General features: G+C 41.0%; 9 protein-coding genes and 4 long non-coding RNA genes across 29 annotated transcripts; 6 read left to right on the top strand and 7 right to left on the bottom strand.

The window, feature by feature from the left end:
* Nucleotides 1-33295: 33295 nt before the first annotated feature.
* Nucleotides 33296-39909, bottom strand: LOC114254525. 4 transcript variants are annotated; one of them, XM_036287361.1, is made up of 5 exons: nt 37963-39909; nt 36840-37207; nt 36083-36310; nt 35042-35269; nt 33296-34742 (listed from the first exon to the last, which is right to left on the bottom strand). In XM_036287361.1, exons 2-5 carry the CDS (start codon nt 37141-37143, stop codon nt 34576-34578), a joined length of 927 nt encoding a protein of 308 aa, XP_036143254.1. In that variant the 5' UTR covers nt 37144-37207; nt 37963-39909; the 3' UTR covers nt 33296-34575. The 4 variants fall into 4 exon arrangements, with proteins under 4 accessions (XP_036143254.1, XP_036143255.1, XP_036143256.1 ...); XM_036287362.1 differs by having other exon boundaries at nt 36990-37207; XM_036287363.1 differs by lacking the exon at nt 36083-36310.
* A 2981-nt stretch (nt 39910-42890) lies between these two features.
* LOC105828986 (caveolin-3) lies at nt 42891-50222 on the top strand. 2 transcript variants are annotated; one of them, XM_012667592.3, is made up of 4 exons: nt 42891-44031; nt 44150-45946; nt 46965-47144; nt 48139-50222. In XM_012667592.3, the coding sequence occupies exons 2-4, from the start codon at nt 45791-45793 to the stop codon at nt 48334-48336; spliced, it is 534 nt and encodes a 177-aa protein (XP_012523046.1). In that variant the 5' UTR covers nt 42891-44031; nt 44150-45790; the 3' UTR covers nt 48337-50222. The 2 variants fall into 2 exon arrangements, with proteins under 2 accessions (XP_012523046.1, XP_012523047.1); XM_012667593.3 differs by having other exon boundaries at nt 42904-44031; nt 45858-45946.
* Nucleotides 50223-66096: 15874 nt separating this feature from the next.
* On the top strand, nt 66097-77759 carry LOC118645570 (glutaryl-CoA dehydrogenase, mitochondrial-like). The gene is given in 10 exon segments (XM_036286919.1): nt 66097-66522; nt 66636-66668; nt 67897-68265; nt 68533-68662; nt 68747-68966; nt 69180-69245; nt 69247-69273; nt 69275-69411; nt 70271-70431; nt 70561-77759. Coding segments are annotated over 9 exon segments (1197 nt in total). The 5' UTR covers nt 66097-66522; nt 66636-66649; the 3' UTR covers nt 70629-77759.
* A 625-nt stretch (nt 77760-78384) lies between these two features.
* On the bottom strand, nt 78385-174888 carry LOC105837765 (hepatocyte nuclear factor 6). 4 transcript variants are annotated; one of them, XM_036287151.1, is made up of 6 exons: nt 172809-174888; nt 157964-158071; nt 110975-111047; nt 91606-91629; nt 90477-90592; nt 80738-80870 (listed from the first exon to the last, which is right to left on the bottom strand). In XM_036287151.1, exons 1-5 carry the CDS (start codon nt 174820-174822, stop codon nt 90478-90480), a joined length of 2334 nt encoding a protein of 777 aa, XP_036143044.1. In that variant the 5' UTR covers nt 174823-174888; the 3' UTR covers nt 80738-80870; nt 90477. The 4 variants fall into 4 exon arrangements, with proteins under 4 accessions (XP_036143042.1, XP_036143043.1, XP_036143044.1 ...); XM_036287149.1 differs by lacking the exon at nt 110975-111047 and having other exon boundaries at nt 78385-80870; XM_036287152.1 differs by lacking the exon at nt 157964-158071.
* LOC118645650 lies at nt 141941-157957 on the bottom strand. Its single transcript, XR_004963338.1, has 2 exons — nt 145094-157957; nt 141941-144540 (listed from the first exon to the last, which is right to left on the bottom strand). It is a non-coding gene; the product is annotated as an uncharacterized LOC118645650 (long non-coding RNA).
* Nucleotides 174889-189025: 14137 nt separating the features above from the next.
* On the bottom strand, nt 189026-200181 carry LOC105837941. Of its 5 annotated transcripts, none has more exons than XM_028192684.2 (7): nt 198269-200181; nt 197563-197848; nt 196842-196966; nt 196387-196614; nt 190616-190751; nt 189719-189848; nt 189026-189246 (listed from the first exon to the last, which is right to left on the bottom strand). In XM_028192684.2, the coding sequence occupies exons 2-7, from the start codon at nt 197830-197832 to the stop codon at nt 189161-189163; spliced, it is 975 nt and encodes a 324-aa protein (XP_028048485.1). In that variant the 5' UTR covers nt 197833-197848; nt 198269-200181; the 3' UTR covers nt 189026-189160. The 5 variants fall into 5 exon arrangements, with proteins under 5 accessions (XP_028048485.1, XP_012538594.1, XP_028048484.1 ...); XM_012683140.3 differs by lacking the exon at nt 198269-200181 and adding an exon at nt 198070-198260 and having other exon boundaries at nt 197563-197879; XM_028192683.2 differs by lacking the exon at nt 198269-200181 and adding an exon at nt 198070-198260.
* On the top strand, nt 190697-193387 carry LOC118645649. Its single transcript, XR_004963337.1, has 2 exons — nt 190697-190779; nt 191753-193387. It is a non-coding gene; the product is annotated as an uncharacterized LOC118645649 (long non-coding RNA).
* Nucleotides 200182-212154: 11973 nt separating the features above from the next.
* On the bottom strand, nt 212155-259749 carry LOC105837942 (catenin delta-2). Of its 6 annotated transcripts, none has more exons than XM_036287144.1 (15): nt 259695-259749; nt 231211-231288; nt 230467-230532; nt 227830-227871; nt 227588-227717; nt 226824-227106; nt 225215-225340; nt 223548-224167; nt 222815-223202; nt 221019-221036; nt 220096-220409; nt 218297-218600; nt 217894-218032; nt 217253-217376; nt 212155-214048 (listed from the first exon to the last, which is right to left on the bottom strand). In XM_036287144.1, exons 2-15 carry the CDS (start codon nt 231240-231242, stop codon nt 213749-213751), a joined length of 2886 nt encoding a protein of 961 aa, XP_036143037.1. In that variant the 5' UTR covers nt 231243-231288; nt 259695-259749; the 3' UTR covers nt 212155-213748. The 6 variants fall into 6 exon arrangements, with proteins under 6 accessions (XP_036143037.1, XP_036143039.1, XP_036143040.1 ...); XM_036287146.1 differs by having other exon boundaries at nt 217253-217364; XM_036287147.1 differs by lacking the exon at nt 221019-221036.
* LOC114254960 lies at nt 246376-251625 on the top strand. Its single transcript, XR_003626264.2, has 2 exons — nt 246376-249332; nt 250822-251625. It is a non-coding gene; the product is annotated as an uncharacterized LOC114254960 (long non-coding RNA).
* A 439-nt stretch (nt 259750-260188) lies between the features above and the next one.
* Nucleotides 260189-265267, bottom strand: LOC105837940 (replication factor C subunit 4). Its single transcript, XM_012683138.3, has 6 exons — nt 265052-265267; nt 264636-264911; nt 262974-263367; nt 262774-262887; nt 262567-262650; nt 260189-262065 (listed from the first exon to the last, which is right to left on the bottom strand). The coding sequence occupies exons 1-6, from the start codon at nt 265162-265164 to the stop codon at nt 261976-261978; spliced, it is 1071 nt and encodes a 356-aa protein (XP_012538592.1). The 5' UTR covers nt 265165-265267; the 3' UTR covers nt 260189-261975.
* A 2034-nt stretch (nt 265268-267301) lies between these two features.
* On the top strand, nt 267302-269709 carry LOC105837945 (proteasome subunit beta type-7). The gene is made up of 4 exons (XM_012683151.3): nt 267302-267464; nt 268182-268361; nt 268578-268893; nt 269297-269709. Exons 1-4 carry the CDS (start codon nt 267403-267405, stop codon nt 269570-269572), a joined length of 834 nt encoding a protein of 277 aa, XP_012538605.1. The 5' UTR covers nt 267302-267402; the 3' UTR covers nt 269573-269709.
* Nucleotides 269710-269754: 45 nt separating this feature from the next.
* Nucleotides 269755-286488, bottom strand: LOC105838144 (villin-1). The gene is made up of 9 exons (XM_036287153.1): nt 285272-286488; nt 284691-284807; nt 283579-283919; nt 282344-282825; nt 281497-281780; nt 271141-271327; nt 270754-271002; nt 270356-270652; nt 269755-270126 (listed from the first exon to the last, which is right to left on the bottom strand). Exons 1-9 carry the CDS (start codon nt 285407-285409, stop codon nt 269777-269779), a joined length of 2445 nt encoding a protein of 814 aa, XP_036143046.1. The 5' UTR covers nt 285410-286488; the 3' UTR covers nt 269755-269776.
* Nucleotides 270907-271418, top strand: LOC118645651. The gene is made up of 2 exons (XR_004963339.1): nt 270907-271028; nt 271110-271418. It is a non-coding gene; the product is annotated as an uncharacterized LOC118645651 (long non-coding RNA).
* Nucleotides 286489-288358: the final 1870 nt, after the last annotated feature.

The following is a 288358-nucleotide window of genomic DNA, read 5'->3' as shown; positions in this document are numbered from 1 at the left end:
TTAACCAAGTAGTATTGATTATTGCCAGATTTTGTGTATGTAAAATTACATTTTGTGTTCTGCCAAACGACGAATACCGATAGGATTTGTATTGGATTCTCCACGAACGAGATGCATTGTTGAATGCATCTCTTATATGCTGCTTGGTATCGATAAATGGAGATAGCTTTATGTTATAATGCACTGGGATGACATGTGGGAAGGAAATCGCGCGGCAGTTGCGGGGGATGTTCGCACACGTTCCGCGCGTGCGTGGGGACACTTTAGTCCGGGGACTATTATGACTGGATGTTCCCGGTCTCTTCCGCGCGTTCGCCCCGCGGGATTTAAAGACGCTTTTACGAAACGCAGACGGACAACCCTTTCAAGCGTGTCACCCACGACAAGCGACCCGCGACGCGGCGGGTCGTATCTGGTGCATGCCCGAGTCGCCTGCAAAAAAAGGCCAGGCTCGGCGGCGCTGCGAGGAGAGGAGAAAGGGAAAAGAAAGCGCAAAAAGGCGGCCGCGCGTGGCGTAAAAATAATGTTTCGCGAACACGTCATTAACCGGCGGGACAAAAATAAGGCGCGATCGTTGCGCGAAGGCGAGAAGAAGGAAGGAAGGAAGGAAGGAAGGAAGAGGGGAAGGAGGGAGGGAGACGGATGAACGGAGACGGGCGGATAAATCACGGTGGCTTTGGCCTCGCTAGAGTCTGCACTTCTTCATCCAGACAAAAATCGTAAAAAGAATTCAGGGACCAGCGAGACGCCCACCGCGGCTCGTCTCTGCGTCCTAAAAGCTCGACGACTGCGTGCCGTCGCGCGGTCGTCGTCGTCTTCCATCGGTTTGTCGCCTTTGTCTGGGCGATCGCAGCTGCATCCTTCGCCTGGTCACCGACATCCGAGGGACTTTACCTCGAGACGCTCGCTTGAGGCTCCCCGAACGTGCCAGGAAAAATGCCGCCTCTCGGCCGCGAGATTTTAATGACAATAATGATACGGCTTTTAAAGCCGCGCGCGTCACGTCGCCTCGCGGATTGTGCGAGCCCACGGTGGCTATTAGAATAATAAATGCGGCGCGCGACGACGCGTAATGACGACGGCGATATATAATTTTGCGCCATTAATGGAAAAGAAAAAAAGAGCGAGGATTAAACGCGCGCGCGCGGGAGGTTGGGGGCGAGCGCGATAACGAAGCGCCGGAGGTTTCATGACGTATACATGTGATACATTTTAATCCGGTCATCTGGCGACTCTCTCGCGCGATCGACAGCCGACTTTATTGCTGCTTGCGCCTCTCGGTAAGTCGGGTTTTTCTTCGATAATTAATTCAGCAGATTGGATAAATAATCCTTTGCGTGGAAAAACAAAAGAAAAAGCGGCCGCAAGAACATCGTTCGATTTAGCACGTCGTCGTTTTTATTACGTTTCAACGTTCGTCGGATTGTAAATATTTTGATATATGGAAATCAAGGGAACGCAAATATTAATCCGAGAGTAGTCACCCGGGACGTTTTTTACACTCCAGCGTTGGAAAAGTTAAGTTTACGTCACGACAATTTTTCTTTTTTCTTACTAAACCAGAGTCCACATCATTTAAGATGCATGTTGTTCGACAAAAACAAGTTATGACTTATGTTATTTATAACATCGATCTGTTGAATTAAATGAGGTATAGAAAACGGTTCAAGTGTTATAAAACAATTAAGTATGGAAAAGTTTTTGTACTTATGAATTCGATATAACAAGATATGTCCGAACTATTAATATTTTTTAATTTATACAACATACAAAAAGTTTGCTTTGATAAATGTTTATTCTTATTTTTATTAAAAACTCAAATTACATAATTTCTACATTTATATAATGTAATGAAATATTTTTAATTCTGAAAACAATTATATATAGCTTTATTTGCCATAAAATTTCTATACTATGCATGATATATTTGATTTTTTTTAATTGCTATTTTTTATAAATCTTTAAATGTATAATCTTATTAAAAAACCCGCGATACGAAAACATTTTATTAACGGACTTCTCTGTTTAAAAAAAATACTGTTGTAATAAGAAAGTAAGAAAGTACTGTTTTATATGCTTCAGCGTTTGTTTAATGCTGTTTTATTTTTCCTTTTCTTAGAAAATGTTGATTAAATCTATATACATAATGTAATATTCTCAAGTGTTACTAAATTATAAAACAATTAGTAATACATATATAACAGCGATTTGAAATTCAGTAAAGCTGTAAAAATTACCTCAAGGATTATTCATGCAAAAACGAAAAAAAAAGGATAAAAGAAGATAAAAATAAAGAAAATAAAACTAATGCTGTGACTATTCCCGAATTAAATAATTTGTATTTTATCGTGCTTCGAATGCGTTCTTTAACACACACACACACACACGCGCGCGCGCGCGCGCGCGAGAAAGAAAGAGAGAAAAAAATATTACATACGCGCGGCGCGTTGCATAAACAAACCGGGAAATTGCACGACTTGCGTAAGGATCTCGTGCAAAATGGCGTCTTTATTACAAGGTCTCGCTTGCGATTATGCTTATCCACCTCGCTTACATCATGCTAAACAGGCGTACTTTGTATGCGCGTAGCGGTATACGCGGTATATCTCGAAGAAACGATTAACGAACTTATAACTGCGACGTGATATATTCTGGGAAACAGCGCGACAGAGCTCCTTATTTTCTCGCGACTTTCGAAATTTGTGCGCGATTTTTCGCAAACGACGGCAATTAATAGCCGATTTATTGTCAAATTGATAATAAATGAACGGAGAGCGATTTTCTGGCGGTTGTTTTAAAATTCAACGCTGTCAATTTTTATCTCCAATTTATAAAATTAATAAAATATAAATAAAAAAATGATAAATATACTTTTTTGATCAGAAATAGATATTGTATCTTGAAAAAGGTATAAAATAAAGGGTAAAGTAACGGTAAAGGGAACGTAAAGGTCAAGGTAAAGTTTTGAAAAAGATATTGTAATAAAATTATATTTTTATTTTTATTCGGATTAAACTTGTAATACGAAATTACTGTGTTTATATTTTCATTTGTTTAGGTAAATTTTCACACGAAATTTTATCTGTATAACGTAAAATAATTAAAAAAATATAAATATATAAAAATATAAAAATAACTTCTTTTTGTGTACACTTCTTATGTATATTGATTCAAGGTACGGCATGGATGTTGTCCCTTTGATCAAGATTTAATTTCTTTTCCATGTAAAAATATATATAAAAATAATAATCTATATCTATAAAAAAAGTATCAGAAGTTAACACTTGAAAGAATATCTCAGAGCAATAAAATGAAACTTGCACAATGGAAAATGTCGAGAAACTGCACTACTTTTCGCTAGAATCGTAATTAAGAAAATATTTTAATAATTCAACGACGTCGGGAGGTGGGATAATAAGGAAAGAAGAACGAGTCGGCGAATAAAGAAGAAGGTCTACGCCGCCATTAATCCGCGCGGGCATTTTCCATAATCCCGCGATTTAATAATACCGCCAGGTCGTACATTAGCCCTCATCCGTAATAACGAGGCACGCCGTCGTAATTTCGAGCAACTTATCGGGGGTGTCACCTCGCCTATCTTTTCGTCCTCTCCTTCCCCCCTCTCCCCCTCTTCTCGTTTGATCTCGTCGAGGCAGATCAGTTCTTAAAGGTGAGCATTGCGCACATTGCACGATGAGCCACGGTGTAACGCGAGGCGATCTTGCATCTCGCCTGCTCCGTCGCCGAGTGAAAGCCAACAACCTTGATTTAATAATAAAGGTTGCGGAGTCGTCCCTCCCCCTCCCCCCCCGCCCTTTCCCTCCCGCTCCCTTTGCCTGCATCTCGCGCGCGTGATGTGTTGGACGCTCCAATAAAAATAACCAGGTAGACATTTTTCCCGGCTCTCGCGCGCGTCGCGAAACAAAGACGAGAGGCTCGACCGACAATTTTCCCTCTTTTCTCTCTCTCTTTCTTTCTTTCTCTTGCTTTTTGCGGGACACCCACCCCGCGAGTACAGGAGGCCGGATCAAGATCGCGAGAGAGGACGCGGACGCGCCGCTCTCTCAATAGGATCTCCAGCAGTTATTGATCAATGAGGGAGCCAAAATGACTTTGCAAACAACGTCTATTGTGAGGTGTTTTGAAACGCAATCCCTGCCGTCAATGCTAATTCATTTACTGCAACTGGGTCAGCGCGCGCGCGTGTGTATTGATAGTACGATGAGCGTGTTTGCATTTAAATAACAAACCGATTGCCGTTCGAGGAGCTTAGGCGTGAATCTTCAGCCTTAGATCTTTAGCTTCATCTACGACGTTCTCGCGATATTTTACCTTTTTATCAATTTTTTCCGTTGTACTTCGCATCCTGTTATTTCGTCAAGAATTTCTGAAGCTATCTGTACACGGAAAGAGGTTTCTCTTAAAAATTACTCTGAAAATCGTGGTAATTGTGGGCCAACGTAAACCTTGAAGAATTTTACTATACTTTTCAAAATTTTAATAAATTTTGTGAAAAGTATAGTAAAATTCTTCAAGGTATATCTAAAGATAATAAAAAGAACGGAACAATTATTATCCTTCTATTCTTAATCATCCTTTATTTCAATAATTTTTTATATCACCAAAAAAACTGCTTTTTCTTATCAGATTTGGATGGAAAAGAAAATTCTACAAAACATTCTTTACCATACTCATTTTTCTAAATCTTATATTTAACGATTAAAATTTTGTCTATTATCATAAATGTTTATATCCTTGCATTCTTTTCTTTACATACACTTATCTTATATCTCTATGCGTCCTTTAAAACCTAACGTTCATGTTATTCAATATCAAACTCTTATTAGATACTTCCCTATCATAATTTTTACATAATTTTTATCCTTTACCTTTCTTTACCTTTGTCTTTTCTATCTCTGATCTCCTCTCACTTCTTCAATTTCTTTTATACATGTGTTGTATATTTTCTTTTCACAATTTCCTTAATACACTCGCCTTGACTACGTCTAAATCCTCCTTCCATAGATAATCTGTTATTTCTTTCTTTCCTGTCCTTACTTAATTGTTTCTTCAAACCAGCTTCCTGTCCTCCGACATTTTTCCAAATAGTATTCCATGTAATCCATATACCTTGATGAAAATAAGAACAAATAAGTGGCTTATAAGAACAAATACGTGGTTTACTTTACTACTTGTCTGCAGCTTTGTAGATTGATTCAATCAAATGCTTTCCGCAACGTGAAGCACCCGAGAGCTCCTTGGATAATCTTACAAATTAACACTTAAAAATTCGAAATTTCGAACAAGACCAATTGGCGCTAGCCGAGTCCCTCAAATCGCGAGTAATTGTTATTCGACGATTATTATTCAATGAGATTGCAGACACGCATATCCATATCAATGCGCGCTGACTCATTTGCATTCTTATTGTCGTTCGGCGCGATTGTAATGGTCTCACGTAACGCTTGTAACGTGTGTAAGTAGCACGTAGTAGATAAGCCCTCTCCCCCCCCCCTCCCCCCGTCCGATCCTCCTTCTCTTCCCTTTCTCCCCCTCTCCCCCCTCGGATGGCTTTTCACGCCGATGAAACGTGCTCTCACGTACGTCCTCACGTGTACGGTTTCCTCCTCCGTCTACGCTCGCTTTCGAAAATCGGTTTGTTTGCGACGCGATTGTATTTATTTACGTTACGTCGGCGTGCGATAAGCGGCGGTGACGGGATCTCTCGACATAATCCGGGTAAATCTTCACGCACGTGCGTAATCTACCGAACTGCACGCTCGGCGGGAGGGATATCGGTTTCTTTCTTTTTTTTTTACTTTCGGGGAATCGAAGATCTGATCGAGTGTATCTGTCCCTCTCGCCGCGCGACCTTATTTTCCCCCGTGAAGCTCCGGCCTGACTTTGTTTTTCACGTTTTTACTCCCGTCCGAGAATACGTGCGGCGAAATTAGAACGACGGCCGGCAGGCGCGATAAGAAATAAAAGGTTAGGATTATTTTCGTAGCGGTTTTTTACAACGTAACGTAATTTTAATCCACCGCAAATAGAACGATGCGCATACATAATAAACTCGGTTTACGTCACGCCGCGGCGCGGCTAAGGTCAGTAAAAATCAAGCAACTAAGTTATCACCGCGCGGACAGTTTCCCGCGCGCTTATCTCCGCCGCGCTAATAAATCGCGTTATCGCGTCGCGATCGTCAAATCGATCGAGAGGGCGGTTCCGCACTCGAGAAGGGGGCAGATCTTTCGCGTCGGTCGACGCACGTCCGCGGGCGCGAGAGATTTATATGCGAAAGTATAAAATGAAGTTCGACCAAAGGAACGCCAAGGCGAGCCGGGGACTCTCCTGCCTTTGCTGCCGAGACGTGTCCTTCGTCCGTAATCCAATCCACGGATGGACGTCGTCGCGCGGATTTTTTTTTTTTTTTTTCGTCTGGATTAGCTCGGTCGTAATTTACGTCGGGGTCGTAATTTGCACGATAATTCCCGGCGTGGCTTCTCGCGACTTTTTCTTCCACGCGACGTCGAGAGAAATGTTTTTAGCTAATTGAAAGGTTTCTCATAAATATCTAACGGGTTCATTTTTTACAAAATCAGCGTCACGAATTTTGTTTCAGCAGGATTCAATAAAAGTAATTTTTCTAAATGGATCTTAAAAAAAAGTCTAAATCTTCATTTGCATTATATGTTTATTCATAATTTATATAGTTATTGCTGCTATAATCAAGTCACAATAACTTTTCCTAAATACTTTTCTCTCAGTTTGAGTAGGAATGTCGGGCTTAAAATCTCAGGAATTTCTGAAGATTGACGTCTCTTTACATATTTATGTAATGAGATTTCGATATGTCTGGGATTTTCCTCGACCATTTTTCTTGTACACCCAGAAAAATGTTTTGTCGACGGATTTCCGGGTGTTACTATTAAAATGTATCGCTAATTTTTGTATCTGCTGCACGGAGAGAATTTTGTCTTAAAAAGTACCCTTAAAAAGATTTTCGGGGTAATCTTCAAGAGAAAATTCTCTCCGTGCAGAATTTTGGCTGTCACGTAGGAAAAATTATTTTAATCTTAGATAGTACAAACTGGATTTCTCTCTTCCTTCTACATGTGTAATCGATCATGAAACGGAGGGGCCGAGGTAGAAAGGCAAGAATAGCAAGCGCGGATTTGTCGCCGTCGGATTAAATAATAGTACGGGGGGATCGATCGAGGGGTCGCGTTGCCGGCGACCGTGCCTGTCAAATACGTAACTTTTGCGAAACCGATATTGGAACGTGCGCCATTCATGCGGCCGTTGCATCTTACGCGAGGCGACATTGCGAACGCTCTCGCCGTTGTGTAACGCTCACGTGCGTGGAGTTGCACGCTGTCGCGCTCGTGGAATTTTTACGCTCAGGTTAAGCAGAGCTCGTTGAAACGCGGCTTTTTTTTTTCCCTTCCCCGTGGCTAAGCCTAAGGGAGGGGGGCGGGGCGGGAGGGGGAGGAAGGAGTCGCGATTGAGATGTTTTTACCCGTCGAATAATGCAATGCGCGTCACCGGTTGCGATTGCAATTGTCGGATTTTTCCGCGGAATTACGCGGAATTACGAACACGGATGACGACAGCTCCGCGACGACAGTCAATATTAAGATAGCGAGCGCTATTATTGGAAGGCCTGGAAAAGAAGCCCCCCGGAGATGAAAATTTTCGAGGCTATTTGCACGGACTCGCGACTGCATAACTTCCTCCCACAATATCTCGCCGGTTGTATAACGATCACGTTTTCCGCCTACAGCACCAAGATACACGCGAGGGACGGGAGAGCGGGGGGGGGGGAGGGGAATATCGAAATATATCGAGATAATGTATTCCTCGTTGAAACGCAAAATTTGTACCTGTCACTCGGCTGCTCCTCGTTCGTCGTCGCGCGGAATTTTTCCGCGTCCAAACGCTCGAGTTCATAATTCATTGGGAAACAAATGGATCCCCCCTCCCCCCCTCTCTCCTCGCGCGTTTCCGCGCTTTTTTTAGAAAAATAAATAAACGACAATCGGAGCTAATTGCCGCCTCACTTGCGACGTATCACCCGCTCGATCGGGCGTCTCGAGCGGATGACGCAAGCGGCATCGATTACGGATATCTTTTGAAAGCGCGGCGTCGCCCGGCGTCTCGCATCCCCTTCCCATTGCGCATCTGCCTCGCTGCAACTTGATTTCGCATACATATATATATTGCCGGGCCCTAAGCTAAGCCCTTGGAACATCCATTCACCGCCTACTCGAGCGGAATTTACGCCGTTGAGCACGATGCACGGAAATATTAGCCCGTTTTACTTTACTTAATACGAGAGTTTGCCAACTCTCGTCGGACGTCGAAGTAACAATGCATTATTTTGAAGAAAATCACTTATTGTGTAGTGCTCACCGTTCGCAAGATTACTCACCTAATAATACATACAAAGATTAATATTTATTCTACTGCACGGAAAGATTTTTTTTTAAATTACCCTGAAAATCGTGGTAATTATGGGACAACGTAAACAAAGGATTTTACTATACTTTTGACAAAGTTTACTAAAATTTTAATAAAATTTGGCAAAATTTTGTAAATTTTACTTCTCTTCGTGTGCCAAAAAAAGGCATTGCTCAATTTACTCATTTTCCTTATAATAAGTAACGGTTATCTTCAATAATGAATATTTTCTTGATAATAGCCTTAAATATATTTATTGCAAATTTTTAGAAAAATTCGTTATCATATACTTGAAAAAAAGAACTTGCATCTTTTTGAAGAATATTATAAAATTGAATTGGCGTAAAATATTTTGATATTTATCACTTTTGCGGAGAAATTAATATGTGTATATAATTCTTTATTTATAATAATTGTTATTTTAATAAGTAAACTTATGTTTCGATTGGAGTAAGATATATATCACTTAGATTGAATTAGATAAAAGTTTTATCTTAAATTTGTTTTTTTTTTAATAAGAGTAATTTTAACAATAACATTACAAAATAATTTGTTATTAACTGTAAACAGAAAAAATTACCAAATTAGCACTATTGGCGGTTCTAGGTTTGTTAATTCATGTGCTACGATTTATAGAACATACACTCCATCAATTACATTATATCTAAGTTTATCATCTTTCGCTCTTTGCTTTTTTCTTTTTAATCTCGCTTTTAACATCGCATTTTGTGAGTTAAAAAAGGATCTTTCTGCTTGGTTCTCGTTAATTGCGACAACACAACAACACATTTCGGGACCAGTTGCCTCCTTCATCGGAGACGCCGTGCGTTTACCGCTGCTCTCGATATCCGCTTCTTTGTGCATGCCGTGACTCACGAAGCCCGCCCGCTCGCGTATGGTCTACATACCCGACCTAGTCCCGTTTTTTCCTCCTTCCTCTTCCTTCCTTCAGCGGTTTCGCAACGGCCAATCCATTCCACATTTTCTGGATCAATTCATCCGCGCGAATTACATCTCCAGTTGCTTGAGCTCGTCTCGAATCCGACGATCTTACTCGGAGATCTGTTTCTTCTCTTTTTTTTTGTGGTAAGAATATGGTATATTCATTCGTGTGTAGTCTCGATTTTAGCTCAAGCTTAAAAGTGAACGTTTTAAAGTATTAGATACTAAAGAAATTAATTAATAACAAAATAAAGATCAAAGATTGCTTGAACTATGAATATATAAGTTAAAATTTTTATATTTCTTGATAAAAAGTCCTTACTATACTTAAAATTTTATGAGTAATATTGACATAAATTAATAAATTAATTGTTTATTAAAGATTTTTGACACGTTTTTTCTTTTTTCTTTTATTTTAAAACCAAAATGAAGACCGAGGAATGTTTGAATTATGAAGACCACCCCTTACATTTTTACATTTTTTGTTAATTCCTATTACACTTTAGTTTCTATCTTATAAATAATATCGAAAGGTAAACCAATAAATCAATTATTCGCTCAAGACTTTAATTACCCCCTCGTTGTTTCTTTTTAATTAATGCAGCTCAATCAATTTTTTCGCTCTATTTTCTCCAACTTCCACCGCGCACTACAGCCGTTTGGAACTTTGGAAAAACTTCATGGCAGGGACGGCTGCGTGTCGCACGTGTGTCTATTATGCGTGATCTTACGCGCATGAAAGTCGCGCGCACACGCGTGAGGAGATAAAAAGGAGATGAGAAAGAGAGAGAGAGAGAGAGAGAGGAGGGGGAGGGGGAGTAGGAAAAATTGCATCATTACGTAACAGCGACTCTCGAAGTAGGCGAGCTACGTTACTACGAGACGGGTATGGTGCATAATAGTCACGTGCTTCTCGTAGGATAGCTTTACAGCCGGCGCTAATGAGAGGGATGCTGTGCCTCGCTAACGAGCCTGTCTCCTCGATTACCCTTCTTGGTTAACGTAGCTCGTTGTCTCCTTGGTACGGCGAGATGTAACCGAGACCTTTGAAATAACATTGCCAGAGAATGGCGTTCGCACTTAAAATTAGGCGAATTAAACGCTTGTGAATATTGAGTGCGTTTGAAATTTTGTGCTAAATTTGACGTACGTATGGATTCCAAGTCCTATAGAAATTTGTGTGTTAATTTAATACAAGATAAATATGTTACAGAGTAATATAAATACTGTGATTAAAAATTTAACACAAAAATGTAACATTTTGAAAATTTATCTTGAATTTTACGTTTGAAAAACCACATTATTTTTACGTTGCATATTTTTTGTAAATTGTGTCAATTAAATTTAACTTAATACCAAGAAACATTAAATTCATTTAACATAAAACATTCAAATAACAGCATTAATCACATTATGTTAACACACAGATGTGTAAAGAATTCAGCATAAAAATTTTCATAATGACCGTCTTCAACATAAATACAAAATCTTTTCTATTATGTGCGCTTTGACGCTAGAAATCTTCGATTATTACGCGAAAACAAACGGTTTTGCTGATGTAGCTCAAATTTAGCTAGAGATTACAGATTTTAAAATAATTTTGTTGGACCTCAAATCGAAAGATAATTATGTACAATATTCGAGCGTGATGATAACGCTGCAAAAAAATAAACATTTGTAGCAACCAACTTATTGACATTTTTATTCAACCATAAAAATAATTATGTAGCAGCTTTGAGCGTGCTACATTATTTTAATGGTTGAATAAAATATTTTTATACGTTTTGAACGTTTTGATAATTCAGCAAAAAGTCATTCCTTTCCGCGTATCATTACCAATTTAAATGTGTAATTAATCTCTGCGCCCGTGTGTATGTGCGTGTACGTGGTTTTTCAAATTTGTACACTTTATCCCTGCCGTTATGTGTCGCGTTTAATTATCGATGGCGAAAGAGAGAGAATTATCGTCACCGAATAGCAATGATCTCGATATTAATCGTTATCGAAAAGGTCATCCGGTCTGGTTACGTATATATCGGCTATACTTGACATTATTCTGCATCACGATGCAAATATACGACGATAGCGAGATTAAAGTGCGCTTACGGCAACACGAGTTCTGTATTTTTAGACAAATTACAGCCTGGTCGCGCCACTGGAATTAATCCTCCCGTTCCGCAAGAACGGCTGACGATCATAAACGATTCAGCACTTTCATTCATTTCTATATGATGTTACTCATGTTACCGTATTATCGCGATGAAACGTTCGCATATTAATCGTCACGCGAAAGCGCACGTTGCTTTATGTTGTGTTCGATCGGCATTGAATTACTTTACATGCCTCTGCCGTTCAGCTCGCAAGTGCAGTTTGAACCGTCCGATTTCTGTTATCTGTTAATTGAAATGTATTGCGTCGCAATGAGTTTATTTAATAAAGTATCTGTATTAGAAGTTTCTAGTTTCTCGTTGTTATTGCAAGCTTAAACGGAAAAAAAAAAAATTCCACTAATATATCTGAAAATTTAGATACTTCTAAGAATAATTTTTTGTTAGACTATTAAAATAATTATGTACACAAATATAATAATTAAGCCGTAAAAGATTTTGACATTTCAGCAACTGCGGAAAAAATTCTTGTGAATATCTTAATTCTCATAATGTTAAATATTGAAATGAGATTATATAATGTTAAACTGACTTGCACTCATAAAGAATTTCGTATAGTTTTGTAAAGAAAAATATATTCTTATTATACATTAATAGAGAAACGGTTTTATTTTCAGTTTTTAGTTCTTAAATTGCTTTTGTTTTTTTAATGTTTGAATCTAGTCCTTTCATTTCATAAACTTTATTGTTTAACATCTATTAGAAATATATATATAGATAATTACAAAATTGTCTTAGTTTATTAATTTATATAATCAATACTTTAGTTAATGTTATACCTTTACTATTTAAAAGTTAATCTGAATTCTATCATTACTGCCTCTTATGCCAGACGTTTATCTTTATTTACGTTGCATAAATATTAGTTATTATTTAAAAGGTAAAACGGTTATAAAAACTACACTATCTAATAGAAGATACTTTCAGGTTTATATTTATGTTTTCAAAGTTTTATTTTAGCTTGGGTTTACGAAATATCGAAAATAAAACAGTGTGCCAGTATTGGTAATCTTTCTTTAATTTTTATCGAGTTGAGAAAAGAAATATAGGATAAAAAATAGCAATATCTTCAAATTAGAGATTAGAAGTCGTTAATGTTATTAGTATTAAAACAATTATATATGCTCTTTAGGCAACTGTTATAATATTGAAATAAAAATATAATATTCCGCTGAAATTTATATTATAAGATTATAAAATTCTTTAAAGAAGATTAAATTATATATAAGCGAGAAATTATATTCTTATATGTGAAACAATGATGGTCACAAATGGAATACAGTTTTAATTTGATATTAACGTTTTTTGATACCGTTCTTCCTGGGCAACTTCAGCGTCCTGCATATATAATTCTAATAATTGCTCAATTCAATACCAATAAATTCTATCATTCATTCTAACCATTTTGGCATCATTTTTCAAAGTAAAATTAATTTTAGGTCTGCGTCTAGCTAAAAAACTTTCGGATACCTTTTAATCGAAACCGTTCTTTTCGACGCGTGATTTTAATTAAAAATCCACCCACTTGACGGAAACGCTAGAACGCGAACGTGTTGGCTCACGAACGTTTTCTATCGGCGCGTGGCGATCGCGACGATGTTACCCGCTGCTCGATTACACAGCCAGTTGCGATAGCGTCCGGGATGAAATCGTGGCGTTATGAAATCGCCGGTTGGTACTTATTGAAGTCCATCGATCGATTCTTTTTTTTCCCTTTCTTTCCTCCCCCCCCCCCCATTCGTTTCCTCCGCCGTTGCGCGGACGGACGGCGGGGCGATCGGATTCCGCCTCCGTGAGTCATTCACACACGGTTTTCAGACACGTGACACGCGGCCGGCCGTCATTGATGCCTTGTCGCATGCAAAAACGTATTATGGCTTACGTGCCGCGTTGCGTAAGCGAATCGCGAGCCTTCAGGCTCGTCACGTTCCTGAAGGTGAAAGAGAGAACACGCTAATTGAAGTCTCCGCTCCGTACACGTGACGGGGGCTGACGTCTGTGCGATTTCGCGAAACGCGAGTAGAATTTAGCGACCTATAGTAGTTTTCCTTTGACGAGAGGGCGAGAAATACCGGCCGGGTCATCCCCGAAAGCAGCGCGGCCGCACGCACTTATTTGCTGACTTTTTTACCGATGGATGTATCAATCTCTTCCCCAGCCGGCTCGATTATTCGATTGAACTGGAGCGCGTTTGTATAATTTATGAAAGCGCCAAAAATCTCTCCGACTCTCTAAAGATATGTAAATTTGATAAGGGAAATTAGGTCACTGGTTTTTTTTAATTGTCTGATTAATTTTGATTAAAATTGAAGCCGGCGGGGAATCTCGGTGAGGGGGGGAACGCGACAAACATCTCTTCTTTAATAAGGTGCTCGAGTATATTATCGACGTTATGTCATCGTTACATAACGCGAGGAGCTGTTTCATTAGTCCCGAACACGCCGAAAACACGAGGCTCTATTGTATCGCGCCGGCCGCGGAATCCCATCTTTAGCTCGTTCGTTATCGCGATGGAATTCGATACGAGCGAATCAGAGATCATCATTATCATCATCATCATCATCATCATTAGAAGTCGTTCCCGATTGCGCCAGTGGTTTCCATATACACATTCCGAAATTGCATAATCATCAAATTGTCCCGCAATCGTGGTGCAAACACCAGGGGAAAACGTAAAAACCTCGCGCTCGATATCGCTCGACTTTTAACGTGCTGAAAATGAGCGCCCGAAGACGCGACCTTTAACATTAATTATTGTCATCTGCCCAATTTGTATGGCTTACGTCACGGGAGAATTTTTGTTATCATAAATACATAATGATAAAATATTGTGTAACACGATTAGATAAGACTTTATGGGGTTGAGTATGAATTTTGCACTTTTTCACGTACGCTGCTATCTAGCTTTACTTGCATCGTTCAACATTTTATATTAAATTATATTAGAATAAATTATTCAAATTAGATTTAATTTTAGATTTATTTCTTGCAAGTATATTTTTAAGAAATTTGATAGCTCTGGTAATCATTTGGATATTACGTACAGAAAGATAATGAAAATTACTTGAATTCAGTAAATATTGTTTGCTTTAAATATTTTGTGTTTATCAATCCACAAATCTATCATAAATATTAAATAAGTATCAGATTTATTCAACATGTATTTTGAATCCTAGTAAATTTAAGGATGTATTGCATATATTTTGTAAGTAATAACGAATTATAATTAAAAAATCTACAGATTTTTTTGTACTAGATTTTAAAGTAATAAAAAAAATTTAGAAGTGCAAGCATATATGCTCTGAAAATGTAATTAAGGAGTAAAGATAAAAATTCTGAATTCTTAAATATTTTTTAAATATAAGTACTTTGAATATTCAAAGTAGATAATTTGAAGTTTTAAAAATTGTGACGCAAAGATTACTTGGTTTATAAATAAACAAAATGTATTTGTTTACAGAACAACTAAGCTTAGAATTGAAATTTATATATAAATCATTTGGAATGGTTAAAGTACTTTTACAAGAAATTGCAATATTTCTCATTATTTTTTAAACTTTAATAGTAAATAAAATAATAATGTATTATTAATAAAAATATTATGTTATCGATACAATTTTTATTTACATATAATTTAGTTAAAATATAAATATAATATTAATACATTTCCAATTTTAATTTACTTTGCAAGAACTCCACGTGTAATACATAATTAATACTTCAATCAAGAATATTGTTAAACAGAACAAAAATCCAATTTACTTATTATTCCAACTTTTCTTCGATACAAAATTTTGTAACATTTTTCGAAAGAGTGTGTAAATTCTTCTTTCGAGTCAATTTTTTAGAATTTTTTTTAAATATTAAAAGTAATCGTTAAAAAAAAAGAGAGAAGCAAATCGCTTTCTCAAGCAATAAAACCGATGTTTTTCCGTGCGCGCTGAGAAGTCAGGCACCGATCACGGACGATCACCGTGACCAGTAGACTTGTTATTAAACACTTAGCTCGTCATTCGACGACAATCGACGTCTACTCGTATACCAATATCTTCCCTTTTCGTCGTCGGGCATTGTTGACAAAGCTCGGGGATCGGGAGCGGATCGTTGTTCGCGTGTGTTTTCGAAATCACCGCCGCCGATAAACCCACTCTTGCGCTCGACGGCTATCCGACGCCTAACGCTTTTTGACGTAAGAGGGTCATTGAACGAACGTTGTCAGCGGAGATGAACTTTAGACTCCGGCGTTTGCGTTTGCCCGGGAGAGAGAGAGAGAGAGAGAGGCCCATTGTGATCGTTGCATAACGCGCATCGCCGTCGCCGCTGCCGCCGCGGAGTCATCGCGCGCGCGACGGAAATTGAAGACAATGATGAAACACGTTATCACCCCCCTCCCTTCCTCTCCACCGCTCTCCACCCCGCCGCCCCTCTCGCCAGCCTCCGTAAATAACGTCGAATCGATAGCGCTCCCGTAACAATCTTGCTATTACGCGCTAAGATTACGCCCGTAAGGGGCTGACCGATGCATCCGTCAGGGGATCACCCGATTCAACCAAGGGGGATGCATTTGAACTTCAGATGGAAATAAATCTTTGATGTAACGGATTCTTCGACGATTCTGAGAATTCGACGCGCGACTCTAAATTTACGTACTCGAACAATAGACCTCGCGATGTTTTGTTTTGCTATTTCGAACTAAATGGATCTCGAGTAAACTCTTCTCGGTTCTCCTTGCGATTCCGTAGCGACAAATTTAAAGTGCATTCACGCGAACTCATTATCGAAAGATGTGTTGTATTGACTTAAAGGAGGGGGAGAGAGAGAGAGAGAGAGAGAGAGAGAGAGAGAGAGAGAGAGAGAGAGAGAATGCGATATACCACCCCGCGTCTAAATATAAGCGTACATGTGGGCTTTTACTGTGGCGATGGATTTTATTTCCGTCGTAAAATCAATCTACGAGAAGGGCGAGCGGGCGATATAATTAGCGACGGTGGAAAAAAATGGCCGTCAAATGGGGCGGTTAATGCGCCCTTCGGTCAAAATAAATGCCGCGTTCGTCTTGCGGTTGTGGGATCGATCGCACTTTATTTTCAGGGCGAATCTTCCCCCTTCTCCCTCCCCTCCTCTTTGCGCACGCAAACTAATTGTGCGAATTGAAAAGCGAATTCGGGACGGGATGAGATTTCCGAGAGTCGTTAATTTATTAATTTCGCACCGAGAGAAATGTTTGGTATATTCTTAACTGCACGATAAAATAATTGTGGGTTAGAAGCTTTACTTCTACTATTATTACTGTTGTAATATTCATAAAAATAATAGGGTTACATTGACCAAAATGATTGCAATTATCAACACAATTTGCATAATTTAATTATGGTTTACAGTAGTTTTTAATATTGCTATTTTCAACATAAACTACATTTGTGTTGTTTTAGCCAAGATATAAATTATAACTGTTACAACTGTGACGTATATTTATGCAACTATATTAATATTTCATGTTATTATGATCTACAATTGGATAACGTAATTTTTTCACAGTCGACAGAATTATAAATGTAAGATTATTATTAATAACATTATAATACATTCAATTCATAATTTCAACATGCAGTTATAATTCAGTATTAAACATCTTTTTCTTAGTTTGACACACAGTAAAAACCGTATTTTTCCTTCTTCGATTCTGCAAGTTTTATGCCATAAAGCATAATTATCAAAAAGAATGGAAAAAACAGCAGGCATCGTGGAAGCAAGAAGATTACAAAGTGAAATTGAAAGATCTTTTTTACGAGCCTGACAATTTACGCGTATCGAATTATGTGGCATGTTTTCCCTCTTGTGTTCTGTATAGCGTCTTAAGCTATAATTACATTCTTTGTTTTGGAATGCAAGCTGCGTCAAATGTAAGCTCAGTTGCGTGCCAAAAAAAAGCAGGCCTTTGTTCGCGTATTTTGACAAACGCATGACGAAGACTAGACGAGAATGTTTTCCATCTCTTCCTGCGAATGTTGATTCATTTGTGTTTTGAGATACCAACGAGATTACATCAGTCGCGCATGAATATTCCCCGGTGTTTTCGGCATTGTCATCCGCCACGTGTGCTTGTTTGTGCTTTCACAGTCTAATCGAAGTCTGGCAGGAGTTCAGCTCGAGTCTAAAGTCCCACGTGAGAAATCTTCGTAAAAACGACAATTATACACAGTAGAATAACGGAGAAACACGTAAAAAGACGATTAATAAGCGCTGCTATTAAATAAAACTCGCGTTCTCCGATTCTTTTATTTTCTGCCGTCGTGACCTCGCGGTCTACGACAAGTGCATTCGTTGCGCAACGCCATGCAATCACGGGCGAATTACGTCGCGAAGAAGATTTAAAGTAACCTTATTTCGACCCAAGAATAATAACCTGGTTTTTAAACCCCTAGCGTCAGAAGAATAAAGTTCACGTGACAACAAATCCTTTTTTTACTGATACGAAATCTGTATCTACCTTTTATTTGAAGATTCCGAGACCTAATTTCGTACAATGGAAACAAAATTATGATTCATGTATTACTAATCTGATGAAACTGGCTGTAGTGTAGAAATCACCTCAGGTGAACGTTGACGTAATATAAAAGGTCAAGAGAGTATGGTAAGAGTGCATATTATAAATTCGAATAATTGAATTGAAAGTTTTGAGATTTAAGTTAACGAGTATAATAAATCTATTATATGTTTATGTTTATGCAGTACAAAAAATTTATAACACGCTTCTGTAGATATTTATTTTAATATTTATAATATGATAAAAATAAAACATTTTTAATAATTCTGGCAGAACAAATATAAATAATTTTAAAAGCGATTGAGCTTCGTTTTAAATCGCTATAAAATGGATATTACAATATAACTCTATTTTTTATAGATCAGTCATAATTTTATAAATACGCCATAATCAGTTGTCTAATATGATTCTTTGTTTAATCCTTTCTTGGTTTCTCCTTTTATTATTTACAAATAATATAGAAATCTGTATGAATACATAATGTCCTTAACTATTAATAAATTATGGAGAAATCAATGTATAATATATAATTAATTAATGTAACAATGGTATTTGTAATTGAAGTGTAAAACTCGGCGTGATTGCAAAAAAAAAAAAAATAGGGTGACTAGATTTAAAGAAAGCTCGAGATGGACGTAACGTATTTCGGAATTTGCATGCGTTTCTCGAGAAAGTGGGAGGTTGGACCTTGTTGCGTGAATCCTTTAAGCGAGATACTCTATATTTCCTTTTCGCGGAATCTCGAGCATTGTACTCCGCTCCCCCGATCTGGGAATATTCCTTCACGCTTTCGCCGCTTGACGCCTCTCGCGGACCAGGCGGCGGTATATAATAATCTGCGGGGCAATCGCGAAGGCGTTTCCGAGTAACGACTCGCAATTATCCGCCCGGGACGAGCGTCATCGTCGAGCGATATCGCCGACCTTGCGCGTCGCCCCGCGCGAAATATCGCTCGGCCTGGGGCGAGCGTTGAACTTTCGGTCGGCTGTGAAAAACGGCGGCGAATCGCGTCTTTCGGCCACGAAGACAACGACGACGGCAGAGAGCGGGGAAGGGGTTTCCTCCCCTTGCGTTCTTCTCTTCTCCCCGATTGATTTGCCGCCGCTTGGTGCATCTCTCGCGATAATAGTTGCGTCACGTTGCGCAATCATTGTTTACGCCGCGCCGTTAGCAATAATGTCTTGCTTGAGCTTGAGGCGCGCGCGCGAGAGCTCGTTTTATAAATACAAGGGGTTTTCATGCGCGGCCGCGTTTCTAGACCATCCGAGGCACGTCATCCTCCTCAAGGCGGCGCATCGTAACAACGGAAAGTTAATACTCGCCGCGTTACGGATTTGGATCCGCAAAACGCGGGTCTCTCGCTCCAGTTTCTCGAGAGTGCGAGAGAACGAGCCGATCAAAAGTGGAGCTCGGTCACACGCACGGCGGTAGATTCGACGAAAATGGCGGGGGGAAATGCCGAAAACGATCGATATTTTTCCTCCCCCTTGCTCGTTATCGCCTCGTTTTTACTCGGCCGATTTGAAAATGTTTAATGACGAAGCGGCCGCAGTCCGACGCGCCGAAACTGCAGGTGCCCCGTTCGCGCAGCGCATTCGGATTCGCGGCACGGTGCATATGCACTCCTTGCGAGTTTGCATTCCTCGCGATTCATTGTCTCCGACCGATTGTTTGACACTTTGCGGCTGACACGAGCGGTGCCGGACGCGGTTCGACGACCGCAGCGCATCCTCTTATCAAAACACGGCCGAGTATTTTCGCAGCGCGCGCGGTGCGGCGTCTAGACTTTTATTAAATAAACACACGGCCGTGAGAGAGCGAGCCTGCCGTTACGGGACAAATTGCGCAGAAATTGTTTAACACGATGCGCCCGTCGAATTTGGCGACATTTCATCGGCTACTATTACTTACATTGTTGTATCAATATCCAGTAGTGGAGGAACGTTGTGCTCAATTTTTATACATTCAAACATAATAATAAAGAAATCTTAACAATTTTTTTTAAATAACATACGTTCTTAAATTCAAAATTTTATCATACAGCACAGAAAGATTGCAGCAACATTTTGGCAACATTTCAACGCAAGATTGCAATATTGTATAAAATGTCCGCTTTCAGAAATATTGTTACGTAATATTGTAGCAATATTGCAGTAAAATATGTATGCAATATTATTTAGAAAAAGGTTATTCAAAATAATTCATCCAATTTTAAATAACTATTTTGAATTTAACAAATACAGAGTGATTAGTGAAACTTCAACCAAAAGATAAACTTTGCAAGTTTTGTCTTTTATATAAGTACATTTATAAGATGAGAGGCAAAACTTGTAAAATTTATCTTTTGGTTGACGTAATCACTAATCACTCTGTTGTTAAATTTAAAATATATTAGTTATTAAAAATTTTGGTTGATGTCACTATAATCACTCCGTATTTGTTAAATTTAAAAATAGAGTTATTTGAAATAATTTTGAATAACCTTGTACTTTGTTATACACAAATCTACATAACAATAGTTTTACACACAAAGTAAAACTACTCCAAAATGCATGTATCTCTATAGACGACAATTTTTAAATAATATAGAACGATCACCTTCACACTATTTTTAAAAAGTTACTGTAATATATTTATTCAAACTGTGTATTGAATATTAATTTGATCTATTTTCACTATTTTAATAATATTTTAAAATGTTGCTGCATCATTGCTGAAGTATTGAATATTGTAAAATAATGTCTTTGCAATATCTCTGAAACATTACATCGCAATATGCAATGTTGCAACGTTGCAGGAATGTTGCTGCAAGCTTTTGTGCCGTATGGGTTTACTTTTCGAAATTAAGAAGCCTTTACAATAATATCTTAATTTTTCCAACTATAAAATACGGATTAAACATTTTTTACTGTAACTTTGTTATTAATAAAAAAAAATATATATACGTTTGCTTGTCGCTGTATTCCTCAATATCTGACGTTTTGATTAAAAAGTGATTTGTTACAGAAAGTTTATTTTTATGAAGGTTACAGGCCATCGAAGTTAGTACGTCGGGAGTACGCTGTACTATATCCAGTATGCCGTTTTTAATTAGTATAATTATTTCTTCCAATTCGTTAGGCAGCGCGTGCAATCTTGGAAATGTGTCGGCGTACGATTTTAAATTGATTCTGGCACTCGACAATAACGCCGTTAACGTGATCGATAATCGGCGTTGAGGAGGAAAACGCGCGGGTTCCCCCGTCCGCAACGATGCGCTCATCGCTCGTTTACTCAACCGGTCGTGGATGCCTAATTAGAATCGCTCGCTCGAAATAGTATCTCGCCAATTAACGAGTTAGTAATAAATCACCGCTTTTACCTAGCGCTGTGAAATTACGTAAGCGCGCGATTAACATACTAACTGCACTTTGCGCGCGCGAATGCATATGTTTGCCTAGCTGCTGGCGTTGCATCTCGTGGTATAATCTTTCGTGGTATCTCCGCACGTATTTTTCGACCTCCTGGTTTAATCGCCGCAATTAACGCCGCTCTTCTTCGGAAACGGTATCGATTATTAAATACGAAGTTGATGACCTTATAAATTTTATTTTTACACTCTCTCTCTATCTTTTCACACAGAAAAATATCAGTTCTACTGCCAAGAAAAGCGATCATTCAGCTTACTTGTTTTCTTTCTGGTAAGTCATCTTTAAGACATGGTTATCTTTAACGGAGAATATTTTTCTGATAGTTCCTGAAATATACTCTTCACAAATTTTAAAGAAACACATTTGTCACGCAGTAAAAAAATTGTACTCTTTCGAAGAATGTTATAAAATTGATGTCGAGGATCAAAATAATAATCAAATTTTTATTTTAACTTGATATTCTCGATTGAAGTATTAAATCATTGGAATAGATTTTAGATAAATTTGACGTTTGCGAAATATTAAGTATTATTTGTTTTTTTCTAATATTCCTTTGAAAGAATTTTTGATTATCGCTTAAAAAAAGAAAATTAAAAATCGAGAAATCACTCTTCTTAACACGAGAACAACATTGATTTGCTTGTGTAAGCTAAATCGGAGGGAAATTTTTTATAAGCGATTTACATTTTAAATTGCCCTTATCCATTATTCCTTGCGTTCACAATGAATATGAATTTATCGCGAAACTTATCCAGTCAAACGTCAACTCTGTTCTTTATCGCATTGAATTTCATTTTATTTGTAAAAATTACAAAGTGCGGGAAAAGGACACGTCTGCCGCTCCCTCGTTTTCGCCTACGCATTCGGTGGTAAACACAGTTCGAATTAACGGCGGCGGCGTTATCAAAGCCGCGCGATAAGACAGAATGCAGAAACGACGGACGCTCGCGTTGACAATTTCGGTGCTGCTCGGACCGGCCAGCTCGGGGATTCCCCTCGAGGTGCGAAATTCGCACCGCCGCCGCATTCTCACGGACGCGTTTTCTTTCCATGCATGTTTGTCTTTCTTTTCTTTCCGCGAGCGTTCCGCAAGACGAACGCGCGAAATGTCGCGACATTCCCGGCGGCGGCGGTCGGTTATATTTAAATCCCACGGTATTATGCATATGGTGTTACATCATTCCCTCTTCACAAATTCCTCTTCACTGTATCTTGATTAAAATAGCAAAATTGCGCAAACTCGTCGCGCAGGATGATAACGGGGCGATTTGCTGCAGCGCGCGTGCAGCTGCATCGTAACCGTGATAAGGGCGCCTGTGTTATCAATTCCTGACGGAGACGACTGCAAATATGTTTGCGCGACGCTCGAACTGCAGCATTGTGCTCTCGCTCTCTCTTTCTCTCTCTCCGCGTCGTCTTGTTATTCGGGCACCGTGCACCATCTCGATGCTTCCACCTCGCCGACTTTGGACTTTACGTTTATGTATTGTTGCCGCGATAAGGCGACGACCGGTGTATTCCGTCGGCCGTCGGGATCCCGATTTCCATATCGCGTGTAAAAAGAAAAGGAGATTTGACTTGATTGAAATTTCAATTAAGCCCAACTTGCGTTTAATAAAAATTTAAATAGATCACTCAATTTGAACGTAAACTGAAGCTGAGCGGAATGGAATTGAAATGCAATTTTGTTCTCCGGTTTTATTTTAATCATTCGATTCAATTGAGGATAATGAAGTTGTCATTTTCGTTCGCGTCCTCTTGCGGGGCGCGAGGGGAGGACGAAGGGGGAGCCGCGGGTGGACGAATCCGCATTTAAAGCCGTTCATCTGAAATCTTTCGCGTCGATTGCTCCTCGAGTTGTCGTTCGCGCGACACTAGTTTGGATTTAGGTCACGTGAAGAGGCCGCCGGACTGTGCTATTGTAATGCGCGAGAGAGTCACACTTATCGCGTGTTTATAGAGTTATTGCGGCGTTCGCGGTGAACCGTGCAGTCTCTCCCCCCCCTCCCTTGCCCCTCCCCTCACAGATAAAAAGACGGAGGGAATAATTGAAAAATCTCTACCGATGTGTGCCCGCGACGATTGTTGCGATTGTATGTACGTTGCACTTGCAGTCACACCGCGAGCTGCGATTATGCAACGAGCGAGTGATAAATATCAAGCGAGGCGCGGTAATAAACAGCGCTGTTTTTCCTTTATCTCGCATCGCCTTGAAAGTTTAATTCTGCTTTATGTTCTGCGTATTAAATTAAAATAAGTTTTCTTACAGTAAAGCTTGTTGTGTTCGATGGTTAATCGCTGGAAGAAAGTTGCACGCGCCGGAGTTCGGAAATCCGGCGTCGCAGAGGAAAGGAGCGCACTCTCGTTCGGGGAATATCTTTATTATCTAAACGTAAATATTGAAATGAGATTACTATCGCGCTTATACACAAAGGAATTTTGTATAGTCTTATCGAGAAATACATTCCCGTTATTCGATGATAGATTTTATCGGTCGAGAGGAAAAGAATATCAGATGGAAAATATTTGCAGAGACTGAGAATTGTGATTTTTTTAATACTGTTGTTATCAAACGATATATCGTGCTCTTTTAGATGACTATTATAGTATTAAAAATATAATCATTTTGCTAAAGCTCAAGATTATTAAACTCGTAAAAAAATTGTTGCTTTATATTATTTTAATGTGTGACATAATGGGATTGTTAATGAGAATATATTAGTTTTAATTTGATTTTTTTCTGGACGACAAATCGCGCGTTCGATTTTAGAGAGTCACGAGTGTGTAAGTACAGAACATCGCCAGATTTGCGTGTTATAGCTTCGTCCATCGAACTGTCACGATTGGATGGACAGAAACATTTTCAAACGAAGCTTCGCACGGCATCGATCTTCGTACGAGCAAATGTATACTCGTACACGCGTATGTATGTACATACGTTTTCCCCGGGTCGCGTGTTTCAGTCTTCCTCCGCTCACTTCTTACCATTAATAACGCCCGATGTACTCGATATACGGACAACTTTGCGCTCCCGATACGATTCCTCCGGAGGAGCGTCAGGAACGCGATAACGTGTGGCACGCGCGCACATGCGGCCGGCTATAGACTAAGGTTAGGTAATTGACGTAATCGTCTCACAATAGGTCACAGTTCCGCAAATAGAAGAGCTTTATTCATAGCCGCAAGTCGCGTTTTTCCATTGTAGTAAAATTTATTTATCGTCGCACGAGACCCAGAAATAGAATCTCAAAGGGAAGCCCGGGCTTTATTAATATCCCCCGATTTTCGCAGGTCAATCGGATCGATCCTCCTCTCCGGAAATACGCTCCAGCTCCACTTCCGGTTCAAGCACGCGCCCGACAACGATCTGAGATTCGCACTCGGGATAAAACGGAAGGGGAGAGGGGAGGGAGAGACCGAGCCCGAACGGGGGGTGACGCCGGATTTCTTTGGGTCGCGCGCTCCTTTTTTTTTTGCCTCCCCCTCGCGCGGGTGGTTGACATAACGGCCGGCGACACGCGAGTGTTTGCGAGGGGAATCTGGCGCCCGCTGCCGCTCCGGCGACTCGAAGAAGTGGGTTTCTGGAGCAGAAATGCCCGTGGAGGCCCGCGGGCGGGGGCTGCACGCTCCGCGAGGTCCGCGCGACGGCGGAACGGAGCCGCGGCGCGAGATAAGTGTTACGCGCGCGGCATGTAACGCGAATTGGCGCCCGTCGGGGCTCGCCTTCCATCGCGGGCCACCGGTCTATTTATTTATCCCCTCCCCTCCCCCCTCGAGGCGTTTATCACTCCAACGTCCGACAATAGCGCTGCTACCGCGATGATAATTACGGGGGACGTCGCGTCGCGCAACATGCCATTTTTTGTACAAAAACTTTTTACATTCTCATTCGACAATATGTCGTTCAATCGATTCTAGTCTTAATATATTATAAAATGTTTAATATGTTTGGAAAAATGTAACGGCACACCGAGAGAAAAAAATAGTTGCATTAACCATAATTTATAGTTATTTTTGGCCGTAACAATATTTTTACAGTTAAATTAACAATATAAATTAGAGTTAACTTAACACTATATTATTGTTACAATAGCTATAGCATTCGTTCATACAACCATATGTATGGTTAAACGTACCATAATTGTGATTTATATATGGTAGAATATTTGCATGGTAGAATATTATGTATGGTAGAAATTATTATGATTTATAGTAAACTTTTTAGTTTATAGTAAAATTTTTACCCTGTTTGAAACAACTATACATATATGGTTATTTACATTATAGTAATAATAACTATAAAAATGATATTTTCAACTATAATTATTTTATTATGCAATTATAATTGCAAATACTAGACACTTTTCTATCAGTGCATAATAGATTGAAGGGAAGCAGGGGTGATAATATGGTTCCTTCCAATAAAACCAATTTTAGAAATTGATTTTGTTTAAAAAATGTTGTTTTATTATAAAATCAGGTAAAATAAAACAAAAATATTGTAGAATATAAAATCCACACACACAATATAATGTCAACTATAGATTAGCAATAGAACTAATAGAATCAGCTGACTATAATACTATGACCATCTTCTCTATCACTGTATTATTTACAATAGATTTTCAGAGTATTATCGTTAAAACGCATGACAAACATCCGTTTGACATTTCCAACGGATAAATACGCTCCGAAAATATTTACATTCCGCGATCTCATTAAAATTAAGAGCAAAGATCGTGGAGATTCCGCAAAGTGACGGTTCAACTCCTCGTTAACGAGCCCGAGACGGCGATAATTATGGACGCCCTTCGCTCTCTTTCTTCCTTTCTTTCTCTACGAAATATCTCTGCATAAAGACGCCCACGAGTTTTGTGTATTACGTATCTTCGCGCGCCGGGATGATTATTTTTAAGCTCGTCCCTTTGACACAGTCGAGATACGCAAAAATAAAAGATACGCGCAGAGGTCCGATCGAGCGTGTCTTCAATCTCACTCTCGTCGATTCCCTCATGCAATCCGGGAAAACTACGTACGCACGGTAGTGTGTGTCAGTCTCGAGATCGATCGACCAGCTAATAGAGCGCGAACAAAAAAGGGGGAGGGGATATAATTTAAATTTAAATTAAAGGTAATTAGTTTTAATTAGTTTTTAATTGTTTAGTTTAGTTAAAGGAATTCAGTGCAAGTTTCCATTAATTCGTGGACTATTTGTATCAAAATCGCAATATCGCGACAGCGACAAAAGTATTTAAACAAGTTGGATGTTTTATAATTTAGAGTCTATCGATTAACTAACACATATTTCGGCGAGATGTGAAAACGTTATTGAAATCAGATCAAAATAAGAATACACGAGAAGCAGAAAAATGCCAATTTTTCAGTTAAAACGAGCGTTCAGTCAGTAATATTTCAATATCAATTTTTTAAGTTTTATAAACTGCACGCCACTTTGGAATTGTCGAAATTTGAAATATACAAACTGAAGCTAAAAATAATATTTAAAATTAACTTAAGAATAATTATCTGGGATGTTTTTTTATATCCCGGCATCGGAAAAATGGAGTTCACGTCAAATGTATGTACATATTTATTGATTCAAAATCCATGCTTTTTATTTAAAAATTCCGAGATCCAATTTGTAGAGAAAAAAGTTACAACTTGTTTATAATACCAATTTTTTAAATCATCTAGACCGCAAATACTCCAGATGATCATCTATTGTAATATAAAATCAATTAAACACGATGAAAGTTATTATAAATGTAATGAGATTGAGACTTGAGTTGCAAAGTATTACGACCTTTAATTAATATCTTAATATCTTAGATTCTGTTTGCCTTTTTCAGAAAATATTAATTAAATTTATTTATATTATAAATACACAATGTTCTTAGATATTGATAAATTATAAAACAATAATAATATATACAGTATATAGTTAATAACAATAATTTTTAATTGAAGGTTTAAAAATCACCTTAGATGGCCATTTACGCAAAAATGGGGTGACTATTCCTGGGTTAAATTGATTGTCAATTTTAAAATGACACTAAAAGCACTCGAAAGTATTTTTTACCAAAAATATCACCTTAATCAGGGTTCGAATTTGGAATCCTTTCGTGAAATTTAAAATTATTAAATAATCTTTAATGATTTTATATTGCTTGCTTATATATAAAACAATTATTGTTAAATAGAATATATTAGGATCGATTGTTCCAACTTCTTGGCAAACTTACCTATCAGGTAAATATATGTTTGTCTCTATTTATTTAAGAAAAGAAATGAAGATACACATGCTTACCTGGTAGGTAAGTTTACCACGAAGGTTGGAACAACCAGCCCTTATTTAATATCTACTGATTTTTTTCTACGTCTATATGTTTCTACATTTATGCTAAAAATTATTAATTTTATATTTGTCATGCAAAAAATTAGATGGAAAATTTTTCAAGACGAATAAAAAGTAGAAAATGAATATTAACGTGTGCACTACGATCGTACGAAGCGTAATTTTGATCGTCTCTCGCGGAGAGGAGACGTGACATGGTTGCTACGCACAGTAATGCTTCACGTCCAAGGTATACCTATGTCTGTAACCCGCTCGCGCTTTCTTATGTAAGAATCTGTCGCGTTCACCACGTGTACCGGCGATCACGTTATACCGGGCAGGTCGATAAGAGCCTCGCGCGGACACGTGCGAGCCTCTTGTGATCGCAGCCGTGACTCTTCACCCAAGCGCGCGGTTCCCCGAACACGAGGGAGGCGCGTGACTCGACGTCGTGGAACAATTCACGTAAACAGAGACGGCGGACGGACACACGCGTGTAATCGCGCACGTGAAACACGCTCGGACGGACGCGACGGCGCGCAAGAATTCCTCGCGAACGCTCGAGGAGAAATTCGCGTCTAATCGCATGTCTGTGCACGGATGAATGAATATCTCACCCGAATAGCGGTATTCTCTGTAATTCAGGACGTGCAAGAGGGCAAGAATGCCCCGACCCGAGCCGCTCCCCGCGGCGCCGAATCGCGCAGAGAGCTCTCAGGAGGATCTCAAAATCGTTTCAAGCTTTCGTATTTTGTGTGCGACGATTCTCACGGGTGCCAGGATTCGGCAATATTTCATACGAAATGTGGCGTCGGCAATAGCATTTTCTGAAATCCAGTAGAAGCGTTTAGGAAAAGTTTGAAATCATATTGAACGTTGCAGAAAGCTCCGTCGCGTGAAATAATTAGCGAGTCCTTTTATTACTAATATTTTATTACTGTTATTATTAGAATTAGTATACGTATCGTTTAGAAAGATCTAATAGCAATAATAGTAGTGCTATTATTAATAATTAATGAAAGAATTTTTCGGAGATGAATCGTCAAGATTGAGCTCAAAGGTGAAAATAAATAATATATGTTTTGACAATTTTATTTAGTTCTGTTTAATTTAATTAGATATTTTTAAGAGAAATACAATTTTTCGCAGTAGTTTAATCAATCCAGTAATCTTTTGGCAAAATATCAGAAAAGTTGCAGACTTTGACGATAGTCTTTCAGCAACTTTTCTATAAAATTTCAAGTGTAAGAACCATGAGCACTTCGCTATTTCAAAGCTATTCCTAAAATGTTGCAGGCAATATTTCGCAATTTTGTGAAATACCTCACTTTTCGGTCGAAACATTTATTTCTCCGCGCTATACCACGAAATTCACTGCGCCGTGATTCGCCGTATGTATTTCATACGTCACGTGTATTTCTTCATTTTTCCGATTCGAACTTTCGCTCGAAGGTTTACCACAGTTTAATTCTCGTTTGCGATGTCTCGGAAAAATTCCGTTGCTGCGTACGGGGCGGGCGTTTCACCGCGAAAGCCCAAGCGGGGAATATTGAGGCCTCAATGAATTGCCTTCTTTGGCGATTCGATTGGCGACAACGAAAGCTCGCGAATGAGTCGCCCGTAAATATAACGACACACTTAAAAATAGTTCACCTCGTGCGGTGGCGCATCTCGCGCGGACACGCGTAAATCAGCCCGATGCTCGGCGGAACGAATTTCGATTCGGAGTTTTGCTTTCGATTTTCCCGGTGCCTCGTGGTCAACGCGATTCGTGCCGACCACGCGAATTTGACGCGGACACGCGTCGTTGCCATTCGATTTTTGCGTTCGCGAAAATGCTCTTCGGCAATTCTTTTTTTTTGTTCCATCAACAGATCGGCGAATCTTGGCACCTCAGTGTAGCTTTTTGCTAAATTCGTTTGAAATTCAAGTGGACCCAAAATGTATTTGATTTTTTCTTAATAATATTTTATTTAAATACTTTTTACTCTGGTATATTTTTTTGGTTTTGTACCAGATGCCCTATATTTCTCTGCGTGAGGTTTACGTTGCTGCAATTTGTATATATATTTACGTCGTGCGTATTTCTTAATATCTTACGACTCGAACGCGGCGCGTTCGTATCGCCGCTCGTTTAATTCTCGCATCGATTTTGATTCAGGCTCGGTGGAGGAATGACGCATATACGATAGCGCAACTGAGGCAGTAATTATACGTTATAAACATTGCCATTATCCCGGGCATAAGTGCTCCCACCTGGGGTCTCCGAACAATGTGACTGGACACGGAGACCTTTGCGGGATTTGTCTTGCCCAACTCGCGCCGACCTAAACAAAGTGTCGTAACGCGCGGCCGCAAACGAGCGAAATTATCGTTAACGGTAAAACTAGCGACAGAAATATTCGCCGCGGCGGAGCCTGCGATCTAAAATTAATTCTCATTATCCTACACGCGGCCGCCGCCGCGCTGTAGCCGGCGTGTAATCGCCGAGAAAATTCACCGCCCCATAAAACGCGGAACATTTATATTCCCCGCGAGGAGCCTTCGTCGAGGCGACGCGCGCGCACTTGCGTCATCAAGCGTGAGAGGAAGGAGGAAAAAAAAGCGAAGGAAAGACCGTAATGCTAATATAAACGGTTACTTTCCACGTCCTAGATTTGGCAAGTGCATGCGCGAGCGTAATTCTAATGATTTTTTGCTGTTTTATCTAACGTAATTTCTTATTCCTCGCTTTCCTTTCCTGAATTCGTCTTCGAAGATCGCGCTGCGATTAACACGCAAAACACGCGCGTGACTTCGAAGAATTTTATTCGGACGGGAAAGCAGTTTAAGTTGAATACGAGAAAGAAAAAAGAAAAGTAGAAGATATGTATCTGCATTATATGTATATATTTATATAATTTTTGTATACTATACTTTATAATACTATATTTTATAATATACACAATATATACATATATATATTTTTATTTATTTATTCTTTGTTCAATATATATTTTTTATTTTTTATTTAGATAGGAAAGCATACAGAAAAGTTTTAGCGCCATTTTAATTTTAAGATGTAACGTATAATATATTAATTCTTCCGTAATTGTAAATCTAATTTAAAAAATGAGTGCTCGCATTATTGCAGAGTAACGGCGAATTACCTTAGGCCCAATTATTGCCGAATATATTTCAAGAGATATTTTTGTAATTATTGTACAACAAATTGTTGCGAAGAAAAATATTACATTAAATTGTACAATTTAATTATTATACAAACGTTCTCGAGTAAAGATTTTAGAAAAGAAAATTTGAAGCAGCACGCATGAAGCATGATACTATTGATAAATAATTGAATAACATTAATCAAAATTATTTATCGAAAATTCATACGTTATAATTACAAACTTCTCTTGGTGGTAAAATGGGAATATACTGAATGACATAATCAAAGTACGATACTATTTTGCTAGCTCATGTCCCCTTAAATATTAATCCACCGGATAATGTATTCATATCCCGACGGATATCGGCTTGTTGGGGGAAACGCGTTGGCTCGCCGAGGTTTCGCAGCGAGCGCAAATGCGGCGTAGGCGATCTCGGCGTACCTATTATGTCACAACTCCTAGTTCGCAGTGGCAGGGTATAGAGCCGGGTCCGTGAACCCAAGATCAGCCGGCGGCGCACGTTGCACAGGCGCACGTGACCGGTTCTCTCCTCGCCAGTTTTTTTTTCCCCTGACGTCACTTTTCTTCCTCACGAGGATTTTTTCCTTCGGCCGGGATAACTCCCGCGGGAAACACGCCCGCTTTTCCCGACGCCTTTCATACCTCCTCCTCCTCCTCTCTGTCCCGCTCCTTCGTATTATATTCCCGCCGCGTCCCAGGCCATCTTGCGGTAAATAGCCGCTCGGTGCTTATCTCCCAGTCGTAAAACAGCAATCCGTGTTACACCGTTATGCGCATCACTTATCTGAAGTAACATGATCGGAGTAACGCGGAAAGATGATGTTACTTTTAATGTTCCGCGATTATTCATTTCCAGTTGTTATGTAATCATTAAGTAGAAGGAGAGAATAAAGCAGCGATTGCTTTCGCAATCTTTATTATCAGCATTAAGGGCATTGTATGTATTGTTTCGACACTAAGAAAAAGACTTATATTTTTATGTAAATTTTTTTTAGAAAATATGCGGACAATTTGTTTTTAACTTTGTATGCATAATAATACATATTTTGTCTATAATTATTAATTTTTTTTGCAAATAAAAGTAATAAAAATTATATATTCTAAAAATATATATTTGAATTGTCTGCTTATAAAAATTAATTTAACATTTAATTTTATAACGATGTTTATTAAATATTTATCAAATAGTTTAAAACGTATATATAATTTTCATAATAATTATTTTGCATCAATATAAAAAATAATTGTTTGAAAAGTTATGTATATAAACTATTTAATAATTTTTATTTTTAAATTAATATTTAAAGTGTATTATAAATATGAAGTAAATTGACCGCATAGTTTCAAAAAAAATTTACAAAAAATATCTTTTCCCAGCTCTTCAAACGATAACATGCTTTCAAATTGATTATAAATTTATTGTGATATTACTATTCTGATTCGGAGTTTAAAACTGTTTTGAAGACCGATGTACGTTCGCAGAAAGCGGCGCACAGTTTGAAGAATTAAGAAATATATAAATGTGCACGAAAAATATGAGGCACTGTTCAGCGCTGTGACCAGTCTCTGTTTAGTTCCCGTCTCTACTTTATTGTGTTATTTACGTAACACTATTCTCACTTACTATTGATTATTCGTTGAGAAGCTCGGTAATGTTTCCTCTTTGTTGATATAATTTTAAACGATACACTTTTCACATAATACCGAAGGTGTTATTTCCGCGCGCTAAAATAATCAAGCGCGAATATGTCGTGCCGCCCATGCCTCATTATTCGCGCGGTAATGGCGCTCCCATGTACCATATATACATACGTAGGCACACGCTCGGCGAGGTGAACGGTGCGCGTGTATACGGCACCGTTACACGGCGTAGACAATCTTATCTAAATATTTGCATGTCATTGCGGGATTTCAGCCCTCCCCGTCTCATCCGCGCGACGGTAATCTCTTATTTCGATTTTATCTGCGTTACGTAATCGCATTCCAGCTGCGCGCCGCTTTCTGCGAACGCACGTTGGGGGTTCGCCCCGCGTGGGGGGCGCGAAAGGGCTAATTTAATTTAGATCCACGTTCAGCCACGCCGGATCCCGTTTGTATCTGATTAACTCGCATTGTGACCGTTTTAACCGGACCGGGTTTCGCAATGTGAAGCAATATGAAATTTCCGTGGAAGAGATTTTTCTGGAAGCGAGAGGAGGAAAGCTTCAATTTTATGGGAGGAGAGAAGAATAGAGAACAAAGTTATTATAGATGAAATTATATCTGCAATAATAGGGTTTATATTTAGACTAAATATAAAGACTTTTCTTGCAAAATATCTTTGTTGCCAATATATATTTTTTACACATTGTTCTCTAAAAATAAATATAATAAGACTAATTTGATTAACAAAAATAAGTCACTTTGCTAAAACGTTTTTTTTTCTACCGATGTTTGTGTATGTAAATCGAACTTGCAAACTAGCTATGTATATCTTCCTATTAATCAATATTTATCACACATTAAAAAATTATGGTAAAATATGTTAAAATAATAATATAATAAAATACATAACGCAACATTTATATGTATATAAAATATTATATAAACGTTAATAAACGTAGCGACACTCATCGCACATTAATGTTGATGTATTTTAACATATTTTCCTCACCTGTGATTATATGTCGTTAATTGTTATATATATATTTTATCGCAATATCTTATGGAGCACCCAGAAATCTGTTATTTACGGCAATGTGAATAATTTATGAAATCAATTAATTTGTCATCGATAAAATCCTGCAATTAAATTGTAGTGCGATATTCCTGTGCTTGTTATTACAGCAATTAATCATCCCTAGTGCGATAAGAATCGCTTTTAGAGTAGTTGCACGGAGAAAAAAGATTAGTTTGAGTTAGATGCAGCAGCAAGATACAATATATAGTAACTAAATTTTAATTTTGACAGCAAAAATTTTGCTATTACACATCGATTTTGACAACTCTTTTTTCTTCGTGTGTACCAAGATAAATGTCCTTAAATACGAAAACAAAATCGGAAAGAAATACCATAGGTATTTTGTATATGTTTATGATCATATTATTAATGATTACTTTAATAATTATTAAGCTTGGTGTTCAAAAATATAGTTAATAATAGTTAATTATTAATTTCAAAATAATAGATTGGATTGGTAAACTTTTCATGTCAACTTTCGAAAGTTTAGTCGAGTACTCTTTAGTAGTTTCTGAAAAATTATGTCAGTTGACTTGAAAAATATTGGTTTATACATTTTCGGAATATTAATATTAATATAATAAACATTCAGTCAAAACGAATTATTCAAATTACATCGTATAAATAATAGAATGTACGTACAATAAAAATAAAGGGAATGAAAAGTTGTTATCCGTTGTTACAGAAAAGATTTTATGTACTGCAATTATCGTCCGTAAAAGTTTGGCAAATTTAAGATAATTTTTAATATTCTTTTAATGTACTTTTAGAAGATATTTTCGCTGTTTGCTTCAGAGTTCTTTTTTATGTTATATTCAGTGATTATTCTGACAACAAATTCATTCCAACACTCAAATTCATTGACGCTGTTGCTCTTTCAAAGTTGTTTACCAATTGTTTTCTTTTTGTAGTATTGTACTTTCCACAATCGGTTGAATAATAATCGTCGCTATTAGATGAATCAGGGAACCAATTTTTCATGATGTCTACTATTAAAAACAAGCAAAGTTCGTCTAACAGACACATACACATATACAAGAATGCAATAATAAAATCAAATAGAATAAAATAAAAATGAAATTTAAGCCAAAAAAAGATTAGTATTTAAAATAAATTAATAAAAATAAATTAGTCTTGAACGAATTCAAAAATAAAATATCTCAATTCACATCTGATTTTTAGAGAAAAAAAAAAAAATCTATCAAATGAGAGTTATAATCATAGTTTTAGTGTAATATAATAAAAAAAGATTAGATTTATAAAATCATAACTAAAATTTGTAACGTACTTTTAAAAACTTTTGTTGCTTTGTTTGAAACTTTCTTACTATCGAGTAATTTCCAAGTTCTTACAATTTTCCATGTTTTTAAATTTTTTGAATTTCTTACCGATGTCTTTGCTTTGATTTTTAGCGTTCGCTTCTTAATTGTACGTTGTTCGGAATCATATTTTATATCGCCCGACTTGGAATTGTAACTGCTAGAAGACTCGGCATAGCAACTCTCTGATGGTTTTCCTATTATAAAGTTACATATAAGTAATGTGTGTACACGTGGAAAAGAATTATGTATTAACAAACATTAATCTAATTGAAAATAATTTTATTAATTTAATTTTATATTTCACGCTTTTATCTTAAAACAAGTATTTGTTTGATTAATATTCTTATTGAATTAGTAGAATAATTAACAAAATTTATACAAAATCATAAAAGAATAATTAACATAATTATTTTTATTTTATAATATTATTAATATCGTTAATACATATTTTTTGCAATTAAAATTAATCTTGATCTGTCGTATTGGCCTAATTAAATCTACATTTGGTTTTTGGAGTTAAAACGATTAGTCAAGAGTCTGTTAAATTATATATATTATAATTAAAAAGTATAAATAATTAAATTTTAAATTATACAGCGTTTAAGAAAGTATTCTAGTCTAGAGGTTTATTTTTAGGAATTTTTATTTAAAAAATTACTGCACATATTTTTTATTTATTTGTACATATTTAGTAAATATTAACAAATTTTGACTAAATGTTTATTATATTAATATTAATATTCCGAAAATGTATAAACCAATATTTTTCAGGTTGACTGACATAATTTTTCAGAAACTACTAAAGAGTACTCGACAAACATAAAAATTAAACATTTAACAACATCCAAATTTGTAGATATTTATTAAATATATGCAAATAAATGAAAGAAAGCATGAAGAAAAAAATGGTTTTCTTTAAAGAAAATTCTTACAAATAAGCATACTTTTCCTCTAACCTGGAATATTTCCTTAATTAAGCCTACGATGCGAATGTATAAGATATGTACTTTTAAGAGATTCCGCCTTTTTCTTCTTTTTCAAAACTTTTGAAGCTCTAAATAATTTTGCGCATTTCCAATTTCTCTTAGATCCTACACGCGGTTTCTTGATTTTACTTTTCAACTTGCTCTTGTTCTTAATTGTATACGTATGGAGCGCGTAGTCGCAATCCGTGCAGCCCGAACTGCAGTCGCAATTGTCTGAGGAATATGGACAGTAGTTGTTTGAAACTTCGTCTGTTAGGAATAAATCTGTAGATAGAATCCGTGAAATAATTCGACAAATTAATCTAAATGTCTATAGCAAGTAGTTTTAGTTGTTAATAGAGTAAAACAATTTTATCCAATGTAAAACTTAAAAAACAATTTTTGAAGAATTACTATTTTTATTTTTCTATGAATTAAAATTATGTCGTGACATAAAAAAAATAAAGAGTTATTTTTATGTCTCGACATTCAAAGTATTATTATTATTATTATTATTATTACAATAATAAGGACAAATAACAAAATATAGATTACTAAAACTAGATTAGAATAAATTAATAAAAATAAATTAAATCTTGAACTATCTCAAAGTAAAGTGTCTAAATTCACAGATTAATTTTAATTTGTCTAGTTTCTTGTGCCGGCTAAATTAACGTTAGATTCCCGGAAACGAAACGGATAGTTCAAAAGTCTCTGCGGAGAGAAACTAATTACGGATGCTATGTAACTATTACGACTGAAAGCTGTAAGTTAAGATTTCTAGATTTTACAAACATACTTTTGAATTTCTTCACGATTTTAAGCGATTGCTCATTCTTTTTACATGAAGAAGATGAAAAGATGAATTGCTTCCGATGTCTCTTTTTTCTCACGTGAACTTTCTTGTTTCTCCTTCGCTTAAGTATACTTGTACATATTTTGTAGTTACAATTCGAGCAGGCCTCCTCTTCGCAGTGACAAGATTTGAGATAAAAAGACGAGTCGATTGATGAATCAGACCAGGACAACGAGGAACTCGACGAACTCTCGGTTCTAGCTTTCTGACGATATTGCGATCTTGTCTTGTCGTTTGTTTGTTCCATTTTTTATTTTCAAATAATTTTTAATCCTTCATACAATGTGTGACAAGTGTCTTGAAACAATATTCTGCGGTAAAGTGAGAATTGTATGTTTATGTAGATTTGAACGTAACGCAACGTACAGAATGGCACTGATTCCAAAATATTTCATATTGTTCTTGCTTCGTGCTAAATAATATAATTTTGAGAAACATCTACATCTCAAAGGGAGAAGCCAAAGTCATCGAATTACGGAGAAACTTTTAGCTTTTATATATACAGAAAGAAATAGTTGAAATATTTCTATACTGATAATATGTTTCGGTAAAACAAATACGTGTTTACTTTTGAGAAGCGAATGCCAGTGAATTACCCGATAAAAGAAGTGTATTTTGAATCAAACAAGAATATACAAAAAATATTAAAGAATATTAAATTATACATAAGCAAGAATACAATTTCTTGCTTATGCTATACGAAACATCGGTTATCAAGTAAAATATATTAGTTTTAATTTGACATTAAAGTTTTATACTGTTTTTTCTAAGTATTAAAAAAAATATATATACGCACAGACAAAAAGATTTCTTTAGATTTAATAAACAGTTTTGTTCGATATTTCCAAAGTACATATCTCTTTGGTTTTAATAAAAATTTTATACAGATTTCTTTAATTTAATAAAATTTATTAGAAACAAAGAAATATATGCTTTGGAATAGTCGAATCAAGCACGGCTTATTAAAATTTAAAGAAATTGTTCTTTCTGTGAAACATGATTTTAATTCGAAGTAAGGTGAGATAAAAGAAAAAACAAATTGCGCGCACACAGAATACACTCGTACCTCGTGAGGAAGAATCTCTGATTTATCGATCCCAACGTGCGGCACAATTTATCCGTAATATATCAGATCTTTTGTTTCACGAATAGCAAGGTTCTGTGACATGCAAATGAATGTTATCGTGAACCGAATCGAGCGGAATGATTTAGACGGACGCTGGCGAGGACGAGACGCTGGCGTGGTAACACTCGATCGCACTGTGATTCGAACGTTCGATTCCCGCAGCGTTTCTTACATGTGTTTGGCATCCTCACCTTTCGACGCGTTATATTTACAGAGGATATGTATCGTGTGTCATGACAGAAACTAATGGGCAACTTAGTTTCCTCTACTACGCTAAATTTCGAGTTTGCATCTCGAACTTTAGGCGACTTCGTATACGATTCGTGTCGGAATTCAGGATATTATTCCGCTTGTAATTTATGTGCTATGTGATTCGCGAGGAATTGAGTCAGAATGCCCACGTAAAATGCATGGCGTGAAAAGCTTCTGAAATCTGAGGCGAGTTAAAAATCGTCTAATGCGTTTCCATTAATTTCAAGGACTAGGAAAAAAGCTATTTTTATGTGAATTTTTAGAGGAAAGTATGCAAATGATTCATTTTAAACTTTCTACTTTGTTAATAATAATACGAATCTATAATTAGACATTTTTGCAAATAAAAATTGTAAAATTATAAAAATACGTGTTTGACAAAATTTAAACGCTCAATGGATCTGAAAAAAGTGAATAAAATTATTAATTTACAAATTAATTAAACGTTCGGTTATCATTGCGAAATTAAAATGTAATAACTTTATTCATAAAAAAATGTTCAATTTTTGTGACAATTTTTCAAGTGTAATCTTCATATACTTTAATATTATCCAAAAAATGGCTCGTTTTTATAATCATGGTTCTAACCGGGCAATGCAAATTAATAATTTTTTTTGTTTACCTATTAATTGAGTGTCTAGTTTTTATTGGAATCGTATTTTTCTAATCACTCTAATTTCCATTATTTTTTAGCTCTAAAAACGACAACGCCCCTTTAATTTTAATTTATTTAGTCCCCTCGTTATCTTTACTATTTCTAAGAGTTCTTAGAAAAGGACAAAGAGTTAGTCAAACTGAGATAAAAATTAATCCACTTGGTGGAAACAGACATAAGGGGAGATGGGGGGAGGGAAGCAGTGCTTTGTTTATTGTTCGCGTCCGGAGGAGAATTGCACCGTGAATTGCACGCGTGCAACGTGAATATTTATATCCAACGAAACGCCCGTGTAATGATTCCAGCTTGATAAATCGCTAGATCGTTGGCCAAGAGCCACACATTACGTCGATAATATCGCGATATTGCCGTCGATAGTGCCGCGAAATAGAAATATCGCGACCGCGAGCGCGACGGGCGGGCGTGTGCGCGCGCGATATACGCCGAGTTATGCCATATTACGGATCATTATGCAACGCGCGCGTATTGACGCAATTCAGATCCGATCGCGGGCACGAACCGATCCATGGGAAATCTTGAATTACACGTTTTATATATCGGCCACTGCCGCCGCCGCCGCCGCCGCTGTCGTCGTTGCTATTGAGGGAATTGAAAGGGCCGTCGTGACTGCGATTACGTTAATTTCTTCGCTTATGATAATGGCACAGGGCGGCCTTGTGCTCGTAAATTTTCGTTTCATAACCGGAGGAATTACATATTGACACGGTTGGCGAGTTCGGCCGCGCGCGCGCGCCACGAAACGGCTAGATTTACATTTTGTTATGGCGCCACGTCTAACGGCGGTGAGCCATATAGGTTTTTCGAAGAAAAAAAAAGAAAAAAGAAAAAAAAAACAAGAATTAATCCTGACTTTCAAACTTGATTTCGTGCCTCAACACGGTCGTTTATCTGCGATTCTTCAAAATTAGATTAGATTAGAGCAGATATCGTTATTTCAAACGCTAGACAGGTACAAGTTTATAAATACAAAGATACACATTACAAAAAGAAAACAAAAAGATTGAAAATATAATAACAGTAATAAAGAAAATGATTGAATACGCAATGTACACTGAGATATCGTATGAATATATGTAATGAAATTTCAAGAGAAATTTTTAAATTTTAAGGAAAGGCAGAAAGAGAGAGAGAGAGAGAGAGAAGAGAGAGAGAGAGAGAGAGAGAGAGAGAGAGAGAGAGAGAGAGAGAGAGAGAGAAGTAACATATAGTTAGTTTTAATTTTTTAAATCTAATTTTCTTCTGAGAGATTGATTTTAATGATTATGTCATCGAAGCTCAATTTCTATGGGAACATATCTTCTGCCTTCAATTTCGTATAACAATGCTGCCGAACGACATTTTGTACGCTTGGCATTCCGAACGCTGTTCGAGAAATACAGTTTTACCCGGTGAATCCGAGGGTGGCGAATGTTTATGATGCCCCGTAGGGTGCGATGAAACGGCGTGACTCAGCGGCTATGGGGGATGACGTAAGAAAATGGGGATTTCGTGATCTTTGGAGCAAGGGCGGCGAGAGAAACCTAAGCGTCTCTATCTCCAAGCCTTTCTTTTTTCAAGTTTTCCGTCACGTCTTCCATTTTTAGTTCTGCATTTGCGTTAGAAGTTCGAAGAAAAAAAGCACTAAACATATTTTTTAAATTGATGATCGTGTTGACTCTTCGAAGTCAAACATTGATGATCGTTTTTAATCTGAATGTCTTTGTTTATCTTGCAAATACGGAATGGTTTTTATTTTTTTAAAGAAAATATATAACGGATTTAAAAAACAGAATAAAATAATAAAAACAAACTAATTTGAAATGGAGATACAAGAGGTATGTAAAGATAAATATATATATATATATATATATATATATATATATATAGAGAGAGAGAGAGAGAGAATAGAAAATATTAACATTGAAATAAAACACTATAAAAGGACGCTAAAGTAAAAAACAGAACATATTTAATAGATATATAGATATAACAATAAAAAATATATATGCAAATATAAGTATATAAAATAACAATGATGAACCATACGTACACTAAGAAAAAAAATTGCTAAATACAAATAAATATTTCTTTGAATAGTGCTAATAACATATTTTATAGAAAATCAATAATATTTATTTCAAACAAGTAATATTTTCTAAATTATAGAAAACTAGTACTTGTTTTAAATAAATATTATTGATTTTCTATAAAATAATATTAGCACTATTCCAAGAAACATTTATTTGAATCTAGTATTTTTTTTCTCAGTGGCAAGATGCAAGATTCGAATAGAAAAATGTCACGGGTTTTCACGCGACGCCTCAATCAAATTGTCCTCGAAGAAAAGCACTCGAATAAATTTGAAAAATTGTGAATAAAATGACGACGAAACATCGGCGTGAGATTTCGTTGGAGAGGAACAAAACGTTTCGTCGAACGATTGTACGCGAAATTATTACGGGCGGGAGAGCCGAGGTGCGGCTGTGTCAGCTGCGAATTCTCGTTCTCGCCATTCCCGACGTGAAATCACGAGGGGGGGACGGACGGGACGGGGGCGATTGTATGGCACTTTTCCACCTATGCGATAAACGACAAAAGTGCGCACCCGTTATGGCTTGTGACGGGACGCCTGTCGTGACTGTCGTGCTTACGCAACCTGGGGCTCCAGGCTCGATTTAAGCGTCGGAATGTCCATCGCGATACCCCAGACGTCAGCCTCCATTCATGCGTCTCGCCGCTCCGTCATCCACAGAACGAGCCGTCACCTCGCATTGTCCGCCGCGATTTGATCCTCGAAATCGACGGCGACGCGTGTCTCGTGTCAAAAATCGCTTGTCTAATCATTTTTACCGCTATAACAATTTTAAAAAGACTACGTAAGATTCAAAAGTTTCTGGTCTAAGATAAAAAAAGTGATATAATGCAAAATTATTATTTTTATATTTTTTAATGTTCCTGTTATTCTTTATTTTAATAAATTTTGGGGGGAGATAAATTGATTTTTCTCTATCACTAAAAAATATTCGAGTTTTTTGTCGTTAAAGTGATTTAACATTGTGGAGATAGGTTCTCCGTTGTTGATTTTTTTCTTCCTTATAAATTGGATTTAAATCCAATTCAAATTTTGAATGTTATTTTCTATTTTTATTTAATTTTTTTGCAGAAACTTATAATATATAATTTTGGATATAAAAGAATTAATTAATTGTTCTGAAAAATTATTGAAATAAAGATTGATTATGCTAAAAATAAAAATGTTTTATTATGTCACTTTTTATATTATTAAACCAGAAATTTGTGATCTTTATTATATATGCAATAATTGATTACAAAAGAAATATAAATCACAAATTTATCCTTTCGTAAATTTATTGAACTACTTGTACGACACAATCCGTTGGTAAAGTTGCGAGTTGCGAGTTAGTTTCAACACATACTACTTACTCCATCTGTTAACTGTAGAGGGAAATTTTGTTGTGCTTTGTTATGCTTTGATAATTAAGCGCATGCTATTATTTATAATCCACGATAACAATCGCTATTGCGTTACATTAATTATTACTTCTTATTAATATTGAATCATATCGATGATTAGAAAAAAGCATTTTCTTCTCGTGTAATCTCTAATTTAAACTTGACAATGAACAAAAAAGTGACTCAATCTTCGTTCTTATTACATTATTAACTTTTGTAAGAAATTAACCTTAACATAAAATTATTGTTTAAAGCTATTTAATAGCTATTAACTTTCTTAACTTTTCGATTTTTTAGACATAAGTTTCCAAAAAATGAATAATCTCCAAAAAATTCTTTGTATAATATGACGTTTATAATAATGAAAATTAAGGAAATAAACATCAATGCTTAATTATAACATATCGTTTATTTTTATCTATATCGATATATTATAATCTTTAAAAATTTAAATATAATAAAAAAATTATTACAGTTCTTATATTCTTAATTTATGGGGAAAATGGCTCGTTCTGCTTGGAAATTGAAAGATTAAAAAAAGTTATATCTCATAAGTTAAAAGTTTTATTTTCGTTTTTTTAATCGATTATTTAGATATTTTTCTTTTAACTAGAGAAAAATCACCAATACGTAGATTTCCCGAAACGGCACCCCTACATTTTTCGAAAACTAAACATTGTACTAATAAGAACATAATCTGCTTAATTAAAAAAAATAAAAACTTACAAAAGGAAATGTTTTTAGGAATTCTCATATATAATATTATAAATTTTATGCAGGAAAATGTAGTCTATTATGGTCAATTTTTCAAACGTTCATTTTCGATTATATTACGAAAACATTATAAAATACGAAACAATATTATGAAAACTGCTACATCATCTGATAGAACACACTTTTTATTTTTATTTGTTTTCAATGTTTCGTTTAGCTTTTATTTAAGAAATATCACAAAATAAAGTGGTTTGCCAATAAATTTTATGCAGGAAAATGTAGTCTATTATGGCCAATTTTTCAGACATTAATTTTCGATTATATTACGAAAACATTATAAATTATAAAACAATATTATGAAAACTGCTACATCATTTGATAGAACACACTTTTTTTTTTATTTATGTTTTCAATATTTCGTTTAGCTTTTATTCAAGAAATATCCCAACATAAAGTGGTTTGCCAATACCGACGCCTCTCCTCCGACTGTCTCGCGACATTGTATTTCACTCTTTTTGCGCCGGAATTATTTTAAGACCATCCCTTTTACGGCACGTATGGAAATTGCCGCGCGGCCGGGCCATTCACTTTCGTTTTCCGGGGTGGTTGTACCCGGTCGCATCAACAAACCCCGACCGGCCGGGCGACCGCGAGGGGTTGAAACCCCCGGCAGTGCGCAGCCGCGCTGACCGCTGTCCACTTCTCTCTTCCTCACCGGAGTCCCCGGATTGTTCCCCTGCCTGCTTATACCCACGCAGCGCCTGAGCGTAACCACGAATACTGCTGTTGCTCCCCGTGAAAGCGAGGCGACGCGCGCGTGTGCCGCAATCAGCAAGACAGTAAGAATCATCCTTTCAGTATTTCGCGCTCAACCGGCAAAATAAGGGGCTCCAGGGTGGCGAACGGTGAACCGAGTGAGTATACATCGCGAGCGCGCGCTCTCTCTCCCGGGCGAGTGGACCTCCCCGGGAGGATCCACCCTCGGGAGGATACTGCGCGCCTTCTCAGATCTCTCTGTCTCTCCCCCCGTAGATCCGCGTAGCGTGCCGTCAGGCACGTCCCTCAAGTCTCTGTAAGATCGCCCCTTCGCGGTGGAGAGAAGAAACGGCGTCGCCGGGAACGGGAGGGGAAGAGGAAGGTGGAGAAAAAAAAAAGAAAGAACCGGGGACGCTTCGACTCCGTGGCGCATATGTCTTCTTTTTTTTCCTTCTTTTTTTTCCCGCGTTGAGAGACGACGTAATTGTGATTAAGAAGGAGGAGCAGCGGAGCCGGAATAGAATCGCGGAAATAATTGATGACGCGGGTAATTCGATCGCGACCGAGCTCTACTTTGAGCTGCCTTTGTTGGACACATAGTTGGCGCGTTCTGTGTAATGGGTGGTATTCATTATTAATTGACGCGGATTTTCCCGGCGTAGTTTCGCGTTAGCTGACTACCCGGCAGAAGTTACCCGGCGGGAGGGAGAGGGGGTGGGGGAGAATCGGAAAGAAGAGCCGGGGTTTTTCTCGGTAGATGGGACCTTTCTCGAGTCGATATGTAAAGCGCGCACCGTCGTCCATTACGAGGAGGGGAACGGGGGTAGCGGTAGATACGATCTGCAAGTTTTGTGAAGAAAGTAGGGCAAAGTCGCGGTGTCGCGCGCAATTTCTCGTCCGCGTCCAGTCTTCGTCCGGTTCTCCGCTTCTACACTCTGTTACGCAAATCCTGAGCCGGACGATCGTTTGTTTCCCCGAAGAAAAGTAGAAAGGACGCGAAACGCTTCGCGCTCGCCTCCGTCTCACGGTTATTTGCCCTGCAAAGTGTCAAAGTGATGGCGTATCTGCACTTCGCTCGGATCAGAAGCACGAAATCCGTTTTATTCATTTTGTAGTTTTTTTTTTAAGATAATAGGTTTTTTTATTATTTAAGGAAATTTATGTGTTTTTTTAATTGGACAAGTTTGGATTGGAAATAAGTACACACGCATTCCATGCGATTTTTTTTATACGACCTGCGGGGACTTTACCTTGCCGATCGTTCTCATCGAGGGCGACGTCGCGACGCCACGTGTCGGTGTATATAAAAAAAAATCCGCGACCTCGCAAGTCTAGCAGCTGTAATCCCCGCTATAGAACCTCGAGTGCAACAGTTGAAGTCAAGGCGAGGCAAGTTTGAAAGTGCGGTCCCGCGCCCCGCGTATCACGAATCGATACCCAACGATTACAGGAAAGAAGAGTGCGCGAGGTATATGTAAATACGCGTCCACTCCTCCCCCTTGGCATATTCGGTCGCAAGATCAGCGGAGGCGGGTCGCGCGACGGCGATCGCGCATCCTTGATCGCAACTCTTTTGTTTCCTCCTCCTCCTCCTCTGGCGATTAGGGAGAAGGCGGAGGGTGGACGGGCGATTCCACTTGCCTGTCGCGGTCAGCGTAAGCGACGTGAATTTATTATTTAACGGGAATAATCGATGGCTTATGGATACGTGTACCCGGGGTACATATCCCTCGCGATAGCCGTCATTTTCGCGATGGTGACGCGCCGCGTGGCAAGGAAAACCGCCGCTCCTCCTCGTCCTCGTTCTCTGCCGCCGCGAATCGGCGGCGCGTGAAAGTCCATTCCCGGGCCGGGAACAAGGGAAGCGGAAACGTTGGGTGCACGCACACGCACACGCGCGCGCACGGGGGAAGTACCATGCTGGCGAGATTCAGGAACAGCTTCCGCTGCGGCATGCCCAAATGCCCGACTATCCGTATTCCAGGGATGGAGAAGCCGGAGTCCTCCGCGGGGGGCGAGAGCGCCGGGGAGCTCGAGGATCGGGACCCCAACAGCCTGAATCAACACCTTCAGGTAACTACAAGCGGCCGCCTCCCGATGTTTCGGGAATTCGTACTCGCGAAATTTCGCATGCGCATGTAAAGAATGGAAGAATTGGCAATTAATGCGGTGCGATTTTTTTTTTATCGACAGAGAACGCTACTAGCACAAAACATTCGCGCAATATTAGGAAGTAATGTAAATGCAATATCCCCAATAGTTCAATATTGTAAAGTAGACGCTTCGTTTTATTTAACCAATTTATCTAAATAGTAACATTGTTTCAATATTGATTTATCATTGGGCCAATGTTAAATTATTTAATTTTTTATATTGGATATTAATTACATCCTAATTTAGAACTAATATTTTATGATCGATATTGGCGTTACATTGGGAAAACTTCGGCCAATACACTCCCAATATAACCAATAGGTTTGATTTTTATTCCTGCACTGCTACACTGGTGCAATAAGTTAGAATAAAACAAATATATTTTTTCTCATTTCTTACTTATTGCACTAGTGCAGCAGTGCAGGAATAAAAAACGAACCTAATGTTTAGCCAATATACTGCCAATGTGCTATTATTAAGAAATGTGTGAAGTCACTTCTGTCTCTCAATCCCTTATGAAGCACATATTTCTGTCCGGCAAATTACGAATACAACTTCTATGTATATAACATAAATGTAAACTTATTATGCAACGTAAATTCGAGTCGTATATTCTTTGCTGTACAATCCAATCGTTGGTAATTGTTTTTCATCGTCCTAATTTTTTTTGGACTTCTGAGCGACAGAGCGCGAAACGAAAGCGCTGAAAGCCGCAACCCACATTTCCGCGAAAACGATGGAAGATCGATGGTCAACGACGTAGACTAATGGGACTTTCGGACGTCGCGGTTTTTACCTTTCCGCGACAGCAAAGTAATAACCATCGCTTATCCATCGTGACGATCGCACTCGCGCACACACCAACGTGCCGAATATCAATCGATCGATATCGATTCCTTTACGCGAGCTCGCGAAACTCATCGCGTGATGAACGCAGGTGATGTGGGACGACGTGATCGGCGAGCCGGAAGGGATCCGGAGTCCCGAGTGCGCCTGGCGGCTCAGCGGCCATTGCTTCCGGCTCTCCAGGGGATGCTGCTACGTATTCCTCTCCGTCCTCGTGGCGCCTCTGCTCGCCCTACTGTTCGGCTTCATGTTCGCCTGCCTCGCGTTTCAGGTGAGTCGATAACCCCGTCCGCGACGCTCGCGTTTTCTCTCGCGTGCGTCCGTCCGTTCACTTCCGATTTCCACCGATCGATCTCGCGAGAATGTGTCCCGCGTGTGTAACAATACACCGCCGTCCGATTATCGCGAGCGGAAAATCGTTACGCCCTCGCGCCGCTAGCGAGATTGATCTAAGATCGCGGCATCAGTAATTATATTATAGAATGTATCGTGTTTTATTTTTACTAATAAATTTACATGATATTGTATAATATACTATTTATAATGTAGAAATTTGATATCTATTTAATAATAATTATAATTAAACGAGACAGGTAATTTTTTTATTTTCTTTCAAGATGTATAGGGTTATAATGCCGCGTCTATCGAAAACTTAATTGATCATATATTATTTACTATGTGTTTAAGATGAATAAATTATGCCAATAAAAGCTTGCTGTCTATTATTATTTAAAAAAATGGAAATATTTGTTTTCTTATCTTTCAAGAAAACTTTACAATCCTCGTATCTTTGCCGTATAACAATAGGGGTGGGGTGTATAGTTACTCACGCGAGACAATCAAGGTGAACGGAGAATACGAGAACGCTTGCATTTTATACTTCTACGAACTAAGTTTTACGCACTTCACGGAGAGTCATTTTGCGCAGGGGATGTAATACATCGTTGCCGTAGTTTACTATATTGACAAATTAATTTGACTCGCGACTTGATTTTATTAGTATTAGTAATAAAAAGCTCGAAAAATCACAACACAATGTAATAAAAAAGTATGTAACAAAAAAATTGCGGACAAATTATTATTTCTTTTATTTCTTATTTCTTCAATTTTTTTCTGACTTGTATTGGGGTTGCTCTAATGGAGAGAGGGGAGGATTTAGATTTTTTTTCTCGAGTTTTTTTCTGGAAAAAGATTCGATTGTTCGCGTCTCGTTCCTCTGTGCCCCCGTGTTTTCCGCTCCTTCACTTCTTTGTTATTCCTTGCAGCATATATGGTGTCTCGCGCCGTGTCTGCGCGTGTGGAAGATCACGTGCGCGGCGATGCGAAATTTCCTGGCGGCGGTGACGCAGGCGGTCGTACGGCCGGTCATGGAGGGGCTGGGCTATCTCTGTTACAATATCCGTGTATTCAATCAGAGGTTACCGGACGGGCCTATGCAGAAGGAGGACCTGCTGGTCGTGTGACTCGACGACCCCAGCGGCGGCCCCGACGCGGAGTCACCACCCCCTTCGCCGTCGGGCTCGCGGCTTTCCGCTGTCGCGACCTCCGCACCCCTCTGAGCACGAACGCGGTGCCGCGATCGCGCAAATCGTACGTGTCGGTAGTGTTATAGCGTTTAGAGTTAAGCGGCGAGGAAGAGGGAAGATGTTCAACTAAAGAAAGATGCTTCCCACATAGAACATGGCATCCATTAGACATCCATTAGATTTACTCCGTAGTTCCATAAGACGTTTATCTCCATGAAATCGGCTAGAACTTCAATAGAGTACCATACTTGCTATAGTATATTCTTGATGTTCTCTACAAAATCATCGTGAACGTCTATTGAAACATTTATTATGGATTATAGTAGATTGGATTGACGTAGGACAGTCGTATTCGTAGTCGCTGGAGTTGATTCAATTCGTATTCCAACGACTACGACCGCAATACGTCGCTGCGAACCAATGAGAGGGGAGCGTTGCACATTTAATTAGCGGAAAAAATAGCACGTAGAAGCGAAAGGGAGAGACTTCTAGTTAATGTTAATCTATTAATCGTCCCTCTATTAGTCTATATTAGTCATTCAAGCTCTATGAAATGTCTATAATCCACATAATGTTTAATACACATAATGTCTATAAATATGTCTAATGGAGGCCAAATGGACGTATATAAAGCAGGACTGTGACTTTTTAGTGGACGTTCGTTGGAAGTCTAATTTCAAGTCTTCAGACAGACGTCTAATGTCGTGTCAGAGATTTTTGTTCTACGTGGGTCGCGACGCGAGTCCGAATATATCACGAGCAAAATTCTTAATATAATCGTCGTAGTATCTCAATATAATGTATAATAACTGTCAAGAGTGTCGGCGGTCTAAGATAGGCGAGGAGGCACCACCGCGACATGCGCATCATTAATAATCGGGGCGGTATATATTTTGTAGCTCGTAGTCATAATATATGTAACGTAGTTACAATGTGACATAATCAAAAAAATTTTCCGTTGAACTAGCTACAATACAATGTTGCAACGAGCCGCTGTCAAGTATACCAATAAGTGTAAAGGTCCCCCGCATTGGCCTTGTAGAAGTATAATATGTTTAACTCATGCGCATGTCCCGGGTGGACGCAGCATACCAGGAGTTAAAAAGCTCGAATAGCAGACCAGTCGATATTTTACGCAGACTGGCCTGCCTTTTGCCGTGGCACTCTTGAATCCGAGACAAGATGTCCTGGTGCTTCATCCAGGTGAAAGGATAATTCTCTAAATGAGAAGTGATCTAAACGAGCGAACCGTTGAACGAGATCTAGTCAGTGTATTAATCTAAAATTATAATTTAACTGGGAATGTAAATTATTAAGAAACTCCATAGAGAGGAAAAGAGAAATAGTTATTAACCCCTTGAATGGGATCTCAAAATGCAAAAGTGATCCCAAAATGCGTTTCCGTGTATTAATTCCATGACGTCATTCAAGGGGTTAATAAGAGGTGTACGTAAATCTGCAAGAAAAATTTATTATGTCGTGTTTGAAGCAAAGATCGTTAGTCAAAGACAAACGAAAGTGTTAAAAAGTTCAGCCACTCAATTTCTATATGTACAATCGTATAATTAATTTTAGTGTAATTAATTAATGTTCCTCAATAATGCGATAAGGTAACACAGAACTGTCGCACTTTCAATACTCTATGTGTAAATTTGTCATTGTTACCATTCTACCATTTGTCGTTACCATTTGTCTTTGTGTTTTTGGCCGTTGTAAACGATTTGCGGAATATTTTTCGCAATATCAAAATCTTAGGAGCTGTACATACGAATCTTCTGTAAGAGAATTTTTGCAAATAAAAATGTAGAACACGAGAAAAACAATTTTACGGTAATACAAAGCTAGAAGTTTTTACTTCTAATTCTGATGGGCTGCCATCGAAAACCACTAGTGATAGAAAACATCCTTTCTCTAAATTTGCCCCTAAGCACTCAATAATATTATATTGCACAATATTATTGAATATTTTATACAATATTATTGATTGTTTAGAATTGTATTCAGAAAGAGATTTAATATTATTAGCGTTGCATTTAAATAACTTACAATTATTTAAATGATGATAAGACAAATTACATATAAATGTATCTTACATAAGATAAAGATAATTTAATTTTAAATTTACCTTGGTAAAAGAAAAAGTATTTATATTGTTTTATCTACCTAATTTTAAGATATTATCGTTGTTGAGCAAGACAATTTAGAATATAAAAAATAGAATATAAAAGTATTTAGATAACTTATAGTTATAACGTCAATGGACAAATATTATTGATCGTCTAGAAGTCGCTTAATGTTCTGTCGCTTTATGACAGTTATTCAAACTTGCCTCCGAATTCTCATCAAACCAATGGGTGCATTCAGTATACTCAGAAAGGAATCTGAGAGCGATCATCGCGTCGTTTTAGATGTTTTCATCCATCAGCGCCTCTATGTGCACAAAATGTGCACATTGAACTATATAGTCAAATATCTATGAACCCCGTAGATAATGTGCATAACTTTTTGGGTCTCTTCTATGCTATGCCCACGTTTATTTGGTTCTGTTTCATGCTATACCCTTGGCTATACCCGTAAATTTTACAATTATATGTATTCATATTTTAAATCTGTTTTATGCAAATGTGCATAATCGTGTTCTATAAATGTGCAATACTAACACCAAGGGGTAAACCGCTAAAGGCATTACGGTGTACAGATTCGAGGCATTGCTAGACATTAATGGGCAATGTTTGGGCATTGATGGGCATTATTGAGCATTAGTGGGCATTGCTTGGGCAATAGTGGGCATTGCTTGGGCATTAGTGTGCATTGTTTGGGAATTTCTAGGCATTACTTGGACATTTTTGGGCATTACTGAGCATTATTATGATGTTATTAAAGCACTATTTTTTTCAAATAACAATTGTTTTATATCAAACTTTATATTTACAACACATAATAAAACGTGAGTGTTGAGTAAATTATACAAGTAGCGTTCTCATATTATCAGTGGGATATTCCAGTCGGTAAGCGCTACTTCAGCGCCATTATTGTTCTCTTAGCCTTCTTTGTCGTGTCTTCTAAACTTGGACAATTAAATGCTACTTCATCTAAATTTGGATGATTGAAAAAAAGCTTTTTCGGACAGCTCGCTCTATGACTTCCACTTATTCTACTGTGATTAATTTTAGTATCAAGGATTTAATTTATCGTATTGATAAGATCAGGCAAATAAATTCTATAATAAACAATCTATCAAAAACATTTAAATTTCCTAGAGAAGATAAAAAAAGTTAGAAGCTCTAAATGCTCTTACATATGAAGATATACAAAATTTACATATTACAGAAGTTGTCGAGGAAGCTCTAAAAAATGCTATTGAAAATACTGAAAAATTAGATATGAAAGTTATAAGTGATACAAATTAAAAATTTGTTGATATTTCTTTGCAAACTTTAGACAATGATAGTAAACTCGATAATGTAGAATGCGAAATCGATAATCATTATACTATAAACGCTAGGAACACAAATGTCGACGATATTGATATTTGTGCTTCTAATTCAATTTTATTTGATAATCCTGGTGATTTCAAATTAGAGAGCCTAGAATTAAAAAATTTTTCAAAACAAGTATCACAGAAATCAATAACGAAAAACTCGCCTTTCATAGAAATTAAAATAAAGGATAAAATAAAGATTGTTAAAAAATCTTATTGTTGGTTTCTTGATGAATCTAAAGGTAAAATAAGTACAGATAAATTACAAAGATTTATTACAGTTAATAAAACAAATAAAAGAAAAAAAGTTATACAAAGCAGTTTCAAAAGAAACAAAAATATCTTTAAACTTCTATTTCTTCTAAATAAGATCAAATGTGTAATAAAATAAAAGAAGACTGTTTGTGACCTTGAAAATGATCCTAATGCTTGTAATATCATACCTGAAATATTATTAAAAAAATATTATGCTGTTTTTTATGATGACACCTACTATATTGGTCATGTTGTTGAGCAGTCTAACAACCAAGATAAAATTTTTTAAATATGAACTAAATTCTTTTATTTGGCCACGCGATGAGGATGTCACGTTTGTAACAACAAAATATATTTTCTATGGTCCAATTGAACTAGTTGGAACTGGACCTTTTGCATTAAAAAATTCTGATTTAGAGGCTATACATAAAAAAGTACAAACTAAAAAAACGTGAAGTTTTCAAAGTTTAATAAGTTTAATATATTTTCTTTATTTGTTTCTTTCAATTTATTTGTTTTTCTTTCTTCTTTATTCGTATTGTGCAAACTCTAAATATATATTTTTTTATTTTATTTGTATTGAAAAGATTATTTTTTTAGTTATACATGCATATATTACGTGTTATATTGTAAACTTAATATATATGTTAAAATAATACGTCACGTTGTAAACTAAAATATATAATAATAAATATTTTATTAGAAAATGCATAAATATTTTTTATATTATATTTAATATAATTCTATCTTATCTCAACAGAAAAATAGGCATTATTCGGGCATTGCTAGACATTAGTGGGCATTGCTTGGGAGTTGGTGGGCATTACTAGACATTAGTGGACATTGCTTGGGCATTGGTGGGCAATGCTAGGCATTAATGGGCATTAGGTAAAAATTTTGGTAGTATTGCCCAGGAATTGGGCATTGGTAGGCATTAGTGTACACAATTTTGACCAGCGGTTTACCCCTTGACTAACACTGTACAGATATAGCAAGGAACAGAACCAATATTTTATCTCGCATCACGTTTATCATATATTTTGTTCCACATATACATGATAAAAATTCACTCACCGATTGCTGTCGCTGCTCCTGCTGCTGCTACTGCTGCTGCTACTGCTGCACTGTAAAGCCTGCGGTGTGAATCTTCACAAATTTTCGGACAACTTATTGTATCCCGCTTGAACTTCGCGTGCATTTAATTGCGATCCTTGAAGTCCCGCCGAGACTAATGAGCTCACATCCATTCTACAATCAAAAGAAAATCGAGTAAAAATTTCTTCCTTAATAAAAATTTTGAGCAAGATTACAAAAATTACAATAAATTTATAAACTTTAAGGCAGAAAGAATTTTTAGAGCCTAAAACATTTTTATTGTGTATTTTGGCATAAGCAACAATTGTGAGTCGATATATAATTTTTCTGGATGCATTTTATCTGACGTTACAATATATTTTTTACGTAATTTATATTATTTGTAATTTTTTTATATAATTCATATAATTTATACAATTAAACGTAACACAAGTAGGTGAATTTTTAAGATTTATAAGAACTTTTTTTATTTTTTGGAGCATGGTACAATATGTATAAATGTATAATGTATACATTTGCGAAAATATTTACGCGCTTATCATCCATCTCATAACCATGCACGAAAATAACGATTTTTTTTTTATTAATCACTCTCGTTTATCGATTATCAACCCGAACTACACGCGAAGGGAATTTAACGTACCGACTGATGTGTAAAAAGAAAAAAAGCACCTAACGCGGTAAGGTAAGCGCATAGCGACTGGCAGTCTCGCTACTATAACGTCACTTTATCTGTTATCATAATATGTAGAGGTAATATGCCTGAGAACTGTAGAGATGGAATTAATTAATTGCTAGCCTTTAGTAATAAAAAATTTTTTTTGCCCCAGCTGAAAAAGTTACCATTGGTAATTTTTTTTGGTTAAAACAAAAAAAAATTTGTTCGTCCTCAAAAGATAACAAATAGCAAATAATTCCTATATTAATGATTTTTTTTTGTTTAGTGTATATGCGTTTTTTTGTAGTGGCTAGATAGCTTAATATTATATTATCTAGCCACTACAAAAAATTGTATATGAATTAAATAAATTAAAGAATCATCAATACATGAATTTTTTACTAATTATTTGCTATCTTTTGGTGACAAAACAAATTTTTTGCTCCAGCCAAAAAAAATTGCCAGTGGCTAGATAGCTTAATAATAACAAGATACTACAAAAAACGTACGCAAATTAAATAAATTTTAAAAATCAACGATGTATAAATTATTTGCTGATTATTTGCTAGCCTTTGGTGATAAAAAAATTTTTTTTGTCATCCAAAAATAGCACATAATTAGCAAATAATTCCTATATTAATGATTAATTTTTTATTTGTTCAATATATATGCGTTTTTTTGTAGTGACTAAATAGCTTAATATTATACGTTAAACACGTAATAACTTTCAAAAATTATAATAAGAAACGACAAAAATGACACACATGGAGGGAGGAACAGCCATAGTTATAAAAAATCAAATATAAAGAAGTAAAGATACTTGAACCAGAAAAAGTAAAAATATTAGAACACACAATCGTTAAACTAAACACCGTAAACAACACAACCTTACATATAATAGTAACATTAAAAAAAATTACATTATTTGATCTACAGTAAGAGAATTTGGTGCTAAATAATAATTTTTTGTAAATTTAATATTTGTAGTGTATATAAACCGCACCGACACATTTATCTTTTTAAAATAGTTACTAGATACTATAATGCACTGAACTAACTCGATGCTGTAATGCATCTGTAAGGTTTTCCCTCTTTCCAGAATTACTGCAAATAATTTATTGCAAGAAATAATTCCTCAGCCAGGGTGGTCAGTCCTGGCTAAGGTATGTATTATTTTCCCAATAACTTATATATAGCTTTTGCGGAAGAAATCTTATAAATGCTTCTGAGTACCACTATCTAGCTAGTAACTCTATTTCAAGACTGAAAAAAATGGCGCGTATTTCACAATAAGCTAAAAATATTAAATTCAATGAAAAAATATTATGCAACAGTAACATTTGTTGCAGATCGGATAGACGCAAATCTTATCTTTATCTTTATAACATTTTTGTAGCCCTGATTTTGAAGAGTTTCATATCGTATCTAAAAAAATATACGAATTATTTCCAACTAAGATTAAGATAAAATTTACTTATTTAGTTTTAAAATTTAATAATTAAAATTAATACAAGTAATAAAATAATGTTTATTTTAGAAAATATATTATAGACTACATATGCATACAAGCCGTTTGCAAATGGTCCAAATAAAAAAAATATAAAAGTAAAATTAACTGATAAATTAACTGATAAATTTAGATTCTACGGACAATAATAAAAATGTGCCTATTAATACATCTAAAGGTATTTAAATTTATTGATTTAGATAATGATTAATTATTGAGTCATTTTTAATAAAATATTGGTAAACTAATTTGTCAAATTATATTTAATATATATTTATTAAAAATAATATAATATATTATATTTAATATATTTTATTATATTTAATTGTTACTTAGCCGCTCAATAAGTGGTGTCATTGGAAAAAAGCACGGTAAAGGAAATAAATAATTAAAATATTTAAAACCCCGGACGCACATATAATTCTCCCGGACAAATTTTCAATGCTTTGAAAAATCCCTCTGGACGTTTCTGAATGCCCTAAAAAAGATGACAATGTCCGGGAAAAAGAGGATGAATGGCAACCCTAATTACAACAGATTGTAAAACCTATTAAAAATTTAGTATTTTGTATAGAGTATTTTTTATTTAGTATTTGGTACTTATTATAAGTAGGTAGACAGTTTCATTAATGAAACAATTTTTTCTTAAATGATTAAGTAGATCTATAGCGAAATTGAAACTGGTCTTAATATACATATAACACAGATATATGTATGTGGAAAAATAGTATCTAAAAATAATTATTACGCGCAGTCAAATTTTATTAGTTTTTTAAACAAATATTTAATTAAAAAATGAAATAGTTTATGATGATAGTTAAATAATCTCGACATAGTGGTCATTACACATCTATCGATATTACGTTCGCCTCAGCTGACAGCAGTAAGCGACCTAAATGCTTATGGACCGTCCAGCTTATGTCAGGTCTCAGTCCGAACTTTGCCTGTGTACGAATGCCGAGTAACTATCATGAACAAAAAATTTATTTTATTTATCATTTTTTGGGACAACTAATATCTGTCTTAAAAAAACTTCATAAATCGCAGTTTATCTGATTTGTTAACATGATATGTTAACATTATATACATAGTAAAAGTTAATATACAAAATTTTTTTAAAAAATACGAACTTCATGCAAAATTTATGCAGAATTCATACAAAATTTATTCAAAATTTATAGAAAATTCGTAGTTTATTCCTAAAAAAATTTAAATTCTTTTAAATTTTTTATAAAATTTTTATTCATTTCGTATTCATGAAGCAATGGAAGAAGCACTGGGGCACCAAGAAAAAAAAACAAGGAAAAAATAATAAGTAAAACCTTATTAATTAGATGAAGAAATCAAGGACATTACAGAAAAAAGAAATAAGTACAGAGTATTTTTAACTCAAAAATCAATAAAGGTAAAACAGAATACAAAGCAAGAGTTAGAAAAAAGATTGCCAAGAAAAAAACAAAACATGGGAAACAAAATGTAACAGGATTAATTCTTTCCTGGGAGGATAGAAAAGTACAAAAAGCTAGATAATTATAAAATCACTACAACTGGATAAGAAAAAGGATATAATGCGCCAATTTCGCTTCAGCGGTGAGAGTTACTTTTCAAAACTACTAAAAGAAAATAGGCCAGAATTTTAGAAGTAGCAACAGCAACAGAATGTCCAAGTAATAGCATCCTCAATCAAAATAATTAAGTATAAACAGTCATAAAAATCTGCAAATTGTTAAAAAGCGGAAAAACACCAGGTCCTGGCAATATCCCTGCAGAAATAATAAAACATGAAACAAGAAAGCTTTGGCAACACCTGACAAGTTTATTTCAAAAATGCATAAATGGAATGGCGGTGCCGCAAGAGTGGAAAATGTCATTAATATCAACTACCTAGAAGAGGAATAGAGTTTTGTTTAATCAATTCTAAACACAAAATTATAAAATCTAATACTTAAGATATTATTTATGAAATGTGACGACAATACGTAGTCGGATCGGAGAGAAACAGGGGTGATAATGTGACCTCTCCATTAAAATAGCTTGAAATTATTATGTTAAATTTTTTAAACACAAAAAGTAAAAATTTCTTCGCATTTATAAATAAAAGATTAAACTTTTTATTTGCATCTTGAGCATTTTTAAATCTTTTCATCTTTTTTATTTTTTACCGAATTTAAGATCCACAATAATATAGATTGTTTTTATTAATATTAAAGTACATTGAAAAATAAATTTTTAAGAAATAAATTTGCGCGCACACGCGATAATTATTTCTTAAATATTTCATATTCACTGTAATTTAGATCGTACACTCATATATTGCAGATTTCAACGTAGCCAAGATGCAGTTACAACTCTCGCTGTTGCGCGTCGAAACGGTGAGTTGCCTTTTATCTTAACCAGAAGTAATTGAATTAATAAAGCAATTACTATCGACAAATTACAATCAATAAATTACAATCAATAAATTATAAAATTACTTGGAAAAATTTCAATATACCGTTTCACAAATTTGCCAACAATATAATAGTGAAAACTGAAAAACCAATTTCTTTGGAGATTTTAAAAACTAATGGTATAGCTACTCAGACATGGCTTAAACGAGAACTTTTGAGGACTATTAAAAAAGTAATCAAAACTGTTTGCACTTCACGCCTCTGGCGAATATGTTGCCGTCGGTCAGAATAAAGAAATATTGAAACATAATTAATTAATGAAATTAATAATAAAACGCATGGAAATGGTCGGGGCTACGTGAAAACTAGTGAAAAACTGTCGTAAAAATACTGATCAAATCTGTTTGCACCTTATACATCTGCTGAATGCGGTGCCGACGGTCAGAATAAAAAAATGTTGAAAAATAATTAATTGACGGAATTGTTATTGCAACGCATGAAATAGGTCGAAACTGTGCGAGAACTATTGAGAACTGTCAGAAAAGTGATCGAAACTGTTTGCACTTTACGCGTCTCGCGAATACTGTGCCGACGGTAGAAGAAAAAAATTCGATCATTATTCTAACGACAGTTTTCGCTAGTTCTCACATAGCCGGACCATTTCCATGCGTTCTAATAAATAATTTTGTTAATTAATTATTTTTCAAAATTTTTTTCTCCTGCCGTCGGCACAGTATTCGCGAGACGCGTAAAGGGCAAACAGTTTCGATCACTTTTCTGACAGTTCTCAATAGTTCTCGCACAGTTCCGACTTATTCCATGCGTTTTAATAACAATTCCGTCAGTTAATTATTTTTTAATAATTTTCCATTCCGGCTCCTGTCACTGCATTCAGCAGAGGTATGAGATGCAAACAGAGTCAATCATTATTCTAACGACAGTTTTCGCTAGTTCTCACATAGCCCCGATCATTTCCATGCGTTCTAATAAATAATTTTGTTAATTAATTATTTTTCAAAATTTTTTCTCCTGCCGTCGGCACCGCATTCGCGAGAGGTGAAGTGCAAACAATTTCGATTATTTTTTGACAGTTCTCAATAGTTCTCGCATAGTTCCGATCTATTCCATGCGTTTTAATAACAATTCCGTCAATTAATTATTTTTTAACAATTTTCCATTCCGACTCCCGTCGGAATCTGTTTGCACCTCATACCTCTGCTGAATGCAGTGACAGGAGTCAAAATAAAAAATTGTTTAAAAATAATTAATTAACGGAATTGTTATTAAAACGCACGAAATAGGTCGAAACTGTGCGAGAACTATTGAGAACTGTCAAAAAAAGTGATCGAAACTGTTTGCACTTTGCGCGTCTCGCGAATACAGTGCCGACGGCAAGAGAAAAAAATTTTGAAAAATAATTAAATAACAAAATTATTTATTAGAACGCATGGAAATGGTCGGGGCTTTGTGAGAACTAGCGAAAACTGTTGTAGGAATAATAATCGACTCTGTTTGCATCTCATACCTCTGCTGAATGCAGTGACAGAAGTCGGAATAAAAAATTATTAAAAAATAATTAATTAACGGAATTGTTATTAAAACGCATAAAATAGGTCGAAACTGTGCGAGAACTATTGAGAACTGTCAGAAAAGTGATTAAAACTGTTTGCACTTTTCGCGTCTCGCGAATACTTTGCCGACGGTAGGAGAAAAAAATTCGATCATTATTCTAACGACAGTTTTCGCTAGTTCTCACATAGCCCCGATCATTTCCATGCGTTCTAATAAATAATTTTGTTAATTAATTATTTTTCAAAATATTTTTCTCCTGCCGTCGGCACCGCATTCGCGAGAGGTGAAGTGCAAACAATTTCGATTATTTTTTGACAGTTCTCAATAGTTCTTGCATAGTTCTGACTTATTCCATGCGTTTCAATAACAATTTCGTCAATTAATTATTTTTTAACAATTTTCCATTCCGACTCCCGTCGGAATCTGTTTGCATCTCATACCTCTGCTGAATGCAGTGACAGGAGTCGGAATGGAAAATTGTTTAAAAATAATTAATTGACGGAATTGTTATTAAAACGCGTGAAATAGGTCAAAACTGTGCGAAAACTATTGAAAACTGTCAAAAAAAAGTGATCGAAACTGTTTGCACTTTGCGCGTCTCGCGAATGTGGTGCCGACGGTCGGAATAAAATATGTTGAAAAATATTTAATTAATAAAATTAATTAATAAAACGAATGGAATAAGTCGGAACTGTGCGAGAACTATTGAGAACTGTAAAAAAAATAACCGAAATTGTTTGGACTTCACGCCTCTCGCGAATGCGGTGTCGACGGTCGGAATAAAATATGTTGAAAAATAATTAAATGAGGAAACTGTTAGTAAAATGTGTACCCCGGGGCCATTATATCCCATCAAATAGTCGAAAGATTTTGTTACTCGCATGACTGCGAGTGTAAAATTTTAAGATCGCGAGTATGCGAGTAAAAAAATTTTTCAACTATCTGTTGGAGTATAATGTACTAGATAACTAGATAATGGCGCGCTGTGGACGGACAGACAAAAGTATTACTAAAATAATGTACTTACTGCTCTCGTTCGCAGCGGTCCACAGCGATCGTCCTGAAGCAGAGAGGGAGGCAACGACGAAGATAATCCTGAAGCAGCGAGGAAGGCAACGACGATGCACTTCACACACCACACCACACCACACCACACTACACCACACACACACACACACACGGCGATCGCGATATTCTTTTTCGATAGACGAGCAGCGTACATGTTCACTCCCGAAGCTTCGCGACACAACTGATCCACCGACCCCCTCTCGTCAGGCAACTGAGCTCAGTCCGCGCGGACTGCCCGGAACCGTCGAAGCGTTTGAAAGAAAGAAGGAGAGAATAATAGGCGGAGCTAGTAGCTGATTGGCTACAGTGAGTCGGGAGACTCGGGATTTCGCGGAAAAGGGAAGATAACCGTTTCTCGGAAATCGTCGAGGGGACTCGAGCCTCGCTTGTTTTCGACGACAAAAAAAACTTCAGACAAGCATCCCGGACTCTCGACGATTTCCGAGAAGCGATTATCCGAAGCATTGAGGCGGAAGCCTCGCTTTTTTTCGACGACGAAAAAAACTTCAGACAAGCATCCCGGACTCTCGACGATTTCCGAGAAGCGATTATCCGAAGCATTGAGGCGGAAGCCTCGCTTTTTTTCGACGACGAAAAAAACTTCAGACAAGCATCCCGGAGCCTCGACGATTTCCGAGAAGCGATTATCCGAAGCATTGAGGCGGAAGCCTTGCTTTTTTTCGACAACGAAAAAAAAACTTTGGACAAGCATCCCGGAGCCTCGACGATTTCCGAGAAGCGATTATCCGAAGCATCGAGGCGGAAGCCTCGCTTTTTTTCGACGACGGAAAAAACTTCGGACAAGCGTTTGCACTTAAAATCAAATAGACCGAACGCGATTTTCGAGGAATCCTATTCAATCACTATTTTGGCTCGCGGATCGTCTGTTAGCGCGACGGCACGCTCAACACAATACCGTAATTCAACAGAACGTCCGACCGGCGCCGAGGTGGCAGGCAGACTGCTGGCAGGCAGACTCGGCGCTAGTCGGCGCCACTCGGCGACCTCGGCGTCGCTAGACGGTTGACTCGCCGCGCCTGCGCGCCGCTGCCGCCATGTTGCCCCGTTGCTCCGCGCTCCAGTACGTACGCCACTCCGCCGCCGGTCGGACGCTCCGTCGATTCCGTGCGTGTCTCGCGTTCAGAATTCATTGTGCGCAGGTATGGTGTTGTGTTTAGTGTGCCGTCGCGCTAACAGACGACCCGCGAGCCATGTGTGAGACCGTACGTCCCATGTGTATTCATGTGTAAAGCGCGGCATCGTGCGTTTGCCTTCGAGTGAAGTGTTTGCTCGAAGGGGATACGTTCGGTAGAACATCGCGAGTGCCAATTAAGTGAAGTGCTACTAGTCGTCGCGCAATCATACAGAGATACAAAACTCTGGGAGCGAATTGATTTACTTCTGTTCGGTGTGTCTTGACGTGCCGTACTTTTAACGTATTTTTCCAAATGTAACGATCGCGCCAGTGAAATTCTCGCGCGCGGTTTACGTTTTACTCGTGTGTGATATATTATTCGTAATATCGGGAGTGCCGGATAAAGTATCGGACGATCGTTAATAGTGTGCGGTTTGAGAATAGCAGGATGATGTCAGCAGAAAGCGGGATCCATGGATTCGAGTGACTCGATATTCCGGAAAAGGAATGTAGCAGCAGCAGCAGGAGCAGGAGCAGCGACAGCAATCGGTGAGTGAATTTTTATCATGTGGAACAAAATGATATGTGATAAACGTGATGCGAGATAAATATTGGATCTGTTCCTTGCTATATCTGTACAGTGTCAGTATTGCACATTTGCCTAAAACAGATTTAAAATATGAATGCATATAATTGTAAATTTTACGAGTATAGCATGAAACAAAACCAAATAAACGTGAACATAGCATAAAAGAGATCCAAAAATTCATACACATTACCTACGGGATTCATAGATATTTGACTACATAGTTCAATGTGCACAACATTTTTTCTAAATAATAATTCGCACTTATAAATAATATTACATATATCCACAGTTGGAAAAAGTAGTATATTTTCTTTGTACTCTCTTGATGTAGTATACAATGTTAAGTTATTATTCGAATCAGTCATCCAATTTGAATCACTTACAAGGCTATTAAAACAATGATGGCAATGTTTTAAATTTTTCTTAATTTAAATAAAATAGCACTTATTAAATAATATAACGCTGAGCTGCATCATTCAAATCAATCTCATTACCAAGTAATGGATTATAGATTTCTATATCATGTAAATTTTGTATATCTTTCAGACATTTATCTTTCGCAGAAATATTTCTTAAATCTAATTGTTTTATCTCATTGCAATATTTAATAACATGATCAGAGTCGATCACAGAATAATTATCACGCTTAATATTTGTTTGAAATTGTGATAAACAGACAAGTCGTAACGTAGTCTTAAATTCACGCGCATCAGGTACTGATTTTCTTCCTCGGATTATTGAAAATAAATTTTCTAAAGCATCTTGCGTAAATCGTCCTATTAATAAATATTTGAAATTGTGTTTGTCTAAATATTCAACTTGCACATCTAACACAGTCTGCGTACAAAACAATAATCCACTTTGAAATGATTTTTATTTTCCATTGTTTACCGTGATTCCTTGAATTATTTCCATAAAATCTTTCAAAAAAGCAATATTATTTTTGTACTCATCTGTGTTATAATGGGATAATGCCAGCTTATGATAACGACTTGTCATAATTTTAAACCATTTATGCATAATGGAAAGAAACCAGGCTGTTGTTTTATGTTTACTATCAATGTTATTGTTAGTTATATGATACATTATAGCCGCAGAAACTGTTATTTAATAAACGCTTAAAGCCACGTTCATTTTGTCAAAATGGGATGGAGTTAAAACGTTTTCTTTGAGATGTGGACATAATTTTAATGTGTCTTTTTATCTAAAGTAAAAACTTCGCGAACAGGTATTATAGAAATTTCTTTATATAGTAAATTGTACTTTTTAACAAAAGTTTCGTTAAATAAAATTTAGCACCTGCTGTTAACGAGCACGCTACATTTTATAAACATGAACGGAATCGGACATAACAAATAATCTATCTTTACTACTACATGGATGTTGAATGAAATTATTGATTTTGTTAAATTTACCAACTGTTATATTCATTATTTTCCACCAACTTTTATTCTGCGTTCCCATATCGGAAATTATTACTGTTATTTTTAACCCAATATCAGTGCTTTTTTAATAATTGCTATATATAATTTTTTCATACATTTCTTGTGGACAAAATGAATTTGCTGTCAATTCGTAACCAACAACAATTTGCTTCCATTTAGTGGAAATGCCACATAACATAAAAACAAGGGAATGTGTAGCTAGTTTACTAGAACTATCAAATCCACCCGATAATTTCATTGTAGGTCTACCAACAATCGACATAACAGAGTTATCATATTGTAATCCAGGCTTAATCGACATTTCATCAATTAAAAGTACAACATGTTTTTCTTCAGATTGAAATGTTTAACTTAAAATAAAATTACAAAACAACCTTAAGCAATAATACTCAAAATAAAAATATTTATATTAAATAAAATTAAAATATTTGCAAAAAATAAAAAACTATCTACATGCATTAAGATAAATACTAACTTTAATTCTTAATAACTCGAAGATGTCTTCAATATTCCTGGCTTAAATTTCAAGCCTTGTATGCGATGTTGTAAAGTACGAATACTTGGATAAGGTAGTTGTTTGCGCACTTCCTCATATCCTTTCTGTCCACAAGCCACATACAGTTTTAATGCTTTAATGATGGTATTTGCAGACCATGATTTTCTTTTCTAATGCTCATGTGTGATTAGGTATATTTGATCTTTGTTTAACACTGCGTTAAATTTTGCATTTGTTTCTCTAAACTTCTTTTTTAAAATACGACTTTGAGCCACAGTTTTTCTTAAAGTTTTTCTTAACTTTGTAACATAATTCTCATCGTACATTTTGTAATTCTTCTTTTTTAAAATACGATTTTGAGCCACAATGTTTCTTAAAGTTTTTCTTAACTTTTTAACGTAATTTTCATCGTACATTTTGTGATTTGATGAAGTGTCTTTTAACATTGCTATATCGGTTATTTCTAATGCTTTATTAATACTGCTACTATCATTAATACTACAGGCACTATTTTTGTTTATGTTTGTTGTATTTGACTCAGTTGCATTGGACTTAGTTGCATTGAACTCATATTCACCTACAAATATTTGTTTCAATTAAGTTACATTACAGTAATACAGTAGTTATAAAACAACAATTCAGATAATTATACCTTATCATACTTTTCTCATATCCAATTGTAAGTATTATTGTATTGTATATAAAACTTACAAGAATCTATAATATATATATATATTCTGGACATTATCTGATGTCTGTTGTGGACTTCGATCTGTTGTTTGTTCAATATTATCTACCTCTTGATTGACTGTAATATGTTGCTTTAACAAATTGGGTTTTCCAAAGTAATCTCTTTCCATCTTGTCGATTTTTTTCAAATTGATCGTCATCAAAATGCACTTGCCAAAATTGATATAATGATTATTGTTGCAATACATAATGTTACACACAATTATAACTCATTAATTATACCTCACAAATTGCAGCCTTCTTCGCCAATGTGTTTTTTCCAATTAATTTTAACCACTCTTTGCGTCTTTCGCTATTTCTGTTGCCTGATGGCAAATTAAATAGCTAGAAACCTTTTTCGCTGCGATTATTGCAACCCTCGATGTAGCAACCTGGCATTTTATCACTTTTACTTTTACATCAGAGATTTTCACACATAATGCCAACAGGATTCACTGACGTAGTTATTATTATTATTATTTTTTTTTTGAAAGCTTAATGTGTCAGTACGATCACCCCTGCGCATATTGACGTAGTTAAAATCGGATTAGATTAGAGAACCCGCCGCCATTTTTCCTCCAACGAAGAATGGGGAGAATAGTTTGCGGTACTTTATAAATCTAGTGACTTTAAAAACACCTAAAACGACGCGATGATCGCTCTCAGATTCCTCTCTGGTATACTATACCGCTCAATGGGCGTTAAGGGGATGCTGGAAGTTGTCTGTTTTACCAACAAAAAATAGTAATTTTTGTTTAACAATATCTTTTTATTTCTTTTATAGATTTGGAAATCCTTCTCCAGAATAAAAGAATACGCATTGCTATCAGTCTGTGGAGTGGAATTTCCTCCAAAAACGAGAAAAAATTGTTAATTTGCTGTCACGTCATAACAATGTTTGGCTTAATATAAAAGACCTACAGTTTGTACCTACAAATTCGTATTCACAGACTAGTAGACGACGAGAACAAACAGTGTCGAGTTTCGAAAATTAGATTTTAGTGCCTAATTGAGACGAAATTGTGAAACAAAAATTTAGGTTATATACGCGTAAAAAGTTGATAAGTAAAGCAATAAAAAAAAAATTTTTTGTCCTCGATATAAAGTCCAATTCACAGATGGATATTAATATGTGTACTTTAATTCTGGAAAAGAATTCCAAATTTATAAAAGAGATATATACGAAACCTCATTAATGATGTGCATGAATGACTCTACATTATCGACCTCGATCAAGTTTGAGAGGCAGTCCAGCATCGCCTTAAGCAGTAATTAAAATGGGATTGGTCGGATCCAAAGGTAAGATCCAATCACATTCTATTGTCGCTTAGTGAACGCTTAGTGAACTATAGTGAATACACTCATTTACACGCACGCACGCACGCACGCACGCACGCACGCGCACACACACACACACACACACACACACACACACACACACAGCCAATAATTATTATGTAAAGTCTCGATAATAAGGACAAGTTCGCCGAAAGTATCAAATGAATATTAATGTCAAAACGCTTTCTAGTAGCTTCGATCGCTCAGTGTGGATGCGTCATCAGACGCATCTGATAAGAGAACTTTTTTTGGCGAGATAAACAAAGTTGTTCTGTCGCTATCATCAGTCGTTGCTCGTCATGGCGTGCAGCATGCAGAGATATTGTTGAGGGCCGGTCGTTTGTGCCATGTTAATTCTACGAGACGTATCCTTTGGAAATTTGTCGAAAAGTTTAATCGGCTTCAGGACTCTTAGGATTCTTCGTTAGATCATGTAATTTGTCAGAGCTCGTCATATTCGTCCTTAAATCCTGACCAGAAATCTCCTCCTCCATGGCGCTCCGAGGGAGACGTAAGTCACTTAATTTTAGATTATGTATCTAAGTATTAGGCAAATGAAAGGTAAATTAGCATCTTAATCGCGTTGTAGTATGTACTTGCAATCTGTACTAATCCATGCTGATGGTCTACAGTCTTAATGGAAAGTATAGATGGTAGCACGATGCAGAGCCGCGCGTTCGACTCAGCCGGTAGCTCGTTCTGCCGACTTCGCTATCTCATCTTTACTGATAAAAGATATTTACCATTTCATCGTTATGTCATGATATTATATAACGCATATCAATTTTAAGAAAAGTTTCATGAAAAGAATTCAATTTAACTAAATTTATTGCGTACACGAATGTGATTTATAAAGATTTGTATGAGATATATAAGAATACGTAAAGCGTCAATATGTTTATTGTTTTTGTGTCCACTATATTAAAAAATAATTTATAAATTGACAATTGATTATAAAATATGGAACATGTATATATATAAATGCTGCTTTGCAGGAAAAAACAAAGGCCGAAAAAATTGTATTATACATTACAATTTTTGTTAATTAAAGAAAAATTAAAATAAATTAAAACTATTTGTTATAAATTAGCCATTACATTTAAATAATAAAAATAATAAAAACTTCTTTATCTTAATGTAAATATAAAAATTATATTGATATAAATACATGAACGTAGTTTTTATTGTTGCCAGACAGCTCCGTTTATTTGTTTGCGTTAACTGCCTCACTTAAATATTCACTTCTTTAAACTATTAAAGGTTAACGACTTTAATTATATTTTTTTAAATAGAAAATTTGAAAGTTCATAAAAATTTCTGGCAAATATCTTATTAATTTCGATCTTTTATTAAATTCGAAAAGTTTAAATCTCGTAAACTGAAAAAAATTTATTAGATTAAAATAAATATTTTTTTAAATAATACCAAGCAGAAGTTTTGTAAAAATAACTAATATTTATTTCAAATAAGATAATATTTTCTATAATTTAGGAAATGTATAATACATTTCTATCAATCTAAAAATGTATAATACCTTTTCTAAATTATAGAAAATATTATCTTATTTGAAATAAATATATTTACTTTTTACAAAACTTCTGCTTGGTACTATTTGAAAAAATATTTATTTCAATCTAATAAATTTTTTTTTCAGTATAGATAGTCCCTTATTTGTTTTAATCAGTCGATCTTTTATTTGTTATTGTTTATTGTTTAAATTATTGAATTTCGTGAATCAGCCGCCTTCAATTGGGAGGATCCGTTTGATCTGGAGTCGCAACTGACGCAGGACGAGATCCTGATGCGGGATCAGTTCCGTTCCTACTGTCAGGAGCGGCTCCTGCCGCAGGTGATCGAGGCAAACCGCAAGGAGCACTTCGACCGGGAAATCATAAGGCAGATGGGTCAGCTCGGGGTGCTGGGCTGCACCATGAAGGGTTACGGCGCCGCCGGGGTGTCCTCGGTGGCTTACGGGCTCCTCGCCCGGGAGATTGAGAGCGTCGACAGCGGATATCGATCGACGTTGTCGGTGCAGTCCTCCCTCTCGACTGGTGCGATCTACATGTTCGGCAGCGATGCCCAGAAGAACCGATTTCTACCTAAAATGGGTGCGTGCGAGCGGCTCTTGGGAATAGAATTATACTCTCTAATTTAACTTTTTAATTAGAAAAATTACTAGAAATTGTGAACAACAAAGTGTTCAGTTATTTTCGAATGGTATGAAAAACAAAAGCGGTAATAAAAGACTTAATTTTTAATTACGTAGCTAATTAGACAACAGATTAATTGATAAAATTAATATGAGCACTTCGATAAAATTGATTAAACGAATTTTCGTTGGTGTCGTAGACGGTAGCTTTCGAAATATATTTCAGTTACCGGGGGAAACGATCGGCTGCTTCGGTTGACGGAACCTAATCACGGTAGCGACATAGGGTCCATGGAGACTAGGGCGACTTACGATTCCAATAAAAAGGTTTACAGATTGAATGGCAGCAAAACATGGTTGGTTCTTTTATAGGAAGTATTTTTAAACAAGTATATTCTCGCAATCGAGATCACCAGTCAGAATGCCAGAATGTCATTTAGGATCTCAAACTCGCCCATTGCCGACGTGCTGGTGATATGGGCGAAATGCGAGGACGGTCAGATTCGCGGGTTCATCGTTGAAAGGGAAGCTGCGGGAGATCGATTATCCACTCCAAAGATCGAAGGGAAGTTCTCTTTAAGGGCGTCCATCACCGGTATGGTTCTCATGGATAATGTAATCGTGCCGGAGGAAAATGTATTGAACGTTCAGGGACTCAAAGTAAGCCTTTTTAATAAACCAGAGGGACTTATCCCGTTACTTTAGGCAATTTTATAATAATTGACTATTTATCGTTGTTAATTGTCTTTATTGGTTGGAAATTCTGCGAGAATATATGAGAAGGAATTTAATGATGATTAGAATTTTATAAAATTTTGCGCAGTTATTCTCCACAGTGTAGTTTAGGATGTCTAATAAAAGAACTTGATGAAGGGACCGTTCAGTTGTTTAAACAACGCACGGTACGGCATCGCTTGGGGTGCACTGGGCGCGGCGGAGGGCCTGCTTGAAAATCGCCCGAACTTACCACCTTGGACAGGAAACAGTTCAAAAGACCGCTGGCGGCGAATCAGCTCGTGCAAAAGAAATTGGCGGATATGATGTCCGACATCGCGATCGGTCTTCAAGCTTGCTTGCGAGTCGGTAGACTGAAGGACGAGAACAGGTAAATTCGCTTGTAAATTTCGCTCGAAAGCGAAAAGACAAAAATCTAATCCAAGGACAAATTAATTTCCGCTCTTCTAGAAAAACTAGTAATATTTTAATGTTCCCAGGTCAATGATCTTTTTTTTCGCAGAGAGTTATTATATAATATCGTACTTTATATATATACATGATATATACAGGGTTGGAAAGTATCATTACATTATAGGTTTTTTCTTGTAATGGGCTAATAACGATATTACTTCTTTTTACTGTAAACGATAACGTGATTATATTTTAAATAACAGTAGCGAATTATATACTTATTTTTATTGTTGCTTTTTACATTTTATCTATTTATGACAAAAAGTTTCGTGTATTAAACTTTAGTCTTCAACAAAAATTCATAACTATAATTAAAAACTGCGTGTTATGAGTATAGTTTTAAAGCATAAAGCCAATAATAGAGCTACATTATTTATAGCATATACATTAAAACAATTTTGAATTGGAAATTATTATATTATTTTTCAACATAAGATTGAAAGTACAAAAAAAAACATAGATTTTACTGTGTTTATAAATTTAATTTAGAAAATTTTATTTCTGCGGCATTAAAAATTGTTTCTTTAATTTTTTTGTGATTTTGCAGTAACAAAACAAATAAAAAATACCCTTTATTTTTAAAATAACGACAACGGTAATAAGTTGTCTTTAAAAAATAACTTTTCAACCTTCATGATATAGACACGTGCATAACAGTGTACGTGTGTGTTTTATATGCATACTGGCAACACATATAATAACGTATCTCTAATACATAACTGTACGTGTGTACGCGCGCGTATAAGAAAGGCAGGAAATGATTTTACGTGTCGTAGAGCCGCGCCGGAAATGATTTCCATCATAAAGAGAAACTCGGCCGCCAAAGCATTGGAGATCGCGCGAGCCGCGCGAGATATGCTGGGCGGAAATGGGATCTCGGACGAGTACCACGTGATTAGGCACGTGATGAATCTGGAAACGGTGAACACTTACGAAGGTACGCGGAAATCATCTCGAGATGATCGTTTAGCGACGATCATTTTGCGCGTTGCTAACGGATGCATGCGAATCTGTTTTCGTCTCTTCTTTTCCTCTCTCTCTAGCCCTCTTCTTTTCTCTTCCGCAGGTACAAGCGACATTCACGCGTTGATTCTCGGGAGGGCGATCACCGGTATTCCCGCGTTCACAGGATAAGCGAGTTGAATGACAAGACTACACGCCACGTGCCGTTTTTCCTATTTACGAGCATTGGACACGATCGTTTACCGCGTCGTCACCGTCGATTCTTTCGTTTCTGCGCTCATTAATTATACTTTTTATAACGAGAGTTATTTTTGTACATTTTGATACCGATGTATTAAAGATGTATACCGATGTGTCGAACGGTTAAAAGTATTTTTGTCTCTTTTACTGTTTTATAGGTTGAGGTCATAATAAAATATATATTGCACACGGTCGATATTTTCTACGAAAAATACGACAGCGATGTGTTTCCCCCCGTCCTCCTCGTCCCCCTCTGGCATCCTCCTCGCAACCGCGCACCTTCGCAGATCGTCGCGTGTCTCGTTCCGCAATAATACTCTAATCACTCGACATACTTCATTGCTCGTTTATTCTCTACGTTTTAACAATTTCACGGAGCGTGCTCTCTTTTTCACTATGCATCATTCTCGCTCTCGCTATCGTCCCCCGTTCTTCCGCCCTTCACTCCGTTCGTTCATTCGCCCACGATGGCAGCTGTGCACGCGTGGCTCTCGATGGAAAACACTCGTCCCCGGCGGAAGGGTTGGCAACTTCCGTTTTTTCTCCTCGCTTTCCCTTTTTTCAAGACCGATTTTGCGAATCCGCGGGATTCCGGAAGCGCGCGGCCGAAATCAACTTTCACGGGATCGCGTCAACGGAAGCGCGCTCGAATCCCGAACAGTATTCTCTGTTACAGCTCGAAAAACGTGACAGCTCTTGAAAATTAAAACGCGCCGTCGTGGAACGTGTTATCGGCACACTATATTTGTCGTGCGTACTGAATACGCGCCCGCAAAGGAACAAAAACCTCTAAAAGACGTCCACAAAAAATTAATAAATTCTGCGTTACATACACGCCAAAAAAAATTTTATTCTTGTGCTAAGAAAAGCAGTTTGTCATTTGTTATAGTTTTCTTCTTTTAAATAACGATTAACCCTTTCACTCTCTCATTCTCTCTTTCTCTTGTTCAATCTAACGACTAAGCCTCCGTATAAATATAGTATGCATCTATATATCTATGTATAAGTGTTCAGTGACTTTAGTGACTGATCTGATTACTAAATGAAAATATAAAAATCTACACGTCAGAGCCTACGGTTGTCTCACTTGGTTATACACGATGTCGGGTGGCCCGGTCGTTTTCGCGCGATTCATGAACGCGATGGATCGCGGATGTCGCGTGTGTGTATCACAAATAAGCGCCGCGCGTACCCAACACACGGTCGGGAAGTTTGAAACTAAAACTGCTCTCCGCTCGGAAAAAGGAAGGTAACAAAACGACGGAGTCCGTCCCACACTCCACGAGATGTCTTCGTTATTTCATTAAGAACTTGTCTAAAAGCAAGCACAAAGCCGAGCATCTCCGTTGCACCGTTGAAGTCTCTCGAAACGTTTGATCACTTATGAGGTAATGAAACCAAATGACTAGAAGTAACTTTCCAACTATAAAGAAAATAGGTGTCCACTTATAAATATTGTCGCAATTTAATAATCATAATTTAATAATTTAAATTATTAATTATTTCGAGATACGTGTACGAAGGTAATAATAATATTGTCAAGCAGAAAGAAACCTGATCTGGCAGCCAAGTGATTAACAACAGCGACGTAAATTTCGAGCTTGACAGCATTTTGGACAACGCCTTTTGGTCAAACGATTATTTTTCATTTCTCACACGTGAACTGAATTCCAATTAGAAATTTACCATCGATTTAATGATCCATAATTCGCTGAACATTTTCTAAGGGAATGCAATCTCTGTGACGAAGCTGTGAACGGTATGAACTGCCCTAAAAGAAATTGCGAGCAAATAATAAAAGAATGCGATTTCTATCGGTATAGCGCTCTACCACGAAGCGTCATCGCAATTGCCTTCGATCGATCGATCGATCGAATTATCTCTCGGACTTGATTGCACACTTGATCCGCAGTAACAACAACAACAACAAGGGCGTCAACACAAGCGACTCGAGTAATCATAAATAAATTAAGTTTAATTGCTAAGTAATAAAACGTTAATTACATATGTCAATGATAATTAATTTAAGTTTACAACACACGTCTCGTGCAAAAGTGTAAAGAACGTTTGTCTTTTTTCTTTTTTTTTTTTTCGTGCTACACTCAATACCATTGTTGTCTTTTGTTTTTTTTCTTGTTACGACTTAATGTTGAATGTATGTCGCGCATGTGTAGGTACATGTATGTATGTGTGTGTTTTGTGTGTATGTAGGTGTGTATTTGCGCGCGCGCGCGTGTGTGTGTTAATGATTTTCGACTACAATAAGCTCTTGGTAAAACGTAGTAACATTGTAGTTTACAGTAGTTTACAATCGCCTCTTCTCTCTCGCGGCCCCCGATCGCGGATGCGTATATGTGTGTGTATGTGTGTCTATTACATAATTACACATCTCGGTACACATGCCGGGATCGAAGCCCCTTGCCCCCGCTCCGCGCGCGCCTCTTTTTCTCAGGTCTCGCCGGGGGGGATGGTACGTCCGCCCCGGGAGGGAGGGGGCGAGGATCTCGCGGGGGAGGAGTCGCGCGTCCTCAAACCCTTGCGCGAGTTGTTCGATCCCGTCATCTTCACAAGTATCGATTCGTCGGCCCGTCGACCGCGCAAGAAAATTCAATGGCACGAACCGCGAGCCGTCGCAACAACAACGTCGCTCGAGCTCGTGTAACCACACTTGGTTGCCTCTACTAACGGATATACGTAATCGTATAAATAAATTAATGACTCGCCCTCTTTCTCTCATTCTCTCTCTCTCACACACACACACACACACATACACACATACTCACACTCTCTCTCTCTCCTCGCAATTTCGCTCGACTTATATACGCACACACACGCGATGGACACTCCCGATCGATTTCCGCTCTCCTGCCGACGTTAACAAACTCACCCCCCCCCTCCCCCTAAACCCGGACCTCTCGCTCGTAACATTGTCATCGCGATTGTCGACGAGGATATTAAATTACACGCTCTCTCTCTCACACATATTTTCCTCGGACATCGGTTTCCATCGGGCTTGAGGTTGTCAGTCGCGTTTCCTCGGTGGACGAGATTATCCTCTCGCGATGCGGAACCTCCTTTCCTCCTGCGCTCTTCTCTCCCCCCGCCTGAGGAATGGATCGGTGACAACGAAGCGATCGGCGATTTAACTCGGCGTTTTACTGATACGTGATACACGCTGTCTTTCGTCTACACGCGGACCTTCCCCCGAATTTCCGACCGGAGCCCCGACGCACCGTCCTCATCTGCGCCAATTGCCGCGGTTGCCGTCCGCTCTCCCCCTTTACATCCGGAGGATGGACCAGCAGCTGCCCACGGCGCGAAAACGCTCGCGCGTTACAGTAAATATAATAATAATAATGTATTACCTGCTTTTGCACTTGTATTTTACATTATTTCGTCTCTGATTAACTAATCGATACCTTATTGTCGTACGAACTGCTCTCTGTGTTTTCTTTCCTTCTCCCTCCCTGTCTCTCTCTCTTTCTTCCTTTCAGCTTTTCTTTTCGTCCCGTTCGAGAAGAAATCGCCATCCCGAGAATTTTTAGCTCTTCGTCCCGTTTTTCGCTTCGTAATTTATTTATGAAAACCCGAACGAGCCGAGATAGCAGTCACAATATAGGTCGTAGCCTGCGTTCGTTTTCTTTCTCTCTCTCTCTCTCTCTTTTTTTTTCTCTCCTTTATTCTACGGGGGTGTGGAAAGTTCTTGAGAGAGTGAAAAATTGTGGAGTAGTGTTATCTTCCCTCTCTAGACTCGAACGGACGAAAGCGGTAGACTTTTATCCCGCCCGAGAAGAATCGTGTCTCCGGGCCTCTTTGCGTTTCTTTGTTTTTTTTCCCTCCCCTCTCCTTTTGCTCGTCCTCCTCATTCACATTCTCCCCGCCGATTCTCTTACCCCCCCCCCCTGTCCGTGAAAAAACGAAATGAAAAGTTCTCTGCGAGCGGGGTGGAAACTAGATCGATATAGACACCTAATATTGTACGTTGTCGTCGTCGATAGTTTCTAATCCACTGGATATGTGTCACGTAACGATGTAACTATCGAGACGAGCCCCATCTCAGCGCAATATATAAATAGATCATCGAATTTTATTCTTCCGCGCTCTCTTTTTTTTTCTCAATTTCTCTCGCAATCTCTCTCTCTTTCTCACTTTCACGCTCAAATTTAAGACGCGCAACAGTCGTTATCGATCGATCGATCGATCCGATTGTCGATTAAAGATCGAAGATCGCTCGATAATCGCCTCCGCGACGATCAACACCGCCCGCCGTGATCGACGGTAATAATATCCGTATTTTATATTTATATATATATAATATTATATATATATATAATTTATTTATACTTATGTCCATATTTATATTCATATTTGCATTTATATTATATTTATATCTGTATTTATATTTATATTTGCATTTATGTTTATTTATATCGTATATCAATTTATATATATTTATATATGTATATTTTCTACGCTCTCTGTTCTCGTATCTCTGGTTTGTTTTCTTTCAATGCGGTGAATACGTTTCCTTTTTCCTTTCAATTATTATACGGCACCTCACGTCGTCTTTATTTCTTCTGTTATATATAACAAAAACACCTCGCGCACACGTCTGCCGTCGCGCAGCAGTTAATAATCAACTGTAATGTGGCAATCGTAGCGACACCCGAATCTTCCCTTTCGCGACTAAAGTTGTATTTACACCCTTGCATCGTACATCGTCGGTCCTGTCCACTATGTGCGTCCCTCTCGTGTTGGTGTGCGTGTGCATGTGTGTGTGGATGTAATATGCGCGTCCTCAAGATTAAATGAGCTTCACGGATCAAGCCATGGTTCTCCTCATTTCGGCATCGAGTCAACAATAGTCACATTTTTCTTCCCGGTAATCAAAAGTTTCGTAGGAATTCTACAAGTCGTAATAAAATAAATACAAAAATTTTACAGGACTTTAGTGTACGTGTTTGTCTTCATACAGCACGAAAGCTTGCAGCAATATTGTTGCAATTTTGCGAAGATTCTCTTGCAATATTATATCACTGTAATTACTTCATCAACGTTGCAGAAACGTAAGGGAGAATAAAAGAGCGCAGCATTATGAAATTTTTCATTTACATTTCAATGAAATGATTCTTTGAAGGGGCGAGTTTCCAAGTTCTAAAACAAAAATTAATGAGATATGACAGTAAAATTTTTTCCACATAAAAAAATTTAGGGGCATATAACATTATTGGAAGTTACATGTAACAAAATGTGTTAGTATAATGGCACTTGAAATATCAATCGCATCAAAAATGTTACAATACATTGCTGCAACCCATTTCGCAATATTTAAATATTGCTGCATCTGTCCGCGCTGTACGAGAAGGTATCAACATCCGCGCGTTGTCGTTCGAATTGCAGGATTAAAATGATAGTCGATCACTTTCGTCAACTAATTCGCGAACTCGAATGAATTGCCGAAAACCGTAGTGAAGGAACACGCGTCTCATCTCTCTCGATGTGTCGACCGCGAGCGTTAAATCCCGTTGGAATTCTTGCGCCTTGTCATGTTGACCCAACTCGTCCTCCGCGAGGGTGGAACTCGTGTAAGAGAGAACACTCGACGCCCTCGTTGACCCCCGCATTTTTCTCTCTTTCCAACTCACCCTGTCTCATTCTCTCGTCTACGATTTTTAACACAGAGTCCTATTTCAACATTTTCTCCCCAGAAAAACAGCGCGACGGGCGCGCGAGCGCGCATTTTTTTCTCTTAAATATATATATTATCTTATATATAATTAAACACTGTTATTATTACAATAATATATATATATTATATATATATATGTTTACTTTGTACTATATATGATCTTAAACCGACGACCGAGGAGGCCGCTCGCGTCTCTCTCTCTTGGTACCGTGTATTTCTATCTTCGCGTCTCGGAAGGAATCTCGCACATCCTCTCGTCCTCTCGACACAACAGCAGGCTCCTTCGTCGATGCAGGAGGCGGGAGCCATTCCTTTCCGTCGTCTCGAGCCGACTGCCGCCGATTCGCCACCGGGTTTAAAATTCAGCACGGAGCGCACAAGTAAACTCCAAATCACACTCAGAACCGTGATGCTCGCTTTGAATGACCGTTTATTTGAGACGTCTCGTATGTGAATAAATTAATAAGAATAAATAATCAGAGCAGCGTCGAAAAGATGCTAATCAATTCATGTGCAACGTTAAGGAGATACGTGTACTCGGTGTGTGTGTGTGTGTGTGTGTTGTATGTGTGTGTGTGTAAAAAAACTCTTATTCTTTAGAGAGGAGATTGTTGCTGTTTGTTGCACGAAAGCGGTAACATACCTCGAGTCGCCATGCACACTAAGGGGATTCTCAATATAACTTTACAAAATATTACACAATAAATTACACGCTTTCTCTCTTTCTCTCTATTTCTCTTTCTCTCGATGACGAGCTTGCTTAGCGTAGCTTTCGAAAGCCGCTTCAAGCGCGTCGCTCGCGCATCCACCTTTTTCTCTTTACCCTAAAATATAATAAATTAAGTAACATGCCGTAGGTAACATCGCCGGAACGAACATCGAACGGGCGTTCGCGTGCAAAAAAAAAGAGACGTTCCATGTTCGCGGGACGAAGGATCGCATATATCAGATAAAACTTGCACTCGGTCGAGCGATTTCTCTTGTGTTTCTCGAGAAAGCTCGATTTTTTGTGTATCGAAAACTCGTCGCTTCTCAAAAATGATTAATTTCGATTAATTTCATCACACAAATGACTTTAAATTTTGTTTATTTTCCTTGAATTTATGTAATAAGAGAAATAAAAATAAATGTATCCCGATCCTTCTTTTTGGATTGTAAGACTTGAAAAAAATAAAAGAATTGTAATTATCACAAAACCGATAAAGTCACCCGTACATGAAATGAATTATTTTCGCAATCAATTCGTCCCTCGATACTCCCGGAGATCGTTCTGTCAATTCCCGATTGAATCTCGACGCTCGCGATTCATTCTGTACGATTAATCCGACTAGCATAATAAATGATCCTCTTGCGATCGCACGGAAAAAAAAAAAGATAGAAGGGTGTGATATAAAATGCCGTTCCAACGAAATCTCGCAGAACCGATCGCACGCCACATCGCGACGTTACGTCGACGTACGTGTATGTGTGCACGTGTGTGTTGTGTGTCGAAGCACAAAAGAATCCTCGCTACGCAGGAGCCACAGACGCGAAGTGCAAGTCGGCTAGAATGCTCTTTTCCGCAATCAAACGTCACACCGATTCGTTTTCGCCCGGCTTAGCGAACGCCGCCCGCCGCTTACGTAATAAAAGTGTGTACATATGTGTTATATGTAGTTATGTCTATCTGTATACGTACGTGTGTGTTCTTTTCCTCCCTTTTTTTTTTAAGTATGTACAATAGCACAGCACAATTGCAGTACGATATCGAGTGCGGTTCGCTAAAGTCTCTCTCTCTCTCTCTCTCTCTCTCTCTCTCTCTCTCTCTCTCTCTCTCTCTCTCTCTCTCTCTCTCTCTCTCTCTCTCTCTCTCTCTCGCTCTCTCTCTCGTTCTCTCCCTCTCTCTCTCTCTCTTTCTCTCGCTCTCGTTCTTTCTCTCACGCTCTGTTTCTCTTTCTCTCTTTCTCACAGGCTCTTTCACTCATTCTCTCTGTCTCTCTCTCTCTCTCTCTTTCTCTCTCTCGTACACAGCGGTGTAGCCACCCATTTTAAAAATTGCTCTCTCTCTCTCTTTCGCTCCTTCCGCTCTTCCCTCTCCCCACAAAACCTCCCTCTCGCCATCGGTTCGCACAAAACAGTGTCCACTCTCTGATATACATGTTTATACATACATATATATATCACTTGGCACGTGTACCCTCACACGAAGCCACTTTGAAAATTGGTTCACGTTTCGTCTGACCAACGAGGACACGACGAGCCCGGTCGCGCATTTAGCGCGCCGCTGATTGCGCGATCATTACACCGGACCCCACCGTATATTGGTGAAATACCCCGACCGGTCCCTCAAAGGGGCTCGAGTCGCTTTAGAGCGCGCGCGGGGTGCGTAAAACAAAAAAATCGCGTTCCTCCTCCTCCTCCTCTCGACTTGAGCCGTGAAGTGTGTTTTCACATTTTCAGACTGAATCATCTGACGTTCGGAGGTTTCAGTACGAACCACCGAGGAAAAGACGACGGAGGAAGCGATTTTAATTTGGCACCCCGTGCAGCCATTAAAAACGACTGCCGGCCGTTTATGAACTGGTGAGCGAAATAAAAATTGTATTTTAATCTCGAACGACAGCGTTAACGCACGCACGCGGTGGTCAGGACTCAGTCGCCGCTTTAACTCGTGACATATCTCCATCTCTCGGGCATCTTGAGGGAGACAGACCCCTCCTCGAACTTTCGCAACCGCCCTGTGCGCGGTATAAGGAGCGAGGGGAGAGCTAAGTCTCGAGGATTAAGAAAAAGTGGAAAACGAGCTCTTCTAAGTATTTACTCGCCCGCGATTGTCAAAGCGCTTGTGTGGAATTGCGTGCGGTTACTCGACATTTGCCCTCGCGGTATTCGCTGTCCCGCTTAAAGTAGCGACTGTCCTTCCTCTTTAAAATATATATATATATATAAAATAACAAAAACCGAGACAAACGGAGACCCCACGTTGTCGACCTGGGTCCGCGACAACCGTCCCTTTGACTACTAGTGGCTACAGCCTAAGGTGGTGTAAATTTTGCTGTGGAAGGGGATGGTTGTCGCGGGTCCCGAGTTGGCAACATAGCGGCTTACAAACTTAACTTTAGCCACGCGTAAAGAAGAGGGAGAAAATAAAGGGAAAAACGAGTCTTTCACGCTTTCAGCGAAGGATTCAGAAGTCGAGCTTCTGAGTTTTGACTAGAGGAGAGGAACCGCCACTGATCGAACATCAGCACCGACGGGTTCCTCTTTGGAACTTATTACAGTGGACTAGAACGCTAAGAGTCGGACGCGCGGAGCGCCGAGCCCCGCGTATAAAACTTATGCGCTAATATGGCCAAACTATGGCACGAAGTTTACGAGGTGCGCGAGATCGAGGAAACGAGGCGACGAGTCGCGGATCTTAAAGTTATGGCTGATCGCGCGAAGGATAGCTCGCTTATCGTGAGAGATAAATTACGTGTGAGAGAATAGTAAATATATATTATATAGATAAAACTCTTGTGTGAAAAATCAAATGGGAAAATCATTGCATGTAATCATGACAGCCTCAGTTATGCACTTGGATATTGACTCGTCCGTTTCTTCGACCTCGAACATAATCGATTCAAGAGCCTCAAGTGTGAAAACGATCTGTCGATCGGAAACGCACTGGTCTAAAGCAAAAAAGAAACGCAAGGTCGTACGATACGGCAGATCCAATTCGGATCGCTTTGCAGGAGTCGTAATGATCGATCGTATTCAGCGGCTGGGACGCCCCCTCACTCGACACCGTTCGATCTTCAAAAACGATAATGAACTCATGTCAATTTCGAACATGATCTCTCGAATGTTGCGAAGGAAAGGTCTAAACTTGTTGTAAGATGCTCCTCGAGTTTAATCTTAAAATTTGCTCCAAAACCAAATTGATTGTTTATCAAAACCAGCGACAAACGATAATCAATTCGATATCAATTCGACGTCGAATCGACATCGAAATGATGATTTCTCTTACTGGGGAAGCGTAATAAGGTTTCGTGAATCAAGCATCAAATAATTAAAAAGATTCTAGAGGATTTTGTTTGATTACTCTTGAGTAGCCAATCATCAGTACCGAAATGGTAAAAAGAAAGGAGACTTTGAAGGGGTTAATTTAGAAATCGCGGGACGCGTCGAGAGATCGCCTGAAGGGCTCAAACGTGCCGGCGGGGGTGCGTCCACGAGGTGATACGCTGCCCTTACGAGAAGGGCAGGTCCTCGTCGGGCGACTCGTCATGGTACTCCTCGTGGTCGGACGTGTGTCACAAAACGTCGCTCGGCTGACGCTGGCCGATCCCTATCGTGGGCGACAGCTGTTCCTCCTCGACCGCGACCGTCTTCGGGTCCTCGTCCTTCCACTTGTCCATGGAGCGGCGTCGGGCGTTCATGAAGAAGTTCCCGACCGTCGTCGGTTCCAGGCCCAATTGCCTCGCGATTGTCACCTGCATTTCCTTCGACGGCCTCTTGGTCTCCTGCGGGAACGAAAACAAACTGTGTATAGCATTCCAATTTTCGTACGTCGGGACGCGCGTTTTGCATCGCACCGTTTGTTTCTGACGCGACTCTATTTATTTTTCAACTTCAATTACCATGCCACGTTATTATCCCGTCTTTTTCTTCTTTTTTTTTGCAGTCCCGCTTGTTTGTAAAAGTTCCGCTTTGACTTTTCACTCGATAAAATGTAACGACCGCGCAATTCGAGTCGTGCAATCCGCGGGATTTAATTACCGGGGTAATCATTGTTTTTGGCATCTTCATATTTTATGTCGAGAATGCCGAGTTCATCGTTGAATCTTATTATGTCCGACGGGATCAAAGCTTTTTATACATTATTTTGTTTAATCATCGACGAGCAAAATATTTTGTGAGTTAACTATAAAAACAATACGTATATCCAGCGGGGAGACAACGCGGTGTCTTTAGGACAACATACGCGCGTCCCTCTTTGACTCGTGCATCTCGGAAGTTCGCGAACGGAGCGAGATTTCTATAGAATTGTGTTAAATGTGTGAAGAACGGGATTTAATTATGGTAATATCGCTTAGCGCTCTTAATGTATTATCATATTTTATACGACGTGTCTGTATATAGCGAAGGTGGGTGGTAAGATATTCTATTGGTTCAATCGCTGCTGAATTAATCCAATCGTCTCTATGAAAAGATCCACATTCAGATGCAGATTCGGGATATAATGTACTCCCACGGAAGGCTCCTGTGTGTTTGTGTTTGTGTGTGTGTGCGCGCGCTAATTTTCGACTGTGCGCCACGTGAAAGTATTGGCCAGCAATAATTGTTACTCCGGCAATCGATACACTCTACCTCGAGTCACGTTATTGATCGCGCCACGTTGGGTAAGAAACATCGCGTGGGAAGAAAACGTGGTAGCCCATTTACCACAGGGGACTGTTTATCGTCCACTAGTACCGCCGAACGAGCGGCGGACTACCGTTAAACATGTCGTAAATAAAATTCGGAATGTTCCGTTTCCGGTCGCGTTTCGCGGGGTGAAAAAAGAACAAAGAAATTCGTCGCACGCGAACGATTACGAATGTAATCGGCTATATATTGTAAACACCAGCTGAATGTTAACAAAATTCAAAAGCTGCAGGTTTCTTAATACGCCCGCTCTCTTTTTTTCCCCCCAATCAATGACGAAAAAATTTTGATCGTGAATTTGGCTTATGCAGTACAGATGGTTTGGCTCGAAATAGACTTTAGCCAAATTTACAAATAAGTCTTGCAAAGCGCGATTTTACATAAGAGTAAACAAAAAATTTGCACAGTTCTCAAACTAGGAAAGCTATGCCCAATTTTAGACAGACGTCTTAACGCAATCTACGAAATTTCTTATGTTTTTGGTAACATTTTATGACGCGATACACTCTTGTATTTAAAATAAGACTTTTTTTTCAAGAATAGATAACAAATTCGGGCTGCAGAAGAAACATTATATTACAATTACCTATTATTAAAGAATCACCTATATATATATATATATATATATATTTAAAAAAAGTACGAATAAAAATCGCGCAACGTTTTTCGCATTTCTCGAAGGAAGAAAAACGCGATTTTCTTTGCGTCGTCACTTTCGAAGGGGCTTTCTCCCTCGGCCAACCAGTCAGCCAGTCAACCAACCAGCTAGGCAAGCAGGTAGGCAGGCAGGCAGGCAGGCAGGCAGACGCGATGACGTGACGTATGTACACGCGTACGTACGTATGTACGTTCACGCGAAGCTTGAAACATACACGGGGCCGCGCGGCGGCGGCACAGTGGCTGTCAAGGAATAATCACGATGCCTCGTTGCGATAGTGTCCCGCATTTCCAACAATTGATGCGCCCGTTCTATGCGCGGCGCGACGGCGGGCACCGCCTTCGTGTTTTGCGGGCGCGCACACGCCGTCCGCACACGCACGCACGCACGCAGCCCCTGTGAAGCGCGCTACGGATACGCGCGTATCAATAGCAAGCGACGGCCGCTGTGTGTGCCTTAAACGAAGAGTCCGGCGTGTTCCGGCGCGAGTTAAGCGCGAAATTAACGTCCACCGAGTTAATTAAAGTACGCCTGTCGCGTTCGGTGGCTGGTGGCTCCCGCCGCCGTCGCCATCGTCGTCGTAGTCGTCGTCGTTTGAAAATCGAAACCCCGCCGCCGCCGTCGATTCGCCGCGCGTCACCGCGAATTAAATTATTAATTAATTTCGGGGATATTTAACGCGGCCCAGAAAGCGGCTGTGGGCCAGCGCGACCCTTGAATTCGGAATTATTTAATCCTCCCGGGACTCCGCGGCTATCTGACCGGAATTCGTGCCGGTTTAGCTGGAATACGCGCGCGCGTGTGTCTGTGAAAATTTTATTATTAAATTTCAGTAACTCCTTCCTCCGTCTATAGTTATATAATCGATAAGAGAGAGAGAGAGAGAGAGAAAGAGTGTGTGTGTACGTAACAAAAATTACGGAGTGAGAGAGGGATAAAAGAGAGGGAAAGAACGGCAGCAATTTCTCGTCAATTAAAAATGAGCTCCAGAAGTTGGTTTTTTTTAACTTATTCCGTACTTGAGCCCATGAATTTCTTTTCATCGGCGGCCAAGATCTCAATCATTGTCTTATTTCTTTATTGAATATGTAACAATTAAAACAGACACGCACGCAGCCTAATTATACTGTAAACACATGGTTTTCTTTTACATTTGTTACTATTTTCGAAAAACTCGTGAAAAAATTCATTACATAATAAATTTGTGTTAAGATATGACGAATCATAAAAAGCTAAGTGACAAAAATGTTGAATTGAAATTTATTAAGCATTTCATTTGAATGAATTGGACGCGTCAAGTTTTTGTACGTCAGTTTGATTTTTTCAGATGGCATTTTTTATGTTTTTATTTTTGAAAAATTAAAAATACTACTAATTGAATTTTATTTTTTTAAGGATAGTTACATAACAGAAATATATGTATTTCTCTTTCAAATTGGCACAGTTTATAAATTTCACATATCTTTTAAATAATACACACTATTTGGATTTAAAAAATAAAAAATATTGTGACTTGGATTTTGATATAATAACTTTTCATTCGATGAACGCGTGCACTTTTTTTCACGTCCTTTTTTTATCTTTTTCAAAAATTCTGTATATTTCGAGATTTCTCTTCACAACTGGAGCCTTAATGTTCGACTTTTCTGGACTTTTACGAATGTCTATTAGTCGGAGCCTTATCGAAAGAAGAGGCTGAGGAATTCGACTGGAACGGATAACAGTGTTGCTTTACGTGTCTTCGAGTGAGTGCTGAAAAGAGCCTCGCATATTTTCTCTCTTTTTCCTTTTACAAATCGGGTTAAAATTTCAATGTGAAAGGCGTTGCGCGTCCCGCCGCTCCGGTACTCTCCGGGCTTCTCCGCGGTGCCGTTTCCGATGAAACGGAATATCAATTATCCTCGCAATTACAGCAATTAATACTCATCCGGATAGAGGCCGAGCCGCGCCGTAAAGGCGGCGCAAGAGTTACTTTGAGAGTAACTCGCGGGGGAAAGAGGGGGAAAGGGGGAGAGGGGAGAAACCGCTTCATACGTCCGTCCGGGGCAAATAAAAGTCTCTCGTCCGGAATCTGTGTGCGCGCGGGGGCCCATTATACGCAAATCGTATACTCTCGGAGTGTTTTTATTATAAAGGGCGCGTATTAATTATCTCTGCAATTAAAGCAATTAATAGCGATCGCCCGCAGGAGCGGCGCGTTGCCGTGCACGCGCGCGCGCGTCTCTACGCGTAAAGACCTGAGAGAAAGAGAGAGAGAGAGAGAGAGACGCGGCGCGTTTAAATGCAGGCTCCCCCTTAAAAAAAGGGGAGGCCGTTCTTTTTTCGTGAGGGGGAGAAATTTCATATTTTTCCCCGACACACATCCCCGGGCACGGCGCGCTAAACTCGTTCCTTTCTATTTGCTTATTAAAGGAAATTGCCTTCGTAAACGCTTTCGTCATTATATCTCGAAACGTTCAATTCATTTAATGCGAGAGAAATCTATCCTTCGGTATCAATTCCCCCGTTCTTCATTTACGCGTGCGTCGTATTAATATTATTTCTGGATGTAAATCATCATCTCGGTTACATCGACGTTAGCATAAGTTCCATCGCAATACGGCGAAGATAAATGACCGGAAAATTATTGTTATTGAATTGCAGTCTCCAATACCTAGGAATATTTATCAATTAAGTTATTTTAAATATTATACAAATTAAATGTTGTGTAAATAAAGACTTGCCACGCATACACTTAAAATTTCGCCAAGAAACATTGCGTATTTATCAAGATTTGTTATATTTATTTTATAAACGATACGAGGATAAGTGTTTCTTTGACAAGTCTTTATTTCCGGAAAACGATTTTTCATATTTTGTATCTTAATAATGATATTTCATATTTCAGTTAATTATATATTATAATAAAATTACTTTATCGTGAATTCTCTTGCAAAAATTTGTTGCCAATTATTAGAACACTCGTTTTAACGCCAGACTTCTCTTGTCGAATACCGTAAGCTCTTCTATCCTCAAAGTGTTTCCGAAACGTCAGCCCGAATGGAATCGCCGGGACGAGTCAAGAATTCCCCGCGTGATAATCCGATAATCGCGCGCGCGCGCGGGGTAGCAATATCGGGGGAATGATCGCGCGCCGGAATGCGCGCGAAGTGGGCTAAGGTCAATTCGCGAACTATTTGGCGTTCATCCAGAGTGAGAGAGGAGAGAGAAAGAGAAAGGGACTCCCCGTGGCGGGGCCTCGTTTTTATTTCTTCGTACCTCTCGCGTGTCCCGCGAACTACACGCGAGGCGCGATCGCGCGATACGGATAAACTGCATGGACGTCATTAGGGCGGCTCTCCCTTTGTCCGGGGGGAGGGAGGGGGGGGGAGATCGTGACGAGCGTGCCATCCCAGTGAGAAATAGTACATCGAATCGACATCGATTCAACGTCGAAATCATTATCGAATTGATGTCGAATTTATTGTCGTTTCTCGCTGGGATCCGTTTCTCTGCTTCGTTATTTTCGGGTCGGAATTTTCGCGGGCGACTTAGCTGTAACCAGATCCCGTCCAATCCCGCGGGTGTTTCAACGAGAGGATCCTTGATCGTCGCATAAACGCGCGAGTCTGTCGCGCCGAGCGTGGCTCCCCTCGACTGTTTGGCATAGTTCCTAACTGTAAGCTCGCACTCGAAACCAATACCGTCAGCTGACGTGCTAACAGTTACGCATTCGTCCCTCATGGATGTTTCCCGCCGTTTTTCGGGGGGAAAACGATCACCCGGTCTCACAACGTCACGAGTTCGTCGCTTTCGTTTATTTATTTATTTATTGCACGCTGCTTACTCAAGTGAGTTTTGCATCTTACCGCAACGGAATTTCCGCAAGTAATATGAACGAAGATGGTATCTTGACGTTTTTCTTTTTATCGACCACCAGGAAAACTAGTGAAATTGGATGCTGAATGGCGATCGACGTATCAAAATCAATATCCCTAGATTTGCGTGAGTTTGGTAAGGTAAATAACTTTCGATTAGCATCCTTACACGCACCTGTGCACACACACACACACACGCGTGCGCGCACACATCGCGGATTACTTGCATATTTGATTTGGCAAATTTACTCGTTTATTTCAGTCCCGGTGTTTTGCCATTTAACGGGCGAGTTCTTAATGAAATCGATCGCCGCCAGCATCGCCGCGCACTTCTGATTAAATTAATCCGATTAAATCATTCTTTCGGTACGGCCTGATTGACTTTTAACCGAAAATGTTCGCGAAATAGAATGTCGGGGCTAATAGGCGACGCGTGATTCCTGCACGATTCTGCAATCGCATTCCAGATTATTCCGTTCTATATGAAATATCGTTCCAATAATCCGGCCGATCGAGCGGGGCTCGTCGGGATTTATCAAATTTGATACGAACGACAAACACACGTGCGTGCGCCCACGCACGCGTGCCGCGGCCGAAAAAAATTGATCATTAAGAGTAATATTCGCATACCACCCCCTCCGCTCCCACCCCCCCCCGCTCCGCCGCCAATAGCGGAAAAAAATTCTATTCGATCTAAAAGCAATCGCTTTTGCGACAAAGCAGAAAAGTTGATTTCGCAGAAAAGGCAATTTCGCGTGCGCGTTTCCCCCCCTCCCCTCCCCCCTCTCCGTGCGCGCCGCTATTTATGCGATAATTTATCGCCATCGGAAACGTGTTATCACGTTTCATTGTACCGTGATGCATCTGCCTGTAATTGTAATCGTAGTTCGCAATAGCCGCGGATGCAGCGGGTTAGCGTATTCGCGATTTTGCGAATTCGATTCGTGCCGGTGCGCGCATTGACTGTATTAACGACATTTTTTTTTTTTATAGGTGTACTCGGTGCCCGTGAGGATGATGAAAAAAAAATCACACGAGGAAACGCACATCCGAGGAAGAGATGCCGTATTGAGACCAAAAGCTGCATGACGTCGGCGATTATTGTAAGTACGCTTATTGGAATTATCGCGAGATTACATTCAGCTTTCGTGCCCCCTAATATTGATTGTTTTTGAAATTTAACAAGTTTGCAATACGAGTTTTTTTTTTTAATTTTTCATCGATCTTCGATAGCGTGTCTCTTAGGCCGCGATCATTGAGTTCCACGCGAGTTTGCTGTTACCGGAGTTTCTCAAGTAAGAGCTTGAACACCGTCCGCTATTTTCAGGTTGATGCGCTTTTCAAAAAATATTCAAGTCAATTTAACTTTCGAACACATTAAATACAGTACTTTCGATCGCTGTTGGTTAAAAAATAATTTTTAACAATCGCTAATAACGTTAAAGGAAGAAGAGCCACGCTTAAATTTGTTAGATGAATTAGTAAATCTTCAAAAAAAATTATTTTTTTATTGTTCGACTTATTACTTTTGAAAGGTATGATTGGCAGATTTTTGTTCTTAGATTCAATATTTCTAGGTTTTCGAAACACAAGAATTATTTTATGTTAATTTTTCCGACAAGTACAAATTTGGAAATTGTTTTGCTCTCACAAGGTCTCAGTTTATTCAACAGAGCCTAACATAAATTAATACATTTGAAATTCTATTTTTCCTTTTTATTAGAACTCTTTTTATTAATAAAAATATATAATTTCTTGTTATTCTTGTATTAATGTCTGACGTTTTTGATCAAGAGCTATTTGTTATATGTTTATTTTTGCAAAAGTCATAAGCAATCTAAGTTGGATTGGGTATACCATATTCACGAAACGAAACTAATTTAATTTTATGATACTTGTAAGTATTATGGCCACTCGTAATATCTCCGTCGTTAGATGGCAATTTCTAGAGATTACTTATCGGTTCATTTGTTTTGTAGCTCGCCATTACATAGTGGCGCTAATATGCCAATAGCAGTAGCAGTTACATTTGTTCTAAGACATGCTTTTACCTATGAACATTACGAAACTTTTCCAAGGTTACATCTTAACATTTAACATTACACACACTTCCTCGCTCTTTTTAAACTTGAGCGATTACACCAATATATGTATACTCGAGTAGTTTCCTTGTTTTTTAACATTTTATTCGGCTGTACACGGTACTTTTGAGTTATGCAAGGTTAAACAATAGCATGGAATTTTGCTAATGCAGTTACTTAAGCGCGCTGATGCCTCAACAAACCTAATACGGTCTCTTTTTCGAAGTTTTCATATCGAAGTAGTTGCGCGATAAGTTGATTGCAGTTCTACTACTAATCTATCTATAGTTTGCTATAGATTTTCAGGATTGCAATCTATCTGCGGAAGAGATTACGTTGCATACATTTGCATTTTTTTTGCAATATTTTCTTTTTATTTCGAACAAATATGTGATGCAATAATAAAACAGTGTTTTTTAAAATAAAAATTAATTTTTTACATTTATTTTTGTAGAAGAAGGGACATATCACTCCTGTTTCTTTTCGACTTATTATGCAGTGTTGTTATTAACTTTTTATAATATTCAAAGTAAAAAATATTTTATTTAGAATCGATTGAACAATACACTGACGAATATTAAGGTTTCAATTTAAGATATTAATAAAATTATATCGCACAGAATATAAATGGGGCTGTAATATCGTCTTCTCCTCTATAAATATTAAAATTACTATAACAAAATAGATTTATAAAAAAAATTAATAATACGTACGTGAAAAGAACGGTTTCGGTAAAACATCTAAACATTTTTTTACCTAGATCTGAAAATAATTTGGTTAAACCGTCAAAATAAATTAAATGTACCTCAAGTCGTTTATTAAAATGTCAGGAATTTTTTTGCAACGTTGCTTGCGAATCATGCCTGAACATCCTTCATAATTATTTTGATGGTCTGATAAAATTATTTTTAGATCTGTAGCTAGATAAATTTTTTAATACATCAGAACCGTTCTTTCAGCTCTTGTGTTAGTCTGCAAAACAAATAAAAAATTGTCCAAACTGTGTTCTAATTTGAGGAATTTCAATAAACGTTGTCCGACAATCGGAGGAGACAAACGCGAACGCGATGGCGACCGAAACGCGTGTTTTTCTTTTTTGACAGCGCTATTTTTTTCCCGCCTGCGACGCTAATGAGGAAATGGATAATATCAATGGCCATTCTTGAAACGTGTAACGGGCGACCGCCGGCAGCGACGCGGCGTTGCAATCAGCGGGACTGAAATACGGAGCGCATAAGTAAAGAACCGGCCGCGAAATTATTCAAGACCGATCGATAGACGGCGAGAGAAAGAGAGAGAAAGAAAGAGAGAGAGAAAGAGAGGACGCGCGGCTGACGCGCGCAACTGAATTTCAGGTATCCTCGCGGCGGACGATGTCTTTCCACCCCGGTCGCCGATTCCTCTCCCTTCCCTCGCGTTCAAATTAAGAATAATAGGCCGAGTGTGTCCGCGCAAGGCGCTCGAAAACTTATCTCCCTGTTTTATGTCCACGGGACCAACGCAGCATCCAACTCTCTCCTTTTCCTCGCGATTTCCACCGAGTAAATAGGCCGTCACTCGCAAAAAGGGGGCTGGTCTACTCTCTGGAAACTGTTATCGGTCTCCGGTATTTCGAAATCCTCGTCGGGGGGCTCTTACGTAACTCCGCGATTGCGTGTACCATCTGTTTCCCGTGTGCGCGAGTTTACCTGGTGGGGATGTATGTAGTGTGTATGTAGAGCCTAACGTTTTAAGAAAACGTCTATCGACCGCACAGGGGGGTCACAGGTGTCCTCGCGCGATGAGTGCAAGTTCGAACTCGTATGCATGCGTGTCTGCTCTGTGTGTTTGTGTGTGTGTGTGTGTGTGTGTGTGTGTGTGTGTGTGTGTGTGTTTCGACCGCGAAAGTTAGTCGCCGCTAACAAGCGGCGGATCAGTCGGCGCGCGGCCGTAGCGCTCTCTCAATATTCAATTGCCTGTGCATATCGCCGAGGGGATGGGTTAGCGTAAGAAGAAGGGGGAGGGAAGCGCGGAGAAGAAGGCAATTACTATCGATCACAAGGGGGTAAGAAGTTACGTGTTGTATGTGTGCACGTGTGCGTGCGTGTGCGCGCGCGCGATACTCACTTTAAAAATAGCCTGTAGAGTACGGCGCTGAAGGTCTGTGAAAACCAGCCGCGGTTTCTTGGGGGCGGGCTGTTGGTGTTCTGCCTGGTTCGCCATCTCGTCTTTCCTCTTGCATGCTGAAATTACAGGGATTCATGAGACAGAGAAACAGAGAAAACAGAGAAAGAAGTGAGATGGAGGAAGAGAAAGAGAGAGAAATAGAACGGTGTAGTTTACGCGTGCTATTCCTATTTACTATGCGTAATATGCGATTGGGTATCGAGACGTACATATATTCGGATGTTCCTGGTTGTCTATTAGAGTAATTGATAATCGTGAGGACGAAATTAGCGATAATAGCATTTAATTTCGGTTCCTTCTACTTGTCTTCGGTAAAAGAAATTAAAAAGAAGGTATTCCTTCGAGGATCCTAAAATCACGATATCCAACATTTCGAGTAATGAAAGTTTCATAAAGAATTTTCAGGTATCTCAGGAGTTTATAAATTATCAATAGATTGTATGACTGAATATTCTAAGTCTTTTCTAAGGCTATGAGAAGGCTCGAATGATGATAAATTCTAAGAGAATAAAAGAGAGGGAATGATAATATCTGATAATCATTTAACATTTATAACCATCTACCAATGACCCAGTTGGTCTGACTAAGCAGTGAAAAACAGGTTAATTCTTAACAGGAGGATTAATTGTATATGTTTCTCGAAAGGGCGTCAGTCGTACTTGCGACTCTGCAAAATCTCCTGACTTTGTAAGGACTTAGAAGATTAACCAAAACCAAGTGCTATTATCGAGATACGGGGTCTACTACCGAGTCCCGAAAAGACGCGAGAGGGAAGGATTCGCGTCGCGCCGACCGCTTAATCAAGTCCTTCAATTCGCGCTTTCGTTTCCATTCACAAGACATAAAGACCCGATACTGACATGCCGTGACATTTTCCGCATAGTATTTTCGCATCTACATCCCTAAACGGTCTAATCGACGATAATCACAATTACGAAGCGAAAAGAGGTGCGAGGGTGGATCGGTCGGGAAGAGAGACACGGGACTGGGTGGAAACGACGGAGGGAAGAGGGGAGAATGGGGAGGGAAAGCAGTTGCGGTTTTTCAAACGTAATTTAATCGTACTTACTTCCGCGTTGTGGAATCTGTGCAGCTGAAAGCAGAAAAAAAGACCGATGTTAGTCAGTAGGAACGTGGCTGAATGTCGTACGACCTTTTTCTTTTTTTTTCTTTTTTTTTGACAGGTCGTTATTATCTTTTCTCCCGCTTCGTTTTCGCGTTCCAAGACAGATATACAATAATAGGGCAAAGAGGTACGTAACGTATGCATGTACACAAGTCATTATAGAAAGGATCTGAGTTGCATACACGAATTCCAAACTTAGAGCTACTGGCTGGCTGGTAATAAATCATACATATCACTAAGGGGGTACGAAAAGGGCAAAGGGGGCGGATGCAAGTGTCATAAAGATGCGCATTCTCTCTTTTGTATTGGAAAAGAGGCAGGGGAAGAGGAGAGCGGGGTGCGATGTCACGCTCCACTGGCGCGAGAATCCGCGGATCCCTCTTAATTCGTGACTCCACCGAGGGAGCCTTAAAGCCCGTGTCACACCATGATCCTTTTCATTTAGTTTGTGAGCCGCGAATCGTCAATCAGCCAATCAGGTTGAAACAGCCAAAATCTTTTGACTCGCCGTTCGCAATTGGAATTCAATCCGCAATGCGTATATAGTGTGACATGGGTTTTACGGGAGTCCCGGATTATGTTGCTAACAACCCTAATAGCAAAATACATTGGCGGTATATTGGCTAATATTGGTTAAACATTGGTTATATTGGGAGTGCAATGGCCAGTGTTTTCCCAATATTGATCATAAAATATTGGTTCCAAATTGGGATGTAATTGACACCCAATATAAAAAATTAAATGATCTAACATTGGCCCAATGTTAAACGAATATTGAACCAATATTACTGCTTAGACATTAAGATGAAGTGTCCACTTTGCAATATTAGAAATATTGGGGATATTTGTCTTTACATTACTTCTCAATGTTTAATGCTACCAGGGAATCATCCCCTCCAACAGAAGTCAGCGCCATTACTAGCAGGTCTAATTTCTGTAGGGTTTTGCTGTGGAGGAGATGAGATTGTTACGGCCCCGATTTGGCAACGTAAGTCCCGAATTCGTTCGCTCTCCCGAAATCTATTCAATTCGAAAACTCGAGAACGCGTTCCTCGGGAATTCGATTTATAGAGTCCGCGAGAGCATCTCCGAGGATCCGCCGCGCTCCGAGGAGCGGTCGCGAGGGAATCTGCGAGGAGAGAGAGCGGAGAGGAAGAGAGTCCGAGGAGCGAGAGTTTCGTGTTTGTCTTTCTGTATGAGAACGGAATAGTAAATGTTGTTTCATTGTTGCTGGGCGCGAGAGAGAGGTATACACACACACACACACACACACACACACACACACACACACACACACACACACACACACACACACACACACACACACACACACACACACACGTGCATAATAATATATTATATATATATGTGTGTGTGTGTGTATCATCGTGGCGTTTTAATGTGATCTGAATGACGTGTTGGTGTGCCGAGCAAGCGAATTGATTAGTCGGTCGCAATATCAAATTTTCATCCGTTAACGACCGAGCGCGCGCGCGGTACACACGTACAGATATACATACATACAAACGCGTGCATGTATTCAAAATGCGCGCGGGACAGATAGATACGCAAAAAATCTCCCGACGGTCCGCGTCATCGCGTACATATCACCGTCGGAATTAAGCCAGATCTGGGTTATTCAACCGGTTGGTCCTTAACGATGCATACAAATATAGTCCGATATCGACGACAACCAATTTTATTCACGCCCCCCTGCGCGCATTCTCGAATCCCCCTCCCCCACACCCGCCCGCATGCCGAGCCGCACGAGCGGCACGCGTTATAATTGAATTAAGAGCTGACGGCTCCTCTATTAATTCGTAAGTACCTAATACACGGATGGGGAGAACCGTTGACTCCGCGCAAGAGGGGAGGGAGAAAAGAAAAGTGCCGCCGAGATCCTAAATTACCGCACGCGCGCACACACCCAGGCACACGTATGTACACTCACACGTATACACGCGCGCATAGAAATGAATACATAATAATTGATCACCAGGCCGCACCAAATTGTTAATAGCCATTCGAACGTAATAGTCCTCCATTCATCTATGAAATAACTATATTTTGTCGTTTCGAGTTTAATGGCCCTTGCCGATCGATAGGTGGTGTTCTCGGTTATAATAATAACAACGACTGCGTCGTTTTCAATTTGACCGTAAAATTAGTTCGAAATTGGAAATGATCGTCTCGCGACTTTTCGCGTTGCGCGTCGCGTCCTCCCCTCCCCTCTCTATTTCTCTCTCTCTCTCTCTCTCTTTCTCTTCCTTTTCAATTATGTAAATTTAAAAAAAGAGAAAGAGAGAGAGAGAGAGAGAGAGAGGAGAGAGCGAGACGAGTTTCGCCCGCTATCTGCACGTCCATTTTCTCCCCCGATAGGATATCGATAGGATATGTCGAATTGGAGGGATGTTATATTTAAGATCCATTTGCTCGTCCGAGCCTTTTATTGAATTTTTTAAATCCTTCGAGATGATTCGGAGAGATTTAACCCCTTCGCGGGAATCAGGAAGGGAGACGACACGTACCACGTACGCGTCTCGCGCTTCTCCTCTTTTTGTCTCTTTTCCAATTCAAATAAATAAATCATCCCTGATGTTTTTATTTAAAAAAGGCGGTATTTTGTCTAAGGGGACGCGAGGGAATCGAGCCCCTAGTTAAAATGCTCCCGAATACGGAAGCCATATGGAAAAACTAATGGAAAATAGAGAGGTCGCGGAGGAAAGTAAGAGAAACAGGGGAAGTGAGAGAGAGAGAGAGAGAGAGAGGGAGGGGCGCAAAAAATTTCTTCCCTTTGCTGCCGCTCGTGAAGGGCTAATTTCGCGACGTGGCGTTGGCCGAACAAACCTTCGCTCGAATAGGGAAAGGGGAGGGGACGAGGACCGAATGTCGATCCGCGTCGCGAGAAATGAAACGTCGGGATGGGCTCGCGCGTGTCGCCGACACGATCGCGGAGGGCAAAGGTCGCGGATATGGGCAGAATCCGCAGGCTCCCCCGCGTCGGACGGACGCGGGTACGCCGTTCTCCGGATAAACGCGAAAGGCAATCGCGTGCCATTAGCAAGCGGCCGATAACGGGTGAAAGGAGCGGGCTGGAAGAAAAAAAATTGCACGAGAGAGAGAAAATAGGGACAGCTTCGGCGCGGCAAGGGGTTGGAGAGATCGAGGCGGTAAGGGTGAGCGGATGGGACGAGATGGAAAATTGACGCGTTCATTATTGCCCAGAGCTTTGGGAGCAGAAAACAAAGAGAAAGAGAAAGAGAGAGAGAGAGAGAGAGAGGAGGGGAGAGAGAAATAGAGAGGAGATCGCGAGTCACATCGGTGATCGACTTGTAAGAGCCATGGAGGCACTTTGTGCGCCTCTTCCGACAATCGGGACGATTTATTTATCCGTCGATGGCAAATCTAGATACGAATCTATCGCGAAAGTTTGGAAGCTGAATCTCTGGAATTCGGCCCCTTTTAAACGGGTCGGGTAACGTCCTCCCTTTCTCTTTTTCTCTTTCAATATTTTAAAATTATATCTAAATTACTTTTAACATCGCGAAAAATACGTTTTCTTCAATCTTTTATAAACTGCCTTCTAATTTGTTTTTTATTTACGTTCAGCAGTTATAATTATCTTTTTTTGTTATATATATAAAAATGGGTATTGAAATTTTAGAAAATTAATTTACAGGAAAAGTTGCTCTTGCATGTAAATATTTGTAAAATATTGTTTAGTTGGATTATCGGTATCTTCTTATTGGTACACAAATTCGCGGCTAAGAATGTAATGGCCAAATTGCTGACAAATTACTGACGTGTCTAATGAAATGCGCGATCGAATTATCTCGTTCTATCAGTCGTACAATATTCATATCTGCCGTTGTATCGCGCGTATAATTTCACTTCGGCGCTTTAATCGAAGATCGCATATTTGGAGGACACTAGTTGTGAATACGATCGGAAATTGCCAACAAATTAGAACAAAAGGGACAGAAAAAGAGAAAGGGGGGAGGGGGAAATGATTCCGCGCTCGTGTTGTCGATTCTGCCAAATTATTGCATATTATTGAGAATCGATATTGTGGCGCGATATGAAAATAAAAATTACCTTCCCGTCGCGGCTCTCTGTCTTCAGAAGGGAAAGATTCTGAAAACGAAATTACGAGTAACGACTTGTCAACGGTACTTTAAACTGGCGTTTGAGCAACGTAATAATTGATTCGATTTACATAATCCTGTTTAATCTCATATTTTGCATTACTACCGATTAACAGTTTCGCGTTCGTCGTCGCCGATTCGATCTTCGAGACTCGTGCCGCGTTCATTTAGCCGGGGAGGAGCGAGGGGGGGGGGAGGGGAGTTACTCGTAAGTTTTGTACAGGACATTCCGCCGTTCCTGAAAAGTTTATTCGCCGGGAAGTACTCGAGGTGCACGATGACTTTCCCGACGCGACGAGCCGTCTCGGCGAGAATTCGGGGTCGGACAAGCGGACGTCAAACCACCCCTCCCCCCGCCGCCCCGAACGGCGTGATGCCGCGCGATAAAGCATTAAACGCGGCTCTCCGCCGGCGCGCGGAGACTTTTCGGAAAATAATTCAGACGGCGGTACATTTGCACTCTCCGCGGGAGACCGACGCGTCTCGCGGACAGCTGGGGATGCAGGGCAGCGTGAAAATTTCAATCGTGCAACACCTAATGAATTTGTCAAATCTTCATCTTAATTCGAAATTTAATTTTTAAGAGATATGGAATAAAACGACAATCCTTCTTTTTTTTCTTTCTCTCTCTTTCTCCTCCCTGGAATTTATTTTGATAAAATCGATGTCGAGTCTGAACGGGGGGGGGAAAAAAAAGGAGAAAAAATTCCGAGTTAAGGACGGGTCGTTGGATTTTAATGCGTTTATTTGGAATCGAACGGCGTGGCGGAAAGACGAGTTTAAAAATACCCGAGCTAGAATTAGGGAAACAATAAAATCGAGGGTGTACCACGTCAACGAGGGGGGGGAAAAGGGGGGAGGGAATGGGTGGTCGGCATATATCGGGGTGAGTTTGTCAACGACGCGGTCGCTTTGACGAACGGCCCTGTGCAACAGCGGCCAATCAGACCGCGTGAAAAATCTGATGGAGTACGCGCGCGCGCGTCGGTGGGGCTTAATCGAACGTGGTTCAAAGTCGGCGACGACGATGACGATGCACCGCGCGCGATCCGCGTCCGTGTGTGTTTGCATCTATGTGTGTGTATGTGCGCGCGCTTGTGTGTAACGCGCGCTGCACACGGACGTAACAGAAGCGGAAGTGACGGCCGGGGATGCTCCCGATTGCTTTGTGCTCCGCCGGAGAGACCGTGCCTACTTGCCTGCCTGCCTGCCTGCCACGAACGGTAACCACGTGGGTCAGAAAGAGTCGCAAAATGCAACCTAGTCTAGCTGGAAAGATGGCAGCGTCCTCGGAGTAAGAGCGTCCCTTAATTTTAAACGCGACCCCAGACGCGAATTTAATATAATCTGTCACATGTTGGTGATCACGATACTTCCGTACAAAAGGAAAATTCTTCGACGACTTCTTACGTACACTTTAACGCCTCTAGAAGGTGCTCGTATAATCGTTTATTTGAAAAGAGAAATTTATATAAATATATTATAACTAGCTCTTGATTAAAAGGAAAGGAATTTGCAGCGATTAAGATTACACAAGTGTTCTGAGCTCTCGCACGTCTAATTTCGCGACGTTTATTTTTGAGGGGATAGTTGCCAGAAAGGCAACCGGTTTGCCGAAGTAATTATTGAAGGTAAATTTCGCTCTATCGAGAGGTTGGTTCGAGCCGAGTGGTTCGACTTGACTCGAGAAGACGTCAGCCCTCGAGGGCTAATATATCGGGGGTGATGTTGGTAGCCCCGGGTACTACTGGTAGCCAGCCCCGCGGATTGCTTCGTTTTCCAATCAAAATCGAGTTTGTCACTTGAGGGTCGGAGGAGGTTAGGGGATGGAAGGGAGGACACGCGAGCGGCGGACACGGCGGGCACGTTCACCCACATACTCGACAGAGTGGAGAACTCGAGCCGCTGTTTGGAATAACTCAAGAATGATTGCGATCTCGTTCCCGAACGAGGTACCCGTTCGTTGGCGTCACGTGGCCCCAATAGCCCCTTGATATATATATAATAAAATAATACACGCACGCGAGGGGACACCACCCTCCCCTTCCGCCCTCGGTTATACGTGCTGTCTTCGGGCTATCTCGCGAAGGATTGGGGATGGCGAGGTCGAGCTAAATTAAGACGAGATTTGAATTGTTCGTAATTCGCGGCGAGTGAAGGCAAATGAGAAAAAAAAAAATGATGTATACTTTAAGTATGGGATGTCGAAATTATAATACGTACTTGCGACAAGTCTTTATCCGTCTCCACAATTTTTTCGAGATTTCTGTTGTTAAGAACTTTAGAATTTTTACAAACGATCTCTTAAATTGCTAACGCGACTTTCAACTTCTTTAGGCTTTGGCATACACACGGAAAAATATCAATTCTGTAAAGAAGAGCGACTACCTGATCTTTTTCTTTCAGTAAATAAAAATTATCGTTGTCAAAAAATATTTTCTTGACAATAACTGTTTCAAAATATATCCATCAAAAGTTTTAGAAAAATATATTAAAAATATATTTTGATATAAATCTGAAACTTATGCTAAACTCATGAAATACTTAAAATAAAAGTAATATATTTAATTCGAATATATATTTTTGTGTATGTGTGCACAGAAGTTTATTTTAAGTGAACATTATTTGTTTTAAATAAACGAGTCTAATTTAAAATAATTATTCAGAAAATATTCTTTGTAAAGGTAGCTGTCAGTCAAAAGGAGAAAACTACTAAAAATTGAGTAGTCGCTTCTATTGGTTTGATAATTAATAATATTTGTTTGCGTGTACTCTTTTACTTCTTTATCTTTTCTTTTACAATTAATTTTGAAACTGTCCCGTTGTGCCCGACAATTTCGGAGCAACACTCATCATCTTCGATGATGTATATTTCAAGCGTTGAATTCGGGTCGAGTGAGAATCACTCGTCAGGAGTCTAACGATCCCGCTCATTGCCAATCGGTGTTTCGTCGCATTCCGCAACGCGGAGTCCGCGGACGGCTTCTTTCGGATTTTCTCGCTTCGCGAGATTTATGGCGGCGATTCGATTTTATTGCTTATTGCCCGACGCGCCCACCGCCGGTCGTCGCGCCGTCGGCCGGCGATATTCGCGGTGTCCCATTTCGTGTTCCTCTCTTGCGCCTCCTCCTCCTCCTCCTCCTCCCCCCCTCTTCTCCTCTCACATCCACTATCGATATCTCTAATTCTTTTTTCTCGAAAGGGCGGAATCGACGATTTCGGAGATGACGTTTTATTCCCGATGGCGCAGATTACTGGCGAAGATTTATTCAGATTAATAATGAAAATATAAATGCGCACGATTTTTCGTAATTTCTTTCGGAACGAACGTGTTGCTATTCCATTTGAGGAATGGAGTTCTACGACTGTTACAAAGCCGATTTGACAAATTCTGATTTTAATGAAACTTTGTATACATATAATTTACATAGATGAATTTAGAAAATATCATATTGCGGTTTCTGAGAGCGATTTTGAATTAAAGAGAGAAACTGTTTACAAGTGATTTTTAGCTTTTTTATTACATCTAACAAATTATTCAAATTATAAAAAAAAACTTATAAAATTTTTTTTCTCGCGATAACATTATCTCCACGTTAAAATAATTGTTTATTCTTAAGAAACGATTGTTTTACAAAAAAGTTTAAAAATCTTTTACTTCTTTAAATATTATTTTTGCAAATAAAGATACAGATAATTTTAAAACTTTTAAAACATCTTTTCACATCTTGAAAAGTTATTGAGAGTTACAAGACCATAATATTTGTAAAAAATAATTATTTCTAAGAATTTTCAAAAACTTTTCTTAGACCTTGTAAATATACCGAGTTTTAATTAAAATTACAAATTTTCGAGGTTCTTTTACAGTAAAGTAAAATAACGTTCACACATTCTCTATCTTGCACACATGCACACTCACGGCGACGGCACACATCGAGAGAAATCGCGACGGGTTTGAACGAGACGCGATCGATTTGATTTTACATCCTTACGTTTTGCGATATTCCGACGATATTTTGATATCGGCAAATTTTTCTCGGCACTCGCATATGTTTGGCGTTTGCTGTTACAGTTCATTCGGTATATAATGCAGCGCGTGAGAGAGAGACTCGACGCGTATGCGGTACAGCAGCGCTGAGGTATCATGAAAAGTTATAAATCAATCAAATCATCCGTTACGCGCGCGCGGGTTTATTCCCGGGTTTAAAGCGATTATAATTTCGCCGAACGCATTTACAATTACGTTAATTACAGGTTAACGCGCAGGAGTCGATCACTAATTCACGCGGCCAAATATCAGAACGCGCGCAAACAGAAGCGTGAACCGTAACTCGAACCCCCCCACCGCCCTCCCCCCCTTTCGTTCCCCCGTATACGTGTAAATCGGCCGAGAATATGTAACTAACGTCGTTAATACTTACGTGTGTTTGCGTGCACACAACACGTCTCGCATTGCACCTAAATGTAATTAAACATCATGGCATGTTTCGTGTGTAACCCGGCTCCGGGTTGACCTTAAAAGAGAGAAGGCCGCACACCGATTTCGGTGGTGGGCTAATTTCCGCAGACCGTCCTGAATTCACATTCGGGAATGGAGATTGCGTCGTATCTTACAAAGCTCACGCTCGCTGGCTCGCCGTGATACGGGGAGATACCTCCGTCTCCATCGGGGGATGTGAATTAAGGGCGGCTCGGAGAGGACGGACTCCGCTTGTACCTTTACACCATACACCGAGAGAAAAGAATAGTTGCATTTACCATAATTTATAGTTATTTTTTGGCCGTAACAATATTGTTATAGTTAAATTAACAGTATAAATTATAGTTAACTTAACGCTATATTATTGTTACAATACACTGCAAAACACATCCGCTCTAAATTCCGCGAAACTATAATGGAAAAAAATGACTTTTTTTCCACTTTAGATAAGTGTGAAATTAAAACGGAATTATATATGCAGGACATTGTCTTTAATGTCCTTCATAAATAGAACGGACTAATGTCCGCCCTAACGGCTGCCCTCCCCTCAGTTGCAATAAACATCTCTATTGCTAACCGTTTGTGCCAACACGGGCACTGATCGACGAGGCAACCACCGCGGCAAATGCACGGCATGCGATCGCGACGAATTTGAGTTGTCTCCCGCGGATGACAACGCAAACGTGTGCTTCTTTTCTCACACGCTCATGTAAAGGCGAATAATGCCCGCAAGAGGAGCACACACCCGCGTCACCATCCTCGGGAAGCAACCCAAATTCGCAATCACATGCCGCATACCCACCGCGACGGCCACCGCGCCGATCGACACCCACAACTAGCACCAACAATTAGCAACAAAAACACTCATCACAACTGCGAAGAGAACGGCCGTCAAAGCAGACAAGCTAACAGACTGTTGTAACAGTGAACGACAAAGCTATCGCTACCGCTCGCGCCATATTGCGTTGCCAGCATAGTTTTGTTTATTTCGTCCGCTTTAATATACATGACGGACCACATCCTTTATAATGTCCGGACCACATCCTTTATAATGTCCGGTTTAACGTCTATTCTATAATAATTATTTTCAGTCCTATTTATATAAAAGACATTGTCATACATAGATAAAATGTCACATTAAGAATTGCGCCAGTCACGCTTAAGTAAAATGGACACGTAAGAAATCCGTTCTAATATTGTATATTCCGTTATAAAATATACATGTCCTTTATATATAAAGAGGATATGCTTTGCAGTGTAGCTATAGCGTTCGTTCGTACAATATGTATGGTTAACGTGCCATAATTGTGATTTATGTATGGTAGAAATTATTATAATTTATAGTAAACTCTTTAGTATTTATAGTAAAATTTTTACCCTGTTTGGCACAACTATACATATACGGTTACTTGCACTAACATTATAGCAATAATAACTATAAAAATGATATTTGCAACTATAATTATTTTACTATGCAATTATAGTTGCATACACTAAACACTTTTCTCTCAGTGTACATTTACACATACTTTACTATTCGCTTGCTGTATGATATACGCGCCGAGTGTATGCACAGTGTATAATCCCCTCCGACTCGACGTGCCCTCCATGCGTAAGAAGTAAGTCCCAATGCGTCGCTGAAAAATACTAATCGGACTAATGGCAACGTTAGTTATCCTCTCGCGTTCCGGCGGTTTACATCGTGCAGGATGGTTTCAATCATTTAACAGATTGATATCTCATTAATTCGACACTATAGAGGATTACCAGCGCCACCCGTCAACCGCGATAGACCGCGACAACTTGGGTATACTTCTTCTTTTTTATCGAGTCGGAGGCGACTGATTCAGCGGATGGGACTGTACTTGTATATCTGTGCTCGACTTCCTCTCGACATTCATGCTTTGTTGAAGGGGCTGAGGGGCGGATCGACTAACAAATTACGAGAAGAGGGGGGGGGGCTGGTTTTTAGGGCTAAGTAAAGAGGGGCGGATGGGGGACAAGTACTACCTAGCGGGTGGACTATATTTTGTCAATCCATTTAACAGCTAAATACAAAGTTGGTAATTCTCAATAACAGAGAGCTCTAGTCGTGGGAATTGTTCTGGCGGGGCGGGGGTATTTTGCACGCAGCAAGATGCTCGCGTCTATCGAGACATCGCATTCCCAAGCCACGCGTCGACAAACGTCCCTTCTTGCCCGCCTGTCGACCACCAATTCGGGCTAATCCTGACCTGTCGCCCGTGTCTGACGGCGAAATTTTCCCGACGACAGGAAACATCGTCCGGTCGTCGCGTGTCACTTTCATAAACGGACGTCGTGAATCGACGAAGATTGAATTAGACGGAGAGACGTTAAGTGTACCGGTTTCGGGGATAATAATTTCAGCGAGTATCCCGACACATATAAGTCACCTTCTGTCCTTGGAGGTCTCGGTATAATTCTCCCTGGTAAAGGTCGTCAGGCGCGCATAGGGCGCAGTGAAACTCGTCGACGCTTGGCGCGGCGGCAGTTCGTCTAAAGATCACTTTTCCCCGTTGTGTACGTCTTCGTGTCGTATTTCTAAGGACAAAGACGCGAGAGACAGAGAAGGGCGCCGGAAACGAGGGCGCAGCCGGGGCTTCCACGTGCATGTGTTGGACGCCCGTCAACGGCGCGCTCGTTTCCCCCGTCCTCGTTTCCATGTCGCTAGCATACGTAGCAAAACAAACTTTCGAATCGCCGTCGTCGGATTCGCCACGAAAGGATCGGTGGTCGCGCGTGACCCCGCGCCAGGTGTCCCCGCGGGTCCACTGCCTTCCGAAAGGGCGCGACGGGGCGTCGTCGTGCGCGAGCAGGGCTCTGACGTGAGGTGCAATTTATGCGGGAGAATCTAGGTCTCGGTCTCATTAACTCCGATTGACTTGAAAAAAATTGGACGATTAAACTTACGAACTGCCAACTGCGAAACTCAAAACTGGTCACTCCACTGATCTAATTTTTCCATTACTTCAATTAAACATATTACTTAATACTTGATAAGTAATATATTAGTTTTTAGCAATTTTTTATGTAAGGAGTCGTTTCAATGTGTCGCCGAAAAATACAACTCAATAGATGAGACTTTGATATTTGCTAATTTAACACAAAAAGATTATTAGCACCCCCCCTGCAAGCTGCGATAATCTTAGGCAACTTGGATTAAGTTTTTTGCAATTGGCAATTTATAAATTCAATCAACCGCTTTTTTAAATTAATCGAAGGATCGCCACTAGCCCCCGTTGTTATTGGTCAAGTCAAAAGTTCTTCAGTCTTCGTTCCTTTGATTTTTAAAGCTAGATTTTTCTCTCGCCGACTGAAATTTGAGCAACAACGAGAGACGTCCACCGACAATCGTATTAGTGCATATACGAGGGGACGCGTCGCGTTTCGGTAAAATAAAAAAGAGGGGGAAAAAAAAATAGAAAAAACGAAGACGCTTGACAGCTGGAGATATCCGCGGGATTGTCATATTTCGCATTCGAGCAATATTTCCCTCGATTCGGAAATAAATAAATTGCCTCACGTCAGAGCACCTTCGGTCGCTCGTGTCGGTCTTACCGCGCGCGCGCGTGTGCAACGTATGCATGTGTGTGTCTGTGTGTGTATGCATATCGTGTATGCGCGCACTTTCTATATTTGCGCGTATCTTTACTTGTGTGTGCGTGTGTTTGTGTGTGCAGAGTTGCACTCTCGCGGCAGCGGCGGTGATGACGGCACACAACGCGCCCTTGTGTCGCGCGCTTGTGGTGCGAGTTATTTTCGTTCAGGGACACCCTTGCGGTGGGCGCGCGCGCGCGCGCGCACGGTCACCTCCCTCCCCTTTTAGGTTGTTTTGAATTATCCTGATTATCTCCTGCCCCCTTCGCAAAACGTGCGCTCTTTTTTCGGATGAATTGACTGGCGCGACGCGGCCCTTCGCCCTTCGTCGCGCATCGCGGCGGAGGTGCCCAGACCCGAAGACGCAGAACGGAGGGGAAAACCTTCGTTAGAGTCACTCTCGTGAATTACGTAATATTATAATGTATATGTTAGGCCATGCAGTATATGTACTACTAATATAATATATATTGTATACATAGAGATATACAATATATATTATACGGATAATATATAATATATATAGATAGATATTGACTGAGATATATATATATACAGCCCGGTGGCGTTTTATTGAGAAATTCCTCTCTCTTCCTCTCTTCCGAAAAAAAAAACCCCCCGACTGACCGGCCGTATCGTCCCTCCCTCCCCCCCTCTTTTTGCTTTCAATCTCTCTTTATTTTTTTTCTTTCACACTGTACGTAATATAAAAAGGCGCTTTCCCTCTCTCTTCCTCGGGCAATGCAACTCTTCAATTGCGTCAACAAACGCGCACCCCTCGTGATTCTCGCAGCTTTCGCCGTTTCGCTCTCGTAAACGTCTGCAGTTTTTGTGACCTGTCACGATTACTCGTGTCTCTCCCCGATCCTCACAATTCAAGCCTCCGCGAAAATCGAAGCCGCGAATGGACTGCCTTGCGATCGCAGGGGGTGTTTCGGGGGATTTTCCCTTTTTTCTTCGTTTGACCCAAGTGAGTGCTCCGCGGGCGAACGGACGGGAACGTCTTTCGCAAATAATTTCAGCCGAATCGGAAGCTCTTTTAACTTTTATCGACTGTACGTTTAAACAACGACAGGTCGACGGAAAGTCACTTTTGAAAAAATTCACAATTTTGCCTGTTCACGTCGAGTTTGTATTGCGTCGTGTGTCTCTGAACGTATATTTGAGCGTGTGTCGTGTGTGCGTGCGTGTATATGTGTGCGTGCATGCGCGTGTGTTGCGTGTGCGTGTGTGCTTCCCAGCGCGTGCGGCTTCGTGCTTACTTTCTGATCGAATGAGCGCATGGATGACGGGATCGATCGTAACCTTCGTCGCGGAGAGCAGTGATTGTGACTATCGAGGGACTGAAGAAAAAAACGTCGATTCGTGCCCGCGACGACAGAGCGAGAGAGGCTCATTCATTGTCATTCGTGACCGAGGGGGATTATCATTCCGCATTTCGTTTCGGCAAGTCGATTTTCTTTGTGAATGGATACAAAGGAATCCTGGAATCCTCTGCGCGACGAAACCCGTGGGTTATATAAAACTAACGTGATAAACGTCCGTCACTCCTCTTTTACACTTTTTTTTTTATTAAACATTCATACTTGTTTCGTTAATAATTTTGGCGGTGAATCGCGGTCTCTCTCGCGGTGCAAAGTATTTTTCGCGCGAGAAAAGGCGAGATAGGAAAAAAGAAAAACGGAGTTTAAAGAGACTTCGCCGTCCCGTTCTGTCATCAGCGTGTTACGTGTTAATTAGAGTCGCGTTTGATCGGCGCGGGAATGCCGGCCGCCGGGCCGAAATAAACGGATCCCCGATTAATCTCATTGTTAATGAAACCGGAAGCCAAAATGCGCTACTTATCGGTAAACCGATGCAATCGTCATGTCGCGTTTTCCCGCAATCTCCGCGCGAGCGGTTTCGCTTGAAATACATCGACAATCGTACACATCATCGTCGTCGATGCCGGGCGGATTGACGCGCGTCTTCCATGCTGCAGAGGGGGGGGGGGAGGAAAAAAAACGTTAATCACGCTTCGCGTTATAGGAAAATTCATTTGGAAAGTCGCCGGTGACGAGAGAAAAGGTCATAGCGAGAGGTACGGCGGATAAAAAAAATTTACGACGTGCTTTTCATTCTTCCGTCAATATTAACAGAGAACGTTCTGTCATTCTTGCTGTCGCGAGATGCGCCATGTATTAGCAATTTCATTTGCGCAAGAAATAAAATTAATGACATGTGAATAGAAGCGGTTATACACACAGACGCACGCGCACACACATACACACATATGTAGATTTATATATAAATAAACGTATAAATCTTTAATCTCTCCCCGACAAATTGAGGGAGAATGGCAAATACGGGGGGTACCGTTCCGTCGGAATTTTCACGGTGCTGGTAGAAATGATAAACTCGGTAAACAGCAATTATGGTTATGAGGCGTTAAAAATTAATGAAAACGCGGAAACCAATTAACCGGCGAGGGCGCGGGCGGCGGCGAGTGCGTTAGGATCAATTCGGTTTTCTCATAGGTCACGGTAATTATTCAATACGCCATTTGCCGCGTTACATCATTCAGCGGGCCGTCATTAACTTAATTATTTGCCGTTGCCGCGATAAACATGCGCCCGTCGTAATTTTCGCGGTCCGTTCTCGCGTCCCCCTCAAGGAATATATCGCTCTTTGCAGAATGGAAGAGCGCTCGTCCGGCGGTCCATGGTAAAATGCACGAAAGAAATTTTCTATTCCTCTCTCTCTCTCTTACGTGGGTGGCATTGTCTCCGAGTCATCTTTTTTTTTAAACTGCGATTACACTGATAGAAAAAAATAGTTGCGACAACCATAATTTCACTATAATTTATGGTCCATTGAGGACCCAATCATATTTTTATAGTTATTCAACAATGTAAATTATAGTTGGTTTAAACTATATTATAGTTCTCATAACCATAATATTAATTTATGCAACTTATGATATGATATAGTAATAATTACTATAAAAACGATATTCCTAACTATAATTATTTTACTATGCAATTATAGTACAAATACAACATATTCTTCTATCAGTGTAATTTGATTTTCATCTCGCTAAGATTTCACCCTATTGACATTCCGTGAGAAATAATTTCGTACTCTAAGTGACGGACGACTCTCACATTTCTAAGTACTTAATGCACCGCGAGACACTTGGATCTTTTCAATGGACAATTGCGCTCAAATTATTTTAAGAAACTGCGCTCGCGAGGTTCCAGCGAGTACCCCCCTCCCCCCCACGAGCTCGCGACGTTAAGTAGAACTTGTACAATTATTATTAATAATTTGGTCTCAAGCGAGTAAATATAGATCGTCCGAGAAGAGAGACGATGCATATTTAATCTCGGTGAGGTATCATCGATAGCCAATACCACCCACTTCCGGTGTCATTCGCAGGGTCGTTCCGATAAGCGCGCGCGTGGGTGCTTACACCCCCCGAGGGGAGAGAAGGAAAAGAAAGAAAGAACGAAAGAGAAGGAAAAGGAAACCTAACCGTGACATAATTGCTCCCGCGGACTTAACGTTATTTCTTTTTTTTTTTTTCTTTCTGGAGGGCGGTGAAATTTCGTTTCGAGAGCGCGCGCGTTAATCGAGGGTTAGCGAGGGTTAGCCGAGTGCAAAGTGACCAAGAAACAACCCTGCCGATGACAGGCGGACATTTCACGCCCCCTCGTCGCGAGCGATCGTGTCCACGTCAAGTCGGATCAATCCGATCGCCCGGTGATTCGCCGCGTGTAATCTCTCCCCCTCTCTCTCCCCTTTCCCTCCCGCTCGCTCGCTCGCTCGCTCGCTTCACATGCACTCCCTCTTTCATACTGCCTCTCTCTCGTTTTTTTCACCGTGGTCTTTCTCTCTCTTTCTCTCTCTCTCTTTCCGATTCGCATATTTGGTTTCGAATTTAGAGTGTGGCTGCTCGCGGTAGCGACGAGGTTACCCGCAAGAATCGTGAAAGCTGTGGATCTCGCGGGCGCGGATTAACCCTTTAACTGAATCCCTTCTCCTCACTCGCGTCGGCGACGCGATCAATTTTAGTCTAGGATTAGGGACGCCGGAAGAAGAGCACCGTCCCTTATCCGCCTCTTTGCGACGGGAAGTTGTGAACTACGACTGGCGAGATTGATCGCCAATTTGTCCTACACTTTTTTCCCCCTCCTTACACACCTTTTTTATCTCTCTCGCATCACGCCTAGCTCTAAACCGTAATTTCATTCAATTATCCGACAAAAATCGAAGTTTAAGACCGGATAAACTTGTCGATAAACGAATTTGTCGGTTAACCCGCGGTCAAACTTAATGATGCCGTTGGATAGAGCATCGGGTCAAGTTCAGCCGTAAGTTAACCCGATAATATGGAAAATCGGGCCTCCGAGGTATATAACACAGTTAAGAAACTAATTCGAGTTGCGTATTTTCGTAGTTGAAAAACTCACTGCCGAACGCGCGTTTTACCACAAAAGTACGACAGGATCGTGAGTCACGCCGAGATCCGTTTCTTTTTTCTTTTTTTTTTTTAACGAAAAGAGAAGGAACTCATTGAAGGGATCTTGAACGACGCTTAGGACGACACGATCTCACCGTGTTTGCGGTACAGCCTGAAAGCCCTGGGGCAAGTGGGAAGCACCCCTCCCCCCCGGCGTTTCTGAATCATGAAAATCGAAAACCGAAACGATTGGTTTCTATAGCTTCGAGCTGGACGTGATGATTAATCGGCGTGAGGGACGTCTCTCTCTCTCTCTCTCTCTCTCGGGCCAGTTAAAGGGCTAAACAACTACTTGATCGCGTTGCCGATTCAATTTGGAATACGGTTCCCCGTTAATCCCTCGAAACAGAGCGTTCGCTTTTTTTCTTCCTCTTCCCCCTTTCCGGCCATTCTCCTTTTCACCCCCTCGCGTTTCTACCCCTTCTTTTCTTTTCTTTTTCTCAACCCTCTCTATCAGCAGCGACTCGAGCGTCTTCTCAATAAAATGCCTCCGTACGTGTGTCACTTGTCTGGTATTATATTGGTACTTTCCTTGTTTTGGCGGAATTGCTTGTAATGGTTAGTTCACATATACATACGACTTGTGGAATCGTTGTTGTTGTGTTGTGGCGTGGCTGTTTGTTGTGTGATATACGTGTCTGTTTCTCTTTAATCTAAAGCTTACGTTTAAAGAAGCAGCAGCAAGATACGGTAAATATATATATAATATGTAGGCGGGTTGGGTATATAGAGGCCATAATCACGTATGTATAATATAAATATATAGATATATATGTATATTACGGTTCATACAAGGTACAGCGAGCGTGCATGGATATCCATTGTATATATGTATATATTTTTCCCCACCCATGTGAGAGATTCGCTTGCCTTTTCGAGAGCTGTCGATGCTCTGGTCGCACAGCTAAATCAACAAACAGAACTCAGTCATAATATATAAATGCAGCCCGCCATTGCTCGCTTCCCCCCTCCCCCTCTCGTCCGCGCCGTACGTTATTCCCGAGTAATCTTTAATCCTCTCGCCCACCCCCCCCTCGAGCGCGAAGATGCATCTGTCCGTTTTGACTTCACGCGCGCTTCCGACGTCCCCCGTTGAAATAAAATTTGACGAAGGTCTGACCCGGCGGATATTTTCGGCCGAAACTCTACGAGGTTACGTTGCGAGGACGATCCTCCGATCTCCGAATTTTCCCTCGGCGGAGACGCTTGCGTCGCGTCCGAGGGAGAAAAGATCGTCCGGTCGGCAGGTGTACTTTCGCGAATATTTCGACGGAGGAAAAAAAAACGATGGAAGAAAAGAGGAGCGCGGGGTCCCGAGCGTGAGGCCGGGGAGACTCGCGTCTCGCGGGGAGACGTGCCGAAGGAGGATGTCCAGCGACCGAGGCCTGCGGTCGCGGGACATCCATCGACTTCCGGGGCACGACTCCGTCGCGAGAACGGACCTCCTCACCCCCGGCCTCGTTCCGCGCGCGCGGAAAAATCGCGCGTACAACGACGGACGACGACCGCGTCGACGACGACGACGCAGCGTACGCCTGCGTCGCGTCGCGTCGCGTCGCGTCGCTCTCGTTCGTGACGTCGCCATTTTTCCCGTCCCGTCCCCCGTTCGTTATGCTCCTTTTGGAGCAACTCCTCCCCCGGGGGAACGCGCGCGCGAAAAGCGTTTTTCGGTTTCGATCTCCCCGCCTTGATTTCCGATTTCCTCGCCACGCTCGAGCGGCGGCTGCATTGGAAGTTGAAGACGAACAAAAATGCGAAGAGAAAGAGAAAACAAACGATATGGGTGAAAGGGCAGAAAGAAGAAGAAGAAGAAGAAGCTGCGCCTATAAAACGTAGACATATAATATCTGTACATATGCATGAGGTCGATCGATTCATCCATCGGTCAGTCAATCGAAAACAATTGACGAATAAGGACTACAGCCGGGGATCAGAATCAATGGGGGGAATTAATTAACTGACTGAACCAAAAAAAAATCGCAAAGGCAAGTCGTGTGTTGAATGTCAATCGGCAAAGTGTTTTCGCGCGAGCAGAGAGAAGTCCACGTCTTCCGAAAAAAAAAAAGAGAAAGAAGAGGGAAAATAGGGAAATACTTTTTTATTAGGTTCAGTATTCGATTGCGTGGAATCGCGTTTTACCGTGAGCCAATTCTGTTCAATGAAAATAGCGGGCAACGTTTACTGACGGGATTTTACGTTTCCCCACTTTTGCAGTCGCCACCTCGCGACAGATTTGACTCGCAATAAAACGCGAAACTGAACGTCGATACAGTGATTTTCCAAGAAACAAGATTAACGGATCGAAAATTCGTGGACCACCGAGAGCTATGAAACAGGACCTCGGAAAGGACTCCTTTCCACCCACGCGCGTGTCCATGTGTGTCCTTGTTCATATATATATATATATGTGCGTGTATGCGTATATTTGTATAATATATATAGAGACAAAGGTCAAAGGTCAATGTAATCTCGAACCATTACAACAATGTCATAGTAATCTGGTTTCAGAAACATGTGTGGTTATCATAGGTGGAATTATTTACGAAACACCGAAACTGAGAGACTCACAAGCAGGAAGAGGAGGGTGTTTTCCTTCGTTTAGAGTTGACCGATCTCACGTTAACATTGCGCATCTGGTAGTCTGCAATGCAAAACACACTTTGGTAGGGTCAGGGACGGACGACGGCCTTCGACGAGACGACGAGAAACGGAGATGGCGACTTGTTTCCCCCTTTTTTTTTCTTAACTCGCGATTCTCTCTCTCTCTCTCTCTCTTTCGTTCTCGTTCTCTCTGATCTCGCCTTTGTAGAGTTCATTCGACTGGATTCACAGTGAAACGCCGTTGGATAACTGTATGCGGCGCGTAAACCGATCTTAGTAAAAGAACCTTCGTTCGCGTGACGCCACTGAATCGAAGATTAACAGTTGGATCAACAATTTCTTTGCGCTCGATCCGGCGCGTATGCGCACCGTAAAAATTTTGTTTGACCGTTTTATCGAGCCATTTTATTAAACCGCCGTGCGTCGAGACATCACGAGGAAGGATTTTTCTACCGAGTTTACGGGCGCGGTTGCTTAATTATCCGACGGCGATTCTCTCTCTTTCTCTCTCTCTCTCTCTCTCTCTCTCTCTCTTTCTTTCCGGTCGCCGTTTCTCTCGTCGCCGCTTTCTTTTTTTCCTGCACTCTCCTTTCCACTTTTCACATTACCCCCGACACTCCGTCTCTATCTCTCACTCCGTCTCTGTCTCTTAGGTCGGGGTGACGCGCACAAACCATCTCGTCGTCGATTTTCTCTCTTCGCGTTCTTCTCTTCCGCCGCCCGGCAGAGAAAGCGACGGCGACACGTATTTAGACCCGCGACAGTCGCGATCGCGTGTCGACAACGACACCGTAATCATCGCGCGAAATGACGCCGCATCGCGGTGTTCTCATCAGCGTTCTTCGTTCTTCAAAGCGAAACAAGAGTAATCTTTACAGATATTCGGGAAAAGTCGGGAATTCCGTCTAATCAATTAATTAATTAATTGAAATCCACGACCTATTTATCAAATCGTAAAACGTCGAACGAGTAAACCGCGAAATTAACCGAATAAGTCGTGTCTTCGAGTCTGATCGAGTGCGACCGTAACTCCTGATTCCACGTCCGACCATACGGCGGCCGTAACTCCTTGCTTCTCGACTGACCCGTAGGCGGCCGTAACTCCTTAAGTAAACCGCGCTGCCCCGTCGTCGCTTTCTCTCCTTGTCTCCTTTTTTTCCCCCCTTATTTTATTCTTTTCGTTGCCCTTCCTCCTTCATCGAAGGGAGGGGGGGGGCGGGGGAGAAAATTCGAATTGGCGACGAAAGTGAAATCGCAGGGACCCGTTGGGGGGGACCCGCCGTTAAAACTGCCCGCCATTTGAAATAAAGAGGAACGCTGCGTCAATCAGAGAACAAGAAACGCAAATCAAGTGGCCCTCGGCGCGAACGGACGGCCCCTGTCGCTCTCTTTGCCTCGGGGGGGTTACCAAACTATACCTCGGGATATAGAAGTCCACTCTAAATTCGAAACGAAATCAACGAGCCGAACCGAGCGGCCGCTTTCGCGAAAGCGGAGAGAATTCGAGGGTCCTCTCTCTCTATGTATATCTCTGATCTACGTCCGGCTCGATCGGTCAAGCTCTCTCTTGATCTCCAGCGACCACTTTCCCCCTGGCGCCGACGTGGGGATCCCAGGGAGGATCCGCACGAAGGTGGTCCAAGGCTGTGTTTTTCCCGAGGCTCGGGGACCTGGCGTCCGAGAAATCCGCGGACTTTCAGAAGATTCGACCCGACGCGACAAGAAGTCAAATAAATTAAAAAAAAAAAAAGGAAAAGAAAACGATACAACACACGCGGAACGTCCATAGAGATCCGAGAATTCGGGGATCCCGCGAGAATCCTCGCGGGACTCGGGGAACCCAAGGATTTTACGAAAACTCCGGTGGACCCGTAGGCGCCCGTGGACTGCGGGATCCGAGGATTCCAAGGTCCAAGCGCCCGGCACCCTCATCGGACGTCCTCGAGGATCCGCGGGGGTTCCTTATTAGCGAAGAAGAAAGGAAAGAAGAGAGAAAAAAAAACGAACTCATGGCGTCTCATCGCCAATCATCGGTCATTATCCCGGTCGCGATTATCGAAATTACTTTCCGCCCCGCGGAGGCTCGAGGACGCCCCCCCCCCCTGATCCTGAAAAGAAAATTGTTATATGCTGTTCAACGATAGGAGGGGAGCACGTGTATGCGTGAGGAAGCGTATGTGTGTGTGTGTGTATGTGCGTGCGTGTGGAAGGAACGACGTGTGTGTGTGGATGTACACGCACACACACATGTACACGTATCTATGTGTATACCGGGCGTTGTTAACGCACGACGTATTTAGTCCACGCGAAAAGCGATCGGGGGGCGGGGGAGGGGGAGAGGGACGTAAACGGACGTAAGCGGGAATAAAAAAAAAAAGAGAGAGAGCTGCTGAATATCTGTCGGGGCTGGCGATTTGCTCTTGTCCTCATCGTCGTCCTCCTCTTGCGCGCGCGTATGTCTGTGTCTGTGTTGTGTTGCGAGCGCGGGATGCTCATCGTGCTCGTGCACTCGCAGTCGATATATTTTTCCGTTCGCCTGCGTTCGCCGTCGTCTTTTTTTTCGGGAGACGGACGATTAAAGAGAAAGGCAAAAAGGAAGGGCGGAGCGGGGGAAGGGAAGCTTGGGTTCGTGCGATCGGGAAGCTTTTTGGAACTTGCTCCACGCCGATTAGTCGCCCGGAGCATTATCGAATCGCCGAGTCGAATCGATATGACGTTTCTTGACGCGTCTTCTTATTTTTAAAAAAATTACGGCGTTACACGTATCTGATTTCGTAGATTTAATGTCCATGAAATTATCGCCGTTGTATCTCGATGTTAATTTTGCCTCGTACGGAGAACAAGTTGAAATCGAACGACGTGTTAGCTGAAAATTAACGATAACACTCAGGCGCACACTTGAGAGCGATTATACCGCATCGTTTTCATCGTTAATTTAATTAGTCTACTTGCAGTACACATAAGTTTAATAGACTTGCAACGGAAAGAACGATTTTGCTAAAGTACTTAAAAATTTACTCGAATACAGATCTGAGAATAATTTTGTTGGATCATCGAAATAATTGCGAAAGACTTTTAAAGCACGATGAGGAACGCTGCGAAAAGTTTTGACACTCTAGCAACAGTTTGAGTGTTCTAATTCTCTTGATGATCTATCAGAATTATTTTTGGATTTTATCAAGTGAAATTTTTAGATAACAAAATCTTCTCGTTTATATTATTGCGAGATATTTCTCCAGAGATATTCGCGGCGAATATTATAACTTTAGAACATTTTGAATGCATTACGATAGGAATACTTGATCACGTATTTTTTTGCACATTGAAAAATACGAGTTCTATACCGAGAAAATGATTTTGCTCGAATATCCATAAATTTAGTTATAGATCTAAAAATAATTCTGTTTGACTGTTAAAATAATTATGAACGAGATTGTGATAGTCTAACAAAAATTATTTTCAGATTCATATCGAGAGAAACTTTTAGATACCTTAGCAAAAACATTCTTTCCGTGTGCTGCCGAGGAAAACAATTATTCAATTTACTTTTCTTTCTAGTAAGTAACTTTATTAAAGTTATCCTTAATAAAGAAGAGTCTTCCTGATAATTGTCTCGAAATGTATTTAAATTTTAGAAAAACTCATCATATATTCAAAAAGGAATTTAAATTCTTTCGAAGATTATTATAAAATTGCATCGGAGAAAAGTCGGAATAATCAGTAAATTAAAATTTTGTTTTAACTTGATAATCTGTATTGAAGTATTCTAAATTCAAAATATATTTTGAATAAATTTAATGCTTGATGATGAACTTGTGACAGATTTACGGCTGCATAAACTTATGAAATACTTTAAACGAGTAATATTTACTTAATTTCAAGTTATTTATTCTTCCGCACGCAGAAATTTGTTTTAAGCAAATATTCGTTGCCTCAGGTAAATGACGAGTGCACTTGATTATTATTGAGAAAATATTCTTCGTCGAGATAATCTAATTACTTAAGGGGAAAGAAATTAAGATTCGTGAAAAGCTCGGGTTTCTTTGCGCACGAGAAATTGAATATTTCGCTGCGTGTTTGAAGGCATGCGTGAGAAGTCTTTGTCGGCAAAGTCGGGCGCGCAAGACGATAGCGGAGCCTTTTCAAGGCGTTTCGATGTTTGCGTGCCCTTGAATGCCGATGGCGTTTTAATTAACTGCAAAATTAACGGCCGTTGATTGAATTGTTAATTAAAGTCCGCGGACTCGGTTGAATCGCGGCCGGATCTTGCTCGTGCACAAATATAACGCGCGCCGCCCGAGTCGGATCCTGCATTCTGCGAGCGCAAACAAACGGAGCGTCCGTCACCTCTCGTCTCACGACGAGTCGAAAATATGATGAGCAGAAGAGGAGGGAAATAGAATAAGAAGTCGAGACTATTTTTCAGAGTTCCTTTCTTCGTTCGTGCGACGCGCGACCCGATTATCTTCTTCGGGGGGAAAGGAATAAAAAATCAAACTCCGCGTTCGTCAGCCGCGCGCGCGCGCGTTTCGACTCCGGATGATTACAGCCGTCATTTTGTCGCTTCAGCATTTCGGCAAAAATATCCACCGGCGAGAAGAAGAAGAAGACGACGACGACAAAGAAGAAGTGTCATTTCTCATTCCCAAGACGGTGAAAGAATAGCCGATGCGTTTTAATGCATCCATCTGTGTTTTTAATTTTATCCGCTAAAACCGTGGTTAGCCGCCTCGCGGTGTGACGCCTCGCTCCCTCTTCGATATTCCGAACGCGAATAGCATAAAAGCCCGCTAACTGCATTTCGATTGTTGAAAAATAGCTTATTTGACAGTTTTTTGCAGCGCGCGCGGTTCCGATCGATCGCGATTAAAGACGGCTTATCAGATGCAAATGGCTAAATTGAGGAAAGTTTAGAGGTAATTTAAGTAAAAAATGAATTACTTTAATTTCCCCCAAGTTTTTTCCTTCTTGGAGGAAATTTAAAGAAATTTCCCCGACGACGGCCCCGAAGTTTCTCGATTTCTTTTCAGGTGGAATTTAGAAGCTTCTTTTTTTTTATATTAATAAAAAAATTGCGCCGTCCTTTTATCTGTCTGAGGGTACGAAGGTTTCCAGGAGTTCAAGTATTTAATTGCCGATCCGAGTGGACCGGGAATCGAATCGCCGCGAATCTGCGGAGGGGGGAGGAGGGGGATCCGAAAATTCCGGTGCGCAAAGCTTGCGATTTTTGGGATCTTTCGGGGATTTAGAGATCCCCGAAAGATAAGGATCGAAGCGCCAATATCTTGAGGCCCTCAACCCTCCCCTCTCTCTCTTCTCTATGTCTCTCGATGTCCGTCTCTCCTGTTTCTTGACTGCTTCTGCTCTCGAAGAGACGAAACGTCATTATTACATTCTCTACCTTCTTTTATCTACCCTGCACCTCACTGGCACCAATTCCCCTTGCGCTATTCTCGAAACCTACCGCAGAGGCAAAAAGAGAGATAGAGATAGAGAGAGAGAGAGAGAGAGAGTCGATTACCTTTGACGGAACCACCTGTTCGGCGTTATCCTCTTTTTTTCTTAAGCGACGCCCGAATTCGTTTCATGGCTCGCGTCCGCCGCCACCGCTGCCGCCATGGCGCATCCGCATACGCTATAAAGCGGCAAAGTGGTCGGTCGGTCGCGGACAGAGAAAAGCGCGGGGGGGAAGGGTGAGGTAGGTGCCCCGGTGCATCCATACCAGCGGTATGGGCGGACGTCGAGAGCGCGGTAGAGGGCGAGAGGCTGAGGGTGGGCGGTGGGGTGGGAATTTAAAAGTAATTTTGACGTCGGAAAGAGTGGCCGGTGCTGAGAGAGGGCACCGACGGATCGTTACGGTCCTTTGATCGCGAATTAAAAGCTCGAAGTCGACAGTTTAGCGATGCCACCTCTATCGTGACGATGGGCGGCGAGCGATGGTGCTGTCTCTCCTTCCTCTCCCTTTCCACCCTTCTCTCTCTCTCTCTCTCTCTCTCTTTCTGGCGCAAACTCCGGATACCTATCCACCATCCCGAGTCTCTCTTCCTCCTCCTCCTCCTCCTCCTCCTCCTCTATCTACTTCTGCCTCTGTCTTTTTCCGCGCAATGCCATCCGCCTGTCTTTCTCTTCCCACCATCCCCTCGTAGGCGCGCTCTCGCGCCATATTTCCCTGTCTTCTGCGGCCGGTTCGTTAACCTGTCTGCAGCATTTATTGGCGCTTGCCGATGTAAAAGGAAGAGCTTACCAATAACATATTACTGTGTTTCAATTCTGCAACGGGCGTAGGGTAGTGAAAGGGGTGGCGTGGGGCGGTAGGGAACGCGGCGTTTCGCGGATAAATCCTTTGCGAGAGCGACCGTTGCGTCAGTCGACGGGAACGGGCCGCGTTCGGGGTTTTTTTCCCTCCCCCCTCCCTTACCCAGCTTCTACCCACCCCCTTCTCGCCTGACCTAACCCCTTTTGGCCCTTCGCCTTTGGTCTCTTTGGAACCGGGGGAGAGTGGTATGGGGGCATCCTTGGATCGTCCCGTCGATCGCCGCCGATTGATACGCGATCGGCCGTCCGGTGTCCGGCCGGCTCGATTGTGCTGATTTCATTACCATCGAAAATTTAATTTAACTTTCATAGAGCGACGTGCACCGGCACCGACGACGCCGTGTGCTATTAATAAGAGCAAATAGCGCGACGGCCGACCGCGCGCGCGTTTCTTTCTGACTCTGCCCCGAGGGAGGAGGGTCAACGATGACGCGGGCGGATAAACAGAGGACGTGCCTTGGAAAAAGGGCCTGTGCGGAAAGTGGTGGCGCGCCGACGGGAGGAATCAAAGGTTACGGAATAACTTTGATGGGCGGAGCCCATCAAGCGTTCGGGCTTGGCGGTTCTCCGAAAATTGAATCCACGGTTTCGCGCGCCGCTGGGGCTCATATTTTTCGCGTGGGGAGGGGGAGGGGGATTAAGATTTCGTGTTTTGCGTGTTAGAGTGAAAAGCTCACCCACGACGGCCAACGAGCCGATCGTTTCCTCCCCATTGGCTTCGGGAATTTATCGTTCAATCTCCCTCGTCCCGACATCAGGCGGCCCGTCGCGTCGCCACCTCGTTCGCGCGACTCCATTATCTAAGCATCTGATTCAAACCCTTCCTTCCTCCGTTCTCTCTCTTTCTTTCTCTCTGAAGCGTTCCGTAAAAATTCATGCGGGGGAAGAACCGCTGCCTGGCACGTTCGATTAAGCGTTTATCCGCAGCCGCGGAAACTTGGGAGCCGGACGCGACTAGTGGCTTATAATAAATATTTCGACCGCGTCGACGGCAGGAGAATCGGAAGGGGGTGAGGAGGGGGAGGGGGGAAACGGCTGTGCACGGCGGAGACGAAGCCGTTTAGGCGGGATACGTTCGATTTTGTCCGAATATGACGGCTCGACGTTGCATACGAGAGTCGCCGCGAGTGAGCGAGCGAACGCGCGAGGAAAGGGGAGAGAGGACACGGCGACTCGTGGTGGATATAGAAGGCCGCGCGGGGAACGGGGAGGGGGAGGGGGGGAGGACGGATTCGAAGGCCGGGGCTTTTCGGTCGAGAGTTTCGGCCGGAATATCGGAAAACGCCGCCGAGTTAGAGTACAAGGGAGAGTCCGGAGGCTTACCCCGATATATATATATGCATATAAACACAATACCTTGCCGGTCGCGAGGAGGGACGTGGGGGAGGGAGCGGGCGCGGAGGGGTGGGAGGTGGTGCGCGCCGCACACAACCGCGCGCGCCCGCGTCACGTACGATTCCTCGCGTACACGCAACCCCATCGCTCCGGGAATATCCGCAACACCCCGCGCGCACGTGTGTGTACTTTATATCTGCTACAGGGCGACGAGGGGGGCCTCAAAAAACGCGGGGCGGAGGGGGGAAAGGGTTCTTCCGCGCGGCGGAACCGTGTTCGCCGCCTTCTCTCCATCCGAAGCGCCGCCCGCTAATCCGAAAACTCGCGCGTGTGTGTGTGTGCGTGTGTGCGTGTGCTCGAAAATAATCGTGCACGACGATTATTACCCCATCGTCTGTTTCGGCTGTGGGGTTGGAGAGCGCGATCGCCGACGGCCGATCGAGCGGATCGACTTGCGAAGGGGTGGATCCGCAGGCGGAAGATTACGCGGGGATCTCGAATTTTGGGGCTCTCGGCTCTTTTTCCGAAAAGAACGGATTAAAAAAGAAAAAATAAATCCGTCCGAGTCCGCGTTCGACGAGCGCTGAGTTTTTCCCTTCGTTCTCGTCGCCGAGTTTTCGATTCGGGGGGGAGGGGCGGGGAGGAGGGGACTTCGCGAAGTCATTAGGAATCGCGAATCGTTTTTGACGGAAACTTTTTTTTTACGGCGCCCCTGCTAATCTGTTCGCTATTGTCAGTATACTAACTTCGAACTGTGATTAATCGATAGTTGATATTACCGTTTTCAACGAATGACAGTCGTACCATTTAATTATTAATACATCTATAATATTTTCGTTTTTGACTGTTGTCTTTCGATATATTTAGTTTAATAATGTAATTATAGTAAACGATATACCGTGTCTCGGGCAAGAAAGAGAAATTGAATTTTCTAAAAATATAACCTCGGTGGAAATGTCACCGGTTGTTAAACAAACGCCCACATTTAAATCGTTATTATTAAATTTTTCTTAAACAAATTTATGAAAAATATAATAATAATACATTGTCATTTTATAATTTGTACAAAATTATCTTCGTAAACTGATTTCATCTGATATGTTTTTCTTTCTCCTAAATTTGTCTCCGATTGTTTAAAGGAAATTGTTTCTTCGCGTCGATAAACATAAAAATTCACTAACTGCGATTACTCGAGTGCGACTTCGATTCTGTCCATTAAAATAATTCTTTTCCAAATCCCTAGCGAATACAATAACACTATATTTACTCCAGAAAATTGTATTTTCAATTCAAGAATTTCTCTTATTTTTATTTTGTAACTTCTTTTAAATAAGCATTTTTTAACTTTGCGGAATTCTTCTGAAGAATAGATTAGTAGCAGATGTTCTTGATTTTTATAGAGACATATAAGTGAGATTTTATATAACTTTGCTATAAAAAATATTTATTTATTTTAGCATTGATTCTTTATAGATACGTAAAACAAATGCAATTTTAAAATAATTAATCTCTCAACATGTAATTTTACGCTGATTGTAGAAAAAATTATAAATACGAATTTTTTCAAATATACACGTTGTCTGAGACGATTAAATTAGCTCTATGAGTCACTTTTTATTACTATTAGCTACGTCTAGATGAGCCACGTCCCATCCATTATTTAAATAGGGTTGGATAAGTTAATATATTTTTTTAACTAAATTAAGTTAGAGTTAATAGCTTATAAAATTAATTTTGTTACGTTAAAAGTTACATGAACAAAAAAACTAATTCGGTTAAAAGTTGCGTAAGATTAAATTAATTAACTTAAATTAAAAGTTAATTTCGAAAAGTATCTATAATATTAAATCAGAAAGTTGTAATTTTTTCAAGTTAGATTACTCAAAACAATTATATTATAGATCATCAAATAAATTTAATATCAAATTAAGTTTACATTAAATAACAAAAAATATTGTTTTTCTATGTGGGAATGAGAAAAGTTATTGAATTAAAATTTATTTGTTTTAAAAATGACTTTGAAGTTAATAATTAAATGATTAAAAATGAACCATTAAGTCAAGAGTTACTAACTTTAATTAGTTACTAACCAACTTTGAGTATCACTATGTCTAAGGTTTTGAGCGCCAAATATTATACTAACTATGTTAAGTTACAACGATATAATTGTTAAACATTAAATATAGTTTGTTCAGAAATGTCAAATTTTTTTAGTTTGAAAAAATATTCTGTATAGAAAAGGAATACATATTTTTATCCATTAAGAATATATATTAAGGATATAATTCTCTTATTTTGAGAATACAATTTTTTTTCGACGTTGTCATTTCGTAATTTTTACGAAGCTACCTTTTTCCAATTCGTTTTTTTTCCACCTGAATTCGTTCTCGAATGCCCCGAGAAATCGTTGTTTTTTTCGCGTCGGTAAGGATAAAAATTGATTAATTGATTGGACCGTTCGAGCGCCATTCGCGACTCGATTTCGGGGAATGTGGAGTTTTGCTCGCATCACAAGATTCGCGCTAGCGCGGGAAACGCTAATTATCAGCGCGGAGCCCGCGAGTGCATCGACCGGAAACGCGAGCGAGCGCCGGGGATTCACGTCGCGCTGGCAGGTTTTTCCGGCGGGTAATGCCGCCAGACCGGGTTTTCAGTTTGCTGCGTAGCAGATTTCGAAATCCCTCAATTTGATGAATGGCCGTGATCGCGCGACGCCGACGACCCGGACGAGGACGGACGGGCGGTTGGGCGGGCAGGTGGGGTCGCATGATTAATATGCATTGAAAACGACGACGACGACGACGACGACGATGACGACGGCGACGGCGACGACGACGGCGCGACGGTGGCGCGCATCGCGCGGAATGTGACGCCGAAATCGCGACCGCAACGACGACGCTCGACTGACGCGATCGCGATCGCCGAATGGCGATAAATCGTCCTCTTCCCCCCTCGAGCGCGTCAGAGGCGCGCGCTTTCCGGCGAGATGCCTCGAACTCATCGATCCTCCTTTTAATCGGACTGACACGTCGCGGGCGATTGGAACGTTTCAATCGCTTGGAGAACGCGTGGGTGACGAGATTTCATGCATTTTTGTAGAAGCCGGACTCATCCTTTAATGAAACACGAGAGATTGTTATAATTAAAGAAATCGAGAAGTCGAGTGCGAAGACGAAGGCGAGGGCAAATCGATAAAATCATCATTTCAATATGAAATGTATTCGATATGTAAAAAAAAAAAAAACATCGCGCGTTTTCAATTAACGGGAAAATGTATTATTATAATTACATTTCATAATATTCAATCAGTCGTCAATTAATTAAGATTTGGTATCATTATTTAAAAACAAAATATATTACTGCGATTTCAGAAACCGCAATTGAGTATTTTTAAAATATGTTCTTCTTGACAAGAAAATTAAGAAAAGTACGCGAATGGAAAAAGAGCCACGGTTGAGTAGTCTTTACTTGAATAATGTTCAACGAACGCACGAACAAGTTGTTGAAAAATTATATTCTTGGCATTAATGTAACGTAACCGCCATTTTCTTGAAATGAATAATTCTAATTGAACAACTCTAATGGTCTTATGAGAATAATAATATTACTAAAAATTATATATTCTTGAACGTAACGAAGATCATTTCCTTGAAGTGACATGAAAAGGAGACTTTACAAAAGCCTCTCGAAAATATAACCATCTGATTGCAGAAGCTCTACGGATTTGTAAACAGAAATTTGAATGCCTGTAATTGTCTTTAATCAAATAACAATCTTATGGGAAATTTATGACAGTCTTACGTTTGATGATATACAACATTTTCTTGCGCGCGCGTGAAATGACGTGAAACAAAATGAAGCCTACGAGAGCATCTCGAAAATATAATCCTGTTACAACAGTTCTACGAGGATTTTGTGCAAATAGAAATTTATGGATGCTTGTATAATCGGAATGGACGCAATCCCCTTTTCTTTCGCGCGTCGCGCTCCCTTCGGCTAATTATTCTCCTCTTTTGTCGGTTCTCTTGCAGAGAGAGAGAACCACTCGTCCTTCCGTCCCTTCCCTCGCGGGCCCGGTATAACGTTACCGGTAACTTAATAACGATCGAAAGGCAGCGGTAACTGAAACCGGAAGCGCACGTGAACGAGGAAACCTCTTCGAAGCGCGACCAAGTCGATTCGTCCGGCTCTTTCAGCTTCGCTCTGTGTCTGTTACGCGAACTCGATATCCCAACCCACCCCATCCTCCTCCTCCTCCTCCTCCTCCTCCTCCTCTCCTCCTACGTCACATTTTGTTTTTATATACGCGAGTCGCGTTGGACAGCGTTGACATCGGGCGATGATATATTGTGAATTTTGATTGAAAAAATTGCAGGCACGCAATGAGAGCGTCCCTCTAATTAATCTCGAGAGAAATTCAGATCAGCGTCTATAAAAACTTACGGGATTGTAAAATGCTCGGAAATGAAAAAGGATTTTCTCCTTCGAGGTTTCTCAAATTGACCGGCAATTGCAGTTCTTACACGGAAAGGACGGTTGTCTGATTCGATTCGATTCGGATTTGAAAATTCCGAATCTGCAGTAAGAGGTTTAAATATGGATCACATATATACGGATAATCTTATAAAATTACATCTAAAAAGACTTTACATCATATAATATTATTTTCCTTGCACGGAAATCTCTCTTTTTTTTTTTATTACCCACATATATTTCAGTTTCATCTAACAACAATTATGTTGTTAATTAAAAGTTATATTTCAACAATTCGATTCAATTCGGGTGAAATTTTGTCGATTCGAATTCGAACAAAGAAATGAAATTCGATTCCAATCGATGTTAAAAAAAAAAAAAAAAGCCTTGATATTCGCATCTCCATTTGATAGTCCAACAAAATTATTTTCAAATTTGTATCTAGCTTTTAAATATCTCAACGAAACTGCATTTCCCATACGATGGCCCTAGAATTTCCCTGCAAGTTCGCCAAAGCGAAACCCCGGTCGCGCATTACGGCATTACATTGTTAACGAGAAAATGTATACGCGAATGCGAAAGGATCGCCATGCTCCGTCTATCGATAATCTTTTCTCTCGCAATCGCGGTAGAATGAAATCTGAGTTTAGATTGGATCGCCGGGGCTTAGTAGACACAGCAAAATAGATTGTTAAATAATATAGCGCGCGTAGAGAGCGCGTGACTGGCAGAAAAAGGAGAGAGAGAGAGAGAGATTGGCAGTCGTAATAAAATTCCTCGCCGCGAATGCCGTGTAATGGAAAATTTGCGAGAATCGTGGCCACCTCGTGTAATCGGCAATCGTGCGATCGGCAAAAATCGCCGGGGAATTAGCGGATATTACACACGGGTCCGTCGCAAGGAGAGATAATGGAAGTCCATCTCGCCCACCTCCTTCTCTACCCTCCCTCTCTCCTCCCGTTCTCTCCTTCGGTTCTCCTTCGCGACCCCGTGCGCAACGTCGAAAGGGGTTGCGTGAGCGAACTCGGGAAAAGAGAGACGCCACCTTACGGAAGGGGGTGAGCCTTCCACGAAAATGGGATAGTGGAGCAAGGTCGCGGGTTAGAGGGAAAATCGTCGAGATGTTAGATTACGTGAGGTTACTGCGGAGCGAGTACCCAACTTTTCTATTAGCGCGAGGCGTTCTCTAAATAAATCGGGGCGGAATTGCGTTCTCGCCTCGTCGCCGACGGAACGCCAAATAAGGGGGCGCGCCAGTCCGAGTATATAAATTGCACTGTTACCCGATAAAATCGAAACATCACAAAACGAAAATATCGTCGCCCACGCAACATTATACGAGCCCTCGGCGCGGAGCGTCCGCGCCGTTAATAAATATTAAAGAATCGAGCTTGAATCAATCTTCTCGAGTTAAATAACATTTTGTTGCCCCCGACCTTCGTTTCGCGTCGAAAAAAATGTGTTATCTTCACGCGAGGCGTGTAATTTAAAGGAACAACCCCGTCTAATCAATTTTGTGGTTGAGTTGCTCAGTTTTCAAAGCAAACGGAGTTCATATCGACCTATAGTGAACAATAAACCGCATTCGGTTTGAAATCTAACGTTTTTCTCGAGGGTGGAATTTAATTTCGTTGTTTTCGTTAAATTAATTAAGAATAACTCAAATCAGATAATCCGTCACGAATTTAACAGCGTAATCCATATACGTAACAATTAATTGCCGAACCAATTTCAGATTCCGTCAATCGTAGGCACGCTTCTTCGAGCTTCTACATTTGCGAGCGGATCTTCATAGGATTTACAATAGCGAACCGCTGTAATAACAATCCGTTTGTTTTTCGCGCTTTGAGGCGCTCCTGCATTCACAAACCGCGGCTTTGTCCCGCAAGATCGGGAGAACAATCTATATTATTGAAACTCAGAAGAGAATATAATTTTCTAACCATTCACGCGCGCGCTGTCGATATTTTCACGCGCGGCGCGCCTGGTCCACCAGGAGGCCTGGCTTTCTCGCTCGCTCTCTCGCTGTCTCTCGTCCCGTTGACGTCTCGTCAAACGAGCCGAGCGAGCGATCGCTCGGCGTGTTCGCTCGGCAAACGGCGTTGAAACCGAGAGAGAGAGAGAGAGAGAGAGAGACGCTTTCAGTCGCGTTTACACGTCGCGCGATCGGTTACGATTTCGATATGCGTTTCGACGGTTCCCAGGGCCTCCTCTCCCGCGCGTCTTCGCGCGCCCGCACGTATGATATGTCCTGCAGGAATCACGAGGAATTAATATAGCTCGACAATGTGGCGGGAGTGATTATTATCCCGCCGAGCCTCTCTCCCTCGCTTTGAGCGCGCGTGATTACGCGCACGCACGCACGCAATATATGCCGTGCGCGTGTGTGTGTGTGTATGTGTGCGTGACATATGTACCCGGCATCGCGGGCGTATGTACCGAGACACGCGTATGCGTCTTATTGGGGCGCGGAAATCCGCGCCGGTGAGCACACACACACACACACACGCACACGCGTGTACGTGCGGGCGTGCACGTGCGTCAACTCCGTCGGTGCAACTCTCCCCCCTCGCTCCGTTTCCCACCCGCGCCGCGCATCTACATATGTAATTAGCGACACGGATTACGGGTATATCATCCGCGCGCGGGCTTGTGTACATACGCGTGTAATACACGCATATGCGATTAACATCTGCCTGCCGACGACGACGACGACGGTGACGATGACGGTGACGGTGACGGCGACGGCGACGACGACGACGACGATGACGACGGGGACGACGACTGTGCCGCGCCGCACGTCGGTACACACACGCTGTTTGCGTGCCGTGTATGCATCCACAGGGAAGTGCGTGTGTGTACACGCGTGTGTACCATTCGTGTGTGTACCAGCCGTGTGTACGTGGGGTATGCGTGTTAATATCGGATCCCGAAATTAATCCGGAACGCGCAATTAGTAAGATGCGTCTGACCGTCAAAGATACAATAACCCGTTTTTTCCCGTGGCGAGAGGGAGAGGAGGAGAGGGAGGGAGGGAGGGAGCGAGAGAGAGATAGTGAGAGAAGGGGAGGGGGAATAGAGAGCTGTCAATTATATTAACGTTAACGTGAAGCTTCGCGTTTCATTGCCATTATCGTGTTTTTGAAATCCATTAAGCTGCCCTTTCAAGACACGTGCCGCATTATTAACGTTATTAATTTATCACATTATCTATTAATCGAATTTCACGTCATCGCTAAATAATTACGCGGCAAACACGGCCGGCGCGCGCTGGACGCGTACATTTTTACTAATCCGCGCGATTCAATTAGCCATGATTAGACTCCACGCAATTGTCAAAGCGATAGGTCGCGAGTCCCATTTTCGCTCGCGCTTCATGTCTCCTCGTAATCTTTCGCATGAATATAATCTCTCTCTCTCTCTCTGTCTTTCTCTCGGTCTCTGTCCCTCTTGCAGCCTTGTTCTCTCTACCTCCGGCAGGCCGAATCTCGCGCGCAATTACTTTGCAACGCGTCATCGGGTCGCGAATGCATCTCGTGACACATGCACCGCTGCCAATATCGAGTAAGATCGCGCGACACGCGCGCGCGAGTATGTGTGTGCACGCGTACATGTGTGTGCTTGTGTTTGTGAGCGCACCTGTGCACAGGGGATGCGCGCATACATTGCGCGCGCGCGCGCTGCCACCCCTATGTGACCATCTCGGTAATACATAAAAGCTTATACATACGCGTATATGCGTGATATATAGAAACATACATACATACACACACAAATATATATATATATATATATATATATATATATATGCATGTATGTACACAGTTAAATATATATGTATATACCTGTGCACATCGCGGGGCAATGGTGCACCGCGTTCCAAACCAAACCAACCAACCGACCGACCCACCGACCGACCGAGCGAGCGAGCGAGCGAGCGAGTAAGCGATTCTCCCTTTCATCCCCCTCGCCACCTCGTATTCCCGGTTCCGCCGCAGTTTCGCCCGTGAAAATTAATAAAGGTACAATTAATAAAAATTACATATTTTTCATCCATCGGTACGGTGGTCGAGTCGGAGGGTGGGGGCAGGGAAGGGGGGAGGGGGGTTGGTCGAGAGGGATGTACGTACGCCGCGTGTGCGCGCCTTCGACTTTTTTCTCTTTCGTTTTTGCGGGGGCTCCCCGTCCTTCGCTCCTCTCCCGCGGTTTTCCCTCCCTTTTTTTTTTTTGCCCTTTTGCGATACCGGGCGAGCGAGGCGGGCTTTCTTGCTATTTAAGGGCGCCCACGGGCGTTATTGTAGCTGCGGCCCCGGGAAATATGAGCGAATTTGGTTATTAGGCACCGCCGCGCGGCCGCCCCGGCAATTTTTACGGGCTACTCTGCCGCGCGGTTCTTTTTTCGTTTCCCTATTCTTTTTTCTTTTTTTTCTCCCTCTTCTTTTCGTGTGTCTCTCGCTGTCCCGCCTCTAGAGTAAGTAAAAGGCATCGATTGCACGGTATACCGCACACGTACCTTTCTTCCCCCCTTCTCTCCTTCGTATGACGATGTGGTACTTTCGATTATATAACCGTGCCATTCTTCTCTTTTAAACTGTCTGACATTTATTTTCTTGCGTCACTTTTGCGTCATCTTTTATTTTACTGTTACACTTATAGGGGGAGACTGGGACTGTTGTTGATCATAGGGGTAAGTTGATCAATTGGATCTGATGTCAAAACACTGAAGGTAACTAAAACTCTATAGTTCGTACACGCAGTGAACCCTGCTGCTCAGTTATTCAAAATATTTCGGTACCGATGCATATTGTTGAAGAAGCATTATTAACAAATCGCATGGATAAATAAATATTTTTAGTTTTGTATTTTTTTGTTCCTAAATTACTAAAAAGTTATTCAAGTATTTAACGTCTGATTAGATAGTAAGTGTAAATTTCAATTAATCTTGCTTCATATATGCAATTTATTTTTGTTTATTTGTCCACTTATTTACGTACTATGATTTTTTTTTATAAATAGTGAAACAAATTGAGTTATCGTGCACTACCTGATATACGTGCTAATCAGTAATGATGAATTTTCTTTAGTATTTTATTTTTTATTCTAAAAATGCATTTTATAAGGTAAATGTCCTAGTGGCATTATTAATTACAAATGCATTATTTATTATAATATTAAAATTTAATTAGAATCTTAAATGTTTAAAGATTACAATGACATTTGTATACCATAATAAAAAAGCATTTGTGAGAGCTTAATCATAATAAATTTTTGTGTAAATGTCTGGATATATCTTCATGTTCAACACAATATTTAAAATTGTTATATTATTTATCATTGAAAATGAAAGATAACTATCTGTGACTTTATGTTAAATTATATATAAGAATAGAAATTACAATTAGCTAACAAACAAATTATCGAACTTAGATTTATAAATTATAACAGATTTTTTATTTAATTAAAGATGTATTCTGTGTTTGATTGAAAATTGTCATAATAAAATAATTTTATTTTGTTACAATAATAGACAATCTATAAATTTTAAATTTGTTTCTTAAAATTTTTGTGGTTGTCGAGAAGTAATAATAGAATAAAGCAAAAAACGTAAAAAAATGTAATTTATAAAATGCATTTTATAAAATGTTTTAAAAATTACCTACACATATAAATAAGTCTTATTTACAATTTTATTTTTTTGTGCAAAATCACATTAAAATGAATTGAATGTATTTAAATTTTAATTTGACATTCGTCAACAATCTTATAATCAATTTACCTCATCTATTCAGGTCCCGAGTTGATACATAACAAAAGTATTAGAAAAACATTAATTTCTTATATCAGTTATTAGTTTTTACTTATTAAAGTATTAGATAGTTTAATGTACAGAGAATAAGTAAACTGATATAGGATTTGTTTTCTAAATAAGTCTCCTAATTTTATTTGCCAAAATTATAAATAAAAAGTCTAGTCAACCAGTCTTCCTTATTATTGTATTATATTATTTATATATTATTTACTACTGTGGTAATGCAGTAATATTTATGAACTGTGTCACGCACAAATGGAATGTGACATTAATGGTATATTTAAAAAAAGTTAATAAAAATATATTAAATCTTGAACCTTTAATCAAGAGTTCTCTTTCAGCAAAAAAATTCGAAACTTTTTAAATCAAATTAATTAAAAAATTTATATCACGAAAGTTAGTATAACGGAACTGTGGTTTTAAAAGACGGCAAAAATTAATGAACGCGTTTGAAATTCTTGAATTAAAATTAAAACATTTTACTGAACGATAACGTACGGTAATTTGTGCGTCGGGCCGATCGCAATTCTATAAAAAGGCTCTAATAATTATTTCTAACAAACATATATGTTTATGTACCCGCAAGTTTATTGTTGTCCAAATTTTCTCCCCGCGATAACTCCGCGTGGGACGGGAGCAGGGAGGAGAGAGGGTGGATTTCGGGAGGAAAGCAACAACCGGTCGGCTAATTCGCGTAAACAAAAACATGAGCACACGAGCCTTTTACGAGGGATCGCGTAACTGTACTGTATAGGGAGGGAGTAGGAATGGGGGGGGGGGAGGGAAAAGGCAAAATAGAATAAAGAGGGCGAATCAGTGATGTCGGCGCTTATACACACCCCCCTGACGAAAAAAGCGCTGCGGGTGCATACTGGGTGCAAACCCCGGCAACTCGGCTCCCCCGCCCTCCCTCCCTCGCCCGTGCGTCCGCCCCTCTCGCTCACCGCGAGGGAGGCGAAAAATTTAATTACAAAAAAGTTTTGGCATTCCGTCAGTTTGGTTTTAGTCGCGATATATCGTCCAGAATTTCGCCTCGTTCTCTCTCTCTCTCTCTCTCTCTCCCATCTCTATCTTCCGCCACGTTTTCATCCTCCGGTTTCTCATCTCGCCGTTACCGTCCCTTCCTCCTCGCCCCTTCGCGCGCTCTCTCTCTCTCTCTCTCTCTCTCTCTCTCTCTCTCTCTCCTTCTCTCTCTTTCCCTCGAGGTCGGCAGCCTCGCTACGGTCGCGCGCGTATCTGTGGTTTATTCGAGCCCGCCTCGAACCACACATACACCCTCCCCCCGCGGTCCTTCCCTACCCGCCGCGTCCCCGTTGGCCGCCCACGCTTTTTATAAAGCGCCGTTATATAATATTTTATTAATAATGCGATAGAGTCCAACGAGAATACCCGCCGCCACCGCCACCGCCGCCGCCACCGGAGTTTCGAAGGCTGCGGTGGCGAACGGTGCATCCCGAGGCCGAGAGAGTATCAGCGTCAATAACCGGGAATATTTCGCGAGAGGCCGGCCGCCTGGCTATCGCCGCGATTTTTCAACCTTGTCCGAAACCATCCCGGTTCCTATTTACCGGGCGGGGGGGAGAGGGGGAGAAAAATTCCAACTTATTCGCTTGTTATCTCCACGCGGGAGATTAAATTGTGCGGCGCGCGTTAATCGGAATTTTTCGGGAAAATTATATTTGCGTTTTCTTCTTTTTTTTTCCCCTTTTTAAAATTTAGTATCCGGTTCGACGTTTCGCTGGGAGTTACAAGTCCCGAGTTGAAGAGCGGCTGTTGACTTGCTCCTTTCATTGGCGTTTGAAAAAAAAATGGAATCGCTCCCGAGGGGATTGGGAGACGTGAAACGTAATGCCTCTCGTCGGCCTCGTGTTTAAGGATCGAGATGTATTTAAGGCGAAAGGGTAACCCAGTTTCTTTTCTGAGAGACTCGAGACGATCTAAATTTTCTTTTCCGAAGTTTAAGGCTTGATTCCTTCAAGCGTCTTAGAGAAAGCGGATTATTACTTCGGGCCATCCGGGGATTAGTGTCCTCGCGCGCGAACGGCGGGGTGAAGAAGGGGGAGGGGAGGGGGAGGATACTCGAGATAATTAATCTAAATTTTATTTTCTAAACTTCGGGAACAAATTCCCCGAGTCCTTGGGGAAAAAGTGGCTTAGTCTCTTGAAAACCCTCCTCCCCGGGGGAAGGATCGAACATTAGGAAGGAATTGTTTTAGGTTGCTTTCTCGCGCAACCTAATTAACATTCCGATCGGCAACACGTGCGACGAAGGCGGGGCGCGGAAGGCCCCGAAAAAGGGCCGGCCTCCCCCGCCGAGAGGCTTTTTCCCCTTCGCGCGCCGCGAAGCGCCTCTCGGCCTGGGGTTATCCCCGGGAATTATTTGCGCCGCTGCGTCGTTCGATAGCTCTCGAAGAAGAGCTAACGAACGAACGTACGGACGGATGGACGGACGGACGGGCGAACGAATGGACGGACGAACGAACGAACGAACGAACGAACGAACGAACGAACGGCACGGACGTTCAGAGCCGAAAAGTCAAATAAGCAAAAAATGAAAGCCGGACTCGATCGATCGATAGCGCGCGGGACTATACATTGATATAACCGCGGGGTATACGAGACGACTCGAAGGGGCGGGAAGGGGGTGGAGGTGGAGAGAAGGGTGGCGCGGGCGGGGGGGCTGCACGAGGCCGACCAGCGTCGTGCTGGATTCTTTTTCCAAGAGAAAAGAGGGGGATGAAATAACCGGCCAATTAGCGATTTTATTGAGAATTTGTCAAGTTTCGCCCGGGGACACGGTGGCCGCTGGGTTTTCGCGGGGCCCCGCAAGATCGCGGGGAGCGGGTGGAAAAGGGGGGGGGGGGAGAGCGAGACGAGCGGAAGAAATTACTTCTCCCGCTTCCGCGTTTCTCTCTTCCTCCCTTCGACCGCAATCATCCCCGCGGGCCTTTTCTTCGACCCAATTATCCGTCGCTTTTTGCGAAAAATCAGCGCGACGAAGTTTGCGCCAGCTGTAAAGGGCTATCGATTCTTCGTACGCGTTCATTCTTCGCGATTGAATTATTGGGTCAGTAAGTAATTAATTCTGATTTGGTAATTAAGCTCGCGAATAGCCCGGAGCGTGCTCGGGAGGTTTTTGAAATTGTCCAGCTCGTAACCGGAGAGGGCGGCGCGGCGGCGAAGTATCCCCGCGTCGGCTGTGAGAGTAGATTCGAACGTCTTGTTATAGTTTCCCATCATCCTCGAGTTTCCCTCTGTCGTGGCTAGGAAGAGAGAGAGATATATTCTCCTGGCAGAAAATCATTAACCAGTTCCGCGAACGATTGACGCGGGCGTAAAATCGGGGCATAAAAATCCTACCGTCGTCGCGCGTAAGCGGGAACGTCGGATTAAAGGAGCGAATTTCACCGCTTACGTAGACGGTGATTCCGGCGGCCTCAAGGTCCCGTTGAATTATACAGCAACAATTGCGCGACTCGTAAGAAACGGTGGTAGGTTCCGTCGTCCATCCTCCCTCCCTCGAACGTAAACCCAATTTTCTGTCCGCGCAATTTCCAGTCCGCGGGCGAGCCCCGGAGAAATAATTGTATTACCCCGTGGCACGACAGAAGTTAGAATTTAAACCGCAAGGTCGCTCACTCGAATTGTGTTTGCGGACGACAGAAGCTACGACGGTCGGTCCGTCCCGGGGCGCGCCGCGCCGCGCCGCGCGCGAGAGCGTGTTGCGAGCGAGTAATCGATTTCGGTGGGCCGCAAGAAAGCTCTCAGACAACCGAAACTTCGTTATCCGGACACCCCTTTGCCTACCCCGTTCCGAGGACGGAACCAACACCTCCCGTCTCCCCCCCCCTCCCTCGCGGTAGCGCAGCGCGACGCGCAGCTGGTGCTCGGCGGTCCCACGGAATAGTTTCGTGATGCGCGTAAATTCTCAATTTCGTTTTCTTCCTTCCTTCCTTCCTTTCTTCCTTCTTCAGATGCGACGCAAAATTTCCGCGACATGTCTGGCCTCTATACTAGGGAAACTAGACCGTCATATAAAAAAAGAATAAAAATAAAAAACTGGAGTGCACCAGAGAGACGTTAAAGAAGCAGTCTGACCGACTTAAGGCCACAGTTGCGCGGAATTAAATTAAGTTGAAATATTCATTATTTTTACGAACAACTCTTCTTCTGAGATTAAGTTTCTGGAGTTCTTACGAAAATCGGGTATCGTTGCGTTCAATTAAAGGACAGAATGGAGAACCAATAAATTGTAAAAGTAAAAGTGTTTTTTTTTTTTTTTTTTTTTTTTTCGGGGGACGGGGAATACATACGAGGGGACAGGGGGCAAAACCCTACTTCTCCGAGCGGTACTTATGTGTGTCACGTCGGTGTTCACTTAAATTATTAATTTATTAAATGAGAAAGGAACGTCAGGTAAATCTCTCAGAGTATAACGGAATAAAGCGGAGGGTCAAGGCGAGTCGCTAACGTAGCCTAGATTTAATACCACAATTATTCTCTATTTTCTTCAGCCGCATCATCATCGTCCTTCTTCCCTCCCTTCGTTGGCCCGATCGACGTATTGCGGGCCGTCAGAATGTATATTTTTTGACGAGTTTTCCGGGGAAGGGGATGGCGGGGAAAGGAATGAAAAGGCCTAGCGCAAGTTCCCAGAGACTGACAGGTAGATAGAAGGGAAAGAAAAAGAGAGTGTTCGAAATAGCGGCGAAGGGGATTGAAGTGGGTAGGAGCGAGAGCGCGGGAAGAGCGATAAAGAAGAGCCGAGAGCGCGAACGGAAAGGGAGAAAAGGAGGGACGGAGAACGGTAGGATAGAGGGAGAGAAAGAGGCACGACGGAAGCGAAAGGGGAGTAAAAAGCTGTGGCAGTGAGGCGGAGTGGAACGAAGAAGAGAACGGTGACGCGTACGTGTATACGTACGTACGTGTGTACGTGTGTGCGGGAAGGGATGAAAGAGGGAAACGAAGAGGCTAGACAGACAGAGGGAGACAACGGACAGGGGGACAGGGGATGGAAGACGAGGAGGGCGAGGGCGAAGCTCGCAGATAGGGAGGGTAGGGCGGCAGGGGGAACGGCGAACGGAAGAAGGAAAGGGGAATGGAGAAAGGAGAGAGGGTGGACGGCTGGCGCTGGCGAGGGAATCGAAGGGTATGTACGACGGAGAAAGAGGGCGGAAGGAAGGAAAGGGGATAGATAGAGGAACAGGGAGAGAGAGAGAGAGAGAGAAATAGAGAGAGAGAAGCATACCAGGGTATAGACGAGCGGAGAGAAGGCGAAGAGGAAAGAGAGCGAGAGGTGGAGGAGAAAGAGGAGGAGGAGGAAGAGGAGGAAAAGGAGGATGAGGAGCTAGAGGAGGAGGAGGAGGAGGAGGAGAAGGAGGTGGGGGACGCAAAGATTGGTGGTCTCCCTCTCGGCGACCACCCTCAACCGACCGTCCGCCCTCCCGCGGCCCTCCGATCCAGCCGCTCGCTTCTACCCACCCCACGGCAACCCGCGAACTGAGGACAAAAATCAATATGAACGTGTAGCCATTTCTCTTTAATCTGCCGCTTACTGGCTAGGAACCGAACCGAACTGCGTCGAACCAGAACCGGACTGGTCGGCGCGGCCTCTTTCCGAGCTGGGCCGGCGCGCGAGCGGAGGGAGGACGGCGGGGGGGTGGTAAGAGGGGGGCAGGGGGAGCGGATCCGCGTCTCCCCTGTCCCCCGCGACTCTCGTCCCCCTCCTCCTCCTCCCTCGCGGCTCCGCCACCCTCTCGCTGCCACCGCCGCCGACGTTTTCGAGGCTATCGAAATTAGTACCTACCCGTCATCGGCTACGAAATGCGAGGAATTTTCGATACGAGTCCCCGGCCTAATCCCCCCTTCGCCTCTTCCCTCCCCCCCCTCATCCCACTCTCGCGACCACCTCGCGCCGACCGACCGTCCGTCCAACTCCCCCGCGTCCGTGCCCCGCCCCCGCCGATCCCTGCAGTCACCTCGACCAACTTTTTCAACTCCGGACCCTCCGAACGCACACGTGGGAAACGGGAAGGATGATAACACGGACGCGTTCGGGGGTGACTGAACCCTCGTGTTTTTCAGACAAGTGAGTTTTCGGGGTGGGGGGGGGGAGAGAACGTCAGAACGTTTTTCGAAGACACGCGCGCGGACGCGCGGCGAGTCCTCGGCCGCGTCTTCTCCGCCGGCGGCTCCCTCTAATTTCCGGAGTTGCCGGAATTTCGAGGCGGGCGAGATTATTCGGTGAACGCGAGATGATCTCTCTCGCTCGTGGGAACGAGGGCGGAAGGAGAGAAAGCGATTGATTGATTGTATCGCGTCTCGTCGTCGTCCGGCGTATCGAGACGCGCGTCGAACAGAATAAAATTGCACCTATACACATTGCCACGCGACGGGGGGAAGGGGGAGGGAGGGAGTGAGGGGTTGCGCGCGTAAATCCGCAAATAAATAAATTTCGTAATTTACGTAACGCGGCGCATTTAGAATGTGCCCGAATGCGTTCTCTCGTGCGTTTTTAAACTCGTTTAATAATCGTCATGGCGCGCCCGCGCGTGTATGTGTGTGTGTGTGTGTGTTGTGTGCCTAGCGAAAATTGTTTTCCCGTTTATTATCTCGAAAACACAATAATCATTTTAATAAATGCGCACGAGCGAGCCGGCGAGGACCGATGACAGTGTGGGCGCATTTGTATTCGAGCGCAGGTACCGCGGATTAAAATCTCCGAGTGCCGCCTTCCCCCCCTCCCCTCCCCAAAGCTTCCGGATGCCCTCGCGATCCGCGCGCGCTTCCGACATTTTCGCCGAAAGAAATTCCGACTCCACCTTGATCGGACAATTTATAATCGGAATATTATTCGAGGACTCTCGAATCCTCCGCTTTTTCTATTATTACACGTTGATATGTTCACGGGATATTTTAATTCCCAAATTATTATTAAATATTATATCTTCAAATCTCTCGCACATTTATTTCACACGTACGTATAAATGTGTATAAATCGGTTGGGTCTTATTGTTGCGGCATTATTAAATTTGTTATGTTGAATCGTATTCAGTTGGAATCATTTTTAATAATTCCCATCTACTCAACATGTTATTAATTTAACTAAAACAATGGGTGTAAAATCATTTAACTTAAAAATTGTACTAAATTTCACTCAAAATTAATTTATTATTTATTAAGTGCGCAAGTTAACATAAACGCTGTTTACTTTGAAATTAAACGATTAAACTGCAAAAACGAGTTAATTAGTTGAGGCTGTTTTTATAACTTATTTACATGTTCTGCAACAATACATTAAGTCTCGATGCATACGTAGAGGTAACAAAATGTAATTTAACTCAAGAAACCGATTTTAATTTGATCTTTTAATATTTTAGCGCGCTTCGAAATAATGCACACAGATAAGTTGAATAGAGATTAATTTTCACGTAATGAGACCGTCATTACGATTGCTCAATCATATTCCAAGCGCTTATTTCTTTGAGAAACTTTCGCGCGCGCGTTTCGCGCCAGTCGATAATTCCCGCGGTCCGGGAAAGAATCGGCGGTCGCGGCTCGATACTCGACAGGCTCGCGAAACCAGTAATTCGCGGAGGAGCGGTTTCGCGATTTGCACGAACGAGCCGGCACAATTCAATTCGTGCCCGCTGTGTTCGATCACCGGCAGCAGCAGTTTTCGGATCTCTCGCTGCGCGGACAGGCGGGCGGACGGACGTACGGACGGACGGACAAACGGGAAGCGGGACTGCCGCATCAATTTTATGTGTCGCATGTGTTAACTCTTTCTAATTCAGTCCATCAGCCTTTAGTGCGCTTGGGGGCGTGTACTATTGAATTAAGATGTTGGAGCCAATCGAATTTAGAGCCGCTCGGTCCGGTGCTTATCTAAAATTGAATCCACGAGTCTAAAGTCAAAAACGTTTTGAAAATTGCACGTATTAATTCCCTTAGAGATAATTAAGGATTGGCGAATTAGTATTTGTTAGTTATTTGTTTACGTTATTGCTCTGTAATAATTATTTTTATTATTACATTTTAAATTTTATCATTGACAAATTTGTGAATTGGTTTTCTCTCTTATTACTGTTAAATTCGTATACGTAATATCGAATTGTTCCCAATTTAAATAATTTTTAATTATTCCTGTAAGAGGTCGCAGTTGCCTCTCACTCAATATGTTAATTTAAGTAAAACAGCGGAGTTAAACAATTCAACTCGAGAAATGTGTATAAAATTTTATTCAAATTTAATTTATTGTTTACTGTAATCGTTAGTTATGAACGTTGTTTCGAAACCAACCGATTTCCAATCACAAAAATGATTAGACGAGGTTTTGCTTTTAAATTATTCCTGTAAAAGATGTTTTGTGCTAAACTAATAGATTTCGACACATACACACACATGGACATTAAAATAACAAAATGTTACTCAAGAAATTGGTTTAAATTTAATCCTTTAAATAATATTCTCGATTTCGTCGCTTGACCTGCACGCTAAATTACATTTATAATGTTGAATTGTACCAAATTTGGGTCATTTTTTAATCATTCCCGTGTTGTGACTGCTCGTGTTCAATATGTCACCAATTTAACTGAAACAATGAAGTTAAACAATTTAACTCGGGTAATGTGTGTATTAAATTTGATTCAAGCTTAGTTTATCATTTACTACGTGCATACGTTAATTATGAACGCCGCTTACTTTGGAACCGCTAAGCGACCCGATCACAGAAATGCGCAGGTTGATTAAATGCGGTTGCTTTTCCAGGCGCGTGCTTTAAAATAATAAAAATTTCGGCACAACAATGATACACAAAAGCAACAATGTGCTTATTTAACCCGAGGCACCTGATTGAAATTTCATCTTTTATTATTCAACAGATGCAACATGTCTAAAATATAGAAACCGGGATCGTGCGGTTTGCGTCTTCGCCTCTCGCATCGCCACCCCTTCGTCCCGCGCGATCGCAAATATCCTCCCTCCCCCCCCCCCCAATTAATTATTTCGCGTACGCGCGCGCGCGATTTTTCTTCGGACCCATCCCGGCCGCTCGTCGAGGATGCGCGCGCCCGTTGCCGTGCGCGCAACTTTTAATTTCTCTCCCACGACTCTAACGCATTTTTCATCGGCGGCCGGGCGCAAGTTATCGCGCGCTGCTTTTTTTTTCTTTTTTTTTTTTTTTTTAACGATCGCCGCGCGCGAGCGGGAGATTTATTCGCCGGGCGCGCGTTCGTCGCCGCTGCAATATTCAGTGCTCGAAGCCCGCTCGCAGCCTCGCCGCGGTAGTCTCGTGATCGCGCGATTACCTGGACACACACCACCACCACCACCACCAACGCCGGCCACCACCGTGAGCGAAGGGGGGCCGGGGGCGGCAGCCCCCGCTGGTACCGCGCGTATAGATTATTGATCAGGTAATGGGGATATTTTTGGAGAGCCGACTATTCCGGGGAGAAGAACGCTTCTCTCTCTCCTTTGTAAAGCTTTGCTTTTCGGAACGCCGCCTCGGTTGTACGTACATACACAGGACGACGACGTAAAATTCGCGCGACCCACTTTGCCGCGGCCGTCGTCTGCGAAATGTATATAAAAATCCCGCTCTGTCCCAGAAAGAGAGATCCGTCCGCGATCCTCCAAACACCGGAGGAAGGAAGGGAGGGGGGAGAAGAACGTCGATCCAATGATTCGCCCTGGTGGCCGCGTGTGTTTCCTTTGACTCTCCGCGACCACCCCCTCCAGATATCACCGCGAGGGCCCGCTACTTTCGAATCATTTCAATGTCAATATTGAAAGGAATAAATATTGCGCGCGGGAAGCGCGCCGATTCAGCTTGAGTGTTGTAAAATTCAGCTGGGTGCGGGTCTGAAAATAATCTTGTCGTTTTCCACGAAAATGATTATGTAGGTCAAGACTTTTCACAATTATTTCGACGGCGCAATAGAGATTACTTCCGGAAAGGATTGGCCGACGAGGCTGAGACGTTCCTCGTGATGCTCGAACGTTTCAAATGGTCAGGATGACGATTCTGGATGACGAAGGCGCGAGGTGTACAGGGCGTGTTCGAGGAGGAGAGAGGGAGAGAGAGAGAGAGAGAGAGAGAGAGAGAGAGAGAGAGAGAGAGAGAGAGAGAGAAAGAGAGAGATTCCTCCCGAATCCTCGCGCACCAACAGTTGTCGTCCGCCATACTCCTCCTTTTTCGCGCCGCAGGCCGACCGGCTGCTGGTGGTCCGGCAGACTCCGGAGATTTATACGTTAGCGATACGCAGCTGCGATGCATAGGACTCGGAGCTTATGGCGAGCCTTCGTGCCTGCGCGCGGGTTACGCGGACAGCAGCAGCTCGCCCTACGGTGCCGTTGGTACTACATATAGATTATTGATCAGGCAATAACTCAAGGACTAGTTGGGGTGCATATTACCGCGCCGGGGCGAAGGAGGGGGCGGGCGAAGGGGGGCGGGCGCGGGCGCAACGCTCCGGCTGGCGTACGGTAGCTGTACGTTGCACGACGGTTATGCTAATTAAAGGCAACCTTTCGGCCGCGAGAGAGAGAGAGAGAGAGAGAGAGAGAGAGAGAGAGAGAGAGAGAGAGAGAGAGAGAGAGAGAGAGAGAGAGAGCTGGCCGGGTGTCATTACGAACACATGCGGCTGTCCGTTTCGCGAGAAATACGTATATATATCGGGGCTGTAAGGTGGAAGAAGTGTGTCACGTTCTCGCGAAAGTGGAACTCACGAACCCCCCCCCCTTTCTCCCCCTCCCTCTCCGGTAAATATACCGCACCGATCTCCTACGAGCTTGTAAATTCTCAGCGCTACGTAAACAAATAGTTTATAATGCGCTTCGTTTGAATTATATTGAACGTGACGATGCGCGGGAAAAATTCGCGAATAATGAATGTTCCCCGGAGATGCTAAATTAAAAAAAAAAGGAAGAGAGAGATATCTCTTTCGTTCCCTTCGTTTCCGGTGACGCGTTCTATTTGCTATTTACAGTTAAGGAGGCGCCCGATCGAGAAATTAGCAACGCTTCCACCTGTGGTTCTCGCCTAAAAATTATGTAGCGTGTTATTTTAAGCATAGCTAATATTGCATTAGAACTTCAGATCGATTGACCGTGTAATTTTTATGAAAATAAAAGCTCAAGTTGAAATTTTATACGCGGCATCTTACGACAGATGCATCGAACGATTGATACCGCGTTACGTTACCTTTTAAAATGCTTCGATATAAATAAAAATTGTATGAATAGCAAACCTTTTTATATATCCTTTCACAAATTCTACTTGCACTCCATTCATCATTTAGTTGTGACGAAACTGAAAGAGTGTAACGAAAATCGTACTGCGGCGCCGTTGGAAAAATAATTTAGGAAATTTCTACGAAGATATTAATTGAAAACTTAATTACTGTTGCAACAAAATATGCATAAAGTCTTATTAATGGTTATCAGAAACATTTTACTAATTTAATTTCGCGCAATTGAAACCAATAGTGATTTCGTGAAGTCAAAGTACACGCTAGAAATACCGTCATGTTTTCAACTGATAACTCTCTTTTTTTTTTATTAAGATTGTTTCGATCGTACATCCTTAAGTTGATTTCGTTTCTAATCGAGCTTCGTGATCGACAAGTGCGAGATGGAGGTGTAACTGCACCACTCGTTGTCACATAACGCGACGCGCGTTTGACGCGATTAGATGATAAATGATTTACGAGGGGGGGGGGGAGAGGAGGGAGGGGAAGGGCGCACGAATTAGACTTGTATGATGTTTCTTCAATTTTGAGAACCGTCTGCCAATATCGGTAGAACAGTGATCCTATCGACAGGACGTTTGCGAATAAATCTCTATCGAGAAGGGAATTAATATCTGTCGGGGCGTTTTACTTTATACCCCGAAAACTGGGCCAACTGGATCTTGCGAGTCATAAAATAGCGATCCCCCGCGCCGTGTGTTTAAAGCAGGCTAGATTATATTTTCACACGAAGCCGGAGAGACTCCGATTTCTCTCGGCAAAAAAAAAAAGAGGAGAGAGAGAAAGACAGAGAGAGAGAGAGAGAGAGAGAGAGAGAGGGGGGGGGGGCAAACGCGTTGTTTTCCTCGATCTGCTAAAACGCTTCGGGGAAACTCTGAGAAATTCATATTTCACGAAGTCGTAATGTTCAGCACGGAAAGATTAACGAAACATTTTATTACTTTAAAGTCGCATGCGGAAAGTTAAATATTAAGGATTATCGCATTTTGTTCCTTTCTCTCTCTCTCTCTCTCTCTCCCTCTCGCCAACAATGAAAAATAACTCGCCCGATGACGAACCGCGCAGCGGATTTCCGATATTAATGAGATTACATAAGTCTCTTATCCAACGTAAAATCATTAAGCGTTTCCCGATTATGTAAGACACCGTAACCACGCCGGGTGGGAGATTATCGCGTTTTAATACTCGGAGGCTTAAGAGAAACGACGCGTTCTCGTAAGGCTCGTCGCTGGCGCGATCTTTCCTGTATTTTTTCCCCCTCCCTCCGCCCTCTTCCTTTTTCGAGAAAGAGTCGCGCGCGCGAGTTCCGCGGATCGGAACGTTAATAATTGACTGGTAATCGAAATTCGATTTCCACGTACAAATCGCACGATTTGTCCATTAAATCCCGCGACGCTCGGCGTCCGACGTCGGCGAGCGGGGGTGGAATAAATGGCGGGGAAGGAGGGGACTGTGTCCCGCGTTTTGTCGCCCGCGAAAGCGCCGATACTTATTGTGCAATCCGCGAGAGCTTCCGAAGACTTAAAGTGCACCGACGATTTCCACTTTGCAAAGCAATGCATCCGCGCGACCAATCGATAAGCCGCCACTCCGCGATAAGACGAAGTACGGTTCTCTCAGTCCCTCCCTCCCACCCCCCTCCCCCTCCCGGCCGACAGGCCGACAGGCTTGCGAGTAGTAGTTTCACAGGGAAACCACATACCGGGTGACCTGAAAAGCCCCCGCGCGGCTGACGGCTTGTTTGTGAGGTTTTTTTTTTTCCTTTAAGAACGGATTCAATTTTGCAAATTAATTTCAGAGTGAATGATCCGACAAATCCATCGACAGATCCTTGATTCTTTAATTACGTAAGTCGAGGTGCAATTTGATTATGACGTTCTATAAGCGGCGGATAAGCGGGAAATTTGGGCAAATTATGGAATTGACTTGACATAGAAGCATTGACGTTAATGATTTAACACCCATTAAAGAATCACGTAAAAAAAGACATCTGCCAATACGGACTTTTCAAAAAATAGAATCTTCTTGAAATTTATGAGTTTACACAATTCCAGAACTTTAAGAACCTGAAAGTCTATATATAGTTTATATACTGTCTGTATTCGAAAATCCTGTAAGTGTTGTAATAATTTTCAGAAATGTGGGAATATCAATGTTGTGACTTTAGTGTAACTTGTATGCCTTGGATAGTTTTCAAATAGTATAATTGAATATTTGATTACGAAATATATCCGATGTGTAAATCTATACTATAAGAGTGATTGGATACCTCATAGTTGAAGTGATTTAACGATGGACGGTTCCAAATTAGTTTTAATTATTAAAAGTATATTTACATAAAGGGATTCTGGTTCTACAATTTTTTAACTTTTTTTCATAACTAAGATGCGAAGGCTGCTAGATTAATGAAAGACAAAACTAATTAATATTCCATCGTTTATAACCCCAATTTTTTTCAGATTTTTGTTAGCTCTGTTCACATTGCTTATTTGAAGAAATTTTAGCTAAAACGAGTAACGAATCTTTGTTAATAAATTTCCATAAGGATAGTTATGTCACAGGAATATCTTCTCAATTATTTCTAAAAAACAAAAGAACGAAACGATATCTAACAACTCCCTTCTTTTTCCTATACAAATATATTTTTGGGGGCACCCTATAGGCGCACCTGTTACCGAAGCTCGCAATATATAGGCGCGATTTTATAAACCTAAAGCATATTCCGAGGAGCGCGAGGACGACGACGAGCCACTAGAAGACTAAGAGGATTCTCTTCCCCGAAAAAAAAAAAGCAGAATAGCGAATGGACGGGGACGAGGGATAAGCAGGTCGACGGAGCAGAGTAGGGATGAGGGATGGGAAGAGGAAGGAATAGAGAAAGGGGTTGCGAGGGGGATGATGTCCGAGTGAGCGACAAGAGCCTTTCTTCCTTTACCGTGGCATTTTCCATAAGTGGATCGTTACGTCGATCCCCCCGAGCTAGAAAGGGAGAGGAAGAGTAGAAGAAGATTCAAAAGAGGAATCGACGCGAGGTACTGGCGAAGGAGGAAAAAAGAGAGGAGGGGGAGAATAACTCCTAATAAAAATACACGATAAAGGTGCGTCGGATACGTAAGGAGAGCCTGAAACAATACGCCACCCTTTTTGCGGATCAGGATAGGTTGCGGGAAGGAGTTCGCGACACGTTCTGAGAAAAACACCTCGTACGATCCGTAAGACGTTTGAGCCAAGGAAAACATGCGAATAATTAAAGACGCTCTGAAAAAAAAAATGAAGTATTTCTGCAATCGGGGAATGCAATCGCATAATTGCAGAGCAAATAACTAAGGACATAATTTAATAAAATCATTATTATCGTTAACTTACTGAGGATCTAATTTAATGAACGGCGTTCTGAAAAAAGATGTTTAAATTATCTATTAAAATAACCTCCAAAAATTCATGTCCATATTAGAATAAGCGTTTTTCGTTTAACTTCACTTTTCTATCGGAGTCAGATCGAACACTTTAAGCCGACAACGACGCATTTTAGATTCCCCTCATTTATATTACCTTGCAGAAACTCTTCTCAAACGAGACGCGTCTCCCCCTCTGTATTTTGCCGCGGCCGAGAGGCAATTAATAGTTAGGAATTAACGGCTCGGTCCGGTTTCACGCGTTTACGCAGTAAATTAATCGCGGATCGCCGGACGGCAATCAGCGCGAATACGGTTTCGGGCGGCCCAAAGGCATACGCGCGCGTGTATCCCACGTACCAGGATCGGCCAGGAGATCACCCGATGATCCAGGACACGCGATACGCATCCCCTTCACCCCTGCCGCCCCCGTGACCGACCCCGCTCGCCGATAGCTCAGATTTCGTCGATATGAAGCGCGCGCCACCGCGTCCGCTCGGATTGCACAACCTCCTCCAACCCCCGTGGGGGAATCACGCGGGGGGAAAGGGGGGGGGAGGGGGGTATACCCGCCGATGATTCATGAGGCCGTCATCGCGTGACCGAGTGACACGCTCGTGCGGGACTTAATGCTTCTAGTGAGGAACTAGAACCGCCGAAATCGGTCTTTCTATTTCCCGGATTAGCATAAGTGATTCATCACGCCGCGGTACGAGCGGTGTTGTACATACGAGGCGGAATCTCACGGAAACTTCGTGCAAGAAATCGAGTAAAAGTGACGGATCGAAAATATACCGCGAGAGATACCGGATTTTCGTCCGAGTTGCGCAAAATTTTCGAGCTCGGGAAACTTCGAGGGGATCCCCCCGTTATCGCGTGTCCCTCTGATGCACGGAGAGAATTTTCTCTTGAAATTTACCCTCCAAATCTGCTAATTGTGGGACAATGTGTGACCTCGAGCAATTTTACTATACTTTTTAGTAAAATTTAGTAAATTTGACTAAAAGTACAATTAATTTTATTATACTTTCAGTAAATTTTATTAAAAAGTACAGTAAAATTCCTCGAGGTCGCACATTCTCCCACAATTACCAAATTTTGAGGGTAAATTTTAAGAGGAAATTCTCTCCGTGTAAGGACATTCGGATGTGACGCGAAAGCCAAAGAATCTGGAACCTTAGGAACTCACGAGTGTCGAAACTGGGACGTTTAACGGCCGAGAGGGGATCGAAGCGTTTTCAGGTTCGAAGATTCGCACCGAGATCCACCACGACCGCCAAGCGAGGATCTTCTTCGAGAGGAGAGAGCCGGACGCTTACTCGCCTACTCAAATATACCGTAGACGACGCCGCCGCCTGACTCGGAGAATTTTAGAGTCCCGGGGATACTCTACGCGGGAAGGAAAATCTAAAATTCCAAGGATTCAAGGGAAGCCGCCCAAACGCGCGCGGGAGGCTACCTCGGGATTTTTCCACATCTCCCCCCCCCCTCCTCCCCCCATTGCGACGTCCGATATCTGCATGTAAATTACGGCGTATAGATGACGATAATAATTCGGAGCGAGAGCATCTCTCTTCCCCCGGAAAGGGAGAAGCCGCACACACACACGCCGAGGGCGGAAACGAGACGTTTAACTTCGAAGGGCTGGGGGAGACGGGACGAGAAATTCGGCGCCCCGCGTGCACCCGAGCGTAAACGGAGACAACCCTCGTCTCATCCCCCTCGCCCATCGCGATATACGATGCAATGTACTGCGTCACGTCAGTCGGCAGCGCATTATAACGTCGGCTTGCGATCTAACGACGACGACGACGACGACGGCGGCGCGCGGGTCTTCCTCTCTCGCTCCTCCTCGGGTACTCGTGTAACACGGCCAGCCACCGGGGGCCAGCGCCTTTGTAACGGCGGCGCTGGTGGCACCGTGCATGTAACGAGTTTCCAATAATGGCTCAGCTGCGTACCGCCATTGGCCACGGGGTTCGACTAAACTATATAGCGAGCGAGCGAGAGAGAGAGAGAGAGAGAGAGCTGTGACAGCGACTGCAAGGATGAGCGGGGTGGTGAACCCTGACTGGTTCCATCTAGTAGTTTTCCTCTTTCCTTCTCCCTATCTTTTGCTCTTTCCCGCTCTCTATCTATCCGCTTAACCCCTGATACCGCGACTTTATTTCGCGAACAAGCCACTTCGAGAGTCCAGTGGTGCTTCCCGTTTCCCGACATGTTTCATTTCTTCGGGGTTAGAGAGAGAAAGAGAGAGAGAGAGAGAAAGAGAGAGAGAGAGAAGGCAATTTTACCGAAAACTCTCAAGACGCTCGGCGATGATCTTTTTTCTGTAGAAAATGTTCGCGCCGTTATGTGGTAGAAAAGGGACATACGTGCAAAGATAATTGGAAGTGTAACGTTCGCTGATTTTTAGCATTTCCTCAGAAGAAGAAAGCGCGCGACGTTTTTCTTCCGCGGGCGGACGGTTGGAACTTTTATATCTCGGGACTTTTATTGTCGACGGGAGTTTACCTTAATTGCCAACGTAATATCGATATTGATTGTCCCGTAATTCCGTTTTATTTAAAATGTAATTTTGAGGTGACATTAAAAAGGTATGCCCTTTTATTTGTACGATTGCATCGATTATTTCAGATTAATTTCGATTATTAACAGACACGTCAAATTAAAAATAAAATTGCCGCACTCCGCGCGCGCCTGTGTTGCGCGCACACGTCATTATGTTTAATTTGTTTAACAAAATGGCGCAGTTTGTAATAACACGCGCGATTTTCGAAGCGTACCACTTTTTCATCCCCTCCCCCCTCCCTCTTCCCCTCTCCTCCCTCTCCGCGTTTTTTTTTTTATTTCCGCAATAATTACATTCTGCGCTTGATTGACTTTGTCGGCAATCATTGAAATTCCATTTTCCGCGAGCGCAGCGCTCGTGAAAAATCGTCGATTCTCGACTAATTACCTTCCGCCATGTAAACAAAGCTAATATGAAGGCGATGTGTCGGCGAGATTTTCCGAGAGCGCGGAATTCACGTAACAGAGAGGTCAAAAATAATTCATTGTTCCCTCTGTATCCCATCCTCCCCATTGCCCTGGACTCCCCTTTCCCCTCGCCCCCCCACCCGTCTCCTCTCATGTCCTTCCGAATTCGAGGACCGTGTTTAAAACAGCGGGCGAGAATTGCGATCGATCGCCCGGCGCGAGGATTCGCTCTCGAATGCGCTTGACGCTCGCCGGCGATCGATTTCGCTTCTCGCTCGGCGAGAATTATTAATCGGCCTCTTATTCTTCCGCGAAAACGGAATCTGAGTAAAACCGCGCGCGACATTCTCGGTATATATATATATCTCTCTATTTAGCTTTTTCTTCGCGGGAAAGAAAATGACGTACGCTCGCACGTCGACGACTCGCTCGTTCGCGTATCCCGCTCGACTTATCGACTCACGCTCGAATCGAAACCCGATTTGGAAAGAGATTCTGCGCGGTATCGTCGCGCGCGCGGGACACTTTGATGGACGCCTGATGTATTCTCATCTAGGAGAAGAACGGACGGACGGACGGACCGTACGGCCATTGGTCCGTTTATTTTAGCATTCGGGTCACTCAGGCGTCGCTGTTTCATTCGCGACAAAGTGACTACCCGCGATTGAAGAGGTAAAACAAAAAAAAAAAAAAAAAAGATCGCCACACTCGCCAGCGCGGCGACGAATTCATCGCGAAAATGCGCGGGGGTGCGTCCTCTTGCATATTAATTTTCTTCGAAGGGGCTCTTTCCACCTCCGCTCTCAAGGGCTTCATAATTTTTTCGTCCTTTCGAGTCCCTGAATCTTTACCCGGCAAATTCGAACATTACGAGGGCGCTCGACAATCGCTTCGTTCTCTCTCTTCTTTCTTCCCCCCCTCCCCCCTCTCTTTTTGGGGGTGCTTCCAGCGCATTTATTTAGTGGGCCACGAAAATGAAAAATCGCTCGTATCTCGCCGGCGCGACGTTTGTTCCTCGCATTAGATACGCGCGCGACGTCGCCGAAGAAAATCGACGAGAATGAATGGGGTGCCAGGAATGCATTCCTGAAGAACGTCACCGATAAACTAATGCCTCCGATTTCCTCCGCTTCCGAAGCGGCTCAGCCTAACGGAGACATCCCGCGATTACGAGGGAATAGAAAGGGGAGGGGGGTGTTTCGCGATGCTGCTGGGTGACTCGACTTTCTTTCAGAAGACGTCGGAAAAAATGTCATTTATCAGCTCGCGAAGGCGATTTGCTAGACTTCGGCTAGAGAGACAAAAATTTCGCGATTAGAAGCATTTAAAAGTTTATGTAAACTTGCGAAATATAAACATCTGCGACGCGGAGCTTTCGTGATAAAAGTCATCGTGTTTTGTTATATGTTTTTGCGCGTTTGTATCTGCGTTTTGTCGATGGCTTTTAAGGGATTTTCAATTTCAGGTTTCTTTTTTCTCTTCAATTTTGTAATAATAAAATTAAATAAATATATATATACAAAACAGAGTTAAAGCCAAAGTATGGGCTGTCACAAAATAAACAAACAATAATTTAATATTAAAATTAAAAAGTAATAAAATAAAATTTAATAATAACAATCTTCATCGTTAATGTACAAAATCATATTATGTACAGGCTCTCTTTAATAAACTGGCGATCAATACGTTGACAGATTCTTTGCGACATTCTAAAACAACATTGAAAATGAGGGTATAATTTTCAAATGAGAAGAGTCGGAAAATAATAAATGACTAGAATTTCGCGCGCTCAGCAACGGTGAAGTGATCAAATATACTTCCATGAATCAAGCACGCTAATAAATTTCACAAATATGCAATAAAAATTTTATCAAGTAAATTATTTCTGTTTATCCGTAACGAAATTATTGTAAAAACAAATTCAAAATGTTCCTTCCCTTTAGAAACACTCTGTACATAATGTAAACGTACTCGGTACGTATATGTCGAAGGAAAGCTGCAAGCGGACGACGAGAAATTGCCAGCCGCGAGAAGAAATTAAAAGCGTCGCCTTCTTCCGATACGCTATCCGATAACACTGTGTCTTAACAGTTTCCGATCGTCCCGCACGAGCCATTGCCCCTCCGTTCGATAGAGGAAATCCCCCCCTCGGAAACGGACAGGGATCCCCCGTCCGGGACATTAGCGACTTTCGGGGGCTGATTTTAAAGCGGCAACAAGCGCCTCGCACCATCGAGCCAAACCGCCGCCTCCATCGATTCCCAACTACCCCATACGTTAGCGAGAACACAAAACACTTCGTTATCGAAAAATTGATCTTATTAGGCGAGACGTGGCTTCGCCGCGGAAACTTTTTGCCGAGCATCCCTCGGCTTTCCCACGAGGGATTCGGGACTGCCCGTGTAGATGTCGACCACGCGCCTTTCAACTTTTAATTGTGAGATAACCCCCAGCCCCTGTGACATTTCTTTGCCTAATTCTTGTTTAAGTAGAACTTTCTAATGCAATTACACGGTAGAAAATATTTTGTGTATATATTAAAATTGTTTATCTTGAGTTTTTAACATACCTGAGTGCTAATTTAACATAATGTATTTATGTTATCAGAATATTTTGCGTTAAATTGATATTCAACATTTTTTAAATTAAAGTCGAAACAACTCATGGGCAAATAACATGAGAGTAATGTAATGTACGAAATTGTAGTTAAATTTTTAAAACAAAATGTATATTTAAAAAAATTATTTTTGGAGCCGGTTTATTAAATTTTAGACTAATATATTGTCAAGCAAAAAGATAAATACGTCAAAGATAAAAATAACAAATATATAGATACATCTCTCGAATTAAATAAAATTAAACAGAGCTAAAAAAAAATCTCGAAATTGTTTACTAATTTTCTTAATTTTGCGTTTAATTTTCTAAAATCTCTCACTAAAAAGCCTCTTAATTTCTAATTGCAAAGAGAGAAACTCTGAAAGGGTAACGAATTTCGCGACTGAGCCGCGCGACTCTGTCACAGGCAACATCATCTCTCGCTGCAGTTTGCTGCGAAGGTGATTCTTCGCGAATTCTTGATCTTGCGTTATTTAGATCGCGCCACGTGCGCGATGCAGCGCGGGACTTAATGCGGAAGGTGCATTACGCGGCTGGGTGTGCGCCCGACAAGGCGGACGAATGGCGAGGAGAGAGTGAGAGAGAGAGAGAGAGAAAGAGAAAGAGAGAGAGAGAGCGCCGGGAGGATTACGGCGAAATCTTTAAACGGGGGCTAGATCAAAGAGCGCGGCGGGTAGGATAGCAATTAGTTTCATTAGTAACGAGGTAATTAGCTACGCGGAGATGCCGGGGCGAGGCGGCGGGTGCGCTCGCAGCGAAATGCCGCCTTGTGCCCACATTCCTATTCCGAAACTGCGCTTTAAAGACTACCATGCCGAATCGCGCCCCCGGGGGAGCCACCGAGGGGATTTTATCCGAAGCCCAAACAAGGCCGAGGCGAGGTCGAGAGCGCGCGAAGGGGAAAACGGCGTCCCGCGTTTCTCTTTTACCCGACAGCCAGAAGAAGTTCTCTACGGCGTGCCAAATTTAGTTTCGTCCTTCTAGCTGTACAAAAGCGCCACCACTTAGTCGGATATAAATATTGTTCTACATTATTCTTTGCGTTTTGTGCTTGTGCACTATTTTCAAATGCAAATTTGAAGGGTTTTGTAGAAAGACGTACGTTTTTCTTACTTAAGAAATTTTACTTATATTCACTGTCCACAATCAGAATAATGCAATTTTATTTTCGTTTTGAAAAAAAATATTTTATTACACATATGAATGTGAATCCTGGGGTTTCCCGGTTTCGAAAATTAATTTTCTTATTTCATATTAATTCTTATACATGTGAAGAAATGATGGAAAAACTTTGCTTTACCAGTACGTGTTCTACTTGGGATGCATGCAAATATTTTGCATTATTCAATTCTGTGATTATTTGTCATCATGTAATTTTAAATTTAAATTACGAGTTTTAGAGAGGAACGTACGTATTTGTATAAAATTCTGATAAATAAGAAATAACATTTATTATGTATACATAACACGTAACTAATAATTAAAGAAAAATACAAAATATTTATACATGTGCACAATTAAATAGAAGTATATTTTTATTCGATACAGATTGGGCGAACGGCACGATTCCCATGCGTTCCTCGAACCGCGACCTCGGATCTCCGTTATCCCGGGGCCGCGTAATTACCACCGGCAACCTTGGATTTTTGAGCCTTGTACGCGGTACAAGGCTACGACGTAATTACGGAGATCGCGGGCCGAGCTAAGTTTCGGATTTTCCCGCGATTAACGGCAGCTTCTAACGCGGCAAACTCGGTTCTCCCGAGATCTCAAAAGGGTCTCAAGTTGTCTCGGGGAGGAAAATTCTCCATCGATGCGCCGCGGCTCTCTCTCTCTCTCTCTCTCTCTCTCTCTCTCTCGCTTTTCCAGCGTGCGTGCGTGCGCGCGCGGCCTCTTTCGATAGATGTATAATTTTATAAGTGTGCAGCGAGGGGCTATTTTAATTACAAAAGAGAACCCGCGTGTTATTGAGAGGAATTCTGCTGATAACAGGAGGCTCTCGGCTAATAACGGATAAGCTCTCGGTCCGGCTGGCTGACGGAGAAATAAGGGGCGGAAAAATCGAGGGGGAAAAGAAAAAGGCCGATTGCCGGCCGACCGGCCGGCGAGAGATGCCGGCCCTTTCATGCATAAATCGGACAACATGGCAGGAGAGCCATGAAGCGAAGCCTTCGTCGAAGGTAGCATCAGCTGAGAAAGGTAATCTCGCCGCTTCCTCGGCGACTCATTGTAATTCCACGCTAAATTTCAATCCGCGGCCGAACAAAAGCCGCCGCCGCCTAGCCGCCCTTCTCCTCCCCCTTTCAGCCGTCACCCCCTTGTTTCATCTCGTCGAAGCCCTTCAACGTCGCCGGACAATAAATACTTGAACCGCGAGAACGGGAGCGTCAAGGAAGCGTACGAAAAATCATGTAAAAAGAATCGAAGCCTTTTTGGGGGGATCTAGAGCCCCTCTCTCGGGGGGAAGAGGGGAGTTAAGGCCGGCAAGAAGAAAAAGAGAGCACTCGGTCTGTTGAAAGAAAGACCCCCTTGTCTCGTGGCGCATCAGCTATTAATATTATGAGCGTCATTATAGTTAAATCTAATGTTATTATCGTTATTACAAAACGTAGTTGTTATTAAGATATATAATATAATACACGTTACTCGTTTTGTTCAAATTAACTCTAGACTAACCTGTTTTTTTATTACTTAATTAGATCAATTAACACTTAGAAGACGGTTGTTTTTCGAAAAAATTTCGAGTTCAAGAAAAAATTATAGTATGCTCTATGAATGTTTGAAAATACGCGATTGTATAATTATATGAGCCACAACGTTTTCGGCTTTTTTTTAGACACGTCCGAATTTGAGGCAAAATCGGCAAGATAGGAAAAGTCACCTGGATCGGTGTGTCCTAGCTTGGACAGTTAATATCGCTGAGACGAGGAACTGAAGAATTTCGCCGTGAGTGCGTGAAAACAGCGGGATTTCTAAGCGTGTGACGTATGTGGAATAAAATACCGGGTCTTTAAGGGTTGCGACTTTAATAAGGAGTCGCGCGGAAAGGGGGGAGGCAAGAAGATTCTATCTCTCTTCTCGTGTGCTGAAAGTCTACGACGTGCCTGGTCGCTTTCCCCAAGTTTAATTAGGTACGCCCTACGTATCCCTCCCGTCCGTGTGTATACAAACCGATACTACGACGTTCGGTATTGGCGAGAGAAACGGACGTTAGGGATGCACCGCGGACGGGAGGTAGCGAGGGGTGGCTTTAAAAGGACTTCAGGGAGCGAGGGAAGAGAGGGGAGAGAGAAGCGAGTATACTGCGTACAGACATACGTACATGGTGTACCAGAACCTACCTCTTTGCCGTAAAAGTTAAGGTAATACTGGAATGACGATCGAATTTGATGAAAAAGTCGATGATGCAGAATTAATGCACATTATTATCAAGATTTTGCATGTATTTCTTTTATAGATTTGGAAAATCCTTTTTCAAAATAAAAAAAAACACGTATTAATATCAGCCTGTGAATTGGACTTTATATCGAAAACGACAAAATATTTTTCATGTTATTCTACTTACGTACGTATGTATGTACGTCTCGCACGTGTCTAAATTTACGTCTAAATTTACGTAGAACGATTTCGTCTCAATTAGGCGTCAAAGTCTAACTTTAGAAACTCCACATTGTTTGTTCCTGTCATCTACGTGTCTGGAACCTCGCGAATTGTCGTGAGTACAAATTGCAGATTTTTTGTCATCAAGCAAATTGTTATGCTGTGACAGCCCCACACGCCATTCTGAACTAAGAAATAATAAGAAATATCGAATGAGTTATAAATTTTTTCCGATTTTCATAAATTCCGTAATTCAGACTGGTAGTAATACTTTCACGGAAAAGGATTTTCAAATCTATAAAAGCGATGAGACATAGTTATTCGACAAAAATTACTGCTTTATCGATAAAATAGACCCGTCTCCAGCTTCCCCTTTAAGATATCCGAGCAATTCGAAATTAAAAAGAAACAATTGTCAAGTGTTCGTCATTGATCGAAAGATCAAAGTGTTTTATTTTGAGAACCTGAAATAATCCTTGATAACATCGGAATTGAAAGGTGCGGGAAGAGTCAATGTGCTGGTTTCGTGTCGGGTGATGTAAAATTTAAGAATTTATTGAGCGTCTCTAATTTTCATTTCCCAACTTATTGAAATGACGAGAGTATCGCGCACGAGAGGAGCGCGCAGTTTCTGAGAACTCACAAAGCCGGAAGGCTCGCAAGCCAGGAAGCTCTTAGTACATACATTTTTAGTAAAATTTCAGTATCGTCCTCCCGCATAAATCATTCGCGCCGGATTCTTCTCTCTCTCCCCCCCCCCCTCCTCCCCCGTTCCTCCTCGCGATCCTCCTCGAATCCTTCCGGGAGAGTCCGTAATTTTATGTCAATCCGTTGCTCAAATATTTACAAGAACCCGATACATAGATTTAGACGTTCTCCCAAGCAGCAGGTACGCTCGGGAGAGAAGAGGCTCCAGGTTTCGGGACACCCCGTATACGGCGTATACATTAGTCCAGACGTCGCGTGTGTTCGTGGAGGAATCGAAGGCGGTAGCAAAAGGAGAGAGAGAGAGAGAGAGAGAGAGAGAGAGGGAAGACGGGGAAGATGAGGATCGCGGAAATGGACCGTTGCCTGGAGCTCGAGTCCCACCGATATAACGGAGTCTCGAAACGGAGTCTGTGAATCGGGATGGGCGGGCGAACGGGGAAGGGTTGGCGACCGGGGGAAGGGGGAGAAGGGGAAAGGGCCCCTGACTTTTGTACACGTCAGATTGAAATTTAGCGTGGGATTTCAATGAGCCGCCGAAGTAGCGAGATTACCTCCGCCGACTGATACTCTCCCGCGACGTTATTCGCGTTCGCGATTCGGAGGATGACGACGACGACGACACATCGATCTTCTCCGCCTTCTTTATTCCCCTCTCCGTTCTCCCCCCTCCTCTCTCTCTCTCTCTCTCTCTCTCTCTCTCTCTCTCTCTGCCCTTGCTTTCTTTCGTTCGTTTTCCTGTTTTTTTTTTATTCCTCCTCTTTCCCCTTTTCATTTTCGAGTTTCCTCGCGGTGTCTCCGTATTCCTTCCGCGCGGCATCGCGCGTCCAATCAGCTCGGAGTCCGATTTGTTGCCTCTGAAAGTTCCTGATCGCGGGTTCGACGCTTAATTCGCCCTTCGGCGTGAGCTTAGCCTCGCTCTTGCGAGAGCACAACTCGCGGCTTCCTTCCCTTTATTCCCCCTCCCCCCCCCCCGACTGAATAATACAGTGTGCGCGTTCCCCTCTCCGGCTGTAAACTGATTCGCGTTGCTCTTCGCGAGATAAAGCTGCGACGGCTTTCGGCCGCGAGCTTTTCGTGCCTCCGAAACTTCGGAATCCTTGAGAAATTCGCAGTCAATTCTTGTCCTTTATGGGATAACCGACACCGTGAGCGTGAGCGCGCGGAACTCACGGTGAGATATGGAGTTTTGGTTATGCGAGCGATTGCATTTTTATTGCGAGGGATATTTCGGTGCGCCGGGGAGAAAAAAACACGTTGTTAATTTCAATAAATTTTCAATTTGATTAAATTCTTTTCAATTCAAATATTTATATTTTCTATATTTCGTACATAGAAGCATCGCTTACAGAGAGTGAAAATTGTATTTGTGCAATTATTCGTGTCACTTGCTATTTTAATAAAAGTACAAAAAATTCCTTCTATAGAAATCCTGTTTAGTATTTAGAGTAAATTTTTATTCTTACAGAGTAGCGAATAATTGCTCATTTTTCATTCTACAAGATTCAGAAAGTATATTTAACTGAAATACATGAAATAAAGTGCATATTGAAGAATTTTGTGTACTCCGGTTAAATATTTAATTACCTGAGCCAAAGATATTTAATCAAGTTGAAATATTTGGTGAATCAAATCAACAATTTCTTTTCCCTTAATGTATGAGCGTTTAATCTCCGAAGGCTGCAAACGATTTTCTCGAAAAGATCGTTTCTTTTTTTTATATTCTCGCGACGCAGTGCACTTCCGGAATCCGACGCTAACGAAAATTGCTCTCTGCGTCTTCCTGATTAGCCTGAATGAATGAAAATATTAGTCGAGACGGGACGTCGCGGACACAAAGTGCATATCGAGTCGGCTCTATAGATACGACTATAAATTCAATCGCGGTAGGATCGGTTTAAAAATCCATCGGAAGTCGCGTCGATTAATCTGAAGTGCCGCGATCGAGTTCCAAGTGTAATCGAGACGCGCTTTCTTCTGAAATTTATTCAAAATTCACGTCTGTTCGCCGCTCGGGGGATCGAAATAGCGCGCGTCGGCTTCGATTAGGGGATCGCGCATTATTTAACAATCCACCGGAATGGATTAGATCGATGCAAAAGCGAGGGGAAGAAGAGGCCGATTAATTAATTTCATAGCGCTGGATAAGGAGCTGTTCTTCATTTAATCATCGGTTTCTATCGAGACATCTGCTGCGGATCGAATATACGGGAGGATCCTGTGTCTATTCTCTTTCCTGTGTCGCACGCGTGTGCGATCGTCGAGTTAAGAAGCGAGTTGAGATCTTGATTTAAGACGGTATTCTGATCCAGAGCGCAGAAAAGAGTGACCTATTTTGCGAAACTTTTAAAAAGGAAACCTGCCGCACACATTCCTCTAAGCTTTTACACATCTAGTTGTACAAATTTAGCAGATATCTACAGATTTTTGTACGGCTGAATGTTTATCAGCATTTGTGTTGTAGAAATTTAAAGTTTCTAAGAGGTTATCGACTTCAACTTTTGTATATATATAATGTAAACTACATATCTAACAACCGTAAACCAAGATTACAGGATCTATAAATTAACTGTTTCTTCGTTAAATTTAATCAATTTTATTTTAAGAAATCGATACTTATTTTTAAGTACCTAGCTTTTTTCAGAAATGTCAACTGATTTGAAAAATGTGTTTGGCTTTATTTAATTTTACGTAACACATAATTGAGCCATACAAAAATTTGTAGATATCTATTAAATAATATGAATAAGCAGATAAATAAAAGCATAGGAAAAATGTGTGCGACAGTTTTTAAAAAAACCTGCGAAAAGTAGGCGAATCTCTCACGCTTTAAACTAGAATACCCTTTTAAACGGTACTGGATGCGGTAAATCGGACGACTTTTATCCAGAACGCACGGTGGAAGGAAACTGTCCAAGGAGAGAATAAAAATGATAAATTAACAGAGGATGATGGACGCCACGTTTATCGCGGACTCGCGATTTTACTCGCTGGTATGCAAGTCGGATACGGATAATTAATTCAATTCGCGAAATATACGTTTAAATGTTTCATGCGCGAGATAATTGAATCGCCCTCGATACGATACGGATCTCCGTACGGCAAAGATATTTATAATAAAGTTAAGCGGCGCGCTGAAACTCTCGGATATGTTATTACAGAGATAAGATTCTTAGATGACATCGCGAGAAGAAATCGTCGGGATATTCTCGCCTTTCCCGGTGCTCCTGTACATAATAACGTATTCCCGCAAATACGTTTAACGGTAACGCCATTAAGGCGATGCTCGAAAAACCGCGAATCGACATCCGAATTGATGGAATCTATCAATCCCGACACGCCGAGAGCGCAAGAGAGCTCTTTAAAGTCTTATGCCGAACAGCTGCTGTCATTATTAATTTTGTTCGGTTCAATGACGGAAATTCGTGACCCAATTTGTATCTGAGAATTATTAAAGGAAACCACAGCAAGAAGCTTTGTATTATTCCGCTCTTTATCTTGCGAGCTTGGAAAAAAATCGCGAAGAAATCTCGAAAGTGTAATGTCAAATTAATCCCCTCGATGTAATAAATTTCGTTCGACAATCAGAAATGTATAATTCCAAATGACGGAAGGCGATAGGAAGTCTCGTTATTAAAAATTTAGCAACGAGAATTTCTTATTAAGGAGATATGATCGAAACGTTAAAATGTTTCAATCAACTTAGAAATTATATAGAATATATTACCAAAATTAAACTCCGTTTACCGTGTAATTTCTTTTTTTATAAAAACAAGCTAACAAAATTATGCTTTTGAACTGAAAAAATATACATAACGCTTGGCATAACGGTGTTAAAAAAAATTATTACAATGATATCAAATAAAAACGAAGATAAGCATTGAAATATACGGTGACAGGTGGACAAGTGGAATGTTGCAGGTTAGTTATCCAAATTGTCACGTCCGATATTTTTAAAAACTAAGACTACACGTAGACAGTGTGTAAAATATTATTAACAGTTATCAGAAACATTTGTTCGCTAATTTATAAAGTTTAGAACCAATAGCGGAATCGAAATACACGCTAAAATTTCAACAGTTGTGCTCCTAACAACGTAACGTCACTTTTTGTTGGAGATCGTATCGATACCTTCTCAGTAATGATACACGGAGAGGAGGAAACAGAGGAGGGAACAGGGGAGGGAAGAATAATTCTCCAACGTAGATAGAGGTGAGTCACATTTCTTGAGTCCCTTCATTGAGAAAGTTCTCGGCGAAGTCCGGAAGCGAAACTGTTTGCCGTGTCAGCGATGCGTCGTCGATGTAGGGTAAGGAAAGGGGGGACGAAAGTGAAAAGAAACGCCGCGAGGACTTGAGAAGCGCCCGTAACGCGACGTATCCCGGTGGGGAGGGAAGGAATGTATCGCGCGATGAGGTCCGAATATGTCCGCGAGGGTCGGTAGGATTAATTACTACTATAATGAATTTCATATTACCATAGGAGTTGTGAAACTGCGGATGGTGCGAGTCGATCCCGGTTCCTGGGTGGTGCATGTCCAGCATGGCGTCCGGCTCGCCTCCGCTCTCAGAGCAGTTGCTCAGGGCTAAAACCAAACCGATAGACACACACCTTGCGTTTACACTTCTCATCAGTCTTATTTGGTATCGTCGAACCATTAGCCCGTTTATAATTTCTTTCTCTGTTTGTCCCTCCTGATTCCGTGCCCGCGTGAATTCCGCCCCCGTTCCTTCCCCGTCGCTCGCGCGCTCGCAAACCCCGGGGGATCTAAGCGGTGCCGATCGTTTACGTATTAAATTGTCAAAGGGACAGGTCCCTCTGCGGGGGCGTGCCTTTAAAGGCGCGCCCGAGACGCGGGGGAGGGGGGGCCGAGCGCGGGAGGACCCGCGGATGTAAATAAAACAAGGTCCCAATTCAATTGAGACAAAGCGTCTCAAAGTGAATCTAAAAATCCTCGCGCGACCTCGAGAATTTAATGGCACGAATCTAAATACCCGAGGGAAGATCCGAGAAACCTAAAACCCGAAGGTTCGAAGATAAACGCAAGGATCTGGAAGACCCCGAGAATCAACCCCGTTAAGCTGGACCCAAAGGGTTCAAGCGGGTGTCCAGTTTCAACGATAAGTTTCCCCTCTTCTATTTTTTTACACGATTTTCAACTTGATAAAGATTTGAAAAATCCCCAAAATTCACGCGATTGAAAATCTAATTGCCCGAAAATTCGGAGAATTCCCGAATTCAAAAACCATCCCCGAACGCGCGAATCAGAAACGACGACGTTACGGTTTGCGAGCCGGGAAAGGAACGATGCGAAAAGCGGAACGCAGTGACAATTTTATTTTAATTTAGAAAGATTCACGCGATGGTGACGATATCGTTCTTTTCTTTTGTTTCCCCCGTACGAAAATTCCGCGCTCCATTTCGTTAAGATTGAACCCACGTGTGGTGTGTGCGCGCGCTCGCCTCTCCCACCTCCAGCTTCAACGGAACAGAAAAACGAGACAAGAGATCACAAAACGGAAAAGCACACTTCAAGAAAGAAATCATATAACATAAAAACGGGGCGTCGCACACTGACTTAAGGCTCACGTAACTTATGGTAAAACTAAAGTAACTAAAATGTGAGTAACGGTGACGGTATCTTTGCCGAGCCGATCAATCATCCCTGTTGACACGCCGTAGGAGAAGTTAGGAATATCAGATGACACAGAAATTTGAGACGCCGGGGATTTTTATTCTTTCACTCGTCTTTAAAAAAAAAAAAAAAGAGGAAGAAGAAATACGTATTAAATCTTCGACTTACGATAATCTTCGTTACTTCGTAACTTCGCTATCCCTTTTATCGGATTGCCCCGTGGGCTTATGCCGCGCTTTCAGAAACGCAACAACAGTTGTCCCATATTTCTATTAAAACGTGCCCTCTCAAATCCGCGTTGTGCCCGTACCGCCGAATGGAAACAATAGTGGAAAAAAAATTCGATCGTCAAAGATACCGTCACTGGTCGATTTCTACGAATTCTCCACAAGCGTTTGAGTGTCTCAAAAAAATATATTTTGTCCGGGGGAAAAGCGGGACACGGGATAGAGGGAACGTGATTCGGGGTCGTAGGTTGTTGTCCCTGGTAAAACAGAAAACGAAAAAACCATTGGAGGGGAAAACCAACTAAATCCAGCGTTCAATCGCAGCGAAATATACAGGGTGCGAGAGGAGTTTCCCGCGCGAGCTTTTTGCAAAAGAGAGCGTCCATTACAGAGTGGAGGAAAGACAGGAAAGACTCTCGCGAACTCTGTTCATTGCGACGAAAAGGAATTCTCGGATGTCGTTGACGTGAAAAAAAAAAAAACTTAAAACGTTCATCGCTATACAGCATTTCCTATTCTTTTTTTCGGAAAAAAAGGAACCCAGTTATTTCTTCCTTTCTCTTTGGATTCATAAAGTTCCTCGAAATTTTGACACCTTCATTTCTCAGCTCGATAACGCTCGTTGTTGATAATAATTGGTAATAATTGTTTATTTAATAATAATTGTTTACCTCCGAGTAATTTATTGCTCGCGGAAATTGAAACACGTCTCTCTTGCAATGATCGACTCGTCTTGCGACGCAAGCGGGAACGATCTCCTCGCGCAACCCGCGGGGCGCGCGGTCTTTCTCACGCGGGGCGAATCCTCGAAATCGTAGACGACGAGGAAATGATCGAGGCGAAACTCCGGCGGAGTCCCTTCGTGGTGCGTTTGTCTATCCGTTTGGTTAGGTCGGGACATTTGCATATTCGCGCACGAACGGGGAAAACCGAGCGACGTTCGGAGAACTCTCCGGGAGACGGAGAGATCGACTCGTTGGCTGCGCTCTGTGTTCGCAGTTCTCTTTCCCCCTATAGTTTCGAGACTCCCGGTTGGTAATCTTCCGTGCTGGGTATCTCCTGCTGACGACTATCTTCGGACGACGACGACGACGAGAAAAAAAGATGGTTTGCAAAATTATGCAGACGAGGGGACGAGGAGAACACAGAAGAGGGGGGTCACATAGACTCGAAATGAAGAAAATGAGGCGAAACGTTGCAATTACCCAATGTCCTTGCGATTTTTCTCACGTGAAATTTCGAGGGGGGGTGGGTGGGGGGAAGGAAAGGGGGAAAGCGTAAAAAAACGTTGCGAATCATCCTCCTGCGAAGAAAGGGGAAGAGAGAAATGCGGAATTATTCAGATTCTCGGTGTGGAGAGAGAGAGAGAGAGAGAGAGAGAGAGAGAGAGAGAGAGAGAAAGAGAGAGATAATGCGGGGAAAATGAATGAAAGGCCACTTCGTTGTTCCCGTTCGTCGAGTTCGTTCACTCGTACGATCTTCGCGACCGTTTTGACACGATCGATACCTGCAGGGAAACTGATTCATCGCGCCGATTTCCTATTTTAGCCGCGAGGTGCTGCTGCCTGTCGCGCGCGTGCCAAGAATTATCCGCGGGAGTTTTTTCTCCCCCCACCTCCCTCTCCCCCGCGCGTATTCACGTCGTTCGTACGAAATTCGTCGGAGTGTCCCGCGTGGCAATAGTTTATATTTGTCTAATTAAATATGCCGAGTGTGCAGAATTATGCTCATGACTGCTCCTGATGTTACGCGTTAATATTATAGCTGACGGGTATTTTCGCCGCTTTCAATTCGGATTCCCATATTTAGCGCTAATCCGGTAGTCGTTAATTTTAATGTGTTATAGAGATGTATGGATGTCGAAAACAATATGGATCGACGTAGCGTTTCGTCCCCGATCCGAATGTTGACCCCGGACAACCTCGCCTTATCCATTGTTAATATCCCTTTCACCGATCTTTTCACCTGAACAACTTGCCCTGCACCTTCACAGATCGATCTCGAGTTTTCGAACAATTCTAAAACGGCTTTTTATCTTATCGCGCGCCGCAGTAATTAAGCCCGGAGTTCTGCAAAGAGAAAAGAATATCAGTAGGAAATGGAGTGAGAATGGCAGACACTTCTCGAAGATTTCAGCCGCATGGCGCTATCCGCCTTCGAATTTCCTTTTCTCACGGAGTGTCGTCTCACCCCTCTTCTCTCTCTCTCTCTTCTTCTTTTCCCCCTCTCTCTCTCTCTCTCTCTCTTTCTCCTTCTCTCGTTTCGTATCACCCCGTATGTACGCGAGACACGTACGTAACAGTTGTAAACTACCGCGCGTATGCGTCGTAGCAGCAGAAAGCTACCGCTTCTCACTGAACACCCCATTTCTACGTTTACGTAATGGAGAATGAGGGTACAGAGGTAGGAGAAAGAGAGACGAAGAGTCCCGCAAGGGTGAAAATGCAGGAAAGAGAAGCACAGGAGAGAAAGAGAGAGAGAGAGACTTCGTGTAGCGTGCGTTGTGTGCGGCCTACATACATATACGGGGTGTCTCGAGCGTACTCGCTGCCTTCTGCTCGCAAAAGATCCGCGCTTATTCAATTGAGCCTTGCTCATAAACAGTGAACTAGATAGACAGATCATTAAGAGAATTAAAATACTCTGGTGTATTAATTTCAAGGGGATGGTGTATTAATTTCAGGAGATCCTTTATCTTTTGGATTTTTATCTTAAACGGAAACTGCCTGGTTGCCCCGAGTTACCTTTTAACGAAAAGAGATACCCGATGCTCCAAATGAATATTTCTAAAAGGATTGGCCGTACATACTCGATCGAGTCCGCACGGTACGGGAACCTAGGCCGCGATCGCGCCCGGGCACCCCGTACATCGTATGCGTGACGTGGTGGATGAGTCAGCCGATGGAAGCGAGGTATCCGAGAAATTCGTCCGGAAACTTTCCGGAAATACGTACACCAAAAAGCAGGATGTACTACTTTCGGAGCTACGATAATAGTCGAACGATTATCAATATTTAATCGTCGCACGGGGTAAGTTCTATAGTTCCTCCGTCTGTAGAACGTGGAACAAGGACACCTAGAGCTATTCGAGTCCCCTCTCGATTCTAATACGCTCGTTGAATTTCCCGTCTCTCTCTCTCTCTCTCTCTCCGTGAACGAAGTCATTTTTAAATAATTGGAGACATAGTTTCTGGTACATGTATATTTACATACACCATGTCCCAAAATTCGCCGTTTAAAATACTATAGCTGGACGTTCTCGAAAAATTAAGTAAAATAATTATTTGTAATTTATTGTTCCAAACGGTAATTCTTTATATATATTGCATATACGCGTAAGATTTTAAAGCTGGCCAATCGCAAACCACGTAGACAGTCGCGGTATTATTAAAGACATTTTACATGAGACATAGAACGCGGATCGTAGGTCGCAAATGCGGACACGACAGCCAAAACGAAAGCGTTAATAGTATCACTGACATTTCCAATTGGCTGTCGCATTCGCTTTGCGCGAACGTGCATTCTACGTCTTATGTAGAATGGCCTTCGGTGGCCGCATGACAGGCAAACCGTAATATCCGATTGACAAGCTTTAGGTCCTTACTTCAAATAAAAATGAGAAATAAACTATTTTACTAAATATTTAAAAATTTTTCCGCTATAATATTTTGATTTGCAAATTTTGGAAAACATTCTGTATAAAAATATATATATATATATATATATATATATATATATATATATAATCAAAGATGTACATTATATAGATTTGATTCTTTTATATGACTGAGTGTTTAAGTATCACCTGGCGTCTTTATAAAATCCCTGTGCAGCTGGCCGTCCTATCATGCGGAAATAGAAAAGAGAATCTAAGAGATTCAGGAGTTACATAAGCTTCACTTACGCAGTTACGGTTGCTTTTAAACCTCGTGAAATAAAAGTTTCAAAATGTAACTTTCCGAAAGCTCAAATCAAAAGCTCCCTCTCATTCAAGAATGCGGACGCTTATTTTTATACATCTCTTTAAGTTCCTTTTTTGAAATTACTTTTTACCGGAATTAAAGTCGGTTAATCGTGAAAGTTAAACGCTAATCGACAGTTTATTTTCGGTCACACATCCGTAAATAAAAAAATAATGAAGAAGGTTGAATTTAAAATCGCGATTTGTGGAAAATAATTCTCGGCAATTCCAGTTCAGGGAGAAGCGAGCCAATTAACCAATTGTCCGACTGGAGTATCGCGGATGATAAAAATATTCGCTCGCGTGCGACGTTGTCGCCGCGATTAAGAGACCGTCGTTCCAGGAGAGCAACGCTTATCACAAAACATACCAGTGTCACCTTTCGTTTATCAATGATCTACTTGAAATCCAACCCGATCCGTCAAGAGGGCCCCTCGCCCCTCCCGGGGGCCTTCGTCGCGGGAGGGACGGGGGGCCTCTATCGGGTTCTCTCGAAGCGACGCAATAGCGAGCGTACGCATCTCTCGTCGTGGATGTAAAGCCGTAATGAAATGCGAGCGCGCGCGCGCGCGCGCGCGCACGAAAACGACGTATTGTATTGGTTTTAGTCGGTTTCAACCGACCTGGCGGCTCCGGCGAGGTGTCGCGGACGGCATGCGGGCGATCTTGTCCCATTTTACGCGGCGCGCATCTGCCCGAAATTCCCCGCGGTTTCCCCGAACGCGAACCGAATTACCACGCAAAATTGTCGCGCGGAACAGAGAGAGAGAGAGAGAGAGAGAGAGAGAGATGCTCTCCACACGAACGACCGCGAGCTACGTTAATTGGAGTTCTAGTATCGCGATTACGATTTTCTCTCGCGCGTAATAAGAGGGATGTGCTTCCCGATTCTTTCCTTCACTTTCTTACAATTTATATACACCTATTTTATTTTCCCTTCCTTTTTTTGTTATTTTCATTGCTTTTATGGGTCAAATTTATTGTACCATTATATTGTTTTGGGAATCGATGTGATAGCAAAGTTCTAAAGAATAAATTTTCACAGAAGAGATCCCGCATTTAACGGATGAAGTTGGTTAAATGTCAGGGAAAAAGTTATCAATTCTTATCCGAGAAAATCTGTTGTTGACTGTATTAATTAATTAATTGAAATATTAATAAATTCATTATCTATTTAATTTACATAATATCTGTACATAAAATTGTTAGAATAGTTAGGGGAACAGTTCGATGGATTTTGCTTGCCTGTTTTACGTTGTAAAAATAGGTAGCCCGGATTAAAAATTAAATAATGTTTTAGCGAGGGGATGTTATCCTAAAAGGTTTATTAAACAGCAATATCTGTCAATATGTCGGTTTCGAAGATACAAACTAGTGTCGCCGATATCTCGCGAGCATAATTCGATAATTAGGTATTCTTTCTTTTCTTTAGACGCTACGCTCATTCTAATATACGGTTGAGGTCGCGCTTCGTCACGAGCCATCAGAAAAGTTCACCGCGAGGCATGAAAGCCACGGGTTGCGGCTTCTATCGGCTCTCGCACAGCGTAACAGCTGTTACGACGAAAGGTGTTCATTGATGTGACATCTGCACCTTGATTCCCCTTGCTCTCTCCCCCTCCCCTCTCCTCCTCCTTCTCCTCCCCGCTGTCCGATAGAACGCGCGCGTTTTAGTGAATGACCTCCTCCCCCCGACGAAAAACCCGAAAAGGCGGGCAGTTTGGGGTTTAAAAAAAAGAGGCGCTAAAACAATATCAATTTATTCCCGACGTGCGAGGGAAGTCCCTGCACTCTCCCGACCTCGGGTTCCATTAGATTAGGATTAGAGAGGAACGCGACGGCACACGCTCCGCCGACGGAGACTCGTTAATGAAAGAATCGAAATTCCACTTTGCTGGGGTTAAGAATAGAGGGTTTAAGAGGGCGCGGAATTGACAAATTCTGTCTCAATGGGGATCTCCGAGGAACTCAAACGCGAGCGAGGGAGGAGGGGGGGGAGAATTAAGACATCCAACTTCGAGAACTTGGCAACTCGGGGAAGATCCGAGGGGATCCGAGAGGATCCGAAACTAAAACTCCGGCATCGCGTCAAATTACGGACGTGCGAATAAGGTTTTAACAAGCTGAGGCACTCCATTTTAATCCTAACTCATCCCCCTCCCCCCCCCCCCTCGTCGAGCGAATTTTGCCGTTTCTCGCGCGAGAACTTGCTCGTCACCAACCACCAGACTCCCGGGTGTCATCTCAAAAATAAACACATCGATAAACTCGATTTTGGCCGGGTTTCCCCGGGGAGAGGAGCACGGGGAGGAAGTTTACCCGAGATTTATCAGATATATTTCGCGGCGGGAGGGAGCGGGGGGGAGGGGGAGAGGGAAGAGGAGGCAGAGGAGGATGGGGAATAAAAGCGTGGGGACGGGGAAGAGGGAGGAGGGGGACGCGAGGAACGGGAGGGACGCGTTCCCCGCGAGCCGACGGGACATCCCGTAGGAACGACGACGGGCACGCGGGACACGCGGGGGCGAATTCGGGCTATGCCCGACATGTGAGCACGCATAGGGCCTCTCCACACCGCCGGGTGTCGCGTTTCGGCGCGTGCTATACGCGACACAACCGCCGTGGAAACCGCATTGCGCCTCGCAGGATACGTCATCGCTCCGCGCCGTCACCTTCGCGCGTGGGCTAATAGGGGGAGAGAAAAAAAAAAAAGAGGGAAGATGGGACGTATCGGTCCGGCAGTAAAATTTTGCAAAATTCGTAAACGCGCGTGCCATCCCGCTCGTCGTAAATCCGGGCGCGCGCGAGCGGAAATTTATCGAGGTTCATTAAAATCGAGGTAAGGAACGCGCGAGAGATGATTAGCCCCTAATTTAACGGTATCGCGTGATGCCGTAATGAGGATCTCGTGTGGATAATTATGTTAAGAGAGTTGAACTAGAAAGTCAATCTCTCTCTCTCTCTCTCTCTCGCCGGGGTCTAATTTGCCGGTGATCTTTCCGACAGGACGAGCTGCGACGTCATTTTCGGAAATTCTGAAAAGTTCACGGGGAAAAGACCGTTCGAGAACGTTAATCATCTGCCGCGCGAATGACTGTTATACGCGAGATAAAGTGAGATACAAACAAAAAAGCAAAAGAAGAATGACGCAACGATGTCGCACCTTTGAATCGGAGATGCAAGCGAATCGGGCTTATTTGTCTTAACGTTAGATGCGAAAACACTGAACTATTAGATTGCTAATAAAAACTCGTCGCGTTTATCGCGCGACGTCGAAGTAAGAATAATAGTTTCTAGGTAATTCTTATTAATGAAATCAGTCTTTGAGGGGGGGAGGAGGGGGCAGTCCGTGTACACCTTTACCGTCTGGAGAAAAACTTTTTCAACTCCCCTTCTGACCAAGCGCTGCTCCCTTTCTCGCAACTTTAAAATGGAAAATAGAAGTAGCGGAGAACGGAGGCGGGGGGGAGAAGCGGTAAGTTCCCGGGCGCGTAAATCATCAAGCGAATTCCATCTTCGATCTTTCGAGCTCTTTAGGAAAATCAAAAATTCGCGTTTTGCGGGGACACGAGAAGGCGAGCGCGCGCGGATATTGATCGCGCTGTTAAAAACATAAGCGTAGCTCGCGGGTAGCGCGATGTAACTTCGTGATAAGCTCCGCGAGACAGGGAAACGACATACACCCGCGTATCGATTCTTTTTCCTTTCTTTTTTCCCCCCCCCCCCCGTTACACCAGTCCGGTGCGTGTGTAGGAAGACACGTGTGCGTGGCGAAGCCTAGGCCGTAAGACCCCGCGACGTCAAGAGCGTTCTGACGTTGAGGAAAGACGGCATTAATTATGCGCGGCGCATCTACTTATTGCGCGCGTCAGTTTCGAATTTCGTGCCAAATTCTCGCGCGTCTCGCAGCCCACCGCGAAAACATTTTAACGTTTAATGGAGGAAAGTCGGCAACATGGGCATCCTGAAGGGGCGTCCCCCTATTTCGCCCGAAAATAAACGTTGCACTTTATTAATACCGATGGAAACGTGATATCTGCTCGGATAATTAAAGAAGAAAAATCCATAAGTCGTCCGTACGTTCATGGCTTTCCTTATTAGAAACGAATTCAGAGGCAAGAATAAAATTTACACTATTTTTCTTTTCAAATTGCAGTAGTTTAAACGGTAATGGGAATATTACTGATAATATTAGGTCATTTCGCGCGTTTGACTTTCTCATTTTTTCTCATAATATGATTTTAATATAATAATGTGTCAGTGTAAACTGGCACACCTGTCGGTGAGACTGACTATAAGACGATAAACATTATATAGGATAAAATTTAAAAAAACACATCATTAGATCTCTCTCAAATTAGTAATCTAGTTTAATTGTTTACATCTTATCGCGCTACGTGTTGCATCTTGTATAAATGTAGATTTAAATGTAAGGAAAAACGTCCCATCGAAATGAATGACTTCTGAGAATCCTCACATACGTGGACTTGTAAGTATTTTGTACCAATGACGCATGTTGAAAAAAAAAAAAAAGAAAATGTAGATGCTTATGTTCCCTCCTTTTACGAAAAAATTATTACAAAAATTTTAACGACATTATAAAATGGTACGTGCTGCGGTAGAGGACATTTCCTAATTTGTATTTGTGCTTTTAAAGTTTCGATTTTAATTTTTGTATAAGAAATTCAAAAATAAAGCGATAGGTCGCGATGTATCGCGACTTTCCTCCATAAATTTAGATTCTCGACTCTAAGATTTATTCAAACTTAAATATCCGATTTCCTACAAATTTAGATTTCTCGAAATTCTATGATAGCTTGACCAAGGGTGACCGAAACGTGAATTATAAAAAAAAAAAAGAAGAAGAGGAGCCTCGTGCAGCCCTCAAAAACGATAGTTGCGCTAGGAGGGCTAATCCGGAATGGGAAGCCGCGAAATGAAATTCGTTCGTAAATCATCCAGCTGGCTTAGGAATATTGCACATGGGGGATGCATCTGGCGAAAGTAAATAGAAAGACACGAGGAGCTCGCTACGACTAATGCACCTGAACCCCCTCCCGTCCGCGGTGACGATCGATAGCGACGATAACGGTGGACGCAATTAAACGCAAATGACATACAGCAATGAGGCACGCGTACCTATAGTCATTACCAGATGAATTCGAGCACGAACAACAATAGCGGCGGCATAATAATAAAGGCAATTTATAAGAGTGCAACGTTACGCTCGCCCGATTGATTGCCGTTTTAACGGCCGAGCGAATTATTCATCGTCGTGTTTAGAGCCGCCTCCTGAAGGCGCGCAGTTTCTGCAGAGAGAGACATTCCCCTTGAGGAACCTATTTTCCACGTGATCCTACAAATCAGGCCGTCACTAATTTATCTCGGTCCCTTCCTCCTCCTCCTATTTCTATTTGCTTCGTATAATTTCGAATTTCGATTTTAACCCCCCCCAAATTTTAATTCGGAAGCTGTGCGCGGAGATGTGCGAGAAGGAAATTTCGCTGCCGGGTCAATATTAATTCTTCAATTTGGTTTTCGATCTCGACCCGCCGATTTGAATTTCATTTCTAGAGACACTAATGAAATCTCTCGTCAATCTCTTTTCTTCTACAGAGGTTGTAGTGCCGATTACTTTGTTCCCGTTTGATTTCTAATGAATTAGATTTAGGGGTTTTGCGCGCGGAGCGTCGGCAGCGAACGCGTTCTAACGAGACAGGTTTTCACGAAGAAAAAGAGAGAGAAAGAGATATATGGGAAACAATAGCGGAGAGGCTCTAATCTAAAGAGCACTGAATCGAGCCGAGTTCTTCCTCGTCTTCTTCTTCTTCGGCATTGTCTCCTCCCGGGCAACCCTTTACTACCGTGCCATGCCGCACCTTTTCTTCACTCCCTACCGGCCTTTTTCACGACCCTAAGAGTTTCGTACCACGAGGGGCTGCTACCGGTATAGAACGGTAACCGTAGAGGCAGTCGCTCTTCCCGACAGTATCCGCATGCCTCAGTAGGCGCGCAAAGGAGCGACGGAAAACAGAGAGATAGATAGATAGAGAAAGGGAGAGAAAGAGAGAGAGAAAGTGAAAGATGGGAAAAGGACGAGAGGATGAGCTGTTTTTAATTCTTTTTTTTTTTTTAAACGGCAGCGTCGGTTACATGGCGGTTTGTATTACTGTTTGAAAAAGAACATTTTGAGTCACCGAACACAGACAGAATGTTCAGCAGTTAGTGATCTTAATTCCTCCGACCCTGATGTCCGTTAAAGTTATAAGCGTTAATTTTACTGTAACTCATTGTTCTTTTATATTACGAAAATTATATGCGAAAGTAAAATCTAGCATAAATTGCTTATTCGTAGAATGGAAGAATTAGTTTATCAATGATAGAGGTTCTATGACGAACTTATGGAAGTCGAGATCTTGACAATTCATAGTTGCATTTAATTGAAAAAGAGTTCTTCTGATCTCAAGCGGATGCTGGCGATATGTTGGTCTTACCGATTAAACGTTATTATGGTCACAAAATTATATAAAGTATAGACAATAAAGGTGGAAGTCGGTAATATTGTATTTAAAAAATTGGAGAATTATAGTTTTGTTATCGACTTCTGCGACTCGTGACAAGATTTGTTGCATATAAAAAATTTCGATTTTGTATAAAACAAGCATATTTCTCCATCGAAATACACATAACAAAAAACAATACTGTGTTTCTTGAAACAAGCCAAGAGTTTCAATATAAGAGAAAACCTGCATATTTAAAAATTTGCGCACATGTGTGCGTGCGTAAATAATATGTAGAGATGTTTACTGCAATTAACACATTAACACATAAACACATAAGGCAATTTAATCGGTAAAACTAACGTCAGCTCGATACGTCGAGCGTTTCAGGCAAACAAGTAGATCGCGTAATAAATATTCCTTAGCTAAATTTAACGGATGTTAATAAAACTTTAACGGAAGGTATAATTACAAGATACATGATTTTAGAAATTAAGGTTCCAGCGAAACCGACTCCAAATGAGATTTATTAGGAATTAAAGTCGCGGCGTGCGTATATACCAACCTAGAAATCTGTCAAATGCATAGAATTCGCAAAATATGCGGATAATTTTCCTGACATAATTATGAAGTATGAAGAAATTTATACTTTATGCTTTATAAAGAAATGTCTAAGAAAATTGTATCAAATTTTATGACGGGGGGAAAAAAAGTAGAAACGAAGAAGGATCATTCTGCTGTTGGAGGTGACACTCGAATGACGCGAAAATCGCGAATCCCGCGCAGTGATTCCCGTTGGATGGAAGAAGGTCGAGAGGGAGCAAGAGAGGTTGGGGGGGGGGGGGGGAGGGGGGCAGGTGAAACAGAAAGAGAGGGACGATAACGACAACGAGGACGATGACGACGGCGACGGCGTAGCGAACATGGCGGCTCCGGAAAGCGAAGCCGTGCCGAGCGAGACCGAGGTCGCGCGGCTGCGCCGCGACGCCGTCGTCGCCGCCGCCGCCGCCGCCGTCGTCGTCATCGTCGACGACGGCAACGACGACGGCGTCGGCGGTGGTGGCGGCCGCGTGACCACCGCCGCCGCCGCGCGCGGCGATCAATACTTGCACCGCGCGGCGTGGCGCGGCGAGCGCCGCGACGCCGAGCGTCGCGCACCGCGCACCGCGCCGGGGACGAAGGATGTTGAATTCGAAAAGTGTTATTCCGCGCGTCTATCTCTGAATGATATGGAAGGGAACGCCTCTCCCACGTGGGTGCCACGTGTGCGCTTCCGCTCTCCGCGCGCGCATTTCGCACGCGCGCGGCGGATCCTTTGCGCGCGTATTCCCCCCCGTGTGAAACGTTGTGCATTCCCGTGCGATCGTCCCCGCGAATGTCCTTTCGCGTCATTATTCCTGCCGGGGTTCGCTTAAAGCGACAGGAACGGCCTCGGGAAATGTGTTCGGGAGCGCAGGTGTTTGGCACTTTTGATCAATCAGTTTGTAGTTTCAAAACGTTTGTGTTTTTTTTTTGTTTTTCAATGTCTTTTTGTACGGTTTTTTTTTTTAATACACATTCATGTATTCGACTATTTTTCCGCATTGATCTAGTAGCTTTCGATATTTAATTATCTACAGTCCAAGGAGATTTTGTGTCACGAATGCGAAGTCGATAAGTTTGAATGACCGGTGAATATTTTATTTATCAGAAATTAAACGGAGCACACAAAGACATAATTCGGAATCGCCGGGACATACGCGAACGTTAAATAATTCCTAGCAGTCCGGACGTGTAAAATTGATTTTCGCTTAATAAAAAATGAAAGTCGCGGATTTTCTATCCGAGATCAAAACGCGGATTCATGTTCATTAGTGAAATTGGCAAATGTTTCCGCAATTTGATCGTAACTACGATTTTGCTCGTCAAATAGATTTTCGTTTAATTGCAATTTGGGATTCTTTTTATATCGAATAGAAAAGAAACGCTTTTATTTTCCCGAGCTCGCTCCTGAGGGGAATATCATCGGAGGGTACAGTTTATTTTAAATTGAAGGGTGTCGTTGAGCAGGCTTATAACGCAGTCTGTCAAGCAGGTGCAATTTACAGAATTATTTTTCGAGATATCTTAAAAATTGCTTGAACGCTCGTGCATATGTGTGTATGTGTGGTGAATAATGTATCTACAGGTCTATATGTTATTCTGAATGCATTCAATCGGTTTTGAAAGACACGGTTTTCTTTAAAGACGCGTCCGTCTCTTTTTTTTTTCATCAATAAAGTCACCGAAGTTAACGGTAAGAAGTATGTACTTCTATGTATTTTTTTAGCATTTTATCGTTTGAATTTCATTTAGTGGGAAAGAAGTTAAAAACCAAGATTTAACACGTCGCTTTTTTATTCTCAATATTTATTAATTTTTAGAAAAATTTGGTTTACCGGAAGGTTTAAGGGATCGCTCAGAAGACATGGGGATTTGAAACAGTCGCGAAATGCCGATGCGAGTGATTCGGCGTGGAGCGTCGATGTTCCCAGGGGATAATCTAGCGATCGTCGATCGTAGATCGATGTCAAGGACATGTGCAGGACGAGAACACAGGCGAGCAGCGAGACACGTGTTGAAGCGTGAGACACAAACGTGTGTTCGCGTTTACAGGCGTTTACAGGTATTGGTATACACTACGTGTGTGCGAGAGACTCACACGACGATGACGACGAGGACGACGAGGACGACGATGACGATGACGACGATGAGGACAATCGTTCAGAACCCGAGCGTTCTGCCCTTTTTTTTTTTTAATCTCACGTTGTTTTCTTATGCAGAGACAAATGGAAAAAATACACAAAGTATACACGATAGACAAGTGGGACTTTCGCGATTGAGTGTTTCGAGCGATTCGAATGGTTTTGTGTGTACATGTGTGTGGTGGGAGGGGGGGAGTAATTTTGTATACGTGGTGAATGAAGGGGTGGGGGGACGTTGATGTGTGGGGGGGGTCTCTCTCTGACGCGTGGACGACTAACCTGCTAGCCGCAAGGCCGACATTCTCTGAAACTCGGGCTCCTGCAGCCACTTCCACATCCGCCGGAAGGTCTCGCGGCCGCTCTTGAGCTTGGACCAGGGCTTCGGGTTGCGCAGCAGGTCGCTGAGGGTGCCCTGGCTGCGGCACAGCACCCGCTGCGCGAATATCGCCTGCGGTATGCTGTACCTCTTGAGCTCGGCGCTGATACGCTGCGCGAGCTCCTTCGTGTTGATCTCCTCGACTTCGCCGGCGCCGCCGTTGCCCGCCGCCGACACCGTCTTCATCACCACCGACGTGTGTTGCACGTGCTGCGTGTGCGATATCGTCTGCTGCTGCGTCATCGACTGCTGCTGCTGCTGCTGCTGTTGCTGCTGCTGCTGTTGCTGCTGCTGCTGCTGCTGCTGTTGCTGCTGCTGCTGCTGTTGCAGTTGCGTCTGCATAGTCGGTGGCGGCGATGCCGCGCTCGGCACGGAATGCGTGCCAGGCGGGGAATGATGCGATGGCGCGAAACTCGCCGTGGCCGAGACGGCCGGCGGCGAGGACGGGCTAAGCGCCGCCGGGCTCTGTTGTAATCGCGGCAGAAACGCCGGGTCGTAATGCGGACTCGCGGACGATTTGTGCGGCGAGTTGAGGCCGCTCTGGCTGTACCCGCTCTGCGGCGAGAGCGGGCTCGGTTGGAGTCCCGCGCCCGGCGACGGATAATTGTGCGACGGCGACATGCCCATCGTAGGTAGCTTGTCGTACGTGTACGGCGAGCCGCCCATACTGAGGCCGATGTTACCCAGGCCGTTGTTCTGCATCACGGCGAAGCTGCCGGTGACGCCGCCGGCCGCGTGACCACCGTAAACGAATTTGTCGCTCATCGTGGAGATCGGCGGTAACGGCTGCAGCGGCGTCAGCGTGGCGTACGACGAGCCGGGACTGAAGCCGGGCGGCGACATCCTCTCCGCCACCGAGGTCAGGGTCTGATACGTCGGCTCCGGCTGCATCGCCCTGAAGTCCGTCGCGTCGATCATGCTCGCGACCGACACGCTGATCCCCGACGTAGGCGTTAGCTTGCCCGGACTGAGGAGCTCCGAGTCGTCGGCGTCGCGCGAGTCCACGTCCACGTCCTGAGGCGGCACGATCACCGACAGGGACTCCCGCGCGCTCTGCCTGCCACCGCCGCCACTACTACTACTACCACCACTGCCACTACCGCCGCCGCCGCCGCTGCCGCCACTGCCGCCGCCGCCGTTACCACCGCTGCCGTTGCTGCTGTTGCCGTTGCCGTTGCCGCCACCGACGGCGCGTCCGCCGCCGCCGCCGCCACCGCCACCGTCACCGTTGCCTCCGATTCCGCCGCCGCCGCCGCCGCCGCCACCGCCGCCGCCGCCGCCACCACTATCACCGCCGCCACCACCACCGCCGACGCTCGGCGGATCCTGGGACGACGACAGATCCTCCGCGGCGGCGAGGTCTCGCTCCTCCTTGACGCCGAGCGCGCCAGCCGCGAGCAGTTCCAGCGGTAGGCTCGCGCACGCGATGTCGGGGCTTTGAGAGGCCGACGAAGACATACCCTCGACGCTACCTCCTCCGTTACCACCACCACCGCCGCCGCCGCCGCCACCACCAGCGCCGGCGCCACCACCCCCGTTACCACTGCCGCCGCCGCCGCCTCCTCTGCCGCTCCTACCACCCCCCATTTCGTGCACGACCTCGTGCTGCTGCTGCTGCTGCTGTTGATGATGGTGGTGGTGGCCGTGATGGTGATGATGATGGTGATGGTGGTGGTGGTGGTTGTGATGCCTACCCCCACCGACCACGCTGCCCCTACCACCACCCCCGCCGCTACCACTTCCTCCTCCTCCTCCTCCTCCTCCTCCTGCTGCGCCTCCGCCTCCTCCACCACAGTTCCCATTCGAGCCGCCCCCACCGCCCCGGCCATGCGTAGACACCGCCGCCGGGGAATCGACCGAGTCCAGTAATTGCTCGCTATGCGATTGATGATCGCCTATGTCCCCTATACCTTCCATTTACGCACATCTAGTTCGGTAGTGGGCGCACTGCCACTCGCTCCTACGCTGTCGTACGCCGCCGACGACGACGACCACACTCCGCGTCGCACACCGTCGCGTGCCGTACACAGATCGCACCGCACAGACCGCAGCAACACCACACCGCGCGCACGTTTCAGAGTTTCCCTTTTTTTTTTCTTCCCTCCTGTGCGAGAGAAGCCTACACCGCACCGCGCGGAGTATATTCTCTCTTCTGTTCTCCCCCCTCTCCGTTTATCCACCGATTATCACGGATCCCGGTTGATCTCTGGGTATCACTGATTACCGCACGACCGCGAGGGGACGACGTGTACGTGTAACCTCTCGGCGACTACCCCGAGGCGAGGACAGCGCGTAAGCGGACGACAACGACAACGACCACGACGAGCGCGACCACGACGACGACGATGACGATGACGATGCCGACGACTCACCGTCACGTCGGCCCGACATAAGGAGCACCCGGTGGTAGCGCAACGACCACCGTGCGCCCATGACACCGCGCGAGTGCGGAGCGAGTGAGAGCGCACGCTCTCTGCGCTCGCGCGCCCGAGTGCGAGCGCACCCGGCACCGGCTCTTCCCGATGGAAGAGACGAGGAGAGAAAGTGAGAGTGAGAGGAAAAAGAGCGCGCGCGAGAAAGAGGGAGCGAGCCAGCCACAGGCGGACCCAGGATATAGAGAGGCGAAGCGGCGAGAAGGGGGTGTCTCGATTTCACCGCGCTCCCCGTCCCGCACCGCTGCCACCGCCGCCGCTCCTCTCTTTCTCTCTCTCTATCGTCGGGGACTTGTCCCGCTCCGCCCCCTTCCCCTAACGGTCCCTACCCCCGAGAGAGTGTTTTTCGAGTCACACTACCGGCACACCATTGCCACCTGGTCCGTTCTACCACCCAAGCTACACTACCATCACTAATGTCACTGCCGCTATTCCGCTCGCGCGGCTCCTCGTGTCGCGTGCCGCGAGTTCTTCTCCTTGGTCCAGGTGCGACCGCGTCCTCCTCTTCCTCCTCCTCCTCCTCCTCCTCCTATTCCCTCTGTCACGTGTCTGTCAGTTTGTTCGTCCGTTCGTAGCTAGCGGAGGGGAGCCGCTAGCTCGCTCGCTCGCACACCACACCGCCACAATAACACTATCACTATACACCAGTACACCGTCAACGGAACCGTTATACCGTCGTACCTGCGCAGTGTTCTCGTGTTCGCGCCTTTTCTCCCCACGGCGAGGGGTCCACGTCCACGTGAGGGCGACCCGGAGACGACGGGTACCGGAACGACGGAGAATCCCGCTCTCTCGTTCCGAGAGAGAGCGAGAGAGAGAAAGCGCGCGCGCGCGCACGCGGGCGCACGACCACGAGCTTCCGGTCGGACAGTCGGAGAATTCGCCGCGCCGGAAGAGGTGACAACCAGGCGACGATCCGCGCGTCAATCCCCCGCGTGTCCCTTTCTCGCGTGCCCGAACTTGCAAGTTCACGAGGATGCGAGGACGACGATAACTTCGTACGCGTACGGAGCGAGAGTTAAGTGACAGAAGCGACCCCTTGCCGGTCACACTTCTCCTGCTGCCGGCTAAGCCGCCACCACCACCACTACCAACACCACCATCAACGGCGCGCCACTAGGGGTGTGTAGGTGACACGGACACCCACCGCCGCCCACCACCGTCACGTCGACGACGACGACAGCCACCACCACCACTACTACTATCGCCGCAACAACCACCACCGCCGCCGCCGCCGCCACCAGCAGAAACTCCAACTACGACGCTGCCGCCGACGTCGCCGCCGCCGCCGCCGCCACCACCGCCGACGCCGCCGCCGCTGGCGTCAGTCAGCTTTCTATCGATTTTCCAATACCTCGTGACCAACGTAGCTCGATGCGCGCGGCTCGATACTTCGAGCATAAACATCGACTCGCGTCACCCGCGCCGCCGCCGCCGCGTCCCGCACGACCTCGACCCAGCGATGTACCCACAGCCGCCACCGACGACAAGAGAAAGGCTCCACCGGATTCGACGCGACTCTACTCGCTTCGATTCGCGATCGTCGCCTGTCTCGCCTACGAAGGGAGGCGGGCGGGGGGGCTTCCCCACGAAACGCCGACTGTTTTTTCGCCGAGGAAGATCGGCCGCCGGTTTCCGAGATTCCTTTTTTTTTTTTAGAAAGAGAAAAATTCGTCACACATACACACACACACACAGACACTCCGGAAGGGCGCACAGCACTTGTTCTCCCGCGGATTGGCTTCGACTCCGAATTCTCCAGCGGCGAACTTGCTTTTTCCTCGAACTAGGTCGCCGACGTCCTAGCTGCCGAACTCCTCGCCACCCCCGCGCGAAGTTACTTCGCTCAAGCGTGCAAAGTTTCTCGAGTGCAGCCCGTGCGGACACCCCCTCTCTCTCTTTCTCTCTCTCTTCTCCGCTCCGGAAATTGTTGCCACGGCCGCGGTCGGTCGTCGCTGTTTAGCAAACGAAACGGTGATTACCGGTCGATCACTGAATCGATACGCGATCCGATAACTCGCGCGGATAGGTCGCGTGCGCGCGCGCGCGCACGCGCGCGGAAATGGCCGCGGGCGAGATCACGCGATAAGCCCGGGGAGAGTCACCTTCCTCGCCGCCTCTTGGTTCAGGATCGAAACGTCGATACGCCGCCGTCGATCGGGCCGACCATGACAGTAGGCAAGCCGCCGCGCGCCGCCCGAGACTCGCTGCTCTTCAAGATGTCGTCCTCCTCCCGTGGCCGCGAGAACGAACGATCCGCGGGAACGATAACTCGATCGGGCGACACCGATGGCGGAATCCGCACACACACACACACACACGCGCGCGCGCGTGCACTTGGACATGGACACATGCACGGGCACGCACACACATACACACGCGGCGGCAGGGGTGGCAGAGAAGAGGAGAGGGGTCGTCGACGATTGGTCGCGGCCGGCGTCGATACGGAGATCAATGGCCGCCCGCTCTCTCTCTCTCTCTCCCGCGCGCGGGGGAGGGGAGAGGGTAGGGGGCTGTCAGGCAGACTTCGGCCGCGCGCTTTCGATCGATCGGCTTTGCGGAGTCGAAGTCTCTCTCGCGGTGCGCCCGATGCTCCTCGCGCGCTCGATGGCGCACCTGACCTCGGGGATGGCGTGAGAAGAGGGTGGCGCGAGAGGAGACGACGACGTCGTTCCTTCGCGCGCGCGGAGGACTTCCTCTATCCCTTCGAGCGGGCCGCTTCGGGTATTCCGCGGCGACCGATCCCTTCTTCTTCTTCTTCTTTTTCTTCTTCTTAGACTTGTTCGTTATCCGGCGACTCTCTCGTTCGCCTTCCTTCCCGCCTCTTGCACCCTCGGTGCTTTCTCCGCTGCCGTCGTCCCTCTCTCTCTCTCTCTCTCCCGTGCTCCCGATTTTCCCTCGCGAAGGCTTCCTCGACTTCCTCGACTTCTCCCTTACTCTCTCCTCTTCCTGCGCGTTCTCCTCCTCTTGCTTTCGGTTTCCGCGACCTCGGGAACCGCGCGAGAAGCCGCGAGTATAGGTTTTGTACGGCAAGGGCGCGCACGAGGTCGAGTCGTGTAGTGTTGTTGAAACACACGGAGAGAAAACGAACGCGTCTCGCGCTCGCACGGAGTTGTGCGGAGTTGCGCAAATCGCGAATGCTACGCTAAGCGAGAGCCTCCGGCAGGAGGGTGCCTTTCTCTCTCTTTCTCGCTCTCTCTCTCTCTCTCTCTCTCTCTCTCTCTCTCTCTCTCTCTCTCTCTCTCTCTCTCTCGGGGCGAGACGGGAACGACGGAGCTGAGGGGCATGCGAGGGGGTTGCAAGAGCGCGGCGGGGAGGGAGAGGGGCGGAGAGATCTCGCCACGGGAATCTGTAACGAACTCGATACGCAGGGGTCGAGGAGAGAGGGACGGGACGGTGGCTCCGGGGGATGAGGGGTGAAGAAGGGTGACCCGCGGGGCGGGGTCCGGGGACCGGGGGGAGTCACGAACGAGTCAGGGGTGGCCCAGGGACCACTCGACCGCGTCCGGTACCCCGAACGACGCACAATGTTGCTGCTTCTTCAATTAGACAATCTTCTCTTGTACGGCTTCGCGCTTCTCTCTTTCTTTCTTTCTTTCTTTTTTTTTCTTCCTTTCCCTTTCCCTCCCTCTCCTCGACTCGGCTCGGATCGATAACCGGGTTCGATGCTCCCGACGTGGTTTTAATTTATCGAGCGACCGGAGGACAATTATCGATTCGCTTTTACCTGGAGATGCGCGTTTGCTGTCGGAGCATTGTCAGCGTTGATATCGATCCGTCGAATTGACTGACACGCCGCGGTTGTCACGCCGTTGGTATCTTTATACTGACACCTGCGCGCGCGTTAGCTTCTCAAAAATTTATTTAATTCCATCGAGCCACTCTCGCCCGATAGCGGGGAGGAGCGATACGAAACTTTTGAAATTAACAGAGCGATCGAAAGGTATACGTTCGTTAACAGATATAAACACACAGTACGTGTTTTTATTTTGAGTTTTTCAATGCTAAGCGCGCACATAAAGGATTCACTAATATTTAATTCAATAGAAGCCGGATAAGCGGACATCTTTTCAGCGACATCGTATTTAGTTTCACGAGTGCGCTGTGTTCACAGTCGTGGCTTTAAATAATTAAAGATCTAAAGTGTCAAAGAGCGCTTTGTTTTAACAACAACGATAAGCAACAACAACGGTAAAATATTCTAATCAATATTTACGTATTGATATCTCTGTTTATTGTATAATATTAATATCCGATATTTTTTTAAAGGTGGCGCACAGTTTTTGCGACTTTGGGTGCGACTAATGGTGTTTTTAAATAAAAGTGAAAGTGCTTTATGCGCGGAGAGAATGATTTTGTCAGTATGAACGAATCTAAAGTTTTGAAAAATTTAGTAGAATACAGATCTGAAAATAATTTTGTTAGGCCATCAAAATAACTAGGACGTCCAAGCTGGTTTCTAAAATGTCAAAACTTTTTGCAACATTGCTTATTATGCTTGAATGTCCTTCGCAATTATTTTAATGGTCTAACAAAATTATTTTCAGATCTGTATCCAGCTAAATTGTTATATACTTTAGGAAAATCGCAATTTTATGTGTGCATGTAACAGTAATGTACAAAGAGAAACAAATATTCAAGATAACATAAAAAAAACATTTGTAATATATTTGGAGGGAATTCTAGGTCAATTTTGTCCCGCGACAGATGGTTCACTAAATTTAAACGACAGATAATTTCAATCTCAAAGACAAAATACATTCTGGAAAATCTTATAATGGCGATGGCGACATGTGCAATTTAGTGGATACAAATCCGAAACGAATGTCAACAAAAGAAGTTGCTGAAGTAAGTTGACAGATCGACCGCCTTTCGGCATTTAAAAATAAAGTTGGTTTCAATAGCTATTGAAAACCTATCAAAAGTTTTGACTTTTGCAGTCAATACAAAACTAAATAAATCACTTAGCAAATAGAAACGTTCTAAATTTAATAATCCTTTTTCAAACAAAAATATGTGCTCTACACAATAGGATTTTCTTACAACAAGGTTTTCTTACACAATAAAAACAGCATTGATCGATGCGTTAAAAGAAAAGGGATTCGTAAAACTTTGAGATTGCACGAATACATAATATAGTTACTCACGAAACTGAATTAAAAATAGTTTGAAAATTTTATAGGATACTTTACAAGGAGTATAAAATGAAAAGTAGTCATACAAAAACTGATGTTTACAATTTGTATATTATTAATAAACAATACATTTGTAAAATTACAAACTTCTAAACAATTATTCTTGTAATTTATAAAATGCTTTCATTGATCGGGTTGCAGTAAAATGTGCATATAATATCATAATTAATAAGACAAGATGTACAATGTTATTTTATTTTATCTCATAAACTTTTTATACATTTTTATAATACACGTAAATCGCTTAACATATATTTTTTCTCTCTATATACAATATAAGATAATTTATATAATTTTCCCTCCATATATAAAGTTCTATTTATATAATTTTCTCCCTTAACGTGTATGGAAGAAGGAAAAAATAATTTTTCTTTTTAATTACGGGAGATGTGGATCTCAACATTCGAAAAGGATATGGAAAGAGGGACAAATGATGTACAAAAAAAAATGCTACCCTGTTAAAAGGCGAAATATGGGGGAACTGTGTGCAAGTCACACTGCGCGATGCAAACGCGGCGTTGGAATTACACGGCCGGTGCATTCGTTTTGTGTGTGTGTATGTGTGTCTCGGACTGTTTGCTAAGTAGTTGCCAAGGAGTACAGAGCGTTTCGGAATACAAGGAGACTTATACCTGTCCGCCCGTTCGATCGCGCGGGAGCGCGTCGGATGCAGCCGCGGTGCAGCACGCCGCGATGCGCCGGCCGGCTTGTGTCGATTCTACGAGAGGCGTCCATTTACAATTCAATTCATCCGCAATTACAATACAAGTGACTCACCCGCCCGCTCGTCCAGCCCTCCCCCTTCCTTGCGTCGGTAGGTTTCCGATTTTACGCGCGGCGTAAAATCTCCGGAAAGAAAACTTTCTCGGGACTTCGGGATCCTGCGGAAAAGGTCCGGTGTGTTTCGCCGAGATTAATCGAAAGTAAGTCAACATGTAGGGGCCACGATTTTTTTTTTTTGACCCGCGTGTAAAAAGATTTAACGAGTTTCAAACGTGTTTGCAGTTTAATATCAACTGTGGAACGTTACCGCGGGTGAATTTTTATCCAAATGCTAATTTAAGTTTAGCATAATTTTTGTTATTAAAACTTCACATTTGACAAGGTTTTTTTTACGTTAAAATGGTATTGCGATAATTTGCTTATTCTGAACATCTTGTTGCAACCTATCGATATATTTCTGTATATCGACAAAGTAGATTAAAAAAGTGTGAAGAAAATTCTTACGTGGACGAAATGCGAATGGTATTCCAGTGTTAATATTTACAACTATGAACATTAAAAAATATAATTTACATGGAAGAAATAATTTCGCTGAAATTAAAACAGATTTTTTAAGAATTACGTAGAACCATCAAAAAAGTTATATTAAAGGCTGACTGAGATGTCGATCGCGTTTAAACGTCTCACGCAATTATTTTGACGAAATACAACATAATAAAATTTACTCTTCTTTACCCAGTCGAATACTTTTAGATGCCGCAGTAAAATTACCCCCTCCGTGTGCGCATACGCGTCTTTTAATGCATTTTCAAGCCACGGCGGATCTCTTGATAGCCGATAGAGTAATATTAGCCGGATTATTAATGATCGACGTCGCCAGATTGAGAAAAATGACGAGAGCGCGATCGAGGGGGCCGGAGGAGGAGATTCGCGCGCGTGTACACCAGCCGCATCCACCGTGAGGGAGAAAGAGAGACGGGGGAGGATGAGGAAGCGACATCGATCGCCGCGATCGAGTATTCGTCGTGCGCTTTCGCGGCCTGATAAAATTTCGCGCTGCGGCCGATTCGCGCGCGTATTGCGCGGCTGGTATCTCGATTTCGAGATTTAGATAAGCCCGAGCGATAGACTGTAACGTGGAAACGCGTAACGCAACGTATAACGTCGGCGGAGAGAGGAATATTTCCCGGAGACGAAATCTATCCGTCCGCGACAAAGTGAAATCGATATCGGCGTCATCGCGGTTACACGTATATCCGCCGAGAGAGAGAGAGAGAGAGTCGAAACGGAAAGAAACGACGGCGGATTAAAGCGCGCGAGAGCGGATACACTCGCCCCGCGCGCGCGTGATTAAAGCGCGCCGCGGATTATGCCCGGCGCGCGGGAAAATAAATATTCAAAGGGGAACGCCTGTAATATTCATATATCGCGTAATGTTCCCGGCGAGTTTTACACACACGCGCGCGCGCGCATACATTTTATTTATTTATTTCTTTTCAATTCGTTTCGCGCATCTTCTTTTCCTTCCCCGTTCGATTATCCCCGTTGACGCGCGCTAATGCGTAACGAATCCTGTGCGAATCAGTTTCTCGGTCCTTTAAATTTGTACAAACCGACCTCGTCGGTTTCTGCGATGCGACGCTTCGTAAATTACACTCTGTAATTCTTGAAATGTTATGTGGCCGAGTTCTCCTGTCGTGCGTTAAAAAATTTTCCGCAACGGTTTGGAAACACGAATCATTCCCGATAATTTCTTTCGCGCGAATTGGGCGAATGATAATGGGGGCCTCGTTAATGCCAGAATTTTACGGTCCTGAGGGGGTAGTTTCTACGGCGCCGGGAGTGGGGAGTCCCGCCGCCGCCGCCGCCGCCGCCGTTGCCGAGGACGAGTAGAGGGGCTCGAGGGGTGAGAGCTGCGATGTAACGTCGATATCGCGCTCTATACGAGGCGTCGCGACGCCACGAGGGTGGGCGCTCGCGCGGGGGGTCGGGGCCGCGCGGGGCGAGTTCCACATGGGTAAAATAATCGATAGCGGCGACCGATATGTATGTGTACCTGTATATAACGCGCGGCCCGCGCGCACATGCACACGCGCGACCAGCCAACCCTCTTCCGCACGTTCAGGCCCGGTCCCCGCGCCCGTGCGTGTACGTGTGCGTGCGCGCGCGCGCGCGCGCGCGTTCTCCCTTGTCCGTATGTGCGTGCGGATGCGCAAGCGCGTGTCGCACGAATTCACGCGCGTGAGATCGATGGGCAAAGGGCGCACGGCGTTGTACGCGAGGGGGCTTCGACGACGACATCGACTTTCCCCGCGCAAATCGTTCGCGCCGTCCTATTTTGTTGTTGTTGTTGTTGTTGTTAACCGCGAGACCCGAACCGTGGGATTTAAATCCGGTTTTTCGATCGCGGAAACGCGCCGCGCGACGGCGCGGTTTAAACGGATCGATTCCGCCGAGAAACGTCTGTCCTCTCGTCGCGTAGTTACTATCCTTTCCCCGTCCTCTCCCTTTCCCCCCCCCCCTCCCCACCGTCCCGCGACCACTTATTTCTTTTTAATGCCGGAAAGAATACCGTTCCGCGGTGTGCCGACGCGCGTACACGGACGAGCGCGCCCACTTACGAAAATGGAGACATCAAAACGGTCGAAACGTTGTAAGGGGCGTAAATTCGACCCCGGGGTCTAAATATAGCCGTTTCCACATCGCGAAATCTCTGTTCATAAATAATAGCGTGCTCCTTTTAATGTTGCGACCCACTTTTCCATTTTACGATATTCTCGCAATTTCCTTGAAATACCTGAAATAAATCGCGCGTTCCGCGAAAGGGAGCTGCATGCGCATTCTTTGAACAAGAAGGAAAAAAAAACAAAATTAAATGACCCGGGATTGACAGGTTTCAATTGGTGATGAAAGCTACGCTAAAAATTTAGAGGGAGGCGGTCAATACAGACGGGTTAGATTTTCTGAAAAGACAACCCCTAATTTCTCGAGAACTAAACGTTGCACTTTATCAACGTTGAAGCCGGATATGCTTAAGTAGAAGAAATAAAAGTCTGCGATTGGTTCATGGCTGTTTTCTGTATAAAATTTACTAAAAACAAATTCTTGAAAAGCAAAATTTTCACGACTTTTTTCTTGCAAATTACATAGCTCAAACAATACTGAGTATATTATTGATAACATTAGATCATGTTACATGTTTGTAACGTCCTATATGTAAAATTGTTTTCATTTATATTTTCCTCTTTCTTATTTCTCTTATAAAGCTTTGAACTGACACATCTCAATATAAGACAGCCTATAAGATAATAAAAATCTTGTAGAATAGAATAAAAGTATTAGAAAATCAATCCACTAAGTTAGTAATCTAATCTAATTTTTATATATCATGTTCCCGCATTACTTGCAGTTACATGTTTGCGCAACAATATAACATATTTATACAAATTGATGGAAAATGTTTTGCGTCAAAGTGAAAAGCGCTTTTAAAGATTCTCCTATACATTAACTATTCAACAAATAAATATTTTCAAATTAATGACACTCATGTTAGAAAAAGAGAAAAAGTAAGAATACACTGAACACTGCACTGTAAACAAATTTATGACATATAAAATTACTTTTACTTGTATACTGCAAAATTATAGACACGAGAAAATTTACAACTGTTATAGTTGGTCTCAAAATTACCCACTATTATAGTTGTAAATTTACAAAATTTTTTTACAGTGTGCATGCTATGTCAATTTTGGCGCTTATCTTGTCAGACGTTGATTTTTGTTGGCCTTGCGAAAAAATTATTGCAAAATTTGAAACGACCTTATAAAGAATGCTACATTATCTGATAAAGAACACTTTCTAGCTTGCATTTATGTTTTCAAGTTTGATTTTCAATTTCCAAAAGATACAATCCGAGAACATAGTGGCACGTCGCAATTGGCGAAATTTAAATACGAATTTGCGTGCGGGATTCGCGTGCGAGAGTCGGGGCCGGGAAAAGTCGCCGCCGGAATTTTTGCGAATCCTCCGGCACGACTTCGAGTTTTGCAAAAACCTCCTCCGCCGAAACGGCGGCCGATCGGGCAATTGCGCGGCGGACGGTTACGTGAAATTCGATCCGCGCAAAAAGATCCTCCGGCTCCGAGGCCGGAATGATTTTTGCGAATTAACGAGGTCCCGATGTATCGGCTTTTCCGCTCGCCGTTGCCGCGGAATGCAATTAAATCGAAAGGGAGCCCGCGGCCTTCCAACCTTCCCCCCCCTTCCCCCCCGATATATCGCGATAATACGCGGACGACTCTCGTACAGGTGCCTCCCGAAACTCTCGTTTCCCCGCCCAAACTCGCGATTTTAACGCGAATTTCACGCGATGCCGCAATAAAACGAATGACATCCCTCCCGCGCTCGACGACGTGTAACTCGTTTTTCCGTCTTCCTCTCGGGGGAGGGTTTTTTTCTTCTACCTTTTTTTTTTTTTCACACCAATGTTAACCCGCCGAACGCGCGGAACGCGCAGATGACGCATCCTCATGCACGTTTCCCTCGTAGTCGCCGAGCCGTACACTTTCTTTTATGGTAATCGATATCTATAATTATTTCATCACTCGCGCTTTGTGCATAGTATTACGCTCGCATTATGGGACTCTACAGACACTTGGCTGGACGACGACGGAGAGACGACGGTGATTGCCAACAACGAAAGTGGCCTGCGTAGTTAAAATATGTCCCTCTGTTACCTCATTGAAATAAAATATCCGTCGGTGTAATATCGCGCGCGGCGCCGTGTAACTAAATAAAGAGGGGAGGAAAAATTAGTACAGCGAAACGGATCGACATTCCTGATTATAGAAATATCGAAATACACGTTGCTTCTCGTATTTCACCTCGTTACACGTCTCGTTTGAGGGAAAGCTATTACGGTAATGCGATCGTACAATTATAACAATTTCGTCGCCGATGTATTACGGATGAATAAAATATTAAAATGACGAATAAATTGTAAAATTCGAGATGCGAGATTTGGGAAGTTTTACATCACGCGTATAGCGCAAACTTTCGCGTACTCGCGTGTAAATACCCGTGGCTATACGTGCGTTCCGCGGATCTCTCTAGTTGATATTATTACTTATTGGTGATTTGCTACAAACATTTATCAGATCATAGACGTCAGATCGGACATGAAAGTGGAGATATGCTATTCCGTGTAATTAACACAAACGACATACAGGCGTACTCATTGGCGTAACTGGAGCAGAGCGTGTATATATACATGTAATACATGTAATACATGGGCGTCGATACATCAGAGAGACGTCAAAGTCCTTCTCCCTTCTCCTCTCCCTCCAGCTCTCTCTCTCTCTCTCTCTCTTTCTCTGTAATTTTCAGGGCTCTTAATAATAACTTTTGAGTTACATAAATATAAATAGTTTCGTCAGAATGAAAGGAACAAATACGATAGTTTTTTTGAGAGATTATACGTTTTGAGTGATTAAAGAAAATTTTATCTGACCTATTATCCTTCAATTTATTCCATCAAAAATTGGGTCTTGTATTTATTTGGTAAAATTGATGTGTATCTTACAAATTATATTTTTTTCTACTAGTGTATACGTGGCACAATAGTTCATTAAATGTAATAATTTATTCGTGTGATTAAATCCAAACGAGCAGGTCAGAAAGGATAAAAAGGATATAAAGATTATATATTGTAAGGTAATTAAGGAGAAGACTCTTTCATTTGTACATTTTTATTTTTCTCCTTCACACATGGCAGCGTGATCATCGGATAAGCATAATTTGAATTACACAATTAAATGTAATGAATCTTCTTTGTGCAAATACGAATTTACGTTCCAGAGAGAAGCGTACGTCGTCTCCTTCGCAGTTTCCTTCTCGTAGTAACATTTATGTGACTCTATTAAACTGTAATAGCTAATTATTATTATTAATAAAATCGTCTAGCTAATCGTCCGCGTTAATTTTTCACGCTCGTCTACGTTCTAATTGCATTTAATTTCATTTAATCATCTGGTACTATTTTTAATAACACTTATTTCCAACACGAAAATACATTAAAGTGTATTTTCGTGAATATACTATTTTCTAGCCAATTTATGAAGATCAAATATATCATATTTTTACATTCGTCTAAATTGATGAAGATAATTTATTAATTAATAGGGATTAATTTCAATTAAAAATAGTATGACTCATTTTTTTATTACACTGTGTAACTTAATAAGTTTCCAACAAGAAATAGACATTCAACAAACTCAATATATACACTTAATTAACATTTAAATCAACATCATTAGTAAAAACAAGTGCTAATGTTTCTTTATCAATATTGCTGTAAACTTTTCTACTGTTCCTAAGTATTTTGCCATTCAAACACCAAAGAAGGACTATAAGAACTTTATCTGTGTAAAAGTTTCTTTCGGGGCAATTGTCCTGCAAGTTCTTGGTCTGAAGAAACAGTTGATCGGTTTCTCTCTTTTTCTTTCTCTCTCTCTCTCTCTCTCTCTCTCCTTCTCTTTCACTCTTCCTCTCCATCTCTCTCGTTCTCATTTTTCTCTCCCTCTCTCTTTCTCTTTCCTTTTAATAACACTAGTCAGTGGCCAACATATGATCGCATATATATGAACCGAGTCACGTTTATGGCACCGACAGGGTAGTCAAACGGGGAATCCCCTTCGAATTCCCCTTCTCCTCCCTGCTCCACCAGTAATGGAGGCAGCCCCCACGGTAGGAGGCTCACCTGCCGCCAGGTGCGACTCCCGGCTTGCTCGCCATCTGCATGAGGGGCCCGTGCCGTGCGCGGGGGCCGTTTCCTCTTTACTTTCCTCGTGCGAGCGCGTGATTAACACACGCACACACGTTACATTACGGAGAACCGTAAAACTTAGCACGCGACTACGTTCGTGGACATACGTCACGGGGGACGAGCTAACCGTAGCGGTGGCTAACCGAGCGTAGGGTTACCTCGGTCAAGCCGAATTCTCTTTCGCCTGAGCCGAATAAAAAATACAAGTGATAGAACATAATAATGAAATATGAGTGAAGTGAATAATAATTGAAAGACTGATGTAACTTCAAATGCGCGATTTTAAAAAGGGATTAAGTTTTCTTTTCAAAGAAAGCGGTGACATAGATTGCGAAAATAGAAAACGTTTTTTTTAAACAATTCGATTTATTCTAAAATATTTAAATATTTTTTATAAATACAATTGCAGCAAAGATAAACTAAAATGGGATAATTGTTCATGGAGTATAAGTGAAATTGTCAAGCTTTTATTAGCAGTTCTTTTTATAATAATAAAATACTGAATATGCTTCTTTCTTTCTACACGCTTTTCATAATACAATACATTTCGTTAGAAATGCATAATAATGAAATATATTGTATTATGAAAAGCGTGTAGAAAGAAAGAAGCATGTTCAATATTTTATTATTATTATAAAAAGAACTGCTAATAAAAGCTTGACAATTTCACTTATACTCCATGAACAATTATGCCATTTTAGTTAAGCCAACAGTAAAGAACTTTTCTGTTCAGTTTAATGCGCTCTACCTGCTTGTAAATGTTGACGGAAAGTTTACACTACACCTTGTATATGTAAGGTTTTATTCATTTTATTTTTAAACAATTTTGCAGATTTTAAATAATGAATTAGAATATCAAGATAAAATAAATTAACCACGCATAACATTGCGAAATTATTACGTCTTCTTTTAACTGTGAAATATTCTGGGAATAATGATTAAGTGTATTTGTTTTATTTTTATCACCACATTTTATTATTCTGTACATAGGAACTTATTTTTAATAAATTCTTTGTCAAATGTTTTTATCATATAATAAATTAATCTGTCATATAATTAAATTAACTTTCGAGCTACTTGCTTCAATCGTATTCGGCTCCGATGGTAATGCTCATATCTTCGGAAATGATTTTCGTCTGGTGGTACCATCGATTCGTGTCCAAGACGACTGCAATTGGAAATTACAATCTATTAGAACGATAATCTATTAGAACTGAAACGAAAACGCATATGTGTCACAAAAGTACTTTAAAAAGTAAATTTTTCTAAGGGTCGAAAAGGTTAAAATGCTTCTTCTAAAGTGTTCTTATTTATTAAAAAAAAAATAAAATAAAATATGTGTGTATATATATGAGTGTACACACACACACACACACGCGCGCGCGCGCGCGCACATATATATATTTAAAACACTTAAAAATATATATTTAAAACACTTAAAAATTATCCAAGGATATAAATGAAGTATTTACATGTTTTGCATTTTAGCGTTAAAATGTGATCGAGCAATTCTCAATTCGGGACAACATTGAATGTAATTGTCGATCAGAAGGAACCACATTTAGCAGTAAACGAGAAAAGCAATTAATTTTGCAATTAATTCGATCATTGTTTATTGGCGTGTATTGAATGGCTCTCACTTATCTCTCCGGTATGCACAATCACTTCCAGCCTCTTGCATGTGTAGTGACACTCCCTCGGCGGATCTAAAATCCACAATTTTTCACCCTTTATCTGCGCCTGCCAGGAGGGATAGTCCACATCGTCCACCTTGAAAAATTTCACATTCTCGAAATAGACGATTAATGATAGTCGTTTGTATAGTTAAACATGCATAAGCGCACGTTAAAAGTTAAATATATTTGTATGTAAATATAAATATAATTAAGAAATATATTTAAAGTATAAAAAGCCAAAGAGAAATTAAATTAATATGCAAATATCCAGAATTGGAAAGGTGTTTATGCATAAAATATAAATAGTCTACATTATGTGTATATAATGTAAATTATTTTACGTCCCACCTATTTAAACAATAATTGATGGATTATCGAAAATTCAGATTTTAAAATAATAAATAGTTTATTTAATTTTTTAGTTTTTAATATTAAATATGTATTTTTATTGTATCAATGTTAAAATCAGATATATTGACAATATCTTATAACTTAATTACTTTTTTCTGTATTGTGTTATCCAATTTATAATTTACATTGCTTGTTTACATGAAAAAAATTGTTGAAAAATAAATAAACAATACGTAAATAATTCATGTAAACATAATCTCTAAATTTGATATAATTCTGCAAATATGTGATTAAACAAAATATAATTTAATAATTATTTTATGTATATTTATAAAAAATTATAACAATTAATGATGAATTTTTATTGAAAAGTATATTGTGTAAAATATAAATTAAATTTAAAATTAAGATTAAATTAAATTATCGTGTGCATGTCAATAAATAATTTTACAAATCGTTTTCTACTGAAAAATGTGATGATTGTTTATTAATAAAATAGAATAAGCCTACATGCATTGGTGCGCCATAGCCATTGCTTCCCATGAAAATCCAATCCGTTTTCTTGCTTTCGGCAGTGGCGGGAAGAAAATACGGTCTCTGATAATGCTGCCTCAATGTAACACCAATTTTTTCGTCGCAATTGCTCCTGAGAGGACAATAAAGCAATGAGAAAGGTAAAAAAAAAGATAAAATTAACTTAATATATTATTGTTTTTATTCTTTGATAGTTTTATTATTTTTCGGAAACGGGAAATTTGCCCAACAGCCTCATTGCGATTTTTTATTGACAGTTTTTCAATCGACATGACGTTGAAAATGTGATTTTCTTTGCAACCCTATTAGCGAAAGCATATCCGAACATTGATGATTCGAGGAAGATGTCAGAAATCATGTGACAATATTCATAGGCAAGCAACACTTAACTCACGACAAAACATGTGACTTTTCAGAATTCAGCGTTAAAATTTTTCCCTTTTACTTTTGGTAAAAAAAATAGATACATAATTTACTAAATAATTAATAATTCGAAAAACTCTTAATGCAGTAATTTTTTTCTATTCTTTTTTGTAGTTTAATAGCAGATAACAGATGAAAGATGATTAATTTAATTTTTTAAGCGAATTGTTCAGAAAATATCTAAGTGAACAGTAAGAACATCGAGTACAACATTATGAATTGCAACGACTTTTTCTATGTCACTAAGCTAAATGCTGTTTTCTAAGTGCTATGTTTGTTTTTTAATAAATTTTTTTTTATTTAATATCATATTAATCGTTCTGGACAAGATAATGGTAGCGATAGAGAACCGATCATTGATAAAATACTTTTCACTTTTGTCATTAATAAAAACCGAGAGAAGGAATAATAAAAAGTGAAGAGATGTGTGGCTTTAATAATTTTCCAACAATTTCCTCTTCGCTTAATAATACATTAATCGAGCGGGGTATCCAACACAAAGTAATAGTATCGTGAAAATTGTCATTGACAAAGCGCTCCTTGCTTCATTATTTATCACACTTAAGGAAGAGGCGAATAAATTTAATAACACAATCAATCGATACAAAGAGAGTGAATCAGAGACGAGTTAATAATACAAAATAGAATCGACATTGGAGTGAAGTAATCCACTTTCCGTTCTCCTTTCAGTTGCAACAATCGAGTGGTAACAAAGGAGACCGACGGTTCATTTTGGATTCATCATCGAATAATCTAAATATATTAATGTAAAGGGAAGTTGTGCACATTTGGTATAAATCGATTGACTCTTTCTCAAAAATATCGTTTCCGCGCGCCCGTTCCGCAGATTAACACGAATTACACGTTGATACCGGCAACGTGGGTGCGCGCTCGTGTTTTGTTTTGATTCGCCGCTTCGTTACGCGCGTCTCCCTCCGCGGCTACGTTCAGGGCAGTCGGAGCGGGCAACGCGCGCGCGTTTCTCTCTCTCTCTCTTTCCTTCTCTCTTGATCACCTTCACGCGTCGAAGTCGCGCGTGTGGTCGTGCGTGCAAACGTACGAATCGGGAATTTAGTAGCGAGCGGCCAGTTAATTGCGTGTGCGTGTCAATTACCATACATCGCCGCGATCGATGGCTCCATCAATATAGACATGTACGTATACATATCCGCGAATGACGTGCTTTCACCGCTTAGCTCCGCAGCTCGCCGCCCGTTTCGGAATTGTCCGGATTCTGGCTCACCCCTCTCACCCTCGATCGATTTGTTTATTAATTGAACGCGAATCTCTCGGCGCGATATCTTCCGGTCGAGGATTTCTCGCTTTTCGCGACGGTTGCGGCGGCATCGATGTGAAGTTGTCGTCGGATGATCAAAAAGTCCCTACTGTCGGTTCTTTTAATTGCCACCGCGTGTCCGAGAGTGTGTCTCGTGTCTGTTGTTGATTTATTCGGACAAAAAGTGCGCGCACGTTGTGAGGATTATAAACGTATTAGGAGTGAAGTTAGCTTCGAAGGTCCCCGTGAGATTCGTCCGATGGAAAACTCCGGCATTGAAGGTAAGTAGATTCTTGTAAAAGTTACTCGCCTTCCGAGCGTCTCAAATTGCGTTTTTGAGAAAATAAATGTCTGCAGCCTGTCGAATTTGATATCGCAATTATCGTGCCGGTCCGATAAGATTTTTTTATTTGCGTTTGTTTAGTATATACTCTATTTATAATGAATATATACTTCAATATATATTTTACACGTAAAATGCACATTAAAATATTAACATCAAAGCGCAAGACTGTAAGAATTCTAGCTTAAGATCTGAATTGCAAATCGTAAAGTGGACTTAACGATGCGAGCGATTATCTCGGTTATCGATATCCTCTCGTGATCTATTCCAGTAAACATTAGGTGATGCGTCCCGACAGTTTCGTCAAGTGAACTCCATGCGACCGTAGTTTCACTTCGTACAATGGAATTTCCATGGATCACTTTCAGGCGAGTTAGTCAATACTCTCTCAGTAATTGTAATTAATACTCTCTCGGTAATTACTCGGCAGCGATTGCGCCTGCGATCGCATCTCCATGGATTTGCCACGATCATTGATCGTGCTTGATCTCTCGATCAAAGGCGAAATGAAAGCATAATTACCGCTTCTAATTAATGTTATGATTTGCATGTTAAGAATTACTTGAATTACGATACTAAACCGATTTCAGACGCTCTATAATTAATTTGTATCGGATTTCAAAATAACATTTTTCACTCCTGAAATAGCGCAAGAAAAAAACGAGACAAAAATTTTGACCGAATTTTTAAGCAATCTTCAAAGTGATGCAACTTTGGGAAAAATCATCCAAATTACATGTACTTTTTTTTAAATTAAAGGACAAAGACTCTACTTTGAGAATCCCGAGGCGAAAGTTTGATAAGTGTGAACCTTTTGTATTACATGCAAACCAAACATGTTTTTTTTAATTGAAAAAAGTAAAAATTTGTTATTATTTTTCACAAGTTTCTCGTTAAAATCTTGCTAATATCAATCCAGATTCTTAAAGTTCATTCTTTTCTAAAGAATTAAAAAAAACATGTCGATACGATGTTTTTTTGATTGCACACGAGTTTGAAATTTGTATTGCATTGCATTGTAGGGTATTTTAGCGAATAAATAGAATCTTTGCCCTTTAATTAAAAAAAAAGTGCACGTAATTTGGATAATTTTTCGCGAAGTTGCATCACTTGATTGCAAAAAAATTCGGTCAAAATTTTTGTCTCTTTTTTTTTTGCACCAGTGTATATTTATTATATTTATTTATTCGCGTGTCAATTTTACGTGCCGCGAAATGTGAAAAATATTTCAGGAATCAGAAGCTACGTCTGTTGCATAAAATATTAAACGTAATATTTTAAAATACCCGATAGGTAAGGTCATACAGAATTCTGTCCCGATATATCTGTGATACGAATTATAGATTATCTAAACTTCAGTCGCTGAATATCGCGCGAAATTGCGGTGCGTAATATCGGCAACGCCGAGAATGAGAAGAAGTATCGGGCGGTCGTCAGGCGTCGCATTGTTACGTAATGCAGCGAGTCGGCGGATTTTTCGACGTGATATCGAGGGACGTTGACACCCGGGCTAAAATGTCTAATTAAAAATTCACTGGGGCTGCGGGAGAGCGCCGCGCCGGTAAAGATAATAGACGCGGACATTATCATCAACGTTAATTAGCCGTGAATTTATTTTATATTTTATTATACCTTGTTAATTAAATTCGTCGAAATGTCGAACTAGAGAAACGTCGAATTCCTCCCGGCGTGTGTTTAATACGCGATTGTTTAGAGCGTGCGTCGCGCGAACGTGAACGCTGGGTAGAGGTGTCGTCGCGCGTTAATTAAGTGCGTGTCGGTCGGTCCGAAAAAAATAAAAAATAAAATAAAAAAACACGGCAATCGCGCCGCGCGATCGGCGAGTGGATTCATTTATTACGAGCTTTCGTACATGAGTTGTTTGTTTAATTTGCCCGCGATGATTCGACGCGCCGCGCGCGATTATAATTGGTGCGCATCGCCCGCTCGCTTTGGCATTCGCCTCGCGTTTGCTCCTTCCCCCTCTCGGGTGAATCGAACAACAGGGAAATGACAATTACGAATTGCCCGAGTGACACGTTATTTATCCATCGTCCGCGCGCACGGCGATTTTAAATTGATATTCTATATTTTTCGATAATTATGCTCAGGGGACGCACCGCGCGAGGAGGAACGCGACGATCGACGAGCGAAACTCGTGTTTTACATTCAGATTTATCTCGCTCTCGCGATTGTTTCAATGTTTTCGTTGCGAGCGCGACGATTTTCCGATGATGTAATTAATTATTATAAAATTGCTTAAAAATTGCGCGTATTTATTTATATCGGTTGGATAAGGAGCTCAAAAATTGGTTATTAATTTTTATTGCCGATTTGAAAAATTTTTTATCGAACTTATCGCTCGTAGTACTTTCCACTTTTGTCGTTTCTAATCAATCGTTTCCATCAAATTTTAAGAAAATTTTATTAACCTATCGATTTTGTTATGTGTGTCGAAAAGTCATTTTGTCGCACTTATCGCATTAAGCTTCATCTTCGAGAATGAATCGGAAATGGAAATCAAATAAGGTTTAATATTATTTCAAAATTATTCTGATTTTAGATTAAAAATGAAAGACGTACGCAAAGAATTTTCTTTTAGAATTTATCCTCAAAATCACGGTAGTTGGTAGGGCAACATTCTGTGATTTTCTCTGATTTATTAAATTTATTATAATAATATAATACCCTTTTTTTTCTAAAAAGTGCATGTTATATCGATAATTGCAAATCTCTAAGTTATTGTTGCCTCTTTTCCGCGATGTTGATTGATTCTCTCGCTGCGCTGTGTTGCGAGAATAACTGTCATTGCGATTGAATTTTGACAGCTGTCAAACTTGTATAGATGGTTATTGTTATAATATATTTTTTAAAAGTAAAAAATAAAAAATAAAATACCGCGCGCGAAGCGCGCGTCTGTGGTGTCTAGTAATATAAAATATTACATTTTTTTATCATTATGTATTTTATTATTATGTATTTATAATTTTTACCTCGCAGCTTAGAATTGCTTTTTGTTTTACAGTCTTACATTTTAAATTAATTCATTTTTTTTACTTTTATTTTTTTATTTTATTTATGTAGCACTTTTTTACAGAAAATTCTAAACTCTAATTATATCAAATAGAATTTCCAGTTAATTTACTTTAAAAACTAATTACAACTCAATTCATACTTTCATATTCCACATGTGCGATTCTCATAGCAAATTAAATATCTAAAAATTATCCTAATTGATCTAACAAAAATAAACTTAAATCAGAAATCGATAAAAATAAAAATACAATAAAGCAGAAATAGAGAAAAGAAAGAAATAAAAACAAAATAAGCAAGATAACAAATAAATTAAAATTTTGTAACTTTATCCAGCCTTTTTCAATCATATTGCAACCACCTTTGGTTGCTCTTATTTTTTTTTGTTGTATCTTTTTTTATTATTTATAAATTTTTTCTTAAAAAATATTAAAATTATTAATAAAATTCTTCCCTCTCTCAATACTGTTGTCTCACGACTATCATAATTTTGTAGGTAAATTAAAAACAATCTTTGCATACAGTTGTCTATTTCTCAAAAAATTATCTAAAAGGGATAAAAGATTTGACGATCGAAAATTTCGGGAATATTGCAAAGAAAAAGATTGCGGGATCTCAACGATCTTTCTTTGCATGTGTCTAAAAGTAAAATACGACTATAATATTACCTACCATCCAACATACCACGGCGTCGTGCCCTTCTCCATCATCGCTCGATTGGCGCTCATGTTGAAGACGTCCTGCAAACTCCGAAATTCCGTCTTGTACGGGAAGAACTGGCAATTCGCTTGCTCGCCTCCGTCATAGAGCGTTTTGAAGAACGCGAAGGAGAACACCTCAGATGCCGTCCAGTTCGCCATCGCGTCGCTAATCACCACCGGCTTCCCTGAATACGCGTAGCTAATTACAAGCAAAGTACAATTGTGGAGAGATACATATATTGAATTACAAGTGAGAAATTCTTTGGTGGTGATAAATAAATTCTTAAAAGGATTAATTAACGTTTTTCTACATGGTATAGAACAAAGTTTTTCCTACATTGTTGCTATCGAGCGATATTTTGAAAATGCAAGAATGCCGCGCGCACAAATTACTGGGTTAACGATATGCACGTCGCGTTTTAGTACCGTTGCTCGAAGATCGTCGGATCGACGGCGATGAGCTTGTCAACCTGTTGAATATCCTGGCAGATCGAACAGTCTTGCGGCGGTCGGAAAAGTTTTTGCACAAACGAGGGCGTCGTTATCCAGCACTGGAAAACAATGAATCGCAGTTATCCGATCCGCTCGAGCCCGATAACTCGTAACGAAGCGCAATTATTAATTTCTTACACGATTCGGCTGAGGTATAATCTGAATATTTATAGCGAATATTTCTAAGTGCGGATCGTCGAAGTATCGTAGGACGCTCGAATTATTCGCTAGAGCGCCAGAACTTTTTTTGCAACACGCCGTTCATCACGCTTGAACGATCCTTACAGTTATTTCGACGATCCAATAGAATTATTTTCAGACCTCTAATACATACATAGCTAAATTTTCAGATACTTCAGCCGTCCTTTATCCGCCGCGAAAATTAAGTTCTCGTTAAATTTTGATCGAAAATGTATTCTTGTAAAATGTAATCGTGATTTTAATCGACCAATTTGACATTTCGTCTCAAGTCAATTTGAATTTATCTGGACAAGTAAAAATAATCCGCGGTTTTTGTACGTCTCGCGACGTCTAATCGAGCGATTTAATATAGAATCGCCGTAGAAGACAGATATGCACATTAGTACGTACCGTAATAGAAGTAATTAAATTCGTAAATTAATTCGGGCACAACGTAAAGAATTTGTCCTCTCACCTTGCTGTATCGATACGCCTGCACGTAGGTCCACGAGGACTGCAGCGCGATCCACGTGACGATCAGCAAGAGGAGCCACAGGTGCCACGCGCGTACCTTTATCGGTTTCGCGGGTCTCAGCCGCGAACGGGCGCGTAGCAGCCGCCAGATTTTAGCCGGAAGCATCAGCCCGTCTACCTTTCCCAATATTGCACTCAGCTCCTTCCGCGCGAGGTCCACGGACTTCTTCGAGCAGTCCGCCGCGGTCGCGTTACCATTCGTATTCGTCATGACGGTAATTCGACGACTTCGTTAATTTAAAAAAAAAAAAAGATGATCTGCGAATGTTTTTTTACGAAAATTTTCCAAATTTTCAACTTCAATTGACTTAACGAACTTATATATTGAATTGTATAATGTAAGATCTGATTAATTTGCAATTGATTATTTTTGGAATATAATGATTAATTTTAATTTTTCTTCTTTTAACAATTGCAAATTAATCAGATCTTATGTTGATTTTTTAACTTTTAACGAGTGAATTACAGTTCGCTTCGGAAAAAGAGTTGAAATGAAGATGAACGAGCCGCGCGCGAGACTCGTTACAAAACGGAATCTCTCTCTCTCTCTTTTTTTTTTAACGCAGTCGCAACGATTGCTATTATTGTGTATTCCGACGGCACTAGTAGTCCTGATGGCCAGCGTAAAACTGGGACGCGGTCCTTACCTGGTGCTCCAAGCGAGCCAAGCTCCCCTCTCGTATTCGTCTCTCGTATGGGGGTGGAACGGCGGCAACGGGTTCACGGGAGTGTGAAACGGAAATCAGCGCCCACCGACATACGGGCCACCGATTGGTTTCAATCGAATTGGTTTGGAGCGATAGAAAATAGATTACTTCGCGAGTGTTTAACCCACTTCTCTTTGTCTTTTCCCCCCCCTCATTCGATTTTCCACCCGCGGAAATTCCCGGAAAATTTTTTCCTCCAAGAGATTCTTGGACGCGCGATTCCTTTCAACGCTGAATAAACTCGGAAAATTCGCGAAATAAAGATTTACCGTTGTGTATATATTTTTTTTATTTTATCTGCACAGAGAAAATAAAAATTTAATTCGGAGGAGTATGAAGCGATTATTAAAAACAACGGCTTAACGGTACAATAATTTGAATTATAATCGAGGGGAGAAGAAAAAGAGAAAGAGATCGAGCTTATAAAGAATCGTTCAAACTGGAATCGATTAATTAATATCGCTATCGTACCGCATGAGAACGCGCGCGCGCGCGCGCGAAATTTATACGAAAGGTATTAAAAAAAAAAAAATAGAGAAGGAAGATTAAGTCCGGGGGAATTATGGGGCAAATTTTCCGCTTTTCCGTTTCATGGGGAAACGCGACGTGGGCGGCGCCTCTTATCTCGGGTTGCAGCTGGCCCCCGTTCATCGAAGTGTATAGACTTCGCCGACTTAAAATACGATTGACCTACTTCACATTATTTCTTATACCTTGCAACAACTCCCTGAGAACGACGCGGAATCTTCCCTCCCGTCGGGAAGAAATCGCACGGCGGGAATGTGCACGCCCGCTTCGGGGAAACATTTATTTAGAGAAATACTTGTCTTGCTTGGGACAAAAGAAACACAACTTTCGTCCGACCGCATACTTTCCAGGTGAACAAGAATTGCCGTAAGTACGGAAAAAGGGCGGGGTGGGGGAATGGGAAAGGAAGCCGGACAAGTTAATACAAACTAGAAAATTCGACGAAAGAAATAAGACTTTGAGAATAAAAAAAAAAAAGATTAAAAAAGTCAATAGTGTTTAAATATATATTAGTGAAATATTACTTGATTTGCGCGAATGTTCCGCACCACAGTTCTCCTCAGTGCAATTAAAATACAAAGATCAATTAAGTTTGTTCTTATTGGCTTCTTTCTTATTTTATCTAGAAAATAATATTCAAGTTTGAGAAAATAATCGATTACAATTTTATCAATTTGCGCTTGTGCGACCGTACATTTTATTGCGATATTTTAATCTGGTAACGAACGAATTTTTTTTTTTGTTTCGTCAATTCACGCTCCCGAAGTTTTCGCGGAAACATCTCGCGGATTCGACTGTTAGTCCCCCCGGTTCGCACTTCGCTGAAACTTTCCTTCGAAATTCGTTTTTCCGCGCGTGGAAACGGCACTTGCGAAACAATTTCGATGCGATTGGAAACGGCGCGGGCGGGACTCGCTCGGGCGAACGAGATTACGCGCGCGAGAAACGGATTTTACAATTGCAAATTGTCAATCCGCACGGCAATCCGCGTCTTAATTAACAATTAGCCCCGCGCGCCTGACCAGTGGTGGGTTTCGTTCCGTGTGAGTTCGCCTTTTATGGAATAAAATCGCGCGCATCTGCCCTTACGTCCTTTCCCACCCTCTTTTTTCCTTCGCCGCGCGTCTCTTTTCAGATGCAAAAAGCGCGCGAATCGCGCGCGAATCTCGTTATCGGCGGCGATTCGAGGCGTACTCTTCAGACAGAGGCGCAAAATAAAATCGCGCAATCGAAGGGACGAAAGTCAAAAATGCGATTACGCGCCGTACGGACGCCTAAATCCCTTAAACTGCGCACGTTCTCTCCCTTCGGCTTCTGATTCGATGAAAATATATGTATTTCCGCAACGAGCCTTAATTATTTAAATACACAAGTCTTTGGCAAGATTTCTTTTTATTTTTGCCGGGCGGAAAGCTCGTCTGAAAAAAAAAAGCTGGAAACGTTTTTCATTTGTTCGCACTCATCGTTGGTTAAAATTAAAACCGGCATTTTTTTTTTTTAATTGGATGTACAGAATATAAGGAATAGAATATTAAAATGTATTAGGAAAATCTCACGGAATTTCACAAGTTTTGCCTGACATATTTTGTTTCTGAAAATCGCGTGATTTCGAAATATTTTATTGTTGAGTTTAAAATAAATCACTTGTATATTCTTTCTTTCGTTTAATGATGAATGACGTCGGAGAGAAGGGGTTTCGAAGAGGATTAAAGGAGGGTTTAAGAAAAAAGAGACGTACGCGCACGTGTCAGCGCAATTTAATTCTTTAATTGTTGTCAGTCGGATTCGAAATACACTAGTCGATCTTTATTATAATTATTATTGTATATACGTGGTACTCTTTCGAGAGATATAAACAATACATAATACAACGACGAAATAATGACAATATGCTGCCTCCTTTTGCATGTAACCGTCCTAAAAATTATACATACATTACAATCCGTCAGTGGGAACCGCGCTCGCAATTGAATCGCGTGTGAAACACATGTGTGCGAGTTGAAAATGAAAGCGACGATTTTTATACCCAGCGATCGAGTTTTTCCGGGGGATGAGACGAGGGAGAGGTTTCTTATCCTCGTTCTTTTCACGTTCCATTGTTACCCTTCGCGGTGAAGATTTCGCACTCCCATTATTGGAAGCGCAGAATTGCGCGCCGGCAGCTCGCTGAAAACTCAATAACAATATAGGTTGATTGTTGACGATCGAGCAGCCTGATCGCGAATGTTTGGAAACGCAATCAGAACGCGGCATCATCTTCTTAATAATCCTACAAAAACACTTATTATTTGTACAAATATTAAAACACATGACTGTACATTTACCGTTCAATTAAAGTGAAACATACCCATTGTAATCAACGAATATTACGTGTCCAAAAAAAAAATCGTGTTATTTTATCACGGAATTTCCGAGCGAAGTATTTGAAAACATTTTTTTTAATGATTTCAATAATTTTTTAAATTCAATTATTTCGCCTGGGACTTTTGAGGTTCTCTTTTTTTTCCAGGAAATATCTGTGTTAAATTTTCGAATCTAGATAATTTTTAAATATGTAAATTTTTCTAATTAAGAAATTTTTAATATATATTAACGTTTCCGGATATTCAGAAATTTCGTGAATAAATATTTTTCTATATTCTCAGACTGTTAATTCGTTAAAATATTTTTTATTTTCGAATTTCTCGATTCTCCCTTTCGATAACAATTATTTGCGACAGATTCTTTTTGGGCATCGATGTATACATAACACAAAATCTACTATGCTATGGAAGATCCTAATTGTTTCAATCCTCTCCCTTCGTCATCCCCCTGCTATCGTCGCCTTGTAACAATTTTATAATTAACACTAAACGCGTGATGGGTGGTGGTAGTGGTGGTGGTGATGGTGATGGTGGTGGTGGTGGTGATAGTGATGGTGACGGTGATGGTGGTGGTGAAGGTCCTCTAATACATCTAAGATGCACACCCATGCTTATTTAATGCTCCGTTAATTTAAATACGTATGCAGCACAGTAGACTATCATTTTTTTTTTCCTATTCGTTAATGCGCATGTTACATGTGGTAATGGTAATGCGTGAGTACGATTTTTTTTTTACTTTTTTTCCTCCTTTACTCTCTCGCTCCCCTCCCCCCTCGTTTCCTTCCACCCTGTTTCGAGTTTACAGACGGCCTCGTCGTGCGCGGGGGTCATCGATCCACTTGTAAGTCATCCCTCACCGCGATTTCCTCCCCCCTCCCCTTCTTAATCGAAGCGGGGTATCTCGCTTAATAATTCGACGTTTCCAAGTAGGGAAGTGCAACAGTTTTTCGAGCGGCGCGATGATCGATCATCGGTCGTCGATCGCGTCGCGCGCGCAGAAGCGCATCGACGAGGCCGGCAATCTTTTTTTTCCCCCCCCCTACCTTCCTCTCCTCCTTCGACGTGTCGCGTAAGAATTTCTGCGGGGTGCGAGACGAGATACATCCGGTCCTTCGTCCTGCCTGTTCGTTTTTCCTTTCTCTCCCTCTCTGCCTTTCAATCGCGAAACCGACGTAATCCCCGCGGGATCGAATTTCCTGCGCGTTTGTGGAAAACAACTTTTCCCACTAATTTCCATCGTTTGTGGTAACCGGAAATTGCAAATAAAACTCACCGAAATTACGGCGGTCACGACTCCTCCCCCGACTCCGGGGAGAATACGACGACGCGGGATTCAGCCTCTCTTTCTTTCCCCCTATCTTTCTCTTTTTCTTTTTAACGCTATCAGTCTTTTCAAACCGCCCAGCGATCGACAACGATCGCGAACGATGAATGCGAGTCGATCGGGAAAATGCTAATGAAGATGACGCTGACGATGACGATAATGATGATGATGATGACGACGATAATGATGCGGCTCGATGTGTCGTGAAAAATCGCGCGATCGGATAAGAAAACCGGTTCGGGAGAGAATCTCTTCCCCCCGAGGGAGGGGGGGGGGGAAGAGGAAAGGTTCCCACCGAGTAATGTCTCTTTTTAGGCCGACACGACGATTTTTACTTTGTTCCATCCTTTTTTTCCCGGGGGGAGGGGGGTGGGAGTACCTAGCGCGAGCCCCGATATCTCCGGTTTCTAATTCCTATACGTTTCTGATAGTAGAAAAGGATCCCGCGTGCCGGGTCGAAGCGACGATCGCGCGCCTTAATTAGTTAGGTCGTTATTTCGAGATGATCGGGAATCGGGATCAACGCGGTACTCACTCAATTTCGACCTCCCCCCGCCCCCCGCTCTCCTCTCCACCTCCGCACACATCTAAAATTCGCAGAAAATAGCGGAGCGGAGGAATTACGTACACGAAATAGCAGTAGGTAGTACGGTCGAGTCGATACGTGTGGCCGAACGATCGCGAGAAATAGAAACGTGGAAATAAATACCGGCGTATCCGAATCGATGGTGGTCGCGCGAACCTGGGGAACAGATTGGATGGAGCGTGAACGACGCGGAGAATCGCATAATCACCACATTTTTTCCTTGTGGCGAACTTTCGATAATAGCGCAAATGTCGTCGGTCGACAATTATCGCTGCAACGCGCGATTTAATTTTCCAGAAATTTGTAAAATTCAATTGTCACTTAATATACCGTGAGATTGAAAACACCCACACTCAGCGAGCGATTGTAACGGAAAAAAAAAACGGAAAAGTTCGCGTGATAATTTTATTCTCTCGAAATATTAATTTAATATTTATTACCACGTTAATTAATGTTACTCAAATTAACGTCGGGGTTGGGATCGCGAGAAAGAACGATGCGTGTAGGCGTATCGACTCCGCTTCCTGGCTAGGCAAAAAAAAAAGAAGCTCGATATCAAAGTTTAACCACGCGAGAGAGGAGCGTAAAAAAGTGGATCTTGCTCTTCCCCATCGGCATCACAGGCTAAGCCGCGGCGTCTACCGGTTCGATGGGAGTTCATCGAAGACAGGTATACGGCATACGCGAATAAAACTGTCGTGGTAACAATTGTACAGTTCCCTTCACGAGGACAACGGCGAAACAATCGCGAAACGAAGCTCCGTTCTCCGCACGTGGGTGCCCGAGATGTCCGAGAGGACAGAAGTTACGCGACGTTAGAGAAGTAGTTGAAAAAATTATCAAGGAGACAGTTGAAAAATTGTCGAGCGTAGAATCCTCGTTAGAAATTTATATTACAAGTCTCGCGCGGGATTTGTATATAGCAAAGGCGAGTGGTCGCGGGTCGACTATCCCGTATATAAGCCGCGTGAGGGATGCAAAACGTACTCGTACGGTTCCTACATTCGCGCGGGTAAAAACTCGAACTCGATTACACATCAGACCGAGAATGAAGGGAGCGTCGCTCCCTGCGAACGCGATTTTTTTGTACAAACGTGACGTCTTTCTTTTTTTTTTTTTTTTTTTGTTACGTGCTATGTAGGTGAGCACCTGCTGCCTGCGCGAGGCCCAACAATCGGATCCTTCCTCGGACGAAACGCAGAGCGGCGAGATAAACGATTAATTAATTATTAAAAATCTACTCCCCGGACTACCCTCATGCCGCACGGTGCGTGCTAATGTTATACTATTAACTGGACAAAAGTATTTCTTGGCTGTATGCCTCATTCTCTAGTTTTATGATTATTCATAATTGTATATAAAAATTCTATTCGATATTCTTTAGGTCTTTTTAAATATAAATATGGTATCTTTTTTCACAAAATGCACAGTTTAACTTTAAAGTGTGTATAATGATATAGAAATAAATAACAATGCAAAATATTTGCGCGCAACCAAGTGGAATACTTTTGTTCCACTAGATTACTGATTTAAACACGAGGTAAAATAAAGGCCTGATTTCCACATTTTGTAAATGTAAAAATAAAGACGCGAAATAATAAAATCAACTTGAAAATTTCGGAATATAAACATATACAGATATGTTATTTCAAATTGTTGTTTTTGTTCAAAAATTTTAGAAAGATAAAACTGAAATAAAATTTCATGATTCAAGTGTTATGAACAATAAATATAATTGTAACGATTTTTTAAGATAAAAATATGTATCTCTATATGTAAATTCCAAATTTGCATTTAGAAAAAAGTATAAAATTAAATAATACTAGCACTAAAAGAATAATGCCAAATATTTGCTTACAACTAAATGGAAGTACTTTTGTCCAACTAGATTTGGGATGTCCAATTATTACAAAGGAATTTTTTAACATCCCGTGAATCGGTGATCGAATCCATTATCGAGTCCAACTCTTTCCGCTTTTGTGCCGGTCGCTAAATAATCGGTCAGTACAGCCGGAAAGTAGACGTGACAACAAATCGATAGATGCTCTTCCGGTTGCAGCGTGACTTTTTAAACACTCTGTCGTCTTTTTTTAACCCCTTTATTGCCTATCGATTGATTGCATTTCGCAATCGTTCAAAATCCGCCCTTTCAATCGCGCACCTTTGGAACTGATGAATTGCCTGCCTCGCAGGCAATTTCGGGCATCAAGGGGCTCCAACCGCTAGTTTCCTATCAGTAACATAATAATATAACTGTATCGTATTGTCGCGGAATTAAATCGCGCAACGCTGTAGCTTAGGCGAATATATATCTACCAGCTTGCTTGGTGTGTGTGTGTGTGTGTGTGTGTGATGCGGCTCTCAACAACTCAATATTATATATTAAAATATGTAATATGCCTCTCTCTCTCTCTCTCTCGATAACACGTTGGCTGTCCTTAAAGATCTCAATATACTATATTTAATATATAATATCAACTTTCTCTCTAGCGTCGTCGTAATATCAAGTACAATCACTTAATAACTACAGCCGCGTGCTGTCTATTCGAAGAGACATCCGATTGTTAGGTCTGCGCGAGTGAATGCGTATAATACAGTGACGCGGAGGGTGCCTTAGTGTTGTCTCCACCCTTGCTCAAGGCCCGCCCTTTCCGCGTCGAAAGGGCCGGTTTTAATGTTACATAATTAATCCGACGGTGGTGTCGCGTCGTGACAAATTAGACCGTATCCTTGCACCTTATTTGTAACTTCTCTATATACGTAATTAAAAGTAATAGAGCTAGCGAATTGTATAATTCACAAAATTATCATTAGTCATCAAGCTTTAACACGGCTTGTGTTTATGGTAATTTTTCTTTTTTTTTTTATAAAAATCAATTTCTTATTTCAATTAATTTATAAACTTTTATTTTTCATCAAATCTCGTGTGAACTGCTTAATTACGAAATGTGGAATCTATGTCTCGTTAATACCACGTGGGAAAAGTCGAATTTGATTGAGAAAATTTAACTACCTCCCAATAATAGGGGGTGTTACGAGGGTAGATCCAGTGACACCACTGTCGGGTTAAGTGACAGACTATTGTGCATTTGTATAAATGCTACTCTTTTTTTCCTCACGCCGCCTCGGACGCGCGGGGGAGCTATCTCCCGCGCACATTCCGCTCGACGCGTGCGACGTTTTTTTTTTCTTACACCCTTAAAATCGTCGGGAACAGTCTTTTTTCTACATACGCCCTCCGAACGCTGCCGTCGCCACGTTTCTTCCTCGTCCATATCTCCGTGTGCTTCGTAGAAAATTATAAACGCTGGAGTTACAAACGCGGGAATAGTAGTGTACACGCACAAAGAGAATGAAAAAGCGGATATCAAAACCTCGGCCTAGCCGTCGATCAATCGATCGATCGATCGATGAATCCTGATCGCTATTTGTCTCGGCGCACGCACGCACACACTCGCTCGGTGCGCCCGGTGAGGCGGAAGATCTCGCGGTGCTCTGTCGAAGGCCGAAAAGTAAATTCTAAGACGACCTCGGGGAGGCTTCCGCGCCATGGAAACCCAAGGGTCTCGAGTGTCACACAACACGTATATATATATATAATATAATATGTACATTAAAACGCTCGATACACATTTACCTGCCGCGACAAATAGCTGCGGCGGGCAGCTATTAATCTCCGCTTCGAATTTCGCGATTCGAACCTGCGAGAAATTTATGCCGCGATTAACCCCGGAGTGCTACTGCGGGTGAATTTTACACCCTGAAGTGTGTTAATTCGTGCTCGGCACTCGAAAAAGAGTGTTTAACTTTCAGACATCGAAGCGTTTCACTTCCGTCTTCGTTTTTTTTTCTTTTTTTAAAGCGTAAAAAGGTTTTAGTTTTAAATGACGTGCTTAGGATTCGGTATTTTAAATCTGAACCTCCGAAAGACCGAGACGGAAATGAGTATCTCTTAAGATTGAACACCTCTCTTCCGAGCGGGTACGCAGTTTCGTTATTAAAATTTTCGCTAGCTAAAGCAACATCTTACATCAGCTTCGCTTACACTTTTGTTTCACATAAAAATACGTGCGTCGGCCCTAAACAGCTAATTGTTCTAACAGCTTGCAATCTACCAGGGTAGAAAAAACGGTATTGTAAAAGTTCTCAAAGGTGTAAAAACAATTCGAAATATCGTCGTGTGAGAAAAATACGAGCAGCACTCCGGAGTTAATATGCAATAATTGCGTGCGTCGATCAGTCTCCTCGTCGGCGTCGACGGAGGGGGGGGGGGGAGGTGGGGGGCGTCGGCTCGGACGTCCAAGACGTGCGACTAGCTCGTAGGATTTTTGCACAGCTACGGTGTAGTATCAAAATTCATAGAAACGATGAGGTCACTCGTTGCACATGCTCCTTCAACTTTGTGAGTATGCAGTATAAAATTCTACAAAAAACACCGAAAGAGTGTTGCGCGCCGCCGCCGAGGAGACGGACGTCGTTTGTCTCGTCGCCGTCGCGATGTATAATATTTTTATATTAATCCTCTCCTTGGGAAAGGGAATTTTTTGGGGGGGAGGGGGAGACACTCGAGCGCACGCGAGACTTCTTGCCGCGGTCGTCGGGATCGTTCGTTGCCTCGATCGTAGAAATGCCATAGGGACGCAACGTCGTTTGGTTCGAGTAATTTCGAGTAACAATTTCCACGCTACTCCGTTATACAATGTAATTTCCGTCACGTCGGTGACGACCTCCTAATTTTAGTTTACCTCGCGTGTAAATCTTTTTTTTTTTTTTTAATAATAAAAGGGTTTACCGATTATACTCTCTAAATAGGAATCAATCGAGGTTTTCAAAGGCCAAAACCTCTACTCTAATTTGATTTTCCGAAGTGTCTCGAATTTAGGCACGTTTGAAATTCTCTCGGAGCACCCTTTCGACCTTTAGAAAATTTAGAAAGGTGGGGAACCCAAAGGACTGAAATGGGGCGCGCTCTCAGCGATGGCGCTCCGCCGCGCGGATACATAACTCCGTGCAACGAGTCCCCGACGAGATCGATCGACCTCGAGATCGCGCCGTGTCGCTTGCCACAAATGGTCCAAAGTCTTCTAAAGGATCGCCGCCTACTTGTAACCGCAACGGCGCTTACTAAAATCACGCTGTGTTTGTTTATCACGAGCGCAACGGATCTGCTAGCCAGTCCGAGCGAGCGATAAGCTCGAAGGTTTCCTTTCTTCCCTCGCACACCTCGACCGGCGGGAGAGAGAGATAGAGAGAGAGAGAGAGAGAGACAACTCGTTCAGTCAGCTCATTCGAGTGCAATTTCACACAGTCTCTCTTTAACTCGCGTGACAATGCGTAACGCCGACATCCGCGCCGAGATGGAAATGATCGCATGAAGTTTGCCACTGGAACTGGTACGGTCCGGATTATTAACTCGGCGAGCAAAAAGAAAAAAGAAAAGCGAAAACGAAAGGCGAAGATCAAAGTACAAAGGATCGTGCAAAAGAAAAATAAATTGTTCATCCGCGCTGCTCTGTCTGGAGATTCGTCTGCATCGTGTATTTTGAAAAATAAGGACAATATATTTCAGATAATGTGTCTTACGAGCTAAAAGAAAAATGTACAACAATTCAAACGAGGAAGAGATACGCGCGGTTAATATAAGAATAAATTAAACGGTTCTTATCTCGCATGATTTTGTCCGTTCTCTTAAATTCTAGCAAGAGGCGAAGGATGCAAATTTTCTAGAGACGCGTTTCAAAAAGGAAAGGGAAGCAGTTTACATTATATCGAGCAACTAAAATAATTATCGAGCTGCTTTCGAGTAATGCCGTCGTGTTTGCCCCCAACATTTGCATATTATACAGAGGCTGGCTAGATAAGAATCTTTGTAGGAAATGTCAACGCGACGATATATAAAAGACACTGTACAAAAGAAGTTAGAGCGGAATGAAGGCCACTTCTCCACAGGCTCACACCAGCATTTCCATTTCTAGGTATCACGCGGACGATCCGGTCTTCTCTCCGGAGAGTTTCTCTCTGCGCACAATATTCCCCTCGAGAATGTCGCCACGGAATAAAATGAATTACGTGATAGAATAATGCTTTTTACACGGCCGTCTGATCGATGACGATCGTCCACCTCAACTGGAGATCAATTGAACTCGTCATGCGATTAACGGTCAATGATAATAGAAATTCAATTCGACGATTGATGTTGAGATATAGAGATTTGATAGTTATGTCGTAAAAATATGTAATATTTAAGTGGATCAAAGAATTGGAATTGCAAAATTTTAAAGTTTTAGAATAATTACACGTGTCGCATATGTCGAATAGTAAAAGAACGAAGAATCAATGCAGCCGTAGTGCTTTCTCGAATTTTTTTTTTTATTAAACAACACAATGTAATGTGTTTTGATCTTTTCAGATTATTAATTTCATTTATTTTTTTAAGAAATTTCAAAAAAAAAATAGAAGAAAGAAACCTGATCTCGAACAGTAAAGAAGAGAAAGAAAAATCTTTGACTTCCATTTACATTTTTTTAATGTTACATGTTACTTTCTTTTTACGACATCAAATTCTATATCTAAATGTCGAGTTTTTTTAAATTCGCGATATGTCGCCCTGTATAAATTGCGTATTGTAAATTACGCTTTTTTATTCTGTATGATGATAATAATAATAATAATAATAATGATAATAATACACTATGTATAAATAGATAAATCGGGCTGTTTAACGTCAACCAGTGACTTTTTTGAACTTTTGTTCTATTTCCGGTTGAGGTTGATAAAATAATCTACATTCTAGATTTCGCGGGCGGACGATTGTCGCCGGTCTTCCTAAGCGGAGAGCAGCCATTGTTCCATCGCGCATTTATGTCTGTGATCAACTGTCGTAATATTACTTTAAGAAATAGAGAACAGGGATATATATATTTTATATCTATAATATATATACCGGCTAATTAATATGCCTTGTAACCATCGAATAACGTTAACACGTCAAACACACACGCACTTTCTCTCTCTTTTTCTCTTTCGCACACACATACACTCACGCATGCTCGCTATTGCGCTTCCCGCACATGTTCATGGGCTCGACGTACATTGGTCTCGCTGCTCGCTAATTGTATCCATGTAACTATGTCATATAGCAATAATAATGGCTCTAAGGCCGCTGATCGACCGCGGATTGCGTTCCAGGACGAAACGTCGACTGTAGGTGGAGACCCACCGTTATTACGTCACGTGAGCTCGTATCTTATTATATTGCACCGTAAATAGCAATAATGAAGCGTTAGTGTTAGTATTAGCATTGATTGTTAATCATTGGTGTTTGCTTCATAGAGTTTCCCCTCATGCTTTATTTATTCTTACAATGTTTTATTTCTTCGCACTTATTTAGCGCGATCATATATATATATATTTTTTTTTATTCTATAAATTATTACACCATGTAAATATCACGCTTCTCTAAAATAAAATGTACAAAATAGTATACGCGTGCGCGTGTATAAAAAAGGTAGAATGTAAAAAATAAAATATAGCTTTCTAATTATTTTCTACTTAAAAATAAGCCATACTTTTCTAAAAATTCTCCCTTCAAAAGAGAGTCGAAACGATTTAAATTAAATAATATTCTCTTTCTTCTTCTCACCTTGTCCAGATATGTAAAAAAAAAAAATCCAGCGTAGTCGCGCGTAGTCCATTCGACGACGTAATACCACCGTGGTGAGACATGAGCTCGCGTGTGCACGATGGCGATGCGTCTCCACCTCGACGCGCGCTCTCGCTCGCACTTTTGCGTACACAGGATTCACGGGTACCTCAGAAGAGTTGAAAATGGATTTCCCTAAGATTCACATACGTTGCAACAGTGCAGTAGCTCGTATAATAAATCGGCATCCTTGTGCCACATCCACAGCCTCAGAAGTTTACATTAGTACAGTCATATGTTAAATTCTACGTCAGTGTGTCGCCAATGTGTGTATATATACATATATATGTGTGTATATATAATATATATATTTATATATAATATATTCATTCATTTATATGTTCATGTCTCTCTTTAAATATATTTATAATGATCGCACGCACGAGTGCGCGACAATTGGTGGGCATCCAAGTATTATAAAGAAGCAAGTGCAACTGTCTTTCTTGCAATGGTAACGGGATTATTAACTGTTATAATATTTCTCCATTAATAGAAGTATATATACATACAAAGATTTTTTTCTTTTAAATTGAATGCCATTTCTCCGGAAATCGTAAGGCTTTTCTTTGTGCATTAGCGAATTTAAATCTGCTAAATAATTGCAGCAGTTGACGAGTAGACTATCACCATCGTAAATACGATAATTATCAAGAAAGTCTCAATTATTATAATAATTATCGAATATACGATGCTCTGTGTTAAAATTGTCTGTTGTTACACCAAAAAGGAAACAAATACATAAAATTAATTATATTATAAATATATATTTATAATATATATAAAATAAATATTATAATTAACTAATATATAAAATTAATTAATTATATAGTCATATTATAAATATATATTCTACTATATTTAATTTTATACATATATATATATATATATATATATATATATATACACATAAATATTTCCACGAATTATCAAGTTGCATAAAAATCATGGATAATTCTTTTAAGTTGCTTTATAGACGCTTCTTCGCCTTTACTTATTTATAATACTTACATAGACACACCTAACTTATTCTTAGCACAGTACTTTGCGATGATCGGTATACGCTCGCGCTTTTGCCGCCGCTAATACCATCTTAAAATATATCTTAGAGGGTATGTGTAAACGTGTAAACGTGCGTATATGTGTGCCGTGTTTATAATATATTTATACGCAGACATATATATATATATATATATATATATATATATATGAATGTATATATTAATTTAGAATTGTGCAATAAAGGTATTAGAGCCATTAGTGCGACTACTCTGCTGCGGATGTGGTTAGACGTCGCTTTCTCTCTCCCTCTCTCTCTTTCTCTCTCTCTCACTCTCGCTTCTTTCTCTCATTCTCTTTCTTGCTGATAACTATTATCGTATATCAAGATTGCAGATGTGTGAATCATCTACAAGTGCGCTCTCGCGTTTGCCGGATCTACTCTGTGGACACGATGACTTGTTCGCCGCCTCTCTTCCCTCGCTATCGTAGCTTTATTTTCCCGACGATGGGGTTCTCGGACTCCGATAAAAATGCGTCAAGGTCGGCTTCCTCAAGGTCGGCCGGAGCTTCTCTCGCAGTTCATGTATACTTAATCGAACTATGCCAAAGACGTTTCGATTATACCATCTTAAGCACGCTCCTTTGAGCTCGACCCCTTTCTCTTTTCCCGGCTATTTAAAGTTTGTGCCGTTATAACGCGCCGCGTTACAAACGGCGCGGTAGAGAAAGGAGTTCCCTTGTCGTCAAAAATAAGGCAGAAGGATCATTCGCGCGTTATTTTGGCGAGTGTTATCGGGATCAGTTTGTTTATCCGGCTCCATCTTTCTTTTCCCCGCTTCGAACCTGGCCTTCCAATCTGCTCGTTGTATTAGCGTTATTTGTCCTCACTCGCGGAGGTTCTCTTCGCGGCGCAACGTACCGTTGTTTTCTCGTTCCTCCACTTGTTGATCCGTCAATCCGCTCGTTCATTTCATCATCGGTCCGTCAGTCATCCAGCTGCCACTCTATGTACATCTTCGCTCTAATATTTCTATCTCAAGTAAATCAATATACACTTTTCCCTCGTATTCCAACTTGAAAGCTGCCTGTTTCTATCACCCTGGCTCACGTTCAGCTGCCACGTCCGTCCGATTAACTCGACGTAGTTAAAACTTCCTTCCTCTCCCGAGATTCTCTTCCTTCAGATTCTTCCTAATCATAATATGGACGTCTGTTTCCAATGATAAAGCGTAATACCTGATCCGCTCTTCCGATACCATCCTTCGGAAGTGGCGCGTATCTCGCGTGGTTTTTCAATATCTAATAATACTTTCGCGCGTACACTTTCGACATCCCCGAAAGAACACTCGAGTGCTCTCCTCTTTCTATCTCATCAACAATTCCCTAAATCTCTGTACCTCCCTCGTTTTCCATATAATCGCTACATTCTCGATATCCCTGCTTTAACACCCTGCGACAAGCGTTTCCCTTAAAACTCGCCTACCATCCATCTAAATCAACTACGATGTCACCACTTGGCGATTTCGATTTTTCGCGAGCCTCGAACGAAGATATGAGCCCAAATACTATAAATTAACGGATGCTATTCGCCTTGCGTCTGCTCTCTTATGTCATCGAACAAAGACATCCGGATTTTAAGCGTCTTAAGAGGTCTTCCGCAGATCTCTCTCTCTCGTTCACCTTCAACTGCTCCGGGATCCTCACGAAGGAGTCATTTTGCATCTCCTGGTGCGGTGCGGGTGGGGGGGGGGAGGGGATACGAGGACACGATCCTCCTTGTTCTACACCTCCGCTACATGGACAGGCCGCTCGGAGTCAGAGGCGGCGGTCGCTCGACGCGGTCCTGGGACGCGACGAGGCCGTGGTTCCTGGCGAGGTCCTCCTGGCGGTCCCGCGTAGGACCCGCTCCTAGGACCCGTTATACCCAGGAGTCGCCGGCGGCAGTGGCGTTCGAGCTCGGCGGCGGCACTTGGTTCGCCACCGTCGCTGCCACCGACGTGGTGACGGTGCCGTCTGGTACCATCCCAACGCCATCCGGTACCCACTGACCGCCACCACCGCCTGGTCCAGCTATGCCACCGCCGCCGCCGCCGCCGCCCCCGGGTATCACGGCGCCACCGCCGGCCTGACCACCCTGGCCCACCCCCAGCTCGTACTGCCGCTTCTTTTTCTTCTCCAAGTTAACTTGCGCGTAGAGCGGCTCACCGGGTTTCGGTTGCTGCAACACACACACAAGCCAACGGTTAGCCAACTGGTGGTCTCGCGCGTCTCTCTTGCGAAGGGGGGTGGGCGAGGGTGGGGGGAGAACCGCGCGGCACGGCGCCTCGAGCCTTCGGACGCTGAAAGAAGCTTATAGACAGTTTGGGGTGATATTTTATGTACCCTCGATCGTCCGTCTATTTTCGTAGATTGGAACGATAACGGTTCACAAAAATGGATATTAGATCGTTGCGTGAAACAGCATTATTCTTCCACATATAATTTATGAAAAAAAAAAAAAAACACGCTTTAATATTGAATAAATTATTAGCTGCATTGTAATTTTTGTTTGTATCTCACAAAAAAAAAGTGTTATAATTTTCAAGATATTAAAATATTTTATTTCTGTTTCCATTTCTAAGTATTTAAAAACTCTAACATCTTCAAATTAAAACACTTTTTTTCAGTAATACGATTTGGACTTATTTTCGGTATTTTTAGGCGATCGAGAGTACACTGCAACGTGCAGGCAAAACCACGAGAAGTAAATGTGATATGTTTGGCCTTTATTTGTAATCAGGTATATAGGCTATCTAATATACATATTTTCAAGTAATTGTTCCTTTCTTTTTATTACATTGCGTTTTAGTATTCGGCTAAATACAGAATATATAAATATTCCGACGTGAGAGTAATTCGTAGCTGAGATACACATAATATATAAAGACGCATATGAAATCGCGTGTGTTGTGTGTGTGTGTGTGTGTATGTGTGTGTGTATACGTGTGTACAAGTGCTACAAAATTATATATAATAACATTTAACTTATGCAGGTACCTGCTGTCTGTGTGCAGGACGTGAAATAAAATTCTACACTATTGTGTTCTTCATTGTCTCACGTTATGAAAATTAAATAATGAAAGTTCTCCATTATAGAAAGGTCTCGAATTTATATTTCCTACATCGTTAGCGAGCAATGAATAATTTGAACGTGATTCTCCATTAAGCTTTGTATATATATTCGACATTGGTATTGTCTTTAAAATAAATTTTCATGAAGCGGCGTAACCAAAGGGATAATAATTTTATGCGTCGTATATATGGCGTGCGAATATTAATTATATTCTGCATATTGTAATTAACGTATACAAGATTAATATAATAATTTCCCTAAGCTTATATACAAAATCGGGTATACAGTACAGACTATAGGCTACGTAATAATTTATTTGTAAATGCTCGCGTTATACCTTGCTAATAAAATATAAACTAAACTTTGCGGAGGGCACTGGGAAAATGTTGCAGGAAACCGAAATCGCTTCCTCCTAGCTCGATACAAATGTTCCTTTTCGATTAATTAATCGTTATGAAATCACCTATTCTTATCTTACGCTAAAAGTTAAAATAACTGCCATCGTTAGTTAGAGACGGTGTGAGGGGTGTTCGTTTAGGCAGTGATCTCGTAGCTCCTCATTGTTAGTGTAAATTTGTGCGCTATTCACGAAGACAGAGGTGTACAACACACGATGCGAATACTTTGAGTATTTTCGCTTAGACCTAAAGTTGTCCATAGCAACACGCGCGCGGTGCGGTTTCTAAGATTACGTTACTCAAAACAAAAGTGTTTGATTTTAAGATATTAAAGTGTTGCATTTCCGTTTTTTTCACTAGAACATTTAAAGTTGTTAAAGATTTTTGTTTTAAATATTTTAACGTTTTAATAAATCAAAACGAAATTTGAAACGAAAACATTGTCAAGTGTTTAACAAAACGGAAATAAAACATTTTAATATCGTAAAATTAAACACTTCTCTTTTTTGAGTGATACGCGCGAAAAATCCTCCTTTCGCGCGATTAAATTAGTAAATTAGAAAATCGTTATGAAAATCGTGCAAAAAGTTTCAAGGATTCAGAAAATAATTACGCAGCGTTTTATTAAAAAGTAAAGAAATTTGGTCCAGTTTCGTGCGGTAATTTTTGTGTACATTTACGTGTATTCTCGTACAACCAGAGATCGCATTAATGAGCGCGCGTATTTTATATATATGTTAACTAATTTTAACTTTTAACTTGAATGTATAGTCACATTTATTAGAAACGTTCGCCGGAGTTTAGAAAATCTTCCTTCTAGTGCACACAATATTTTCTCTTGCCTCTACCTAACGAAAATTTGGTTTTTTCGCGAAAAAAATAGAAATCTTACAAGATCGTTCAAACGTGGGAAGACAATTATCAAATTATATAAATTATTAGATTATGTACGATGGCGTTTATCACGCAAATTACAATAGTAATTTCACGTATCTTCAGTTGAAAGTTACGGAGTGACGCTTGTCCGTTTTGGCACAATCAATTGCACCAAAAGCGACGTCGATCGTCCTACGTAACTACCTCTGTCGTATTTGGATTACTTTGCGAGAGTCTAGGTAAAGTTAAACACTAACCACTAAAGTTAAATGCAATTGTTTGCTGACGTACGATCCATCTGGTATGTTCAAGTCATGTCGAAAGGCTACAATTCTTTTAGATTTTATTCTGCATAACAACGCGAGTATTAAAAAATTACAATAGCAACGAATAGTCAAGTTTTATTAATGGGACAAAATTTCGTCGGTCTTAAGAAAGAAAGAAGTTGAGAAAGAAACAAATAATCAATTTTTAATAAAGTAATTAACCTTTTTAAAAGTAATTTTTGGTGAAACCGATTTAATTTAAATAGTTAAAGTTCTCGGAATGTAGAAAAAAATTATGTCATTTATATAAGTTATTAAAGTTGAAGTAATAAATTTTTAATCAATCAAATTTTAATCAATTAATTTACTTTCCTACTCACATATGAGTAATTTTTTGAAAAAGAATTTAACATGTAGAATTTAAACATATAGATTGATGAAACAATTGAATTTAAACAAATCATAACAAATAAACATAGAGCGAAATATCTAAAATATGGAAGAGAAATTTGTTTAATTTGTAGTATATCATGAAGATACGGAATAATTCGACGTGAAAACGTAGAATTTTTTAATCATTGTTTTCAAACGTTTGCTTTTTTTCTTATTAAGTGAAATTAATTAAATATTAGTGAATCTTTTCGTAAGACCAACGGCTCAGATTGCATATAACATGTACATGTGATTTCTTTCCTTACGCTTTTCTCATCCTATGGTGTGTCCACGCAGCGTGTATTTATCTAATGATGCTATTAGTTATTATTACTTACTGATTGATATATAGTAGGTCGACCGACATTATTCGAATTCATGTTCGCTCGCTGAATCGTTCGATCCTCGTATCTCGTACTTCCCTGGCTCGCCATCGGTCGATTCAGAGTACTGCAATCGTAGCTGCATTTTAACGTAGAATCAAGTTGTGAAATTGGTAGAAATAGAGTGAGGACTCCGCATAATAAATAATGAGAACTAAAAAAATTCACGCGACAAACCAAGTAAACCATAAACGAAAAGATAAGCGGAGTCCTAGAAATCAAAGTACCAGAAAAAAACATTATAAACCGTATAGGAAAAGAAAACAAACAAATTTCATTTAATGCCGATAACGTAATGATAATACTTCAATTTTACTTCAATATTATGATAAATAAATAAAAATTAAAACCCAAAGAAATCAAATTTATTTAAAATTTATTTAAAATTACAGAAAGATATAATAATGAAAAATTAACTGAAAATGCTCTATTACCTATATTTGTAAAAAATCTTTTAATTACAAACGTATTGAATTTGATAATTAATAGTCATCTCGATATTTCAATTATCCATTATTGCGGCAGCCTGTCGACCACCTCTACATATCTAGTATATCTAATTTTATTCATTAGCTCCGCTTATAAGCGATAATTACCTGTTAGCGTTGTTGGGTGAATTAGGCCCTGAATTCCTGGCGGCGACGGTTTTCGTGACGAAGTCTTGCTCTTTCCAGCCGTGCTTCTTATACACATCTCGCAACTCTTGATGCTGCCACATAGTGAATAGTACTTGTCCTAAAAATAAAAAAGCAAATAGAATAATGTCTTTCCGAGATGTATATATATAAAATATTATTCTACAATATGTGTGTGTGTGTGTGTGTGTGTGTGTGTGTGTGTGTGTGTGTGTGTGTGTGTGTGTCTATATATATACACACACACATATACATAGAATAATATTATATAACACAATTAAACACAAACCGGCTTTATAGTTTCACGATAAATATTATCGGATAATTATATCGTTCTAAATCTGATCCAATCTCAAGATGTTACCTGCAAATTTAAGAACGCGCGGCGTGTATTTCTGGCGTTGCCTGGTGATGTTCATCAGTCTCTCGACACCGCCGGCGTCGAGCAACGACCGCGAGAATTCGGCGTTCTTCTTGATGACCTCGTTTAGAGTCGCGAGCACTGCGGCGATCGTGTCGTCGCTCGTGCCCTGATCGTGCTGATTATTTCCAGACGGTAGCTTCTGGATGAGATCCCTCATCGCGTATTTGCCTATTAGCTCCTTATTGCGTTGGTCTATCGCCAAGTTCCTGAGCGCGGTTGCGACCGCGCAGACTACTCGATCCACCTAGTTGCAGAAAATACATTTATGATTACCATGTTAAATTTTACTTATTTTGAAGAGTAAATGTGTATTAAAAATATTAGCTTTATCAAAAAATTTAACAGAATGTATAAAACTTAAAATATAAATATCAGAAATAAAGAAAGATAAACGAGAAAAATTAAAGTATATTTACTTAAAAATAAATTTATTTCAACTAGAAACAGTTTTTCTCTCAATGTTTTCTCAATATGTATGATATTCTGAAAGATATTTTTTCAATATTTACTCCAGTAAAATATGATTTATATTTTATCTACTCTAACATGTATCTTTTTTTCACAAATATAGTTGAAATTAATATGTATAAAATATAAAATTAGATACCAGAATTTTTTAAATAAATATTCTAACTAAAATATATAAAAAAATAAGTATCAATTTTTGACAGCAATACCTCATACAACGTAATAAAGAAAACAATGACAAACATTTGCTTGTGTTTGCAAAGCAATGTAGTAATAACTATGCTTGAAAACTAGTAAAATTAAAGTACTAGTATAAAGAAAATTTTTTGCCGATTTGATTAAAATACATTTTTTTTAAATATACACTTCAATTTTGTCAGTTTTTTTATTTGGTTATTCTTATATTGAAATTAGATTGACATTAAATAAATTTATTAATACAGCTTAAATATACTCAATTTAATTTTCTAGTCTTTTATTTTAATATTAGGGATATTTTATAATATGAAAAAGTAATCTATTTTTGAGAATATAAAATTGCTGCACATTCTTTTATTACTATTTATTAAAAGTATATTCTCTTATATTTTTTTATTCTTGTATGTTTTTACACATTTACTTATACTTATATCTTATATTTAGTAAATATCTAAAAATCTTATGACTAAATGTTAATTAATTTTTGTTTCCTAAATTGAAAAACAAGTCAGCTAACGATTTCCAACTACTGAAGCTATCAGTTTTAATTTTTGTACATGTAAAATACATGTCTGTTTATCCTATAAACTGGGATAAATAAAAAATATTGCAAATTATTAATTATTATTACGGCGCGGTTTTAAACAGTAAATCGATTTATAAACAAACAAAATCAATTGAATTTAACATCTATGAAAAAAATAATTAATTTATAAATATCGTAATAATCTTGATTCATGCGATAAATAGATATGTAATTTTCACATATGCAAAAGTTGAATTCGATAGTTTGTTGTTTTTGAAAAATCATGTTAAGTGACTTGAACAATGTATTTACTTTTAAATTCACAAAACATAAAGCTAATAAGCATTTAGTCATACCAACATTTGTAAGTATTTAATAAATATTAATGTTTCTTTTAATTTCTAAAGATGGAGAAATTCTTTCACATTCTAGGCAAGAATATTCCTTTAATGTTTTTTTTATTTATAATTTAGTTCAATACGTTTATTTACAGTTCCAAGTTACCTACGTTTACGAACTGATTAAATATTTGACATCTCGTAATTACCTCCATTCTCAAGAGCTCCACTAATATAGGGAGACCCTTTTCTTTGCGTACAGCTGCGCGGATCTCGATACTTGGCTGCCAGTAACAGGCAGCAAGATTTTGCAGGGCTCCGGCGGCGGCCTCGAGCGTTTCCGGATTTGAACACGTTTGCAGCAGGCTGAGATACGACTGGACCACTTCCGGCTGCCAGAGCAATTCCATTCCCCTGACCGGTTCGGTTCGAGGACTCGTCGTACGTGACGCGGTCGTTTCCTTTTGGACCGGTTGGCCGTCTTTCTTCTTCTTGCTCCCGCCGAAACAACCCAGATTCTCACCTATAGACAGAATAACCGAGGATCCGTATTAATACCAGGGATCAGCATTGAGTAAATAAGAGACGGACGTGACATTAATTTTTATTTAAGATTTAGAATTGACTCAGATTGGTTTGTGTATGTCCAATTATCGAATCATTTTGTGTGAGATTCCTTATTCCGCGATATTGCAGCAGTGTTGACGAAACATCAACTCGCGTAATCGTGTTTCCTAAGGCGCCTGTTACACACTGTTCTAAAATTTTCTAACTAACCTGCTAAATTAAATGGACTATTTGTCTACGCAATAAACGAAATTAGAAAAGAAACTGTAAACTATATATGCCATACTCTGCAGCAAGCTCGTTGAATTTATATCGGTCAATTTTGTATTCGAGTTTTAGCAATTTTGCAAAGTGGACAGTATACAGAAGTTATGGATCATCACTTGAAAACGTAGCGGTTACAAAAAACGTCAAGTAAAAAGAAAAAGAAAAATAATCGCTACAGGAAAAACATAAACTCATGTACGTGTCGACTTATGATCTGGCAAGACAGGGCATGCAATAATAACTATGCCATCAAACGGAAAAACTAATTTATCAAATGGAATTGCAAGAGGGAGCTTACCTTGACATAAACTGTATGCTAAAAAGATTGAAACACAGTTTAATCCATGCTGAACTAGGATTCGTAAAAAATCTGTGTGATTCGTCAACGGAATCCCGAGATAAATCAAAAGAAGAGAGAGAACTGTTCGACTAGGACATACGTGTAATTAACTATTGTCTAAAAAACAAAGGCAGAAAAAGAGGGGAGGGAGAGAGAGAGAGAGAGAGTAAGAGACGGAACTCAATATACAGAGGTATACAAATCAAGTATACGGAATCGTCATCGTGTATGTACATTTCTGGACACACCGTGTATACATATCCGTCTTGAAACCAGTAGAAGGCAAATAAATCAAAATCAGAAGACAGTCAAAGAATGAATTAGTTGTGGAAAGATTCTGGAACAGTATACAGTTATCTATCTACGGCAAACCACATCTACTCTTTAATTGCAACGTTTCGCTATCGCCACTTTTCTAAGTACGTTATTTACGGTTTTACGGAGCGATACAAATTTCGTCCTTTCACGCCATCTCGCCTGGGTAAACCCCCAGCCCCCGGAAGTTTTAATCAAATTTAATACGCTACGTAAACTAACTATCTACATGAACTACCGACTACGCGCCGTAAAATATCAGCGACTCTCCGCGTCCGTGAAACACGGCGCCGCGCGAGCGGTAGAATTAATGGTACAGTTTCATTCAGGCCAATGTTGTGCTTATTCCGGGCAAATGTAATCGTAAATGTTTTAAACGACTCGCGCATAAATATTTTAGGCGGCTTTTATAATGGGAAAACCAGAACTCTCTCGATAAATTGGTGGAAATTGATTTAAAAAAATCAGATTCCACTCCACCGGGAGCGGAAAATAATTATGAACGTGTACCCAAATAAGAGAGAAAGAGAGATCCTCGTCTGAATTTTTAGCGTGAGATAATTAACTGTTTTTTAAGGCCGCGTCGCGATAGTTTCGCACAATGGCTGGAAAAGTGTCTGCAACAGGGAGGTTGCGTGCCCCCCTCCGATCTAATTTCATGGTTGGTTTAAGGGGTGAATCATTTACCTCCTCTCCTCACTTGTTCTTCCCAATCTTCACATACAAACACTCCACACATACACACACGCGCGCGCGCGTACACGCTCCGCGGCTACATGCATACCGAGGGGACTCGTGCATGCTGCGGGAAAACATTCTCTCGTTCCAAAAGCACAACGCTCGAGATGTCCCTCTATATCTTCGCAATTTATTTTTTTTTTCTCGTTAAAGAACGCTATTACGTACTACACACGTTGCACCGGTTATCTATGCAAACTTACTTCTATTGCAAAATAATTTAACGATTGTACGGTTGTCTGTACACGCGGAATTTACAGCGGTTTGATTCTTCAAGAACTCGTGAAAATTATTTCTAATTCAATTTAACTGAGCTTGGTCTGATTGACGGGCATAAAAACGCTTCCCGGGTTCTACAATTTCCACAATTTTGTATTACAATTAAAATCTTCGCGAAATATTTTTGCCCATGTTTTTATGCAATAATTAGTCGCGAAAAAGATAAACAAGAAAAAAGTGGAAATAAATAAAAATGAGGTAAACGCGAGACATTAAAACTGCGGTATTTGGGTGTGCGTCAAAATTCCACTTTTATATCCTTCAATCGGATTAAACGCGGCTTCAATTTAAGTTAGATTAATTTTCTTGAGTTCTTTTTCTCCTTCCTCTCCCTCGAAAAGGGTAGAAGGACATCTAGGACCGCTGTCGCGCGCATCACAGCCAACGAGAAGTTTTCTCCGCCATATTTCCTGTGGGCTCACCTTTCGCGGGCGCGGTGACTCTGTTCTGTACCGTGGACTGGATCGGATGTTTGTCGTAGTTGGGATCCTCCACCTCCTGGCAGCGGTAGCTCAGGTTCCTCAGGATGCACACACAGTTCTCGACGATCTTATTGCAAATGTTGGACTTCTCGATCCCCGAGCGCATCACGTAGAGCAGCGCGTCGACGAGGCCCTCGCACTCGCGCAGGCTCTTCCGCGCGTACTCGCCCGCGCTCGACACGTTTCTCAAGACGCCGGACGCATTCCTGAACACGGTGGACCAGCAGGTCTCGCCGCTCGACGAGCTCGGGTTCCAGCCGCTGTGAGGTATTATTATGTTGCTCACCACCATCGTCACGCCGTCGTCGAGGATCGACCTCTTCAGGTCCTGAAAATCGCGCGTTAAAATCATCGGAAGAAATTGGAAGGAAAAAAAACCAATGATTTTATAGAAAGCTCCCTACACCCCGTCTGTCTCTTTCATTCGTAAACCTTTCCTCGTAAAATGACTTCGAAAATTAACTCCGAAAATATTGGATACGGTATTTGACCCTTCGACACATACATTTTTTTTCTTACATACGAATATGTTAACACTTTCTAAGAATTAAAATACAAAATATTTCATTGCTTCTAAGGGTTAAGAAATTACTCTGTGTATAAACGAATAGATTTGAACGCGAGTATCTGAGCGTGCTCCTAATCTCCTTAGCAATTTTGCACTTCCACTCACTTCACAGGAGGACAGGTTCCACAGCACCCCCGTGACCAGTTCCTTGACCACCGCGTCGGACGTCCGTCGCAGCAGATTGATGAGGGCCGGCACGCCACCCGCGTTCTTGATCGCGCGCTTGTTCTCGTCGTTCTGCCGGCCGTACGACAGATTCCGCAGCGCACCGCACGCGTTCGAGTGCACGTCCGGATTGTCGTGGTCGAGCAGCTGCACCAGCGGCGGTATGCCGCCGAGGCTGCGCGTCTTCTGCTTGTTCGGGTCGTCCATGTAGCATAGGTGCTGCAGGTACGCGGCCGCGTTCGCCTTGATGATGTTGTTCGGGTTGCTCAGGAAGCCGATCACCTCGGACAAATTCGGGTCGCGCCAGCGCATGGACTTCTGGTCGTCGTCGAGCGGGCTCGCCATGCCGGGCACCACTGGGTGACGCGACTGTAACCGCTGCAGGTGCACCTCGTCCTCGAAGATACCAGGCGGCACGGCCGACGTGAGCGGCACGCCCGGATGCCCCTCCTCGTAGCCGGGCACGTCGCTCGGCACCGGTCCGACTCCCACGGCGGGCCCGTACCCCACGGGCCCGTACGGCGACGGGGACACGTAGCCGTAGGCCACCTTGCTCTCGTCTGAAACGGGACGTGCCATCGATTACCAAATCCTAACGCCACGATCTCCAACGTCGTTCTTATCGAACGACAAGCGACTTGAAGGTACGGAGATACCTCGTTCTCGGAGCAGCGTAATTCACTTTACGTTATCTTCGCCGATAACCGCTTATCTCTTTAGCACTTTGTAGTACGAAAGTATTGAAGTTTCGAGCGGTTTCTGCACGCTTCGATCGAAAGATCATAAATATTCGATGTGATATATAAATATCGTTAAGCAAATTTTCTGCAAGTTTCTTGCGACAGTCACGAGCTTTAATTGCAAAGAGATATGCTCACTTCCTATTTCAGGATGAATTTTTCATTCCGACCTCGAGAGAGAAATGAACGGTCGGTTTCGAATTAAAAACCACGGGAAAAATGATACCGTACGGGTTTAAAATATAATTTTATGTCTTATTACCTCGGCAGATTAAACGATGTCTTTTATTAAACGCGCCATGCCTGCGCCCGACTTTTTACGACTCACGATCATGAAAGGAAGATAACGTCATTTTTCAATCACGTTTAATGGAATATGGATAGCCTTAATAATAAGTCGCATAAAGTCGCTAACGAGAGCTCGAGGAGGAGGGAGGAGGAGAGAGAACTGAGAAGTATTAATCGACGTTTCGATATTAAAGAAGCCGTTTAACAGATGGAGGGAAGGACGAAGGGAAGGGGGAGGAAAAGGGAGTTAGATAAATGGTAGATGTGACCTCCACCACGAGGAAAGATGTTGGGGAGAGCCATCCGTATTCCGGCACGTTGCCGATTCGATCTCGGGGACGAACGTGAAGCAACGTCGGGAGATAATCGAAGTGAATTATGCGGTGCATCCCCGCGTCGTACGCAGGGGGGGGGGGAGAGGGCGGGACGCGTTTTCGCACGTGACGCGATCTAATCGGCCGCGGTCGTGTGAACGTCCGGCCACGCTAAAAATCGAATTCGTCGGCGAGTGGCTGCCGGCGCCACGACTACGAGGTCACCTCCTCGCACTTGTTGGAGTCTTCTCCTCTGTCCACCTACCATACTGATCTCCGGGGCCACCTGGACTCGGAGTAATGCGATAATGGTCCTGCAAAGCGGGGTTTAAGCCGGGGTCGATGTCGTTATAGCTACCCTCCACGTAAGGTGCACCCTTGCGCATGTACTCTGCGGAAAACAGATCACCGTGTTTATGTTGTTATCGAAGATTCACTTGGTACCGCGCCGCCTTTCCCTCGAGGGAGAGGGAGAGGGAGAGAGAGTGTCTTGGAAGCAAGGTAAAATCTTTCGAAACGCGTTACGCGTTTAACAATCTCCCACGGCGCGGCGGAAAAGTTCCGTTTTGGAAGTTATCACGTATCTTTTGTAATACCACTTGCTAATCTTAAACTTTTAAACACACATCATCTTGGATGTACATATATCGTAGGTATAAATTTATGGTGTAATTTATATGTACATGTATAATAAATAATATGTTAAATTTAATATAATCTCCTTACGCAAAAATTAAAGCATCACTTCGAATTCATCGAAAAATTGGTGAAATTCAAATGTATGCAAAATGCTTTAGAAAAAATGTTTGTAGACAAAGAAAGAGAGAGAGAGAGAGAGCGCAATGTTTCTACACTAAGAGAAAAAAATGCTAAATTCAAATAAATATTTCTTTGAATAGTGCTAATAACATATTTTATAGAAAATCAATAATATTTATTTCAAACAAGTAATATTTTCTAAATTATAGAAAACTAGTACTTGTTTTAAATAAATATTATTGATTTTCTATAAAATATGTTATTAGAACTATTCAAAGAAATATTTATTTGAATCTAGTTTTTTTTCTCAGTATACGGAAGCATTTTAAAGCTTAAATCTCGGTTTTCAAACATTGTTGAGTTTTTATCGATGATGATTCTTGCCGAATGTTTTTCTCTTAGTACACGCATATATACACCACTGCAGTCTAAAAACTTAAATTAGCAAGTGATAAATGACAATAAATAATATAATTGTTTGTATTCTGCTCGTCGGTACACGAAAAGAATGGCTTTATTGAAAAATACCTAAAAATTTGGCCAGATGCAGATTTGAAAATAATTTTGTTGGATCATAAAAATATAATTATATAGGACGATCTATCATGACAAATAATCCTGCAAAAAGTTTTGACATTCTAACAATAAGTTTGAGTGTCCTACATAATTATTTCGGTTGTCTAACAAATTATTTTCAGAGCTGTATCTATCTCTATACATATATAATTAAATTTTCAGATACTCTAAAACCGTTCCTTTCGTTTAAAATCTATAATTGAAATTTATCACTGAAGAAAAGAGTTTGAAAATAATTTAAAAAGTTAAATAAAATAACGCCAATTAAATGTTCGATTAACCATAAATAATTTTATTTTTCTAAATATTTAGCAAATATTACCAAGCGGTCAATTATATTATTACGTTCGATAATACTTACTAAATATTTAGGAAAGTGAAACAATTTATTTTTCCTCACATTAAGCGAACATTTAATTGGCATTATTTCATCTAACATTCAGCTATTATTTCTCTTTCTCTGTTTGTCGACGATACCGTTCACGACAGTTGAATATCATGAAGTCAATGAAAGTTTGTACACTCTGATGGTTACATACCGTGTGGCGGAGAAGCACGACTGTGTTCCGACGGGCTGTGGGGGCTGTGTGGGGAATGCGAGCGCGGCATGTAGATGCCATGGGGTCCTGGGTATCCCGGCTGCGGCGGGTAGCCCAGGTACGGATCGTAATGGTCGAAGCTGACCATGTACGGATCCGCGGGGTAGCGGGGATCCGCGTGCTGATAGTCCTGCGACATCAACGGCACCGACATGTAGCTGACCGCGCCCGGATCCGGCTCCATGTGAGAAACCTCGCGCACGACTTTCGTCACAGTCGTCACCTGCGGGAAGAAAGAGCGCTCCGTCGATCATCGGGCAACAATAACAACAATAACACAATCTCGTCTCCTCTCTGTCGCGCGTATTCATCCAACGGGATTTTCGCCGCGCGACACGCACGCTAATACCACCGTGCTCGCGCGTTGTAATGCGATTATGTCGACATCGACGCCCGGATTAGATTTTCGAAATGGAGCGCGACAAAAGGTGATTTAAAATTAATCGAGAAAGTTCACTCTCTTCTTTTTAATTTTAGACGTACATTAAAAAAAACATACAGGAAGTTAGAGGCAACGTGAATTAAACAGGAAGATCGCTTGTAATAAATATACATATCATTAAAAAGTATAACAAGTAATAACGAGTAACGAAAAAAAGTTTTGAATACTTTAATTTTGCTGTTATAACTCAAGCAAGGGTAAGTGAATCTTCGAGGAAACGTCGCGCGCGAAATTTCGTGCGGGAGATATCGGTGATCCTCACTTGCTGAGAAGTCTGTTGCTTGTGGGTCCGGATAAGCAGCGGATCCTCCTGGACGGACAGATGAGACGAGTGCAACGAGTGGGTGTCCGCCTGTCCGTTACTCCCATGGTAGTCCGTGTCGCCCTGTCCGCTACGGCAGGTGAATCAGAGAAATGAGAGATCGACGGAAGTGCGTATGTGACGTTGCGTGATATCGTAAATTAAATTACTATAGTGTACGCGTGTGTATGTATAATGCTTACGTGTATTGCGGCATGTCGGGGGCTTTCTCCTGTAGGACGCGCCTGAAAACGATATGTTTCTCTTTGAGAACTCGTTATACATTTCGCGCGTGTGCGCGAGGAAGTGCTTTGTAAAACGCTAATGCGCTGTTTAGGATACGGGAGAGCTCGAGGAAAGTGAAAGAGAAAGGGGGAAGTACCTTATGATAACTTGATACATTTCGCAATACACTAGCTAAATTCTACAGTGAGTCGTTTTCTGAAACAAAGGCTTACTATTAAACTTTGACTACTAAGCTGATTTCGGCATTGAACTCTTGAGAGGCCCGGTCTCAAAATGCGCGGCTGCTTGTAAAATATTTATAAGCCAGCTGCTTGTAAAATATTTATAAGATAAACTATACGAAAAAGTTACGTTAAGTACATATGCATTGCATATTTCAAATTATATTACATATTTAATAATGTAATTGACGGATTTCTTACAAAAATCAAAACCATTTTCTAGAAAATCTGATTTATAGCACCAAATCTCTATCAATATCTATACAGACGCAGACGTTGGTTTTCGATTATATTTATTCGTGAATTATTTTAAAATTACGTCACTTTTAGATATTAAAATAACTATACTTTTCCCGTCGCAAATGCGTCTTCAAAAATTTCTCAGTTTAAAGTGTGCAACAACTTTTTAAAATTTTTATTGCTAAATTTTTAAATAAATGTACATTTTTTCCTCATCTTTTAGCACAACTTTCAATTTTTATTTAACATATGAGTTAAACAACTAGTAGTGTAGTAAAGAAATTAAAGTGACCATAAATTTTCCCATAATTTTTTGAAGCTTAGAACTCTGTAAAAAAATTTGATCTGGACAAAAAGCTCCATATTGCTTACGAAGTAAATAAAAAGTATAATTGGCGATGGAGAAATATTTATACGATTTATACAATAAATTTGAAAGTGAAAGGATTTCTTTGTTTGTTGAAAATAACTTTTTAAAAATGTTTCATTTTTATAGAAAACTCTTCAATTTTCGATAGAATAAATAAAACTGTTATTCACAAACTGAAATAATAGATTATTTTTTTTAATTCAAATATATAAGTATAAAGATTAATTTTGCCTTTAATAAAAATCTACTGTATTATCTTTTTAATATCGTAACATAACTTATATTGCTTTTTTAATGCTTTAAGTACTTAGTAAAATCACTCTTAAGCGGGTAAATGAAACCGTCATAAATGGGCGACACGGAATTCTCGCGGAAATTCGCGTGTCACCCAGATATTGACGTCGCAGTCAATGATAATTTTACACAGCGAAATTTCATTCATGTCTGAAATAATCTACTTGAAATGTAGCACACAGAAACACATATAAAATAATTATATAAAACAGGTTGTCGAGTTTTCAGCCGCATTCTTCGATCGATTCAGAATTCTTCTTACCAAAGGAGAAATCTCTCTTTTACGAAGTTTATTTTAAGTCTCTCTCAAATATTAATTTAATGGCTTGTTGTTTAATCTCGTACACACCACATTTAAAAAAAAAACCAATCGAAGCACGCAGCAAAAAAAATATACGCGAAAAAGAGATTTGTCGAAACAACGAAGAACTATACTGATTCAGCAGATTCTGTAGTCGCAATTCGTTCATTTGTCTTTTTGTTATTTTAACACTGAGAAATTTATATAACAATTACATTACGTTAAATTAACACTCGGGTACGTTTAAAAAAAAAAATAAAAAGTCCTTCATATAAGTAACACCGTTTTTCTTTTACTGCGTAACAAAGAATTCGTTCAATAGTATCCTAATAATTGCTCTCAGTCGTAATCTCTTTGTTGAGCTCTGCTTCGCAGTGATAGAAGTCGAACTCGCGCAGCGGCGGCGAGCTACAGCCCTGCTGAATCACCCAATCTACTTTTCGTGATATCGTGAATTGCAGGAAGGTTGTTTTGCTGCGGCGACGAGCGCACGCCGGCGCGTCTCCTCGCGCGTGCAGTGTGATTGACGCGCGCGGGTGAAAAGCGAAACCGCGAGTGTACAACAACAAAAAAAAAAGCAGAGAATAAGGGACGCATACGTCATGCATATACAGCGACAAGGCGCGACGGAGGATCTCGAGAGAGGAGAGCGCTACTGATAGCACACAAGAGAAGAAGAAAAAGAAGAAGAGGAAGAAGCGATCCGCTTCTCGGCCGCTCGCTCCGTCATGCTCCGGTCATCATGCTAAATGATTGCGCAAACATGCGTCGATGCGCGCGGCGTTACTCACGCCAAAGGCGTTAGCGCACGTCTCGGCGGGCTGTTTATAGAAATTACGCGACAAAACCAGCCGGGTCAATTAGCGCTAATTGGGCCGCGCCGCAATTCAGAACGGATCCGGCCGAACGGCTCCTCGACGCGGGTGGGAGATCGCCGCGGCGATAATCGCGGCAAATTGACATCCTTTGTAAGGTTTTATTATTACAAATTGCGGCTTGATAAGATTACGTACGCGCGCGCGCGTGCAAATCGCCAAGCGGATCGACAAACGCGCGCGCGCGGGGAGGAATTCGTTTCGCCGGGCTAATTAATCCGGGATAAAATTGATCGTGCGCTATCGAGTTTCGGCGTGAGTAACCGCCGCATGATTAATGGCATGTTAGTCACCTCTGCGTGATCTCAGTGCGTGTTATGTTGTGCTCCTGTCTCTGCTCAATCCGGCGATTCACCAGCCTAATGGTCAATCATATTCAGCAAAGTTATATTTAAAAAAAGGAAAAAAAAAAGAAATCGTCCGCCCTCATCTCGTTACTCTAAGTTGTAACTGTCTTTTTCGCCGGAGACGCACCATCGAGTGCGGTCTCGGGGGAGACTCTTTAACGTCCTTAACGAGACTTTAAATACGAGAGGGGGAGGAGAAGAGCCAATTCGAACTGAGACAAAACTCGAGAGCGGAGCTCTCGTCGCTGTTTATTTGCGATCCCGAAGCTTAACGCCCGCCGAAACCTTTTTAATCCTTCACGTTAGGTAACTTTGTAATTATACCTGAATTATCGCAAAGGAAAGTTGGTGTCAAAGTCGTCAGGAAGTAAGAGTTAGCTGCAAGTTAACTGCGAGTGCCCGAGAAAATGTTCCTCGCTGCGAGGGATATAGGGACGGGATTACAAATCGTTGAAGGGGGGATGAAGAAAGAACGAGGGGGAACCGCCCGAAATGTAAATTGGCTGTGGAAGATCGGCGCGAGTGATTGAAATGAATGATTGAAGTGAAGGAAATGAATGAAACGTCGAGCGACATCAATACAGCGAGATATACAACGTTAATTTTTGTACACGATAGTCGGAGAAGTGTGTGAGAGATTTTTGCCGCGGTCTACCGACGGTTTATCTTGACATAGAGAAAGACACTTACAGACAGGAGTCAACCAGCTGATTATTTGACATACCAGCTGATTCGCGTCTCTCGCGCCCGTGCAGTGGATGATGTCCCCTGAAAGCAGAAACATTGGAAAATTTTATTCCGCAACCCCGCAACAAATTACAGAAAGTAATCTTATCTTTTCTCTATATCTGCGCAACTTCCGCAAAAGTAAAATTACAAGAAAGTTACGTCTATACGCTGAGAAAAAGTTCGAGTTGTTAAACTCGAATAAATTTCTTCGGTTCAATTATTTATGTATTTAAGTTAAATATATGTATTATATTTATAAGTTAACGATTTCTTTCATTAATTTATACTTATAGCTAAACAAAAATAACTTAAGGGGATGTATGATCCACATTCTTTCTCAAGTCGTTTTTTCAGTCAGCTCAGGACATTTCCATTTACAGTTAGTCCTATATGTTTAGTTCATATTATTTCTTTTTAGCACATTTTCAAAACTCAAGTGACTTTTTCTTTGTGATTATTTAAAACATTAAAGGGTATATAACGAAATGAATTTATTTCAAAGCTGCATTTAAAAATTCTTTAATTTTATCACGAATTTTGAATAAAATTCCTGGAAAATCCGATAATTTACTCCAACTGTTCGTATAATTTTTATTTTATCGAATCATTTTAAAAAGTGGATGATGTCCCCTGAAAGCAGAAACATTGGAAAATTTTATTCCGCAACCCCGCAACAAATTACAGAAAGTAATGTAACGTGAGATACATCAGTCATTGGATTCATATGTCACAAGATATCACGTATAAAACTCAAACTTTTATTTTCTTAAAAAATACAAGATTAGTCGATTTGATATTTCAGTGCAATATTATTTTCGCTCCGAACTATATGCTATATATTTTTAAACAGCGTTAAAGCATTTTTTTATTTTTTTGTACCTCTTCAAGTGTGAATCACAAACAGTCACGTAAAGTCACGTCTCGCTTAAAATAAAATCCATTTTGGGAGTATCGCATTTCTTCTCCCTTTATAGATATAATTTAGAACTGATAAATCACGTTTGGTATTAAATACGAAGTTAAACCAATTATTGCCGGCCGATTATTGGACGCCGTTGTTATCCTTTCTTCGTTTGTCGTAATTCTCCAGTTGTATTATACCCCACGAATTAGCTCTACCGCGATTGATTCAGGTGCCGTAATCCGTAATTAGTTGTTGGCCCGCCGTATAACGATATCTCGCCCATCGGAGAAATCCTTTTAATTCATCACTTAACACGTTCGAGACCTTCCCCGGGCTACGATTAATTTCTCGCCCGGGCGCCCCTTTTACCGCGCTTTTCGATTTACCGCGGATTTTCCGTGGCCGGCTACGAAAATCTCGACGTAAATTAGCGCCCATTGAAAAAGAAAGATAGACAGAAAGAGAGAGAAAGAGAGAGAGGTGCCTCTGGGAATCGTGTCGTTCGTAGCGCGAGATAACTCGCGAGATTCGATCATCGGGGTAAAAAAAGGGATCGACGTAATTCGGCTTGTTTATTTTTTTTTTTTTTCTTAAGAGAGAGAGAGAGAGATTTGTCCTTTCATTTTTGGAATAATCAGCGGGTCGCGATCGACACGGAGAGACAAAATCGTATTCCGTGCAGGGAAAACAGACGGAAAACTCTCCATGCATCGCGCACGGGCGAGGGGGGAGGGGGCGCGCGGCGATAATTAATTTATGCCCCAAATGCTTTATTAATGAGAGCACTTGATTGCCGGCGGCGAAATGAACACCGCCCGCCGCCGCGGTGAAAAAATAACGTAGCCCGGGTGAGTTATCGTTTTAGGCAGTACACTGTATGAATTCGCGATCGTGATGCGTTTAATTTACGGGCGAAACTCCCCCCCCCCAAAAGTTAGTTTCGCGAGGACGTGGGTGGACGTGATAGCGCAAAATTTTCGGGCAATTAGAGTGAGCCGTGTTTATGATTCGCGGTAATTCGCGGCGATAATTTTCGCCGGAATCTTATTATCGTCATTTACTTCGGGCTCATTTGCGCCGACATTTATATTAATGTTACTCATATCTGTTTGTCGCAAAAAAACGCGGACTCCTCGGTATTTTACATCTCATTTACGTTACCCGCGGAAAAAACGGTTTTACTGAAGTATCCAAAAATTTTGCTTGCATACGGATTTGAAAATAATTATGCAGGACGCTCAGGCGTGATGAGTAATAATGTAAAAAGTGTTAACATTCTGGCAACCAGCTCGAATGTTCTACACAATTATTTTCATGGCTCAACAAAAAATTATCAGACATCTGTATCCATCATAATTTTTACGTAGGACCACTGCAGTAAATGTCTGTTTGAGAGGAAAAAAAAATTAAAATAATAAAACTTTAAAGTAATAAAGTGCAAATTAATTGATATTTTTTACATCTAACTTTCATATGGATTTGATTAAAGTATCATCTTTTACAAAAACTCACAACACGAGCTTATTTTCTTCAAAAGATTTAGACAAAGCTATTTATATATAAATATAAATTTTTCAACCAGAACTAAACAAGTCTAGATGTTTGTTAATTCTTTTTCAATGAATTCCTTAACATATTAATATTAAAGCCCAAAAGAATTTTTTATCAAGAACAACTTGTACAAAGGCAAGTATTATTATACACCATTATAAGAAAATTCAGTTTTGAATAAAAACTTTGCCTTCGAACATTTTACAATGCTGCATGGCAATTTTTATTAAGCAGTTTTTAAAATGACTTGTTGAGTTTGGGTTGCCAAGAGTTGTCCCAAGCTCATCACCACGCACATAAAATTTGCAGGGAGTTTTGCGGTAAAATAACGAAAAAAAGAAAAAATATCGCACAGACCTCAATATTGCACCTTATTATATACCACATCGTAATTATTTTATTGTTACCGGTAATTTCGCAAGCCGCCACGGAGGTGGCGGCAGCAATTTCCGCATGTCGATGAAATTCTCATTTTCAAAGATTCATCCCGCCCCGTCGCGGGGGAAAAGAGAGAGAGAGAGAGAGAGAGAGAGAGAGAGAGAGAGAGAGATAGAGAGAGGGAGTTATAAAGACGCTTACAAAGGCTGGTAAAGGCGCTCGAAGCGCGCGCGCGCCCGGTGACAATTCTCGTGAATTAATAAAACGGTATATTATAACAATCATGCGCGGACGGCGCGCACCGGAAGCGGAAGCGGAAGGGGAGGAAGACGCAAAGGGGAGAGAAAGAGAGAGGAGATCCGTCGTTTATCCCCGCCGCCCGTTTCCCGCGGGAGAAAAATCGCAAGGGAGAAAGGAGGAGAGGGGGGGGGGTCGTCACGGCTCGTTGAACAATGCGGAACGCAGATCGCGTAATACGGAAATCTAACAGAAGTACATCCGAAAAGGATATTAATTACGCGAGCAAATGGCGTCGCGTTGCGTGCGCGTATGGATACGCCATCCCCCCTCCCTCCCCCCCGCTTTTCCCGTCCCCCTCCGTTTGGCAATATATATCTCGGCAACGAGACGGCTCGCGTTGAAACAGTTGAACCGTTAATTACGTCGGATATCCAGCGGCGTTAATTTAAAATTGCCATTAACGCGCGGGCGCAATGATAGAAAAGCAATTACTGTCGCATTTCGACGATAACGGGAAATAACGTATGGCGGGGAGGAGGGAGGGGCGACCAAGGGGGACAGGAGTCCCGCGGGGGAAATGGTCGGATAATCCGTTGGTAATTCATCCGGTGCGTAATATTAATTTTTCCCCTTAATCCGCTAGAAAGACGCGGCACGCGAGAGGGAAATTAATCAGTCAGGTCGGACGTAATTTACCGCGATTATCCTCGAATTTAGAAACTCTGTCTCTTTCTCTCTCTCCCTCTTTCTCCCTGTCTCGCGTAATGCCCTGCTCAAACCACAGAAACGACGCGACATGAAAGATGGATGAGGGGAGCACGCAACATTTTGTTGCGAAAACATCGATTACGACGCCGCAACCGCGTTCGATCTGCTCTCGATCCGGTCGCACTCGGTAAACCTGCTTTCGGCTAATAATAATGTCCTCGTCGTATTTTTATTATTTTTTTATTTTTTAACAATCCTCACTCCCGGACTAATGGTTTTTACGGAGATTCAAGCGCGTGATTTTCGTCCCGCCGTGTGATTGATAGCGAATTTCTTTATCCCCGCGCGCAATAATCCGCGCCGGGATAATAATATCCGGGGTGTTTGGCAACGTGCCCCCCTCCCCTCGAGCGGGACAAATTTTTAAATCGGATTTAATAATCCACTTTGCGGCCGTCGATGTTCATTTCGTTCGGCGTTCGTTTCGCTCGATCGAGGCGAGCGGGCGGGCGGGGGACGCTGGTCCCGTTTCATTTGGCGCGATCCGCGTCGGATCGGTAATTCTCCGCGTCGGGATGGGAATGTAGGATGACTGATGCTGGACAAAACAGCTAGTTGAAATAGAAAATAGAAAATAGTAACGGAAGTATTTATTTAATGGACGCAAAAAATACTATTTGAAAGAAGTGTTTTGTGCGGCAAATACCGGGAAAAACAAATAGTGGTTTTTATAGATACACGAGTAAATATTTTTATTAAATCTATTTCAATTTTTCTTTACTCGCCACTGAGTCACGATCTGCCATTTTTGTCCCATTTATTAGCCGGATAAAAGTATTTTTTACTTACAATTGCATGCAAAATATTCTGCATGATCCTTTAGTTTTATAATTATTTATTATAACATAAAAATTTTTGTTTTTTATTCTCCAGATTTTTTATATATGTAAACATATATAAAATACATTTTTTGTACAAAATCCATAGTTTAAATTTAAAGTTAGTACATGTAATGGTGTAAATAAAATTAAACAACAGTTTAAATTATTTACGTGTAACCAAGAATTCTTTTAAAACTTTAAATTTGAAAAATATAAAAAATAAAAATAAAACTGCCATATTTATGTTATATATAAAAATATAATTGTTAAGATTTTTTATGTAAGAGGAAAGGGAATAATGGAAATTAATTGCATACAACATAACAAAGAAAACCAAATATTATCCTTTAATTTTAATAAAATTTGAATATGTTAAAATGTAAATAGAAATTGTATTTATAAATGCCGAATCGCACGTTAAGAGGATAAAGCTCCCTTAAAAAAAAAAAAATCGATTATTTTCTTTGAAAGCGAATATATCATCGAAATTATAACAGAAAAAGATGCCCTGAATGGATTTGGGAGTGCTTAATAATATAAATTCTGAAAATAATTTTTCAATAAAAATTTAAAAAATCATTACTATAAAATACTCTTGAGGCCACTCAATATTTTCATTAAGAAACTTTTCCTATCTCTTATAGTTTTAACGATATTCGCTCTGAAAGAAATATATGTAAAAAAAAAGTGTCTATTATTTTTGTCTATATATTTTAACATATTCACAACTTATTAAACTCGGAGGGGGAGGAGGAGAGGCTATATTCCCCGTGGAGATGAATACCTTTACCTAGATTTTCGCTAGATTTGCCAAACACATGACACACTGTGCTACCCGCGAGCGGATTTATTCTCGCAACGGTGTCGGACATATACTAGATTTTTTTTTTTCACACGTCAGGACGGATTCACAAGCGCCGGTGTCCGCCTTTTTTGGGAGATCCCATTCGGGGACAAAAATTATCCGCCGGCGATGATCCGTCCCCCTGCCTCCCCCTTCTCCTCCCTCCCCTCCCGCGATCGGCGGAGGATTTCTCTTCTGCGGAGAAAAGTTTCACGGCAATCCGGGTCGCGGATTTTTAATTAAATCGCATCGACCGCCTCGGCGAAAATATCAAACTCCGCATTAAATTTCTATTGACTCCCTGCGCCCCGCGACCTCGAAGAAATTTTTCATTTAAAATTAACGTGCGTCCGCGTTTAAGATTTCTTAATCCGCGCGACAGTTGGGGAAGGATGACTTCGTGTAAAATCACCGTTAATCGCATACCAAATCACACTTCACGCGCGGTCTTACGCCTGTTTCCACGCTCGTTTCCTCTCACAACGGGAATCTCTCGAGGGATTGTATTCCTCTATATTTTAAGTTTATTTTAAAATATATATTAAAAATACCGCCGCGGAGAGGGCGAACGACCGCGAGAGAGGCGCCGTAACTCGGTAACTCGGTTTTTCTGGGTCACCCGGCGCACTTTTCCCCCCCGCGTGATTTTTCTCACGCGGAGCGAGCGCTTTCGCTCCTTTTCATTATTACATATATCCACCTCGTCCTTCGTCTTTCTCACCGGCGGGGCAACAATCGAGTCGCACGCGCGCCAGCGCGATTACCCGCCGCGCGGATTAGAAATTCGTATTTTTCCGGCCTTTGTCCCGGTCCCGTCGACGTGCGTGCGGTGTACGCGGGTGTGCTCGCGAAATGCAAAATAAAGATCTCGCCGGGCGATAGCGGCCGCGGGACGCGCGTATGTAAATACGATCGCGTAATTACACGTGAGGGTGAGGGAGCGCACGGTATTCTCGAAAGACCTGGCTGCCGCACGCTGCCGTATATAATTTTGCCCTCCCGCCATTCGGATCTCATTTGTGAAATAGTCCGCGATCCCGTTCGCCTTCGCAATCGCGAGCGGCTACATCTAAACGGCCGGGGAAAAAGACCGGGTGTCGCGCAATATCCTCCTCTTCGCCGCCGCCGCCGCTCTTCGTTGAATTCTCGTGACAACGTCACGTATCACGGCGAGCACCGCGCCGGAAGTTTACCTTATCCTTGTTTTTATAGCGCGCGGGACACGCGGAGAGATAAATCTGGGATTGATTTCCTCTGTCGGGGAAGCAAATGTCCTTCCCCCCGCTCCCCCCGTCGAATAACGAGCCCCGTGTGTGTAATCGTTGCCTCAGAAATATTTTTCCCGTTAAGGAGATATGATAAGGAAAATAAAAGAAAATGCTTCGATCTGTTGAAAAGTTGTGCAGTATTTTATTTAAGGCGAATCTAATGTTAAAATTTCAAGTCAATCGATCGTGCACAATTGCTAAGAAAAGAAAAGTTAAAAATTGCATTTTATGCACGGGATCTTATAACAGATGACGTATCACATTTACTTTCTAAAATGCTGAAATGCATAAAAATTATATGAGCAGCCACGTCAAACTTTTTTGTGTGTCCACGCAAAAATTTAACTCGATTCCCCGTGTTGTTTTTCGCATACGAGTAAAAGGCTAACGAAAATGAAGCTTATGAACTTTTAATGAAATAATTTTAACTGATATACAATGAAAAATTTGGCAATTATTAGAACCTGCTCCTAAAAATTATTACCAAAATATTAATTAAAAACTAAACTGTTACAGGTGCCAGGTGTAAGTATCGAAATTCACAAATTAGTTGTCTAATTGTTTATTCTTTCTTAACGTTCGATATTTTTAAAGGCAAAAGAATGTGCATAAACGGTAATGTAAAGTCATTAAATTTTATTAAGTAATCGGGAACATTTCACTAATTCAATTTTACACAATTAAACTCAACAGTGATCTCATAGAGTCCAAGTACATGCTAAAATTTCAAAAATTGTTACATTTTCATTAAATAATTTTGTTCCTGGAATATTAAAAATATATGAAATATGATTGAATATCAATATTCAGCTCGTTATTGCGAAGCAATATACAAATGTGTTAAACGGACCAAAAACCATCATCAAATTAATGGATGATAATATCGTTACACAGATTATTGTTTTAAATGACATATTAAATGTTAATTTAATTTATTATCCATTAATTTGTTCACATCTGTATATTAAATATGTCTTTTGACGGCGTGTGTTAAGTTTTCTTTTATTAAATTTCTTTTATTAAATTGAGCTTCTCCTTTAATTCTACGACGATCTACAATTATCCGTTTAATGGGAATGGCATACTCCAATTCAACTTTGATTGCTTGCAACTTCTATAAAAATGAATATATTGTTACAAATTTTTTCCAATTGCGCTGCGTCAAACATTAAGAAGTACGATAGCAACAAGCAAAAATGTATATATCTTTATTAATAAAAAAAAGTTACGACAAAAAGGAAACAGAAATGTTTGAAAACCATTTTTTCTCGAAAATTAGAATTTATTGGATAAAAATAAAAGGCTTTCTAAGTCTTACAATCTGAAAATTAGAATTTTGAATTTGAATGAAAGATATGCTATATCGTATCATATCTTTTAAAAACAAACGACATACTTAGTGTGAACTCTCGAACGTTACATGTTGAGATTTGCGGATTAAACAATCTTCAAAGTTACATATGAAACATCACTTCGATATTTCGAATGCTGATAAAAAAACGTCGGGATTTGTCGCATCTAGGGTGTCGTTCTAAGGTAAAATTAGCTGCGGAGCACACGACTCATAAATAATTGAAATTTCCTTTTTTATTTTTTCATCAAAATGCTCGCGAATTAATTGTTATCGGGCGGAATGTATAACGAACTCCGGATGCGTGTTTCGCCGTGATTGTCGGGCAAATCGCACGGAAAAACACGGTCCCCCGATCCGAAAGGGGAAAAGAGGGGGGGGGAGGGAGATAGGAGTCGAATCGGGAAATGTAAAAACGTGCCGACGTGCATTATATCGGTGATCGATGCAGCGCGAGAGAGCCCGCTCGATAAGAGCAATCTGTTCCGCTTCGAGCTATCCGTCACGAAGGGTGAAGGGTGACGGGTGGCGGCGAGGGTGTAGCTCGAAAATGCCCCTCCTTGCATTCCGGTAAATCTCGCGCGATCAGTCTCAGGTCAACCACGGATTCGCGTCCGCGATTATTCGCGCATTCCCCATAAATTTCCGTCGAAGTTATGACGCGAAAAATTATCCTCGTCGAAAACGACCGCCGCGCGAGTGCATTATTATTATTATTATTATTATTATCTCCCTCCTTTTTTTACGGGCGATTCTTCATTATTATGCGCGAAACGCGAAAATATTCGTGTTGACGAATTCACGGGTAAATGTTTTTCCGTAAGCGGCGCAGCGCGACGTTTGCGATTTAATGCAATTTGTTATTTCTCTTTAGTTTTCGTCATTGCGTGTGCCGGAATAATTAAATTGTTTAGCATCTTGCTGGCATAACTAAATTAGATTCGCAATTAAAGAATTAACTAATTGAAAAGAGAAGGTTTCACCGGAGTCTAAAACTGCCTTTGCAAATGCAAAAATAACAGATGTAATAATTATAGTTGCTTATGTGTTGGAGAATAAATTCGTGATATATTTTAAATTGCACATCAAATGTACGTATATTTAAGTAATATTGTATATTTAAATAATACAAAAATAATATTTTATTACTGCTATATAAATGTATTTAATTAAAGAATTTTATACAAAAATCAAACAAGATTTTTTAAAATTTAGATTATGGCATCAAATCATTCTCCGTCAGTAGCGTCATATTATAAACAATTTCGTTCCTAAAAATAGGTAATAAATATAATTTTTTCGCAAGAATCAAACAAGTTGTTTTTTTTTCCTTGTAAATGAGTCCTCAAAATACAAATTAAAATCTATAACTTTATTATCCGCTCGGGAAATAATTGTCAAAAGATGAGAATTGGTTGTTTCCTAAAAACTTAATTTTTAAAAATTGTTCAGTTTTTGTAAAATCTCCCTCGAGTTGCGTTATTAATACATTCAATATACATACTTTTTTACAAAATTACAAATGCGTTACGCACCTATTTCGTCATTCAAAAGAAACTCGAGACTGGAAATATTGTCAACAGATTTTCGTGTTGAATTTTTTTGTCCCCGTACGGAAAAAAATCCGGACCGTGCCAGAATTTAAAGCCGGGGAAAACCGGTGTACAGGTGCGCGTTACCTCGCGTGAGAAAATTTATTCACTTTTTCATTCACTCCGAATATACGTCTCAATTACGTAACTTCCACTTATTACTCTTGCTTTCCAGTTATGCCATTGTGCACTTTTATAACTGCGCGTTTGCTCTCCTCTCCCGCGTGCCATTAACGCCGTAATCGTCGCGCCGCTTCAAGCAGCTGTGCAGCGCAACTTCTTTCGTCCCTCATCCTTTCGGATGTGGGTCGACGATACGCATTCATCCCCCAGGTAAACCATCCGAACCTTCCGACGGATTTCTCCAGAAATCGCCCGTATCCGTCAATCTCTCGCTAGAGTCCATAATTATCTGCCCGCCAGGGTTTTCCGCGTTGGTTTTTCCCCCTTGCGGGGGGGTGGAAGAGACGCGACAATCCCCCGCGTCTGGAGAAAAGGGGTTTTTTCGCCGACACAGACACAGGGAGAGAAAGAGAGAGAGAAAGAAATATAGAGAGACCGGGAGTTTCTTCCTCTCGGCGCGATTGAGTTCGCACCGAGGCGCGCATAGGGGGAGGCAAGGGGGAGGGGGATACCATCAATCAATCGCACGTTCTAGGAACTATCTCGGCGATCGATCCCGGGGCCACCCCCGAAGTCCGGTTTCCTCTCTTGCTCCGTCGCGTTCCTCGACAGCGCGGCGTCGCGGCGTCGACGTCGGTTGACGCCTACCTATCTACCTACCTACAACCTAACGTAGCCATCCACCTCGGGCGTTGTGCGGTTTCGACGTACGGTCTTTCCTCCTTCTCTTCCTCGCCGCGCGTGCACGCGGCTTTATCGCGTAACGCGGAGCACCCCAACCGACGGCGGCTTATCGCGAAACGTTTGTACGAATTTTCGCGGATCCTTCGATCCCCCTCTCAAGATGCAAATCCAGAAGAATGAGGGAGAACCGAGCTCCCCTAAGCGCGCTCCTCTCGAGCCCGTCGTCGCCGAGAGGAAGAAAAAGAACGAGCTCTGGAGGGCTGTCCCTTTTTTTCTTTCTTTTATTTAAAGTAGCTCGAAAGCGCCCGGGCGCCTTAATCCTCCGGAGGATTTCCCCGGCGATTTCGCGACGTCCTTTGACGACGTCCTCCGCCGTGCTTTGTGCAAGCGTCAGATCGCTTCAAGTTCTTCCTATTTTCTTTTTCCTGTCTCTCTCTCTCTCTCTCTTTTTTCTCTCGTACTTCTCGCGCTCTCTTTCCGAGACAACTTTCTAACGTTTGTCTTCAAATTAAGGCACGTTGACTTTAAGTAGTTGAACTAAAATCACGTCACAGGAGGCGGAGGAGGATTTCCCCGCTCGCAACCGCTAGCCCGCGGGACTCTCCAGATTTATTGCGACCGAAAGATCATTGACGTGTCGCAATTTTCGCACTTGATTTCCGCGAGAACAGGGATCGAACATCACGTCGGGACCTTTAATAAAAAGGAGTTTCCCCGTTAAGAAAGAGTACGACGTCCATCTAATAGAGGTCTTCCCTCCCCGCAATATCTTCGCGCAATAGCGGGGCTTTATTTCGCGCTGAAACGAGCGAGCGACGTTCTCCCGTAAGGGCGAAGGGAAAGGAGGTGCATAGGGAACCGAGAGAAAAAGGGATCGTGTCTCGCGCGCGCGCACGCAGGAAGTGCGAGGCGCATAAGAGGAAACGGAGAGGAGCGATGCGACGACTAAAGGGTGACGAACAGTAGTACCATTGGGAAGAAGAAGAAGAGGCCAGGTGGGAGGAGGAGGGGAAGGGAAGGGTAGGGAAGGGAGGAGAGGGGAAACGGACGACGGTGTCGCGAAGGAGAATGAGAACTCCGCCGCAACCTCGTTCTCCATTCCGCGGCGGTGGCGCGGTTGTTTAAAAGCTGCCCTCACCCCCATTCTGAACTCCACTTTTTCTCTTTCTCCCTTTCCTTCCCTTTCGCTGCCGCGGGAAACGGGACGATCGTGACCGCGACGCGTGCGCCGGCACTCGACAAAATTCACGCGACGATCTCGGGATCCTTGCGACTCTCGCGGGAGCTCGCGCGCGTATTTCTTTTTTTCCCTCCTTTTTCTTCCTCCTTTGGCGGAGAAAATGAGCGCGGAAATGAGAGTGAGAAATAAGCGAGTGAAATTCGAATTGCGAGGGTGAGATGAGAAAGTGGGAACAACGGGGGCGAAGAGAGAAGTTCAGGAGTCCATAGCGTCCTTTTAGGTGTCATACTGACGTTACAGCGAACAGATACTTTGCATGAAACGTGCTATTAGAAAATTGAAACGGAAATTTCTTTAATCCCTCGTAACTCTCATTTCACGTGTTAATGTAGAAGACTTAACGAGGGATGTAAGATCCCTAACATGTGTTCATCTCGGAAAAAGACGAAGAAGCAAGAGAGAGAAAGAGGGAGAGAAAGAGCGCATAAAAAGATTCATTGTGATAGATAAAAAAGAAAACTTTATTTAAACCCTGTACGAAGCGATTTCGATCCGCGTACATAAAATGCGACAACTTCAGAAATTAGGAGACGTCGGCCTCGTCGTAACGTTTGAAATCCGTCCGAGCCGTTCTCATTATTAAAATCCGATGACTACGCGTTTAAATTTTATGACCCTGTCAATATTGCGTCTGCAAATGTGTACAGCACGTAAGAAAACGTGCCGCGCGATCTACATGCGCGAAAAATTAAATTCTCGCGCGCTAAGAAAAGCAATTAGTCAATTCTCTCTTTCTCTTTTAGACGGTTATCTTCACAAATAATATTCCCTTAATAGCGGTCTTGAAATACGCTCATCATTTATGATGGGATAAGAAATATTTACTTGAAACTAACTTCCTGAAAATAAGCTTGAAATAACCGCACGGGAAGATGCGCTTGTGTAAACTGAGCGAGTATCATTTATTTCGAATATTTCACAAGTTCATCAGAAGCATCAAATTTATTCTAAATATATATCTGAATTCTAGCAATTTAATACTTCAGGCGAGAATATTAATTTAAAATTAAAATTTCAGATTTGCTCGTTATTCTAATTTGCCTCGTTTTTCTTCGAATACAATTTTGCAATATTCCTCGTGGGAGTATAAATCCTTTTTATCTTTGAGTACGTGGTACTGAGGTTTTTTTTTTTAAAGGTCTGCGATAAATAAATTTAAAAGCTTCTTAATCATCGACAAAACGTTCTTTGTTAAGGACAACCGTCGCTTACTAAAAGGAAAGAGTAAGTGGATCTGCTTTTTTTAGCAGCAGAATTGATATTGTTCCGTGTGTACGGGCGACCTCGTCGGCGAGCACCGCGTTCCACGCGATGAACGAACGGGACGAATGAACGGCAATAACGTATCGATAATAATCCAGCGGATCGTACTATTATTAATAATACGCTCCGTTCTTTATTAATTCTTCCAGGTCGTCAATCGGTTTAATATACCAGTGACGATGGAAATAGAAAACACTTCTCAAAAGGTGTAGATTTACCTTAAAACAGTAACCCCTCCTCCCCGGGTAATTAAAATTTTTGTGTTGAACTTTTAACACAACCGAGTGTTAATTTGACACGACGTGACTACGTTATTTAAGTGTTAAATTCAATAACTCTTAGTATCAAAATGATATGTGCAAATAAATAAAGTAAGTTTTGAAACGTCAGTGCCGAAAATAAACAAAGTAAAATGTACGCGTCAACATGTAAATGTTAATTTTACTTAAAAAAATACGCTCCCGCGCAATTTATTCGTAACAAAATATATTCATCCTCTATAAAATCAAACACAAAAACTTGAGTGGACCGTTTGGGACGCAGCATGCGACATGCGTTAAATTTAACACGAATTTCCCCGACCGTGCAATCGAGAGGCGCGTCGCAGGGAGTGTCGTTGTTTTCCGACATTCTCCGCTAGACGAAGGATCCCGTCATCGTTAAACGATCGACACACAGCCGCGGTGTCGCTCGTCCGTGTAAAATCCGCTCGCGGAAAAGCGACGCAACATTCCACGCCCGGCCGAGAAAAATGAAGGGGGAAGGGGGGAGGCGAGGGGCGCGCGGGGGCGACGCCCGCTTGTCCCTTTCGTTCCCCGGCCTCGGTGCTTCGCTCCCTGTTCCCTCTGCTAATCTTTCCGTCTCTCACAACACTCGACTGTGTTCCCCCCGTTCCATCCCTCCCTCCGTCGCCCATCCGATACCGCGGTTGTGTCGTGTCGCCCCCCTCCTCCCCCCCGTTCCTCTCTCCATCCCTTCTTCTCACGTCCTCGCCGCGACGGTACAACGAGGTCGATGTGTGTTTGAATGAATGAACGTAGGGACATGGGAACGCACGCATGTGCGTGGCTCCCCCTCCATACGTCGGCGTACGTACGCACGTACGTACGCGCCGTATACCGGGTGTCCCCGAAACCGTCGCGCGCGTCCCTTCGCTCCTCCTAACGAGGAAAACTTCCGCCGGGACGGAGGGTCGAGAAGGATCTTCGGTTCTATGGTGAAAATTCCCTGCGAAATAAGATTCCATTGGGGCAAACTCCGCCTAAAGATTTAGCCGAGAAGTCATGATCTTGTCGTTTGTTTTCTTTTATCCTCCCCTCCCCCCCCGCCCTCCTTCCCGGGTAATTCCCGCAGGGAAGATTCTCCATAAAGTCACTTATTTTCGATGTGATTTATCGTTGTGAACAAATAGAAAGGCAGCCTCGCCGATAGCCTCGTCATGGGAAAGGGCCAAAGTCGTTGGTTTTGGGACACCTTGTGAATGCGTTTCTATGCCCGGCGCACGAGGGTGCCCGGGCACACAGGATCGAATGGGCAGGAAAGAAAATCCGCGGGATCCCGCATCACTGGCGTGTCATGTCGATCGAGACGAACGTTGAGGTAGATGGAAGAATCGAGAGAGAAATAAAGTAGAAGAAGATTAGGCTCGAACGAACCAGAGGAGACCAGGCAGACACGATCAAACGTATTAGGAATTTCTTTACAGAGCGCCGGCCAAGAAATATGTTTGGCTCGCAGAGCCGATGGAAATCGTAGAAGATAGAAGTGTTTTAATTTGAAATAATTATTTTTCTATGGAGAAACTCACGGGTGAAAATTGCTGCCGTAGCTTGCTTCTCACGTTGAAATTTTTATCATAACAAATAAAGTGACGGTTCAATTATGAATTATTTAAGGCTAAAATAATCTCCGTTAATGCGTGCAAATTTAATGATTAAAATTTTCAAAAGGCTGTCAATGTCAATAAGCGGTGAAAATTATAATTTCAAAGAAAAATTGTTATAAATATATTTAACGAACCAAATTAAAATTTTGAATTAATATACACATGATTTTCTAATTATTTCATGTAACAATAATATAAAAAATTACAGAATGCAAGATAAATTTTCTGTAATCTTATTAATACGTGTAAAAAAAAAAGGGTTAAACAAATAATTCATAAATTTGGCCTGTAATTATTCGAAATGTAATTGGAACCTTAATAATATGATATTTCACACTATTATAACGTATTTTATACTATTATACAATAATGGACATTATAAAGTGATATCCATTATCATTAAAATCCATAATTGCGGAATATCTCTGTCATTTGCAGACGCGCGCAATAAAACGGAATATTAATATTTATTACGAAAGAAAGGCGCGTGTCGAAAACTGCCGGAACAATTCTCACGTTGTAAATTCACACTCGTTTATGCTTCAGGGCCGAATGGAAAATGCACTCCCGCAATTATTAATATCCGCGCAAATCAAATAATTCTGGAAGAGCGCGCGCGCGAGACGGATTACGAGAATATCGCTGAATTAATTTTGAATCCTCCCCTCCCGCCTCCCTCGATCCTCCCCGCGGATCCATCCATCAATCTTCATCTTTCATCGTCGGCGTGAAAAATGTCGAACCACCGATCTCGCGAGGGCCCGTCTGATTAACGCGCGAACGTCGCGGATTAACATCGCGCGAACGGGACGCGGCGGTTTCTCACCGACTCGTTTCTCTCCCCTCGGAGTTTACGGCCACGAGCGACGAGACAAACGGCGGAACGGAAGGAACCTCGACGCGTTCGCCTCTCGAGTGCGCCGCGACGACGACGCGCGCCCCGCACGGAACAAAAGCCGCCGGTGGAGATGAAGGGAAGCCGGCGATCAAAGCAGAGCAAAGGGAGCGACAGAAGCGATAGGACGACGTGCGCTCGCGCTTTCTTTTTGTCACGGGCAGGAAGCCATCGAAGATGAGAGCCATTTCCTGGCCCCTAGGAAGAATTCCGGTGACATATAGAGCCCCTCGCCCTTTTTTTTTCTTTGTCTCTCCATCTCTCTCTCTCTCTCTTGAAAGAGGCGCCCGAAGGTGCCGGACGAGCGTCTCCGGTAAAAACGGACGTACGTTTCGCCAGTGAGATATTGGACGGCAAAGGGACCCGACGGGGCAAAAGTGCTGAGCACGGAAGAAAGAGAAAGAGAGAGAGAGAGGAGGAGGAGAGACGAACGGTCGTGCTTAATTAACGATTATCGTACGACTGCATGTCATTCGTGCGTCGCGACCCGTTAAGACTCGCTCGTTACCGAGGTATCTTTAAATTCTTAAAAGCGTAAAAATCTCTGGCGTTATTCCAGTTCCCTAGTTCGCCGTCCTCAGTGATATATTTTGTATTTCGTATTATTCATAATTAGTATTTTAAAATCATTATTCAAAATACAATCTCTTTAGTGTTCTTTTTTTATAGATTGATATTTTTTCGTAGATTGATTTTTTAAATAGATTGATATACAATAATTTAGATTACAACTGTGAATTGACATTCCTTAACAATATAATGCTTTTTAATATCTTTTAATTCGTATATTTGGAACATTTGTTCATACAGTCACGTGTAATTTTAGCATTAAAGCAATTCTATAAATCCATCATTGTTCATATTTGTCGTTTTAATCACAATTTTTCCAGGATTATGGCTTATGATTATTTCATAATTATTTTAGGGCCACTCTATGTAATCTCTCAATTACATAATAAGTGTCCCGGTGCCTGCGAAATACGGAGGCTTTCCGCGAAATTAGTTCGCTTATCGTCGAGTGCGGCGCGCCTTTTCGTTTCCGCCACGGCGGCCGATATTTCGGCGGCTGTGGTACAATTTCACCGGAATGCAGGTATCGCACAACAACGCCCGGCGAAGTAGGGCGTTAAGAAGATGTCCCCGTCCGCGGTGCACGTACGCTTCGGTGACGGCGCGGCGGTCCGCGTTGATAGCGCGCGTCGCGGTTTTTTTTTTTTGCGCGAGAGAAATAAGTTCCGTTATTTGTCGAATCGCGAGACTTGGCCACAAGTTTGCGTGACCATTTTCGAAATTGAGAGGACGAGCGTACGCGGTGTTCTGCCATTTGCCTGTCCATTTCGGGATTGGGTATTAATGTGATTATCAATAATAACAAGAATATATTTAGTTCATTTGGGAATATTGTTGAAAAGATGTTGGGCAAAATGGAAAGATTCTTGCCGCCAGAGTCGCAAGTTTGTCTTTATCCTTTTGACTTTTGATCTGCTGATTCTAACTTTCAAATTTTAATTTGTCGGGAAAGTACAATATTAATAAATCAGTGATATGAAGCCATTAAATGTAACATACTTGAATTAAATAAATTAAATCCAGTTGAAAGATTTAGTCAAACTAACCATTTTTTTTCTCAGTGTAGATGTCCAATAGCTTCGTTATCTGCTATTACATCTTGCCGACATATAAAGAAATCAGATTCGGCACAGCTCAAAAACAATAAAAATCGTTTTTACTTGCCACTCCAAGGAAGAAGAGAGGGCAAAAATCGGTCCATTTTACCCGTCTTCCTTTTCAACGATAAATAACTGCGGCAATTAGATTCTCCGACTCCAAGATTAACTCAAAAATGAGATTTTATCTTTTCGTTAAGAATTCAACGGAGCATTTCGTTTCCTCGACGGACAACTCGGCTCCTGGAAATTATACCTTGCTCACTCCGGGTCGAAACCGTACGCGAATATCGACGAAACGTTACGTCCGAATCCGAAATTCTCCCTAGCAAGGTTTAAAATTAGCTAGGACGAACTCGGAACACAGAGAGGGAGAGAGGGAGAAAGAGAAAGAGAGAGAGACGTAGTAGGGGAAGAAAGTGCGACATCCTCTCTCCGGGGTCCCCCTGATAAATTCATTCGGGTCAGTCGGGGGTCGACTCGCAGTCGCTACTATTCACCATGCGGCTGAATCAGCGCTAATGGGACGGTCGGAGAAGGGTAAGGGGAAGAGGAGGGGCGTGGGGAGCGAACTGCAATCTTGGGCTGAATTTCAGCGACGCAGCTCAGGTATTTCCGATTACGCGCTACTTGAGAATTCCGCTTGATTGCCCTAATCGGCCGCGTGTCGATTTCCTGTTCGCCGCGCCCGTTTTTCCTGTGTTCCCTCTCCCCCCTCTCCCTTGCCCCGTGTATCGTATTTCGCAGCGTGCTGAACGCGTCGATGTTTAAATGATGATGGAGGAAGGTCACCAGTGCTGGCATAGACCTCCTGAAGCGGCAGCCCCTTACTTCTCAGAAACCAAACATTGCAGTGCTTTAAAACATGATCTGCTTAGACAGTTAAAAAAATTAATTGTTTATACAGTTTTCTATATAAAGGCTTCTTCATATATTAACTTACAAATATTTTGTACAAATCACTCATGAAAAGAAAAGGAAGATGTAGCCTACTATGTCAGTTTCGGGGCCAAATTTCTCAGACTCTCATTTTCGGTTGGTGTGCGCAAACATTAAACAGTAATCACCTGAATGGGTTAATAAATTTATGGGTTCAGGGTTCATGGATTTAGAGGGCTTATGGCTTCAAGGGCTATGAGTTTATTCGGATTCGGTTTCAAAGACCTAAAATCCATAAGAAATACCTGGTCTGGTCCGGGTAAATCTCCGAAAAAAATTTTGTGGTCCTGTGTTATTACAAAATATAAAGCAATATGACAAAAACTGGTTATACTGCTTATGGAAGACACTTTTTAATTTGCACTTACGTCTACGAAACTTCATTTTTAGCTTTTGTTTAGGAAATATCCAAAAACAACGGTGGTACGCCGGTACCGATGACTTTCCTCCATTTCCGCCGGGGTATTTAAACGCCCGACGAGCTGAAACGTATGCGTACTTAATGCCGGAACTAATGCCGTGCGTTATCGTGGTTAATGCTCGTTTCGAACGACTGTTGCGTTATCGTTCGCCATTTAACTTGTATACGCTGGGTAACACGCGGGAGAGGAGGGGGGGGGGGAGCGGCACCCGCGTGCAATTTGACGCAATATCGACGGTATTAGTAATAATCGAAACACCGCTGCAAAATACGCACGCACTCGCCCTCCCCCCGTATTGCGCGCGATTTCACTAATAATTTAGATCGCGTAAATGCGCATTTAAATTTCACATTAATTATTTGTAATTCGCACATGTATAATTGCAAGCGCGCCGCGGCGGGATCGGCAGGGGTAAATTTGCACATGATTTTAACGTACCTGTGTGTAGGCGCGCGAGCGCAATTACGCACTACATAATTACGCTTAAACACACACACACACACACACACACATGCGTTTTCTCCCCCCTCCGCTCTCTCTCCGATATTATTTTACATATAATTTAATTCGAGCGGATTTAATTGTACGCGAGCGCATTCCTTCGCGAACTCCCGGCGTTTTCCCCGCCACGGGCTTTCCCCGATTCTTTTCCTTCTCGAGTATGTTGTTTGTGTGTGTGTATGTGTGTGTTGTACGTTCCCTTTATTTATTCCAGCGGAATTCCGGTTGAATTATAGATTCGGTCATTGCCATTGGAGAAACGGGCGAGCGCGTTGGGGATTGCGTTTAGCGCGCGATCGGGACCTAATCGCGTGAATGATTAAAGACCTCGACATCGAGGAAGGGATGCTGGAGCCTTCTCCTTCTTCGCAGGAAAGTAACCCCGGCTCTCTTTGCGCCGCGCGCCAAAGTGGCTCTCCTTTATTATTAATCTTAAACGCACCATTGGACCGCAGGAATGCGGACGGAACGGAAATGAACTCGGAGAATTCCGAGAATCTTGACGTTTATCACGGCCGGATTAACGAAGTCTTTGTTTTAAACTTAAATGTTTGCGCTATTTCGGTCTGTTTATTCATTGGCACGTAATCGTAAACTCCAGTCGCATTGCCGTTCCATTTGCCTTTCTCCTTACTGCTTTCTATTGTTTTGAAAACTGTTGTTAATATATTTAATAATAAAAATATATTAATACATATTATTTTTCTCTTATCCGATACAATTAATTTAAATGATTCCTACTTTTTCATTGGAGAAAAAAAAAACGGTTAATTTTAATCCCGTTCCGTTCGAATTTATTTGATCTAAAACGCGCGTGTTATTTTCTTACTAATATATTTCACTTAAAAGCTTTCTTCTGATATATTTTAATGAGACTTTGTTTATAAGATTTCTTTTCTGTGAGAATTTTTATCACATTGATAAATTCCAACGGAGTAGCAGAGACATTGATAAAACATTGATAACGAGCTACATACACACAGATATTATTTATCCTCTTTTGTTTCTCAAACACTATACACGTGTTGGAAAAAAAAAAAGGAAAACAGCTCTCGATCGTCGTATCGCGGGTACCAGGTGCGAGGAGAACAAATGACGTGTTTGTTTAAGATTAGCGTGACGTCACACGCCCATCTCGAGCGCCCGTATTTAATTGCCAAAGTTAACAATAACATCAAGTCATCTGTTATTCGGGAGGAGGGAAATGAAGGAAGCGTCCTCGAGCTGATTAACGAGATTAAAGCGGCGGCGTACCGCGCCGCGCTCGTTGTTTTAATCTACCAAATTGCACGTGCAATTTTTGCGATAGACGCAAGACGGATGGGAGATAACGCTCTCGCGGTGAGGCGTCAAACGCGAAGAAGAGAGACGTCTCACGTCACGGAGGGACCTCGGTCCCTTCTGAGAAATTGGTGCGCATCTCTCTCCCTTTCTCTCTCTCTCTAACGTTCCTCTATGACCAATACCGTTCCCTTCGCGAGATATGAATGATAAACGATACTATCGGCCCCTTCCCTCGCCGCGCGGATATTTTTATTGAGATGCGCGCGATAAAATAGTCCGCTAAAACTGTTGCGCTTTTCCCGTTATATCCTCGCGCGCCTCGGAAAAAAAAAATCTCTATTAATATATACAACTTGCACGCGTATATTCGTAGCGTTTTTTTATCCGCTATCAAATTGACCCTTTTATCCTGGGTAATCCCTGATCTTTCAATTTTAACGGGGAGAAAATTCTTTTCAAAATACGAGAGTTCGAGATACAGTTTTATGCATATACTGAGAAAAAAATATTGTTGATTTGACAAAATTTTGCAACTAAATTAAAATTTCGTCAGTTCGAGAATTTATACATTTAACTTAAATGCACAAATTTCAATTCAAGTATTTATATAGTTAATTGAAATATATAAATACTTGAATAGACAAAATTTAATTCAGTTGGAAAATTTAGTCAAATTAAAATTTTTTTCTCAGTGTGCGATAACAGATCAATATTAGCATGTAACACCGAAATATAATTTTGTGTACAACGTGAATAATAAATTATGTACTTTTAACGAAAGCTTTCCCTTCCCCCCTCATACAACGCGCGGGTACAACGGGAATTAATAATAAATCAATTTTTTCGAGATTCTGTTAGCAAACGCGGCCGGAATTTCTCGTGATTCGTTCTCTTCTACTGCCAGTAGAAAAACTTTATAATAGAAGAGACCGTGTGCGCGTTCCCTTCCTCCTCCTCATCCCTACCCCCTCCGCTCGGCTTTTGTACATTTAGATAAAATAATCAAGGCGCATTAATTAACGTAACCGCGAGTTAGTATTCCCCTCATTTCCGGGCGTTGACATTTTGGATAAAGCGCCCGGTCGTGTCCCGAATATAAAAATCAGCATAATTCGACGGGGGGGGGGGGGTTTAGCGTTTAGTTTATCGTGGTGCCGAGCGGCAAATCGTGGCCGTGTGTGTGACACTGACAGCGGCGCCATTTCCGCGGTTAACAATCGTCGTTCCGCATCCGCAGTCGTTACGAAACGTTAAATTATGTCGGTTCAATAAAGTCACTTGCGACGAGGAGAGCACGGAACACCGTCAGTCATGTCACTCCAGCCAGTTGGACAGATTCATGGCTACATCCCGAAGAAGCTGCGCGCGCGCGCGCGCGTTGCGGAAGAGAAGATTATATTGCGGGCCAATAAAAAACGTTTTACCGCAAAGAGCATGTGTGACGATGTCATGTTTCCCGTGCACTTTTTTTTTTTAAGACACAATTTTGCATGCGCCTCTTACGTAATCATTTATTTACAATTAATAAATATTTTTTCCACGCGGGAATACGTAAATTATTTTAAATTATTTAATTAATTGGACTATTAAATAAATTTTTTAAGTAACTTTCGTAATTTATTCCATTTACAGTGAATTTCGTAGCTGCTTCCATATGTCGCGTAAATGTAACTGTAAATAATCTCCCAACATAAATTTCATTATGTCAGGACATTATTTATAATTGTAATTATATTTACTTGCGTAAACGTGAAAGGACCGTTGCGAAATATGCGACGCGAATTAAGCGGGCAAATTAATTACGTTAATGGAACTCGGGCTATCAAAGAATTTATGGTTCAAGTGGAGAAAAGGTTCTTGGAGTAGCCGTCGCGAAGAGGGGGGGGGGAGGGAAACGTTACATCAGAAGAAGTACATCGTCTCCCGAGAGCGATGTAAGAGATTCGGAAGGGCGGGGAGGGAGGGGGGGAAAAAGCGACACCGGCTCGATCGCCGGGAAGTAACGTGAATCTTACTCGGGATTCTCAGGAGCGGACTAATTACGTTAATTATCAATTAAGCGGGAGGGATGCGCGCGGGGAGTTTGCAATTCCGAGTTGCGTCCCGCGGGACTTTACAAGCTTTATTCGCCGCTTTTCGTCATCCGGCATCCTCGACGGGGAGCAGTAAGTTACCACCGCGCGCGTCGTCGTCCGCTCCAAAATTACTCGCGGACGTGGAGTGATATCGAGCGCCGCGGTTCAGTGACGTTCGGCGAAAGGGTGGGTGAAAGGGAGACATTGTCTCGCGAACGATGAACAGTCGAGTTGCCGCCGTGAATCGCGGGGAGTCGAATTGAAAGCGATCGGAAGAGGGGGGGGGGGCGAAAGAGAGGGCGAAGTTTCCGCGCCGATGAGTGGCAGCAAGGCCGACAGAAGATCGGCGTTTGATCGACGATTGCAATTATCGTATTACATCATCGAGAGACCACCTTGGACCGAACGCGCGAGCGACGATATGACTGTGAGTTTAAAAAAAAAAGAAGGGATTCACTGTTTGAATATTGCAGAGTACCTTCTCTTTTTGAGAAAGGAAACCTTTTCTAGGAGCGGAATATAGTAAAACACGAGATGCGTAATGGATATATAATAAAGATGAGAGAATATAGAATAATATACGGGAAATATGGCAGGGTATAGGATTACTATGCGCATTATATCTACTTGCATTTTATATTTCACATCTCATTTCGGTCCGTGGAAAATGATACGCATGGAAACGCCACACAGAGTGTTTCTCAAGTAATGTTTAAATAAAATCTATATATATATATATATATATATATATATATATATATATATATATTGTTTTTATATGTGATTTTTAAGTTTATTTTTTATGAAGAAAAATTCTTACACACGTACGAACGTATGAGCTCAAAGACCTCGCTTTGGATGGGTTAAACATTCTGTGAAATTATCGATTCTTTTTTATTAATAGTTTCTACACGGAAAGAGGTTCCTTCCGAAAACTCGGGTCTGCAGACTGGCCAGGTATTATGCCATTGTATTACTTTTATTTTTTATCTGTAGTCGCCGTCTCAATGCCATGTAGAGGTTTGGGTCTATAAGTTAGAGCATTACTGTCCCGAAATTGTCAATGGACGGAAGCCTTTGGAAGGTAAAAAATGAAGGTAATACGCCACCTTTCACACGAGACCTTTGAGACTGTATGAGCTTCACGAGGGCTTTTCTTCGTAAAATGACCTCAAAAATTAATTTCTAAAATATTGGACGGGACAAGCAGTTAGTTTTTGAGATACGGCTAGTCAATCAGAGATAACGTTTAAACGACTGGTCACGTGTCATTATTAATTTCTACTACACCTCGTGAACATGCAATTGTCCAAACGTGGTTTGTGATCGGCCAGCTTTAAATCCTCATATCAAATCATTTTGTTAGAAATAAAAATTTACAGGTAATTATTTTACTTAATTTTTAGTGCTCTCTTGCTGTAGCGAAATTTAAAAAAAAAAATTAAAGAGGAGAGATCAAGAAATTGCAGACAAACGTCTTATGTTGTCCGAGTTTTTTTAACAATTTACAATTTCGTTATTTATTTAACAGTTCTGATGCAGCCTCTTATCGTTTTCAGTTCGCGGTGTTTCAGAGTGTTGATTTCAGGTTTAATTTATTTTCGCGCTTATTGGACTTTATCTCGCGGTTGTAACATTTTTCCTCATTACGAACTTAATAAGTTCGTTAACTGATGAAGACTCGTAACGTTCTATTAATTTGATAATATTTTTAATTTAACATCCGTGCCTTCTTACGCAAGTTTCGCTTGGGGTTATTTTTTTCTCATCCCTTTTAGTTTTAATCTGCACATCCGAGTATCTTGATTCGCGAATTTTCCGAACGTCCCCCGCGTACTAGGTAGATGAAATCTCGTTGATTCTAGAAATTGGAAAAACTTCCCTACGTCCAAGTTTTAATACGCTCGGCAAACTTCAATTGTGGATTTATACAACATATTTCATATACTTTAAGATCCTGATTCTACAATAAGATATTTATAGTTGGATTCCTCCCGGGGGGTTTTCCGGTGACCTTTCGGTGAATTTTTCATCCGTGTGACGACGCCGGTAGGATTTTTCAAATCCGAAGAGGCGGTCTCGAATCCCGCACGGCCGCACGACGTCGGCGTCGGCGGCGGCGCGCTCTAATTTTCTATTTCCGGCTTGTACTTCTCTCGGCGCGACCGCGGCTTAATTAGAAGCACGAAAAGTGGAAAGCGCACTAGAAGAGGGGAATCTCCCTCTCTCTCTTTCTCCTCCCGAGATAAAAGACACTAACTTCCGAGCTTTATCGCGGCGCGCCGGGTCTGGACTCGCTTGCTCTCGGGGATAAATACGCCTCGGCTTCGTTATCGATCCCCGCTGCGCGTACGACGACGCACTTTCGTCTGATAAGACGCGGAAGACGAAGTTCGTTTTCCGTGGATTCTTACGAGTGCCGTTTCCGTCTCGGCGTCATCGTCGTTGCGACGGCACTCTCTTCCTCTCGCGCGCGTTCCCCCCCGAGGGAGGGGGGGGGGAGACCGCGACGCCCGTTGTCGTCGGTTGCATTTAATTATAAGGAAGCCACGCGTATACGTGCCTATTATTAAATTAAACGCGCAGTTTACAAATTTGCAAACTGCGATTCTTTCTCGCCGCGTATCCCCCGTAATTGGATCAAATGCGGGATTTGCGTAAAACGTTTAACGGTTAATTGGCGCCGCGATTGAGATCGACTATGTGGAAACGCCGAGGATTATTGTGGAAATCGTCCTGTACGATTTTAGAAACCGCCCCCCTCCGCGTGGTACGATTAATTTGTTTTTAAAAATATTCAATTGGAATAAAGATTTTTCCCCCCGTTCATTCCTCCTCTGCCGACCGTCTCTTTTATTCTCTCGTATTTTACAAATCGAAAAACATCCCTCGAATAAAAAGTAAATAAATGAATCCGCGCACGCATTTTAATTTTTATTACACATTTATCAGTGATCAATTCTATTGATAATCCTGTGGCGTGCGGCCGTACGTGCATCCCTCTATAGCACCGGAATACATTACGGGGAAAGGGAGGGGGGGGGGGGTTAATTAACGCGAGAGCGTAATTTACTTTCGGTTAAAATATGACCCGTCCGTCCGTTCGTCGTGAACGACAGTCGATTATTATTCGTCTGTGCATAACGCCGGTGGCGTGGAGATCTAATTCGAGAGTGATCACGCAGGAGTTCAAAGACCCGTTGGCTCTTTCACCACCTGGCGAAGTCGATCGTGGACCCCGGCGACGAACGGCCTCATCAGCGTAACATAATTAATCGAATTGGCCCACCGCCGATTGGTCGGCCTCCCCTCCCCCCCCCCCGCGTAAATGGATAATGCAAATAATGCCGAATCTCGTGGTAATCATTCATGAAGTGAAACACGCGGCGCGCGACCGGGGTCGCGTAAAATGCACGTGAAAATCGATCGACGAGTACGACTATTTTCGAAACGCTCGTACGTACGTTCTAGTTTCATTTTATAACTGAAAAAGGGGGGGATTCGGGGCGACCAATTGCAAGCAAAATGCTATTGTGTGAAAAAGAGAGAGAGAGAGAGAGAGAGAATATGCGCATGTGTGTTACACAAAAGGGGAGCTATAGACTCCAGATTTGGTATTGCACGATGGATCCTTATTTAATTTGGAAGGATTCAAAGGCCAAAGGCTCGAGTGATCGAAGCGTTTAGAGACGCCTGAATATCCACAGAGAACGAAAGATAAAAAAAAAGAGGAGATACTACTAGAAAAGGATTTAAGGCTTTAAATATGCAAGAATTTCGGCTGAAGTCTGTGAAGCGAGAAGATGCAATATTCACGAGACATTCTAAGGATATCTCGAGGAAAAGTCGAACGATTAAGAAATATTATAATTTTCATCATAATTTTAACTAGAGAAAGAATCTCTTGATTCCTTCTCTCGCAATGGAGTCTAATAAAATTTGGTCGATCAAAATTTAATGAACATAAAATTTGAGAAATTTGAGTGAAAAATAACTATAGAATCTGAAATTCTATGTTAGACATATATTTTTTTCCTTGTTGAAACGCAAGTTCCCTCCAAAGTGTATTAAGACATTAATATCAAGTTCAAGCTAATGTATTCTGTTTAACAACCCTTGTTTCATGTACAGAAACAAGAAATTATAATCTTATATTATTCACTTTTCTTTAACGAATTTGATAATCTTAAATTTCAGTAAAACCTTATATTTCAATATTAAATAGTCATCTAAAGAGCACAAATATATGATTGTTTTGATAATAGTATTAAAATATCCTCATTCTTGATTTGCAGATATTATTTTCTGTCCAGTGCCTTTCTTATACAAACTTTCTTCACGTAAGCAAAAATTGTTTCTGTTTAACGTAATCTCATTCAGTATTTAACGTTTTGAAAATGAAGAGAATACTCTCAAAGCAAGAATACTCTTTTTTTTCTATGCGCACAAAGTCGAAGGATAAACTAATGTAAACATTCCTTTCTCCACACGTATTCGATTCTTAAAGTATTCTTTATTATTAAGGAAATTCTAGCGTTTAATAAGATATCAGATCTGTAATACGTGTATAAAAAATTTTTGAAAGTTATTTATATATTTATAGAAAAAATTCATTTACTACCATATCGTTTTGAAGATATTTAATTTTAAACACATAGAATTTTATCATATATTACATATTTTACATATACATATACATATATAGTAATATATAGTACATATATTAAATATTTTACATATAGCACATATATTACGTATATGTCACACATATATATGTAAAATCTTATCTTGTATATATTTTCTCTTAATTTGAGTCATTTGCATATAAGACAGAAAAATATAAAATTGCTATCATAATTACAAAGTAAATATTTAAGATTCTCATTAAATATTTAAAGTTTCATATAAATTCACCGTACTGTTTGAGATGAATTTATCTTTTTCGATGAAGAGAAGCAAGAATATTTGTCAACTGGACGCGTGGCTACTGACATGGACAAACGTTACCAGTTCTTAAATAATGCAATGCTACAAAATTTAACATTAACAAAACGATATATATATTCGATGTAATGAATAAAAATACGGCAAATTTATGACATAAGGTGTTAATTTGTACTACTTTTCTCGCAAATTATATTTCATTTTTAAGATATAATAGTAATAATGCCTTTTGTTTCTATTATAACTTTTGATTTGCCATTTATAGAACATTTAACAACGTACACAAAAGCTTAATACTCGCGATTATGTTCGTATTAAGCATTTCACATAATTTCCAGAAGATAAACCGTTTATCAACCACAGGAAGTTCGATGCTGGGACCTCCTTGAGCCAGAAGCAGCGGCGGCGCGAGTTTCCGCGTTGCTCGTCACCGCGCGGAGGGGAGGAGAGAGGAGAAGAGGGAGAGGGGGAGCCGGCCGGCCGCGCCGAGAGGAGTCGTCGCGGACTCCACGCGACTGCTCCGCGGTTCTCAAAGGGAATACGCGAAAACTCGGCGCGGTACACTCGGTATATATCCGCGAGTCTCAGGGGATCTGGAATTCGAGCGTAGTAGCGTAGCGGCCAATCGGGATCCCCGAGCTGCCAACCGCTCGCCCCGCGCAGCGCGGCGCGCCGCATGTCTCTCTCTCTCTCTCTCTCTCTTCTCTCTTACTCACACGCACACATACACGCACGATGTATACGCGCCGCGGCGTGCGGGTATATCCGGAGCGCCGCCTCTCCCCCCAGAGGAGTTGCTCACCTACCTTTTCTACGACTCGCTGCCACTACGCGCGCGACGTCGCCCGTCACATTCCACGTATCGGCGGCCGTGACACCCGTTACCGTCGTCCTCGAGTGGTCCCGCGAGTATCCCGCCGGTACCACCATCCACGCCTTTGTCCTCCACGAGACGAGATCCTGTCAGAAGAGAGTGCCACGCGCGCTTCCTCACGGCGCGCACATGGAGCCGCCGCCGGCTGCTCCCCCGAGTCCTCTTCCGCCGAGTGAAAGACGAGTGACAGCCAGGCACTGGGGGGGGGGGGGGGAGGATTTAGGTGCGGACGCACTCGCTTGCTCTTTCTCCTTTCCCGCTAGCCGCCCGCTTCGCCGGTCGGATCTTTCCTCAGGGCGCCGAACATCCCTCTCTCGCGGGAGGCTTGCGCTCGACACCTTCCTCCTTCTCCCTCTTCCCCGTTCAACGTTCTCCTCTCAACGGGAACATGCCGCCGTTTTCGTTTCTATTCTTGCCTCTTTCTCCTTTTTTTTTTTTTTTTTGTTCTGTCCGGAGGCGAAGTGGAAGCGACAATAGAGCGACGCGACCGTCGCGAGACTGACGAGCTCTCCGAGGAACGTCAGGAAGTGTCACGAGGGGCTGCTCTCACACGGACAACCGTCCTCCTCTTCCTCCTCCTCCTTTTGCTGCTGCTGGTCCTGCTTGCTGGCTTCTCGAGGAACGCGGTCAGCACGCCTTTCTCGCGGCGCTCCGCTTTCGCGAGTAGCAATCCCCCCCCTCTCTCTCTCTCTCTCTCTTTTTCTCTCTCTCTTTCTCTCCTTTCTCTCCGGAAGTCACGACCTCTACGCCAGCGAGGGAGAAGGAGATATCCCTCTGTCTGTATCTCTCGAGGAGAGCGACGACGTGCCGCTCCGGTCGTCGTCGTCGTTCAAACGTTGTCGTTGCTCCGCACCGACGACGATGCTGCGGCGACGGCGGCGTCGGCGGCGGGCGTCGTTCACGCCCCCCCGTTCAGTTCGTTCGTTCGTTCGTACGTTCCTTCCTTCCTTCCTTCCCGTCCGCGTTCCCCTTTCTTCTTTCACGACAACGCGACACACTACTACCACGGGGACGCCGTTCGCACGCACGCACGGCGGCTGGAAGGGGGGCAGGGGGGGAGAAGGGCAGGAGGCGTCGGCGGCGACCTTCCACCCGAACCTTCCACCACTCGCGGAGAATAACAATGATGAGCACCGCGCGGGGGTAGGGGAGGAGGGGGGACACCGACGCCACGTTACGACGTCGTCGTCGTGGAACGTGGAGACGTGGCTCGTCGTGTCGACGGAGCGCCCGAGACGAGAGGCGCTCCAGAGGCACACCGGAGGTACGACGGCGAGAGAGGGCGGAAAAGGGGGGAAAGGAAGGGGGGGAGGGGCGTTAGAGCCTTCGTTTTCCCTCGGTGCGGGAAAGGGGGAGCCGAGCGTGCTCGACGGGACGACGACGACGATTCCTTTGATTCCACGGCACGGCACGGCACGGCACAGCACGGCACGTGAAAATCTCCACACCGCGGGGGGACGACGAGTCCCCACCGGCTGCTGCTGGTGGTGCTGCTGTAGAACGCGGGCGCGCACGTCTCCGGCGCGTTCGTCCTTCTCTTCGCCTCGCGCGAACACGACACGTCTCCTCTCCCTGAGAGAGCGAGCGAGCGGCAGCGGTCTCGCGGCTCTCACCTCCTTCCTCGCCAACGCCTACACGATACACATTGCACGCAGTAGCAACGACGCCCCTACACGCCGAGAGCGCCAGTGGCGCTCAGCGCGCGGCGTCCGTCGGCGGCGGCGCCGGCCGCGATGAGAGCCACGTTTCCGTCGGCGACGCCGGCACGACTTTTACTTGTACGATCGATGTTGTCTCTCTTCGAATGCGCCGACAGTTTTCTCGGTGCTCGTTGCGATTATTTGGCGGTTTGATTGCTCGCGGTAGCGGTTTTGTTATCTGAGACTGGAGATTTGAATGCTGAACGAAGTGTGGGGTTATTTTAGATGCGTATCCGGTGAAATTGGAGGCCATGGAGTTGTAGTTCTTAAATATTTTTAGTAACTTTAGCGCTGGGGTGTCTAGTTTATTTAGGAATATATGTATATCTCCCTAGATTCAGAAACAAATCGTGGTGGTACCTTTAACTAAATATGGACCATTGATATAAAACAGGACTATATCATAGGTAAATGAATCACACAACATATAAAAATATATAAAATCTTTATTATACATAACATAAATCTACGAATATAAATACATCATAATCTATAGAGGAATTACTTTTTTTTTTACAATTTGCATGCCATTAAAATAGTAGAGAACACGTTTAAAAGCTGCAAAAATTCATCGCTTCCTTCTGTTAATCTATAATCACATTCCTAAAAAAAGAAAAACATTTCTTATATTTACGTTCAGTTTAATTATTTTGTTGTATGTAGAACGTATCAGATCACTTGTACAAGAACGCTTGACAACGCACATTTATCAATAAATGCGTAAAGAAAAATGCAAGTTTATATGCGAACATATGCTTAAAATACCAAAAATTTCGTTTAAAAATATTTTCATTTCGCGTTCCCACTCGATGCTTTACTCATAATCCTACATCTTATTTTTCTTAAAGACAGTGATATAAAAAAAGTTTAAGGAAAAATTATTCATTTGTGAAACATAATCAACGATATTTTAATCGAGCTGTTCCCATTAAAAATTTCAAACTTGATCCAAGTTTCCCCTACTTCTGGTAGTTTCCGAAAAACTAAATACTACTGTTAGATAATTCACGTAAGGCTTGCTAATGAACTTTTTTTTCAAATTTTCGATAACTATTGCCGAAATAAAGGTGGCCTGATACATTTTGCATATAAAAAATTACTTACACCAAGCACATCGCCGATCATCGCTTTTTGTTTGTCAGTAAGTTCATCAGAGAAAATAATTTTCTCGTTTAATTGTTCAATTACCTAAAATGTAACAGTTAAAATCAAACAAAATTGATATAATTAAATGCAAAATTATTTAAGTAATGCATTTTTACTTATTATTTAAAAAAATCTTTAATGTCTAATTTAATAAAGAAAATTAACCTGTGAACCCGGGTATCCTTCCAACAGCAAGTTTTCAAGTAACTTTTGAACATTATTATAATTCCCCTTCTTACAAGCCTCCCAGAGTGTATTAATTTGATCATCGGGAACTAACTATAATGATAAATGTACACATTTTGGAATTATTTAACCTTGTTGTATAAAAATATTTCTGTACTTTTTATACGAAACGTAGTTACCCCAATAACGTCGAGCGCATCATCCACGGTGATCTCGTAATCTTTTCCCTTCAATCGCGTGATCGACTGTAAACACATGACGGCCTGTCTTAAATCGCCACCCGACGCTTCAACGATTTTTTCCAAGACGTTCCTATCGGCCTTCAGATTTTCCTCGTTACATATATATTCGAGTCTAGCGATACTCTTCTCATCGCTCAGCGGCTTGAATCGGAACTTGGTGCAGCGCGATGCTATCGGCTTGATAATTCGCGACAGATAATTGCATACCAAACAGAAGCGCGTGCTGTGCGACTCCTTCTCCATAATTCGACGAAGCGCCGTTTGCGCGGCATTGGTCATGCTGTCCGCCTCGTCTAATATGATGATCTTAAACGGTGGACATTTTTTTCCACTGCAAATATAAAAAGTTATTTTCGTTATTTTACTTTATTATTTTATCTTTGTACTCTAATGAAATAAAAATTACATTATGCCTCAGATTGTGCCGTTTTGATCATAAACTACAGTATAGTGCGCAAGATGTTCAAAAGAGATCAACTTTCAAGTATTCGCGTCAGATCAACTTGAATCGTTCTATTTTCTTATTCATAAAATAAATTCACAAAAAAACATTTCAAAATTTTATTTTTAACTTTCAAAAAAATTCAAATTATTATAAATATATGCTGTAATATTTAAATTTTTGGATTATGTACGACTATCTCGATAATATGTATTTATGCGACTTACGCGAATATTTGAGAATTGAAATTGTTTGCTCATGCTTCTCAGAAATAACTAATCTTGTAGTTTCTTTCTTCTATTATGAGCATTTTTCTGTTTTATTGGCAATAAAAGGTTCTAAAAACTTCATTATACCTCTTGATAACAATAAACTGTGCCTTTTTCTGAACAATCTATTGCACTGATATTCTGCAGTCATCAGACCTTTTACTAGTTCATCATTGGCATTGTGTCTGATCAAAAGTAATTTTTAATATCTCGACAATAATAGAGTAATACATTAGAAATGAGATATTATATATTCAAAAAAGATTGCCTAGAAAAATTGTTTATCTAATTTTTTTGCCATGCAAGATTTGAAGTTTCCAAAAAATTATTGTTAGTTGTATTTTGCAGAGAATATAATTTATCATCACTTTTACAAATTATTCAATTTATCATACTTGTACAAGTCATTTAAATTGATAGAAAATATTGATAAAAAATGTAATTTTATTTACTTTTTTAAAAGATATAAAATATAATCATAACAAGTTTTATCATGTTCGACCTTAGATGTAATTTTAGTCTATCGTATATTCTTTTTTTTAACTATTCTATTCAACCTATTTTTTTTCCAAACCATATGACATTATTATACTTATTTTAGATGGATGACAAATACAGTCAAAATGTTTCTAATCATTTTTTATTAAAGTAGATCGTTATTAATAAAATTTATATTTACATTCTAAAAATCCTTTGTGTTAATTCTTTTGACCTTTTTATTACACATAATCATAATATTCTAGTGAAAATTATTTTTTGAATAAATTCTTTATAATGTTTTGAGGGACTGCTCTTATATATAGAGATAGGTTTATGGAAAAGCATCACAATGATCCTTTGTAGCATTAATTTAATTAATTAAATTAAGAAAACTCTGCTTAAACTCACTCTGGTCCATTGGGATTAGCTCTACGTAGCGCAAAGGATTTGATCTTTTCTCTTACAACCTGGATACCCCTATCATCAGAGGCATTCAATTCCAGTATTCTGTCTCTGTACATGCTGCCAAACATCTGCCTCGCAGCCGCGTGGATGATGCTGGTCTTGCCGGTACCTGGCGGCCCATAGAACAGCATGTTGGGAAAATCCCCATGTTCCATGGCCTGTCGTATCACTTTCACCACATCAGTTTGCTCTACAATATCGTCGACATTTCGCGGTCGGCTGCAGACAAGAAGTAATGAAAAAAATTGTAATTTAGAAAAGAAATATTCACAGAAAGAAGAAAGAAAAGATAAAATAACTTAATAACAAGATGTGCTCTTGGGCGAAAGTTAGGTTAATTTTAGTCGGTGAACACTCACTATTTCTCTACCCATGGTGTCAAATCCTTTCTATTGTCTTTGGCTCGCGAAGTCGAAGGTTTCTTTACTTCCACCGGAGCGCCCAGTTTTCCAGTTTTCAGGAAAGCGTGCATCCTTACAGTCGATTCAACCGCACGCTAACCAAACCAACGCCAACTTCGCAGTTTCGCACGAGCTTTCCCGCCTATTCGCCGCCATCTATCTTCAAATTCGTGCAATAACTATGCAAAGTCAGCAGAGTTGCCAGGCTGGAAGATTATATACCCCTGAATTTAAGTTTATAAAGGCCCCCGCACACACTTTTGCATAACGCATAACGTATGTACATAAGCAAATTGATTGGTTCATAAGCAGAGTGCATAAGAAATTCAACCAATCGAATTAGAAAAACCAATCGAATTAGGGAAATAGACGATTAATGCCCGATTTCTTTACGTCCAGTTATCTTGCGGTTAAAATTACCCAGGAGATAAACTACTATTGCCCGATTTCTTCACGTTCATTTATCTTGCGGTTAAAATTATCCAGGAGATAAACTACCAGCTCCATGCACGTGATTGATTAAACTTGAGATTAATTCTCCGGATAACTTTATCGAGAAGTGAAGAAATCGGACATAATTAAGGATACGTTTTCACTGAACGTATCACGCGCGCGTCATTCTTCGCTTCCAATCAAAACGTCCCTTTTTATTATGATAAAATATAATGGATGTTTTGATTGGACGTGAAAGATGTTATGCAAAGGCTTGTTCTTTGTTGCTGCACTGCTACACTGGTGCAGTAAGCTAGAATAAGGGCCTAAACACAATGTCAAGCAACAGGCAATAGAAACAGAAATAATGAAAGAGAGAAAAAGAAAGAGAAAAGATCTTCTCTTTTTCTCTCATTCTTTATTTCCTATTCCTATTGCTTGTTGCCTGGCATTGTGGCCTTAAGCAAATATATTTTTTCTCATTTTAACTTATTGTACTAGTGCAGCAGTGCAGGAATAAAAAACAAACCTCAAGCCTAAAAAGTTTGTGCGGCGGCCTAAGGCCAGTATTCGTAATCGAACGCACTCTAAGGCCCAGTTCCACAACTCACGGTTAAATTAACTGGCCAATTATTCCATTGAAATTGACCAATCGTATTTGTCGTTAAACAAAATTAACAAATACGATTGGTCAATTCCAATGGAATAATCGGCCAGTTAATTTAACCGTAAATTGTGGAACCGGGCCTAAGCTACATAAACATAGCATAAGACCGTTGAACCAATCAATTCCCAGCATAAAGTTGCCATATTGATATTCATAAGATGCTTATTGGCTTAGAGCTCTTATGCTATAATTATGTTATTGCAGCTTATGTTATTTTGGCAAGAGAATTAATCAATCAGAGTCGTCTATTTCTCTCTCCAAGATAGAAATAAAGACCTCTGATTGGTTAATTCTCTTATGCATTATGTGTTATGCAGAAGTCTGGGCGGTGGCTTTGAGTATTTTAATGGACCAGGGGCTCGATTCTTGAAGTCATTCGCAAGAGAAACGTATACGCAAATACTCGCTCTAACAGAAAGTTGTAAGTTTATTGGTTAATAGCCATACGATAGCCAATAAATTTCCAACTTTTCTGTAAGATCAGAATTTGCGAATACGTTTCTCTTGCGAATGAATTCAAGAATAGAGCCCCAGGGACTCGATTCTTGAATTCATTCGCAAGAAAACGTATGCGCAAATACCTGCTCTAACAAAAAAGTTGCAAGTTTATTGGTTAAAAGCCATACGATAGCCAATAAATTTTCAACTTTTCTGTAAGAATAGAATTTGCGAATACGTTTCTCTTGCAAATGAATTCAAGAATCGAGCCCCTGTTCGCGTTATTTGCACTTTTCGCACTCGACATCTTCACTTTCTCTTTTTCCAGGGGCTCGATTCTTGAATTCATTTGCAAGAGAAACGTATTCGCAAATTCTGTTCTTACAGAAAAGTTGAAAATTTATTGGCTATCGTATGACTTTTAACCAATAAACTTGCAACTTTTCTGTTAGAGCGGGTATTTGCGCATACGTTTTCTTGCGAATGAATTCAAGAATCGAGCCCCAGTGCTCGAGTTATAGCAACGCGAACAAAACCTAGTGCATACCAGTATTGCCAAATAACTGAAACTAAATTTCCCCAAATTATTCATGAATTCCCCAAATTTCCCCAAAGGAAAGAAAAAGAAGAGATAAACAACTGGGTGAGAAATTCAATTAAAAGAACAGACCTATGATAAGTCAAAGTTGGTCAAAGTTGATGGCCAGCAGTGGTTTGAGTTGTAGCTGTGTCCCTTTCGACTATTGATATTTATTGATACGTAAGACAAATCATGACCTCGCTTCTCGCACCGGAAATTCCACCGCCAGGATTTTCTTTCGATCTTTGCCAAAGGTGAAAATTTTGTCTTGTTTTGAAAATTTACAACTCTCGTGTTTAGAGCTATTCCAGCTAACCTAAAACGCATACTGCTGTGTCACACATCAGTTTCATGAAAAAAAGTTATATATTTACGAAATAACTGTAATATTATATATTTACGACATAACTGTTGTATGGATTGTAAAATTATATATTTGTGAACAATTATTTTTATTAAAAATAATTTTAAAATAGAATTTTTTAATGTAAACGTGTAATTAAGTTAATGCCTTCTACAATTTTGATTATAACTGTGATTTCTAAGGCCTTACGCACAATAGAGGAATATTAGATAAGGAATAGAAATAAAAATTTTAGAATAGTTATATTGTATCTTAACACATTTATGTCTTACATTTTATTCATATCCTTTGTGTATTACATTTAATGTTTTATCAAAGAAATTAACTCTAAAATTCTAATTTCTATTTTTAATGTCTAATATTCTTCTATTACACACAAGACTTAATAATAGTAATAAATAAAAAATAATAAATATTAGTTTGTATTGTTTAACGAGATTTATGGAGTAAATATGATTTATTTTTATTAGATATATTATTTTTATCAATATATATCAGAAATATTTATCTTATCTTTAGTTATAAATTTTATTACAAAGATAATTTACATATTTTTAAATTAATTTGGAATTTATTGACCCTGATAATCTTTATTTATTTCATACAGAAACAATGCTTTGGTTAAGAAAGGCTTTGCTGCTCCAAAAGCAGTCAAGACAGGTACTACCATCGCCGGTGTAGTGTACAAGGATGGTGTTATTCTCGGCGGTGATACACGAGCTACGGAAGATACCATTGTGGCTGACAAATACAGCCTAAAGATTCACTTTCTTGCTCCAAATATGTAGTAAGTGTTACAGCATCCTTTATTACAAATCTTTTTACACAGCTTTTTACACATTTTTTAATTACAACAAATTAATGTAACGATTGTTATGTATAATGTTATTTACTAAATTATTACAAAAAGTAAAAGTAATAATAGCAATTTGTTATTTTCTATAGCAGGAAATTACTTGTTTATTGAAGAGTATATTGAGAGAAACTTTTGAATTATTTCTAGTTGTTGTGGAGCTGGTACAGCGGCCGATACTGAAATGACCACTGAGATGATTGCTAGCCAGTTAGAGCTGCATCGCCTGAATACTGGCCGCATTGTGCCCGTGTGCACTGCCAACACTTTGATAAAACAAATGCTGTTCCGTTATCAGGGTCACATCGGGGCCGCATTGATCCTGGGCGGCCACGATCTTGATGGACCTCAGTTGTACTGCATTTATCCGCACGGTTCATCTGAGAAGCAGAAGTATACCACTATGGGATCCGGTTCACTGGCTGCTATGGCGGTCTTTGAAAGCAGATGGAAACCTGATTTGTCGGTAAGAAATTTTTTTTAATTGTGATATAAATTTAATAGTTTTTTAAAAATTTTTATAGACGAATGACCAAGACTTTAGTGAAACTAAAAACAATAGATTAATATTTGTATGTTCTCATAGAAATGAAGAAATTAGCCACTCTTAAGATCACAATTTTCTTCTATTCAAATAAAAATTTGGCAAATCTGAAGTTCAAAATAATGTTTATTTTAGATATAACTTTAAATAAACAGTGATAAATTCATCACATTATTATTATAAAATCTATTACGTATTGATGTTAGTATATTTATAATTTTTATATTAATTCTATTCACATGTATTTTTCTATATTAACTAATGTTAAAACTATTTCTTATATTTATTTTCTTATATTAAATTTTTTCGAATTAAATGTTTTTAGGAAGAGGATGCAAAGCAGCTGGTGGCGGACGCTATTCGCGCGGGCGTGTTCAACGATCTCGCATCGGGATCCAACGTGGATCTTTGCATCATTCGTAAGAACAACGTCGAATACTTGCGACCATACGACACCGCCAGTGTGAAGGGTGAACGGCAGATCAGCTATCGTTACAAGCCCGGTACCACGTCGGTGCTTACAAAAACAATACAACCGATTATCGTGGAGGAGGAGACTGTGCGCACGATCGTGCCCGAAGCGATGGATACGTCTGCATGAAACTTCGTTAATTAATTTAGCGTCTTATATAAGCTATAAATAATAATAAAAATTTTTTTTCAATAAAATTTGTCGATTGTAGATCAACTCGATATTTGTAATAAAGGTATTTCTGGGAGATAACGTAAGAGGATAAATATATAGTTTCTAGATTCTGTGATTCCGGAAAGAGAGGGAGTAAGGTTTGGATTAAAAGAGAGCACATTAGAAGAGCCCGGCGGCTTGCTTGAGACGCTGTCTCTTCCAGGTCGGCAGTTTCTCGAATTCCGCTGGTTCCATTTTGAAGATTGCGATGAAATTGTCGTAGGTCAGGTGCATCTCCTTGCGTCTGACGTCCACGCCGGCCGGTAGGTTCTCTGGCTCGCTTTTCAGCACTGTCGGTGGATATTTGATGTAATTGTCGAAATCCGTGGTGGCCTTCGAGGTCGTCTGCGTCCTCGTCGATTGATCTCTGTCCTCCAACAGGGCGCAGAACATCTCGAACGGCTTGTAGTCCCTCAGCAGATTATGATTCCAATTGTCAAACAGCCCGATAAATGTAGCTGGTTCCAAACCTAAGGATAAAAGCACAAAATTGCAGAGAAAATAAAAGATGAAAAAAATAAAGATTTTTTGGCGAAACAAATAGTTTGAAAACAGCTGATTCTAAAAATGTGACGAACTTAAAAAAGTACTGGCCAAGATAAAATATCTGTCAGAAGATTTTACTACATCTTAGATTTTAATTTGTTAGTTCGGAAAAAGACGTCAATAATCTTCCAGAGATCTTTCCGTGGAACTCACCTTGTTTGATCACGGAAATGGTCGTGTTGCGATTTCGGCCCGCGGGATGAGTGTAGAGATATATAGTGGCGTCCTCGATGCACTCCTGCAGTGTTTTTGGATTGGAGAACTTGCCTATCCATACCCAGATCACATCGCCGGCGTCCAGCAGCCAGACAGCCTCCGGGACCAGAGAGTTCTGTCGAAACCCAAGGATCTGCTCGCCTACGAAGAGACCGTTCTCGGTGCGGCATTGAAACAGATGCTTGTTCAGCTCCTCGCCGACCTCTTCGGCCTCCGTGCCGTACGTTCCTCTTCCTGAAGAGGACAATGCGAAGCGATGATTGTAATGTCGAATGTGATCTTAGAATGATTCGAGTTCATTTCATTATTTTTTTTTCATTCGATTTACTAATTACCTCCAAGCTCGGCCCAGAAGTCGTCGTCCTCCTTACCCTCGGCGATGAGGGGCGCGTTTCTGGGTGCGAGGCGTCGCGACGTTTGCCTCGCGTCGCCGGTGCTCTTGCCGCCGCACCAGACGACCGGCGCGCCGGAGAAGAGGATGAACACCGCGCTGGAGTCCAGACTGCTCGCCCGTAACGGGCGTTCCACGGCTTTCGAAGTGTACGGCGTCGAGCCGAACACCCTGACCAGATACTTCTTCGGCGCTGCAAATCAAGAATTTTTGTAGAAGGTAGAGAGATTTCGTGCACTTTGAATCTTTCGTGTTCTCCTTAAGACACGACATTCTTCAAAATTTTATTATTTGTTGCAGATTAATCGAATAATAGAAGAAGTCCACTTACGCGAATTACGATGAGGTCCGGCGAGTATCTTGAGCTTCCCATCGTAGATTTGTAATAGATGAGACGGTTCTCTGCCTTGGGACGCTTTAACTAATTGCGCGTTTGTTTCTTCACATAGACGGCAAGCCACTGTCAAAGCTGCATCTCGATCCACCTTGATAGAGTGGACACCTTCCCAGCAGTAAACCTAAAGATGAGAGATGTATTAAAAAGAAATAATAGTTCTCCTCTGGAATTTTTCACAATTATTATATCAATGAAATAAAAAAGTATCAGTTTCATATTAATCATTTAATTAATAGGTTTAGGTAGTAGGCGATTAAAAAGATAAACGATAAAGTTAAAATACTAAAATTTATTAAACTTAATTCTTTTCAAATAAGTTAATTTTTAATTTTAACTATTTATTGTTGAAATACATAAACTTTAATTTATTAATTATTTTTTTAATTAAAAATTTATTTATCTAAAAAGAAAAATGATTCACATAAAAAACAATTTTCTTGCTTTATGTAAACTTAATTTATAAATAAAAAATTTATTTAGTAATCTAATTTTAAAAAATTACGATGTTTTAATCTTCCTATCTAAAAAGGGAGATGTTAAATCAAATCGAATTTATTGTTGCCGCTTTTCCGAGATGCTGATTGGCTGTCTCGCTATCTCGTTGTTAAGTGCGTTCTTCCTATCTAAAAAAGGAGATGTTAAATCAAATCGAATTTATTGTTGCCGCTTTTCCGAGATGCTGATTGGCTGTCTCGCTATCTCGTTGTTAAGTGCGTTGTGACTTTCTTCACTTCGTGTCATTTCCAGCTGTCAAACTACTTCGTGTCATTTTCAGCTGTCAAACTGTCACTTTTGATAGTTGATTGAAATAATTACAAAAAATCAGGGAAAAAAAAAAGAGCCAAATAAAAAATATACGAGAGGAAGAGAAAGAGAGAGAGAGAGAGAGAGAGAGAGAGGGAGAAGGGGGGGGGGAGAAGTAAGAATCTTTTCTAAAAATAGGCATGGCATCGATACTCGCATCTCTCGAAGTATTGTTGTCGCTTTTCCGCGATGCCGATTAAACGTGTGTGAAGTTAGCATCTCAAAGTTTAGCATCTCATAAAAATACTGCAGAATTACTTGCATCCAGCATAGTTCTACAGTTCTTGATAGGTATCAACAATAGTTCCGTTGAATTATCTATTTTAATTAAAATTTTATAAATGAGATGCTAACTTCCAAAATCACATAATAGCATCTCACCGTATTTCGAATATACGACCACAGAGAAGAATAAATCTATAGAGTTCTACCGTTTAGAGACGTTCTATCAATAGTTCTGATGATTAAATTAATGAAAAAACAATTTTTTGTTACAAAACATACGTATATATGCGTGTACGTCTGCGCACGTGGATTTGGTGTAACTGGCATCTTAGATAGACAAAATTAATTAATTTAAAAATTTTTAAAGTATTTTTCAACAACTATCTAGATGGGAAACTTATATTTATAGGTCTAGACATGAGATACTGGTTGAATATTGATAGTTCTATTTTTTTTAACGCAGTTCCCATATAGATACGGACGCGTACAATAGTTTTTAAAAAAGCTATGGTGTTATAATAAATAAAAACATTTTTTTTTTAAATTATTTTGCCCGGAAAACTTGAATTTTAAAGGCTGGACGTGAAGTGCTAATTGAATATTGACAGATTTATTTATTTTAACGCAGTTTTCATATAACTCCGGACGCGTCCAATAATTTTCTAAAGAGTTCCAGTGATATAATTAATTAAAACATTTTTTAAACAATTATTTTGCCGAAAAACTTGACTTTTAAGGGCTAAAGGTGAGATGCTGTTCAAATATCGACAGTTCTAATTATTTTAACGCAATTCATATATAGTTCCGGACGTGTAAAGTAAATTTCTAAAGAGTTCCGGTAATATAATTAATGAAAACATTTTTTAAACAATTATTTTGCCCGAAAAACTTGAATTTCTAAGGCTACACGTCAAGTGCTAATCGAATATCGACAGATCTATTTGTTTTAACGTAATTCTCATATAGTTCCGGACGCGTACAATATGTTTCTATAAAGTTCGGGTGATATAATTAATTAAAACATTTGTTAAACAATTATTTTGGCCGAAAAACTTGAATTTCTAAGGCTACACGTCAAGTGCTAATCGAATATCGACAGATCTATTTATTTGAACGTAATTCTCATATAGTTCGGGACGCGTACAATATGTTTCTATAAAGTTCGGGTGATATAATTAATTAAAACATTTTTTAAACAATTATTTTGACGAAAAACTTGAATTTCTAAGGCTACACGTCAAGTGCTAATCGAATATCGACAGATCTATTTGTTTTAACGTAATTCTCATATAGTTCCGGACGCGTACAATATGTTTCTATAAAGTTCAGGTGATATAATTAATTAAAACATTTTTTAAACAATTATTTTGCCCGAAAAACTTGAATTTCTAAGGCTACACGTCAAGTGCTAATCGAATATCGACAGATCTATTTATTTGAACGTAATTCTCATATAGTTCGGGACGCGTACAATATGTTTCTATAAAGTTCGGGTGATATAATTAATTAAAACATTTTTTAAACAATTATTTTGCCCGAAAAACTTGAATTTCTAAGGCTACACGTCAAGTGCTAATCGAATATCGACAGATCTATTTGTTTTAACGTAATTCTCATATAGTTCCGGACGCGTACAATATGTTTCTATAAAGTTCAGGTGATATAATTAATTAAAACATTTTTTAAACAATTATTTTGCCCGAAAAACTTGAATTTCTAAGGCTACACGTCAAGTGCTAATCGAATATCGACAGATTTATTTATTTGAACGTAATTCTCATATAGTTCGGGACGCGTACAATATGTTTCTATAAAGTTCGGGTGATATAATTAATTAAAACATTTGTTAAACAATTATTTTGCCCGAAAAACTTGAATTTCTAAGGCTACACGTCAAGTGCTAATCGAATATCGCCAGATCTATTTGTTTTAACGTAATTCTCATATAGTTCCGGACGCGTACAATATGTTTCTATAAAGTTCAGGTGATATAATTAATTAAAACATTTTTTAAACAATTATTTTGCCCGAAAAACTCGAATTTCTAAGGCTACACGTCAAGTGCTAATCGAATATCGACAGATTTATTTATTTGAACGTAATTCTCATATAGTTCGGGACGCGTACAATATGTTTCTATAAAGTTCGGGTGATATAATTAATTAAAACATTTGTTAAACAATTATTTTGCCCGAAAAACTTGAATTTCTAAGGCTACACGTCAAGTGCTAATCGAATATCGACAGATCTATTTATTTGAACGTAATTCTCATATAGTTCGGGACGCGTACAATATGTTTCTATAATGTTCGGGTGATATAATTAATTGAAACATTTGTTAAACAATTATTTTGCCCGAAAAACTTGAATTTCTAAGGCTACACGTCAAGTGCTAATCGAATATCGACAGATCTATTTATTTGAACGTAATTCTCATATAGTTCGGGACGCGTACAATATGTTTCTATAATGTTCGGGTGATATAATTAATTAAAACATTTTTTAAACAATTATTTTGCCCGAAAAACTTGAATTTCTAAGGCTACACGTCAAGTGCTAATCGAATATCGACAGATCTATTTGTTTTAACGTAATTCTCATATAGTTCCGGACGCGTACAATATGTTTCTATAAAGTTCAGATGATATAATTAATTAAAACATTTTTTAAACAATTATTTTGCCCGAAAAACTTGAATATCTAAGGCTACACGTCAAGTGCTAATCGAATATCGACAGATCTATTTATTTGAACGTAATTCTCATATAGTTCGGGACGCGTACAATATGTTTCTATAAAGTTCGGGTGATATAATTAATTAAAACATTTGTTAAACAATTATTTTGCCCGAAAAACTTGAATTTCTAAGGCTACACGTCAAGTGCTAATCGAATATCGCCAGATCTATTTGTTTTAACGTAATTCTCATATAGTTCCGGACGCGTACAATATGTTTCTATAAAGTTCAGGTGATATAATTAATTAAAACATTTTTTAAACAATTATTTTGCCCGAAAAACTCGAATTTCTAAGGCTACACGTCAAGTGCTAATCGAATATCGACAGATTTATTTATTTGAACGTAATTCTCATATAGTTCGGGACGCGTACAATATGTTTCTATAAAGTTCGGGTGATATAATTAATTAAAACATTTGTTAAACAATTATTTTGCCCGAAAAACTTGAATTTCTAAGGCTACACGTCAAGTGCTAATCGAATATCGACAGATCTATTTATTTGAACGTAATTCTCATATAGTTCGGGACGCGTACAATATGTTTCTATAATGTTCGGGTGATATAATTAATTGAAACATTTGTTAAACAATTATTTTGCCCGAAAAACTTGAATTTCTAAGGCTACACGTCAAGTGCTAATCGAATATCGACAGATCTATTTATTTGAACGTAATTCTCATATAGTTCGGGACGCGTACAATATGTTTCTATAATGTTCGGGTGATATAATTAATTAAAACATTTTTTAAACAATTATTTTGCCCGAAAAACTTGAATTTCTAAGGCTACACGTCAAGTGCTAATCGAATATCGACAGATCTATTTGTTTTAACGTAATTCTCATATAGTTCCGGACGCGTACAATATGTTTCTATAAAGTTCAGATGATATAATTAATTAAAACATTTTTTAAACAATTATTTTGCCCGAAAAACTTGAATATCTAAGGCTACACGTCAAGTGCTAATCGAATATCGACAGATCTATTTATTTGAACGTAATTCTCATATAGTTCGGGACGCGTACAATATGTTTCTATAAAGTTCGGGTGATATAATTAATTAAAACATTTGTTAAACAATTATTTTGGCCGAAAAACTTGAATTTCTAAGGCTACACGTCAAGTGCTAATCGAATATCGACACATCTATTTGTTTTAACGTAATTCTCATATAGTTCCGGACGCGTACAATATGTTTCTATAAAGTTCAGGTGATATAATTGATTAAAACATTTTTTAAACAATTATTTTGCCCGAAAAACTTGAATTTCTAAGGCTACACGTCAAGTGCTAATCGAATATCGACAGATCTATTTGTTTTAACGTAATTCTCATATAGTTCCGGACGCGTACAATATGTTTCTATAAAGTTCAGGTGATATAATTAATTAAAACATTTTTTAAACAATTATTTTGCCCGAAAAACTTGAATTTCTAAGACTACACGTCAAGTGCTAATCGAATATCGACAGATCTATTTATTTGAACGTAATTCTCATATAGTTCGGGACGCGTACAATATGTTTCTATAAAGTTCGGGTAATATAATTAATTAAAACATTTGTTAAACAATTATTTTGGCCGAAAAACTTGAATTTCTAAGGCTACACGTCAAGTGCTAATCGAATATCGACAGATCTATTTATTTGAACGTAATTCTCATATAGTTCGGGACGCGTACAATATGTTTCTATAAAGTTCGGGTGATATAATTAATTAAAACATTTGTTAAACAATTATTTTGCCCGAAAAACTTGAATTTCTAAGGCTACACGTCAAGTGCTAATCGAATATCGACAGATCTATTTATTTGAACGTAATTCTCATATAGTTCGGGACGCGTACAATATGTTTCTATAATGTTCGGGTGATATAATTAATTAAAACATTTTTTAAACAATTATTTTGCCCGAAAAACTCGAATTTCTAAGGCTACACGTCAAGTGCTAATCGAATATCGACAGATCTATTTGTTTTAACGTAATTCTCATATAGTTCCGGACGCGTACAATATGTTTCTATAAAGTTCAGGTGATATAATTAATTAAAACATTTTTTAAACAATTATTTTGCCCGAAAAACTTGAATTTCTAAGGCTACACGTCAAGTGCTAATCGAATATCGACAGATCTATTTGTTTTAACGTAATTCTCATATAGTTCGGGACGCGTACAATATGTTTCTATAAAGTTCGGGTGATATAATTAATTAAAACATTTGTTAAATAATTATTTTGGCCGAAAAACTTGAATTTCTAAGGCTACACGTCAAGTGCTAATCGAATATCGACAGATCTATTTGTTTTAACGTAATTCTCATATAGTTCCGGACGCGTACAATATGTTTCTATAAAGTTCAGGTGATATAATTAATTAAAACATTTTTTAAACAATTATTTTGCCCAAAAAACTCGAATTTCTAAGGCTACACGTCAAGTGCTAATCGAATATCGACAGATTTATTTATTTGAACGTAATTCTCATATAGTTCGGGACGCGTACAATATGTTTCTATAAAGTTCGGGTGATATAATTAATTAAAACATTTGTTAAACAATTATTTTGCCCGAAAAACTTGAATTTCTAAGGCTACACGTCAAGTGCTAATCGAATATCGACAGATCTATTTATTTGAACGTAATTCTCATATAGTTCGGGACGCGTACAATATGTTTCTATAATGTTCGGGTGATATAATTAATTAAAACATTTTTTAAACAATTATTTTGCCCGAAAAACTCGAATTTCTAAGGCTACACGTCAAGTGCTAATCGAATATCGACAGATCTATTTGTTTTAACGTAATTCTCATATAGTTCCGGACGCGTACAATATGTTTCTATAAAGTTCAGGTGATATAATTAATTAAAACATTTGTTAAATAATTATTTTGGCCGAAAAACTTGAATTTCTAAGGCTACACGTCAAGTGCTAATCGAATATCGACAGATCTATTTGTTTTAACGTAATTCTCATATAGTTCCGGACGCGTACAATATGTTTCTATAAAGTTCGGGTGATATAATTAATTAAAACATTTTTTAAACAATTATTTTGCCCGAAAAACTTGAATTTCTAAGGCTACACGTCAAGTGCTAATCGAATATCGACAGATCTATTTGTTTTAACGTAATTCTCATATAGTTCGGGACGCGTACAATATGTTTCTATAAAGTTCGGGTGATATAATTAATTAAAACATTTGTTAAATAATTATTTTGGCCGAAAAACTTGAATTTCTAAGGCTACACGTCAAGTGCTAATCGAATATCGACAGATCTATTTGTTTTAACGTAATTCTCATATAGTTCCGGACGCGTACAATATGTTTCTATAAAGTTCAGGTGATATAATTAATTAAAACATTTTTTAAACAATTATTTTGCCCGAAAAACTCGAATTTCTAAGGCTACACGTCAAGTGCTAATCGAATATCGACAGATTTATTTATTTGAACGTAATTCTCATATAGTTCGGGACGCGTACAATATGTTTCTATAAAGTTCGGGTGATATAATTAATTAAAACATTTGTTAAACAATTATTTTGCCCGAAAAACTTGAATTTCTAAGGCTACACGTCAAGTGCTAATCGAATATCGACAGATCTATTTATTTGAACGTAATTCTCATATAGTTCGGGACGCGTACAATATGTTTCTATAATGTTCGGGTGATATAATTAATTAAAACATTTTTTAAACAATTATTTTGCCCGAAAAACTCGAATTTCTAAGGCTACACGTCAAGTGCTAATCGAATATCGACAGATCTATTTGTTTTAACGTAATTCTCATATAGTTCCGGACGCGTACAATATGTTTCTATAAAGTTCAGGTGATATAATTAATTAAAACATTTTTTAAACAATTATTTTGCCCGAAAAACTTGAATTTCTAAGGCTACACGTCAAGTGCTAATCGAATATCGACAGATCTATTTGTTTTAACGTAATTCTCATATAGTTCCGGACGCGTACAATATGTTTCTATAAAGTTCAGGTGATATAATTAATTAAAACATTTTTTAAACAATTATTTTGCCCGAAAAACTTGAATTTCTAAGGCTACACGTCAAGTGCTAATCGAATATCGACAGATTTATTTATTTGAACGTAATTCTCATATAGTTCGGGACGCGTACAATATGTTTCTATAAAGTTCGGGTAATATAATTAATTAAAACATTTTTTAAACAATTATTTTGCCCGAAAAACTTGAATTTCTAAGGCTACACGTCAAGTGCTAATCGAATATCGACAGATTTATTTATTTAAACGTAATTCTCATATAGTTCGGGACGCGTACAATATGTTTCTATAAAGTTCGGGTGATATAATTAATTAAAACATTTGTTAAATAATTATTTTGGCCGAAAAACTTGAATTTCTAAGGCTACACGTCAAGTGCTAATCGAATATCGACAGATCTATTTGTTTTAACGTAATTCTCATATAGTTCCGGACGCGTACAATATGTTTCTATAAAGTTCAGGTGATGTAATTAATTAAAACATTTTTTAAACAATTATTTTGCCCGAAAAACTTGAATTTCTAAGGCTACACGTCAAGTGCTAATCGAATATCGACAGATCTATTTGTTTTAACGTAATTCTCATATAGTTCCGGACGCGTACAATATGTTTCTATAAAGTTCAGGTGATATAATTAATTAAAACATTTTTTAAACAATTATTTTGCCCGAAAAACTTGAATTTCTAAGACTACACGTCAAGTGCTAATCGAATATCGACAGATCTATTTATTTGAACGTAATTCTCATATAGTTCGGGACGTGTACAATATGTTTCTATAAAGTTCGGGTGATATAATTAATTAAATCATTTGTTAAACAATTATTTTGGCCGAAAAACTTGAATTTCTAAGGCTACACGTCAAGTGCTAATCGAATATCGACAGATCTATTTGTTTTAACGTAATTCTCATATAGTTCCGGACGCGTACAATATGTTTCTATAAAGTTCAGGTGATATAATTAATTAAAACCTTTTTTAAACAATTATTTTGCCCGAAAAACTCGAATTTCTAAGGCTACACGTCAAGTGCTAATCGAATATCGACAGATCTATTTATTTGAACGTAATTCTCATATAGTTCGGGACGCGTACAATATGTTTCTATAAAGTTCAGGTGATATAATTAATTAAAACATTTTTTAAACAATTATTTTGCCCGAAAAACTTGAATTTCTAAGGCTACACGTCAAGTGCTAATCGAATATCGACAGATCTATTTGTTTTAACGTAATTCTCCTATAGTTCCGGACGCGTACAATATGTTTCTATAAAGTTCAGGTGATATAATTAATTAAAACGTTTTTTAAACAATTATTTTGCCCGAAAAACTTGAATTTCTAAGGCTACACGTCAAGTGCTAATCGAATATCGACAGATTTATTTATTTTAACGCAGTTTTCATATAGTTCTGGACGCGAACAATAATTTTCTAAAGAGTTACGGTGATATAATTAATTAAAACATTTTTTAAACATTTATTTTGCCCGAAAAATTTGACTTTTGAGGGCTAAAGGTGAGATGGTGTTCAAATATCGACAGTTCTATTTATTTCAACGCAATTCTCATATAGTTCCGGACGCGTACAATAAGTTTCTAAGAAGTTCCGGTAATATAATTAATTAAAACATTTTTTAAACATTTATTTTACCCGAAAAACTTGAATTTTGAAAGCTGGACGTGAAGTGCTTATTGAATATCGACAGATTGATTTATTTTAACGCAGTTTTCATATAGTTCCGGACGCGTACAATAATTTTCTAAAGAGTTCGCCAGAAAGTGAAAGTTTTGAAAATTGATTGAAAATTAACAGGTAACATTACATATAATATATTATAATTTTTGATTTATTTAAAGGGGATTAAGTTTGGAGATAAAGTATGTAAGAGTGATATTAAGAAACATGAAAATATAATATAATTACTAATTTGTGTTTAGTGAGAGAGTAAGGGGCGGAAGGGGGAGAGTGGGAGAGCGTAAGAGATAAAGAAGAGGATTAAATAAGAAAGTAAAGTGTAAGAGTAATATTGAACATTATGAAAATAATTTAATTAATATCATTAATAATATAATTAATAATTTAGAGAGGGGGAGAAGAAGCGTGAGATAGAGAAGGGCATTAAATATGATAAAGTGTGTGAGAGTAATATTACAGAAGAAAAAAAAGTGCAATGTTCAATATAAAAATGCTAAGTGGCGCGCGCAAAGCGCGCGCTATGTTGTGTTCTAGTTAATGTAAATTGTGCTTCTCAGAATCAATTTAAATTAATTTTAATATTTAAATTTAGTTTTATTTGCATACAACATTTAACGTAATTAAATTCATTTTATAAGCCATTGGCTTTAATTTAATTTTGTTAAAAATTTAATTCAATTTAGCAAATTAAATAATTGAGATTTAATACTTTAATTGAAGATTTATCAAAAATATAAGAGAAAAAATTACGTTTATTTCTTTGAAAAAAGAAAATTCAAAGAGATTCACATACAATACTTCGACACCTTCGTCCTTGTCCGTACTTGTACAGCATCACGTAGCAGGCCTCCGCGTAATAGATTCCCCTGTCGTCTTCCATCTGTACCATGCCTTCCTTCAATTCGACCTTCCACAAAGTTCGCTCGCCGGATCCGTCGTCCACCAACTGGCACTCGGCCGCCATCCTGGGCCTTTCGTTCATGTAATCGGGCTCGAAGCTCGTCGGCAAAGTCAACGGCCTCGTCTTGGAAGGTTCCCAGCCCCTTAGTAGCGCCTTCATCTCCGCAGGTTCGTGATCTTCGTTTCAATTTTATTTATTTTATTCCCCTGGCTCTTATATACAAGTTTCACGTATTACTACTGTTATTCAAGTTTTTAAAATTATGCGACATATTGATACAATATTATTTATTTCAGTAATTTTTATTTTATTTTAATCTCTTAATTAATTCCAATATTTATATACATCGATTGTTTTTTTCATACAGAAAAATCCAGACATTCCGTATTTATTATAAATATTCATAAATATTTTTCTTACTATTTATTTTAGTTTATTTTATTATTTTTAAAAAATATATAAATACTTTTATACACATTTTAGAAATATTCTTAGGATATTTATAATAAATTTTTATGATTTATTCAATCTATGAAATATTTTGATAAGCATTTATAAAATCTCCAAATAGTTATTAGAAATTTTTTATGCTGTTTGAGAAACGCACATATGTAATAAAACTATATTGCTAGCGTCAGGCTTGCCCCATAAGAGAAGGGGGTAAAAATATGAGAGTATAGTGCCTTCCCCGAAAGTGAGATAATTATTTTATGGCGTAATAAAACAAATGTTGGTTTACCCTCCGTCGTCCTGGCTACCGGCACTCCATCACTGTAATCCTTCTTCTTGACGAAGCCCCGCGCGTTTCTTACGGCTTCCAATCTCTCCCGCGCGTTGACATCGCGGCCCACCCAGGCCCAAACACCGGCCTCACCCCGGTCTATTAAATACACGGCACCGGAAGTCAGATCGCCGCGTAGGACCGGGCCGGACTTGAGTTCGGCGACCTTGTACTTGCCCGACTGCTCGCTGCACTTGTACAGCTTGATGGGACTGGGAGGGTTGACGCGGTGCTGGCGATCGGGCGCCACTATCCTTGCCGAGGGGTTGAGCACGCTACTGAAGAGCTCCTTGTCGTCTACGGGTAGGGTCTGCTCGTAGCCGTCCTCGACCACCACCACCCGGCCGTTGTTGTTCTCCTTTCGCGACTCCAGGAGACTGGCCGCGTGACGTTTGTGCAGGGGATCTGACAAAGACCCAAGCCACAGGAAAATGACACCCCTAAAAAAATAAATAAGATTTCTTTAAACTTTTCCACGATTTTATAAAATTACTTCCTCAAACTTGTAAAAGTAAACTAGTGACGATAAAAAAGAAATTATTTCAGGATTTTTATTATTTTACTTGCAAAACTATAACAGAGGAAAATATTGTAGTAATTGTTGAATTAACGCAGGAAAATGGAATATGGAAGAAAAAAAAAGTTATATATTAGTTATCAACAAGAATTTTTGTGAAATTTAGAAAGCATAGATGAGAATTAACTTCACCAAAGTGAAGTGTTATTATTAATTGTGATTTTTTTGAAGTTTAATAGGAAAAGAGGTTATATTTTAATAAATATATAATGTTTATTAGAAATTTTAGAATATTTATTATTTTTAAAGATTAAAAATATAAAAATTAAAATAAAAGATTGTAAATGATATACAAACATTTATAACATTTAAAAAATAGGAAAAGTATAAATATGAATAAAAAAGATGACGTATTTTTCAGTTCCCAAATATTAAATTTTTTAAATTTAAAATTTTATAAAATATGCAACTTCAACAAAGATTACAAAATTTTCTTAGACGTATTAAACTTCTAGATGCTAAAGGAATCTTATCATTCGATCTATCTCGGTGCTTAGGAAGACGCATATATTTTTTTGCACGCGGAGACTTTCACCGGCGGATTTCGACATCCGTCCGGCGGCGGTTACGTATGAATTATCTGCGTCCGTGGCAATTGCCCCGAGCTGTCACGCACTTTGCGCGGACGTCCACCAGGATGACGTCCCTACAGCTGAAGTGCTCCCAGTGGACCCTCTCCAGCTCGGTCAGGATCGGCACGGCCACCCCGGAGACGCGGTGCAGCGCGCAGTCGGGTGGCTCGTGGTGCAGGTTCTCCACCACCAGCCGATGCCGGAAGTAGGCGAGGAACCGCGGGCTCTCGCGGCCCTGCGCCTCGCGCGTCAGGATCATCGCCGACGTCTGCGAGTCGAGCTCGGCGGCGCGGAGCGCTGCGGCGCCGGACACCGTCGAGTCGCAGTTGGCGCCGATCCAGAAGTGGATGGCGCGCACCACCGAGGTGTCCTTCAGATCTTTGATCTATCGAAAGGACAGAATACTTTATTAAGTTCGAAAAAAATCTGTTTTTGAAGAGAGAGAGAGAGAGAGAGAGAGAGAGAGAGAGAGAGAGAGAGAGAGAGAGAGATGTTACTTTTCAAAGATTATTATAAATATTTTTAATATTAATTCTAATTCAAACTATATACAGAACTTCATATAAATTTAAAATACTTCATATAAATAAAAGACTTCATATAAGTAAAAAATTTCATGTTTTTATATTTTAGTTTAATTAACAAGTGTCAATCATTTCGGTATAGGAAATTTACAATCTTCAATTTAATGTCCTATATCTGCTCCTCTAAATATTGTTATAATCTACAAGAATTAATAAATACTTCTATAAAAGTTACAGAAGTTACAGTTCTTAATTGCTTTAATATTCATAAATTAAAAAATTGTTGAAATTGTGTCTTTTCTTAGGCTGGGCAAGGTAAAATACCTACTTACAGTAGAACAAATCAAAATATTAAGAAAAAAGAGAAATTTAAATAAATTCTTTAATGTGAAACTTTTTGAACAGTTTATTTCCCTTCAATTAGAGAGCGTCGATTTTTAAATTTTTAATAACTTTAATAAATCTACCACATTGCAATTTTCTTTTGCGAAAGAATGGTTCAATGGCAAGAAGAGTCAAAAGTTTGGAGAAGAAACTGTGAATGGGCGTGGATTTCGTTAGGCGGGACGGTGCTCGCGCTTTCGTGCGGTTTCTCTCACGACGACGTAACACACAATGGAAGTAAAAGTTACCGGCATGCTCGGGTAAGGAAGTGCACCGTCCTTTGCGGACACGGCGTAAACGATGTACGCCGACTCGGAGAGGAAGAGGCCCATGTTGCTGCCGCTTACGACCGTCGCGCGTAGACCCTGGCCGACACAAGCAAAAAATCAAGTGAAACAAAATGATTTGTAAACGCGACGTGAAATAATAAAAAGTTAATTCAATATAAAACTAATTATAGAGTGAAAAAATAATTGTAAATAATAGTCGATAATAACTAATAAATAATTAAATATGAAATTAATTTAAGGGAAAGACTAATTTCTAATAATAAACCTGGTGTCTTAAAAAAATTGATCATTTGTTTGATTAAATTTAATAAAATTATTAACTACGGCCATTTTTATTTATCATGACTTTATGATTATATATTTAATAGGGTAAACTTAATTTAAAAGATTAGTAATGTATTATATTAAATACTATATTATAGTATTTAATATAATACATTACTAATCTTATAAATTAATTTTACAACACTTATTTTTACTACAAAACGTACTGTTTTTTTAAAACAAGTATTTTGATTTATAATAATTCCTTATCCTACCTCGATTTTCCAGACTCGGAAGATGCTACTGTTCTTCGGGATGTTCCTGAACACCTCGCCACCGGAATCGTCGCTGCGACAGCTCCTGTCATCCTGCGGGATGGTATTTAAAACTTCAGGATACAGCACGCTCGTCATGTTCGCTCGCGACAAATAACAAGAGTCCTCGAAAATTTCTCTCCTCCCGATTCAACGTTTTTTCCGCGTCGCAGAGTGACAGACAAGTCGACGCTGACTCGAAGTCGTGTGGATCTGGCGATCGCGTGTCGAGAATGAGGAGTCAACTGTGCTCGAAGTACGAGAGTTTCCGAGAGATGGTCGCGGAAAAAAAATCGCGGAGAAAATCGTCAGGGAAATTCGAAAAGACGCCGGTGATTCTAAGGCCGGCCGATAGGCGCGCGCGTGCAATAATTAACGGTGATTAATTCCGGCGCGCGCGATAACATTGTCGGCGGCCGTGCGTTACGCTCGCGTCGGGCGCACGATTCGTTCCTCGAGGTTTCGCAACGGACGCGTTCCGCGAGCGGACTGAGAGAACTGGGATACCGGAGCTCGCTCGCTCGCCCGCAGATCGAAGAGGAGAAGAGGATCTCCGCCTCGCAGGTGCACTCGAGTGCGTGCTCGACGCACCGCACGCATCAGCCGGAAGAGCGCTTAGCACATTAAATAAGTTTACTTAATTTAGCTCGCGTGTACACTTTCCAGTATTACTACCTGAAAAAATTGAATGGAAAAAGATATCCCTTAGATTTCTAAGAGATATCACACCGTGTGCCTCTTTTGAGATCTCTCTTGCGTTTTTTTTTCAAAAAGTTTCAAGAGAAGAGATCTAAAAGATAGATGAAGATTATATTTTGTGGAACATTTTGAGATACCCGAAATGTTTCGAAGATATCTTGTAGAAACCCAAGACATCTTTTGTGATAAATATTTTCAAGATATTTCTGATAACTGCGATAATTTGAAGGTATACTTTTATTTCAATAAAGTTGCAATAATAATGATTATTATTATTATTTTAATATTAAATAGTTTGATTATTTATATAATATTTAGTTTTATATATAATTAAATATATACTCAGAAAATATAATAATATAATAATAAATTATAGTTATTATTATAATTATAACTTTACTGAAATAAAAGTACACCTTTAAATTATTAAAAATATCTTCAAGATAAGACCAGGTATCAATAAGGCTCAATTGTTTGCCCCAAAATGAAAAAGGAAAAAATTTCTTATGCAGTCATTGACGATTTTTATACATTTATATACCATTCTGAAAATGGACTATCTGCCTGATAATAAAATATATGAAAAAGAACGGACCATTTAATATTATATAATTAACGTCTTTGGTCGAACATTATTTTTCTTTAAAATAGCGCAATTTTTATTGACATTTTAATTTCCTTAATGTAGAACACAAGCAAAAAGCATTTTGCTTATTATGTAAAATACTTAGGTTATTATATAAATATATAAAAAACAATTATATTGCTTTTGGCATGTGTTAGAAGGGCAAAAAATTGGGCCTCGTCGATACCCGTTCTTTGTCACTACAAAATATCTTTTACTTATACTGATTAGTTAATTTGAAAGCTGTACGCAACCTGTCACTCTTTCAATTTATTTAGGCTCCTCATTTGTAATTAAATTGCAAATTAAATTATTTAATACAATTAAGATGCAAAATGACACGGGTTATTCACTTTACGATATTGTGGATTGTTGAATAATTATAAAAAAGATTGTCGTCGTGTTTAGAAGCAGGGGAACGACGGAGGGACGTTGAAAACGTTTCTCCCGGACGTTTCCACCCAGAAGCTTGCGTCGTCAGAACAATCGTTTCGGACAAATTACAAAGAGAATGAAATTTTTTTTCATTTCGCGACTCGCAATTGTCATTGTTCCCAGGAAAACAAGCGGCTTTTGTGTCGCACGCTTTTGGCTCGGAGTTGATTGACCTTTAACCACCATCGGATCCCGGTAAGACGGGGCCCATTATGCCGACCGGCCGACCGCCGTCGCATTGTGCCGGTTTCGTTCTCCGACGTGCGCGTGTGTGCGTGCGCGTATCGCGATTCATTCATACACGGGGCCCGCGCCTCGCGTATATTCGCCGCACGCGTGTACGCACGCACGCACGCACGCACACGCGCCGCTCGGGCATCATCCGCGACGATCATCGCCAGGATACCGCGCGACAGGAAGGGCAGGAAGTCGCAACTGTCGCCCACATCTCCGCGCGGGAATCGCGATAGAAGGTGAGAATCCGCGGTCGCTCGACCGTGAACGGCCGCGAGTTCAACCTCGCGGGAGAGGACGACAAAAACGGTATTTTTATTTAAAAAAAAAAGAACATATGTAAAAGGAGAAAAGTGAAAAAGAAATGCAATTTCGATTGCTTGAATAATGACAAATCTAAACCATCTACAAAGAGACAATGAGAATAAAAAAAAAAGTGCCAAGAACTTTTTATGTTGACAGTCAAAAAAATATATAATAGGAAAAGTATATTAAAATTATTTATTTTCAAATTTCTGAAAAAAAAATTAAGCGCTCCTTTGTTCGAGTAGCGAGTTGTCCGTTCGACGGTGGTGTAGCAGGTGTTGCGGAAGTGCAAAGGAATATATTTCAGTGGGGCACCAATGTTTCTTATTTTCTTTTTTAAAGGAATATTCGAATATGATTGCAAGATACGCTCAATGATACAATATGTGTATAAAGTAAAGAAAGCGAATTAATCAATTTATCATTATTTATTGAAGCAGTAAAAATTACATTTAATTATCTTCTTTTGCATTTTCTTTTATATACGTTTTGTTTTTAATAGAAACACTATTTTAATTAAGTAATTTCTTAAAATAATTCTTGTGATATGAAATATTAACAAATTTTTCATAAAAATGCTATTAAGATGAAAAAGATACTTGTCACTTTTCATAAATATTTTTAGCATCTCTTTTTAAACGCATCAATTTGTTATTCCTTCAAGCAATTACATTCTAATTATAATGAAACGCGGAAGTAATATTTTTGCTTTTTTATTAATTTTTATTTTTTTCCTCTTTTCTGCTGTG

The sequence above is a fragment of the Monomorium pharaonis genome, chromosome 5 (genome assembly GCF_013373865.1).
Source record: "Monomorium pharaonis isolate MP-MQ-018 chromosome 5, ASM1337386v2, whole genome shotgun sequence".
Lineage (NCBI taxonomy): Eukaryota > Metazoa > Arthropoda > Insecta > Hymenoptera > Formicidae > Monomorium > Monomorium pharaonis.
This window is presented reverse-complemented; position numbering and strand designations above follow the sequence as displayed.

Coding starts and splice junctions, on each gene's coding strand:
- LOC105838144 (XM_036287153.1), bottom strand. CDS start 285,409: ATGACGAGCGTGCTGTATCCTGAAGTTTTAAATACCATCCCGCAGGAT. Junction 282,826..283,578: donor CTGGTGGACGTCCGCGCAAA/GTGCGTGACAGC, acceptor TTATTTTTTTAG/GGGTGTCATTTTCCTGTGGC. Junction 270,127..270,355: donor CATTTCCGTGATCAAACAAG/GTGAGTTCCACG, acceptor TTTTATCCTTAG/GTTTGGAACCAGCTACATTT.
- LOC105828986 (XM_012667592.3), top strand. CDS start 45,791: ATGCTGGCGAGATTCAGGAACAGCTTCCGCTGCGGCATGCCCAAATGC. Junction 45,947..46,964: donor GCCTGAATCAACACCTTCAG/GTAACTACAAGC, acceptor TGATGAACGCAG/GTGATGTGGGACGACGTGAT. Junction 47,145..48,138: donor TCGCCTGCCTCGCGTTTCAG/GTGAGTCGATAA, acceptor TATTCCTTGCAG/CATATATGGTGTCTCGCGCC.
- LOC105837941 (XM_028192684.2), bottom strand. CDS start 197,832: ATGACGAATACGAATGGTAACGCGACCGCGGCGGACTGCTCGAAGAAG. Junction 190,752..196,386: donor ACGCCGTGGTATGTTGGATG/GTAGGTAATATT, acceptor TTGTCCTCTCAG/GAGCAATTGCGACGAAAAAA. Junction 189,849..190,615: donor GCTATGGCGCACCAATGCAT/GTAGGCTTATTC, acceptor AAATTTTTCAAG/GTGGACGATGTGGACTATCC.
- LOC114254525 (XM_036287360.1), bottom strand. CDS start 37,143: ATGGAACAAACAAACGACAAGACAAGATCGCAATATCGTCAGAAAGCT. Junction 36,326..36,839: donor AATCGTGAAGAAATTCAAAA/GTATGTTTGTAA, acceptor TTCTATCTACAG/ATTTATTCCTAACAGACGAA. Junction 35,270..36,082: donor AAAGGCGGAATCTCTTAAAA/GTACATATCTTA, acceptor ACTTTATAATAG/GAAAACCATCAGAGAGTTGC.
- LOC105837765 (XM_036287149.1), bottom strand. CDS start 174,822: ATGGAAGGTATAGGGGACATAGGCGATCATCAATCGCATAGCGAGCAA. Junction 158,072..172,808: donor GTCGGCCTTGCGGCTAGCAG/GTTAGTCGTCCA, acceptor GTTTGGTTTTAG/CCCTGAGCAACTGCTCTGAG. Junction 80,871..90,476: donor CTCTACAGGCTATTTTTAAA/GTGAGTATCGCG, acceptor TCGTTCCCGCAG/GAGACCAAGAGGCCGTCGAA.
- LOC105837942 (XM_036287144.1), bottom strand. CDS start 231,242: ATGTCAAATAATCAGCTGGTTGACTCCTGTCT. Junction 230,533..231,210: donor CAGCTGGTTGACTCCTGTCT/GTAAGTGTCTTT, acceptor ATTGACCATTAG/GCTGGTGAATCGCCGGATTG. Junction 224,168..225,214: donor TGGCCCCGGAGATCAGTATG/GTAGGTGGACAG, acceptor GTCCCGTTTCAG/ACGAGAGCAAGGTGGCCTAC.
- LOC105837945 (XM_012683151.3), top strand. CDS start 267,403: ATGACCTCGCTTCTCGCACCGGAAATTCCACCGCCAGGATTTTCTTTC. Junction 268,362..268,577: donor TTTCTTGCTCCAAATATGTA/GTAAGTGTTACA, acceptor AATTATTTCTAG/TTGTTGTGGAGCTGGTACAG. Junction 268,894..269,296: donor GATGGAAACCTGATTTGTCG/GTAAGAAATTTT, acceptor AAATGTTTTTAG/GAAGAGGATGCAAAGCAGCT.
- LOC105837940 (XM_012683138.3), bottom strand. CDS start 265,164: ATGCACGCTTTCCTGAAAACTGGAAAACTGGGCGCTCCGGTGGAAGTA. Junction 264,912..265,051: donor ACACCATGGGTAGAGAAATA/GTGAGTGTTCAC, acceptor TCTTGTCTGCAG/CCGACCGCGAAATGTCGACG. Junction 263,368..264,635: donor GCTAATCCCAATGGACCAGA/GTGAGTTTAAGC, acceptor TTATATTTGCAG/TGGAAAAAAATGTCCACCGT.